General features: G+C 43.7%; 2 protein-coding genes across 9 annotated transcripts; both read right to left on the reverse strand.

Moving 5' to 3' along the window:
* Nucleotides 1–14,650: 14,650 nt before the first annotated feature.
* fam133b (family with sequence similarity 133 member B) lies at nucleotides 14,651–72,677 on the reverse strand. Of its 3 annotated transcripts, XR_009506926.1 has the most exons (13): nucleotides 72,520–72,677; nucleotides 69,601–69,698; nucleotides 59,910–59,988; nucleotides 46,763–46,834; nucleotides 37,722–37,751; nucleotides 37,512–37,583; nucleotides 34,674–34,772; nucleotides 34,535–34,588; nucleotides 25,508–25,582; nucleotides 25,243–25,417; nucleotides 19,594–19,705; nucleotides 16,219–16,260; nucleotides 15,188–15,274 (listed from the first exon to the last, which is right to left on the reverse strand). XR_009506926.1 is itself a non-coding variant. In XM_059944953.1 (11 exons), the coding sequence occupies exons 1-11, from the start codon at nucleotides 72,541–72,543 to the stop codon at nucleotides 15,194–15,196; spliced, it is 726 nt and encodes a 241-aa protein (XP_059800936.1). In that variant the 5' UTR covers nucleotides 72,544–72,676; the 3' UTR covers nucleotides 14,651–15,193. The 3 variants fall into 3 exon arrangements, 1 of the variants encoding a protein (XP_059800936.1); XR_009506925.1 differs by having other exon boundaries at nucleotides 19,594–25,417; XM_059944953.1 differs by lacking the exons at nucleotides 19,594–19,705; nucleotides 25,243–25,417 and having other exon boundaries at nucleotides 14,651–15,274; nucleotides 72,520–72,676.
* Nucleotides 72,678–79,196: 6,519 nt separating this feature from the next.
* On the reverse strand, nucleotides 79,197–203,879 carry cdk6 (cyclin dependent kinase 6). 6 transcript variants are annotated; one of them, XM_059944955.1, is made up of 8 exons: nucleotides 203,019–203,879; nucleotides 200,890–201,184; nucleotides 171,761–171,896; nucleotides 149,026–149,193; nucleotides 104,631–104,740; nucleotides 91,975–92,025; nucleotides 86,983–87,118; nucleotides 79,197–86,240 (listed from the first exon to the last, which is right to left on the reverse strand). In XM_059944955.1, exons 2-8 carry the CDS (start codon nucleotides 201,117–201,119, stop codon nucleotides 86,094–86,096), a joined length of 978 nt encoding a protein of 325 aa, XP_059800938.1. In that variant the 5' UTR covers nucleotides 201,120–201,184; nucleotides 203,019–203,879; the 3' UTR covers nucleotides 79,197–86,093. The 6 variants fall into 6 exon arrangements, with proteins under 6 accessions (XP_059800938.1, XP_059800942.1, XP_059800939.1 ...); XM_059944959.1 differs by lacking the exon at nucleotides 203,019–203,879 and adding an exon at nucleotides 202,888–202,906; XM_059944956.1 differs by lacking the exon at nucleotides 203,019–203,879 and adding an exon at nucleotides 202,612–202,761.
* Between the last annotated feature and the right edge of the window lie 84,479 nt (nucleotides 203,880–288,358).

Consider the following 288,358-nt stretch of genomic DNA (forward strand, 5'->3'; position numbering starts at 1 on the left):
GTGAGTGCAACGGGACGGTGGTCATTTAGGCAGGACACTGAAGACGTCTTCGGCACAGGGACGATGGTGGCGGCCTTGAAGCACGTTGGAACGGTGGCGTTGATCAGGGAGATGTTGAAGATGTCAGTGAGAACATCTGCTAGCTGGTCTGCACATCCTCTAAACACTCTGCCAGGAATATTGTCTGGTCCAGCAGCCTTCTGTGGGTTGACCCAGCATAGGGTTCTCCTCACATCAGCCTAAGTGAGACACAGCACCTGGTCATTTGGAGGAGGGGTGGACTTCCTCGTCGCCACCTCATTTTCCGCCTCAAAACGAGCGTAGAAGTTATTCAGCGCATCTGGGAGGGAGGCGTCACCTGCACAGTCAGGTGATGTTGTCCTGTAATTGGTGATATCCTGGATGCCTTTCCACATGCACCGCATGTCCCCGCTGTCCTGGAAGTGTCTGTGGATTCGCTGGGCGTGTGCATGCTTTACCTCATTATTATTTCATTTTCTAGCTGTCTTATATCCACTCTCATCTCTCTTTCAATTTTTACATACTTGAAAAAGTTTTTAACTACTACTTTGATATTATTTGCTAGTTTGCTTTCGTATTTCAACTTTTCCTTTCTAATGATTCTTTTAGTTGCTCTCTGTAGGTTTTTAAAAACTTCCCAATCATCTATCTTCCCTCTAATTTTTGCTTTGTTGTATGTCCTCTCTTTTGCTTTTACAGTAGCTTTGATCTCCCTTTTCAGCCACAGTTGTACTATTTTACTATTTGAGTATTTCTTCATTTTTGGAATACACATGTCCTGCACCTTCCTCATTTTCCCCAGAAACTCACGCCTTTGCTGCTCTGCTGACATTCCTGCCAGCATCTCCTTCCCGTTTACTTTGGCCAGCTCCTCTCTCATACCACTGTAATTTCCCTTACCTCTCTGAAATACTGATACGTCAGACTTTACTTTCTTCCTATCAAATTTCAACGTGAACACAATCATATTGTGATCACTGGCTTCTCGGGGTTCCTTTACCTTAAGCTCCCTAATCGCCTCCGGTTCATTACATAACACCCAATCCAGTACAGCTGATCCCTTAGTAGGGTCAAAGACAAACTGTTCTAAAAAGCTATCTCACATAGGAAACCTTAATTCAACAAATTCACTCTCCTGAGATCCATTACCATAATATGAACTATAGTTCCCCGCATACCTGTCCCTAAACCCTAATCTGACCTTTAACTTCCCACATCCCTGTGCAGAGGGACTTGGGACTGCTTGTGCATGAATCACAAAAGGTTGGTTTGCAGATGCAGCAGGCCATCAAGAAGGCAAATGGAATGTTGGCCTTCAAGTTGGCCTTCTTTGCTAGAGGGATTGAACTTAAGAGCATATGAGGTTATGCTGCATCTGTACAGGGTACTGGTGAGGCCACACCTGGAGTACTGCGTACAGTTCTGGTCTTCTTACTTGAGGAAGAATATACTGGCTTTAGAGGCAGTGCAGAGGAGGTTCACCAGGTTGATTCCAGAGATGAGGGGGTTAGACTATGAGGAGAGATTGAGTCAGCTGGGACTGTACTTGCTGGAATTCAGAAGAATGAGAAGAGATCTTATTCAAACATATAAAATTATGAAAGGCATAGGTAAGATAGAGGCAAGAAAGTTGTTTCCACTGGTAGGTGAGACTAGAATTAAGTAACATAGCCTCAAGATTCAGGGAGTAGATTTAGGATGGAGATGAGGAGGAACTGCTTTTCCCAGAGAGTGGTGAATCTGTGGAATTCTCTGCCCAATGAAGCAGCAGAGGCTTCCTCAGTAAATATATTTAAGACAAGGTTTGATAGATATTTGCGTAGTAGGGAAATCAAGGATTAATGAAGGCCAACATTCCATTTGCCTTCTTGATGGCCTGCTGCACCTGCAAACCAACCATTTGTGATTCATGCACAAGCACTCCCAAGTCCCTCTGCACAGGGATGTGGGAAGTTAAAGGTCAGTTTTGGGTTTAGGGACAGTTTGGGGTTTAATCAAATAACTATTCATTAGCAAGGGCAAATAAAAATAACATAGGGACAAGCGGAGCAGCCATTGTTGTAGACCAGTGTTAGAGTGTGGGGCTTCCGCTCATCAGACTCGAACAAGGTATGCATCTGGCAAGTTTCTTCTTCATTTCTCATCTGTTAGTGAATAGCCAGAGCAGTGAGAATGGCTCCAGAGGCTGTATTGTGTTCTTTGTGTGAGAAGTGGGAATTCTGGGGACCTCCAGCCTCCCAGATAAGCACACCTGTACCAGGTACATTGAGCTGCAGCTCCTCAGAGATGTGTTAAGGAATGGAACTGAAGGTTGATGACCTTCAGCTCATAAGGGAAACTGAGGAGGCAATAGACAGGAGCTACGGGGAGGTAGGCACAGGAGGTAGGCACAGGAGGCAGGCAGCTGGGCAACTGTCTGGAGAGGGAAAGGAAATGGCAACCAGTGCTGAATACCCCTGAGGCTGTTCCCCTCATATCAGGCCATGGTGCAGCCAGTTACAATACTCTCCACTGTGCATCTATAGAAGTTTGTCAAAGTTTTAGGTGACATGCTGAAACTACACAAACTTCTAATAAAGTAGATGTGCGGTGATGCCTTCTTTTTGATGGCACTTACAAGTTAGTCCCAGGGCAGATCCTCTGATGTGATAATGCCAAGGAATTTAAAATTACTGGAAGAACTGACGAAAGCTCAGAGTAGCTTTGCTCAGACTGTGCCTCTGGGCTACAGTCTTTTGTGTGTTGATGGAGACTTGTGTCTAAAAATTTAAAGCAACACGGTAGTTTAGCAAAAACAATAGTGAATCTAGGGCAATAACAAAGTTCCACATTTATAAACATAAAAGTTTGTGCAGATGCTGGAATCTGCCCTCTTCTTTTCCAGACCTGATAAAGAGACTCAGCCACAAACACTGACTGTTTATTATCCCTCTGTGGATGCCGCAGTTCCTCCAGTACCACGTGTGATTGTGAAACAATTTGTGATTCAAATTTTGAATTACGCAATCACATCAGATGCAAAACTGTAAAAATATTTGGAGCATTCAAAATGAGACCTCTCCTGCAGTTTCTACTTCCAATTTGGATGCTTACGTAGAAACATAGAAAATAGGTGCAGGTGTAGGCCATTCGGCCCTTCGAGCCTGCACCGCCATTCAGTATGATCATGGCTGATCATCCAACTCAGAACCCTGTGCCTGCTTTCTCTCCATACCCCCGATCCCTTTAGCCACAAGGGCCATATCTAACTTCCTCTTAAATATAATCTGCAGATACGCCTTTCAATAAGCATGAAATAGCTGAACTGAAAATAACTTGGACTTCCCCATTTCATTCAGCCTGATGCAAGATATCAAAATGACTCAGTATTCCATTTGTATTCGTTTCAGTTTTGTCTTAAAGACCAAAAGATATAAGAGCAGAATTCTGCCATTCAGCCCATTGATTCTGCTCCACCATTGGCTTTTGGCAGATTTGGGCCATTAGACCATATGCACCTGGGTCATTGGTACTGCAAATGTGTTACACTAGCCACTACACTAACCTTGCTGTCCCACATATGGGATTAAACAACTTAAGTTGGCATCCCCTGATTTTTAGAATTGTCTTGGTCTTTTGTAATTTAATTCAGAAAAATGCTTGAAGTTATTGTTTACCCAATAAAACAAATTTTCCTCTGGATTTGGCTCATGCGGTGTACGAGAAGCAAACGGTGAGAGTGATAAGTAAGCAATTAAGTGATAAGAATGAAAGGGTTAATGGTCCTTCCTGCCAGTGCTACCCTCCAGTGTTCACCTGGTGGTAGAACCACTCAGGAACACTCAGGTACTTGGGCTGTATTTTTCTCTTTGTGACTGTACACTTTTCTGAAATTGTCACCACATGTGCTATTTGTGCAATGAACTGTGTGTTGTTGGTACTGTGTCTTGAATCTTGGCCTAAGAGGAACAGCCAATATGCAAGAGGCAAACTGCAAATATATATTAAAAAGTATAGAAAAATATATAAATGCTGAGAACATGAGTTGTAGAGTCCTCGAAAATGTGTCCATAGGTTGTGGAATCAATTAAATGTTAGGGCAGGTGAAGTTATCAAACTAATTCAGGAGCCTGATGGTTGAGGGGTAATATCTATTCCACGACCTCGATGGACATCACAGCTCAGCACCATTTTGACCAGATAAGACCATAAGATTTAGAAGCAGAAATAGGTTATCTGGTCCATCGATTCTGCTCCGCCATTCAATCATGGGCTGATCCAATTCTTCCAGCCATCCCCATTCTCCTGCCTTCTCCACATATCCTTTGCTGCCCTGGCTAATCACGAACCTATCTACCTCTGCCTTAAATGCACCAAATGACTTGGCCTCCACAGCCACTTGTGACAACAAATTTCACAGATTTACCATCCTTTGACTGAAGTAATTTCTCCGCATCTCTGTTCTAAATGGATGTCCTTCAGTCCTGAAGTTGTGCCCTCTTGTCCTAGACTTCCCTACCATAGGAAGTAACTTTGCCATATCTAATCTGTTCAGGCCTTTTAACATTCGGAATGTTTCTATCTGATCCCCCCTCATTCTTCTGAACTCCAGGGAATACACCCCAAGAACTGCCAGACATTCCTCATGAGGTAACCCTTTCATTCCTGAAATCATTCTCGTGAATCTTCTCTGAACTCTCCCCAATGTCAGTATATCCTTTCTAAAATAAGGAGCCCAAAAACTGCACCCAATACTCCAAGTGTGGTCTCACGAGTGCCTTATGGAGCCTCAACATCACAACCCTGCTCTGATATTCTATACCTCTGGAAATGAACACCAACATTACATTCGCCTTCTTCACCACTGACTAAACTTGGAGGTTAACTTTAGGGTATCCTGGAGGGGTGGAGTTTCAAGATGGCGGCGTAAGCATCTGCCTTTTAGGCGCTCTTTATTTTTTTAACTATAATCACCCTTTAATTAGACCTTTTCGAACTTAATCATATGAGTTGCTACCTTTGATTGACCCTTTTTTCCTAAAATAATAGTTGATCTAATCTTGTCAAACCTAAAATGGCTACAAGTAAGAAATCGGCTAAGGATCCTGTATCCATCGACGCAATTGTTGGTCTTTTGGACACTAAACTGGATGTTAAATTTGCGGCTATGGAAAGTAAATTGGACAATAAACTGGATGCTAAATTTGCGGCTCTGGAAGGCAGACTAGAAGGTAAATTGGACAGTAAACTGTTAAGTTTGGAAAGGAGGATTACTTCGAAAATATCCGATCTTGAAGGAGTTGTTAAATCGCTTGAAACTAAGTTTCAGTCGCAGGCGTTAGAGGTTCAACAGCATGGAAATAAGATCACGACTCTTGAACAATCAATTTGTGAAAAAGCACGTACAATTGAAGTGTTAGAGAAGAAGATAGAGTCGACTGCTAAAACTTTAGATCAGTACAAGTTTAAAATTACTGATCTTGAAAATCGTTCTCGCAGACAGAATTTGCGCATCATCGGAATTCCCGAAAAAGTTGAGTCCGGTGATTTAACTGAATTTTTCTCTAAATTACTGTGGGAAATTTTCGGTGGTGAAGGTTTGAAAAATGAACCTGTTATTGACCGCGCTCATAGAGTTGCGAGGCTTTCGTCTGTGTCTGATAAACCACGAGCGGTGATTGTTCGCCTTCATTATCCTCGTGAGAAAGAGCTTCTAATTCGATTAGCTCGTAAAAAAGGTATGATCTCCTACAGAAATTATTCATTTCGAATAGTTGAAGACTATTCGTATGAAGTAATGAAAGCCAGGATCGCTTTTAAACCAGTGATGGCAGAGATTCATTCGATTGGATTTAAACAAGCTTTAATGTATCCAGCGAAACTTAGAATGGTGCTGCCCGACAACAGTCTACACTTTTTTATCACTCCTGAAGAAGCGAAGAAATTTGTTGAAGAATATCGATCCTCTAGTGCAACTTGAACTATGAGTTACATTGAAGATTTTTTTTTGGAGAGAGGATGTTATTTCATTTTAAGTTTTAACCCTGGAAGTTGGGTTATAACTTCTTATTTTGAACTATGGGTCTGGGTCTTTTTTTTTACTACTATTATTATTGCTTATAGATGCTGTTTTAATTTTTATAATATCCTTTTTTTATATACGTTTGTATTTTGTAATAATGAATTATTTTTTTTTCAAAATGTCGTTTCTTCTTCCCATAAGTCTTTACTTTTTATAAGCGTTTATTTGCTTGCCTGTATTTAGAAATGGAACAAAGGTTTTGAATTCTTTTTCTTTAGTTTTTTTTTTAAATATGTTGTAGTGTCTATTAAATCTTTTTTTTTATAAAAATATTCTATTTTGATAACTTTTTTACTATATTTTCTTATTAGATTGCTGAATTTATATTCATATTTTGTAATATGGCTTTCTCAAAATGTCGTTTCTTCTTCCCATAAGTCTTGGCTTGTGAAACGTCATCTTTGTATCTGAATATGGAATTTCTTTTTTAAAGGTGTATCACATTTTTAAACTTTAATGTGCATTTTTTTTTATTAATGATCTTTCTGGTTTTACTATTTTAGTTTTTTTTTGATTTGTCTGATATGGGTGTGTATGTGTATGTGTATATATATATATATATATATGTAGGTATATATATATATATATATATATTTTTTTTTTTGCAACTCTATATTTTAATTGGGGTGTTATATAGTTTTTTCTTAAAAAATTTTCTTATGGAGCTGCCATCTTGAAATGGGGGTAATATTAGTATTAGTTTATGCGCCTGCCGCTTGGCTTTCTTTCAAAGGGTGGGGGGAGGGGGGAGGGATCTTTTTTCATGCTTTTGCTTTTTATTTTTTTGCTTTTAGTTTATGGGCTGACTTTAAATTGTTAATATTGTTGAGGTGTCAGGATCTCCGGTTGCTCCTGAATCAATTTTCCTTCTTCCTAAATTGTGGGTTATGTGTCTTTTTAACCTTTTATGATACACACAATTAATATTGGTATGATGGATAAATCTATTAACTTTATCTCGTGGAATACTAATGGTTTAAATCATCCGATTAAACGTAAAAAAATATTTAAAGTATTCCATAGATTGAACGCTAATATTATTTTTGCACAGGAGACCCACATTAGGAGGGAGGATAATCAACGTTTTTTTAGGTTCTGGAAAGGTCAACAATTTCACTCAAATTGTACCGCTAAAATTAGGGGTGTGTCTATTTTTATAGACGCCTCAATTTCGTTTACACATTATGAAATTATTTCTGATCCACAGGGTAGATTTTTGTTGATAACTGGTTCACTTTTTAATCGGAAAGTTGTTTTAGTTAATATTTATGCTCCAAACTTTGATTGTCCTGAATTTTTTAAACGTTTATTTACTTCTCTTCCTAATTTGAATGAATATATGTTGATTATGGGTGGAGACTTTAATTGTTGTTTGAATCCTTCGATGGATAGATCTAAACCTATTCGAACTCTTCCGAATAGATCAGCTTTACTTATTAATTCTTTTATGGTTGATTCTGGAATTACTGAAATATGGCGGTTTTTGAACCCTAAAGGTAAAGAATTTTCATTTTTTTCACATGTATATCATAGTTATTCTAGAATTGATTACTTTCTTATTGATCATCGTTTATTAACAGATGTTATTGATTGTAAATACGATTCTATTGCTATTTCGGATCATGCGCCTTTGAAGTTATCTATCAAGATTTCGGATTCTTCTATCAATACTAGATCTTGGAGACTTAATGCTACTTTACTTCAAGATCCAGAATTTATTACCTTCATAAAACAACAAATTGACTTATTTTTTTCAACAAACTATAATGAAGAGATTGATAAAGGAATACTTTGGGACTCTTTCAAGGCTTTTATTCGTGGACAAATTATTTCATATTCCGCTGGTAAAAGAAAACAAAGATATTCAGATATAGCTTTATTGGTGGATAAAATTAAAGAAATTGATAAGATTTATTCCGTTACTCCTACCAAAGAACTTTATAAGAAGAGAGTTGAGCTTCAAATGGAACATAGTTTATTATTATCTTCTTCAATTGAGAATCAATTAATTAAGACTAGGGCTCAATTTTATATTCATAGTGATCGAACTGGTAAATTGTTAGCTAATCAATTAAAAGCTATTTCGACTAAGCGACAAATTATTAAAATTCGTAAACAAGACGGTAATTTAACTACTGATTATAAAGAAATCAATAACACTTTTCAAGATTTTTATAAATCTTTATATCAATCAGAATTTGACGGTGACCGGTTTACGATGGATAATTTTTTTAATAATTTGAATATTTCTAAACTGATAGATGAAGATTGTAGCTTGCTTGATGCTCCTATTTCTATGGATGAAATAAGAGAGGCTATCTCATCAATGAATTCAGGGAAAGCTCCTGGTCCTGATGGTTTTATTGTAGAATTTTTTAAAACTTTTTCTTTATTGCTTTCTCCTTGGCTATGTGAAATCTTTAATGATGCGTTTGTTAAGAAGAGATTACCTCAATCGTTTTATGAAGCTACTATCTCTTTAATTCTTAAAAAAGATAAAGATCCTACCTTATGTGCATCTTATCGCCCTATATCATTATTAAATGTAGACTCTAAGATTCTTACAAAAATTTTAGCCATTAGATTAGAAAAGGTATTACCACAGATTATTTCAGAAGATCAAACTGGTTTTATTAGGAATCGATATTCCTTTTTTAATATTAGAAAATTGATTAACATAATTTATACTTCATCACCTACAACCCCAGAATGTGTTATCTCATTAGATGCTGAAAAAGCCTTTGATAGAGTTGAATGGACATATTTATTTAATGCATTGAGAAACTTTAATTTTAGTCCTAATTTTATATCATGGATTAAATTAATATATTATAAACCTGTTGCTTCTGTTCTTACAAATAATTATAGATCCTCTTTTTTTCAATTATCTCGTGGTACGAGACAAGGTTGTCCTTTAAGTCCTTTATTATTTAATATTGCATTAGAACCTTTAGCTATTGCTATTCGTGAGTCTCCTAATATTTTTGGTATTACCCGTAATGAGAAGTTATACAAATTATCGCTTTATGCTGATGATTTGTTGTTATATATTTCTAATCCTAGTAGGTCTATTCCTGCTATTTTATCCTTGTTGGCTCAATTTGGTAGTTTTTCTGGTTATAAGTTAAACTTAGATAAGAGTGAGTTATTCCCTTTAAACGCGCAAACTTTATTGAGTGATAGGATGCCATTTAAAGTTGTTACTGATAACTTTATCTATTTAGGTATAAAAATCACCAAGAAATATAAAGATTTATTTGGACTGAATTTTTTACCTATGCTTCATCAAATTCAGCAACTTACTACTAGATGGTCTCCCTTATTTTTATCATTAGTTGGTCGGATTAATGCTATTAAAATGATGATTTTACCGAAATTTTTATATTTATTCCAAGCTTTACCAATTTTTATTCCTAAATCTTTTTTTGATAATATTGATTCAAAGATTTCCTCATTTGTTTGGCAAAATAAAAATCCTAGGTTAAGCAAAAGGCAATTACAAAAGTCTAAAAAAGATGGTGGTCTAGCTTTACCTAACTTTAGATTTTATTATTGGGCGAATAATATTCGTAACCTAATGTACTGGAAACTAGATTTGGATTCACCTGTGTGCCCACAGTGGGTAAATTTGGAATGTAGTGAGGTTAAGGGATATTCTATATTTTCCGTTCTTGGTTCTTTTCTTCCTATTGATTTAGCCAAATTCAATAAACAGATATCTAACCCTGTTGTTAAACATACACTACGAATTTGGTTTCAATTTCGCAAATTCTTTAATCTGAAAAACTTTGCTCTGGACAGCCCTATTTTATGTAATTTTTTTTTCAAACCTTCATTGACAGATCAAGCTTTTAGTATATGGAAAAGGAAAGGTATAAAATGTTTTCGTGATTTTTTTTTGAAGGTACTTTGATGTCTTTTGATCAACTATCCAACAAATTTGAATTACCTAAATCTAATTTTTTTAGATACTTACAAATTAGAAATTTCTTACATAAAATTCTTCCATCTTTTCCTAATTCAACTCCATCGGATTTTTCAGATTTGATTTTTACTTTTAATCCTTGTCAGAAGGGATTAGTAGCTTTTATTTATAACATGATTATGAAGATACAGCCAGAAATATCGGATAGAATTAGACAAGAATGGGAAAAAGAACTTCGATGTAATATATCAACAGATAAATGGGAAAAAATTTTACAAATGGTTAATTCCTCCTCTATTTGTGCTAAACATGCTTTAATACAATTTAAAATTGTACATAGAGCTTATATGTCTAAAGATAAACTTGCCCGATTTTATTCGCATATTAATCCTCAATGTGACAGATGTCACTTAGAAGTGGCTTCATTGACTCACATGTTTTGGACATGTCCCACTTTACATAACTATTGGAAGGACATTTTTGATGTCATTTCCTCAGTATGGAATATCGATTTACAACCCCATTTTATTACTGCAATTTTCGGTATACCAAATGAAGATGGCAATCAGCTTTCCCCTTCAATCAGACGAATGATTGCCTTTGTAACATTAATTGCCAGAAGGTCTATATTACAAAACTGGAAAGAAGTAAATCCTCCTACTACATTTCAGTGGTTCTCCCAAACTATTTCTTATCTGAGTTTGGAAAAAATCAGAAGCACTATCTTTGATTCTTCAATTAAATTTGAAGAAACCTGGGGACCATTTATTCGACACTTTCATATGAATTAATTTGGCTTATTTCAGATCCTTTTCTCTACTTATACTTGTTCAGGTATGGAGTTCTGGAGTTCTTTTCTTGACACCTTTATATATTTATAAAGTGCTATTATTGCCCATGTTAGTTTTAGTTTAGTATTTTTTTTTCATTATATATTTTTTCTCATATATAATTTCAATTTTTTTTTCTTTTTTCGACGATTATTTTTGTTTTTCATATATATTTATATAGACTTGATTGATTTATGTACCTTTTGTTGATGGATGTTTTAATAGGATATTATTATCCTATTACTAATGTAATCTCAAGTTTATTGAATCTGTAATCTATTCATTATTTTGTGTTGTTTTTTTTATATATGAAATTTAATAAAAAGATTGAAAAAAGAAAAAAAAGAAAAAGGGTATCCTGCACAAGGACTCCCAAGTCTCTTTGCATCTCTGCATTTTGAATTCTCTCCCCATCTAAATAATAATCTGCTTGTTTATTTCTTCCATCAAAGTGCACAACCATACACTTTCCAACATTGTATTTCATTTGTCACTTCTTTGCCCATTCCTCTAAACTATCTAAGTCTCTCTGTTTCTTCAACACTACCTGCTCCTCCACCTATCTTTGTATCATCGGCAAATTTAAACCACAAATCCATTAATCCCATAGTCCAAATCATTGACATACATCGTAAAAAGCAGCGGTCCCAACACCGACCCCTGTGGAACTCCATTGGTAACTGGCAGCCAGCCAGAATATGATCCCTTTATTCCAGCCAGAATATGATCCCTTTATTCTGTTATCTGCTGATCAGCCAATGCTCCACCCATGCGAGTAACCTCCCTGTAATTCCATGGGCTCTTGTCATGCTAAGCAGCCTCATGTGCGGCGCTTTGTCAAAGGCCTTCTGAAAATCCAAGTACACCACATCTACTGCATCTCCCCTGCTTGTAATTTCCTCAAAGGTTCGCAGTAAGTTAGTCAGGCAGGATTTTCCTTTCAGGAAACCACTCTGGCTTTGGCCTATCTTGTCATGTGCCTCCAGGTACTCTGTAATCTCATCCCTAACAGTCGATTCCAACAACTTTCCAACCACTGATGTCAGGCTAACAGGTCTAAAGTCAAGTCAACTTTTATTGTCATTTCGACCATAACTGCTGGTACAGTACATAGTTAAAATGAGACAACGTTTTTCAGGACCATGGTGTTACATGACACATTACAAGAACTAGACTGAACTACGTAATAAAAAACAGAGAAAGCTACACTAGACTTCAGACCTAAACTGGACTACATAAAGTGCACAAAAACAGTGCAGGCGTTACAATAAATAATAAACAGGACAATAGGGCAAGGTGTCAGTCCAGGCTTCGGGTATTGAGGAGTCTGATAGCTTGGGGGAAGAAACTTGTTACATAGTCTGGTCATGAGAGCCCGAATGCTTCGGAGCCTTTTCCCAATCGGCAGGAGGGAGAAGAGATTGTACGAGGGTTGCATGGGGTCCTTCATAATGCTGTTTCCTTTGTGGAAACAGCGTGTAGTGTAAATGTCCGTGATGGCGGGAAGAGAGACCGATGATCTTCTCAGCTGACCTCACTATCCGCAGCAGGGTCTTGCGATCCGAGATGGTGCAATTTCTGAACCAGGCAGTGGTGCAGCTGCTCAGGATGCTCTCAATACAACCCCTGTAGAATGTGATGAGGATGGGGGGGGGAGAGATGGACTTTCCTTAGCTTTCGCAGAAAGTAGAAACACTGCTGGGCTTTCTTTGCTATGGAGCTGGTGTTGAGGGACCAGGTGAGATTCTCCATCAGGTGAACACCAAGAGATTTGGTGCCCTTTACGATCTCTCTTGAGGAGCCGTCAATGTTCAGCAGGGAGTGGTCGCTCTGTGCCCTCCTGAAGTCAACAACCATCTCTTTTGTTTTGTTCACATTAAGAGACAGGTTGTTGGCTCTGCACCAGTCTGTTAGCCACTGCACCTCCTCTCTGTAAGCTGACTCGTCGTTCTTGCTGATGAGACCCACCACGGTCGTGTCATCGGCAAACTTGATGATATAGTTCGAGCTGTGTGTTGCAGTACAGTCGTGGGTCAGCAGAGTGAACAGCAGTGGACTAAGCACGCACCCTGGGGAGGCCCCGTGCTGAGTGATGGTGTTGGAGATGCTGCTCCTGATCCGGACTGCTACAGTCACAAGTTCCCACTTGCTTCAAAAACAACAATTATACCAGTGCCTAAGAATAATAATGTGGGCTGCCTTAGTGACTATCGCCCAGTATCACTGACGTCGACAGTGATGAAATGCTTTGAGAGGTTGGTTATGACTGTACTGAACTTCTGCCTCAACAAGGACCTGGACCTATTGCAATTGTCCTATCACAACAATAGGTCAATGACAGATGCATACTCAATGGCTCTCCACATGGCTTTAGACCACCTGGACAACACAAACACCAATGTCAGGATGCTGTTCATCGACTATAGCTCAGCATTTAATACCATCATTCCCACAATTCTGATTGAGAAGTTACAGAACCTGGGCCTCTGTACCTCTCTCTGCATTGGATCCTCAACTTCCTAACCTGAAGACTAGTCTGTGTGGATTGATAACATATCCTCCTCACTGACAGTCAACACTGGCATACCTCAAGGGTGTGTTCTCAGCTCACTGCTCTGCTCTCTGTATACACATCACTGAGTAGCTAGGCATAGCTCAAATACCATCTGTAAATTTGCTGACAATACAACCATTGTTGGCAGAATATCAGGTGGTGACGAGAGGGCATATAGGAATGAGATATGTCAACTAGTGGAATGGTGCCACAGCAACCACCTGTCAGTAAGATGAAAGAGCTGATTGTGGACTTCATGAAGGGTAAGATGAAGGAACACATACCAATCCTCATAGAGGGATCAGAAGTGGAGAGAGTGAGCAGCTTCAAGTTCCTCAGTGTCAAGATCTCTGAGGATCTAACTTGGTCCCAACATATTGATGTAGTTATAAAGAAGGCAAGACAGGGGTTATACTTTATTAGGAGTTTGAAGAGATTTGGCATGTCAACATGGAGAGTTATATACATTCAAAAACTTCTATAGTTGTACAGTGGAGAGCATTCTGACAGACTGCAGCACTGTCTGGTGTGGAGGGGCTACTGCACAGGACCGGAAGAAGCTGCAGAAGATTCTAAATCTAGTCAGCTCCATCTTGGGCACTGGCCTACGAAGTACCCAGGACATCTTTAGGGAGCATTGTCTCAGAAAGGCAGCATCCATTATTAAAGACCTCCAGCATCTAGAACATGCCCTTTTTTCACTGTTACCATCGGGTAAGATACAGAAGCCTGAAAGCACACACTCAGCAATTCAGGAACAGCTTCTTCCCCTCTGCCATCCGATTCCTAAATGGAGACTGAACCTTTGGATACTACATCACTTTTTTTAATATACATTATTTTCCTTTTTGCACATTCTTTAAAATCTATTCAATATTTGTAATTGATTTACTTTTATGTTTTATTTTATTTATTATTATTTTTTCTCTCTCTACTAGATTATGTATTGCATTGAACTGCTGCTAAGTTAACAAATTTTATGTCACATGCCAGTGATAATAAACCTGATTCTGGTCATTGCATGGAATGACACATTAGGTTCATGGATGATAGAAAAGTGGAGGGCTATGTGGGAGGGAAGGGTTAGATTGAGAAGGTTCAGTGGTAATTGACTAGGTTTGGTTGAGTAGGCACAACATCATGGGCTGAAGGGCCTGGACAGTTAGTTCTAATTTTTAAAATATTCCTTTCAGGATTAGCTTAAGCACTTACGTCATTATCTATATTAGATCTGTTCCTCCACCAACCTCTCTTGAAGAAAAGACAATGCAGATAAAATAAGATGGATATTTTCAGGTTTATTTTACATATTTTATAAAGTTATAAAACTCTCAGATCAGTGATACTACTTCCCATTTAGAAATAAATTTCAAACTGAAAACTTAGGCCTGTTGATCTAAAAGAATTGTGAAATTTTACAAAAATAACATTCTAGCACAGATGAACAAGCATCAGTTCCTTTAGTCAGCCAAAGCCACAGTAAACTGGAACTTCAAATGAATTGGATATTATCTGTTATATTAACGTTCATACACATCTCACGCACTTTAAACAAGCTAACAAGGGGCTATCAAAAATGTTTACAATTGGTAATTTTGAACTCTACAAAAAGATGCATTTGTTGTTTATCACTTTCCATAAATAAAAACTTTTAAAGTTACAGATGTTTGCAAATGCAAGCAGTTTGGAACATCATGCAGCAAGTAGTGTCCCAGTGCATCCTACATCAAAGTCTGCATCATGCAGCCTGCAGGATTCAAAGACCTAAAGTTCTGTTCTTTAATACTTTTTTCATTCTCATCTCATGCTGACTCCAAATCCGAACTGAAAACTTTTTTCTTTTTTCCACGTTTCTTGTGCTTTTTCTTCTTCTTCAGTTTTTCCTTAACAAATGGAAAATGGGATGAGTTCATTGCTGTAAAAGTTGTAAGTCCGCTACTTCAACCATCTTCGAACATCACAGTGTGACTATATTTTATTGGCCAAATGCTTTCTTGAATTTCAAAGTAAATCCTGGCCAAACTAAGGCCTTTTATAGAAAAGTTTGCCCTGTTCATTTACATTGGACACATCACCAAACTCAGGTCGGTATCTGTTTATCTCCTGAATTTGACTTCTAATAAAGCTCATTACCTTGGTAGTTTGGCCTTGCCAGGGGTAAATTATCTTTTTGGATAATCTGGGTTATCTTAAAGTAAATCAATGAGAGCATTTTCGGAAAAACTCACAAAGCAGCCAGACCTTGTGCTGTGAAATTCTTGTCAAAATAGTAGCCACACACACCTTCTGTGCATTGCTAAACAGAATGTAAATGTGTTCAATACCCCCAATTACCGGAAAAAGTAATTACATATTTAACAGAACAATTATACCATTGCTACCTTCAGGAAGTAGGCACAGGAGCCTACATACTCAATATTTTAGGAACAGCTTCTTCCCCTCCACCATCAGATTCCTGAACAATGAACCAACTCACGAAATGAACACTAACTCACCTTTTTTGCTCTTTTTGCAATACTCATCTAATTAATTTTTTTAATATACACACACACACATATATATGTATATCTTACTGAAATTTATAGTTTACAATGCCTTGCCATGTACTACTGCCAAAAAACAAATTCCAGAACATATGCTAGTGATATTAAACCTGATTTGGATAAATAAGATATTAAGATTTGGAGGAATTGTAACAATTGAGAAATCACCACACTTGTTTTCAGTTGACTGGAGAAGGGGAAAATGGGAAACACTTTCCATCCATAAACCAAGTCTGAAAGGAGAAATTGCACACGTGTCCATTTTGAGAGGCTTTAATACTTACTGAAGTTTTGTCTTTCTCTTCATTATTTTTCTTTTTTCTTGACTGTATTAAAAAGAAATGTGTTCATAAAAATCAAATGCAGATCAGTGAAGCTATATGCAACAAAAACAAAGTTAGTTTGGATTCTAAATCTGTTAATCACTTTAGGCAAGTTTTAGATGCCCTCCAACTAAAGCAAAGGCTGCAAGTGCAGAAAGATCAGTTGAATCTCACTTTTAGACTATATAACCATAAGATATAGGAACAATTAGGCCATTTGGCCCATCGAGTCTGCTCCACCATTTCATCATGGCTGATCCTCTCAGCCCCAATTTCTTGTCTTCTCCCCATACCCCTTCATGTCTTAAGCAAGAACCTAACATAACCTATTGTTTATGGTCTATATAATTATCTGGATAGACAGGGTCTGATTAGGAATAGTCCGCATGGATTTGTGCGTGGAAGGTCATGTTTGACAAATCTTACTGAATTTTTTGAAGAGGTTACTAGGAAAGTTGACGAGGGTGAAGCAGTGGATGTTGTCTATACGGACTTCAGTAAGGCCTTTGACAAGGTTCCGCACGGAAGGTTAGTTAGGAAGGTTCAATAAACTGGACTGGTCAAAGACACTGAGGCTGTCTATAAGAAGGGTCAGAGCCGTCTCTATTTTCTGAGGAGACTGAGGTCCTTTAACATCTGCCGGACGATGCTGAGGATGTTTTAAGAGGCTGTGGTGGCCAGTGCTATCATCTTTGCTGTTGTGTGCTGGGGCAGCAGGCTGAGGGTAGCAGACACCAACAGAATCAACAAACTCATTTTTAAGGCCAGTGATGTTGTGGGTGTGGAACTGGACTCTCTGACGGTGGTGTCTGAAAAGAGGATGCTGTCCAAGTTGCATGTCATCTTGGACAATGACTCCCATCCACTCCATAATGTACTGGTTAGGCACAGGAGTACATTCAGCCAGAGGCTCATTCCACCGAGATGTAACACTGAGCGTCATAGGAAGCCATTCCTATCTGTGGCCATCAAACTTTACAACTCCTCCCTCGGAGTGTCAGACTCCTCGAGCCAATAGGCTGGTCCTGGACTTATTTCTACTTGGCATGATTAACTTATTTTTATTTAATTATTTTTGGTTTTATATTGCTATATTTCTTCACTACTCCTGGTTGGTGCGGCTGTAACGAAACCCAATTTCCCTCGGGATCAATAATGTCTGTCTGTCTGTCTGTCAATTGTTAGGTATTAATATTGAAGTAGTAAAATGGATTCAACAGTGGCTGGATGGGAGATGCCAGAGAGTAGTGGTGGATAACTGTTTGTCAGGTTGGAGGCCGGTGACTAGTGGTGTGCCTCAGGGATCTCTATTGGGTCCAATGATATTTGTCATTTACATTAATGATCTGGATGATGGGGTGGTAAATTGGATTAGTAAGTATGCAGATGATACTAAGGTAGGTGGCGTTGTGGATAATGAAGTAGGTTTTCAAAGCTTGTAGCGAGATTTAGGCCAGTTAGAAGAGTGGGCTGAACAATTGCAGATTTAATGCTGATAAGTGTGAGGTGCTACAGTTTGGTAGGAATAATCCAAATAGGACATACATCATAAATGGTAGGGCAATGAAGAATGCAGTAGAACAGAGTGATCTAGGAATAATGGTGCATAGTTCCCTGAAGGTGGAATCTCATGTGGATAGGGTGGTGAAGAAAGGTTTTGGTATGCTGGCCTTTATAAATCTGAGCATTGAATATAGGAGTTGGGATGTAATGTTAAAATTGTACAAGGCATTGGTAAGGCCAAATTTGGAGTATTGTGTACAGTTCTGGTCACCAAATTATAGGAAAGATATCAACAATATAGAGAGAATACAGGGATTCACTAGAATGTTATCTGGGTTTCAGCACCTAAGTTACAGGGAAAGGCTGAACAAGTTAGTTCTTTATTCTTTGGAGTGTAGTAGATTGAGGGGGGGACTTGATAGAGGTATTTAAAATTATGAGGGGGATAGATCGAGTTGACGTGGTTAGGCTTCTTCCATTGAGAGTAGGGAAGATACAAACAAGAGGACATGATTTGAGAGTTGGGGGCAAAAGTTTAAGGGTAACACAAGGGGGAATTTCTTTACTCAGAGAGTGGTAGCTGTGTGGAATGAGCTTCCAGTAGAAGTGGTAGAGGCAGGTTTGGTATTGTCATTTAAAGTAAAATTGGATAGGTATATGGACAGGAAAGGAATGGAGGGTTATGGGCTGAGTGCGGGCCAGTGGGACTAGGTGAGTGTAAGCGTCGGCACGGACTAGAAGGGCTGAGGTGGCCTGTTTCCGTGCTGTAATTGTTATATGGTTATACCTTAAATATGCCCAACGACTTGGCTGCCCATGGCAACAATTTACACAGATTCACTACCATCTGGCTAAAGAAATTTCTCATTTGTTCCAAAAGGATGTCCCTCTATTCTGAGGCTGTGCCCTCTGGTCCTAGACTCACCCACCATGTGACACATCCTCTCCATGTCCACTCTATCAAGGCCCTTCAATATTTGATACATTTCAATGAGGCTATCCCTCATTTTTCTGAATTGCAGTGAATAGAGTGCTGGAGCATCAAATGCTCCTCATATAACAAGCCTTTCAATCCCCAAAAAACTCTCTAAGATTGGTTAGATATAACTTACTATGCACTAAGCCATGCTGATTTCTCAATCCATGTCTATTCCAAATACTTATATATTCGGTCCCTTGGAATCCCTTCCAATAACTTTCTTACAACTAATGTCAGATTCACTGGCTTATAATTTGCAGGTGAATGTTAAAAGCCTTTCCTCTGCAGTGGAGTAACACAGATTATCCTCTAATTCTCTGGTAGCTCTCATATCCTTAAGGTTGATTTAAATATCTCTGTAAGGGCCCTGGCAATTTGTGCACTTTGCTTGTGTAGGGTCCAAGGGAACACCTTGGCTGAAGTTTCTGGGAATAGCACACAAGGCACAGGATAGATATGTCCCACAGAAAGAATTCTCAAATGGCAGGGGTAGGCAACCATGCCTGACAAGGGAAGTTGGATGATCGGGAAACTTTTAAAATCTAACAAAAGGCAACTAAAAAGCTCTAAGAAAGGAAAAGATATAATATGAGGGCAAACTAGCCAATAACATAAAGCAGGATACCTCAAACTCTTTCAGTTATATCTTGAGTAAAGCAGAGCCAAAGTAATAATGGGGGGAGAAAAAGAAATGGCAAATGAACTTCATGGTACCTTGCATCAGTCTTTTACTGTGGCAGACACTAGCAGAGTGCCACAGGTCCGTGAGTGTCAGGGAGCAGGACTGAGAGCCATTGCTATTATAAAGGAAAAAGTACTTGGCAAACTCAAAGATCTTAAGGTGGATAAGTTACCTGGACCAGATGGACTACATCCCAGAGTCCTGGAAGAGGTTGCTGAAGAGATGACAGATGCATTGGTCATGATCTTTCAAGAATCACTTGATTCTGGCATGGTCCTGGAGGACTATAAAATTGTGAATATCACTCCACTCTTCAAGAAGGGAGGAAGGCAAAAAAAAAAGGAAATTATAGGCCAGTTAGCCTAACATCAGTGGTTGGGAATGTGTTGGAATAAATTATTAAGGATGAAGTTTTGGGATACTTAAAGACTGATGATAAAATAAGGTAAAGTCAGCATGGTTTCTGTAAAGGGAAATCTTGCCTGACAAATTTGTTAAGAGTTCTGCAAGGAAGTAACAAGCAGGGTGGACAAAGGAGAGGCAGATTCATTTACTTGGATTTTCAGAAGGCATTTGATAAGGTGCCAAATGAGACTGATTAATAAGATAAAAGCCTAGGGGGCATTACAGGAAAGATATTGGCATGGATAGAGGAATGGCCAACAGTTAGGAGGCAGCAAGTGGGAATAAATGGGGCCTTTTCTGGCTGGCTGCCAGTGACTAGTGGTGTTCCTCAGGGGTCAGTATTGCGGGACCACTACTTTTCACATTGTTTGTCAATGATTTAGATATTGGAATCGATGGCTTTGTTAGATAATGGAATTTGGTAACATTTGCGGATGATATGAAGATAGGTGGAGGGGCAGGCAGTGCTGAGGAAGCAATGTGTTTGCAGTAAGACTTCAACAAATTGGAAGAAGTGGCAAAAAAGTAGCAGATGGAATACAGTGTTGGGAAATGTATGATCATGCATTTTGGTAAAAGGAACAATAGGGCAGACTGTTATCTAAATGGGAAGAAAACTCAAACATCAGAGGTGCAAAGGGATTTAGGAGTCCACATGCAAGACTCCAAGAAGGTTAATTTAAAGATCGAGTCTGTGGTAAAGAATGCAAATGCAACATTGGAGAATAGAATATAAAAGCAAGGAGATTATGCTGAGGCTTTATAAGACACTAGTCAGGCTGCGCTTGGGAGTACTGTTCGCAGTTTTGGGACCCTTATCTTAGAAAGGTGTGTTGTCATTACAGAGTCCAGAGGATGTTCACAAGGGTGATTCCAGGAATGAAGGGTTAACATATGAGGCACGTTTGGCAACTTTGGGCCTATACTCACTGGAATTAAGAAGAATATGGGGAGATCTCATTGAAATCTATCAATTGTTGAAAAAAGTAGATAAGGTAGTTTTGGAAAGGATGTTTCCTATGGTGGCGATATCCAGAACTAGAGGGCACAGCCAAAAAATTGAGGGGCAACCTTTTAGAACAGATGTAAGGAGGAATTTTTTTTAGTGAGAGAGCAGTGAACCTGTGGAATACTCTTGCCATAGAAAGCGGTGGAGGCCAAGTCCACTGGTATATTTAAAGCAGAAGTTGATAGTTTTCTGATTGGTCAGGGCATCAAAGGATATGGCGAGAGGGCAGATGTATGGGGTTGAATGGAATCCAGAATCAGCCATAATGGAATGGCGGAGCAGACTCGATGGGCTGAATGGCCTAATTCTGCTTCCATGTCTTATGGTCTAGACAGTGCATTTTATTTTACAAACACTTACATACATGCATTATTTAAAAAATGTCAATGCATAGGCTTTTCTGCCCTCTACAATAACCAAATTAAGTTGAAGAGAGCAGACAGCAGTTTGAAAATAGAAGAATAGACTGAAGCAAACTAGTATGTTTTCTTCATTGGAGGAGAATAAATTATCTGATTTATAAAAATAATTTGCATTATTTATTGAATGTAATTTCACTACATATTATGGGAAGACAGGAACATTTCATGCCATGATCTGAGAGCTATTATCATATACTACCCAAAGTGCAAGTTCTAAACAGTACTGATACAATGTGCGTTTTGCATCTGACCATGGACTCAGTTCCACCTACCCTCCTTTTCCTCATAATCTTTAATTCTCCTATTATGCAAAAATCTATCCAACCTTGTCTTAAGAATAGTTACTGCGATAGCCTCCACTGCTTCATTGAGCAGAGAATTCCACAGATCCACCACTCCTTGGGAAAAGCAGTTCCTCTTCATCTCCATCCTAAATTTACTCCCCCGAATCTTAAGGCTATGTCCCCTAGTTCTAGTCTCACCTACCAGTGGAAACAACTTCCCTGCCTCTACCTTACCAATCCCTTTCATAATGTTAATGTTTCTGTAAGATCTCCTCTCATTCTTTTGAATTCCAGCGAGTACAGTCCCAGGTGACTCAATCTCTCCTCATCGTCTAACTCACTCATCTCTGGGATCAACCTGGTGAACCTCCTCTGCACTGCCTCCAAAGCCATTATATCCTTCCTCAAGTAAGAAGACCAGAACTGTACGCAGTACTCCAGGTGTGGCCTCACCAGTACCCTGTACAGTTGCAGCATAACCTTCCTGCTCTTAAGTTCAATCCCTCTAGCAATGAAGGCCAACGCTCTATTTGCCTTCTTGATGGCCTGCTGCACCTGCAAACCAACCTTTTGTGATTCATGCACAAGCAGTCCCAAGTCCCTCTGCACAGCAGCATGTTGCAGTCTTTTACCATTCAAATAATAACCTGTTCTGGACCAGATAAATTTGAGGGCAGGGTGGAAGCTGGGGATAAAGCGGATGAAGTTGACAAGATCCACATGGATGTAGGAAGCAGCACCAATGCAGTCATTGATGTAGCATGGGAAAAGTGCGGGGCAGACACCAGTGTAGGCTTAGGACACAGACTGCTCCACATACATAATCACAAACAGGTAGGCATGGCTGGGGCCCATGTGAGTGCCCACGCTACACTTCTTGTTTGAAGGAAGTGGGAAGAGCTGAAGGAGAAATTACTTAGAGTGAGGGACAAGTTCCGCTAGGCAGAGGGGAATGGTGGTTGAGGGGAACTGGTTGGGAAAGAAATGGAGTGTTTTAGGGCCTTCTTGGTGGGGGATGGAAGTGCATAGGGATTGGATATTCATAGTAAAAATAAGATGATGGGGGCCAGAGAACCTGAAGTTATTGAAAAGATCCAGAGCGTGTGAAGTGTCATGGATGTAGGTAGGAAGGGACCGAAATGGGGGGTAGGGGTGTGAAATGAAACAGAGTTGAGATATGCAGATGAGTTCAGTGGGGCAGGAGCAAACTGAAATAAAGGGTCTATCTGGACAAGTGGGTTTGTGGATCTTGAGTAGGAGGTAGAAAGAGGAGGTGCGGGGTGCAGGAACTATGAGGTTGGTGGTGGTGGATGGGAGATCCCCAGATTCAAGGTTGGTGATGGCATAGGAGATGGTCCTGGTGTTCTTTAATGGGGTCCCATTCAAGGGGTACAAGGTGGTGGCGTCTGAGAGATGGCGCTGGGCCTTAGCAAGTTAGAGGTCAGGAGTCAATGTCAGGAGTTTTTGCCAAACTTCAGCTTCAAAGGCACTAGCCTCCCCAACATCAAGGGCATTTTCAAATGACAATGCCTCAAGAAGGGGTCATCGGTCATTAAGGAACTTCATCACCCAGGTCATACCCTCTTCTCAATGCTACCCTCAAGGTGGTGATACAGGAGCAAGATGATGTACATTCAACATTTTATGAGCAGCTTCTTCCGCTCCACCATCAAATTTATGAACTGTTCATTAATTTATGAATAGCACCTCATTATTTTTGTACTACACTTTTAATTTCTTTATATTTATTATAATTCATAGTATATTTTAAGTATTGCACTGTACACCTGCCAAAAAATAACAAATTTCACAGCATATGTCAGTGATAATAAACCAGATTCTGATTCTAATGAAGTTCAAACTGCTTCACTGAAAAAAATTTCCTCTGGTAGCCAATCTCGCCACTTGCTGGAACTGTGGCTTTGTCAGTTTTACACACTAGTGGAGCTGGTACTAGACTGACCTCTAAAACAGATTACACTGACACATACAGGTCAAACAAGGTACTGCAGGAACTCACTGCCATTGGAAACATAAGCATTCACTACTAAGAAGCACAAATCTTATGACAAAAGGTTGGAAAGGATTAATTCAATATTTACAGACTTTTCACCAATGGATCAATTTTTAAAAAAACAATAGCTACAGAAAGAAACATTCAGCTCTTCCCCCTATTCTAATCAATTTTTACAGGAGCACCAAAGAATATCCTGACCAGCTACATTACCGTCTGGTACAGGAGTTGTAAAGTATCTGACCGCAAGTTCCTACAAAGGACTGTGATGACTGCTGAGAGGATCATCAAGGCCACTCTTTCACTCATTTATCAGAAGCACTGTATAACACAAGGCCTTCAGCATTGCCAACCATCCTCCATCTGTATAAAAATCTCTTTGAACCATCCCCCATCATCAGTCATTGGTACTGTACAATAACTGATAGGATGGACACAGCTTCATCCCCCAGGACATGAAACTGCTGAACTCCCTGCCACCACCCAAGTCTCATCACGAATGAAGTGCCAGCAGTGTTATACTACTTACACTTTAACTGACGTTGTTTGCTAAACGTCAATCTTCTGTAACATTTCGTTATCTGTGGTAATATTACTTTATATGTTGTGTGTGAGTTGTATCTGGACAGCATTCTAACTGGTTGTATCACTCTTTATTTTAGGTTTCCAGTATCTGCAGTTCTTTTCTAATTTACTGTAACATTCACTGTCTAGTATGAAGGGGTCACTGCACAGGATTGGAAAAGCTGCAGGAAGTTGTAAACTCAGCCAGCTCCATCATGGGCATGAGCCTCCCTAGCATCGAGGACACCTTCGAAATGTGACGCCTCAAAAAGGCAGCTTCCATCATTAAGGACCCCTATCACCCAGGAGCATGCCTGAAGAGAAACAAAGCATTTACGGAACAGCTTCTTCCTTTCCAACGTCTCCGATTTCTGAATGGACAATGAAACCATGAACACTACCTCAATACTTTTCTCTTTTTGTATTACTTAATTTAATATATTTCTTATTGTAACATATAGATTTTTAATATGTTTTGCAATGCACTGATGCAACAAATTTCATGATATATGTTAGTGATAATAAATCTGATTCTGATATTAACTGTTTATCTGCCCAATGCAGAATCATGAGGGGTAATCCTTAATCAGAGCGAAAACTCAAATGACAGGGAAATAAGACCATAGGACATAGGAGCAGAATTATGCCAATCAACCCATTGAACCTGCTCCGCCATTCCATCATGGCTGATCCCAAATCCCACTCAACCCCATACACCTATCCTCTCACCATATCCTTTGATGTCCTGATCGATCAGGAAGCAATCAACTTCCGCCTTAAATTTATGTACGGACTTGGCCTCCACCACAGAGTTACTACTCTCTAGCTAAAAAAATTCTTCCTTACCTCTGTTCTAAAGGGTCGTCCCTCAATTTTGTAGCTGTGCCCTCTGGTTTTGGATACCTCCCACTATAGAAAATATCCTCTCCACATCCACCCTATCCAGTCCTTTCATATTAGGTAGGTTTCAATAAGATCACCTTGAATTCTTCTAAGTTCCGGTGAGTATAGGCCCAAAGCTGTCAAATGCTCCTCATAGGTTAACTCCTACATTCCCAGGATCATCCTCGTGAACCTCCTCTGGACTAAGTGCAGTACATGTCAGAAAATGAACATGGTTTACCTGACACAAGGGCATTATTGAGGACAAGCCCTGGAATTCAAGCTCTGCTTTGGATTACTCAGGAGAAAAGGCTGAACCCAGCTACAGCGTAATAAAGTAGATGACATTTTCAGAATAATGGCGTCCCCAGCAGCAATATTCCATCCAAAAGCTTTAAGATAACTTTTTCCCCAGTCTGACAAAAGAATCAAGTAGATAAAAACACTGGGAACAAACAAAAAGGAAAACATGGTGATCTAAATGCACATTGTGAAAATTCGCTGACCTCATTCTCTTCAGCAGAGCCAGATTCCTCTGGTGTTCTTCGCGGTGTGTGATCCCGTTTCTTCTTTTTTTTATCCTAATTATACGCAAATTTAAGAATGCAGAGCCAATCAACATTACATAATATATAAAAGCATTTGTGAATGATTTGAAGGATAGTTAGCCTCCAGCTATCATTTCACTGATCCTAAGAGTTCGCTATGAAAAGAGGTTATTTCATTCAACATAATTTCTTCAGTCAAATAAAACTCATTGGAGTTTCATCTAACCACTTTAATACAAGCAACTTCGAAACTACTGGTGATCCTTTCCCCTCGTTCTTGAACAAAGTTGGAAATGAATGCTGAGATTCAATAGCACCAAATTTGGAACAAAATTTAGAACATGTATTTGAGCAAATGTTGATATGAATACTTTGAAAATTGTACAAAATTTGAAATTATTTGAAAACTTGAACATGAGAAAAATTTGCGGAAAATTCAAACAAACTTTGAGATTCAATGGCAGAGATTACATTTTGCTTTATCTACTGGAAATTTTTTCATATCATATTTAAAAAATATTTTTCATACTTTTTCGTTTGGAGAAGGAAGTCGGAGGATCAGAATGGGAGTGCAGCGGGAGCCATCTTGAATTTTTCTTACTCTCATTGGAGTTAAGAGAGGCGGGACTGCGCAGGCGTGTGACGGCGGGCAGTGAAGTGGGGAAGATTTAAAAAGAACCCAGCCTTATACAGCGGGCAGTGTGGTTTGCAGGTAGCGGAGCAAGCCAGGAACAGAGTGAAGGCTTAAGGGCTTGGGCTCAACAGGCTTAGGCAGAAGTGGGCAAGGCAAGGTTGGTTTAGGTTTCAGTTTTTCCTGTTATTTGAGGAAAGGGGAAGTATGAGTGTGAGGGCAACCTGTTGTTCTCGGTGTTGGATGTGGGAAGTCCTGGAGTCTCTTAGCCTCCCAGATGTCCACATCTGCGCCAGGTGCGCCGAGCTGCAGCTCCTTAGGGACAGTGTTAGGGAACTGGAGCTGCAGCTCGATGACCTTCGTCTGGTCAGGGAGAGTGAGGAGTTGATAGAGAGGAGTTACAGGCAGGTGGTCACACCGGGACCACGGGAGGCAGACAGGTGGGGCATGGTTAGGAGAGGGAAGGGGAAGAATAAGGTACTAGAGAGTACCCCAGTGGCTGTACCCATTGATAATAAGTACTCCTGTTTGAGTACTATTGGGGGGGGGGGGGGGGGGGGAACAGCCTACCTGGGGGAAGCAACAGTGGCCGAGCGACCCTGTAGCTCAGAAGGGTAGGGAAAGGAAGAGAAAGGCAGTAGTAATAGGGGACTCCATAATTAGGGGGTCAGATAGGCGATTCTGTGACGTGATCAGGAGACCCGGATGGTAGTTTGCCTCCCTGGTGCCAGGGTTCAGGATGTTTCTGATCGCATCCAAGATATCCTGAAGTGGGAGGGTGAGGAGCCAGAGGTTGTGGTACATATAGGTACCAATGACATTGGTAGGAAAAGGGAAGAGGTCCTGAAAGGAGAATATAGGGAGTTAGGAAGGCAGTTGAGAAGAAGGACCACAAAGGTAGTAATCTTGGGATTACTGCCTGTGCCACGCAACAGTGAGAGTAGGAATGGAATGAGGTGGAGGATAAATGCGTGGCTGAGGGATTGGAGCAGGGGGTAGGGATTCAAGTTTCTGGATCATTGGGACCTCTTTTGGGGCAAGTGTGACCTGTACAAAAAGGACAGGTTACACTTGAATCCTAGGGGGACCAATATCCTGGCGGGGAGATTTGCTAAGGCTACTGGGGAGACTTTAAACTAGAATGGTTGGGGGGTGGGAATCAATTTGAAGAGACTAGGGGAGAGGAGGTTAGTTCACAAATAGAGAAAGCTAGTAGACAGTGTGTGAGGGAGGATAGGCAGGTGATAGAGAAGGGGAACTCTCAGATCAAAGATGTAGGGGAGAAGGAAGAAAAAGATAATAAAGTTGATCGCATCGTTAGGGATAAACAGAGAGGAAGAGGTGGAAAGTTTCTTAAATGCATCTATTTTAATGCTAGGAACATTGTAAGAAAGGTGGATGAGCTTAGAGCATGGATTGATACCTGGAAATATGATGCTGTAGCTATTAGTGAAACATGGTTGCAGGAGGGGTGTGATTGGCAACTAAATATTCCTGGATTTCGTTGCTTCAGGTGTGATAGAATTGGAGAGGCAAGAGGAGGAGGTGTTGCATTGCTTGTCCAAGAAAATATTATAGCGGTGCTTTGGCAGGATAGATTTGAGGGCTCATCTAGGGAGACTATTTGGGTGGAATTGAGGAATGGGAAAGGTGTAGTAACACTTATAGGGGTGTAGTATAGACCACCTAATGGGGAGCGAGAATTGGAGGAGCAATTTGCAAGAAGATAGCAGATATTTGTAGTAAGCACAAAGTTGTGATTGTGGGAGATTTTAATTTTTCTCACAGACTGGGAAGCCCATTCTGTAAAAGGGCTGGATGGTTTGGAGTTTGTAAAATGTGTGCAGGATAGTTTTTTGCAGCAATACATAGAGGTACCAACTAGAGAAGGGGCAGTGTTGGATCTCCTGTTAGGGAATGAGATAGGTCAGGTGACAGAAGTATGTGTTGGGGAGCACCGAGTCCAGTGATCACAATACCATTAGTTTCAATATAATTATGGAGAAGGATAGGACTGGACACAAGGTTAAGATTTTTGATTGGAGAAAGGCTAACTTTGAGGAGATGTGAAAGGACTTCGAAGGAGTGGATTGGGACAATTCGTTCTATGGGAACAATGTAATAGAGAAATGGAGGTCATTTAAAGGTGAAATTTTGAGGGTACAGAATCTTTATGCTCCTGTTAGGTTGAAAGGAAAAGGTTAAAAGTTTGTGAGCGCCATGGTTTTCAAGGGGTATTGGAAACTTGGTTCTGAAAAAGAGAGATATCTACAATAAATATAGGCAGCATGGAGTAAATGAGGTGCTTGAGGAATATAAAGAATGTAAAAATAATCTTAAGAAAGAAATTCGAAAAGCTAAAAAATACAAGGTTGCTTTGGCAAGTAAGGTGAAAATAAATCCAAATGATTTCTACAGTTATATTAATAGCAAAAGGATAGTGAGGGATAAAATTGGTCCTTTACAGAATCAGAGTGGACAGCTATGTGTGGAGCTGAAAGAGATGGGGTAGATTTTGAACAATTTCTTTTCTTCGGTATTCACTAAGGAGAAGGATATTGAATTGTGTAAGGTAAAGGAAACAAGTAGGGAAGTTATGGAAACTATGACAATTAAAGAGGAGGAAGTACTGGCACTTTTAAGGAATATAAAAGTGGATAAATCCCAGGTCCTAACAGGATATTCCCTAGGACCTTGAGGGATGTTGGTGTAGAAATAGCAGGGGCTCTGACAGAAATATTTCAAATGTCATTAGAAAGGGTGATGGTGCCGGAGGATTGGTGTATTGCTCATGTGGTTCCATTGTTTAAAAAGGGTTCTAAGAGTAAACCTAGCAATTATAGGCCTGTCAGTTTGACGTCAGTAGTGGATAAAATAATGGAAAGTATTCTTAGAGATGGTATGTATAATTATCTGAATAGACAAGGTCTGATTAGAAATAGTCAGCATGGATTTGTGCGTGGAAGGTCACGTTTGACATATCTTATTGAATTTTTTGAAGAGGTTACGAAGAAAGTTGACAAGGGTAAAGCAGTGGATGTTGTCTATATGGACTTCAGTAAGGCCTTTGACAAGGTCCCGCACGGAAAGTTAGTGAGGAAGGTTCAATCGTTAGGTATTAATATTGAAGTAGTAAAATGGATTCAACAGTAGCTAGATGGGAGATGCCAGAGAGTAGTGGTGGATAACTGTTGGTCAAGTTGGAGGCCGGTGACTAGTGGTGTGCCTCAGGGATCTGTACTGGGTCCAATGTTGTTTGTCATATACATTAATGATCTGGATGATGGGGTGGTAAATTGGTTTCGTAAATATGCAGATGATACTAAGGTAGGTGGTGTTGTGGATAATGAAGTAGGTTTTCAAAGCTTGCAGAGAGATTTAGGCCAGTTAGAAGAGTGGTCTGAACAATGGCAGATGGTGTTTAATGCTGATAAGTGTGGGGTGCTACATTTTGGTAGGAATAATCCAAATAGACAATAGGTGCAGAAGTAGACCATTCGGCCCCTCGAGTCTGCACCGCCATTCTGAGATCATGGCTGATCATTCACTATCAATACCCAGTCCCTGCCTTGTCCCCATATCCCTTGATTCCCCTATCCATCAGATATCTATCTAGCTCCTTCTTGAAAGCATCCAGAGAATTGGCCTCCACTGTCTTCCGAGGCAGTGCATTCCACACCTCCACAACTCTCTGGGAGAAGAAGCTCTTCCTCAACTCTGCTTTAAATAACTGACCTCTTATTCTCAATCCATGCCCTCTGGTACTGGACTCTCCCAACATCTGGAACATATTTCCTGCCTCAATCCTATCAAATCCTTTAATTATCTTAAACGTTTCAATCAGATCCCCTATCAATCTCCTCAATTCCAGCGTGTACAAGCCCAATCTCTCCAATCTCTCTGCATAAGACAGCCCTGCCATCCCAGGAATCAACCTAGTGAATCTACGCTGCAATTCCTCAACTGCCAGAATGTCCTTCCTTAAACCTGGAGACCAAAACTGTACACAATATTCCAGGTGTGGTCTCACCAGGGCCCTGTACAAATGCAAAAGGACATCCTTGCTCTTGTATTCAATTCCCCTTGTAACAAAGGCCAACATTCCATTCGCCCTCTTCACTGCCTGTTGCACTTGCTCATTCACCTTCATTGACTGGTGAACTAGGACTCCGAGGTCTCTTTGCATTTCTCCCTTACCTAACTCTACACCGTTCAGACAATACTCTGCCCTCTTGTTCCTGCTTCCAAAGTGGATAACTTCACATTTATTCACATTGAATGACATCTGCCAAGTATCTGCCCACTCACCCAGCCTCCCTGTATTCTCCTAACGTCCTCTTCGCATGTCACACTGCCACCCAGTTTAGTATCGTCAGCAAACTTGCTGATATAGTTTTCAATGCCCTCATCTAAATCATTGACATAAATCGTAAAGAGCTGTGGTCCCAATACAGAGCCCTGTGGTACCCCACTAGTCACCTCCAGCCAGTCCGAGAAACACCCATTCACTGCTACCCTTTGCTTTCTATCTGCCAACCAGTTTTCTATCCATGTTGAAACCCTGCCCCCAATGCCATGAGCTCTGATTTTACTCACCAATCTCCTATGTGGCACCTTATCGAATGCCTTCTGAAAATCTAGGTATACAACATCCACTGGCTTACCCTCGTCTAACATCCTTGTTACACCCTCAAAAAACAACAGATTAGTCAAGCATGATTTGCCCTTGGTAAATCCATGCTGGCTCGGTCTAATCCTATTTCTGCCATCTAGATGTGCCACTATTTCGTCCTTAATAATGGACTCAAGCATCTTCCCCACGACTGACGTTAGGCTAACAGGGCGTTAGTTCTCCGTTTTCTCCTTCCCTCCCTTCTTGAAAAGTGGGATAACATTAGCCACTCTCCAATCTTCAGGAACTGATCCTGAATCTAAGGAACATTGGAAAATGATTACCAATGCATCCACAATTTCCTGAGCCACCTCTTTTAGAACCCTCGGATGCAGACCATCTGGACCCGGGGATTTATTAGCCTTCAGTCTTACCAGTCTACTCATCACAGTTTCTTTCCTAATGTCAATCTGTCTCAATTCCTCTGATATCTTATGACCCTGGCCCATCCATACATCTGGGAGATTGCTTGTGTCCTCCCTGGTGAAGTCAGATCTAAAGTACGCATTAAATTCTGTTGCCATTTCCCTGTTTCCCATAACAATTTCTCCCAATTCATTCTTCAAGGGGCCAACATTGTTCTTAGCTATCTTCTTTCTCTTCACATAGCTAAAAAAGCTTTTGCTATCCCCTTTTATATTCCTGGCTAGACTGAGCTCATACCTGATTTTTTCTCTCCGTATTGCTTTTTTAGTTAAGATCTGCTGCTCCTTAAAACTTTCCCAATCATCTGTATTCCCACTCATCTTAGCCCTGTCATACTTCCTTTTCTTTAATGCTATACAATCTCTGACTTCCTTTGTCAACCACTGTGGCCCCTTCCCCCTCTTTGAATCCTTCCTTCTCATTGGAATGAACTGCTTTTGCATCTTTTGTATTACGCCCAAGAATTTCTGCCACTGCTGATCCACTGTCTTTCCTGCCAGGGCATCCGCCCATTTAACTTTGGCCAGCTCTTCCCTCATGGCTCTGTAGTCTCTTTTATTTAATTGCAACACTGACACCTCTGATCTGCCCTTATCCCTCTCAAATTGTAGATAAAAACTTATCATGTTATGATCACTACTTCCTAATGGCTCCTTTACTTCAAGATCACTTATCAATTCCTGTTCATTACACATCACCAAGTCCAAAATAGCCTCGTTCCTGGTTGGCTCAAGCACAAGCTGTTCCAAAAATACATCCCTTAGACACTCCACAAACTCCCTATCCTGGGGTCCAGCACCTACCTGATTCTCCCAGTTCACCTGCATGTTGAAATCTCCCATAACGACTACATTACCTTTAGCACATGCCAATGTTAACTCCCTAATCAACTTGTACCTAATATCCACGCTACTGTTTGGGGGCCTGTTCACAACACCCATTAGGGTCTTTTTAGCCTTGCTGTTCCTCAGCTCAATCCACACAGACTCTACTTCCCCTGTTCCCAAGTCACCTCTTGCTAAGGACTGAATCTCATTCCTTACCAACAGGGCCACCCCACCCCTTCTTCCCATATTTCTGTCTCTACGATAGCACGTATACCCTGGTACATTCAATTCCCAGGCCTGATCCCCTTGCAGCCATGTCTCCGTTATCCCAACAATATCGTAGTTCCCAATTTTCATCTGAGCTTCAAGTTCATCTGCCTTATTTCTGACACTACCTGCATTCAAGTATAGAATTCTTAGCCCATTCCTCCTCTCTTTGCTTAAAAGACTGTCTACTGTACCTAACCCAGCTCCTTGAACTTCCATTGGGCTAATTGCACCCTGAATTTTGATGACCTTCTCAAGATTACCCAAATCTTCTACACATTTAATCCCATGCTCCTTCTGACCAACCCTCTGGATCTGGATCCCTGCCCCCTGCACATCTAGTTTAAACCCCCCCCGAGCAGCACTGGCAAACACTCCTGCAAGAATGCTGGTACCCCTCCGGTTCAGATGAAGACCGTCCCTTCGAAACAGATCCCAATGTCCCTGGAACAAAGACCAATTATCCAAAAACCTGAACCCTTCCTTCCTGCACCATGCTCTCAGCCTCGTATTAATGTGCATAATCATTCTATTCTTCGCCTCACTCGCACGTGGCACAGGTAGCAATCCCGAGATTGTCACCCTGGAGGTCCTGCCTTTCAGCTTCACTCCTAACTCCCTGAACTCTCTAAGCAGGACCCCCTCACTCACCTTACCTACATCGTTGGTCCCTACATGGACCACTACATCTGGGTTCATGCCCTCGTTCTCAAGAATATCCTGCACCCGATCTGAGATGTCCCGGACCCTGGCACCAGGGAGGCAACATACCATCCGAGACTCCCAATCTGCCCCACAAAATCTCCTATCTGCCCCCCTAACTATAGAATCCCCTAAAACTATCGCTCTCTTCTCTTCCCTCCTCCCCTTTCTAGTTGAGGGTTCAACCTCTGTGCCAGAGGCAGGACCACTGCAACTCATTCCTGGTAGGTCATCCCCATCAACAGTATCCAGTACGGTATACTTATTGTTAATGGGAATGGCCGCAGGGGTGCTCTGCTCTCTCTGCCTGCTCCCCCTGCCTCTCTGGACCGTCACCCATCTGCCTAAATCTTGGTTCTTTGGTGTGACTACCTCCTGATAACTATCTATCTCTGCCTCTGCCTCCCGAATGATCCGTAGTTCATCCAGCTCCAGCTCCAACTCCCTAACTCGGGCTGATAGGAGCTGCAGCTGGACGCACCTCTTGCAGGTGTGGTCATCAGGGACAACTGTGTTGACCCTGACTTCCCACATACTGCATACGGAGCATACCACTGCTCTGACTGTCTCCCCCATACCTGAACTGAATTAATAGAATGTCTAAAAAGCACCTAGCGACCTTACCTTCTTCCCCTCAGCGAGCAATCACACATAGGACATACATCGTAAATAGTAGGGCATTGAAGAATGCAGTAGAACAGAGTGATCTAGGAATTATGGTGCATAGTTCCCTGAAGGTGGAATCTCATGTGGATAGGGTGGTGAAGAAAGTTTTTGGTATGCTGGCCTTTATAAATCTGAGCATTGAGTATAGGAGTTGGGATGTAATGTTAAAATTGTACAAGGCATTGGTAAGGCCAAATTTGGAGTATTGTGCACAGTTCTGGTCACCGAATTGTAGGAAAGATGTCAACAAAATAGAGAGAGTACAGAGAAAATTTACTAGAATGTTACCTGGGCTTCAGCACCTAAGTTACAGGGAAAGGCTGAACAAGTTAGGTCTTTTTTCTTTGGAGCATAGAAGGTTGAGGGGGGTTCTTGATAGAATTATTTAAAATAATGAGGGGGATAGATCGAGTTGACGTGGATAAGCTTTTTCCATTGAGAGTAGGGGAGATTCAAACAAGAGGACATGATTTGAGAGTTAGGTTTGAAAGTTTAAGGTTAACATGAGGGGGAATTTCTTTACTCAGAGAGTGGTAGCTGTGTGGAACGAGCTTCCAGTAGAAGTGGTAGAGGCAGGTTCGGTATTGTCATTTAAAGTAAAATTGGATAGGTATATGGACAGGAAAGGAATGGTGGGTTATGGGCTGAGTGCGGGCCAGTGGGACTAGGTGAGTGTAAGCGGCGGCACGGACCAGAAGGGCCGAGATGGCCTGTTTCCGTGCTGTAATTGTTATATGGTTATATCACTTGCAATTAACAAAAGTCAGGCGGAATGAATAAATCGTTTTACTCACTCGTTCTTTTTCAGATTCCTCTTTGATTTTCTTTTTCTTTTTCTTTGTGGTTTCCTTATGAGGAAGGAATCAATAATTTTAACCAATTTTGGTAAATGCTCAACTTTATAAAAATGAGGCATTAAAAATGTTGTATTACCTTACTATTGACGTCACAACTTATTTGGAAATCATCTGTGGGTTTCCGCACAGTGGTATGCTTTCTCTTCCGTTTCTTTTTAACATGTTTCTTTTCATCCTGCAACAGAAGTTACAATTTCAGTACTTTATAACAAGCTGATTTAAATACACCCTTACCATATCAACCATTCGTAGTTACAACCAGATAAAGTCAAGTTGGAATATGTCATTTTGATAATACAAAGAAATAGAACTGGGCTTGCATTATAAAAATAATAGTAATATAGTAATACCTCAATTCAAAACTGCCCAATGCATCACCTGCACTAGCCTACCTGCCATCAAGTTCATATATACAGAAAGGTGCAGGGAAAGGGCCAGTAACTTCACGGAGGATCCCACCCACTCTGCTTGTCCTACTCCCATTAGGGAGAAGGCTATGCAGCATGCATGCCAGGACAACCAGGATCAGAAAAAAGTTACTTTCCCCAAGCAGTAAAGCTGATCAACATCTCCACCCACTAACCTACCCTTCCACACACCCAACCACCACCATTTTATCATTTCCTGTCAGAGTCACCTCGTGTACAGACACTCCTGTGCCTAGTGTCACTTTACAGGCAGTCCTTCAATTCATGAATATAACCTATCTTATGTATTTTTTTACTATTGTGTTCCTTATTGTGTTTCCTCCTGCTGCATCAGATCAAGATTAACAATTATTTCATTCTCCTTTATACCTGTATACTGGAAATGACATTAAATAATAGTCATAGAACATTACAGCACAGAAAAAGGCCCATCTACCCACTTTGTCCATGCTGAATTATTATTCTGCCTTCTCCCACCTACTCACACCGAGGTCATAGCTTGCCATACCCCTCACATCTATGTACCTATCCAAATTCCTTTTAAATGTTGAAATCAAACCTGCATTCACTACTTGCGCTGGCCGTTCGTTCACTACCCTGAGTGAAGAAATTCCACCTTAAGTTTCTCTTAAACATTTCATCTATCACCCTTAATCCATGATATCTAGTTGTTGTTTCATAGAAACATAGAAAACCGAAGCACAATGAAGGCCCTTTGGCCCGCAATACTGTGCTGAACATCTACTTTCTTTAGAAATTACCTAGAGTTACCCATACCCCTGTTTTTCTATGCTCCACGTACCTATCCAGGAGCCTCTTAAAAAGACCCTATTGTATCCGCCTCCACCATCATTGCCGGCAGCCCATTCCACGTTAAACACTTACCCCTGACATTCTCTCTGTACCTACTTCCAGGCACCTTAAAACTGGCCCACTTGTGTTGGCCATGTCAGCCCTGGGAAGAAGCCTCTTACTATCCACACAAACAATGATTCTCGTCATTTTACAGTGACATGCAAAAGTTTGGGCACCCCTAGTCAAAATTTATGTTACTGTGAATAGTTAAGTGAGTAGAAAATGAACTGATCTCCAAAAGTCATAAAGTTAAAGATGAAACATTCTCTTCAACATTTTAAGCAAGATTAGTGTATTATTTTTGTTTTGTACAATCTTAGAATGGGAAAAAAAGGAAAGGAGTACCATGCAAAAGTTTGGGCACCCCAAGAGATTTGAGCTCTCATATAATTCTTACTGAGATCTCAGACCTTAATTAGCTTGTTAGGGCTATGGCTTGTTCACAGTCATCATTAGGCAAGGCCAGGTGATGCAAATTTCAAAGCTTTATAAATACCCTGACTCCTCAAACCTTGTCCCAACAATCAGCAGTTGCCTAGCACTCTGAAAATTAAAATAAATGATGCCCACAAAGCAGGAGAAGGCTATAAGAAGATAGCAAAGTGTTTTAGGTAGCCGTTTCCTCAGTTCGTAATGTAATTAAGAAATGGCAGTTAACAGGAATGGTGGAGGTCAAGTTGAGGTCTGGTAGACCAAGAAAACTTTCTGAGAGAACTGCTCATAGGATTGCTGGAAAGGCAAATCAAAACCCCTGTCTGACTGCAAAAGACCTTCAGGAAGATTTAGCAGACTCTGGAGTGGTGGTGCACTGTTCTACTGTGCCGCAACACCTGCACAAATATGACCTTCATGTTAGAGTCATCAGAAGAAAACCTTTCCTGCATCCCCACCACAAAATTCGGTGTCAGAAAGTTGCTAAGGAACATCTAAACAAGCCTGATGCATTTTGGAAAAAAAGACCCGTAGACTGATGAAATTAAAATAGAACTTTTTGGCTGCAATGAGCAAAGGTATGTTTGGAGAAAAAAAAGGGTACAGAATTTCATGAAAAGAACAGCTCTCCAACTGTTAAGCACGGGGGTGGATCGATCATGCTTTGGATTGTGTTGCAGCCAGAGGCACGTGGAACATTTCACTGATAGAGGGAAGAATGAATTCAACTAAATACTAGCAAATTTCACACCGTCTGTAAAAAAGCTGACGATGAAAAGAGGATGGCTTCTACAACAGGATAATGTTGTAGGCTAATCACACCTCAAAATCCAGAATGGACTACCTCAAGAGGCACAAACTGAAAGTTTTGCCACGGCTCTCACAGTCCCCCGACCTAAACAAAATCTGTGGATAGACCTCAAAAGAGCAGTGCATGCAACACGTCCCAAGAATCTCACAGAACTAGAAGCCTTTTTGCAAGGAAGAGTGGGTGAAAATCCCCCAAACAAGAATCAGAAGACTCTTAGCTGGCTACAGAAAACGCTTACAAGCTGTGTTACTTGCCAAAGGTGGTGTTACTAAGTACTGACCATGCAGGGTGCCTAAACTTTTGCTTTGATCCAGAAAATATTTTTACTAGCTTTTCCTTCCTTAATAATCTAGTACAAATATTATTCAATTTAAATGATTTGACGTACCTCATTATCGGTGTCCGAAGAACTGCTGGAAGAATCAGAACTTGATGATGAGGAGGAAGATGATGAAGACGGCTTGACCAAACACAACAGAGTACAGCTTGTGAGATTTATCATTCAATTGATAGAAATGAAAGATTTAAAAATATATAGGAATGGACAAAAATGAACACATTTTTAGGGGAAAAGATGTTTCTTTGAGGATTTGCTCACCCTACTTTTCTTCTTTTCCTTTCGTTTTTTCTAAATGGGACGGAGAACAAAGAAAACAAATTTCATTAAATTAGAATATATTTCAGGCATTTTACATTGGGAAAGTTGCTTCTTTTTCATTAAAAGAATTGGCCATTCAGAAAATAATATAAGTAAAACAAGCAGAAAATCAGGTTCAATCATAAAACATCTGAATAGCTAGAAATTATTAAGGAATATTTATAATGGCACCTTTAGCAGCTATTAGGGATTATTCTGGAGTTAAGAAATTATGGATCGCATATTACAGATGAACTAAAATGAGAGTCAGAATTCAGGAAGTAAAACTTGCTCACAGTTTAATTTTCAATTGGTATTATGAATATTATTTTTTGTAATATTTATTGATTTTATAATTTGCTATAATTTTGGTTTTGCACTATAATGCTGATGCAAGACAGAGGACTGCCAAATGCTGTTGTTGCCTCAGGTCAACAGATAGGTGACCCATGGGTCTGAGACTGACTTTCAGTGTTATCTAACAGCTGTTGTTTTGCCCCTTCTCCATCACTGTGGGATAGGTGAGTCCTGGGCAGGATGCCCTGCTCACTTAAGGAAGTGCCTCCCATAGCCTCTCCTTTCCAAGTGCAGTGATCACCTCAAGACCACTGCTTGGTTTGCCATGCAGGAGGTCACTCGCACATGGCCTCTCCTACACTATTGCCGTTCCTCAAGGTTGTTATAGCTGGCGGTGATAGTGGGAACAAGCTGTCACTACCTATTAAATTCTCCCAAAGACATGCTCCTCAAAAATAGCCTCTGACAACCAACTCCAACCTTCAAGTGTGGCTTAGCTACTAATCCCGGCGAAACTGTTTCTACATTCTGGAGAAGGGGGAAAAGGTGGGTTATTAGTGCCTTTTAAACTAGTCGTTTCTGGCAGATGGGGCTCGTCAGCCATGGTTGGCAGCTCGTCTAGAAGGAAAACTCTTATCTTTAACTTCTGTTGCCTTGCAGCTACACCCACTCACGGGGAAGGCTTCAGGAGTAAGCCCAGATGGAAAAATCCAGAGCTGAAGTCCCTAAGGAAGTCCTACATTGAGTTCAATGCTGACTGGCAAGTCCTGCGACACTGCTGTTACCAAACTATACCGGTCTCTGCCATTCCTTTGGGTTCATCAGATGCATGGAGAAGCGGAGCTTGCTACATGGGTAACCGCTTGTTCTCCATTTCATATTGCCCAGGCTTGTGTATTTCGACAGCTGGGATGCAAAACGATGGTCAACTCTGACCCACAGAGACTCTCACCTCACCCCACACTACTGTGCCTTCTCATGGCGTCCCAGTTCTTACCGAGTTTACTACGTAATGGAATGACCACATGTCCAATAGCATAACTGGGCGGGTAGGCTAGGCTCATCCGCCTTGGCTGGTGGCCAGCCTAGGAGAAGGACAACTCAGATTCCAAACTTGGGTAGATGGGACTCATTAGCCTTGCCAGGTGGTCTGCCTAGGATACTCAACTTACAGCCTTCCAGTCACTGCAGCTCTCTGTGCCATTGTGGAATGGGGGCTCAAGCATCGACCGTCACTATAAACCTATGCAGTGCACGCAGGAAGAAAGGTCCTACATTGACTGCAGAGTACAAGGGGGCATAACTTTCTGTGAAAAACGTGTCAAATATTTTTCCTGTGATTGCGAGGCCCTGTTGGACATTGGTAAATTAGAATACTGCGAGACTGGTGATGGAAGAAGTTGTGTGGTCACAATTGCTATGCAGACCTGGCCCCAATACCACGGTGTTACCTGTTACAGCCACCCAAGGTGGCATGGAAGAGAACAGAGGCATGCCGGGTGTGCTGAGTTGGGGACTAGCCCTACAGGCCAGCTCTCCATTGTTTGCTCACTGGAGTTTGGCTGCGGCTGATCCACCATGAGATGAAGAACTGCTGTGTGCTTGTTTTTGCAGAAACATGGCTCCAGGACAATATTCTATACACCATCAACCTTCAGGCCATGCCACTTAGGGACTTGTCCTAATATTATTTTTTGTGACTGTGTGCTATCATTACTGTATGTGATGTGCCTGTGTGTGACTGTGCTGTGCTCTGCACCTTAGCCCCGGAAGAATGCTGTTTCATTTAGCTGTATACATGTGTATGGTTAAATTACAATTAAACCTGAACTTGAATTTTAAGGTATTTGAAGGATAGTATGATGGGGAGAGAGTTAATTCTTTAAATTTTAAACAGGCTGTTGAGTGCATACAGCAAGCTGTCAGGGGTGGTGATAGAGGCAGATACATTAGGGACATTTAAGATAAGTACAGAGATGAAAGAAAAATGGAGGACCATGTGAAAGGGAAGGGTTAAATCGATCAGAATAAAGGGTCAGCACAACATAATGGGCTGAAGAGCCTGTGCTGTTCTATATTCTGCAACCAAGAATGAATAATAAAATGTGGCCTTGGCAGAACCCCTGTATCCTGCAAAGGAATTTTCTTTTCTTGTTATTTAGAGATACATTATGGTAGCAGACCCTTCCTGTTCAATTACATCCAGATCACCTATTAACCTGCTAACCTATACATCTTTGGGACGCATAAGGAAACTGCAGCACCCGAAGGAAACAACTACTATGGTGGCGAAAGGGCCTACAGGAGTGAGATATACCAGTTTGTTGAATGGTGTTGCAGCAACAACCTGGCACTCAACTTAGGAAGACCAAAGAGCTGATGGTGGACTTCAGGAAGGGTAAGACGAGGGAACACAAACCAATCCTCAGAGGGATCAGAAGTGGAGTGAGTGAACAATTCCTAGATGTCAACATCTCTGAGGATCTATCTTGGGCAAAGCATATTGATGCAGCTATAAAGAAGTCATGGCAGTGGCTATGTTTGATTAGGAGTTTGAGGAAATTTGGTTTGTCAACTAAAGCACTCAAAAACTTCTACAAACATACTGTGGAGAACATTCTGGCCGGCTGTATCACCTTCTGATATGGGGCAGGGGGGTGGTGGCTACCACACAAGATCAAAATAAGTTGCAGAAACTTGTAAAATTGGTTCGCTCCATTGTGGGTATGAGCCTCCATCACCAAGGAACCCCACCACCCTGGGCAAGCTGGGAAGGAGTATGGAAGCCTGAAGGCATACATTCAGCAATTCAGGAACAGCTTCTTCCCCTCTGCCATCTGATTTCTAAATGGACATTGAACCCATGAATACTACCTCAGAACTTTTAAAATTTCTGTTATTTTGCACTACTTATTTTAACTATTTAACAGGCATATATATACTTAATGTAACTCAGTTTTTCCTCTATATTTATCATGTACTTCATTGTACAGCTGCCATAAAGTTATCGAATTTCATGAAATTGCTGGTGATACTAAATCTGATGCTGATTCTGATTCTTTGGTAGTCACCAAGAATGCAGGGTTTCTACTCCAGTTCTGTGGGTTTGGAGAAAGGTTATGAAATTAAACTAGGACACAGACTCTGCCACTGATGGGGCAAGTGGCACTGGGCAGGTAGGTGGAAGAGTAAACAAAGTGATGGTGCACTTCCAACATTTATACTGGACTTCTATACCTTCTCAGAATCAGAATCTCAGTGGAATTACTTGAACTTCTCAATGCCTCCACTTTCTGGAATTCTAATGTGTAAGGCTTCATGGAGATCTTTAAACCATTTCCTCTAACTCCTAGAAACCTGTTGCTATGATGGAGCTTGGCAGTGATTACTAGTTCTTGGAGTGTACAAGAAAAAGAAAAATCCTATTGCTGTAGGAAATCCTAAATGCAGCAATTATATCTGCCCAAATGTCAACTGTTTATTCATTTCCATCAATGCTGTCTGACCTGATAAGTTCCTCCAGAATGTTGTATGTTGCTCTGAATTTTCAACATCTGCAGAATTTAGTGTTTATCTAATGGTTACTGTTGCAAGAAAAAGCTCGTGAATCCTTTGCAATAATTTGGTTTTGTGCATTAATTACTCATAAAATGTGGTCTGATCTTCATCTAGGTCACAATAACAGACAAATACAATCTGCCTAAACTAATAACACACAATTGTAATTTTCATGTCTTTTTTGAACAGACTGTTTAATCATTCACAATCCAAGCTGAAGAAAGTATGTGAACCTTTGCATTTAATAACTGGTAGAACCTCCACCAAACATTTCCTGTAGCTGCTGATCAGAATCGCACAACAGTGAGGAGAAAGTTTAGACCGGGGGTCGGCAACCCGCGGCTCCGGAGCCACATGTGGCTCTTTTACGTCTGTGCTGTGGCTCCCTGTTGCTTTGGGAAATAATTGGTCAGTATTTAATTAAAATGTATTTTATGTTAGTTTGTTAGTTTTTGAAATGTAATTCTAAATTTGAAGATTATGGTGATCTTGTACAATCTAAATAAGACGTTGTGGCGACCCATTTCTTGACACATCCGAACCGGCTCACAATTAGCCAGCGTTCAGGCTAAGGGAGATAGCCTACGGGGGTTTGTGAGTACGTGTCTTTTGCAGCATCCGCGCACATGGGGGGGCGGGTTGAGGGAGGCTTAAAAGCAAGGCTGTTTAGTTCGAATAAAGCTATCTTTGACTGTAGTTTACTGACTGCGTGTAGCACACCGCTACAACGTGTTTTTATCGCTGGCTGTCCAGAGGGGAGGTGCTGAAACGCTTTGTCGCGTGTCTGGAAGAAGTGAAAACTTTCCTGGGCAGCAAAGGGCTCACCTTTCCTGAGCTGGAACAGCCAGAGTGGCTGGAAACGCTACACTTCATGGCAGACATGACAGCGCACCTGAACGCGCTGAACACAGCTCTTCAGGGAAAAGGACGTACAGCCCTGCACATGTTGGAGGATGTTTTGGCATTCGAGCGCAAGTTGACAGTGCTTGCCAGAGATTTACAGAAAGGCACATTGTCTCACTTCCCCAATTTGAGAGAGTTCAAACAAGGTCACGACATGATAAATTCGGAGTATTTACATTCTGCAATCATCGCAATGCAAACATCGTTTGGGAAACGCTTCTGTGAGTTCAGAGAGGAAAAAAACACATTATCCTTCCCGGTCACTCCCCTAAGCATCGATCCATCCCTACTGAATACGACTGCATTGTCAGGTGTGAGTCAACCTGAACAAGTATGATAAATATTTTAATTGCCTATTATTTTACGTATATTCATATGTTTTCATTGTTCAGTGAAATAGTCCTTTTATTTTTCAGGTTGACAGCTGGCTGACATTATTTTTGGTTTGCTGCTGGCGGCAAATTTAAGTTTGGCGTTTTTCATAAATACAAGAAGGACTCAAATAGACGTTGAGTATTTTACTTAAAAGTAACCTCCAACCCAACGTCTTTTTTTCGGAGTTCAAAATGTTTTTGTTGCATGCAGAAATGTAATTTCGTTTTCTCTGCAGGAGTTCATCAATTTCATAAATGCAACACATTATAGTTTGTTTATACATAGCATAAAGGCAAAACAAAACGTTGTATGCAGTGTTATTTCATTTTAAATGTCAAACGGGTTTTGCGGCTCCCAGTGTTTTCTTTTCTGTGGGAAACGGGTCCAAGTGGCTCTTTCAGTGGTAAAGGTTGCTGACCCCTGGTTTAAACCATTCCTCCATACAAAACTGTTTCAGTTCATCAAAATTTCGGGAATAACTTGCAGGAACAGCCCTCTTCAGGTCTTGACACAGCATCTCAATTGGGTTAAGGTGTGGACTCTGACTTGGCCATTCCGAAACAAAAAAAAATTCCTTTTAAGCCATTCTGTTGTTGATTTACTCATGTTTCATATCATTATCTTGTTGTATCATCCAATTTCTATTAAGCTTCAAGGTGATGGACTGTTACCTGACATTCTCCTGTTAAATGTCTTGATATAATTTTGAATTCATTGTTCCCTCAACGACTGCAAGCTGTCCAAGCCCTGAGGTAGCAAAGCAGCCCCCAAGCCATGATGCTCCTTCCACCATACTTCATAGTTGAGATGAGGTTTTGTGTTAGTATGCAGTGCAACTTTTCCTTCAAACACAGGGTGAGCATTTCAGCCAAAAAATTCTACCTTTCATCTCACCTATCCACAGAACATTATTCCAGAAGCACAGTGGAACAGCCGGGGGGTTGGGGTGGGGGTTCTTTTGCCAACTTGACACTTGCAGCAATTTTTTTTTTGGAGAGCAGTGGTGTTGAGGTTGTGTATTTGGATTTTCAGAAGGCCTTTGACAAGGTGGCACATGAGGCTGCTTAACAAGCTACAATCCTGTGGTATTACAGGGAAGATTCTAGCATGGATAAAGCAGTGGCTGACTGGCAGGAGGCAAAGAGTGGGAATAAAGGGAGTGTTCTTTGGTTGGCTGCTAGTGACTAGTGGAGTTCCACTGAGGTCTGTGTTGGTACTGATTTTCAACATTATATGTGAATGATTTCGATGATGGAATTCATGGCTTTGTTGCAAAGTTTGCAAATGATAAAAAGATAGGTGGACGGGCAGGTAGTTGTGAGGAAGAAGAGGGCTTTAGAAGGACGTGGATTAGGAGAATGGACAGATGGAATACAGTGTGGAGAAGCATATGGTCATGCACTTTGGTAGAAGAAATGAAAGGGTTGACTACTTTCTAAACGGAGAGAAAATACAAAAAACTGAGGCGCAAAGGGACTGGGGAGTCCTTGTACACAATGAATTTGCTGGTTGAATCTGTGGTGAGGAAGACAAATGTAATGTTTGCATTAATTTCAAGAGAACTAGAATATAAAGGTAAGGATGGAATATTGAGACTTTATAAAGCATTGGTGAGGCCTTATTTGGAGTACTGTGAGCACGTTTAGGCCTATTATCTTAACAAGGATACACTGAAACTATAGAGGGTTCAAATGAGGTTCATGAAACTGATCCCAGGTTTGAACGGCTTGTCAAATGAAGAGCGTCTGATAGCTCTGGGACCTATTCCTTCTGATTCAAAAGAATGAGGGGTGACCTCATTAAAACCTACCGAATAGTGAAAGGTCTTGATAAGAGTGGATATGGAGAGAATGTTTCCTATGGTGGAAGAATCTGACCAGAGGATACATTCTCAGAATAAAATGGCATCCTTTTAGAATGGAGGAGGAATTTCTTTAGCCAGAGAGTTGTGAATCTGTGGAATTCGTTGCCACAGGCAGCTGTACAGGCCAAGTCTGTATGAATATTTAAGGCAGAAGTTGATGTTCTGACTAGTCAGGGGATGAAGGGAGACAAGAAGAAAAATAGATCAGCCATGATAAAATGGTGGAGAAGACTCGAAGGGCCAAATGGCCTAATTCTGCTCCTGTATCTTATGGTCCTGCATGAACACCATTCTTGTTGAAAACTGTTCTCATAGTGGACATAAGAACAGAGACTTTAGTAAGTTCTAGAGACTTCAGGTCTTTTGCTGTTACCCTTGTGTTCTTTTTCGCCTCCTTCAGCATTGCATGTTGTACTTTCGCTGTGATCTTTACAGGATGTCCACTCCTAGGCAGAATAGCAACAGTATTGAATTTCCTCCATTTGTAGACAATTTCTCTTGCTGTGGACTGATGAACACTCAGATCTTTAGAAATGCTTTTGATGCCTTTGCCAGCTTCATGCATCTCTACAATTGTACTTCTAAGGCCCTCTGAAAGTTGTTTTGATCGAAGCATGGTGCATATAAACAGATCTTTCTTGAGAATAGCAGGCTCTGTGAATAACCTGACTGTGTCTTTTTATAGGACAGGGCACCTCCAATCTTATTTGGAGTCAGGTGTTCCAACCTTTGAAATAACTTTTGTCGTAGGCATTACCCCATACTTTTGGAACCTAGACTATGATTGATTAAATGGTGTACTCCTTATTGAAGAGAACTATAACTGCTTGTGTGTTATTAGTTTAGGCAAATTGTATTTCTCTATTACTGTGACTTTGATGACAATCAGACCATATTTTATGCAGAAAACCAGATATTTGCATGGGTTCACAAACTTTTTCTTGCAATTGTAGGTACAGAAAGCAGGGTCAAAGATCAATTTAAACTATGCCACCAGTACACCTTATGTCAGCTTCAGAAAGGGTCAATACCTTTAAAAAAAATAAAAGTTATTATAAATAATAATAAAATAATAAAAATAATAAAAGTTATTTAAATTTTCAGACATTATCTTTTTTCCATATACAGTAAATCTGGTTAATTGGGCCATGAGTTAATCAGGGTGGCCACTTACTTGGGACAACATATAAAGAACAAAAACTAATCGAGAAAATAGCTGGGATGCCATGCTGGGCCAGTAGACTGTGGCCAAACAGTCTCTAATTAGTGTCGCACTTATGTGGACATTAGACACTACATCATGCTTGCAGTGAACAGTTTTTAAATAGCACTAGCTGCATGTGTTTGTGTAAAAAAAGACAATTCAAAACTATTTTGCTCACTGCGGTTTCAAGCATTCAGGCTTGGAGATGCAAGAAATGTCCAGGAGTGAAAATAGAATAATTCCTCTACTTCAACAAGTTAGAAACTACAAAGAATTTGAAGGCATCGATAATCATCTTGAATGTTACAATGAAAATGAAGATCTGGAGGATGCAATTGTCAAAAGCACTGTATGAAGACAGTTGATTAACTGCAGTAGGTACCTGTACTGATTTTGTTCATTCTCAGTTAATGAAAAGAACATAGCAGCATTCACTGGATGAATTCCTCCGTCGATAACCATTAGGAACTAATACAGTTTTATAGAACTCTAGCAGTATCGGTAATTTCCAATTTGTTCCATATTTCATGTAAATACACAATTTGTTACTCCATAAAATTTCAGCCATTTGGCGCAGCCACTTGACTGAGCCAAAATGTACTGGTCTCGATATGACCCAGTTAATCGGAATCCACAATTTCAGACTTTTAGCTTTGTTCTTGAATTTATGATAGGTGTATGTACCAGCCAGGAACTTAGTCAAGATTATTGAAAGCAAATTTTCTTAAGTCCCAGCAGAAGAAAATGTAATTGCCCCAAGTTTAAGGTGTGCCCAACTGTAATCACTTTGATAACTATTACCTCCTTCTTTTTAGATGAACTTTCACTTCCAAGTACCTTCTCCCTGTTTTTCTCAAGCTCTCTTCTCCATTTCTGAAAACAATAGAAGATTAATGTGAGTATTCAAATTAAAATCTAGATCAGTGTTACAGTGCCAGAGATCTCTGATGAGGGTTCAATTCCCACTGCTGTCCTTAAGGAGTTTGTACATTCTCCCTGTGACTGCGTGGGTTTCTTCCAGGTGTTCCAGTTTGCTCCTACATTCCAGGACAAACGGGTTAAGGTGAGTGAGTTGTGGACATGTTATATTGGCGCTGGAATGTGTGATGACACTTGCAGGATGCCCCCAGCACATCCTTGGACTGTGTTGGTTGTTGATGCAAAAGACACATTTCACTATCTTTTGATGTACACATGACAAATGAATGAATCTGAATATGAATGCTATATATTGCAGTAACAAATGAATGGGTGAGCAGCAGAGGTAGAAAGGAACACAGGAGGCTAGAAAAGTTTTGAAAAGATGAATAACATTTAACAAAGAAAACAGGAGATTTGGAAATGCATTGCTGGGACCTTAACTTACATCATAGTGTGAGGCTCTTCACCACAGACACACACCATTGACTTTGGAAGACAACTTGCCCAACAAATTTTTGTAAATTTTTAGTTTTGCCTGTGACATCCACAATTCAGGTCTAAGTAACAGACCTGATCTCAGTAACACAACCATTCAAACAGTCTACACTACCATAAGGATCCAGGATCCTTGATGGTAGTCAATGTGGATTAGAATGAAAGGAAGGTAAACTGTTTCTAAAGACTTTAAAGTAAGGCATATATTTTACAAATTTAATATTAAGAGACTTAGTTGGCATGCATCAATCCCAGGGAATCACGGGTTTGCGCCTCTGCTGGACTGTGTCCTTTCCAGGGCGCAAGACCGGGTGTGAAGGTTTGAAGATCCGGCTGTTGCCCATGCAACAGGTTTCCCTCTCCATGTCACTGACGTAGTCCAAGGGAAGGGCAAGCACCAGTACAGCTAGGCACCAGTGTCGGAGCAGAGGTTGCCAGAGTGAAGTTGTAAACAACATCAAACCGCTTTTCCCATGGGTGGGTATGGTTTCAAGGCAGCAGAGGTTTAAAATCAGAGTTTTCCTTCCCCTAGGTGGGCTGCCATCCAAGGCTGACAAGCCCCACCTGCTCAAGACTTATCTCAATGTTAAAGGGTATAGAGATGATTAAAATGTTTCACAGCATTTTTTATCAAGCAAATTAAATTTCACATAAAAGTCTTCTGGGCAATTTCAAGATCAAAATCAGACCATTTCTGAATTGCTGCGTGATCACACCAGTGCACGCAAAGATGTGGACTGCCAACATTCAACAGCCGATATAGGTACATGCAATGGCTTCAGGCAGTGGTTTTGGTCTAGCACAGTCAAGGGCAGAAGAGATAGAGTCATAGAGCACTATATATAGCACAAAATTAGTCCATTGCCCTTCTAGTGCATGCCCAACTGTTATTTTGCCTAGTCCCATCGGGCGACGCCTGAATCATAGCCTTCCATACTCCTCCCATCTATGTACCTATTCAAACTTCTCTTAAATATTGCAAACAAACCCACATCCACCACTTCCACTGACAGCTCGTTCCACACACACACCAGCCTCTGAGTGAAGAAACTCCACCTCAGATTGCCTTTATTTCACCTTTCACCCTTACCCCATTACCTTTAGTTCTGGTCTCACCTTAACCCATGAGCTCTAGCTCTGGTATCACCCAACCTTGGTGGAAAAAGCCAGCTTGCCGTTTACCTAATCTATACACCTCAATTATGTATGTACCTATCAAATCTCCTCTCATTCTCCTATTCTCCAAAGAATAAGGTCCTAACCTATTATCTTTTACCTATAACTCAAGTCCCAACAGTATCCTCGTAAATTTTCTCTGTACTCTTTAAATCTTATTTACATCTTTCCTGTAGGTAGGCACACAATACTCCAGATTTGGCCAAACCAACATCTTATACAACTTCAACTTAACATCCCAACTCAGGTACTCAATACTTTGATTTATCAAGTCTGATATGCCAAAAGCTTTCATTATGATCCTATCTAGCTGTGACACCACTTTCAAGGAATTATTGATGTTTTCCTAGATCCCTCTGTTCTACTATATTCTTCAGTGCTCTACTGCTCACTGTGCAAGTCCTACCCTGGTTTGGCCTCTCAAAGTTCAACACCCTACAGAATTAGAAACGGTTTTAATATCACTGCCGCATGTCGTGAAATTTGTTTTGTGGCAGCAATACATAAAAGAATCTCTAAATTACAATAAGAAATATACAAAGTACTGTGCAAAAATCTTAGGCACCCTAGATTTTTTTTGATATAAATTTTGTTTTAGATGTCTATTTTTCATCTTCTGCATTAGTTGTCAGTAGAAAACAGCAAATTTTAGATATCCAGATGTTCATTTTTCAAAAATTAAATGTGAGATAATTTTTTTTTGTATTTCTTTAAAGGAAGTAAAATACTAAAAGACCACTTTTCAAATATATAAAAAAAGATTACTTTATAGGTATATAGTCTAGTACAAAGATAACAGGTGCTAATGATCAATGACATAATGAGTAGAATGAACTAAACTGATTAACTGAAACAGAAACGGGTGTACAAGGACAACTGAATTAAAAGGTGACAGTGTGGTAGATGTGGCAGTTTAATCTTCAAATCATTAATTCTTACACCATGGCAAGAGTAAGCATAGTACCAAGACAAAAGGTGGTCATCCTGCATCAGCAAAGGCTCTCCTAAGTAGAAATATCAAGGCAAACAGGAGTTTCAAGATGTACTGACCAAGCTCTTGTGAAGAAGCACAAAGAAACAGGCAAGGTTGAGGACCAGAAACGCAGGGGTGAGTGCAGCAGACAAGAGATACATCAAACTGATGTCCTTACTAAATTGGAAGAAGTCCAGCACAGCTATGTGTCATTCTAAGATTCAATAAGGGGAGAGGTGAAGAAAGGAAATTCTAGGCCAATTAGTCTGACCACAGTGGTTGGGAAGATGTTGGAGTCGATTGTTAAAGATCTGGTTTCAGGGTATAAGGGAAAATCTTTCCTGACAAATCTGTTGGAATTCTGAAGAAATAACAAGCAGGATAGACAAAGGAGAATTGGTTGATGTTGAATACTTGAATCTTCAGAAGGCCTTTGACAAGGTGCCAAGAGGCTGCTTAATAAGTTAAGAGCACATGGTATTAAGGGGAGAGATACTAGGATGGATAAAGCAGTGGCTGATTGACAGGAGGCAAAGAGTGACAATAAAGGGAGCCTTTTCTGATTGTCTGCTGGTGTTCCACAAAGGTCTGTGCTGGGACCACTTTTTATGTTACACGTCAATGACTTGGATGACAGAATTGATGGTTTTGTTGCAAAATTTGCAGACAATACAAAAATAGGTGGAAGGGCAGGTCATTTTGAGGAAGTAGAGAGGCTACAGAAAAATATTAGAAGGGCAAAGAGGTGGCAGATGGAATACTGTGTTGGGGAGTGTATGGTCATGAACTTTGGTAGAAGAAATGAAAGGGTTAACTATTTTCTAAATGGAGAGAAAATACAAAAATCTGAGGTACAAAGGGACTTGGGACTCCTTGTGCAGGATCTGCTGGTTAATTTGCAGGTTGAGTCAGTGGTGAGGAAGGCTAATTCGATGTTAGCACTCATTTCGTGAGGACTAGAATATAAAAGCAAGGATGTAATGTTGAAGCTTTATTAAGCACTAGTGAAACCTCATGGAGTATTGTGAGCAGTTTTGGGCCTGGAGAGGGTTCAAAGGAGGTTCACAAAAATTATTCCAAGATTGAATGGTTTGTCATATGAAGAGCATTTGATGGCTCTTGGCGTGTATTCACCAGAATTCAGAAGAATGAGGGGTGACCTAATTGAAGCTTATTGAATGTTGAAAGGCCTTGTGGATGTGGAGAGGATGTTTCCTAAGGTGGGAGAGTCTAGAACCAGAGGACATGGCCTCAGAATAGAAAGTAATCCTTTTAGACTGTAGATGAGGAGGAATTTCTTTAGCTAGAGTGGAAACATAGAAACATAGAAAGCCTACAGCACAATGTAGGCCCTTTGGCCCACAATGCTGTGCCGAACCTGTACTTACTTTAAAAATTACCTAGGGCTACCTATAGCCCTCTATTTTTCTAAGCTCCATGTACCAGTGGAGGATCTATGGAATTTGTTGCCACAGGTGGCTATGGCGGCCAAGTCTTTACATATATTTAAAGAAGAGGATGATAGAATCTTGATTGGTCAGGACATGAAGGGATACAGGGAGAAGGCAGGAGATTGGAGCTGAGGAAAAATAGATCAGCAGAGCAGACTTGATGGGCCAAATAGCCTAATTCTGCTGCTCTATCTTATGCTATCACCTCTGAACTCAGAAACCACTGGAACCCAAGTACACCCCTCTACAGTCCACAGAAGACTTGCCAGAAGTGGTCTTCATGGAAAAGTTGTTGCCAAAAAGCCATTCCCCTAAAGTGGAAACAAAACCAAGAGACTCACCTTCACACAAAAATACAAGGACTGGGATGCTGAACAAAGGCAGCAAGTGGTCTGGACCGATGAGTCAAAATTTGATTTTTTTTGCCTCAAATGAGTGGAGTTTCTCCGTAGAAGTTCTGGAGTGTGCTACATGGATGAATGTCTGCAACCAACATTGAAATATGGCAGAGGTTCTCTGCAGGTTTGGGGCTGCATTTCTACAAATGGAATTGTGATTCAGTCAGAATTAATAGGACCCTCCATGCTGAGAGTTATAAGCAGATTCTCATCCATCATGCACTACCATCAGGGAGGCATCTGATCACCCAACTTCAGGACAATGACCCCCAAACACACAGCCACGGTCATAAAGAACCTTCTTCAGTGAAAAGAAGGGAAAAAAAACTTCTGCAACAGATGGTATGGCCTTCACTGTTCTCAGTTTTCAGAGGCTGCCTGGGATTACCTGGAGAGATAGAAGCAAGCAAGACAGCCAAAGTCTGCAGAACCATGGAAAGATCTCAAAGATGCTTGCTTGGGACAACCTACCAACCGATTATCTTAATTTTTAAAAACTGCATTACAGTGTACCTAAGCGGACTGATGCAGTTTTAAATGCAAAGGCTGTTGTATCTCTTTTTTTTTCTTACTGTTGTTTATAGTAATTTCTTTAATATTTAGTAATGTTTTATTTCATTATTTTTGAAAGCATCTTTACTTTACAGAATTCTTTCACATCTGCCTAAGAGTTTTGCACAGTACTGTAGCTCTTTCAGAACCCTGGGGTGTAGTCCATCTGGTCCAAGTGACTCACTTAACTTTAGACCTTTCAGTTTAGGCCAGCATAGCAAAAGCTCTTTTCATCACCCTATCCACATGGGATTCCACCTTTAGGGAACTATGTACCATTATTCCTCAATCACTTTGTTCTACTGCATTCCTCAATGCCCTATCATTTACCATGTATGTCCTATTTTGATTAGTCCTACCAAAAAGTAGCACCTCACACTAATCAGCATTAAGCTCCATCTGCCATCTTTCAGCCCACTCTTCTAACTGGCCTGAATGCAATGTTGGCATTTATTTCAAAGGAAATAGAATATAAAAGCAAGATAATGCTGAACCTTTATAAGACGCTAGTTAGGCCACATTTGGAGTATTGTCAACAGTTTTGGGCCCCATATCTCAGAAAGGGTCTGTTGTCATTGGAGAGAGTCCAGAGGATGTTCACGAGAATGATTCTGTGAATGAAGGGGTTAACATATGAGGACCATTTGGCAGTTTGTGCTTGTACTCACTGGAATTTAGAAGAATGCAAAGGGATCTCATTGAAACCTACCAAGTGTTGAAAGGACTAGATAGGGTGGTTGTGAAGAGACTATTTCCTATGGTGGGGGTATCCAGAAATAGTGGCACAGGCTCAAAATTGAGGGACAACCCTTTAGAACAGAGATAAAGAGGAACGTTTTTTTAAGCTAGAGATTAGTAAATCCATAGAATGCGCTGCCACACACTGGGATATTCTTAAGGCGAAAGTTGATAGTTTCCTGATCAGTCAGGGCATCAAAGGATATGGCGAGAAGGCAGATGTATGGGGTTGAGTGGGATCCGGGAACAGCCATCATGGAATGGCTTAATTCTATTGAGGCACTCAGCGTTTTGTGTGTGTTGCTTGAATTTCCAGCATCTGCAAATTTTCTCATTTTAATTGATGTTTATTTAAGAATGGGGTGCATGGGAGGGGTAGCACCTCTAGATGGGGGGCTTGTCACACTCCTTGGAATGGCTTGTAATCTACTGGTCCCCACCAACACCCAGCTCTCACCTGTGGCTCCTCATAGCTGTTTGCATTTGACAGCAGCCACACCACGGGCAACGGCTTCAATGGGCCGGCTAAACCAGGTGAGGGTAGTGAACGGGTCTGAAACCCTTGGTGAGATAGGAATTTGCTCATCCCAGCATGCGAAGACTGCTTTGGTGGATCGGGCGGAGGAAACACTGGGGATTCAATGGCTGAGAAGCCGTTGCAGCAACACCTTGTGGAGTGCATATGGCATGGTAAAGCACTTAAGAAGATGCGGCCATCCAATGCAGCCAAGGAAGTTGCCAGACGAACGATTTTTCATGCCACTGGATCCTGACTTCTGAGGCTGAGAGAGTGGGATGTTCTCTGTGCAAGGCTTTTCAACTTTAATATCTCTCACGCACTGGTTACATTGTGCAACAAAAGGTCGGCTGGTGGCGCAGTGAGATCAGACCAGAACGGAGGTTCTCGAGTTTGATCCAGTGACAGGCTGCTCCCGAGCGCGCTCTCCATCTGTGCCGGGTTGATGTCGAGCTCGCAACTGGGCCCTGTAAAAAACACTGCCACCCTGCACAATGTAGTCTTCCTCAGACCCCAAGAGACAACCATATATATTAGATATGGCCCTTGTGGCTAAAGAGATCAGGGGGTATGGAGAGAAAGCAGGTACAGAGTTCTGAGTTGTATGATCAGCCATGATCATACTGAATGGCTGTGCAGGCTCGAAGGGCTGAATGGCATACTCCTGCACCTATTTTCTATGTTTCTATATTTAAGAATATATAATTCCTATTGTTCTGGGAGATGGCATTCCTGATGGTTTCTGCATTGTTAAATGTCAACACTGCATTGTGATGGCAGGTGATGCAAAAGAACTGACATTTTGTGTTAACAACTTTTTAAAGCAATTATGTGTAGTCTGATATTTTCAGTTTTAGCTGCGAATATTTAGGTTTTAATTTGCATTCTGGAAAAATAGGGTGAAAATGGCAGGTGGAACCTCGTACTCAATGTTCAGTAAGATTAAGGAACTGATCGTAAACTTCATGAAGGGGAAGTCAAGGGAATACACGCCTCATCAAAGGATCAGCGGTGCACAGAGTAAACAGCTTCAAGTTCCTGGATATCAACATCTTCGAGATTCTATCCAGGGCCCAACATATCGATGCAATAACGAAGGCACGACAGCAGCTATGTTTTATGAGGATACCTGGTACGTCACCAAAGACTCTCGCAAGTTTCTTCAGATATACTGCAGAGAGCTCTGTCTGAATCACTGTCTGGTATGGAGGGACCACTGCAGGGGATTGGAAAAAGCTGCAGAAAGTTGCAAATTCAGCCATCTCCATTGTGGGCACTAGCCTCCCCAGCATCAAAGACATCTTCAAAAGATGATGCCTCAAAAATATGGCATCTATTATAAAGGATTCCCATCACTCAGGACATGCTCTTTTCTCAAGGTGGTGGTACAGGAGCTTGAGGACACACACTCAATGTTTTAAGAAAAGCGTCTGTCGTCAGATTTCTGAATGGACAATGAACCCAAGTACACTAACTCACTGCTTGCAGGATAGACAAAGGAGAGTCTGTGGATGGCTGTTTACATGTATTTTCTGAAGACATTTGACAAGGTGCCACCCATGAGGCTGCTTAACAAGAGCTCATGGTATTAAAGGAAAGATACTTATGTGGCAACCCATTTCCTGGCACATCCAAACCGGCTCACAATTAGATAGCCTACGGGGGTTTGCGAGCACAGAGCTTTGGAGCCTCTGCGCCACGGGGGGCAGGTTGAGGGAGGCTTAAAAGTGAGGCTGAGTTTTTTGAATAAAGTTTTTTCCTTCGACTGCAGTTACTGACTCCGTGTCGTAATTTTAGCGCACCGCAAAGTGTAGCACACCGCTACAATTGGTGACGCCGACGGTCTGAACGATTTTTGGACCAGAAATGACCGACGCCGCCTCTGTTCATGCGGTTTCGTTGAAACTGCCGGGTTTCTGGACACAGCGACCGAACCTATGGTTCCAGCAAGCCGAAGCCCAATTCCACGTTCACCAGATCACCTTGGAAGACACCCGCTACTACTACGTGGTGAGCTCCCTCGACCAGGACACAGCGGCCCAGGTCGCGGAGTTCGTACAGTCGCCCCCGGCAGACGGCAAGTACACGGAATTCAAAGCCCTGCTCCTCAGGACTTTCGGACTCTCACGGCGCGAGCGGGCTGCCCGTTTACTGCACCTGGATGGCTTGGGCGACAGACCTCCATCGGCTTTAATGAATGAGATGTTGTCTCTAGCCGACGGACACACAGCCTGCCTCATGTTTGAGCAGGCATTCCTGGAGCAGCTGCCCGAGGACATACGCCTGCTGCTGTCCGACGCGGATTTCAGTGACCCCCGGAAGGTGGCAGCCCGGGCGGATTTGCTGTGGAACGCCAAAAAGGTGAGCGGGGCGTCCATCGCACAGATCTCCCAGCCACGCTCCCAGCTGCAAACCAATTCAGGCCCGGCCGCAGAGCCCGCCAACCCCCGGCCCAATGAACACTGGTGCTTCTACCACCAGCGGTGGGGCGCAGAAGCCCGCCGTTGTCGCCCGCCCTGCAAGTTCCCGGGAAACGCCAGGGCCAGCCGCCGCTGATGGCTACGGCGGCTGGCCATCGGGATAGCCTCCTGTATGTGTGGGATAGAAGGTCGGGACGCCGGTTTTTGGTCGATACTGGGGCCGAGATCAGCGTTTTACCTCCGACGAGTTACGACACCCGCAGCAGGGCACCGGGTCCCCCCCTGAGGGCCGTGAACGGCAGCACAGTAAGGACCTATGGCACCCGTCAGGTGCAGCTACAGTTCGGCTCCAGCCAGTTCATGTGGGACTTCACACTGGCCGCCGTAGCCCAACCGCTTCTGGGTGCGGATTTTTTGCGAGCTCACAGCCTACTGGTCGACCTGCCCAGGAAGAGACTGGTACACGCCGAGACCTTTCAGACGTTCTCCCTGGGTGCAGCCCAGTTGCCAGCCCCTCACCTCGGCTCCATCACGCTATCCTACAACGACTTCACCAGGGTCCTGGCGGATTTCCCATCGGTTCTGGCACCGCAGTTCACAGCGGCCATGCCCAGACACAGCGTACAGCACCACATCCCGACCCAGGGACCACCCCTCCACGCCCGCGCTCGGCGGCTCCCCCCGGACAAGCTCCGACTGGCGAAGGAGGAGTTCCAGAGGATGGAGGAATTGGGGATCATCCGGCGGTCCGACAGCCTATGGGCCTCCCCCCTGCACATGGTGCCCAAAGCGACGGGAGGCTGGAGACCGTGCGGCGACTACTGCAGGCTGAACGAGGGTACCACACCGGACCGCTACCCTGTGCCACACATTCAGGACTTTGCAGCAAACCTGCACGGCGCACAGATCTTCTCCAAGGTAGACCTCGTCCGAGGGTACCATCAAATCCCGATGCATCCTGACGACATCCCCAAAACGGCTCTCATCACCACGTTTGGCCTTTTCGAGTTCCTCCGCATGCCATTCGGCCTGAAGAATGCCGCACAGACGTTCCAGCGGTTAATGGACGCGGTGGGACGGGACCTGGACTTTGCGTTCATCTATTTGGACGACATCCTCATAGCCAGCAGCAGTCGTCAGGAGCATCTGTCCCACCTCTGTCAACTCTGCGCCCGACTGAGTGAGTACGGTCTTACAATCAACCCCGCCAAATGCCAGTTTGGACTCGATACCATTGACTTCCTGGGCCACAGGATTACTAAAGACGGGGCAACCCCTCTGCCTGCTAAGGTAGATGCGGTCCGCCACTTTCCCCGACCCACCACGATCAAAGGCCTTCAGGAATTCGTAGGTATGGTCAATTTCTACCACCGCTTCCTCCCTTCAGCTGCCCGGATCATGCGCCCCCTGTTCGCCCTGATGTCGGGTCCGAGCAAGGACATTACCTGGGACGAGGAGTCCACCGCCACTTTCGTTCAAACGAAGGAAGCTTTGGCGAACGCCGCAATGCTAGTACATCCCAGAATGGACGCCCCTACCGCCCTCACAGTGGACGCATCTAACACGGCAGTCGGTGGGGTGCTGGAGCAACTCAACGCAGGTCGCTGGCAACCCCTGGCGTTTTTCAGCAAACACCTGTGGCCACCCGAGCTCAAGTACAGTGCTTTCGACCGGGAACTGTTGGCGCTCTACCTGGCAATCCGGCATTTCAGGTACTTCCTAGAAGGTCAGCCCTTCACCGCGTTCACGGACCACAAACCGCTTACCTTTGCGTTTACGAAAGCGTCCGACCCCTGGTCATCCCGCCAGCAACGCCACCTGTCCTACAACTCTGAATACACGACGGATGTCCGGCACGTCTCGGGTAAGGACAATGTCGTGGCGGATGCGCTCTCTCGCCCTACCGTTCATGCCCTTTCCCAAGGGGTAGACTTTGAGGCACTAGCAGAGGAGCAGCAGGCGGATGAGGAGATTCCGAGTTACAGAACCGCAGTCTCTGGTTTGCAGCTCCAGGACCTCCCCGTAGGCCCAGGTGAGAGGACCCTATTCTGTGACGTCGCCACCGGCCAGCCCTGTCCCGTTGTCCCGACAGCCTGGCGGCGCCGTGTTTTCGACTCCATTCATAACTTGGTGCATCCCTCCATCCGGACAACTGTCCGGATGGTTTCCAGCAGGTTCGTTTGGCACGGACTCCGCAAACAGGTCAGTGAATGGGCCAAAACGTGCATGCACTGCCAGACGGCCAAGGTGCAGTGGCACACCAAAGCCCCACCGCAGCAGTTCCATCCCGCCCACCGGCGTTTCGACCACATTCATGTGGATATCGTGGGCCCCCTGCCAGTGTCGCACGGAGTGCGGCACCTCCTGACTATCGTGGACCGGTTCACAAGATGGCCAGAGGTGGTCCCGCTCACCGACACCACCTCTGAATCTTGCGCCCGAGCCCTGATCACCACCTGGATATCTCGCTTTGGTGTACCGGCCCACATTACCTCCGACAGAGGCGCCCAGTTCACCTCCAGCCTGTGGTCAGCTATGGCCAGCCTTTTGGGGACTCAGCTGCACCACACAACTGCCTACCACCCACAGTCGAACGGGTTAGTGGAGCGTTTCCACCGTCACCTGAAGTCGGCCCTCATGGCCCGCCTGCGAGGAGCCAACTGGGAAGATGAGCTTCCCTGGGTCCTACTCGGCATCCGCACAGCGCCCAAGGACGACCTGCACACCTCTTCGGCCGAGTTGGTATACGGCGCGCCCCTGGTCGTCCCCGGGGAGTTCCTACCAGCCCCACGGGGGCAAGAGGAAGATCACGCAGCAGTCCTGGGCAGACTACGCGAGAAGCTAGGTAACCTGGCCCCCACACCCACTTCACAGTACGGGCGGAACCCGACCTGCGTACCCAAAGACCTGCAGAACTGTAAGTTTGTGTTTGTATGAAGGGGCGGGCATCGGCCACCGCTGCAGTGGCCATACGAGGGGCCGTTTATGGTGCTCCGGAACAACGGGTCCACGTTCGTGCTGGACGTTGGGGGGAAAGAGGAGGTTTTCACGGTGGACCGCCTCAAACCGGCCCATGTGGACCTGGCGAAACCGGCCGAGTTTCCGGCACCTCGGCGCAGAGGCCGACCTCCCAAGCAGGTTCTGGCCCAGACTGTGGACATTGGGGGGTGTATCGCCGGTTCTGGGGGGGGGTTATGTGGCGACCCATTTCCTGGCACATCCGAACCGACTCACAATTAGATAGCCTACGGGGGTTTGCGAGCACAGAGCTTTGGAGCCTCTGTGCCGGGGGGGGGGGGGGCAGGTTGAGGGAGGCTTAAAAGTGAGGCTGAGTTTTTCGAATAAAGTTTTTTCCTTCGACTGCAGTTACCAACTCCATGTCGTAATTTTAGCGCTGCGTGTAGCACACCGCTACACTAGCATGGATAGAACATTGGCTGAATGGCAGGAGGCAAGGAGTGGGTATAAAGGGTGGCTTTTCTGGTTATCTGCCAGTAGCAAGTACCGGTCAGAACTGAGACTGCTTCTTTTCACGTTATATGTCAACAATTTGGATAACAGATTTGTCGGCTTTGTGGCCAAGTTTGCAGATGATACAAAGATAGGTGGAGGGGCAGGTAGTGTTGATCAAGCAGGGAGTCTGCAGAAAGATTAAGACAGATTGGAAGAATGGACATAGTAATGGAAAATGGAATATAGTGTTAGGAAGTGTATAGTCATGCACTGGGGTAAAAGGAATAAAGATGTAGACTAGTTTATAAACCGAGAAAATTCAGAAATCAGAGATAGAAAGGAATTTGGAGTCCTTGTACAGAATTCCTTAAAGGTTAACTTGCAGGTTGAGTTGGTGGTAAAGAAGACAAATGTAATGTTAACATTCATTTTGAGGACTAGAATATACATGGATGTAATTCTGAGGCTTTGTAAGTAATTGATCTGACCTCTGTTGGAGTATTGTGAACAGTTTTGGATCCCTTATCTGAGCAAAGATGGGTTGGAACTGAGATAATGATGAATTTCTCTAGCCAGAGGGTAGGGAATTTGTGAACTTCATTTCCAAGATGGTTCTGGGAGCCAAGTCAGCCAAACAGAGGTTGGTAGGTTCTTGATCAGTCAAGATGTTAAAAGTTACTGGGGGATGGCAGTAGAATAAGATTGAAAGGGATAATATCCATGATGGAACGGTAGAGCAGACCTGATGTGCCATATGGCATCTGTTCCAATGTCTTACGATCACAGGCAGAACAAATGATCAAAATATGGTTAATTGAGAGACATTTAACATTTCCAATAATGCATTAACAAACCTCATTCATTTTCTCTTCAAAATCTGCAAGGGCTTTAGAACCTTTCTTCTTCTTTTCCAGCTGCTCTTTTAATTCTTCCCTGGAAGGATATGAAACTAATTATTTCTCCAGCCATTTACAGCTAATGATATCAGAAATGTTCAGAAAAGCACTTAAATATTCAGAAAATATTAAAAGAGCTGTATATTGCCTTTGAGGTCAGGATGATATTTAATTTTTATTTAAAGGTACAGTGTAGAACAGGTCTTTCTGGCCCAATGAACCACACTGTTGAATAGTCCACCAATTTAACATTAACCTAATGAAAGAACAATTTACATTGACCAGTTAGCTAGTAACTGGTACACCTCTGGACTGTGGGAGGAAACTGGAGCACTAGAGGAACACTACATGGTCACGGGGAGAACGTACAGTCTCCTTACAGATGCCAGCAGAAATTAAATCTGAATTCCAATACCCTGAGCTGTAGTAGCATTACACTGATGTGGTTAATAATAACTACAAGTGGTACAGTAGGAGCAACAAACATCTTAATTGGAGTACAAACTACAATCTCCACAGAAGTATTTATATTTTAGAAACAAGATTGAAAACAGCTGTGCAAACTGCATTTAATCAGTTCCGTTCTGACAATAGCCAACAAGACAAACTTGATCATAACTTTAACATGAGAAATTGTGCAGATGCTGGAAATCCAGAGTAACACATACTGTTGGAGGAACCTAGTGGATCAGGCAGCACCTATGGAAAGGAAGGAACAGTTGATATTTTGGGCCATAATTCTGGATCACAACTTTAAGTTTTCAGATAATCATGCATAAGCATAAGGGTGGACTGGACTTCAAAAAGGAACTGAAGTGGGGGAAGGCCAATTACAATAGTATCAGGCAGAAGTTGAGGACAGTAGACTGGGAACAGCTGTAACTGGTTAAGTCCACATCTAACATGCAAGTTGATTAAAGAGCAGCTGGTTAGAATTCAGAACATCTTCATGAGGGGAAGAAAGACAAGGATGGCAAGGTTTGAGAACCTTAGACGATGGGAGATTTTGTAGGCTTAAGTCAACGAAAAAAGATTTGCAAGATCTAGGCCCTAATGCTGTGGGGTCACCTGTTGCGGCTGCCCAGGGAAAGGGGGGTGGGTGGGGGGGTGTGTCTGTATGTAAAATTCTTAAGGACAGGATTTACATGCGTGGGGAAAAGCATGGATTTATTAGGATTGCCAGCGCAGTTTTGTGTTGGGGGAGATCATGTCTTACTAAGTTGACTGTGGCGGTGGAGACGATTGATGAGGATAGGGCAGTGGATGCTGCTCACGTGGACTTTAGTAAAAAGCGTTTGACAAAATCTCTCATAGAAGGTTGATCCAGATTAAGGAATATGGGATCTAGATTTCATTGTAGATTTTGTTCAAACCAGGCTTGGCCATAGAGGACAAAGGGTAGTGGTAGAGGGGTATTATTCTGCCTGGAGGTCGATGACCAGGCAAAAATACGGCAGATGAGTTTAATCCAGACAGATGTGAAGGAGGTCAAATGTAAACGGCAAGTGGCTAGCCCTTAGGAGTGCTAATGTCCAGAGGGATTTCGGGGTGCTAGTCCATAGCTCCTTGAAATTTGCAACCAGTAGATACTGGCCTTTATTGATCGGGCATACAGTATATACTCAAGACGAGAAGTTATGTTGCATTTGTATAAAGCATTGCTCAGGCCACATCTGGAGAATTGTGCAGAATTCAGGTTGCTGTATTGTAAAAGTGGGATTCAGAGGCTTTAGAAAGGGTGTAGAAGAGGTCTACCAGGATGTGCCTGGATTAGAAAGTATTAGCATAAGGTATGGTCAGGAAGGCGGAGAATCAACCAGATAGGAATACGTTGTAAAATTATGAAGCATAAAGGGGTTAGAAAGAGCTTCCTCACCAACCCTTCCCACACACCTGAATGGAAATATCAGATATTAGAGGGCATAGATTAAAAGCGAAAGGGGGAATGTTTAATCATTTGCAAGGCAAATCTATTTTATATAATCTAACAGTGTTAGACACTACACTGTACTTAGAGGAAACAGTTTTTAAGATAGCGTCAGTTGTGTGTGTTATATTCAAAAAGCCATGATTTTTTGTAACTGGTAGTTAGCAAGAAATAAACAGTAAAGACAATTCAGTGTTTTGCTCACTGCGGTTTCAAACATTCCAGGTTAGAGATGCCAAATGGCTAGAAATTAAAATAAAACAATTTCACTAATTCCAACAAGTTTGGTACTACAAAGAACTAAGGTGTTAACAACCATCTTGAATGTTACAATGAAAATGAAGATTTGGAAGATGCAATCGTCAAAAGCACTGTATGAATCAGTTCATTATCTGCACTAGGTGCACTGATTTTGTTCATTTAAAGTCAATTAAAAGAACTGAACAACGTACATTAGCTGAATTACTCTATTAATAACTATCAGGAATTAATACATAGTTTTATAACATAACACTGTGATATTGGTAATGTTCTAATTTGTTCCATATTACATTTAAATACATAATTTGTTACTCAGTTAAACAACAGGTGGTCTTTTTAATACATTTTAACTTTTCCATGAAACTTCGGCTAATTGGGACAGCCACTTAATTGGGCCAAAATGTACTGGTCCCAGTGCATCCCAATTAATTGGATTCCACTATACTTAAAACAGAAATGCTTTTAACATGAAACTTCAAAGCAGAATCACCTCCAGTACTACAAACTTTACTTTCTTTGAAACCTAAATCAACATTTTAAAAATTACTTTACGAGACTGCTCTACTCAAGGCACAAATTAACAGATGAACAGCTGTACCACAGATGAGATACAAGTGACAGCTGCTGTGGCATTAGCTGAACTTGACCAAATGCACAATGATTAGCATGCATGTTCAAAGGGAGAGTAAAAACATCTTAACAATGATTGCAATTCAGTTATTAGAGCAATTTAAACACAGCAGGCCATGAAGGATTAAGTTATGTCTGTTGTCAACATACATGATGTGAATATTGGCCAGAGGGACAACAGTTCATGGTGAGAAACATACTACAAAGAAAGTAACAAGTTATGATTACCTAGAAGTCTAGCAGTCTAGAAGTCTAGAAATCTAATAGTTTACATGCAATAAAACTGGAATGAATATTTGAAAAGGAATATCTTAGAATAATGAAAAGGGATTATTTTGCTTCAACATTAAAAATAAATTGATTTTACTGTTTCTCCAAACATTTAGCACCATTTAGATTAAGATCTTTAAAGATTAGCTTTATTGATATTGAAGTTATAATCACTAAACAGCCTTTCAACTCTTTTAATATGAAGAGGAGAAACTCTGGATCCTTCATGAATGTCATTAACTCTTATTATTGCTAAAACCCTTCATTCACTGAACACAATGGCAAAGGAAAGACTTGCATCTGCCAGGATCTTATCACCCCGAATGCCAGCATAGAGATGCAACAGCTCTCTTTTATGTATCAGAATTGAAAAGTTTTATTTAGTAGTCTCTCAAAAAGATCGTATCCATCATGAAGGACCCCCATGACCCAGGAGGTACAAGAGCCTGAAGCCTCACACTCAATGTTTTAGGGCCAACTTCTTCCCCACTGCCATCAGATTTCTGAATGGACAATGAACCCAAGCACACTACCTCAATATATTTAACAGTATTTTTGCACTACTTATTTAACTTAATATTTATAAGTGTATTTCTTATTGTAATTTACAGATTTTATTATTGTATAGCGACATACTGCTACCGCAAAACCACAAATTTCACAATATTTGCTGGAGATCTTAAACCTTGACTCTGATTCCGAAATTAAAAAATCCTGCCTTATCATTCTCCTTCAAACCTGAATTTCAAACAATTGAGATCGGGGGGCAAAAATCTAAAACGTAAAACAATTAGAGCCAAGCTTGGCCAATAGACACATTCGCAGGAACTTCCTCCCCGTTTACAATCCGTTGTTAACATTATACAAAAATACAGCTCTTCCCTTGACCCTTGAGATATTATACTTCTCCTAGCAATCTGGCATGGACTGCAGTGAGGACTGCCAATTTCTACAGAACTGGAACAGAATTCCCAGTTTCAAAGACAACTGCAGACTCAATTTCAAATTATTTCACACATCTTTCCTTCAGTCCAATTCATTCCTCAATATCAGTAGTAGGGAAGTTACTGCAAAGGATTCTAAGGGACAGGATCGACCAGCATTTGGATAGACAGACACCAATTAGCAGTCAGCCAGCTTTGCATGTGGAAAGTCATCCTTGAATTTTTTTTTTAAGACTGTTTTGAAGAGGTAACCGGAAATGTAGATGAGGGTAGGGCAGTGGATAAGGATGCTGTCTATTTAGACTTTAGCAAGGTCTTCATCATAGTCTCACATGGTAGGCTTGTCTTGAAGGTTAGGTCTATCGAAACCATGACAGCAAGTTAGCTGGATTCAATATTGTCTCGGAGATAGAAAGCAAGTGGTTGTTGAACATTTTATCTTGGAATGGAGGCTGGTAACTACTGGTGTGCTGCAGTGGTCGGTGTTGGGACCCTTGTTATTCATTATTTATATAAATGATTGGAGTATGAATGAACAAGGCTTGATCAGTAAGTTTAAAGATGACACAAAATTAGTAGCTTGTGGCGACCCACTTTCTGCGCAGGCGAACCGGCTCACAAATAGCCAGCACATGGGGGGAGACTTTGGTAATGCACTTCTGATGTCATTTCCACCCAGGGAGGGCGGGCGCTAAGGATTTAAATGCCAGCGCCGCGAAGTTTGAATAAACTAGTCTCGAAACGACTTACCAACTGCGTGTCGTTATTTCAGCGCTGTGTGTAGCACATCGCTACGTTGGTGACCCCGACGGTCCAAACGGGATTTGGACCAAAGATGATCGACTCTTCATCTGTTCACGCAGTTTTGCTAAAACTGCCGACTTTCTGGACGCTGCGACCATGCATGTGGTTTAGCCAAGCAGAAGCCCAGTTCCAGATTCGGCAGATATCCTCTGATTCCATGTGTTACTACCACGTGGTGAGCGCCCTTGACCAGGAGATGGCCGCCCAGGTTGCGGATTACATATAGTCGCCCCCGGAAGAAGGCAAATATGAAGCATTCAAAGCGCTGCTCATTGGAACCTTTGGCCTCTCACAGCGTGAGCGGGGTGCCCGCCCGCTTCACCTGGACGGTTTGGGAGGCAGACTGCCGTCAGCGTCAGCATGAACGAGATGCTGTCCCTGACGGACACAAGCCCTGCCTCACGTCCAAGCAAACGTTCCTAGAGCGACTGCCTGAGGACGTACATCTGCTGCTGGCTGACGCAGATTTCAGCAACCCCTGGAAGGTGGCAGCGCGGGCAGACGTGCTGTGGAAAGCCAAGAGGGAGAGCGTGGCGTCCGTCGGTCAGATTACCAGGCCACGTGCCTAACAGCAGACCAGACCAGGCCCGGCAGGGGAGCGCACACAACACAGAGGCAGGAGTGAGGAGGCAGTGAACAGTGGTGTTTCTTCCACCAGTGGTGGGGCACAAAAGCCCACCGTTGTCGCCCGCCCTGCAAAGGCCAGATGTCGCTAATGACTATGGCAGCTGGCCACCAGGACAGCCTCTTGTACATCTGGGACAAACAGTTGGGATGCCGCTTCTTGGTCAACACCAGAGCAGAGATCAGCGTCTTGCCTCCGACAGGGTAGAACGCCCGCAAAAGGAAGCCAGGACCCACTGAGGGCCATAAACGGCAGCACGATACAGATCTACGGCACCTGCACAGTGTAGCTGCAGTTCAGCGCCAGCTGGTTCACGTGGTACTTCACACTGGCCGCAGTGGCCCAACCACTCCTGGGGGCTGACTTCTTGCGAGCTCACAGCCTGCTGGTCGACTTGCAAGGGAAAAGACTGGTACATGCCGAGACTTTCCAGACGTTCGCTCTGGGTGAAGCCAAGTTGCCAGCCCCACACCTGGACTCCATCACGCTGTCAGACAACGAATTCAACAGAATCCTGGCGGACTTTCCATCGATTCTGGCACTGCAGTTCATGGCAGCCATGCCCAGACACGGGGTACAGCACCACATCCTGACCCAGGGACCATCCCTCCACGCCCGTGCATGAAGGCTCCCCCCCGGAAAAGCGCCTGGCGAAGGAGGAGTTCAAGAGGATGGAGGAATTGGGGATCGTACAGAGGTCCGACAGCCCATGGGCCTCCCCCCTGCACATGGTGCCCAAAGCAGCCGGGGCTTGGAGACCATGTGGCGACTACCGCAGACTGAACGAGGCTACCATTCCAGACCGCTACCCTGTGCTGCACATACAGGACTTTGCAGCAAACCTGCACGGGGCAAGAATCTTTTCCAAAGTAGACCTCGTCTGGGGATACCATCAAATCCCGGTGCACCCTGAAGACATCCCCAAAACAGCACTCATCACCCCGTTCGGCCTGTTCGAGTTCCTCCGAATGCCGTTTGGCCTGAAGAATGCCGCACAGACGTTCCAGCAGCCACCTGGACTTTGCGTTCATCTATTTGGATGACATCCTTATAGCCAGCAGTTGTCGTCAGGAGCATCTGTCCCACCTCCACCAGCTCTACTCCCGCCTGAGTGATTTCGGCCTCACGATCAACCTGGCCAAATGCCAGTTTGGTCTCGATACCATCGACTTCCTGGGCCACAGGATTACCAAAGACGGGGCAACACCTCTGCCCGCCACGGTAGACGCGATCCACCACTTTGCCCGGCCCAACACAGTCAAAGGCCTGCAGAAGTTCGTTGGTATGGTGAACTTCTACCACCGTTTCCTCCCCTCAGCAGCCCATATCATGCGCTCTTTGTATACCCTGATGTCGGGTAAAGGTAAGGACATTACTTGGGATGAGGAGGCCACGGCTGCTTTCGTTAAAGCCAAGGAAACCTTGGCAGATGTCGCGATGCTGGTGCACCCCAGAATGGACGTTCCGACCGCCCTCATGGTGGACGCATCCGACACAGCAGTCGGTGGGGTGCTGGAGCAACTCATCGAGGGGCGCTGGCAACCCCTGGCATTCTTCAGCAAGCACCTACGACCACCCGAACTCAAGTACAGTGCTTTCAACCGGGAGCTGTTGGCACTGCATCTGGCAATCCAGCATTTCAGGTACTTCTTAGAAGGCAGGCCATTCACCGTGTTCACGGACCACAAACCGTTGACCTTCGCGCTCATGAAGGTGTCCGATCCCTGGTCGGCTCGCCAGCAGCAACATCTGTTCTACATCTCCGAGTACACGATGGACATCCAGCATGTCTCGGGAAAGGACAATGTCGTGGTGGACACACTCTCCAGACCAGCTGTCCAGGCCCTGTCTCTGGGGGTGGACTAGGCAGCACTGGCGGAGGCGCAGCAGGCAGATGATGAGATGCCCAGATACAGGACCGCAGTCTCGGGTTTGCAGCTGCAAGACTTTCTTGTAAGCCCAGGTGACGTGGCTACCGGTCAACCTTGCCCCATCGTCCCGGCAGCCTGCAGTCGGCGAGTTTTTGACTCCATACACGGTTTGGTGCACCCATCTATCAGGACAACCATCCGGCTGGTGCCAAACAGCCAAGGTGTAGCGGCACACTAAAGTCCCGCCGCAGCAGTTCAAACCCACCCACCAGAGGTTCGACCACATTCATGTGGATATCGTGGGCCCCATACCAGTGTCCCAAGGAGCACGGTACCTCCTAACTATGGTAGACCGGTTCATGAGGTGGCCAGAAGTGGTCCCGCTCACCAACACATCTGCCGATTCCTGCAGATGTATTTCTGGTTCTGGGGGGGGGGGGGGGTTATGTGTCGACCCGCTTTCTGTGCAGGCAAACTGGCTCACAAATAGCCAGCGCGCGGGGGAAGACTTTGGTAATGCACCTCTGACATCATTTCCGCCCGGAGAGGGCGGGCGCTAGGGATTTAAACGACAGCACTGCGAAGTTTAAATAAACTATTCTCGAAATGACTTACCGACTGCGTGTCGTTATTTCAGCGCTGTGTGTAGCACATCGCTACTAGCTGTTGTTGATAATGAAGAAGGTTATCATAGATTACAGGGAGTGATCTTGGTCAGTTTGGGAAGTGGGCTGAGCCGTGGCAAATAGAGACGTCTGAGGTGATGCATTTTGGAAAGTCAAACTAGTGTAGGACTTACAATGAATAGAGGAGCAGTCGAGAACATAATGGAACAGACAGACAAAGGATTACAAGTGTATAGTTCATTGAATGTGGCATCACAGGTAAACAGGCTGGTGGAAAAGGCATTTAGCACACTGGCCTTCGTCAGTCAGGGCACTGAGTTAGAATATTATATTGCAGCTCTATCGGCCATTGGTGCGGCTAGACTTGGAAGACTGTACAGTTTTGGTTACTTTGTTATAGGAAAGATGTGGTTAAACTAAGAAGAGAGCAAAAGCTATTTGAGGATGTCGCCAGGACCAGAGAGTCTGATTTACAGGAAGGGTGACCCAGCCATTGTGCACATCTACATGAAACACCGTCATAGGAAGGCAGCATCCATCATCAGAGATCCCCGCCACTAGGTCATGCTTTCGTCTCTCTGCTGCCATCAGCTAAAAGGTAGAAGAGTCTCAGGACTCGCAGCACCAGGTTCAAGATTAGCCCCTCAACCATTAGGTTCCTGAATAAAAGGGTATAAGTACACTCATTTGCCCCATCAATGAAATGTTCCCACAACTAAATATCTCACTTTTAAAGACTATCTCATATCTCATGTTCTCATTACTTACAGCTATTTATTTATGTTTGCATTTGCACAGTTTGTTGTCTTCTGCACTCTGATTATTCTTTCATTGATCCTGTTATAGTTACTATTCTCCAGATTTGCTGAGCATGCCCACAGGAAAATGAACCTCATACATGTACTTTGATAACAGAACTTACTTTGAACTTTATTCCTTGGAACATAGGGGAAGGAGGGGTATCCTCAAAGGTTTATAAAATCCATGGGGGACATTCCTGAGGTGGATGATAGCAGCCTTTTCTCATGATAGGGGAATCCAAAACTAGGGTTCATAGATTCAGGGTAAGAGGGGAAAGATTTCAAAGGAACCTGAGGGGTAATTTTTTCCACACAGAGGGTGGTGACTATATGGAATGGGCGGCCAGAGGAAGTGGTCCAGACAGCTACAATAGTATCATTTAAAAAAACATGTGGATAAGTACATGGAGAGGTATGGGATGAACACAGGAAATTGGGACTAGCTGGTGGGCAACGTGGTCGGCAAAGACTGGTAGAGCCGAAGGGTCTGTATACTACTCTATCACTCGATATGGTATGGAACAGACCAAGAAAGCAGGTGTAAATAACAATGCTTTGAACAGATGTGAGCAGTGAATGTACAACTGTACAGCCAAACAGCAAATACTTATGTTTGAAAGTTAACCTAAGTAAGTCTTGCATTCAAAACTTAAGTATTTAATGCAAGGATTCCCAACTATTTTTTATACCATGGACCCCTACCTATAACCAAGGGGTCTGTAGACTCCAGGCTAGATTCTAATGGGACAAACTAAAATGCTATATGCATATATAATAGAGTTTTATACATTTTTACAATACTGAATGCCCCAAGGTATTACACATACTACAATGTTACAAAGAAAATACTTTAGAGATATAAAATTCAGAAAATATAGCTGTTACTCTTACCAAGTAGGTCTTGGTCGACTTAAATAATCCTGTATCGATGGTCCTGATGATGGAGCAGGACCACGAGCTCTTGCAAGAGCTACTGGATTAACAAAGGCCTAGAAGGAGAACAAGAAGATAATTGGAGCAAGTACTTACAGGCTTTATAAAACTATTACACAGTCATGTGTTTAGAACAAGAGGAGTGCAGATAACCATTTAATATGGGTTGCTGATCTAGTCACTTTTTTTTAAAAGATACAGTCCTTATTTCAGTTATGGGGTTCTCTCTGAGCACAAGACCATAAGACATAGGAGCAGAATTAGGCCATTTAGCTCTTCAAGTCTGCACTGTCACACAATCATGACTGATTTTTTTTCCTCTTCCTCAACCCCACTCCTTGGCCTTCACCCCGTAACCTTTGATGCATGTCCAATCAAGAATCTGTCGATTTCTGCCTTAAATACACTTAACAACCTGGCCTCCGCAGCTGCCTGTGGTAACAAATTCCACAAATTCAACACCCTCTGGCTAAAGAAATTAAATGCATGCCACTCTATTCTGAGTGTGCCCTCTTGCCCTGGACTCCCACACCATGGGAATGTCAAGGAAACATCAAGGTTCACTTTTAGAAATGGTTTTCTCCCCTCACTGTTATAGCAAGGGTCACAGATAACGTCCAATGATAGAATGGCGAGATCCACAAGTGCCTAACAGTTTTGAATTTATTTTTTGCAACTTCACTAAAAGTGTCTTATTAATGGGACAATGATCCTGAGATCATGACCTGGAATGATTAGATGGGCTCTTGACCCCACAATCTACACCATTCTGACCTTGCACCTCAACATTTACCTGCACTGTTTTACCTTGTTCTATCTCAGTTTACAGTGTAATGCCTGATCGAAATGAACAGTACAGGACCAGCTTTTCACTGTATCTCAGTATGTGATAATAATGAACCAATTCCAATCTGTATTGTCTGCCTGCACTATACCTTCTCAAAGTTCAAAATAAATTTATTATCAAAGTACATATATGTCAACATATACAAGACTGAAATTCGTTTCCTTGCAGGCATTCACAGTAAATACAAAGAAACACACAATGAAAGAACACACAACCAGTGTGCAAAAGATGACAAGCTATGGAAAAATCAAAACAACAGTAAAATAAACAATATATATCAAGAATATGAGATGAAGTGTCCATGAAAGTAAGTCCACAGGTTGTGGGAACAGTTTAGTGATGGGGCGAGTAAAGTTATCCACTCTGATACAATACAAACACCCATGTCAGGAAGCTATTCATTGACTATAGCTCAGCGTTTATTTAACACCATCATTCCTACAGCTCTGATCGATAAGCTACAAAAACTGAGCCTCTGTACTTTCCTCTGAAATTGGATCCACAATTTCCCAACTGGAAGAACTACAATGTGTGCAGATTGGTAATAACATCTCCACCTCGCTGGAACACCTCAGGGGTGTGTGCTTAGCCCACTGCTCTATTCTCGCTACACCCATTACTAGGATAGGTATAGCTCAAATATCATTTATAAATTTGCTGGTGATACAACCACCGCTGGCAGAATCTCGAGAGGGTGTAGAAGAGTGAGCTATACCAACTAGTTGGGTGGTGTAGCAATAATAACCTTGCACTTAACATCAGTAAGACCAAAAAGTTGATTATGGACTTCAGAAAGGGTAAGATGAAGGAACACAAACCAATCCACATAGAGCAATCACAAGTGATGAGAGTGTAAGTTTCTGGGTGTCAATATCTCTGTGGATCTAATCTTATCCCTACATATCGATACAGTTATAAAGAATGCAAGACAGGGGCTATATTTCATCAGGAGTTTGAAGAGATTTGGTTTGTCACTAAAGCATTCTAGCTAGTTGCGTCACTGTCCGGTATGGACGTTCTACCGCACAGGATCGAAGTGAGCTGCAGAGCAATGTAATATTAGTCAGTTCCATCATGGGCACTAACCTCTGTAATATCAAAGGCATCTTCAAGGAGTGGTGCCTCAGAAAAGCGGCTCCAATTATCAAGGACTTCCATGACCGAGAGCAAGCCCTCTTCTCATCACTATCATCAAGAAGGAGGTACAGGAGCCGAAGGCACACACTCAGAGATTCAGGAACAGCATCTTCCCCTCTGCCATCCCATTTCTAAATAGATACCGAACCCATGAACACGACCTCATTTTTTTAAATTTCAGGTTTTGCACTACTTAACTATTTAATACACATACTTCATGTAATTCATTTTTCTAAATTTATTATGTACTGCTGCTGCAAAGTTAACAAATTTCACGACATATGCTAGTAATATTAAACTTGATTCTGTTTCAAAAGCCTGATGATTGAGGGGTAATAACTGTTTCTGAACCTGGTGGTGTGGGAACTGAGGCTTCTGTAACTCCTTCCTGATGGTAGCTGCAAGAAGACAGCATGTTCTGGGTGGTAATCAACACTTTATTCTACATTGTGTTGCTTTTTTTTTTAAACCTGTACTACTACATCAATGCACTGTGTAATGAATTGATGTGTATGGATGACACCCGAAACAAAGTTCTTCACTGTACCTCGATAAATCTGACAATAAACTTAGCAATCTACTGTAATTTAGCAGGACTGGCGTCAGAGGTGCGCAGAGACCAGTCTGTGGATCCACTGACATTAAAGCCTGCCAATGAGGGAGACGGTCCTGCCGAGAGAAGACTGACCGGATTATGCGCAGACCCCAGGCTCGGAGGTGTTACACTGACAGGCTCAACTGAACGGGATGCCGTGGACTGAAGCTGAGGCCGAGGAGCGGGGCGGGGGGGCGCGAAGCTGTAGGCCCGGGTCTTCCTCACGCAGAGGTGGCTTAGCGCTCAGCACGGAACTCGGCCGTCACATCAGCTGCCAGTAAGGGAAGCAGATACTCACCACTCGGTTGTCCCGTTTCCCCATGGTCCCGGCCTCACGCCGACACTGCCGCCTGAACTCCCCCCGGCTCGGACCGACGCGCCTGCGCGAACCAATCGCATCTCCTTCAAAGGGAACCGCCTGTCAGCCCGGGCTCCCTAATGCGCCTGCGCCGCGGCGTCCACACGTCAGTCTCCACGAAGTCCGCACGTGTGACGTCCCTGACGCTTCCCTTGCCGCGTCCGCACGTGTGAGGTCTCCCTAGCCGGCGCTAGCGCCCGCCGCATCCGCGCCTGTGACGTCACACGGCAGTGGCTGTCGCCGCCGCATCCTCTCAGGCGACGTCACTCGCCTGACGTTGGAACCCGGTGTCTGGGTTGCGCTGATACAACCCCTAAACCGTGATGTTCTGCGGTAAGAGAACGACATAAATTATTGTAACAGGCCCTCTGAAATAATAACACCACGGAATTTAAAATCATTGAAGTAGGACAAGGTAAAATAATAGACTACAGATTAAAAAGTATTACAGTACAATTTACAGTGCAGGTAGGCAATAAAATGGTGCTGGTAATCTGGACATTAACTCTCACAGTCCCAGATGGAATGTTGACCTTCATTGCTAGAGGGATTGAATTTAAGAGCTGGAAGGTTATGCTGCAAACGTACAGGGTACTGGTGGGCCGCAGCTGGAGTACTACATGCAGTTCTGGTCTTACTTGAAGAAGGAGATACTGTATTGGCTTTGGAGGCACGCAGAGGAGGTTCACCAGGTTGATTTCAGAGGGATTTGAGGGAGTTAGGCTATGTGGAGAGATTGAGTCCCCTGGCACTGTACTCACTGGACTTCAGAAGAATGAGAGGATATCTTAATAGAAACATCAGTATCAGTATCATTATCATTTGTTAATTTAGCAGCAACAGTTCAATGCAATACATTCTATAGAAGAAAAAAATAATAAATAAATAAGTACATCAATTAAGGTATACATAAATTGAATAGATGAAAAATCATGCAAAAGCACAAATATTATATATTTAAAAAGAGAGGTAGTGTCCATGGGTTCAAACTCCACTTAGGAATCTGATGACAGAGGGGAAGAAGCTGTTTCTGAATCGCTGAGCGTGTGCCTTCAGGTTTCTGTACCTCCTACCTGATGGTAACTGAGAAAAGGGCATGCCCTAGATGCTGGAGGTCCTTAATAATGGAAACTGCCTTTCTGAGACTCCACTAATTGAAGCCTTCCTGGGTACTTCGTAGACTAGTATCCAAAATGGAGCTCTTGAAATTTACAACCCTCTGCAGCTTTTTTCAGTCTTGTGCAGTACACTCCCCCCCCCCCCCATACCAGACAGTGATGCAGTCTGTCGCTCTCCACGGTACATCTATAGAAGTTTTTGAGTGTATTTGTTGACATGTCAAATCTCTTCAAACTCCTAATGAAGTATAGTTGCTGTCTTGCCTTCTTTATAACTACATTGATATGTTGGGACCAGGTTAGATCCTCAGAGATCTTGACACCCAGGAACTTGAAACTGCTCACTCTCTCCAGGTCTGATCCTTCTGTGAGGATTGGTGTGTGTTCCTTTGTCTTACTTACCCTTCCTGAAGTCCACAGTCAGCTCTTTCGTCTTACTTACGTTGAGTGCAAGGTTTTTCCAGCGACACCATTCTACTAGTTGATATATCTCGCTCCGGTACGCACTCTCGTTACCACCGGAGATCCTACCAACAATGGCTGTATTCTTGGCAAATTTATAGATGGTATTTGAGCTATGCCTAGCCACACAGGCACGTGTATAGGGAGAGTAGAGCAGTGGGCTAAGCACACACCCGAGATGCACCAGTGCTGATCGTCAGCGAGGTAGAGATATTATCATCAATCCGCACAGACTGTGGTCTTCCGGTTAGGAAATCAAGGATCCAATTGCAGAGAGAGGTACAGAGGCCCCGGTTCTGTGACTTCTCAATCAAGATTGTGGGAATGATGGTATTAAATGCTGAGCTATAGTCGATGAACAGCACCCTGACATAGGTGCTTGTATTGTCCAGGTGATCCAAGGTCGTGTGAAGAGCCACTGAGATTGCATCTGCCATTGACCTATTGTGGTGATAGGCAAATTGCAACAGGTCCAGGTCCTTGCTGAGGCGGGAGTTCAGTCTGGTCATGACCAACCTCTCAAAGCATTCCATCATCATAGAAGTTTTCAGAGCCTTACCAGGTGATCATTCGGGGTCTTCTGCCTTGTGAGGGTTCACTCTCTTTAAAGACAGCCTAACATTGGCCTCCAAGACTGAGATCATATTAAATTATGAAAGGGATAGATGAGGTAGAGGCAGGGAAGTTGTTTCCACATAGGTGAGACGCAAACTAAGGAACATAGCCTCAAAATTCGGGGGAGTAGATTTAGGATGGATATGAGGAGGAACTGCTTTATCCAGAGAGTGGTGAATCTGTGGAATTCTCTGCCCGATGAAGCTGTGGAGGCTGCATCAGTAAATATATTTAAGACAAGGTTGGATAGATTTTTGCATAGCAGAGGAATTAAGGGTTATGGAAGTAAAGGCAGGTAGGTGGAGATGAGGCCATGGCCAGATCAGCCATGATCTTACTGAATGGTGGGCCAGGCTTGATGGGCCAGATGGCCTACTCCTGCTCCCATTTTTTATGCTCTTATAGAACATAGAAATCCACTTTGCGTTACAGGCCCTTCAGCCCACAATGTTGTGTTGGCCAAGTAACCTACTCTAGAAACTAACTGCCTACCATTTCCCTACCACATAGCCCTCTATTTTTCTAAGCTCCATGTATCGATCTAAAAGGCTCCTAAAAGACCTTATTGTATACACTTTCATCACCGGCAGTGCATTCCACACACCCACCACTTACTTCGGACACCCCCCTTGTACCTGCTTCTGTCATGGTTTTTCGTGCCCCACAAACGACCAGAAGATTCTTCAATAAGTATTAAACTTTAATTTGCAAATCAAAGCTAAGACAGTCATTGAGCTAGTCGCTGATTGCCCACCGATCCTTGGACATAGCATTTTATATAGCAATCTCCTGGTTTAGTTGCATTAGCATATCCAATCGTTCTATAGTTGCGTATCACAAGTACATCCGCCACTATTGTTTCTATCCATTGACTTAATCATGTTCTAATCTCCATCTCTTAGCTAGCCTCTCATTAACATACCATTGTCTTCTACATTCTTGAGATTTCATTTTGGATACATGCATAGCAAATAGCAAGCTTCAAAGCTGGGTACATAGTTTTGGTTACACAACAAATAATGCAACCTTTATACTCCAATACTTCTAAGCACCTTAAAACTATGTCCCCTCATGTTAGCCATCTCTGCCCTAGGAAAAAGCCTTTGTCTATCCAATGAATGTCTCTCATCATCAGGCTTACCCACATACTTCCTGTAATGATGTGACCAGAACTGAACAAAGTACTGCAAATGGGGTCTAACTCAGGTCTTATATAGCTGTGATGTTACCTCATGGCTCTTTAACTCAATCCCACAGTTGTTGAAGGCCAACACACCATACACCCTCTTAACACTGTCAACCTGCGCAGCAGCTTTTGCATGTCCTATGGACATGGACCCCAAGATCTCTCTGATCAGTCACACTGCCAAAAGTCTCACCATTAATATTAGAATCATAGAAAGCCTACAGCACAATACAGGCCCTTCAGCCCACAAAGCTGTGCCGAACATGTCCTTAACTTAGAAATTACCTAGGGTTACCCATAGTCCTCTATTTTTCAGAGCTCTGTATACCTGTCCCGGAGTCTCTTAAAAGACCCTATCGTATCCACCTCTACCACCGTCACCAGCAGCCCATTCCACGCACTCATTAGTCTCTGCGTAATAAACTCCTGATATCTCCTCTGTACCTACATCCAAACACCTTCAAGCTATGCCCTCTTGTGCTATCCATTTCATCTCTGGGAAAAAGCTTCAAACTATCCACATGATCAATGCCTCTCTTCATCCTGTACACCTCTATCAGGGCACCTCTCATCATCCGTCACTTCACTCCAAGGAAAAAAAGGCCAAGTCCACTCAATCTAGTCCGGGGGTCGGCAACCCGCGGCTCCGGAGCCACATGTGGCTCTTTTACGTCTGTGCTGCGGCTCCCTGTTGCTTTGGGAAATAATTGGTCAGTATTTAATTAAAATGTATTTTATGTTAGTTTGTTAGTTTTTGAAATGTAATTCTAAATTTGAAGATTATGGTGATCTTGTACAATCTAAATAAGACGTTGTGGCGACCCATTTCTTGACACATCCGAACCGGCTCACAATTAGCCAGCGTTCAGGCTAAGGGAGATAGCCTACGGGGGTTTGTGAGTACGTGTCTTTTGCAGCATCCGCGCACATGGGGGGCGGGTTGAGGGAGGCTTAAAAGCAAGGCTGTTTAGTTCGAATAAAGCTATCTTTGACTGCAGTTTACTGACTGCGTGTAGCACACCACTACAACGTGTTTTTATCGCTGGCTGTCCAGAGGGGAGGTGCTGAAACGCTTTGTCGCGTGTCTGGAAGAAGTGAAAACTTTCCTGGGCAGCAAAGGGCTCACCTTTCCTGAGCTGGAACAGCCAGAGTGGCTGGAAACGCTACACTTCATGGCAGACATGACAGCGCACCTGAACACGCTGAACACAGCTCTTCAGGGGTAAGGACGTACAGCCCTGCACATGTTGGAGGATGTTTTGGCATTCGAGCGCAAGTTGACAGTGCTTGCCAGAGATTTACAGAAAGGCACATTGTCTCACTTCCCCAATTTGAGAGAGTTCAAACAAGGTCACGACATGATAAATTCGGAGTATTTACATTCTGCAATCATCGCAATGCAAACATCGTTTGGGAAACGCTTCTGTGAGTTCAGAGAAGGAAAAAACACAATATCCTTCCCGGTCACTCCCCTAAGCATCGATCCATCCCTACTGAATACGACTGCATTGGCAGGTGTGAGTCAACCTGAACAAGTATGATAAATATTTTAATTGCCTATTATTTTACGTATATTCATATGTTTTCATTGTTCAGTGAAATAGTCCTTTTATTTTTCAGGTTGACAGCTGGCTGACGTTATTTTTGGTTTGCTGCTGCAAATTTAAGTTTGGCGTTTTTCATAAATACAAGAAGGACTCAAATAGACGTTGAGTATTTTACTTAAAAGTAACCTTCAACCCAACGTCTTTTTTTCGGAGTTCAAAATGTTTTTGTTGCATGCAGAAATGTAATTTCGTTTTCTCTGCAGGAGTTCATCAATTTCATAAATGCAACACATTATAGTTTGTTTATACATAGCATAAAGGCAAAACAAAACGTTGTATGCAGTGTTATTTCATTTTAAATGTCAAACGGGTTTTGCGGCTCCCAGTGTTTTCTTTTCTGTGGGAAACGGGTCCAAGTGGCTCTTTCAGTGGTAAAGGTTGCTGACCCCTGATCTAGTCTCATAAGGCATGCTCCCCAATCCAGAAAACATTCTTGTATATCTCCTGTGCACCCTTTCTATGGTTTCCACATCCTTCCTATAGTGAGGCGACCAGAACTGAGCTCAGTACTCCAAGTGGGGTCTGACCAGGATCCGGGTACTGTATATACCAGACCCCACTATTATATTGTCTTCAAATTTGACCTACGGAAATGAACCACTTCACACTTATCTGGGTTGAACTCCATCTGCCACTTCTCAGCCCAGTTCTGCATCCTATCAATGTCACGCTGCAACCTCTGACAACCCTCCAGACTATCCACAACACCCCCAACTTGTCACCAGCAAACTTACCAACCCACCCTCCTACTTCCTCATCCATGTCATTTATAAAAATCACCAAGAACAGGGGTCCTGGAACAGATCCCTGCAGAACAGCACTGGTCACCGTCCTCCATGCAAAATACAAACCATCCTCAACACCACCTTTGCCTCCTGTGGCCAAGCCAATTATGGATCCACAAAGCGGGGTCTCCTTGGATCCCATGTCTCATGGTTTCTGAATGAGCCTGGCATTGTGAACTTTATCAAATGCCTTATAGAATCCATATACACTTATGTTCTAACCTGCCCCTTAATTCAAGCTGCAACAAGAGGACATCTGCAGATGCTGGAAATGCAAGCAACAATTTTTTTCCATAGATGCTGCTCAGCCTGCTTTTTGTGTGTTGTCCTTAACTCAAGTCCTTTTTTTGAGATGTATGCTTAACTTTCATAATTTTCCAGGTGGGCTTAACATATTTCTGAGCATTTGCTGCAGCTTCAATGCACCTTCCTTTTAGCAAACTGGCTTCAAGTAGTTCATGTAACTTGCCCCTGGAAAGGCATGGTAGTGAAGAGCAAGTTATCCGAACTGTCAGCATTCATAGACCAGAATATAAAAGCAACAACGTAATGCTGAGGCTTTCTTGGGTAGTGGTGAGACTGAACTTGTTTCGGGCCCATCTAAGAAGGGATGTGCTGGCATTGGAGAGGAATGTTCCAGGGAATGAAAGGAGTGTTTGTTGGCTCTGTGCCTGTACTAAATGAAGCTTATAAGAGGGTTGTCTTATTCATGTGCTGAAGTAGATATTTCAGAATGGGAGTTCTGGGGAGAAGGCAGGAAAATGGGGATGAGAAGGATAATAAATTAGCTGTGATAGAATGGTGAAAGCCTCCTGCAAATTCAAGAACACACATTTACACAGTATTTTACATACTACAGATGTATTTATTTCCAAAATGTAAAGACATTGTGGCTAAGAACAGTTCAAGCTGAAATAAAACACAAAATGCAGACAGTAAAACTTCACCTAACACGAGCAACACCAGCATTGGTGAAATCTTGCCAATGTGCTCCCTAGTTTAACAGTAGACCCTGGCAAGGCATAACATTAGCAGCCAACATGAATCATGAATGCTTTACGTAGAAAGCAATGACAACTAATTATTATAAATATGAAAACATTTTAATCTAAAAAATTTTTGGCATCAAACTAAGGCAACCAAACCAGTCATACAGGTACCTACACCTATAAATATTACTAGATGCAAAATAAAATTTAAAGAGGCTAACTGTTGCAATTTAATTTAAATTGTATGGTGGAAATGTGTTCATACACAGGCATGGACATAAAAAAAACAATTGATTAAAAAAGTCACATAAAATAGGACAAGACTTCACAAGCGTACATGATCTGAGTTGGAGAAGCACGCAGGAATTCATTTGGGCATGAATCAAGACAGCATCTCATTAGTTCACCTAAAGAAACTTTCTCCTGTCTGTGAAGTTTCTTCACACTGACCAGAGATTTTTTGAAGATGCCAGTACGGGATGAGGACAGCAGTAGTTACCATCCCATCAGAAATGTCAGCCTTTCAGCCCATAAACTATCTTGAACTACTTACAAAACACGAGCAGCTTCACCACCAAGTAGCAAAGAGCCAACTTTCTACTTTATTTTCACTTTTATAATTTGCTTCTATGCTGGTACACTTAAGGGATTATTGATTATTATATACAGTTATCGTTGTGTTGGTTTTTTATGGTTCTATTGTGTTTCTTCGTTTTGTAGCTGTCTGAGCAAGGTTGTATAACTATCCATACTTTGATAATAATTGTAATGTGACCTTTCAACATGGTTGATGGTTCTCTTCAGTCCATTGTCTTTCAGAAAAAAATCTGTTGTAATTGACTAATGGTAGACAGAGGATCCTTATCCTGCAGGATTAGGTTAAAATTCATGATTAATGTGGAAATCTTACAGGGATATATAGATGAGGTATCCACAGAAAAATATTTTATATGTGTATTTGACCTGCTTTACTGTATGATATCTGACGTGCAGTAATGTTTGGTCGGGTTAACCAATCCCAGATTACCTTTAAGATTTAGCATGTCACAGAACATTTCAGCTTTAATGCTCAAATTAAACTACAACATGCATGAAATAAGGGGTGAAACAAAATATCTGCAGGCTCATAAATTTAAAAAATAAGCAAGCTGTCAAGGTAAGTCACTAAGGGAAATCCACAGTAAGGCACACAAAATGCTGGAGGAACACAGCAGGTCGGGCAGTATCTTCAGAGAGGAATGAATAGATGAAATTTCAGCCGAGGCCCTTCAGCATGAGTGCCTCCAGGTGCATGTTACATCCTGAAGATGTGAATGTGTTTGTAAAGTTTTTAACAGAGTGATCAATTTGAGCCCGAGGTAAACTATGTTACGGCATATTACAACAAATCAATTTGTCACTAAAACAGTAATGTATAAAAAGTATAAACTGCCATTGTAGGTTTAACTAGAACTCTTGTTGCAACCTTATGTTATCTATGCAAACGAAACGAAGGCTGCTCTGCATGTTATGTACTTTGCAACACTAGCAGTTGTACAACTAACACATGGCGGACTTCATCTTTTCTAACTAACCAGATATCATTCAAACAGCAAATTGTCAAAGCATTCCTTGACTTCAGGTAACATACAATTGTAAACTGTTAAACTGATATTTCTTAGCAAAGCCTCTTATGATCACAAATAGAAAGGTTTGAATAAATATATGGAACAAAATTATTTAAATAAGAACTTGCTTTAAGACTGCTCTCTATCCAATGGAGAGGTAAAGCATTACACTAACCATTATGATACCATGCAGTCCCACAAAAATTATTTAACTAATCTATCTAACAGCTGTAAATGGGTGCAGTTTGGCAGTAATTCTGACAGCAATCAGTGTGATTATAGTACATAAATAGCCCATTTTATGGCAGGGTTGGCTTTGGACTGGTGGGAGAACCAATGCCAGTAAACAGCAAAAGCACCAGCAGTTCATTTTTAGTGTGCATGGGCAGTAACAACTCTACACACATGTGTTCGGCAACATTGGAAACCTTGAGGAAGGCATAAAATGCTGGAGGAACTCAGCAGGCCAGGCAGCAGTTGACATTTTGGGCCAACAACCCCCCCCCCCACCACCACCATCGGCGCACATGAAGGGTCCCAACTCTAAACATTGACTGTTTATTCCTCTCCACTATCAGTCCTGTTGCCTGACTTGCTGAGCAAATGCACAGCAGCTTATACAATAACATATGACTGTTCTTATGGTCCACTGACACCCTGCTTGGAACCAAGAGGAGAATGGACATAGCAAGAACAGGGAGAAGGAAGAAGCACTTTCATCTTCCTCTAAAAAATATTGAATTTAAAATAATACATAGCAGTCTGGAGAATAGATTACAGAAAGAAAGGCATTTAAACACGGTGATATTGTCCTAGATCTGGTGTAGGTTTGATTGAAAATCCAAACTCTATGTTTACTGGCACGAGATGATTTCCTTAGTGGCTGTGCATATCTCTTTAAATGCTTGCACCAAGTCTAAGCAGCTTTTGTTGGTAATGTGATGATTTTGATAAGCAGAATTCTAGCAAATTTCCTGCTTTTCCAATCCAGGGATACAGATTCTAACTGAAGGCCTCACACCATGACTCAAATGTTTCAACTATTCTTACAGCACCATTGAACCATCTGGTAAAGTTATTTGAAGGCTTGATTTATTAATCATGAGAGTAGCACACAATGCAACACTTCCAATTCAAACTCTTGTCAAACTCAACTTTCTGTCCTTAATCCTTTTTTGCAGCCCACTTAAAACACTCAGAAACAGAAACACACAGAGCTGTGATGCGTTATGGTTCAGATCACAACTTGGCTCACTTCTACAAGCTCAATCAAACAGTAATATTCAATAGTTTAATCGACTTCCAGTTTTGTACCGTACAAAATCTAGACCTGGATATAATCAAACAATTTCAAACACCCAATTGCATAATATAAAATATTCTTCCTTTGGTAACGTTGAATTAAAAAATGTTAACCATTCTCCTTTTTTATAGTAAATCGAGTTTGCATTATTTATCAGTTTCTGTCTGCCAGGTTCTGCCATTGTCATTAACAACCCTCATTTACATCTTCCCCAGATGCCTTGAACTCGTTGATTCCTGTAATGCCTAAGAACTTAATTCTCATTTCCACACAAATGGATCTCAAGGTAGTCCTTGCGCGCATTCATAACAGATTTTCAGTTCTCACACAATTTCTGCACCTTTCCAGTTCATACACTTTGTTTTGTTTAAATGTTTTCTTCTCTCACATTCGTTCTTTGTAATGAATGGTGTGTGCAGCTGCACATCATGCTTCTAAAGTTTGATCATTAACTGCGTTTTCCTCTTATTCTAAGATTTAACTGACAGGGAAAACAATTCTTATTATTTTAACCAAGTGGGTCCTTAGCTGTGAGATAAACAATGAACAGATCTAACTAATTTTTCTGATTCTTGTTTCTAGAATAAATTGGCTTTCATATATATACTGCTCCTTGCCTTAACATTTTGGAAATATCACCTATTGGACAGAGGGATAAAAAACAAAACAACAGCTTTACACTTCAGTTTCACACTTACATTAATCTTAAGAAATTAACATCAATGTTTCAGAGAAGTGATGAAGTGCAGCTTGGAGAATCACCAAGGAGGGTTTTGCACAACATGGAAATATCAAACCTAACAAGCCTTAGAAATAATAGTTTCAACTTGCATTTTGTTGCATTATTCCTAATTCAAAGTAAGTTTATATAGTCGTAAAGTTTTAAAAGAAAGAGCACACTACTGTTAATTAAACAAATGATAGTTTATTATCTGCTTGTCTCTTTTTGTTGAGCTCTCTGTCTCTCCACTTTTGGTAGCTGCTAGAGATACCAAAATGTGGTGATCATTTTGTTTTAAATCAAATTAAGTCCAAAATGCACAAATATGAAGTTTTTTAAACTAATTATCTACCTCAGCCTGAGGGCTGTCTTGAAATATTTAAAATAATTCTCTAAAACAAAAGTTCCCAACCTGGGGTCCATGGACCCTTGTTAAATGGTTTTGGACCATGGCATTAAAAACCATAGGGAGCCCCGGTTGAATTGGAAACAATACATTGTTTAAAAATGTTATGTCCAAAAGTTTAGGACATTAATACTTATAGAAGACAGGTGTATTTTGTGGAACATATTTACATATTCGTGAATGGTTTTCAGTTGTATGTATATTTTATATATATATATATATACACACACACACACACTAGTCCACTAGTCACAAAGATGAGATGTACTTCATCGACACTGAACTCCATCCTAAATATATTCCACTCAATATCACATCTGCTATGTCATCTGTCACTAAAGCACCATAACTAATCATACAATGTGATTATATATAGTTCCCTCGTAATAACAAATTGCATTACCATGTATCAGTCTGGTGTTTGCAATGAAAAAGTGTGTGATTTTATAGTTCACCATTATAATGGAGGAAAATACCTCTGACATTTCTGGAATAGGCACATGTACAATGAAATGAGGAAATTCTGAATTAGCTGTCAGTGATCCGCTGTTTCTGTAAAGGGTCTAATTGGTATAATTCACAGAAATCAGTAAATCAGTGAAATTATCAGACATTTCCCAACTACTGACACCTGAACAAAAAACTCTTGAGCAGCAGGGTCATTAAACATGCCATAAAAATGCCTGTTTTTTCTGTGGATCAAAAGTGTATTTTCTCTAGATTGTCACTCCCCTCCCAGATAATTATTTTAAAATTTCACTCTTTCAAAAATAATAAAAGATATTTTCTTTCTAAAAAGTTTATTTCAGATATTTCAGTTTCTAAATTATCTAAATGTTAATATCACCATTGGTGTGATGGCCTGATCACATTACTGGTGTTTGACTGGTAGGGACCCCCACAAGAAGGTACCTGGCTGTACTGCCACTGGGCAGGGTAAAATTCTGACCACAGAGGCTGTTGTCTTTCAAAGTAAGCTCCATTTCACAGCTGACCACAACATTTGAGCCAATCTCACCAACAATCAATTATGTAAACTGCAGAGTTTCAAGGGTAATAAATGCAAATTAATTATATACACCATTTCACTTCCACATAGTTTATAACTCCACCAGAGGCAGTCCCAAGCCTGGCTGGAGAGAAAAGTTGGACATGGGGCTAGCAACCCCATTCCACAAAAACCTAAAGCTACAGAAAGACCAAAAGAGTTAGGGTTCTAAAGACCTCATCCTTGGAAGAAGAACGTTTGATGGGCTATACCTTCAAAGTCTGAAAGACTGGCCCAGGACTCTATCGACAGCCCAACTGAAGCCATCCATCAGCGATAATAGTAAAGTCTGTCTTCAAAAAAATACATATTTGTTACAATTTGAGACCAACAATATCCTAATCTGAAACCTAATCCTAATGCTGGAGATACAGAATAAACCCAGTAATGCTGGAAGTATGTGGAAGATCAGACAATACGTAGGGACAGAAACAGATTTAATCTTTCAAGCTCATACCGGTGATATCCAACTGTATTCCCCTTTTCATAGATGCTGACTGGTCTCCAGAGTACTTCCAGCATCTTCATTTTTGCAATTTGTTTTCATTCCAGATATATACATAAAAATGGAAGAATGCAAATCTGCGACAAACAAACAGTGATGCCACTTAATAATGTCTCAATAAGTTTACAGCTTCACTCGGAAGATGCACATCTAGTATCCAGTTTTCCACAAGCAAACACTATATGCCGGCAGAGTAAACTGGGCAAAAACTCATACATTTACAGACAAATTTTTATTTCTTCAAGGTTTTTATATGAAGGTGGTGAATATCAAGCCTGTTTCAAGTTCAAAAACTTCATGCACTAATTGGGTCATCTTCAACCTTCTACACTTGATCACCTGGTGCTACAATGGGCATTTAATGTTTTGTAAGCGCGAGACAGGAGTGTTACAATGCTTTAAGTTTTACAGAGCATCTTCCATACATGAGCTGTCTCACTTTGCAAAGAAATATTTTGATATGTGTTAAGATTTTGATAACTCCAGGGAGTTAAATTTTTGTTAGCAGATATCTCTCTTCTGTTAACACAATTATTTCAAAAATACCATTAATAAGCAACAATAGCAGAAAAGTAGTCCTGAATTTTATAGTTTTCTGTCAAGAAAATGTGATGCATTTTTTAAAAAAAAATAACTTTCAAAATGTCTTCTTCCCAATAATGCCACAAAGCGACCTCCTTCAATGGATTTTGTGACTTCTTGCCAATTTGGCTGATATTGAAGATTCACAGTATCAGGGACCGTGGCTGAAGTTGTCCATTTTGAAGTTGTTCAAAAAACATTCGTCAGTTAGAAAACTTAACATTTTGATTTACTGATCGAAACCTGGCCTTAGCAGCTGGGTACATAAGAGTTAGCAGGTCTGGCAGTGATTGTATTTGGTGTTCCACTTCACCGTTGCAGCATTCCACATTCAGGTAACATTTGCAGCATTTAATTATGTTCAGAATTATCCACAAGTGAAGGTGGAGACATGAGGGACGGTGGCAGAAACCGCAACAGTTCTTGCATTGTTTCAAAAATACTAATGTGGGGCATTAAGTCAAGAAAGCACAAGTTAGAGACGTTTCAAAAGCAGCATATGGAGGAGATATTGCTATATCGCAAAATATTTGACTTGTCAAGTAAACCTCTCAGGAACAAAACAAAACTTTTGAGAATGCTAAGCTGTCTTCACTTCAGAAGAAGGCTGGTTAGGAGATAGAGACACGTTCTGACTCTCAGCATGTTTCTCGTGGTCCATAAAATACTGGTGGGACAGTGCATCGAAAGCAGATATTCTCTTTTCTGGATTAAAAGTTAGGAATTTCTGTAGAACAAAAACCACAGGCAACACGTTAGAAATATATCTTGATGAACGCTGGCTGAAGATTTCCTTGAACTTCTGGCTCATTACAACAGTTCAATAAAACCATAATAAACCATAATAAATCATGGCTGATTTATTATCACTTTCAATCCCATTCTCCTGCCTTCTCCCTGTAACTTTTGACACCTTGACTAATCAATACCCAATGATTTGACTTGGCCTCCACAGCGATGAATTCCACAGATTCAGCAGCTTCTGGTTGCAGAAATTGTTTTGCATCTTTGTTCTGAAGGGACATGTCTATTCTGAGGCTGTGCACAGGTGTTCCAAGGAGAGACAGAAACATAAATAATGAGATATGCACAGATGAGGTGTAATAGATTATTCATGTGTATACTTTAGTTGTTAGTTGCCATTTGAAAAGCGATGAAACACAGCAGTCACCCCATTCCGTTGTCACTAAGCTATTTATTTTTTTAGAGGTATAGACCCTATGGCCTAATGAGACCATACCCTTACACCCATGTGACCAATTAACCTACTGACCAGTAAATCTCTAGAACAGGGGAGGAAACCGGAGCACCCAGCAGGAACTCACATGGTCACGGGCAGAAATTGCAGACAGTTACAGCCTGGCGTTGTAATAGCACCTATGCTAATTGTTGTGCTACTATGATGCCCCAGTTTTGGGTTTGCCTACAAAAACTATGTAACTTGATGAAGAATATATCAAAGGACATACCAGCAGCAGGTCTTTCCCTGGTTCGCTTATCTCTGGTACTAAGTCCTGTATGGGCTGTGGTGATCTTGTAGAAAATGCATTTTTTGGCAGAGCCACATCTGTTGGCCAGTCATCCTCACTGGGAAGACCAAGTACACTGTACAAAAGAACAAAAACTGAATTGGTGATCAATTTATTGTCATCAAATAGGTTAAGTCAAAGTAAAACTATTATCAAAGCACATGTATATCACCAAATACCACCGAGATTCATTTTCTTGTGGGCATACTCAATAAATCTATTACAGAACATTAACCATTGTAGAATCAAGGAACGACAGCACCAACATGAAATGTTGGTTATAATTGATACCTGTACCCAGCTGGAAGCCCGAGAAGAGTTTATTCATCATATACGCTGGGAAAGCACTACATTGTTTTTCAATTCTCAGTAACTCAGGAACAATATGAATTTGCAAATTAATCCATACTGAAAATGCTGATGAGCTTTGTAGTGCAGTAAATTCACTATTGTTAACTTTATAACCTTGTGTTTGTGTTACTCTACCAGAGATGGAGTTAGGATTAGAACTGACTGTTAGAACTGACTGTTTTTCCTTCAAAATCCACCAAGAGCACTCTGGCTTGTCATCATCTTCACTTGAATTTAGATAGGTGCCATAGTTTCAATAACTTCTTGGTTGAAAGACCAGGCAGCAGAGGCAGATACACTGGGGATTAACCGATATTTAGATAGGCACATGGTCTGAGGAAAATGGAAGGATGTGGAGATTGTGTAGACAGAAGGGATTAATTTAGTTAGTCAACACGAGTGAATCTGCAGATGTTGGAAATAAATAGAAAACAAAAAACAGAAAATGCTGGCAGAACTCAGCAGGCCAGACAGCATCTATGGGAGGAGGTAGTGACAACAATTTACTTAGTCGTTTGGTTTGGCACAACATTCTGGGCCGAAGGACGTATTTATTTTTAATATTCTTTTTATTTATTTTTATTTAGAGATACAGCACAGAACAGGTCCTTCTAGTCCAATAAGCCATGCTGGCCAGCAACACTAGCCTTAGCACAAAACAATTTATAGTGGCCAATCAACCTACCAAACTGTAGAGCTTTAGACTGTGGGAGCAGGAAAGCAGAGTGCCCACAAGAAATCCACATGGGCGTGGAGAGGAATGTACAAACTGTTTACAGATTGAGCTGAAATAGTGCTGTAATCCCGTTACAATAACTGCCATGCTACCATGTCTCAGGAATGGCAGGTGGTGGGCCCTGGTGCGTTTGAAATCCAAAAGTTCTTCAGAGGTCAAAACTGAGGCTTAAAACCTGTTCTTTACTATCATAGACTGTCAAACAGCACAGTATAGGTCCATTGGCCCATGATGTTTTGCCAATCAAGAGGAAAGAAGAAGAAATGTCGAAACAACAAAGGAAAGAACTAACTAAAAATGTAGTTTCTCACACCAGAATAGAGATGATAGGAATTTCAAAACTGCTGGTCTTCTATACCTCTGTAATAGTTTCTTTGCTGAGAAAAATATTCTATTCATGCTTCTAATGAACAGGGAATTCTGCTACGGAAGTGAGGATTTGATCGATAGGGCCATCAGACATAGGTAAAAGTGCGAATGTAAATGATATAAATGATTTAAGAGACACTGATCTTCAAATGATTATTTTATTCAATTTCCATTTGAATTGGAGACAGCTCAAGACGTATACGTTCTGTAAAGTACCAATTTGGTAATGTTCATGTAGGAAAGACTTTCATGGTTTTGTGAATTAACTAAGAGCTGATGGCAAAGACAAGGTGAATAAGACTCTCTGGAATCTCATGCTGAGAACTGATACTGGGGAGGGTGCAGACTGAAGACTGGTTATCATACTAAAAGCAGAGTGGTGTCCTTTTCAGACAGGAAAGGGGGTAGGTGGTGCAGCGCCCAAGGATCAGTGCTTGGCCTTCACTGTTTGAAGCTAATTTTATTTTATTCTTATTCAGTGACATAGTACAGATTAGGACCTTCCAGCCCTTCGAGCTGCACCATTCAGCGAATCCCGAGAGTCCAATTTAACCCTAACCTAACTGCAGAGCAATTAACCTGCCCAGTGGGTCTTTGAACTGTGGGAAGAAATCAGAGCACGTAGGCAAACTCATGCATTTCACACTGAGGACATACAGAGACTTCTTACAGGACACTGGGATCGAACTTCCAACACCACCAAGCTTTGTGCTGAACTCTACACTGCTATGGCATAGTTATATTAATGAAATAAAGGAAGGACCAGATTGGAACTGATTTATTATTGTGACATGCACTGGGGTTCAGATCAAATTACAATGCGTTTGGATTGAATAGGGGAAACAATAACAGAATGAAGTGTAACAGTCACAGAAAGTGCAGTGCACGTAGACAATAAAGTGCAAAGTCATAGTGAAGGACATTGTGAGTTCACGAGTCCATCTAAAAAACTAGACACTGTGTTAGCCTTGAACCTGGCGGTACTTGCCTTCAGGCTTTAGTATCTTCTGCCCAATGGGAGGGGGAAAGAGAGAATGTCCAGGGATGGGTGAGGTTTTGAGTATGCTGGCTGCTTTACCGAGGCAGCGAGGACTGTAGAGAGAGTCCATGGAGGGGAGATGTCTGTATCGATTGTCAAGCTTTCAGACAAAATAGATGGAAGGATCTGCTGACGTGAAGATATTTGGATTCTGCGAGAGGAAAGACTGAGATAGACTGAGTGTGTATTAACTCAGTAAATGGAGTTAACTATAAGGAAACGTGAAGTCACAGACCATAGGAGGAACCAAAAGCAAACAATTATCTTAGTAAAGAGAGAGACTGCATAGACCAGGAATCCAGAGAGGAGCAGAGATATTTTGTGAACATTCCAGTGATCTGATGAGTTTGGGCCCCATGTTTAGGAAAGGGTGTGCTGGTGTCTGGGGCAGGTCAGAAGAGATTTCCTCCATAACATCCGGTGATATCCGGTCCTATCATAAGTTAAAATAATTTGATCTGTATTCTGTACAGTTCAGGAGAATGAGGGATGGTCTCTTGAGGAGAATTATATTAGGGTGGCCTGCTTCCATCAACATAGCATGCCCCTAACTGGTCTTTGAAATGTGGGAGGAAACCAGAGCACATGAGGCAACCCACACGACTAGAAGGAGGATGTATGAACTCCTTACAGACGCAATGGAAACTGATCACCATTCCTATAACTGATGTTGTAAGGAGTCATGGACAATATTTCCCAAGTGGAAAATTATTAACTGTTTCTTAGTTCAAATCATAAGTGACTAATAAGGAAGGAGGAAAACAGAAAGCAGCCGAAAGCAAGTTTTACTGCCTGTGGAGGGCGCTGTTACTCTGCATTACAATCAACGTAAATTGCCCAATACTACTGATACAGAAGTTCAAAGTAAAACTATTGTCAAACTACATGTCACCATATACTACTCTAAGATTCATTTATTGTAGGCGTTCATAGTGAGTACAAAGAAACAAAAAAGTCAATTCTGTGCAAATAGCAAAAGAACAAATAAGCAATAAATAAAGAACCTGAGATGAAAAGTCCTTGAAAGTGAGAACATTTCAAGGATGGGGTGAGTGAAGTTGAGTGAGGTTATATCCCTCCGGTTTAAGAGCCTGATGGTTGAGGGGTAATAACTGTTCCTGAACCTGGTGGTGAGGGTCCTGAGGTTCCTGTACCTTCTTCCTGATGGCAGCAGCAAAAAGAGAGCATGGTCTGGGGGTCGGAGGTCCCTGATGATGGATGCTCTGTGTGTAGATATGCTCGGTGGTGGAGCATAGAACATGGAACACTGTGGGACTACAGCCAATTCAGTTTTGCCAAAGCACATGAAGTTCTGATATTAAGTAAAATCTGTGTCTTTACTGATGCTTTGCTGTACCCTTGAGTACTCTGTGGTGGGCGCCGATGCTTTTTTTGCTGGGGGGGGGGGAGGAGAGATCGTTGCTCTGCTGCTGCTTACGTGTGGGAGGGGGAGCTGGGGGGGGGGGCTGTGGGATTCTAACATTTAACTGTCATTCATTCTTTGGGGGCACTCTGTTTTCATGGATGGTTGTGAAGAAAAAGCATTCGTATACATTTCTCTGTCATTAAATGTACCTTTGAACCCTTTCAATTAATGCTGAATTGATTTACTGATGAAAGTTTTGAAAAGTTGTGTTCACACAACCCTGATCTGAACTTTGTGAACTATTCAAAGAAATGTGAAAGACAGTCGAAAACCTGCCTGTGTCAATATTCATTGCTTTGCACTTGCTTTGATTGCCCATTTAAGAAAATGAATCTCAGTTTGTATATGGTGGCATATTTGCACACACACACACACGCACACGCACACGCACACGCACAGACAGATCTGCGGAGAGGGGGAACGGAGTGCGTAAGTGCTTGTCATCAGGTGAGAACCAATGTTGTTAAACAAATAGCATCACTAGGTGTTTACAGACTCTTTGTCCCACGATGTTGTGCTGATATTTTAATCAGCACATGGTTGATTAAAAAAAACGGAGGGTTCTGGTGGAGTGAAGGGTTACATTGATCTTAAAGTAGATTAAAATATCAGCACAACATCGTGGGACAAAGAGTCTGTAAACACCTAGTGATGCTATTTGTTTAACAACATTGGTTCTCACCTGATGACAAGATCAATGTAACCCTTCACTCCACCAGAACCCTCCATTTTTTTTAATCAACCATGTGCTATCTAAAGAGTTTCTTAAAAATCCCTAATGTATCTGCCCCTGGCACCACCCCTGGCAGCACATACCCACTGCTATCTGTGTTAAAAAAAAAGCTGCTGAAAGCCATTTGAACAGACAACAAACAAGTGTTTACTGCCAAATCTAAGCAAAGATTATTAATAAATCAAGTATTTGCAGGTGTCAGAGTTGTAAAGTGTAATTAATGTCTTTTTAAACTATAGGTCTCCAAGTAACATCAATGTAAAAGAATGATAACTTACTCAAAGATTTTTCCTAACTGGTCAACATCGGAATTGCCACGAAAGAGAACTCTGGGGATATAGGAAATAGAGAACAAGTTGTTAGTCAATGACATGGCACTCAGTTCTCAAATGTTTTGCATTAATGTGTAAATAATATATATTTTGTGGTATAGAATAATATATAATAATGTATCAATAAATATAGAATACAATAATATTAAATAATGCATTAATACAGCTGAATGAGTTTCTCCAATAATGCTGTGGTTCTGTTCTGTGACAAGGACATCAGAATGAAGTCATAGGCATGGAGGCATACAATCAGAGAAGAGAGGCCCTTCAGCCCATTTGGTCACTGCCAACAAGATACCCATCTATAAGCATGTTGCATTTGCTTATGTCTGGCCCTTATTCCTGTAAAGCTATACTCAACATTACAGGAACAGCTTCTTCCCCTCCGTCATCAGATTTCTGAACAGATAATTTACCAGTCCATGAGAACTAGCTCACTATTTTGGCTTTTTTTTCCACAAAACAATCTTCCTGACACATCAGTGATATAAAATCTGACTATGATTTTGAACCTTTCCTCTCCATGTACCATTTGAAATGTCAATGTATGGTACCTGGCTCAAACAATTCCTCTGGCAGCCTGCTCCATATACTGACCACCCCCGGGAACCTAGCCCCCAGGACCCTTCAAATCGTTCAGATCCCACCTGAACCCTATTTTAGAGAGACATGCCATTTCTGGCACAACCAGCCCACACAGCCCAATATCGTCAAACACAAATTGTCAGCAAAGTTCTGGTTGCAGGTTCTGCAGAACCTCCAAATCTTTAACACAATTTAAGGGAGGACACTCCAGTCACCAGGCTCCTTGGCAACATTTTAGCGAGCACCATCATCTAGTTCAATGCAGAATGAAACGCATTGAGAACAGGGTGAGGATTCTTTACACCGAAATTTTGAGCATCCATGGTGGCATCTAAGCATACGCTCCAGGATGCCACATGGTGAGTTTTAATCACACACACATTCTTCATGAGGTCCTTCATGACAGACTTCTGGCTGCAACAGCAATGGCACCTCTCTCTCCCACATAGCCCTCCATATTCCATCATCCATGTCCTTAAATATCCCTAATGAGCAGTATCAGTCTCGACCACCAGGGATTCCATGCCCTCATCATATTTCATAAATTCTTCTTCTGACATCCCCCTTATTTTGCTCCAATCAACTCAAAATCCAACCCCTTCATATTAGCGTGGGGAAAAGGAATCAGGCTGTCCACAAGATGTATGTCTCATTATCCTGTACAGCTCCTTCAAGTCAGTATGCGAATCTTGTTCTTAGTTTTATACAAAGTGTAGTATTTGGTTCACAGACTGTGCTGAGTTCAAAATCTGTATCAAATGAAAATGACACAGAACAAAGCCGGAGAAACATTCCGGAGAAAGCCCTTCGTCAGGTTTTTTCCCCAAACCAGTCGAGTTATTAAGTAACAACAAGAAATAAAAAACAAAAGGCGCAAATGATGGAAATCACTTAAAAATAAGAGGTTAACATTCCAGATCAAAGACATTTTATCTGAAGAATGTAAGAATTCCCACTGTTGAGCACATCTGCAAGGAGTGAAACCACAAGAAACCAGTGCACATCATCAAGGACCCCACCTTCTCACTACTATCATTGGGACACCACTAGGTTACTCCTGAACCAGCCTGGATAACTTCACTCACCTCAACTCAGAACAGATTCCACAACCTACTGACTCACTTTCAAGGACTCTAACAATTCACGTTCTGTTTGTTTATTGAGTGAGTGATTGATTGCAGGTTATCTTCTTTTGCACATTGGTCGTCAGTCTTTGAATTGAATTTATTTCTTACATCCTTCATACACGAGGATTAAAAATCTTTATGTTACGACTCTTATCTGAATGTGTAATCTGCAATTTATAGTAATTTGTAATAAATAGCATTTACAACAGGACAGTCAATACAACATAGAAATACTGTTGCATCAGCATGAATTAATCAGTCTGAAGGCCTGGTGGAAGAAGCTGTCCCAGAGCTGGTTGGTCCTGGCTTTTATGTTGTGGTGCTGTTTCCCAGATGTAGCAGCTGAAAGTCCCCAATGATCCTTCGGGCCCTTTTTACACAGCTGTCTCTGTAAATGCCCTGAATAGTGCGAAGTTCACATTTACAGATGCGCTGGGCTGTCCGCACCACTCTCTGCACAGTCCTGTGATTGAGGGAGGTACAGTTCCCATACCAGGCAGTGATGCAGCCAGTCAGGATGCTCTTGATCATGCCCCTATAGAAAATCCTTAGGATTTGGGGACCCATACCAAACTTTTTCAACTGCCTGAGGTGAATGAAGTGTTATTGTGTCTTTTTCACCACACAGCTGGTGTGTACATACTCCAATAGATCCTCAGTGATGTGGATGCTGAGGAACTTGAAGCTGTTCACCCTCTCAACCCCAGATCCATTGATGTCAATGGGGTTAGCCCGTCTCCATTCCTCCTGTAATCCACAATCAGCTCCTTTGTTCTGTGACATTGTGGGAGAGGTTGTTTTCTTGACACCACTGTGTCAGAGAAATGACTTCACTGTAGCTTGCATCGTTATGTGGTGTTCTTCACCGATGACCTATTGTAATTCTTTGTTCTTCTGTAAATTGATCTCAGAGAAGTAATACACATACTCTGATAATAACTTTGGCTAACATACAGGTACTGCATGTGCTTCAGAAGAACAAGGAAAACAGTGTGCAGCCTCCACAGTAATCTGCAACGGGCTGAATCACTTGTAGAAGTGCCATGCCAAAACAAGCACAGTCCCCGAGAATTCCAGGTAATATTCCCACCGATTCTGTAAGTGCTGGGATTTACTTTTGTTCAAAATCTAGATTCAGGAACAGAATCAAGCCCCCCCTCACAAAGACAGGCACCATGGTTTGCTGAACTTGACCTATGGTTTAAGACTGCATTGCTGAAAATTAGTCTGGGCTTAGTAATCAGATGTCTTTTGATCAAAATAAATTGGAACTGCACAAGGATCTATTGTTCACCATTGATTGCTATCTCATAACTAATTGTTTACACCAGCTGGCCTTTGTAATCTCAGAATCAGGTTTAATATCACCGGCAGATGTTGTAAGATTAGTTTGTCTTTGCAGCAGCAAAATGCAACAGAACTGTTTACAGTAAATACAGATATATAAATTAAATAGATTAAATAGTTAGTGCAAAATAGAAAAAGTAGTGAGGTTGTGTACATGGGTTCAAGTCTATTCAGAAATTAGATGGCAGAGGGGAAGAAGCTGTTCCTGAATCATTGAGTGTGTGTCTTTAGGCTTCTGTCCCTCCTACAATGAGAACAAAGCATGACCTGGGTGATGGGAGTCATTAATGATGGATGCTGCCTTTTCGAGGCATTGCTCCTTGAAGATGTCCTGTAAAATTAAGTCAGCTCTATCATGGGTAGCCTCTGTAGTATCCAAGACATTGTCAAGGAGCAGTGGAAGGTGGTGACCCTGCCACCATGGACATGCCCCGTCCTGCAAACCCTGCTGAAGTTGACATCCATCTGATGCCTCCTCCCCTCAACCTCATTCAGAATTGTTACTTGGATCTAGAGGTGGCCCTCTGCAAGTTGTACCCGGTTCTCTTGTATGTCCTGGGTCGCCACAGATGAACCTTTTGATCTGGGAATGTACAGCATGTTCTTGTAGGCACACACTCATCCACACAGGTTTTAATGGAGTCAGGGACAACTGTGGCGTATTCATCCAGACTGGAAAAATACAACTTCAAACCTCAAAAGAGGCACCATTCATCACCCAGGAAATGCCCTCTTCTCGTTTCTACCCATCAAGGAGGTGGTACAGGAGCCTGAAGAGCTCCTTCCCCTCTGCCATCAGATTTCAGAAAGGACAATGAAACCAGACACTAGCTCATTACGTTTTTTCACTTTTAAATTACTTATTTAATTTAAATCTTTAAAAAATTAGTTTAGTTAATTTAGTTTTCTTCTTATTATGTATTGCAATGCACTGCTGCCATAGAGTAATATATTTCATAATACATGCCAGAGGTACAAGGGAGAATTCCCTGAGAAATATCAACCAATCAAAACCTGTAACAAGTAGGCGCACATTTCTTCAAACATTTTCTGATTTAACTCACACAAGACGGAATTAACAGTCAAAGGTTGCAATTACTTCATTCAGTGTCAAAAATGGTATTCCGTCACTTGAATTACACTGTGGTAACATCTTAGAGCCCAAAATATTAATCATTCCTCTTTGAACTGTATTATTTGATCATGGCTGACTAACAGTTTTGTTAGTTTGCCTTTGGTGTAATGAAGCTGAAAAGGGCTACCCGGAGTAACTAACTACAACAATGGATGACATCTTATTGAATTCAACATTGCCCCTAAAACTGTAAGTGAAACCTTGGGAGATAACCCAACATCATATTGAATGATTGGGCAGGTTTGAGGAGCTCATGTTTGTGAATTTCCCCGACTGAGAAATAGAGAATGGATCCACTTAGGTTCTTGACTCCCAAGGGCTGGTGTGTGTCCCTCTTAAGAGCAGGGCACGGCAAAACAAAAACACAATTATGGATGACACAGTAGTGTCGCGTAACATTTTACAGCAACAGCAATAGGGGTCCAGTTCCCACTGCAGTGTGTGTGGTTTCCCCAGGGTACTCCGAGGGTCCAAAATCATACACGTTAGGGCTAGTAGTTAGCAGATTGAATTCCAGTTCTTATCAAGAGAGAGATCTTCATTTTAGTAAGAACTGGAATTCGATTGTAAACAAGGTGGGAGAGCAGAAACCCGATTAGGGACTATGGGGGTATAAATACCAACAGAACAGATTGCCCATGCCCAGGCATCATCCCTGGTGGACACTGCAGAGGTGTCATCGTAATAATCGATACCTGTCCCTGGCTGGAAATCTGAGAAGAGTTGATTCATCATATACACCAGGAAAGCACTATATCCACGAGCAGGATTTAGTGGGCTCCTTCGTGATGCTACTCGCTCATTTATGACGCCTTTCCTTGATGGCGGACAGGCCACGAAGACACGATGCGCCGTTTTGACAAGCGTGTCTGCATGACCTGCTGCAGTGAGCTGTCAACTCTGGACATACACGTTCAAGCAAAAGCTCAAGACACCTACACTGAAAGGCAGATAAACAACGGTCTTTATCACCAAGGTTTTTCCATTTGCCTCAACTTAACCACTATTATCGCCCTGGCCAGCTTTTCAGTTACGCAGGCGTGCATGGCCACACTTCTCTATGAAATGCAAGATAACAATGTGCTTGATACGGTCAGGGAACTGGCCTGTGATAGACAGTCACAGTCACCCTGTTGTCTCACAAAGGCTAGGTGTGGCGTCAAAGAAAAGGTATCTCAGGCAGCTCCAGGAGCATTCTCAGAAACTCGGCAGGGAGACTGCATGGAATCTTATCTTTTGGCTTTGTCAGAGAGGTGTTTGGACAGGAATTCAGGGCCGTTCTCTTCTGGGTGCATGAGATCCGGGTCCGGGGGTGGGGTTATGATTTTACCTCGATGCTGAACCTTGCAAGTAAAGCAAACAGCGGAATCAAAGACCACCTACCCCCCCCCACTACAATCTCTATTTTCCCCTCTCTCATCAGTCAGGCAGAAGATACAAAAACCTCCCGTTATTATCAAACTCTCGAATGGATGCCTTGTACAATAAGATGGATTCTTCTCACAATCTACATCTATCTCATTATGACCATGCGATGTGAGGGTGATGTTCTCCCGCGGGGTTGTCTATTACTGAGTCCACAGTCGTGTGGGCAAGAGTAGGTGGTGACTGTGGTCAGTGGTTGGGTCGTTTGGTTGTACGGTCTCTTCTCTCACAGCTGCTGCTTGTTCTCTGCGGCAAAGCGGAGTTCTTTCTCATCTAACGCAGCTCCCTCTTGAACAGATTTCCTCCACGTCTATCCATTGAGTGCAATGTCTTCACAGCTTTTAGATGCCATGTTGGATTTCTTCAGGCTGACTTTGATGTCCTTTTTTTAACTGTTTCCTTTCCCCACCAGGGGCTCATTGACCTTCCTGTCTGGAGAGAAGTGAGTTAGGAATACGAGTGACATGACCTACTAAACACCATCGGTGTTCATGTTGGCCTCCTCCTTCCAGCTGATCCTCAAAACCTTTCGTGGGATTACCTGGTGGTTGGTATTGCTCCAGGGCTTCCAGTTGTGTTCTGCAGGTGATTCATGATTCAGCTTCATGCAATACTGTTGGAAGGATGCATTTTCTGTAGACTGCAGGTTTTCTTTATTTGGACCTGTAGGTTGTGGTTTTCGAAGACTTTTTTCTCTAGTCTTGCACAGGCTCCGCCAGCACTACTCAGGCGGTGATTGATTGCTGAGATGGTGGCTGCTTCTGAGGAGCGAGGATGCTGCCAGAGTGGGGTGATATTGTCAACTTTTACCAGTACTAATCCTAGCACCATCTGTGCAAGGCCAGCTTGCTACATGTGACTATTAATAAAGAATTGCCAATACCAGGGTCAGCAGTCTGTCTAGTAGCAAAGAACGTGTCATTTAGTCCTGAGGTAAATAAAGACATTGCAAATATGAAGCAGGTGACTGAAATAATTTCAATGTCATTGTTGCTGCAGGTCAGGTCTACAAGAGGCAGAGTTTCAGTACACAACTGTAAAGCAGAACAAAATAATTGTTATTCTGGATCTGATGCGGCATAACAATCTGCACATGGAGATCTGCGGAGAAATTCACCCTGTCGATCTTGAGGGCTGCCCCCAATGCATTCTTGGCCTGCTTTGGCTGTTAACAGAAATGACTCTCTTTACAGCATATCGTTCAATGTATATGTGATTAACAAAATTCAAGTTTATTTATCAAATGCACAGTGAAACATCCAGTGGAATGTGTTTGTGTTAACAACCAACTGTTGGACCCTGACGTTTTAATCCAAGATTCTTTTTGAAGTTAAGACAGAGGCATAAAGCTTGCTGTTTTATTAAGTACTGATAAAAAGAGAATTGAAAACAGAGCGGCAAAGTTTAGTAGTAAAAACTGGAAAAAGACTAAAGAAGATGGTGAGCAACATGCTCTGCTCTTCTTATACCTCTTAAGAAACATTCTATTCAAATTTATATATAATACTTAACCAATCTGACAGTCCCCATTCAATTATTTGATCAGGGATCACGAGGTAAAGGAGCCATTAAGAGGTAGTGACCAAAATATGATATGTTTTAACTTACAATTTGAGAAGGAGAAGGGAAAATCAGATGTGTCAGTATTACAGTTGAACAAAGGTAACTATGGAGCTATGAGGGAGGAGCTGGCCAAAGTTCAATGGAACAATACCCTAGCAGGGAAGACAGTGGAACAACAATGGCAGGTATTTCTGGGAATAATGCAGAAGGTGCAGAATCAGTTCATTACAAAGAGAAGAAAGATCCTAAGGGGAGTAAAGGGCGGCTGTGGCTGACGAGGGAAGTAAAGAGCAGTATAAAAATAAAAGAGAAGAAGTATAACAAAGCAAAGATGAGCGGGAAACCGGAGGACTGGGAAGCTTTTAAAGAGCAACAGAAGATAACAAAAAAGGCAATATGCCAAGAAAAAATGAGGTATGAAGGTAAACTAGCCAAGAATATAAAGGAGGATAGTAAAAAGCTTCTTTAGGTATGTGAATAGCAAAAAAACAGTTAACACTCAAAATTGGGTAATTGAAGACAGAAACGGGTGAATTTATTATGGAGAACAAGGAAATGGCAGATGAGTTGAACAGGTACTTTGGATCTGTCTTCACTAGGGAAGACACAAACGATCTAACAGATGTAATAGTGGCCAAAGGAACTAGGGTAATGGATGAACTGAAGGAAATTTATATTAGGCAAGAAACGGTGTTGGATAGACTGTTGGGTCTGAAGGCTGATAAGTCCTCGGGACCTGATGGTCTGCATCGCAGGGTACTTAAGGAGGTGGCTCTAGAAATTGTGGACACATTGGTAATCATCTTCCAATGTTCTATAGATTCAGGAAAAGTTCCTGCTGATTGGAGGGTGGCTAATGTTGTCCCACTTTTCAATAAAGGAGGGAGAGAGACGTCAGTGGTGGGGAAAAACTCTGGAGTCAATTATAAAAGAGGAAATTACGACACATTTGGATAGCAGTAGAAGGATCAGTCCGAGTCAGCATGGATTTATGAAGGGAAAATAATGCTTGACTAATCTGGAATTTTTTGAGGATATAACTATGAAAATGGACAAGGGAGAGCCAGTGGATGTAGTGTACCTGGACTTTCAGAAAGCCTTTGATCAAGTCCCACATAGGAGATTAGTGAGCAAAATTAGTTCACATGGTATCAGGGGCAGAGTACTGACATGGATTGAAAATTGGCTGGCTGACAGGAAACAAAGAATAGCGATTAACGGGTCCCTTTCGGAATAGCAGACTGTGACCAGTGGGGTACCGCAAGGTTCGATGCTGGGACCGCAGCTGTTTACAATATACATTAATGATTTAGATGAAGGGATTAAAAGTAACATTAGCAAATTTGCTGATGACACAAAGCTGGGTGGCAGTGTGAAACGTCAGGAGGATGTTATGAGAATGCAGGGTGACTTGGACAGGTTGGGTGAGTGAGCAAATGTATGGCAGATGCAGTTTAATGTGGATAAATGTGAGGTTATTCACTTTGGTGGCAAGAACAGGAAGGCAGATTACTATCTAAGTGGAGTCAAGTTAGGAATAGGGGAAGTACAACGAGATCTAGGTGTTCTTGTACATCAGTCAATGAAAGCAAGCATTAAGGTACAGCAGGCAGTGAAGAAAGCTAATGGCATGCTGGCCTTTCTAACCAGAGGAATTGAATATAGGAGTAAAGAGGTCCTTTTGCAGCTGTACAGGGCCCAGGTGAGACCACACCTGGAGTATTGTGTGCAGTTTTGGTCTCCAAATTTGAGGAAGGACATTCTTGCTATTGAGGGGAGTGCAGCGTAGGTCCACAAGGTTAATTCCCAGAATCGCGGGATTGTCATATGTTGAAAGATTGGAGCGACTGGACTTGTATACACTGGAATTTAGAAGGATGAGAGGGGATCTGATTGAAACATATAAGATTATTAAGGGATTGGACACGCTGGAGGCAGGAAGCATGTTCCCGCTGATGGGTGAGTCCAGAACTAGAGGCCACAGTTTAAGAATAAGGGGTAGGTCATTTAGAACAGAGATACGGAAACACTTTTTCACCCAGAGAGTGGTGGATATGTGGAATGCTCTGCCCCAGAAGGCCAAGTCTCTGGATGCTTTTAAGAGAGAGTTAGATAGAGCTCTTATAGATAGCGAAGTCAAGGGATATGGGGAGAGGGCAGGAATGGGGTGCTGATTGTGTATGATCAACCATGATCACAGTGAACGGCGGTGTTAGCTAGAAGAGCCGAATGGCCTACTCCTGCACCTACTGTCTATTGTCTATAATTCATGTGATACCAGAGAATCAGAATTGTAACCACCAGAGGCCACACTGAACAACTGCATTTACATACTGTCACCACTAGGGGACACAGTGAACAACTGCATATACATACTGTTACCACTAGGGGACACACTGAACAACTGCATATACATACTGTTACCACTAGGGGACACAGTGAACAACTGCATATACATACTGTTACCACTAGGGGACACACTGAACAACTGCATATACATACTGTCACCACTAGGGGACATACTGAACAACTGCATTTACATACTGTCACCACTAGGGGACACAGTGAACAACTGCATATACATACTGTCACCACTAGGGGACACACTGAACAACTGCATATACATACTGTTACCACTAGGGGACACACTGAACAACTGCATATACATACTGTTACCACTAGGGGACACACTGAACAACTGCATATACATACTGTCACAACTAGGGGACATACTGAACAACTGCATATACATACTGTTACCACTAGGGGACACACTGAACAACTGCATATACATACTGTTACCACTAGGGGACACACTGAACAACTGCATATACATACTGTCACAACTAGGGGACACACTGAACAACTGCATATACATACTGTTACCACTAGGGGACACACTGAACAACTGCATATACATACTGTCACCACTAGGGGACACACTGAACAACTGTATATACATACTGTCACCACTAGGGGTCACATTGAACAACTGCATAAACAAACACGAGGAAATCTGCAGATGCTGAAAATTAAAGCAACACACACAAAATGCTGGTGGAAAGCAGCAGGCCAGGCAGCATCTATAGGAAGAAGCACTGTCAACTTTTCGGGCTGAGACTCTTCATCAGATACTTCTTATACCGTCTTCTTATACCATTTGGTACCCTTCTTAGACCTCTTAAGAAACATTCCATTCAAATTTATATATAATGGTTAACCAATCTGACACTCCCCATTCAATTAATGTGATTACCAGAGAATCAGAATTGTAACCACGAGAGGCCACATTGAACAACTGTGTATACATACTGTCACCACTAGGGGACACATTGAACAACTGTGTATACATACTGTCACCACTAGGGGACACATTGAACAACTGTGTATACATACTGTCACCACTAGGGGACACATTGAACAACTGCAGATACATACTGTCACCACTAGGGGACACATTGAACAACTGCAGATACATACTGTCACCACTAGGGGACACATTGAACAACTGCAGATACATGCAACAAACAAAAAATGCTGGAGGAGGCCAGGCAGCATCTATGGAGAAGAATAAACAGGTGACATTTTGGACCAGGACCCTTCTCCAAGACTGGAAAAAAAATGAGAAGACAGAGTAATGAGGTTGGGAGAGGGGAGAAATGATTGGTGTATCTGATAGGAGAGGGTAGAAGAACATGGAAGAAAGGGAAGAGGGAGGTGAAGGGCAGGTAAGAGAGAAGGTGAGAGGGAAACGGGAAAGGGGAATGGCTACCCAGACAGAATATAAGGTGTTGTTTTCCCAACCTGAGTGTGGCCTCATCATGGCAGGTGAGAAGGCCATGAGTTGACATGTCAGAATGGGAATGTGAAGTAAAATTGAAATGGATAGCCTCCGGGAGATCCCGCTTTACTGGCAGAAACAGTCTCCCAATCTATGGCGGGACTCACCGATACATAGGAGGCCACACTGATACAGAGAATGACCCCAATGGTCTCACCATAAGTGTCGCCCTACCTTGGAGGATTGTGTGGGGCCTTGAATGGTAGTGAGGGAGGAGGAGTGGCATTTATTTCACTTCAAGGAGCAGTATCAGTGGGGGGGGGGGGAATAGAGAATAGAGTCGCACAGAAAATGGAAAGTGGGAAAGAGGGAAAGATGTGCTTGGAGGTGGTATCCTGTAGAGATGGTATAAGTTATGGAGTGTTATGTGCTGGATGTGGAGGTCAATGGGGTGGTGAGGACAAAGGTGAGGCGGGGTGGCAGGAGGATGGGGTGAGGGCAGCGTTGATGGTGGAGGAAAGAAAGCCTTGCATTACACCTAAATAAGCAACTGCAGATACATTCTGTCACCACTAGGGGCACAGTGGACACTGCAGATGCATACTGTCACCACTAGGGGACACACCAAACAACTACAGATACATAAAATGCTGGAGGAACTCAGCAAGCCAGCAGTATTTATGGAAAAGAGTAAACAGTTGACATTTCGGACCAAGACCCTTCATCAGGACTGGAGAAAAAAATTTGTGATGTTAGAGCAAGAAAGTGGAGGGAGGGAAGCAAGAAGCAGATAAAGAGATAAGGTGGGAGAGGGAAATGGGAATGGGAATGGTGAGGAGGCAATAACTGAAAGTTCTAGAGATCTATGTTCACGCTATCAGGTTCAAGGCCAATGAGATGGGATATAAAGGTGTTGTTCCTTGAACCTGAGTGTGGCCTCATTGCAGCAGTAGAGAAGGCCATGGACTGATATGTTGGATATACATTCTATAACAACTGTGTGTGTGCGTGTGTGTGCGTGTGTGTGTGTGCGCGCGTGTGTGTGTGCGCGCGCGTGCGTGTGTGTGTGTGTGGGGGGGGGGCGTGTGTGTGTGTGCGTGCGTGCGTGTGTGTGTGCGTGCGTGTGTGTGTGTGTGTGGCGTGTGTGTGTGTGTGTGTGCGTGCGTGTGTGTGTGTGTGTGTGTGTGTGTGTGTGTGTGTGTGGCGTGTGTGTGTGTGTGTGTGCGTGCGTGCGTGTGTGTGTGTGTGTGTGTGTGTGTGTGTATACACACACATACTGTGGCCACTAGGAAACATACTACACAGTTACAGGTATAAAGTTATATAAAATACAAAAGGCATAGAAGCTAAGTTGCTAAGAAAATAACAATTATACAATCCAATCCAAAGCAACACACCCACTATAAATAAAAATAAATCTGATCTAATCTCTAGCCTAAGAGCTAATGACTGTTAGCTAAGGAAGGGTAGAAATTCACCAAAGGTCCACTTTCAGAAGCCAAATGGTAGATAGTATACTAAATGTTTGGCTTCCATGGTGGAGGGTGAACTCTCTCTTCCTGAAAATGAAAGGTCACGTGTATAGATCATATCTGACCGTTCTTGTGTCTAGAATAGATACAAAGTGTGGGACACTTACCGACGACGGAACATCTCTGCAAATATACAGCCAACACTCCATAGGTCAACTGGCGTTGCGTAACTTGACTGCAGCAAGACTTCCGGTGCCCGGTACCACAAAGTGACAACCTGCAAATTCAAAATATTTGCGTTAATGCAGCTCAGAGGAACGTACCAAATGCTATATACTTTTCACAATACTGCTTCCATAGACCTCCCATCAAGTCTGCTCCACCATTTCACCATGGCTGATTAATTATCCCTCTTAACCCCATTCTCCTGCCTTTTCCCTGCAACATTTTGACACCCTGATTAACAAAAATCTTTAAATACATCCCACGACTTGGCCTGTGGCAATGGATTCCACCTCATCTCTGTTCTAAATGGGCATCCTTCTATTCTGAGGCTGTGCCCGCCGGTCCTAGACTTCCACTATAGGAAATATCCTCCCTTCATCCCCTCATTCTTCTAAACTCCAGAGAGTACAGAGCCATTAAATGGGTCTGATACATTAACTCTTTCAGTCCCAGGATCATTCTAGTGAACTTCCTCTAGATTCTCTCCAATACCAGCACATCTTTCCCTAGATAAGGGGCCCAAAACTGCTCCCAATAACCCAAGTGAAGAGTAAGTTGAGCTCTGGAAGTGTGGTCTTATAAAGCTTATGTCTGGCCCTCTCAAAATCAATTAGCATAGTGTTCTATTTCAGCAACTGTCTCAGGTATTCAACACGTTTTCCAGCTCCACAGATTGTGTTTATAAAACTCATTGAACAAGGATATAAAACTGATACAAAATATTGCATTAGCAGTTTCTGATTGTGCAAAAACTGCACTTTTTCCCTAAGCAACACACACAAAATGCTGGAAATCCAGAGAAACACACACACACAATTTGTATTGGAATTCAGCAGGTCAGGAGGCAGCTGAGTTGAGTTTCAGGTCATGACCCTTCAACAGAACTGGGAGAATAAGAGACAGGGAAGAGGGGAAAAAGGACAACCTAGAAGGGGATGGACGAGACCAGGTGAGAAGGAAGTTAGATGGGCGGGGTAATGAAGTGAAAAGCTGGTACATGGAAAGGGCTGGAGAAAATGATTGGCTAGGTAAAGTAAATAAACAAGATGGCATTATATGTAGCATTGCTGCAAAGGTACAACTCTTACCTTCCTGGGTAAGCAGAAATGAAAAGGAGAGGACTCGGGGGTTTTCTGGTTTAACAGACTGTTGTTAATGCCCCAAGGTATTTCCGTGAATTGAAAAAGATGGCTTCATTTGCCCACAGTCTCATACAGATCAATTTAAATTTTACCAGTCAGTTATGTTACTTACGTTACTTTTATTCCCTTATATCATTCAAATTCTGACTGTTATTTTATTAAGACAAAAGTTAGCAGCTCCCAGATCCGATAAACATTTCACTTAGCTCCTGCGTTTATCAAAATAATTGTGCTTCTTTGTCAATTGTTCCGTCTCACTTCTCCCCTCTCCCACTGGGCTGTAGATTGAAAGCACGCACCACCAAGCTCATGGACAGGTTTCGAAGGTACTAAGATTGGAGTCTTAGCCTCACACTTCATTGCTTCCCGACACTGCACCATCTGCATTGTTCTACCGCAGCGCACTCTCTAATGACCTGATCCGTATGGGCAGTAATGCAAAGCAAACAGTTCCCCGTATCTCTCGATACTCATTATTAATGCAAAAATCATCTCAAAAAGTCTGCAGACAGGTACGACAAATCCACATCAGGAAAGGACAACAAATATTTTGATCCAGAGGGAGACAATGGCTCCGGTGTAAGGTGAAAACCCTCCCAGTGTGGAAAAGGGAATCAAGTGCAGGAAAATGTGTGGGCTGAGAGATGAAGGTTCTCAAAATTCTAAGTATTAAAAGATTGATTTTAATTGCAACATGTACATCAAAACGTTGAATGCGTTAGGTGTGAAATGCGTCATTTGTGTCAAGTCAAATTTGATTTGAAGCAACTGTGCTTGATAAATCCGAGTTATAGAACGCCACAGGGAATAGAACCTTCAGCCATATAGTCCACACCGAGTCTCCCATCGACCTGCGCCCCTCCTGTCCAAGCACCTAACCCAACCTCTGAAATCAAACTCGAGTCATTATCAATTCTGCTGGCATCTCGTTCCACACTCTCATGACCCTGAACCCATGAGCTCTAGATGTAGCCTCAGCCAACCTCAGTGGAAAAAGCCTGCTTGCATTGACCCTATCTATACCCTCATAATTTTGTATACCTCTATCAAATCTCCCTCAATCTTCTACGTTTCAGGGAATAAAGTCCTCATCTATTTAACCTTACTTTACTTTATTGACTTAACCTTGCCAATCATTTTCTCCAGCCCTTTCCATGTAACAGCTTCTCACTTCAACCACCCCCCCCCCCCCACCGCCACCCATCTAACTTCCTTCTCACCTGGTCTCACCTATCCCCTTCTAGCTTGTCTTCAAGTCTTGGCAACATCCTTGTAAATTTTCTCTGCACTCTGTCAAACTTATTCTCATCTTTTCTGTGGGTAGGTGACCAGAACTGCACATAATATTTGAATTAGGTTTTACTAATACCCTAAACTCCTGTACTCAGTGCTTTGATTTATGAAGGGCAATATGCTGAAAGCTCAGTTTATGACTCTTTCTACTTGTGGCACCACAAGGGATTATGGACCCGGGTTCGCAGTGGGTAGATGAAGCAGCGGTTGTGGGAAGCAGACAAGTTATTGAGCAGTGGTACATGTATTTGGCTGTAACAGAGGCTGCCTTTCCACTGAAGTGGTGAAATAACGAAATGTTATGAGGAAACACGGAGATGCAAGTGACATGAAAAGAAACACGCCTCATGGCAGACAGCCCATGGGTTTGTTACCAGGATGTACCCAAACAAAAACAACCTCCTGGACAAGAAGCTGACACTGAATGAAGGTCTTTGAAAGGCTCACAGGTAGTTACAACAAGCCAATGCAAGGTTGTTCATTACTTATTGCCTTCTTGTGGGGGAGCAAAAGCTGAGGTTTCTCATCACAAGCCAGGTCCTGTCCTCGTGTCCCTGACCGCTCGAGTGACTGCACCATATGAGCCCGCGTCAATGCTCTGGGTCAGTCCTGAAGTGGACGATAAAGCAGGCCATGGTAAAACAAACAGCAGGGTAGGTATACCTGGTCAACATGGTCAGCAATCACTTACGCCATATTACCAAAAGAGAATCCTTGTCCTCAGTTTGTGGGAATAAGTGCAACCTCGATGGTGTACATCACCAGTGAGACTAGAGCATTCTGAAGAATGCTAATATTAGGTGAAGAACAGGTAAGATGATACTGAAATGCTACAGAATGCGGAGTCCAAAATGAATCCAAACACTGAAGTAATTTAATGTCTGTCAATCAAACCAGCAGACTCGAGGACTGCTTCTGTACCATTAGCAGACGATTCAATAGACCGTGGTACAATAAAATGAACAAATAAACCAATTCCAAGCTAACAGACTGGTGCCGTGCTACATTCCTCAAGCTTTGAATGGATGAGTAGAGAATCAATGGCCCTTCTATAGTGACCCTGGATGTGAATCAATAGACAATAGACAGTAGGTGCAGGAGTAGGCCATTCGGCCCTTCTAGCCAGCACCGCCATTCACTGTGATCATGGCTGATTGTGGTGAACTATGTGCCTGTCGGGACACGCCCCTGCTGACTGCTCCTGTGGCTCCTCCCACAGGCCCCTGTATAAAGGAGACCTGCGGCCTGAAGATCGGCCTCAGTCTCCAGGACCTTGTATGATAGACACTCACTCCTGGTTCCTTCTTCCAGTCAATAAAAGCCGATATCTCGCCTACGTCTCAGTGTGAGTTATTGATGGTGCATCAATTTTATTGACTGGAAGTTTTAAAACATGGAACCCGTTTTGCGTCCGGACCGGTTGGATTTGGACCCTCAAGACCCTGACGCAGCTCTCGCTTTTGAACACTGGCTTGCATGCTTCCAATCGTACTTGGCGGAGCTTCGTGCGACTGAACCCGCCGTTATGCACAGAATCCTACTCTCGAGGGTCTCCTCCAAAGTTTACTCCTTTATCCGGGACCTGCCGACCTACGAAGGGGCACTGGACGCCCTCAAACGACAGTACCTGCGGCCGGTGAACACCGTCTACGCAAGACATCGCTTAGCTACCCGGCAACAGCGGCCTGGCGAATCGTGCGCTGAGTTTCTCCGAGCACTACAGACACTCGTCCGAGCTTGTGACTGCAAGACGCTCACGGCAGAACAGCATGCGGAGCTGCTGGTGCGAGACGCCTTTGTGACGGGACTGAGGTCAGTGTACATGCGCCAGCGACTGCTGGAGAACTCGGATCTTACCTTAAGCTCGGCGATAGAGAAGGCCAACGCTCTAGAAGCTGCGCGGCATAACGCCGACGCTGTCCAGTCGCGCGATTCCCCGCCGGTTTCGTGGACGCCTCAGACCCCGCCACCGCCGGCTCCCGGGAGCGAATTCGCCAACGCCGCCGCCAGTCGCGATTCCACGAGCTCCCCGACCCAGACCACGGCTGTGGCCCGTAAGAAACTCGTGCTTTGTTATTTCTGTGGCCAAAAGAAACATCCTCGACAACGCTGTCCAGCGCGAGAAGCGACCTGCTCCAGCTGCGGAAAGCGGGGCCACTTCGCCAAGGTCTGTAAGTCTCAACCTCGAGCGGAGTGCAGCGCTGCGGGTGAAACGTGGGGGCCGCCATCTTGCATGCCGGGATGTGGGCGGCCATCTTTGTCGGCGTCAGCATGCCCCGCCCCCGACCCTCCGATGCTTACCGGGTACCCCGGATGTGAGCGGCCATCTTTGTCGGCGTCAGCATGCCCCGCCCCCGACCCTCCGATGCTGACCGGGTACCCCGACGGCGATCCAACTCTGGCCACTGTGACTCTCGACCAAAGCGCCCCACACCAGCTTGCAAGATCCATGATGGACATCCAGGTGGAGGGGCATTGGACTGGATGCCTGTTTGACACGGGCAGCACTGGGAGTTTTATTCACCCGGACACAGTGCAACGCTGCGGACTTGCAACGCGGCCGGTCAGTCGGAGGTTCCATTTGGCCTCTGGGTCGCAGTCCGCAGACATCCGGGCGGGTTGTGTAGCGACTTTGGTGGTGCAAGGCACAGTATATCGGGACTTTGAACTGCTGGTCATGCCTAATCTGTGTGCACCTGTGCTATTGGGGCTGGACTTCCAGAGCCATCTCGAAAGTGTGACTATGGTATACGACGGGCCCCTCCCACCACTCACTGTCAAGAATCCTCAGTTTTGTGGGACTTCTTCACATACCCCGCTACTGACCACACACACACACGGACACACACATCCCATCCAGAACCAGGCCAACAGCTGCGCTACCGACACTTGCAGCCTCTCCACTCTCAAGATCCCTCCCCCACCGCTGTTCGCCAACCTGACCCCCGACTGTAAACCTGTGGCAACCAAAAGCAGGAGGTACAGCGCGGGGGACCGGGCCTTCATTCAGTCGGAGGTGCAGCGGCTGCTCAGGGAGGGGATCATTGAGCCGAGCACAAGCCCTTGGAGGGCCCAGGTGGTTGTTGTTCGGACTGGGCAGAAAAATAGGATGGTGGTGGACTATAGTCAAACCATCAATAGGTTTACGCAGCTTGACGCATACCCCCTACCCCGCATCGCGGATATGGTCAACCAGATTGCTCAGTATAAGGTGTACTCGACAATAGATCTGAAATCCGCTTATCACCAGCTCCCCATCTGCCCAGAGGACCGCCCCTACACCGCCTTCGAGGCGGGCGGCCGGCTCTATCACTTCCTGCGCGTCCCTTTCGGTGTCACGAATGGTGTCTCTGTCTTCCAGAGGGAAATGGACCGGATGGTGGACCAGTACCAACTGCAGGCCACATTTCCCTATCTGGATAACATCACCATCTGTGGTCATGACAGGCCAGATCACGATGCCAACCTCCAACGGTTTCTCCAAGTGGCCGCAGCTCTGAACCTTACTTATAACAGGGACAAGTGTGTTTTTGGTACCACCCGCCTTGCTATACTTGGGTATGTCGTGGAAAACGGGGTTATTGGGCCTGATCCCGAACGTATGCGCCCCCTGTTAGAGCTCCCTCTTCCCACCACTCTCAAGGCCCTCAGACGGTGCCTGGGGTTTTTTTCCTATTATGCCCAATGGGTCCCCCATTACGCAGACAAGGCTCGCCCCCTGGTCAAGTCTACCTCGTTTCCCCTCTCTGCTGAGGCCTGCGCGGCCTTCAACTGCATTAAAGCGGACATTGCCAAAGCTACGATGCATGCAGTGGACGAGACCGCTCCCTTCCAAGTGGAGTGTGATGCCTCCGATTTCGCTCTGGCTGCTACCCTTAATCAGGAAGGCAGACCAGTAGCATTCTTTTCTCGCACCCTCCAAGGCTCTGAAATTCGGCACTCCGCGGTGGAGAAAGAAGCCCAGGCCATAGTGGAGGCTGTTAGGCACTGGAGGCACTATCTTGCTGGCAAAAGATTCACTGTGCTGACCGACCAGCGCTCGGTTGCGTTCCTGTTCAGCAACCAACAGCGGGGCAAGATCAAAAATGATAAGATTTTGCGGTGGAGGATAGAACTCTCCACCTACACCTATGATATCCTGTACCGGCCTGGCAGACTCAATGAGCCCCCTGATGCCCTATCCCGGGGAACATGTGCTAGCACACAGCTCGACCAGCTGTACGCCCTTCATGCACAACTTTGCCATCCGGGGGTCACCCGATTTTACCATTTTGTGAAAGCTCGGAACCTGCCGTACTCCCTGGAGGACATCAGGACGATGACCAGGGACTGCCAAATTTGTGCCGAGTGCAAACCGCACTTCTACTGTCCTGACACGGCACAACTTGTCAAGGCCACCCGCCCTTTTGAACGCCTGAGTGTTGACTTTAAGGGCCCCCTTCCCTCCACTGACCGCAATGTCTATTTTCTCAGTGTTATTGACGAGTTCTCACGGTTCCCCTTTGCCATCCCCTGCCCCGACACCACTGCCACGTCCGTCATAAAAGCCCTGCGCCAGCTCTTCACTCTGTTCGGGTATCCCTGCTATATCCACAGTGATAGAGGGTCCTCCTTTATGAGTGAGGAGCTGCGCCAGTACTTGCTAGCTAGGGGCATTGCTACCAGTCGGACCACGAGTTATAATCCCCGGGGTAATGGCCAGGTAGAGCGGGAGAATGCCACAGTGTGGAAGGCCACACTTTTAGCCCTTAAGTCCAAAGGGTTGCCGGTCTCTTGATGGCAGGAGGTCCTCCCTGAGGCACTGCACTCTATCCGCTCTCTGTTATGTACGTCCACCAATGCCACCCCTCACGAACGCCTATTCTCTTTTCCCAGGAAGTCTGTCACTGGGACCACCCTACCAGTTTGGCTGACGTCCCCGGGGCCAGTGCTGCTCCGGAAACATGTGAGGAGCAATAAATACTCCCCGCTGGTGGAGAGGGTTCACCTTCTCCATGCGAACCCCCAGTATGCTTACGTGGTCTTGCCTGATGGGCGGGAGGACACGGTCTCCATCCGTGACCTGGCACCCGCAGGTGCAGCAGACCACTACCCTGAAGGCTCTCCGGTAACTGTGAACCCTGCACCAGAGGTGACACCGTACTCACCAGGCCCTACACAGACTCCTCACGACACTTGTATACCGGGCGTTTCGTACGCATTTATACCAGGCGCCTCGCACATGCATGAGGGATCACCGGCGCCTAGTGGGCAAGAACACGCGCAACCCCCGTCCCCTGTGCAATCGCCAATGTTGCCGGCACCTATGCGGTCACAGCCGGTGCTACGTAGATCGCAGCGACAGATTCGACCGCCTGATCGGCTTGACTTGTAAGAACCTTCGCTACATGAGGACTTTTTCAAACGAAGGGGGGGTGAATGTGGTGAACTATGTGCCTGTCGGGACACGCCCCTGCTGACTGCTCCTGTGGCTCCTCCCACAGGCCCCTGTATAAAGGAGACCTGCGGCCTGAAGATCGGCCTCAGTCTCCAGGACCTTGTATGATAGACACTCACTCCTGGTTCCTTCTTCCAGTCAATAAAAGCCGATATCTCGCCTACGTCTCAGTGTGAGTTATTGATGGTGCATCACTGATCATACACAATCAGTACCCCATTCCTGCCTTCACCCCATATCCCTTGACCCCGCAATCTATAGGAGCTCTATCTAACTCTCTCTGAATGTATCCAGAGACTTGGCCTCCACTGCCTTCTGGGGCAGAGCATTCCACATATCCACCACTCTCTGGGTGAAAATGTTTTTTCGCATCTCTGTTCTAAATGGCCTACCCCTTATTCTTAAACTGTGGCCTCTAGTTCTGGACTCACCCATCAGCAGGAACATGCTTCCTGCCTCCAGTGTGTCCAATCCCTTAATAATTTTCGCATGAATCGAGCCTTGAGCTCAGTCCAGCTGGCCGGTGGCCGCCCGTACACTATCACAGCATTTAAGCCAGGGGCTCCAACCTTGATTATGCCATGGACCACTATCATTACTCAAAGGGTCCGTGCATCCTAGGTTTGGAACCTCTGATTTAAGGGAAGGTGGGGTTTTGAATTTATTTTCTTAACTATTCACTGTTTCCAATAAAATGTTGAGGTTCCTCTGCGTGACTAAGGGGGCATTTCCAAACCCTCCTTTTCAAAATGTCTGTAGAGCACAAGCATCTTTTGATTCAGAGGGATAGTATGGACTCGATGGACTGATTGCTCTTATGTCTTATGGTCTCTAAATCTCTGCTGAGATGGACAATTAACATTTCACGCTGAGCAAAACACTGTAACAAAACACTGAGCACGTGATCATCTCCCCTGCAAAATTAGCATCCTGCTATGTTACGTTGCCAAAAGGTGTCAAGCATTGATATTTGAAACCCTGAGAAAATGCTTTCGGTATCCAAAACAACTATGTGACTATTGAAAGTAATCGACCCCATAAAACATGTGATCTTCCGGCTGCCAGAGCACAGACAGCAGCCTGGGAAAATCAAAGCAACAAATTAATTCTATTTAAAGCCCTTATCAATTTATCCTACAAGTAGATATTTTTTCATGGAAAAAATAAAGTCTACTATGGAGTAGTGTCAGCCTAGTGAGTAATACTGGAGTTGAGTTATTGATGTGACCTCAATAAGGTGTTAAGAAACTTGGCACAGGCACCTCACCTCTCGTTTGTACCTATTTTAAATCTGAGGGATGAAGACAATGAGTTCATTTTAATTTCTCTTCCCAGATTTGCTCAGAACAGATTTTGGTGTGGGAGGTATTTTCCAGCTGAACATATTAGATTGGAATTGGGATTGGGTTAGGATCACATGTACTGAGAGACAGTGAAAAACTTCTTACATATTGTTCATTACACAGTACATTGTAGTGGTGTGCTACATGCAGCACTAAAATTACAACACGGAGTCGGTAACTGCAGTCGAAGGAAAAACTTTATTCGAAATCTTCAGTCTCACTTTTAAGCCTCTCTCAACCTGCCCCCCGTGGCGCAGAGGCTCCAAAGCCTTGTGCTCGCAAACCCCCGTAGGCTATCTAATTGTGAGCCGGTTCGGATGTGCCAGGAAATGGGTCGCCACAACATCAAGGTAGACCAAGGTAAAACAATATCAGGGAAAAAATGTAGTGCAGGCAGGGAATAAGGTGCAAGGTCATATTGAGGTTTTAATGTGCTGGGGAGCTATTTAATATTCTTACAACAATGGGGTAGAAGCTGTCCTTGAGTCTGGTGGGAGATGCTTCCATATTTTCTGCTTGATGTGAGTGCCTGGGGTGAGTGAATGCTGGCTGCTTTGCTGAGGTAGCGAGAAGTATTGACAGAGTCCATGGAGGAGATGATTTCCATGATGTCCACAGCTTTTCTTCAGTCATGTGCTGAACATTTGCCATCTCAAAAAAAAATCTTTTATAAAATCTTCTAAGACTGAGATTTTACTTTCCTTGTCCCTCTTGTTTTCTATTTCTCTGGGGTCTCAGAATTATTGGCAGTCTGAGAATACAGTAAATTTCCCCAAAAGGGGCAAGGGGGCAAGATATCATTACCAAAGTTCTAGCACCTTCTTAGCCTCCCGATCAGGGTCAGGTGAAGCCAAGTGAGCAGGCGGTGGATGGTCGTATGAGCAGCCAGTGCAGATCACAAGCCCGACTTCTGCGACCACAGGCACCAGAGGCAATCTCAGAAGAGTATTGATAATTACGGGGGGGGGGGGGGGGGGGGGGTCACCTGTCTTGTAAAGGCACTGTCCAGGAGGCAATGGCAAGCCACTTGTGTAGAAGAAATTGCCAGGAACAATAATGGTTAAAGACCATGATTCACCTACATCTTACGACACGGAGTATGATGAAAGAGTACTTTTCAGGGCGGGCAAGCAGGGAGTCTTTGAGGTGCCCTGCTGGCTTGTGCTGGACAGTTTGACATGCTTGCTTTTTCAAATGCAGTGACTCAGTGGGTAGAAACTAAACAGATCAAGGAATGTAAATCAAAACATAACAAGTCTTCACAGCAAGAAATTCTGCAGATGCTGGAAATTCAGGGTAACACCCACACAATGCTGGAGGAACTCAGCAGACCAGGCAACATCTATAGAAGAGTGCTGTCAACATCTCAGCCCAAAGCATTGACTGTTTACTATTTTCCATAGATGCTGCCTGGCCTGCAGGGTTCCTCTAGCATTTTGTGTGTGTTGCATGGATTTCCAACATCTGCAGATTTTCTCTTGTTTGTGAGGAACTCAGCAGGTCAGGCTAACAAGCAGATGATGTTTCAAGCTGATACCCTTCATCAGAACACAGCAATCAGGAGTTAAACCCTTTAATGAATGACATTTTGCTAATTTGCTTAAATTCCTGCGGTGACAGAAAATGAAGCATTTACAGAGGTCACTTTTCCACAAATTTGTCTGCTCAGTGATGGTATGAGACCAGGTTAAATAACACGATATCAAGTGTAAATGTTGCTTTGTAAATAATGGGTTCTTTCACTCAGTAAGTTCTCATGTTTGAGGGCAGTGAAGGAGACTGAAGGATGAACAGATAAGAGCAATCATACTGGCTGCCAATAAATAGCAGATTAAAGAGCTGAAGATAGTCTGATTAAATGGCGCATTCTTCACATTCTTCTCTGGTGAGAAAGTTGTCCCAGATAGCTAGATTCAGGCAGCTTCACAGTGCAGCAGACATTTAACACTACTGAGAAACCATCAGATTATAGGTTGCTCTATTTCCAGAGGACCCTGAATCTACACCACCCCCACATCAGCCTTTACCGTCCTTGGCTTTTCTAATTAAAAGCACTAAGAGAGTGTTGAATGCACAAGTCCTGGCACTGCGCCAGCGTTTACTTTCTCCCTGTGTGGGTAAAAGCCCTTTGATGGTTGGCCCTCCTGTTCTCAGCTGGAGCTGCCTATGACCCTGCGCTTCTGACTCCATGTAACCAGTCAGACACTAACAAAACACAAGAACCTGAGGGACATGCTCCGTAATGTTTACTTTCCCATTGAGAGGAATTCCTAAATTCAAAATGAATGGTCCAACTAGAAAATCAGTGGGATGAACCAGCTAAAATACCTGATAGAGCAAAGCAAATGAAGCTGCATTATGAAGACAAACAGTGGAGAAATCTGCTCTGTTCAAGAGTGTAAAAACAGAGCACAGCAAGCGTGACTCTAAGGAATGTAAGCGGGGGCCTCGCCTATGAACAAAGAGAGCTCAGTACGCTCTTCCCCACCACCCTGCTACCACATCCGAACTTCGTTAGTGGAAAATTCCTGAGAAATGCTGTAATTTTTGCCACTCCCCCTCCCCAATACAGTCAAGATAGTAAAGCCCAGATGACATTGACCCAATTCTTGTTGAATTGGCCCATTGCCCAGCTTGGTAAATAATTACAGTACCAGTGGGAAAAATGTCCACTCCCTGGCAATTGACAAGGTCTGGCAGGAAATACCACATTGATCTATCATGCATTCTCTAACTATTTTGCGTGCCCGTAGGCCAGTCTATTGCAAGTTGCTACACTCCATCTGTGCGGTGCTGAGGAGAGTTTTGCCGTTCAATTGGGAAGTGAATGTGGCAAAGTCTCACATGTTGGGTACATTCGAGGTGACAGGCACATTTCGTTACTTCAGATAAAACCAATCAATCATAAAAAAGGACTAATTAGAACTACCAAAATAATTAGCTCTAAACTATTTCCATTTTTATCTGTCAGGAAGCTTGGATCATTTAAAATCCACTTCCTAACAATAGTTGAAGCAATTTCCATGAGAGGTGGAAATGTTAAATACAGTTTTAATAATCCTCATGACATTGAAGGTCCAAATGACTTCATAATCCAAAACTGACATGAATAATAGCTCTGTGTGAGAGAGTGAGAGAGAGAGTGAGAGTGAGAGAGAGAGAGAGAGAGAAAGAGTGTGAGTGTGAGAAAGAGTGTGAGAGTGAGTGTGAGTGTGTGTGTGAGAGAGAGAGAGAGAGAGACTGACTGACTGACTCTGTGTCTAAGTAGATGTGCAATTGTTGTGACCTGTTCAAAAACCAGCAGGAGATCAGATAGCAAGGAGGGTGTCTGAATGGTCTGGGTAATAGACAATAGACAGTAGGTGCAAGTGTAGGCCATTCGGCCCTTCTAGCCAGCACCGCCATTCACTGTGATCATGGCTGATCATATACAACCAGTAACCCATTCCTGCCCTCTCCCCATATCCCTTGACCCCGCTATCTTTCAACCTATGACAGCCCTGCTATTCCGGGAATTAACCTTGTGAACCTACGCTGCATTCCCTCAATAGCAAGAATGTCCTCCCTCAAATTTGGAGACCAAAACTGCACACAATACTCCAGGTGGGGTCTCACCAGGGTCCTGTACAGCTGCAGAAAGACCTCTTTACTCCTATACTTAATTCCTCTTGTTATAAAAGCCAGCATGCCATTAGCTTTCTTCACTGCCTGCTGTACCTGCATGCTTACTTTCATTGACTGTTGTACAAAAACACCTAGATCTCGTTGTACTTCCCCTTTGTGGCATCAGCAAATTTGCTAATGTTACTTTTAATCCCTTCATCTAAATCATTAATGTATATTGTAAACAGCTGCGGTCCCAGCACCGAACCTTGCGGTACCCCACTGGTCACAGCCTGCCATTCCGAAAGGGATCCGTTAATCACTACTCTTTGTTTCCTGTCAGCCAGCCAATTTTCAATCCATGTCAGCACTCTGCCCCCAATACCATGTGCCCTAATTTTGCCCACTAATCTCCTATGTGGGACTTTATCAAAAGCTTTCTGGAAGTTCAGGTACACTACATCCACTGGCTCTCCCTTGTCCATTTTCATAGTTACATCCTCAAAAAACTCCAGAAGATTAGTCAAGCATGATTTTCCCTTCATAAATCCATGCTGACTCGGTAATAAGAGTCCTATGGTGCATTTGGGCCTCATGAAGTCGAGGAAGGTGCAGGCACCGTAACTGAAGAAATTTTTGGAATTCTCATAGCTAACCTCTGGTTACCAAAGAAGATTGGAATATTTCACAAAAAGTCATTAACAGTTCGAATACAGATCAATTATCAACTTTATTCGCCATATACATTTAGATGTGTTAGGAATTTACCGTGTTGTGTTGGTCAGAGCACTGCACGCAACAAAAAACGATTCAACCATTTTATTGATTAGCTCATACACACACACTGATTGTATGTACATTAAATGAGACTAGGTACAGGAGTTATCTGCACATAACTGATAAAGTGATAAAGTGGCAAGCCGAATTCCTCTCGGCAGAAGGAGGGCACACGAAAATACAGTAGGACAGTGAAAGTCAGTGTGGTACGAGTGTCAGGGTAACGTGGGAGTCCATAGGGGAATAAATGGTGCCGAGGGGCTGAGGTGGTGGTGGGCTCAATAATGGGTGGGGGTGTTGGATGCCGCATAGCTTCTTCCCTGACGAGGGTGGGACAAACTGTTGGTGAGCTGGGTGAGTGGCGTCCTTCATGAACGGATGGAGACAGTACTGCTTGCTGATTCTGTGCCTACTGATTTTAAAAATCCCTCTGGAAAGGACAGAGACTTTGAAAGGAAAGTAATTAATGCTCACTAGAGAAGCTCAACAACAGTTCCAACAGAACTGGCTGGGTTTGAAGAGAATTATCCTAGTGCCCAATCCCTTCAGAGCAATTAATTGTGCATGGAATATCTTAAGGAATTTGTAAGAGATATGATTAGGTGTTGTGTAATCTAAGCTTTGCTTCTTTACACAGTCTTCAATAGCTAAATAGTGCAGTTCAGTTCAAAAGACCTCTGAGTGAAATCAACTCTGCTTGTGTGAATTTGGTTAGTTGCTATGGGTACCTGCCTCAGTTATACAGCAGCCGACTGTTGTATGGGGGAATGTGGGAACTCAGCAGGGCAAAAGGGTAAGGAACTAACAAGACATCTATTACTGATCAAAAATTGTTTCTGCCACCAGGTCTTCTAACCAGCGTCAGGAGCTGGAAAGATTCAATTACAGTTTTGCAGAAGTTTTGAGTTGCTTGCTGAATGGTGCCGCTGTTTTTACATTCACCCTGGTCTTCCCCCACATTATGACATACTGGTTAGCAAGTTAATTGGTCACACGGTGAAGACTCGATGGGCTAGAAGGATCTGTTAGGGTCTGTAAACAATACAATTCATATTGCAGGCTTTTAACAACCTATAAAGGAATTGAGGCTCTAGCCATTTTGCCCCAATGGCATTGTCATCTTCAGTAAGGAATACCTAATGACTTAGTAGCTTTTGTGATACAAACATTCTTCAAGTCACTTTTTACTGTCATTTTGACCATAACTGTTGATACAGTATACAGTAAAAATGAGACAACACTTTTCAGGACCATAGTGCTACGTAAACAATACAAAAACTACACTGAACTATGTAAAACAACACAAAAACTACACTAGACTACAGACTAACCCAGGACTGCATGAAGTACACAGAACAGTGCAGGCATTACAATAAATAATAAACAAGACAATAGGCACAGCAGAGGTCAGTAAGTTGATAGTCTAATGGCTTTGGGGGGAGGGGGGGGGAATCTTACATAAATTAACAGCTGATTGGCGGCGTCTGGGATTCAGACCGTTTCTTTACTCCCACCGAGTATTTTGTTGCCACAGGTTAGTCCAATTTAATGTCCATTGGAGAGCAGAGTGGATGGGAGAGCCGGCCAGCTAGGGCTTGTTTTTTCCTGGCACGGACTCCTGCCCGCTCACCTTGCTTCCTCGCACACCGCTAAGACGGCCCCACCTCCGGCCACCGGCATCAGGCGGCTCCAAGGACTGTGGGCCCGGTCCCCTCAGCAAGCCAAGGTCACGCAATCTAACCAGCAGATTTTCATGAAGATTTTTGGGCGATCTCTAAAGTCAAGAATGAGGTATACACAGGAGGCGACACATCATGTCCGCTCTGCTATTCTGTCATGGGTGATTTATTGGCGCTCAATGCCAGTCGCCTGCATTTTCACCCTAACTTTCACCTACCACACTTTATAAAGTGTTACAAGAGCTACAGAGAGGAAGAGGCACAGTGAGAACAGAGAGAAGAGCAAACTCTACTCTAACAATAACTCTGCAAACTGCTTTTGCCTGCCTGTTTTATTCAAGCTAATAGGAACTTTAAGAAATAGAAAGTAGAAATTAAATAGAAATTTTAAGAGGAATAGACGGAGCGGACAGCCAGTGCCTCTTCCCCAGGGCACCACTGCTCAATACATGAGGACATGGCTTTAAGGTAAGGGGAGGGAAGTTCAAGGGGGATATTAGAGGAAGGCTTTTCACTCAGAGTGGTTGGTGCGTGGAATGCACTGCCTGAGTCAGTGATGGAGGCAAATACACTAGTGAAACTATTAGACAGGTATATGGAGGAATTTAAGGCGGGGGGGATAGATGGGAGGCAGGGTTTAAGGGTCGGCACAACATTGTGGGCCGAAGGGCCTGTACTGTGCTGTACTATTCTATATTCTATGAAACAGATGATAGAAGAATGGAGGGCTGCCTAGAAGGAAAGGGTTAGATTGGCAAAAAGGTTGGTGTGATATTGTGTGCCGATGGGCATGTATTGCTACTTTTATACAAGTTAGGTAAACCTTTCCGCCAAAGAGCTGGCTGTCAGTACTTGAGATGAAATGCTGAGGGCATATTGCAGTATTGTTCAGCCTACACAAAGGTGATATCAAATGGCACATTCCAACCCTGTTTGAAAGCAATGAACCAGAGAGACACATTTTCTTTCCTACTAAGATCCACAGATAACTTGTTCCCACACCCGCTTGTTCTATTTTTTAAAAATTGGTGACAGGTTAACTCTGAGAGAACATTACAGCACAGAACAGACCTTTTGGCCCACATGAGGTAGCAGCAGAATTCAGGGGTGCTTTTCCATTCCATCATGACCTATAACCTTATTTCCCCTATAAACTTTGATGTTTTGATTAATCAAGAATCTATCAACCTCTTCCTTATATACCCAATGGCCTGATCTCCACAGCCAACTGTGGCTACGAGTCCCACAGATTCACCACCCTCTAAAGAAATTCCTCCTCATCTCTGCTCTAATTGGTTCATTAGTGCTGTGGTAAAACAAAAGAGCTTTTTACACATTTGCTTTGCATGCATTCCCCTGGCCTGTTTGTGATCTGTTACTGTTGTGAAATTGTGAGGTTGTTTTGCAGTACACTGAAACACACAGAACATAGAAGTCTACAGCACATTACAGGCCCTTTGGCCCACGATGTGCCGACCGTGTAACCTACTCTAGAAACTACCTGGAATTACTCTATCGCATAGCCATCTGTTTTTCTAAACTGCACGTACCTATCTAAGAGTCTCTTAAAGAATCCTATTATATCCGCCTCCACCACCATCGCTGGCAGTGCATTCCATGCACTCACCACTCTCTATGTAAAAAACTTACCTCTTACATCCCCCTTGTACCTGCTTCCATGCTAAAACTATGCCTGAGTTAGCCATTTCGGCTCTGGGAAAAAGCCTCTGGCTATCCCCACGATCAATCCCTCTCCTCTGAACCTCCATCACTCCAAGCAAAATAGGCCAAATTCACTCAAGCTATTCTCACAAGGTATGCTCCCAATCCAATCCTTGTAGATCTCCTCTACACTCACTCTACAGTACCCACATTCTTCCTGTAGTGAGGCGACTAGAACGGAACACAATACTCCAAAAGTGGGTTCTAACTAGAGGCAACATTACCTCGCGGGTCTTGAACTCAATCCTATGGTAGATGAAGGCCATCACAGCACACGCAGCAGCTTTGAGCGTCCTATGGTCACGGACCCAAAGATCTCTCTGATCCTCCACACTGCCAAGAGTCTTACATTAATTTTATATTCTGTCTTCAAATTTGACCAACTGAAATGAACTCCATCTTCCACTTCTGTGCCCTATCAACGTCCCGCTGGAACCTCTGACAACCCTCCACACTATCCACAACACCCCCAGCCTTTGTGTCATCAGCAAACTTACTAACCCACCCTTCTACCCCCACATCCAGGTCATTTATAATGATCACAAAGAAGAGGGGTTCAAGAACAGATTCCTGCGGAACACAAAAATATTACCATAAGTCACAAAAGGAAATGTTTTTTAAAAACTGATGTAAAAAGGGAGCAAAGCAGTGAGTTGGTGTTCATGGTCGATGGAGTATTTATGACCTGAAAGGCCCCGTGTCTTTCTCTGAATTTGTATATGGTTGGGGCATTACCAATGTTACCTTTAGCAAACATCTACATTTGTATCCTATTTGGCCACAAACATGCACTTTGCTTTTTGCTGGAAGCACCATATACCACTCACCCAGTATTCTACGATGACCTTACCTTTCTCTGGCATATCTTGACTTTGCATACATTTCCCCTTTGCTTAAAAACTAGATTAGAGTTTGAAAGCTGGTTATCAGCTTTGTCCTCTGCTCCGTCATCCTGACTTATCCACCTTTTGCACTCTGCTCCTGTCATCTTGTTAAAGATGCACACTCATCCCTTTCTAGAGAATTTAGGAGATTGGCCCCACAGATCAGTCAGAGGCAGGTTTATTATCACTGACATATGTTGTGAAATTTGTTGTCTTGCAGCAGTAGTACATTGCAATACATATGAACTAAAAGATGAAATATTAGATAGATAGTGAGGTAGTGTTTGTGGCTTCATTATCCATTCAGAAATCTGATGGTGAAGGGGTAGGAGCTGTCCTGAAAAAACATTCCATGTGTGTCTTCAGGCTCCTTTACCTTCTTGTTGATGGTAGTGATAAAAAGGTCATGCCCTGGGTGATGGGGTTCTCATTGATGGCTGTTGTCTTTCTGGTCCTTGATACTGGTGGGGGCTAGTGCCCATGATGGAGCTGGCTGAGGTTACAACCCTCGGCAGCTTTTTTTGATCCTGTCCATACCAGGCGGTACATCTGCAGAAATTCACACAAGTCAGGATAGGCCTCTCAGTGACGGATCGTCTCAAAACATCCCTTTGCAAGGCACGAATTACCAGTTCATACTGGAAACTGGTTCTGATCTGGATCACTGAAGGCTACATAACTGATCATGCATTGAAATTACAGAGTATCAGCTTAGCTCGCTGTCTTCTTAGATATCAATTACGCTGTGCTGTGCTGCGCTGCTGGCGGATCACAGACTCGGTGAAAGACCTCCTTTGATTTGCCCAAAACCTGTTGGTCTGCCAGCATGCCGAGATGTCCAAGGAGGAATGCTGTCGTTTCAGGTTCCAGGAGGCCGTGCTAAAGCTTACTGTAGCCACTACTAGGACTGGGTGGGGAAGGACCAGGGTGTGGGGTACTTCCACTCAATTATTGTAAGAGTGGATCATCTCAGAGGGCCGAAATAACCAAACAAAGTGGTGTTCCTTCGGAACCAAGGTGCACAGCTCCACAGAGGCAGAGTGGCTAGCTAGGGGCATTCTGTAGTCCTCTAGAATTGAGTTTGTATGCCCTCCCTCGTGGAATGTGTGGGTTTCCTCCCATAGTCCCAAGATAGAAACGTAAATAACATAGAAAATAGGTGCAGGAGTAGGCCATTTGGCCCTTCGAGCCTACACCACCATTCAGTATGATCATGGCTGATCATCAGAACCCTGTACCTGCTTTCTCTCCATACCCCCTGATCCCTTTAGCCACAAGGGCCATATCTAACTAAGGTGTACTGGTTAGCGTTGCAAATCATCCCATTGGTTAGGTTCAGGTTAATTGGGTAGCATGGTTTGATTCCCCAGAAGGCTCGTTCCACATAGTATCTCAATCAATAGACACCTTGCCAACAACCACCAGCACACAGCGCACTGCACGTAGCACAAATAGCGGATATGGTTACGATTTTAGAAGAAGTCACAAGGAGAAAAAGTTAATAATATATAACCCAAGTGCATGAGATGTCCTGCTCCAGCTTGTTCTTTCACTGTGTGAACACTGGAGGGCAGCACCACATCAATGCCAAAGGCACACAGCTATGTGGATGTCTCACAGCTTGCAACAGCAGATGCTCTGTCCGTGACCGAGAAACAATGTGATGTGGGCTCAGCTCAGCCTCCCTCTACAGTCTGAATAGACTTCTCACTGCCTCAGCCTGCACAATCAAAGAAAGACCCCTCCGAGCCCAGGCGGGTCTGTTACATGCAGTATATCTAAGTATAAATATATATAGATTGTGTCTTGTACAAATGAGTTCCTAAACCTCTAAATATTGGTAGGCTTAGAGATGTTTCTCAGCTCCTCCCTGTTCCTGTGAAGTCTTGGAAATGTTTCAAGGATAATTGGCTATCCGGTGAATTTAACAGATTATTTAGTGACTGTGGTAGACTGCCAATCATTCGGTATCTCTTCATCCCACTAGCCCTATAGATAACACAATGACTACTTTTATTCAAGTAGGAACTAAAGTGGTGGTCACAGGAATGCTATTAAATTAGACACAAAATTGTTGGCTTAATTATGCCCATAGTGACTGCAGATTAAATTTCAACCCCGCCCCCTTAAAAATTTACTATTATAAATTCCTAGTCCACATTGTATCAATCACATACTCTAAAATAATCCACTTGTTACCAATTTGGAATATCAAAGTTAGATCAGGTTAGATAACATTATCTAACGGGCATACTTGCATGCTGCATTCCATTGTTCTATCTTCAACCCACTCCTTACTATTTTTTCCAATTTAATTTGGTTACAGTACAGGGCAGAAAATGCATGTGCCTATGTGTTCCTTTTAAAATACACTGCAGTCTCTAGTTTTGTCTTGTTTGAGGACAATATCTGATTAAAGTGAAGTATCTGCTAGAGTTCAGCTTGACATAAGGAAAGTATGATCATGTTAACGAGGCCAGTCAACAGACCGAGGGATTTGTAGGGAGATTGCAGACTGTGTGCAAATGTAACTGGTTGCAGGAACATTTTAATGATGGGGCTAATGAAGTTGAGTGTGGTTATCAAAAGCCTGATGGTTGAGGGATCTTAACTGTTTTTGAAACTGGTGCTGCGAGTCGTGAGGCTCCCATTCTTTCTACATGGGGGGTGTCAGAGGTCAAGTTTTTTTAAAGAGATTGATGGGTATGTAGATTGTTCTGGGAAGGGTGGTGGTAGAGGCAGATACATTAGGGCATTAAGAAACTCTTAGATAGGCACAGACAGACAGACATACTTTATTGATCCCGATGGAAATTGGGTTTCATTACAGCTGCACCAACTAAGAATAGGGAAGAAATATAGCAATGTAAAACCATAAATAATTAAATACTAAGTTAATCATGCCCAGTGGAAATAAGTCCAGGACCAGCCTATTGGCTCAGGGTGTCTGACACTCCGAGGGAGGAGTTGTAAAGTTTGATGGCCACAGGTAGGAATGACTTCCTATGACATTCAGTGTTACATCTCGGTGGAATGAGTCTCTGGCTGAACGTACTCCTGTGCCTAACCAGTACATTATGCAGCATGGAACATGGATGATAGAAAAATGGAGGGTTATGGGAGAGGGGTCAGCAAACCATTGGCCTACATGGTTATATTCATTATTGTATATTGTATTGTACTATTGCCACAAAACAAATTTCAGAACATACAAGGCCACCAACAGGTGACCAAGACCTGGACAAGCGTGAAGTGCAGCAAAAGAAAATATCAATTAATTGTAAAATGCATACATTAGGGTTTGTGAACCAAAGAGCAGATATTTGCATGCCTATTTTGATCACTGATCTTTGCCCACAGCAAATATTTGGCATCAGGCCCACAGCACATCATGATATAACCAACCGTGACCAGATCAAAGTACTGTTTCCAACTTGCAATTTTCTTCCAAGTGTGTTACTTGGTAACTTATTATTTTTTGACAGTTGCCCACATCAGGTTAAATATTAGGATACTTCTTTTTTAACCTATGCATGCTTGTATTTAATACTAGCAACAGCGCTAACTGTACTAAGCCTGACTCATTGAACTATGCATAATAATCTAGTGACCAACTGCAGTGAGCATACCAGTCATTAGGAGAACTAGTTCTCCTAGACAAGGAAGTGACATTTCACTTTCTACAATTGTCTCAATGGATTCAGTACCCAAATGACTAGCAAGCTGATAGTTCCACGTAACCAGAAACTGATTATTTTTGGAAAGTAGTGAGCTCAGCCAGTTCTATTGTAGGGACTAGCCTTCAAACGGTGATGCATCAAAGAGATCCCCTGATCACCCAGGATATGATCTCTCCTGATTGCTAGAATCCAAAGAGGAGGTACAGGAGCCCGAAGACACACTCAATGGTTCAGGAACAGCTTCTTCCTCTCCACCATCAGATTTCCAAATGGACATTGAATCAGTGGATGTTGTTTATTTGGATTTTCTGAAGGCATTTGACAAGATTCCACACACAAGGCTGCTCAACAAGTTAAGAGCCCATTGTACTACAGGACAGACACTGGCATGGATAGAACATGAGACAAAGAGTGGAAATAAAGGGTGGCTTTTCTGGTTATCTGCCAGTAGCGGTCAGAACTGACACTGCTTCTTTTCACATGATATGCCAACAATTTGGATAACAGATTTTGTTGGCTTTGTGGCCAAGTTTGCAGATGATACAAAGATAGGTGGAGGGGCAGGTGGTGTGCAGAAAGACTTCGGACAGATTCAGAGAATGGAGAAAGGAAGTAGCAGATGGAAGATTAAGCTGCAGGTTGAGTCAGTGGTGAGGAAGGTAAATGCAATGTTAGCATTCATTTCCAGTGGGGACTAGAATATAAAAGCCAGGATTGAAAGCTGAGGCTTTATAAGGCAGTTGTCAGTATTGTGAGCAGCTTTGGGTCCTTATCTAAGAAAAGCTGTGCTGGAACTGGAGAGGGTTCAAAGAAGATTTACGAGTGGGGTTCTAGGAATGTAACGTTGAGGAGCATTTGATGTTTCTGGCTATGTACTTGCTGGAGTTTAAAAGAATGAGGAGGGATCTCATTGAAACCTATCAAATATCGAAAGGGCTACATAGAGTGGATGTGGATAGGATGTGTCGTGTAATGGTAGAGTTGAAGTCCAAAGGGTACAGTTTAGAATCAGGGGTGTCCATTTAAAACAGGTGAGGATTAATTTCTTTAGCCAGAGGATGGTGAATCCGTGGAATTCATTGCCACACACAGTGGCTGTCAAGTCAGTGGGTTTATTTCAAGCAGGTCTGATATAGGTTCTTGTTTAGTTAGGGTATCAAAGGTTATGAGGAGAAGGCAGGATAATGGGGTTGAGAGGGAATGTAAATGAGCCATGATAGAATGGCGGACCAGAGTGCACAGGCCGAATTTCCTAACTTTGCTCCCATGTCTTATAGTCTTATGATGTATTCCGTTCTTGTCCAGTAAATGCCTGCTGGAAAATGTATGTGGTGACATATATGTACTTTAATATTAATTTTAATTTGAACCTTAAAGGAAGTATTGCTTTAGGGATCAGCAGGGCCCTTAGGACAATAACTTCAACAGGTTAGCTGAAGATAACTTTTAATTGAGCTGAGTCACTTCTACAATATTACTGGCAGCAAATATCATTAGTTTATTTAAAAGATGTAGATTCATGGAGTCATAGATCACTACAGCACAGAAACAGGCCCTTTGGCCCTTCTAGTCCATGCCAAACTACAAAAGACAATAAGTATGAAAGTAATAGAAACCTGACTATTAAAAAAAACTAACAAGATGGAGGCAATAGTAACCATAGCGACTGACCATACCATACCATAGCCTTCAATATGAGTTAACTGGTTAGTTAATTAAATACAATCATCTTTTTACCTTTGGTTGCAAGCAAGCAATAGAAACTGGAACATGAAAACATCCTGATTTTTCTCTGTTACTTATGAAATTTTCCACACTGCCCTGTTACCTGATTGTTTTTAGAAAACAGTGTCATAATTCTAAAACTTCCTTCACATGGTGGATATTTTATCAAGGATTTTGGAAAAATATAAAATGGCCTGGATCAGCCCCAATTCCACATCATTGTTTGCCAAGGATTAGGGTATCCATGCAATGTGTACAACCAGCTTTCCTGAACAACACTGTAGATTCTGATGCCAGCATGGGGGTGCCCAGTCCCTGCTTTCCTGGAGACCTGAACTGACTCCACCTCGCTGGAGTCTGGTTGATCTCCTGGCTGAGCAGGTAACACTACTCTAACGTGTACCATATCAGATTTGGTCTGTTTTTGCTGGCTGGATTTCTTCCCAGTGGCCCTTTCAAACACTGCTATTTTATCAAATTTCCATTTTGAAAAATTATCAGAGAAATCTTTAAGCACTCCCTGAGAAAATGCACTTTAGTCATTTTATTTCTGACATGTCCTCAGTAATTTGACAATTGGTGAATTCATCTTTTTAAAATATAAACACAAGAGATTCTGCAGATGCTGGAAATCCAGAGCCACACACACAAAACCCAGCAGGTTAGGCTGTATGTTTGAATTCCTTTCAGGCATGTAGGCCCCCAACAGAAGAGAATTTGTAGGTGCACTGGGTTAACTTAAATTGTCTGACTACAGGTCTGTGAGGACCTCGATAAATAAGCTGGGTGGGGGGGGTGATAGGTGGGAAAGGTAAAGGGCTGGAGAAGAAGGAATATGATAGGCGAGGAGAGTGGACCGTGGGAGAAAGGGAAGGAGGAGGAGGAGGGGCTCTGAATGGGTGGTAGGCAGGTGAGGATAACAGGTATAAGGCCAGGGAGTGCAGGAGAAATCCCAGGCCAGCAACGCACACAGATGCAGCAATGAAGTGTCTCTCCACATGAAAAGTCTCGGCCTGAAGCTGTCTGACCTGCTGTGTTCCTCCAGCTTTGTATGTGTGTTGCTCTGGATCGCCAGCACCTGTGGGAAAAGCCGGGCTGTGTGTGGTATAGTGTATGTACTCCGATGACATGGTTTATTTTGAACTTTCATTTCTTGTTTTTACAGAATGGAACCGTATTGTATTCTCAAAGTTTGTATGTAAACATGCAGTACCAATATTAAAGCTGATATTGAACATAGTACATAGTAAGTGAAAACAGGGTTGGAGAAAGGAGACTTTCTTTGGAAGCCTTTCTATTTTAAGTTGCTGGCATTAATTCCTTTTTGTAAATGGATAGTCACTCAAATTCTTTGAAGTCTTTCCACTTTTGCCATTAGTCAAGCATTTAAAAAGGGAACTCTTTTGTGTTCTGTCCTTGCATGACCTTCATCTGATATGTGCTTGGCCATTTCAGATAGATAAAGCTTCACTAAGGAATATAAAACGCCTTGTGGTAATTCAAACATTTACAAAATCTGGCAGTTACCGGGACTCTTTAATGTACCGGGACTCTTTAATGTAGCACCTTCCAACGGACATTTTCCTTTCGCCAGACCAGAAGTCCGTCTCATTATTACATCCAAACTAAATAGAAAGAGGCCACTTTGATTTTTCTACTGGCAGTGACCTGCACTGTAGTCTTCACAATCAGTCTGAACTGTTCTCATGAGCAGGAAAGACCATTCCCTCTTCTCAGTGCCACCATCAAGGAGAAGCTACGCAAGCCAGCTCCTTCCTCCCACCATGGACAATGTACACAACCTCACTGTGCATTGTCAATTGTGCTTTATTGTACTGCTGCTGCAAAAGCGAATTTCAGACATATGCCAGGATAATAAACCTGATTCTGAACAGATATCTGCGTAAGTTGTTCCCCCCCCCAACTCCCATCCCACAAGTTCAGTAAAAAATGTAGAGTTCAGAAATGAGAATGACAGTAGTGCCCTCTCCATCACCCCCTCGAAATCCACATCGAACCACGAGGATGGGGGGAGATGTCACCACATATTCTCGCACCAACACAGCACGCTTGGCAGAACACCGAACACAGAACAGAGCAAGAAACAAAACAGCAGCAGCAACACAAACGCTGTTCCTCCCACTAACACACACGGACACTCCTCCAGTCCTCCGGGCTTCAGCCACCAGGTTGCAACTTCATAACAGTGGTAAAAATGCAGCAGTCTGGAGCATCAATAGTGGTGAGTTTGTGAATGCATTGCGCCCAGGAGGAAGTTAGAGAAGAATATTCCATTTTCATTTACCTTGTACATTTTCATGTACCTTTACATTTTTACTGATCCCTTCCCTTCTCTGTGCAACCCTCCCCTTTCACTGAAGAAGAAATCTGCCATGCATGTTCTCTGCAAACTGTTAGGCGACCCTGGATGGGGGTAATGGGCTGGGTATATGGGGTCCACAGCCTCCCACTGCGGAGAAGAGCTCCTTCTGTCACTTTGTCTCCTCATCATTGTCAGTCAGAGTACACCTACAGTGAGTATTCAGCCCCCAACCCTTTGTTCACAGCACAGCCCCAAAAAAACCTAAAGATCCAAAAACATAAATGTCAGCAGATCAGAAGTATTCATGCCCCTTTTAACCAGCATGCACGGTATTACACCCAGTAGTCTTTTTGGATAAGTTTTGATGAGCTTTGCACAAGTTTTCATTGCACAATTATTTAAGCTGTGCCTGGTTAGTTGGGGGAGGGGAAGTGGACAGCAATCTTGAGGTCTTGCCAGTGATAATTGATTGGGTTGAGGTCAGGTCTCTGACTGGCTGCTCAAGGACATCGATTTTCATTTGAAGCCACTCCATGGTTGCTCTGGCAGTGTGCTTTGGGTGGTTGTCCTGCTGAAAGACAAGTTCCTCCCTAGTTTAAGCTTTCTGGCAGAGGCTAACATATTTTTAACCAGGACCTCTCACAATTTAGCAGCATTCATCTTCCTGTCAATCCTGACCAGAATTCCAGTCCCTGTTCCTGAAAAGCATCTCCAAGGCATGATGCTACCTACACCGTACATTACAGGAGGGAGGGTGATAGCCAGCTGATTGCTGCTACATATACCACATAGAGGTGAAACCAAAAGGTTCCATTTTAATAATCTCATCCGACCACAAGACCTGTATGGGGCAGGGATATGTTCTTCTATTCGTAGTAATTATGAAGGTGATGAATACTTTTTCAGCCTCACAAGATTTCATTTTTAATTTTTCGTAAATTGATGTGAGTTTGGCATTTCTCTTTGATTTGACGTGATGCAAAATATTTTGCAGATTAGTCCAAAAATCCTACTTTAATATATTTCAGATTTAGAAAATGAGACAATAAACTGTAAAAATAGTTGTGGAGTTGAATACTTTTCAAGGCACTGTACTCCTGCACCTGGCAATGAGTCTACATAAATACGTTAAAATTATGTATACAGCCACCCTCAGTTACTAGCACCTGGTATATTTACCTGTATATATAGTGTTTTTGTAATGTTCTTTGTCAGATTTTGAATGCTCCATCTGATCTGGACTAACACTCGTTTTGTTCTCCTTTATACTTGTATAGAAGAATAACAATAAACAGTCTTGATCCTAGAACCTTTTATCATGAAGACAGACGTTCACACTGCCACATGGTGGCAGAATACAATCTGGTTTTAGACAATCTTTCATCAGCTGACCTCGTTGCCTGTTGTGTAGATATCGGGGGTAACTACATGTCAGAGCAATACATATAAAATACCGGAGGAATTCAGCGGGTCAGGCGGCATCTGGAAATGAATAAACATTCAAACAGCTGATAGATGGGAAGGAGGATGGGAACCAGAGCAAGGCGATAGACAGGTGAGAAGAGATAAGAGAGTGGAGGACAAATTATTGGAAGGAGAAATCGATGTTCATGCCATCAGGTTGGGGGCTATCTAGATGGAATATGTTGGAATGGAATTAAAATGTTTGGTCACTGCTAAATTCTGCTTTTTGCAGATGGAGCCAAGGTGCTCGAGAAAATGGTTGTTCAATTCATATCGGGTCTCAACACTGTAAGGAGGCCACATCGGAATGCCAGATTTAACCACAGTTGCTACAGAAGCTCATTGAAAACACTGATGACAGGGTGAAACTGAACTACAATTTCTCTGAAGGACAGTGTTTTGTCTTGCAAAGTTAGTTTAATTACATTAGAACATAAAACAGTACAGGATTGTTTCATACTGATGTGTTAACCTACTATGTGATCAATCTATATACCAGTTTAAAAGTTTACTACCTCATATTAGCCATTGCCACACTGGTAAAAAGTTGCTGGCTGTCCATTTATCAAAGAGAAAAGTCCTAGCTTGCTCAGCCTTTCCTCATGAACAGCCTCTCTAATCTAAGCAGCATTCAGCCAAGTCCTTCCAGTAATGAAGCAGACAGAACTGAACACAATATTCCAAATGTGGTCTAAACAGGTTTTTATAGAACTGCAGTGTTACCTTTCCAATGTGGCCATAAATAAGACATCCTTGCGGACTCTAGTCACAATAAATGTCAACGATTTATTCATTTCCATAGATACTGGAAATCCAGAGCAACACACACAAAATGTTGGAGGACCTCAGCAGGTCAAGCAGTTGATGTTTGGGGAAAAAACTCTCTATCGGGACTAGAGAACTCATGGAGGTCTGAATTATGACAGCACCCATGTGATATCAACAACCTGTGGTACCCAAGCCACATCTGTAACTAAAATCCAAATCCAAAGCAATCCTGGATTCTTGGAGCAAACATTGCTGCTGCCTCTGGGTACAGCATGAACAATCCACAGCTGGCAAGGAAACAACCATGAGACCACAGACAACCTCGAAGTAGTGATTAAAAATACTTCCAAGAAAATTTAAGCAAAGATGCAATTATATTGCCAATATTAGATCTGACTGCTTATTCTTGGGGTTTTATTTAATTATCTGCTTATACTTTATGTACATGCATTATGTATATAGAATAGCTGACCATGAGGTCAGCACAATCGCAGTTCTTTGTCTCTCCACTCACTTTAGTGGCACTGTTCCCCCAGTGTGCAGCTCAAATGTTCCACATGTGTAGGCTTTCCTGCCGTAGAGCTGCAGATCTTTTATATGACACTAACATCATCTTGAAATTCTGTTGATATAATGCACTATGTAATTAATAATGTATCAATGCCACAATATCTGAGCTTCAATGATGACAGTATTTCAAGTTACAACACTTTGTAATGATAAACACAGAAGTCGTAGTCCATTATTACTAACCCACCAGCTTGCCGAACGCAATGCCGTCTAGTCAAAGCATTTTACTTTTGCCATTGACTGGATGATACCATTAACTTCTGTTATGAATTGTGGTTTCTGTTTGTTTGATGTACAAAATAAATATTTTTACAGTGCCAACACGAGTGAATCTGCAGATGCTGGAAATAAATAAAAATTAAATAAAATAATAAATAAATAAACAAACACGAAATGCTGGCAGAACTCAGCAGGCCAGACAGCATCTATGGGAGGAGGTAGTGACGACATTTCGGGCTGAAACCCTTCATCAGGAGTGAAGTAACATGGGATGGTCGAGGGGGGAATAAGAAGTGGGGGGAGGGATAAAGTAGAGAGCTGGGAAGTGATAGGCTGGAGGGAAATGGGCTGGGGAAAGGTGGAGAATTATGGGAAATAAGAGAAAGAAAGGTCGGGCTGGGGGGGGGGGGGGGAAGAGATTATAGTGAGGGGGGAAAAGAGAGAGAAAGTGAACCAGACTAAAGTAATAGATAGGGATGGGGGTAAGGGGGGCAGGGGTATCAACAGAGGTCAGTGAATTGGATGTTCATGCCGGCAGGGAGGAGGTTACCTAGGTGGGAGACAAGGTATTGCTCCATCGACCTGCGTGTGGCCTCATCTTGACGGTAGAGGAGGCCATGGACAGACATGTCGGAGTGGGAGTGGTCTGGGGAATTGAAGTGTGTGGCCAGGGAGATCCCGCCACTGCTGGAGGACTGAGCGCCGGTGTTCAGCGAAACGGTCTCCCAGTCTGCGGCGGGTCTCCCCAATGTGTAAATGGCCGCATCGGGAGCACGGGATACAGTCTATCACCCCAGTTGACTCGCAGGTGAAGTGGTGCCTCACCTGAAAGGACTGTCTGGGGCCTGGGATGGTGGTGAGGGAAGAAGTGTGGGGGCAGGTGTAGCACTTCTTCCGTTTGCAGGGATGAGTGCCCGGAGGGAGGTCCCTGGAGAGGGATGGGGGGGGGGGGGGGAGAGGATGAATTTTTTACAGTGCTGCAGTTTTCAGGCCATGAGGAACATTGCTTCCTAGACCTCTATCACTGTCATTTCAATTTCTCTTTGTTTATCAATGCATAATAAAATGATAGTGAATCAGCAAGTTTTGTGCCTCTTTCCCGACTTCTGAAAGAACATTGGATTAAAATGTCAGAATACAACAGCAGGTCGGTATTGTATTGCTAGTTGTGTTTGTCTGGAGAAAGCATAACTACGTATCAATGGTTAAGTTAGGTGTAGAATGCAGCTCAGTTGTGTCCAAAAGGCAGTTACTTTTAAGTTGATTGAGAAAGCAGAAGCCAGATTTTCCTGATTTTAAAAGAAGGTAAAATATGACATTTAAAAAGCAGAGGTGAAGCTGGGGATTTTTCATAATATCAAGGACTTCCTTTCTGCCATGTTTTTTCCTTTCACTGCACTTCATGTGAAGCTATAACCTCTCGTCACCAAGACAATGGCCTTTAATTTGTGCTGGTAGGGCATTTAAGGACATTTGCTTTTTATCGCTTCAAGTTCAGGCTTTTTATAGATTTTAATCGGGCAAATTGTTGATGTTGTGGTGAAGTATGAAGCGAACAAATTGTGTATCCCTTTAATCAGTCAAACTGTAGGGTTGTCAAATCAGTAGCACAAAGACCAAAAAATTATTCTGTATTTTTAACATTTCAAACACTGGATACATTTCAGGCTTCACAGACATAAAAGTTAATCATGCTCCTAATATACCAAACTGATTATTCTGTGAAAGGTTTCTTTCGGTGGACAGCACAAGCACAGCAACTGTATATCTCTGGTTCAAAGCACCTCAGTGCTATGGTAATTAGTGGTAACTATATATACAAGCAAGAAAAGAGAACATTTAATGTAGAACAGTATAGCACAATACAGGCCTTCACTTCAGCCCACGATATGCCAATTATACCTTACAGTATGGCGGCATGCTAGAGTACATACCTTGACGAATAGGGCTAATTTTTAATCTTTGCTCTACGATGAATCTCATCCGTCTCCACCAACACCTCTGGCAGAATGTTCCATGCAGCTACCACTCTCTATGTACATCCTACACTTCATATCTTCCCTATACGTTACTCCCTGGCTGACGGGGTACTTCTCTATCAAAGGAGGTGTAGCGCACTACTTCCCTCTGCTTTTCTGCAGGACACTCTTGGGCAAGGTGTAACAGCTGCTTAGAACCTTCTTTCCCCACCCCAAGATCAGGGTGGTGACCAGGGCGGTGCTGGATGGACATATGAACAGCTGGTGTAGATCACAAGTCCTGCTAATAGACAGACAATCTCCAAAGAGTATTCATGGCATCTGGGCTCACCCGTCTTTGTAAAGGCACTGCCCAGTGGCAATGGCAAGGCACTTCTTTAGAAAAATTTACCTAGAACAATCATGGTCATGGAAAGCCATATGATACTGCACATAACGAAAAAACAAACTTTCTTCCAGTCACCTAAAAATTATGTCCCCTCATATTAGTCATTTGTGATCTGGGAAACACTGGCTGTCCACTTCATCTCTGCGCTTTGTAAAGTGAATAATCACAAGACATTAGAGAACAATGCAAGCCCTTTAGCCCATCATATGATGACCCTTCAACCTACTTCATGATCAAACAAACCATTCGTTTCCGCAGCACCCTCCATTTTTCTATCATCCTATCTACAACAGTTTCTTAAATGTCCATAATGTATCCACCTCTACCACCCCCCCACCCCGCTTTAGGAACAACCGAAGTTGACAAATAGATACTGATTGAACTGCTTGATACCTGTATTTGCTGTGTCATTGTTCGATCATCTGGTATCGAGATGGATGAATACACCACGCGTTAGCCTAACCTTTGAGCAGTGACGTCATCTACTGTTGAGCGATGACAGATGATGCAGAAGTGCCTTTTCAGTTGTGAAAGGGTCTATCTCTGCTTCTCACCACAGCTCATCACCTGCATCAATCTCATTTTGTCTGCACATCCTGCTTCACTCTGACATACTGCAGCTTTGTCCACCACGGGTAAAGCTCTCCCCACTATTGAGTACATCTACATGAAGCACTGTTGCAGCAAAGCAGCATCCGTCATCAAGGACCCCACCATCCAGGTCATGTCCTCTTCTCGTTGCTGCCATTAGAAGGACCATCAGGACCCTCACCACCAGGTTCACAAAGTTATTACCCCTCAACCATCAGGCTACTGAGCCAGAGGGGATAACTTCACCTCACTCATCCCATCACTGAACTATTCCTGCAGCCTACTTACACTTCCAAGGACTCTTCAACCTGTATTATCACTATTTCTTGCTTATTTATTGTTTTTTTTTGTATTTGCCTCCAATTTGTCATGTTTTTCACAATGAATGAATACCTAGTGGGTGCAGTCTTACATTGATTCTGTCGTGGATTATAGAGCATTCCCACCAGAAAATGAATCTCAGGGTTTTATATCGTGACATAGATGCACTTTAATAATAAATCTGAGGTGCACTTTGAGCTTTTGAAAAGTCAGCAAGGCTTCCAGGACATCCCAAGACCAGTTCTTTCATGGCAGAAACCTGTTACTGTTCTCATCTACCGACAGAAACTCTTCACCTTTCAGGACTTTCAGAAAGTTTTTAATTTGATAATCCAGATTTGCAACATCTAGTGGCCAACATGGGATTTCTCTGTGGAAGGCCCTCTGGTGAAGATCATTGTCCCAAATGAACCATCTCTTTGTCAGCACAGAGAGTGGGTGCAGTAACTTGTGAATGAATAGTAGCGAGTGAGAGCACATCCACTGATAGACACTACTGCTTTTTGGACTCAGTGATTAGCATCTGTCCTCAGCATCAATTATATAACAAAGTATTTCTTTAGTTTGTCTGGAGGTTTTGGAGCAGCCAGCTGGATTTGATATTCAGTGCCAATGATCAGTTCAAAACAAAACCTCCTGTTCAGAAAGTGCTTGCAATGTACGAACTGTTAATGATTAAAGTTACTTGTGAAAACTGTATGTTCATCATTGGCCCATTGGAAACATGCAGCTGCTTGTCCAGAAATCTGAGGTCAATTCACACAAAAAATATCTTGCTGTAACTTTCTGTATTCTAGAATTAAAACTGGCACTGTTAAAAGATAACTCTCACTGAAATGATTTGAAGACAAATCTGGGGACTTCAATGTTAATTAATTCAACTGAGACAATTGGGAATTTTCTAAATTAGTACCAAGGCTTTTGAGACTAAAAGAAATACTCTCTATTCAATGCACTGCTCTTTTTGTCTCCAAGAACAAATAGAATTTTGACATACATTAAATTAAAACAAAACCAATTTCCCAGCTTCTTGGTTACTTGGCAGAGTCCTAAGGCCAGCAGGGTAGCATTGTGCTAATGTGATCAGGGTTCAATTCCCGCTGCTGTAAAATGCATCTCAAAGGAACATCGAGGTTGGACAGCAGGGTAGCGTAACAGTTAACGTAATCACCATACAGCACAGCATCAGTGAATTGGATTCAATTCGAAGCAGTTTGTGCATTCTCCCCAATGGCTACATGCCAAAAATGAGCAGTGTAGGTTTAGTAAGTTGTGGGCACTGGAAGCATGGTGCCACGTACAGGCCGCTAAAGCACACCCTCCGACTGTGTAGATTGTTGACACAAATGACACTTTTCACTGTGTTTTAATTACTGTACATGTCATAACATCAATCTTTAATCATTAATCTTTGACTTCGAGGTTTCTGATTAACTTCATACTAAGTCACTTTGGTCCCCCTTCCTTATGCAGCAACAGGAAAAAATAGCAAGACATGTTTAGTTTGCTTGTTCACCATCTGGAATGGGAATTACAAGGCATCCAGTCTCAAGACCCTGCAAAGGATTGCGAGGACTGCTAAGATCATCAGGGTCTCTCCTCCACCCATCTCATCTTTACCCGAAGCGTTGTGTATGAAGGACTCATAGCACTCCATGACCACTCACATCTGCTTGATGCCCTACCGTCTGTCAGGAGCTACTACAGCATTAGGACAAGCACTGTTAGGATCGGAAACAGCAAGGACAGCTTTCTTTCCCCAGACAGTAACTCCCTGCCGCCACCCAGGTCTCATCACACATCTACCTTCATGTTGTAAATACACCTTATGGTAAATGCCAATCTTCTGGAACATTATATTAGCATGTAAGTTATACAAACTGTGTTGAGCTTTGTTTTGTTTGCCAGTATATATGTAATGAACTTGCAGAGTCTTGTTGCAAATGTTGGTCACCTGCCCTTACTCTGGTGTGCATGCTATTCTCCTTGGTCAAGAGGAACGTCGTATTGTTTGGTGGTAGACATCTGTACAGTTTAAGTGACAATAAATTTGAACCTGACTTGACCTTACTGAAATGAGAGTTTGCTAGAATTCAGCAGCTACCCGAGGAAGGAAGACACAGTACTCTGGGCAACTGCACCAGCTGTCACCAAATCGAAGTAAATTTAGTATCGATGACCGTTATAGACTATCATATACTACCACATACCACCATAGACCTCCATAAACTATCATATATTACCATAGACCACCATACACTACTATAGACCTCCATAAGCTATCATATACTACCACATACCACCATAGAACACCATAAACTACCATAGACCACCATACACTACGATACAACACCATATACTAGCATGGGCCACCATAGGCTATCATAGACAACCATATACAACCCTGAGAGTAAATTTCTTGCAGTCATTCAAAATACAATAGAATCAATGAGGAGCTACCCACAAAGACTGACAACTAATGTGCAAAAGACGACAAACTGTGCAATACAATAAATAATTAATAACATGATTTGTAGAGAATTGAAAATTAGTCTGTCAGGTGTGCAATCAGTTCAGTGTTCCGGGGTATTGATGTTTCCACACTAGGTTGTTATGGAGGTGAAAGCAACTGGCGATGAGGAAGGAGACAGGACCAGAATGCATACAGAGACAGAAAACAAATAGGATTGTTGTTGAAAGTTCTAAATTTACTCATCAGGAAGCTGTTAAGCCTTTCACAGTTCTTCCTCACTCTCAAAATATGTCCTCCATGGTCAAAGGTTTTTGAGCTCATCATGTGGGTTATGACAGACAGACATACTTTATTTATCCTGAGGGAAATTGGGTTTCATTACAGTCGCACCAACCAAGAATAGTGTAGAAATATAGCAATATAAAACCATAAATAATTAAATAATAATAAGTAAATTCTGCCAGGTGGAAATAAGTCCAGGACCAGCCTATTGGCTCAGGGTGTCTGACACTCCGAGGGAGGAGTTGTAAAGTTTGATGGCCGCAGGCAGGAATGACTTCCTATGACGCTCAGTGTTACATCTCGGTGGAATGAGTCTCTGGCTGAATGTACTCCTGTGCCTAACCATTACATTATGGAGTGGGTAGGAGACATTGTCCAAGATGGCATGCAACTTGGACAGCATCCTCTTTTCAAACACCACCGTCAGAGAGTCCAGATCCACCCCAACAACATTACTGGCCTTACGAATGAGTTTATTGATTCTGTTGGTGTCTGCTACCCTCAGCCTGCTGCCCCAGCACACAACAGCAAATATGATAGCACTGGCCATCACAGACTCGTAGAACATCCTCAGCATCGTCTGGCAGATGTTAAAGGACCTCAGTTATATTTAACTGAAATAAAAATAATAATGTAACCAATGGAATAACCTCATGTCTCAGCACCTTTTATTTAGAGATACAACATGCTAACAGGCCCTTTGACCCACTGAACCCATGCAGACCTAGTACACCCATAGGACAACTAACCGTATGTCTTTGGAATGTGGGAAGAAACCAGAACGCCCGGTGGAAACCCATGCAGCTACGAACAGAACACAGAAACTCCTTACAGGTGGAAATTCAAGCTGGGTCATTGGGGCTAACTATGATAGTGTTCACTACAGCATGTTACAAGCCCTTCAGCCCACAATGTTGTCCCAACCATATAACGTACTCTAGAAGCTGCCTAGAATATCCCTGGTGCATAAAGGCCCTCCATTTATCTGAGCTTAAAAGGCCCTATTGTATCCATTTCCACCACTGCCATCCGCAGTGCATTCCACACACCCACCACTCTCTGTGTGGAAAAACCTGTACCCTGATATCTCCCCTGTACCTACTTCCAAGCACCTTAAAACTATGCCCTCTGTACTAGCCATTTCAGCACTGGGAAAAAGCCTCTGACTATCTATGTGATCAATCTCTCTCATCATCTTATACACCTCTATCAGGTCACATCTCATCCTCTGCTGCTCCAAGGAGAAAAGACCGACTTCACTCAACCTATCCTCATAAGGCATACTCCGCAATCCAGGCAACATCCTTGTAAATCTCTGCACACTCTCTATTGTATCCACGTCCTTCCTGTAGCAGGAACTGAATACAGTACTCCAAGAGGGGTTCTGACCAACGTCTTATATAGCTATAACATTACCTCACAGCACAATTCCACGGTTAATGAATGCCAACACACCATATGCAACATTTGTCAACCTGCGCAGCAGCTTTGAATGTCCTGTGGACATGGACCTCAAGATCTCTCAGATCCTCCACACTGCCAAGAGTCTTCCCATTAATATTATTTCTATCTTCAAATTTGACCGACTGAAATGAACCACTTCACTCTATTCTGAGTTGATGTCCATTTGCCACCTCTCAGCCCAGTCCTGCATCCTATTGAAACCACACTCCCCAACCTTTGTGTCATCAGCAAATCTACAAACCCACATTTCTACTTCTTCATCTAGGTCACTTTAACTTCTTTTTGAATAACTTAAAATCTACAACTACAATGTGTTTGAAAAGGTTAGTATCTCACAAATACAAGCATTTAATCCAAAGAAGATTGGGGGAAGCTAATTGAAAAATAGTGACAGCAATGGTCACTACAAATTACATTCACAATCATTATGAAATGCACTTAACTAATACAATTTTTTTTAAAAACCTCTTGGCCAAACAATGTTTTCTGACATCAAGAAAAAGTTTCCTTTACTATATTTTCTCAGTAGAACATCATTGTTCTTCACTGAACATCTCCGTGGATTACACTGCACAGCTACGGCTCACAGTATTTGGCTTTTTAAAATTTCTGACAGCTTGATTTGAAATCTAAATACCATTCGGTACATCAGGAGTAAAGGCAGACAACACATACTACTCCTTAACCATTTATCCACCCAGGGACTTAGGCAATACATTCTTATTTTTGATTACTTGGGCTGTGTGTCGACCATTGGTACAGTTTTGCGCCTTGGCCCCTAGAACTGATTTCAACTGGTTGTATTCTTGTGTGTGACAATTAAACTTGAACTTAACTATAACTTGTCTTGTGTCCATTTAATACATTACGATAGAGCAAGGATTCCCAACTACTGATCCATGGACCCCTTGCTAATGGTATTGGTCCATGTTATAAAAGTTGGAGAAATGACGTTTCAGATCAAGGCATTGCCTGCAATCTGACAGCATGACATTGATTTCTCCTCCCTCCTTTTTCTTCGGCAGTTTAACGGGAGCACGACTGCGCAAGCACGTGTAAGTCGGACCGTGAGGCAGCGGGAGTATTTAAGAGAACAGTAGACAGAGTGGGCAACGTTGTAGCGGGCAACGGAGTAGAGGGAGACAGAGTAGGAAGGCTTTCTCTTGAGAGGCTGAGGACGAGTTTCACTCCAAGTTCCTTTCAAAGGAGAAAGTTTCAAAAGTTGAGGCAAGTATTGGGTAGGTCATGGCAGCTGAGATTGGCCCCGTGGTTTGTTCATCCTGCAGCAAGTGGGATATCATGGATACTTCCAGTGTCCTTGACAACTACGTGTGCAGGAAGTGTGTCCAACTGCAGCTTCTGGCAGACCGCATTGAGCACCTGGAGCTGCGATTGGATCCATACTGGAGCATCCGCGATGCTGAGAAAGTCGTGAATAGCACGTTCAGTGAGTTGGCCACACCGCAGGTAAAGGCTACATAGGCAGAAAGGGAAGGGGTGGCCACTAGACAGCGTAGCAGTAGGCAGGTAGTGCAGAAGTCCCTTGGGGTCATCTCCCCCGTAAACAGATATACTGTTTTGGATACTGTTGGGGGAGATGTCTCATCAGGGGAAGGCAGCAGCAGCCGAGTTCATTGCACCATGGGTGGCTCTGCGCCACAGGAGGGAAGGAAAAGGAGTGGGAGAGCTATAGTGATAGGGGATTTGATTGTAAGGGGAATAGATAGGCGTTTCTGTGGCCGCAAACGAGACTCCAGGATGGTATGTTGCCTCCCTGGTGCAAGGGTCAAGGATGTCTCTGAGCGGCTGCAGGACATTCTGGAATGGGAGGGTGAACAGCCAGTGGTCGCAGTGCACATAGGTACCAACAATATAGGTAAAAAACAGGATGAGGTCCTACAAGATGAATTTAGGGAGTTAGGAGATAAACTAAAAAGTAGGACCACAAAGGTAATAATCTCTGGATTACTACCAGTGCCACATGCTTGTCAGAGTAGAAATAGGAGGATATTTCAGATGAATACATGGCTTGAAAAATGGTGCAAGGGGGAGGGATTCAAATTTCTGGGGCATTGGAACCGGTTCTGGGGGAGGTGGGACCGGTATAAACAGGACGGTCTGCACCTGGGCTGGGCTGGAACCAATGTCCTACGGGGAGCGTTTGCTATTGCTGTTCAGGAGGATTTAATGTGGCAGGGGGATGGGAACAAGTTCAGAGAGACAGAGGGGTGTAAAACGAGGGTAGAAGCAAAAAGTAGTAAGGTGAAAGGTAAAAGTGGCAGGCAGGCAAATCCAGGGCAAAAAGCAAAAAGGGCCACTTTTCAACATAATTGTATAAGGGCTAAGAGTGTTGTAAAAACAAGCCTGAAGGCTTTGTGTGTCAATGCGAGGAGCATTCGTAACAAGGTGGATGAATTGAATGTGCAGATAGTTATTAATGAATATGATATAGTTGGTATCACAGAGTTGGCTCCAGGGTGACCAAGGAAGGGAGCTCAACATTCAGGGATATTCAATATTCAGGAGGGATAGACAGGAAAGAAAAGGAGGTGGGGTAGCATTGCTGGTTAGAGAGGAGATTAATGCAATAGAAAGGAAGGACATTAGCCTGGAGGATGTGGAATCGATATGGGTAGAGCTGCATAACATTAAGGGGCGGAAAACGCTGGTGGGAGTTGTGTACAAGCCAACTAACAATAGTAGTGAGGTTGGGGATGGCATTAAACAGGAAATTAGAAATGCGTGCAATAAAGGAACAGTAGTTATAATGGGTGACTTCAATCTACATATAGATTGGGTGAACCAAAATGGTAAGGGTGCTGAGGAAGAGGATTTCTTGGAATGTATGTGGGATGGTTTTCTAAACCAACATGTCGAGGAACCAACTAGAGAGCAGGCCATTCTAGATTGGGTATTGAGCAATGAGGAAGGGTTAGTTAGCAATCTTGTCGTGCGAGGCCCCTTGGGTAAGAGTGACCATAATATTGGTGGAATTCTTCACTAAGATGGAGAGTGACATAGTTAATTCAGAAACAAAGGTTCTGAACTTAAAGAGGGGTAACTTTGAAGGTATGAGACATGAATTAGCTAAGATAGACTGGCAAATGATACTTAAAGGGTTGACGGTGGACATGCAATGGCAAGCATTTAAAGATCGCGTGGATGAACTACAACAATTGTTCATCCCCAGTTTAGCAAAAGAATAAACCAGGGAAGGTAGTGCACCCGTGGCTGACAAAGGAAATTAGGGATAGTATCAAGTCCAAAGAAGAAACATATAAATTAGCAAAAAAAAAAGCGGCACACCTGAGGACTTGGAGAAATTCAGAGTCCAGCAGAGGAGGACAAAGGGCTTAATTAGGAAAGGGAAAAGAGATTATGAGAGAAAGCTGGCAGGGAACATAAAAACTGACTGTAAATGCTTTTATAGATATGTGAAAAGAAAAAGATTGGTCAAGACAAATATAGGTCCTTTACAGTCAGAAACAGTTGAATTGATCATGGGGAACAAGGACATGGCAGACCAATTGAATAACTACTTTGGTTCTGTCTTCACTAAGGAGGACATAAATAGTAGGGGACCGAGGGCCTAGTGAGATGGAGGAACTGAGGGAAATACATGTTAGTCGGGAAGTGGTGTTAGGTAAATTGAAGGGATTAAAGGCAGATAAATCCCCAGAGCCAGATGGGTCTGCATCCCAGAGTGCTTAAGGAAGTTGCCCAAGAAATAGTGGATGCATCAGTTATAATTTTTCAAAACTCCTTAGATTCTGAATTAGTTCCTGAGGATTGGAGGGTCGCTAATGTAACCACACTTTTTAAAAAAGGAGGGAGAGAGAAACCGGGGAATTATCGACCGGTGAGTCTGACATCAGTGGTGGGGAAAATGCTAGAGTCGGTTATCAAAGATGTGATAACAGCACATTTGGAAAGAGGTGAAATCATCGGACAAAGTCAGCATGGATTTGTGAAAGGAAAATCATGTCTGACAAATCTTAGAGAATTTTTTGAAGATGTAACTAGTAGAGTGGATAGGGGAGAGCCAGTGGATGTGGTATATCTAGATTTTCAAAAGGCTTTTGACAAGGTCCCACACTGGAGATTAGTGTGCAAACTTAAAGCACATGGTATTAGGGGTATGGTATTGATGTGGATAGAGAATTGGTTGGCAGACAGGAAGCAAAGAGTGGGAGTAAACGGGACCTTTTCAGAACGGCAGGCAGTGACTAGTGGGGTACCGCAAGGCTCAGTGCTGAGACCCCAGTTGTTTACAATATATATTAATGATTTAGACGAGGGAATTAAATGCAGCATCTCCAAGTTTGTGGATGACACGAAACTGGGTGGTGGTGTTAGCTGTGAGGAGGATGCTAAGAGGATGCAGGGTGACTTGGATAGGTTAGGTGAGTGGGCAAATTCATGGCAGATTCAATTTAATGTGGATAAATGTGAGCTTCACCAATGTCTTGCATAACTGTACGATAACATCCCACTTCCTCCACTCAATAATTATATTCCATCTGCCATTTTTTCAGCTCATTTCTCCACCTTACTGCACACAATAGGTTCACCAGATTGATTCCTGGGATGGCAGGACTTTCATATGAAGAGAGACTGGATTGACTAGGCTTATACTCACTGGAATTTGGAAGATTGAGGGGGGATCTTATTGAAACGTATAAAATTCTAAAGGGATTGGACAGGCTAGATGCAGGAAGATTGTTTCCAATGTTGGGGAAGTCCAGAATGAGGAGTCACAGTTTAAGGATAAAGGAGAAGCCTTTTAGGACCGCAATGAGGAAAAACTTCTTAACACAGAGAATGGTGAATCTGTGGAATTCTCTGCCACAGGAAACAGTTGAGGCTGGTTCATTGGCTATATTTAAGAGGAAGTTAGATATGGCCCTTGTGGCAAAAGGGATCGGGGGTATGGAGAGAAAGCAGGTACAGGGTTCTGAGTTGGATGATCAGCCATGATCATACTGAATGGCGGTGCAGGCTCGAAGGGCTGAATGGCCAACTCCTGCACCTATTTTCTATGTTTCTATGTTTCTCCCCCTTCTCTTTCCATTGCATATTCTGGTTCTCACACCTTCTCCTTACCTTCCCTGGTTCTACCACCTCCCCGGGAATGTATTCCATTTACTGACCATTCAGTAAAACCTATCCCTTACGTTGCTGCAACACCTCAAAAGTATGCTTTCCCATAAGTGATTTCCAACCTGGCTGTCCGCTCTATCTATGCCTCTCATCTTATACATCCTCCTCCTTTCATCCTCCTTTACTCCAAAGAGAAAAGCACGAGCTTGCTTTATCTTTCCTCATAAGGCATGCTCTCCAAAGCTTCCACATTCTTGGCCTTGTAGCTCTTCCCTTGACTAATGAAGGCAAATAACACCATAAGCCTACTTAACAACCCTAACAACTGGCACGGCATTTTTGAAAGATCTACACATCTTCAAATTCGATCTTCCAATGTGAATCCCTTCACGCTTCTCCATTTTGAACTCCATCTACCACTTCTAAGCTCATCTCTGCATCCTGTCAATGGCCCATTGTAACCTCCAAAAAACTTCTATACTATCCACAACATCAATTAATCTTCCTGTCATCTGCAGATTTACTAATCCACCCTTCCACTTCCTCATCCAAGTTTCCAAGTCACTTAGAGAAATCACAAAGAGCAGGGGTCACAAGGTTTTAGAAAGCATTTCTGACTTAGGATCGTGGGACCTTGCAAGGCTGCAATGGAGCTAACTTCACATTGAAGAAATGTGTCACAGTAGGGAACGAGACAAGGCAGGAAATCTCCTAATCCGTCTACTCTCATGTTCCGCTTTCAAGGATTTAAGATTGTCTAATGTAATTTCTTGTACACAATTGTAAAGGAGAATGAAATAATTGTTACTTCGGATCCAATGCAGCACAAAAAACACAATAAAATAAAGAACACAATAATAGAAATACAATAAAATATAAATACAGCAAATAGATAAATATACAGAGATTGATTGCATGTCCATAAAGTGAAGTTAGACACAGAAGTGCCTGTACAAAAGGTGACTGACAGGAAATGAGAAAGGTTGGGGTGAGGAGGGTGGGCTAGTGGGTGGAGGTGATGATCAATCTTACTGCTTGGGGTAAGTAACTGTTTTTGAGCCAGGTGGTCCTGGCATGGATGCTATGTAACCACCCTGGGAGTGGGATTAACAGTGCATTAGTAGGATGTTCCACGTCATCCAAAGGAAAATGTGTGCTGTCAATAGGGAGAAGTAATCATTCTGTCCCAAAAACCTGCGCCACCATTCACTGTGAATATGGCTGACCGTTTCTCCCAATGGGACTTCCCTTCCCTGTCTCTATATACCTTAATTCCCATGTCTAAAAGCCTATTGATCTTAGAAACATCCAAGCAGGTTCTGTACTATAAATTGATTGAATTACTTGGAGATACAATACAGAACCGGCCTTTCCAGCACAATGAGGCGCACCACCCAGCAACCCGATTTAACCCTCTGGAAAGTGGGAATTATCTAGAGAATTGGGAGAAAACACACAGAATGTACCAACTTGCCTACAGGACTCTGGAACAGAAGTGTGAACTCTGACGCTGTGTCCTGTAATAGTGTCACGCTAACCGCGATGTTACCATGCTGCCTCACATCAAACAGTTTTACCAAAAATAAGTAATATTCATTTGAGGGGGAAGTCCCATGTAATGAAAATCAATAGCTGTCAACTCATCAACTCAGGTTTTTCCAGAAACATTTGCAAAACTGTTTGGCCTATTTTCAGAGATACAAACTGTGAAATAAACAATGCGATGTTCCAGGCCAAAGGGGTCCCACCACCAAGCACCCCTCTCCCTCCTTCCCTACACGCCTCACTTGTCCACTCATCCCTCCCCACCCCTCTCCCTCCTTCCCACTGTCTGCCTTCCCTACACGCCTCACTTGTCCACTCGTCCCTCCCCACCCCTCTCCCTCCTTCCCACTGTCTGCCTTCCCTACACGCCTCACTTGTCCACTCATCCCTCCCCACCCCTCTCCCTCCTTCCCACTTTCTGCCTTCCCTACACGCCTCACTTGTCCACTCATCCCTCCCCACCCCTCTCCCTCCTTCCCACTTTCTGTTTTCCCTACACGCCTCACTTGTCCACTCGTCCCTCCCCACCCCTCTCCCTCCTTCCCACTGTCTGCCTTCCCTACACGCCTCACTTGTCCACTCGTCCCTCCCCACCCCTCTCCCTCCTTCCCACTTTCTGCTTTCCCTACACGCCTCACTTGTCCACTCGTCCCTCCCCACGCCTCTCCCTCCTTCCCTACACGCCTCACTTGTCCCTCCCCACATATCTCCCTCCTAGCAGACTGTACAAGTGCTACACCTGCCCCTGCGCCTCCTCCCTCACTGCCATTCAGGGCCAAGGCCACAAACAGTCCTTCCAGGTGAGGCGACACTTCGCTCGTGAGCCTGTTGGGGTCATTTACTGTGTCCAGTGCATGTCGGTAAGAGCCTACACTCCATCCACCAGAGAAAAGCAGGATCTCTCAGTGGCCACCTGTTTTAATTCCACTTCCCATTCCAGTACGTCTATCCATGGCCTCCTGTACTGTTGTGATGAGGCCACACAACACCTTATATTCCATCTGGGTAGCCTCCAACCTGATGGTATGAACAACGATTTCTGTAATTCCCTGTAATACCCACCTGCAAGTTCCTGTAATACCCACACTCCTTTACCTTTTCCCTCTCTCACCTTATCTCCTTGCCCACTCATTGCCCCCATCTGGTGTTCCTCTTCCCTTTTCTTTCTTCCATGTCTTTCTGTACTCTCCTAGACTCCCCCTTCTCCAGCCCTGTATCTCTTTCACCGATCAGTTTCCCAGCTCTTCACCCCTTCCCTTCAGGTTTCACCTATCACCTTGTGTTTCTCTCTCCCCTCCCTCCAACTTTTAACTCTACTCAGCTTTTTTTCTCCAGTACTGCAGAAGGGTCTCAGCCTGAAATGTTGACTGTACTTTTTTCGCAGATGCTGCTCAGCCTGCTCTGTTACTGCAGCTTGGATCGAGTAACTGCTGTAAAACTGCTGGCTTTATCCATCAGAAAGAACTTTCTTTCCCCAGCTGAAATCTTCCTATAATATAGAATATTTAAGGCTTCCTATTGGTTGCAAATATTTGCATTCTCATAAATATAATTTAGAAACTTACCACAGATGTAAGAGCCATCTGGAAACTATAGATGCGAGCCAGGCCAAAGTCCGCAAGCTTGATTTGGCCGTTGCTGGTTACGAGTATGTTTTGGGGCTTCAGGTCTCGATGGACCACGCGGTGTGAATGGAGGAAGTCCAACCCTTGCAGCAGCTGCAACATCATGTCCTGCGGAAAGTAGAGGAGAACAGACTTCAGAAAATCACTTCAGCAATATCATTCATGCCAGTCATTTTGTTTAAAAATATAAAATATGTAAAGCTTAGCATGTTGTATTTGCAACATTTCCTTGTTTTAAAAAACAAGGCTATCTTTATTTATATTAGCAATTACAGTACATTCGAACCAAGTTCTACACCAGTGCAAGGGATTCTGCAGATGTCTTATGGTCCAAATAAGCATTTTATAAAATCCTGCCCCCACTGCACCCCAGTTCTGCACAACAACATTAAACACAATATGCATATACAATATGCAAGCCAAAGTACATTTATTATCAAAGTATGTATACAGAATACAGCTCTGAGATTCGTCCTTCCGCAGCCAGCCATGAAACAAACACCATGGGACCTGTTCAAGAAAATATCAAAAACACCCAAGATGTGAAAGAAAGAACAAATTGGGCAAAAGGACAAAACTAATCAAACAACACATAGAATATCCAACATCTTCTTCCCATCTGTCATCCGATTCCTAAATGGACTTTGAAGCTTTGGACACTACCTCACTTATTTTTAAATTATACAGTATTTCTGTTTTTGCACATTTTTAGTAATCTATTCAATTTGCATAATGGATTTACTTGTTTGTTTGTTTGTTTATTGTTTTATTTCATTTATTATTTTTTCTCTCTCTGCTAGATTATGTATTGCATTGAACTGCTGCTGCTAAGTTAACAAATTTCAAGTCAGATGCCTGTGATAATAAACCTGATTCTGATTAAGCTAGTAGTATTCAGTTCAGCACCTCACCATGAGACACGCCCATTCTTCACACCCATTCTTCGCTAAAACGCCCCAGTCCACAATTAGCTCAATCAAATTACAAGATCAAGAATTTAGCCATGTTAATCCAGCCCAGATCTGTCATCTAAAGGACAAAACCAGAACTCAGAAGGTCAATGTTTCATGCTGAGACTTTTCAGCAGGACTGGAAAGGAAGAGGGAAGAAGGTGGGGTATGAGGTGAGGTGATGGGTGGAAAAGGTAAGGGGACAGTGGACCATGGGAGAAAGGGAAGGAGGAGGGGCACCAGAGGGAGGTGATGGGCAGAACTTTTATCTCTGAATCAAAAAGGGAAAGGATCCAGACCTAAAAGATGTCTGTAACCCTTCCAGCAATGCTATGGAAGAGCTGTTAAACTGAAACCCTGCAACTGGATATAATGGCCATGTGAAGAAGATCGTGCTTATGGCTACCTCAATGGCTGCTTGCTGTACAGTTTTGGCAGATCTTGAGTAACACACACAAAATGTTGGAGGAGCTTAAGCAGGTCAGGCAGCATCAACAGCATTCTGACCCCAGTGTTAGCACAAATTGTTGAAACACGTCCAGAAAGACTCTAAACAAATGCAAGTTTGCCCCCCTTTGCAGCAAGAGGAACAATGGATCAGCCATGATGAAATGGGGGAGTAGACTCAATCGGCCAAATTCTGTTCCTATATCTATGGTCTATCCTTGCACTAATTACATATTTTTGTAAATTGCAGTAATTTTATTGCTGCCACAATATATTTGACACCATACAAGTGAGAGAGCAGCTAAGACATCTCGAGAGCCAACAATGGGGTAAATAAACCTGAGCAGCTGGAATGCCAATCAGCGTGAATGCTAATTTGACACTAATGCTGTCTCTTTGGAACTTTTAAAAAACCTTTTCATCAGGTGCAACTTAACAACCGTTGAGCAATGGAAACACTCCTCACCAGCGTTAGTTCCAACATCTACTTAGGTTAGTGAAAGAATGGGTTCTACAAACATCTGGCACTTTCCAAAGCAGTGTGGTGTGTCCTGTCTCTTCAAGGATTCTACACTGACCAGTTGGAGCACAGAAGATAACACAGCACACATTATCTAACTGGTCCCTCAACTTGGCCATCCATTTTTCTTTCATCGATGTGTGTCTCTTAATGTTCCTATTGTATCATCCTCTCCCAACACCCCTGGTACTGCATTCTACACACCCACCACAAAGTAGGAAAAAACCTACCTCTGAAAGACTCGAACTGAATTCTACTCCGGTGTCTTAAGGACAATGATGTGAGCATGTGACCCATTCATTTTGCATCCCAGCCTCAAACCCTCCACATGCACTCCCAACTCTTTTTGAGCTAACATTAAAGACTGTGGACTCTGCAGAAGTTCCAGGTTCCATTGAGGAGCAGGGAGTCACATTAGCTGTGATTTTATTACCAGGCAAACATTGGTATTAAGATGCAATTTCCCAGCAGACATCCTCTCCACGTCCACTTTCTGCCATTGCAAATGTTATTCTGCTACTTAAGGGTGCGAGGCAGCAGGAAGGAAACTGTAGACCTGTTAGCCTGACATCAGTGGTTGGGGAGTTGTTGGGATGAGATTACGGAGTACCTGGAGGCACATGACAAGATAGGCCAAAGCCAGCATGGTTTCCTGAAAGGAAAATCCTACCCGACTAACCTACTGCAATGTTTCAAGGAAATTACAAGCAGGTTAGCAAGGGAGATGCAGTAGATGCGGTGTCCTTGAATTTACAGATGATCTTTGACAATGTGCTGCACATGAGGCTGCTTAGCAAGGAATTACAGGGAAGTTACTTGAACGGGTGGAGCACTGGCTGATCGGCAGATAAGAATGGGAATGAAAAGATCCTATTCTGGCTGGCTACTGGTTATCAGTGGACTTCCACAGGGGTCGGTGTTGGGACCGCTGCTTTTTACGATGTATGTCAATGATTTGGATTATGGGATTAATGGATTTGTGGCTAAATTTGACGATGATACAAAGATAAGCGGAGGAGTGGGCAGTGTTGAGGAAACAGAGACCTTGCAGAGAATGGGCAAAGTAGTGGCAAATGTAATACAATGTTGGTAAGTGTATGGTCATGCACTTTGGTGGAAGAAATAAAGGGGTAGACTTATTTAGATGGGGAGGGAATTCAAAATGCAGAGATGCAAAGAGTCTTGAGAGTCCTTGTGCAAGATACCCTGAAGGTTAACCACCAGGTTGAGTCAGTGGTGAAGAATGCAAATGCAATGTTGGCATTTGTTTCTAGAGGTATATAGAATATAAGATGAGACGTTGAAGCTCTATAAGGCACTCGTGATACCACATGGAAAGGACAGAAAGGATATATTGACATTGAAGATTCACAAGAATGATTCCAGGAATGAAAGGGTTACCATATGAGGAACATCTGGTAGCTCTGAGGCTGTATTCCCTGGAGTTCAGGAGAATGAGGAGGGATTTCATAGAAACATTCCTAATGTTAAAAGGCCTGAACAGATTAGATATGGCGAAGTTATTTCCCATGGTAGGGGAATCCAGGACTTCAGGATTGAAGGACGTCCATTTAGAACTGAGATGCGGAGAAATTACTTGAGTTAGAGGGTGGTAAATCTGTGGAATTTGTTGCCATCTGCAGCTGTGGAGGCCAAGTCATTGGGTGTATTTTAAGCAGAAATGGATATGTTCTTGATTAGTCAGGGCAAGAGGGGGTATGGGGAGAAGGCAGAGGAGTGGGGATGACTGGAAGAATTGGATCAGCCCATGATTGAATGGTGGAGCAGACTCGATGGGCTGAGTGGCCTACTTCTGCTTCTTATGATCTTATGGTCTTTCATCAGTAGCAGGCACTAATGAATGGTATTAGTTTAATCGAACATGAGAAAGGGATTTTAAGTATAAAATAAAAACATGCAGAATTGGTCAATTTTCCTCCACACATCGGTAGTTATCTACAAGAGGTGCTGCCTCAAGAAATCAACATCCATCAGGAGATTCAGAAGCCTGATGTCCCAATCACCAGGTTCAATAACAGCTTCATCCCTTCAATCATTCAGTCCATGAACCAACCAGCAAAAGCCAAATGAATGCGGTTTATCAAGTTTGTGAACACTTTTCATTAAAATAAGCCTTTTTTATTCTAATTGTGATTTCCCCATAAAGGTCACTTAGCTGACGGTCTGTGCCTGTGATGCTGCCACAACTACGTTTCTCATACATGGACTGTGCATTTGAAAACATGTTCAACTTTACTCAAAAATTACAAACTAATAGTATTTCACTATCGACTTATTCATCCACAACAGTTTTCCTCTGCACACTCTTATGGTGAGGTGAGTACTCTTAAAGCAATGTATTCTGCAACTAGCTGCTGTGAAAGACCGTTTGGCAATGCAGTTCTGTATTCAGTAAAGGCCCAAGTCCGGATGATGGTTTGTAAATTTAGGGGTAAAGCTAATCACAGCTACGGCAAAGGTTAAAAATGTTCCAGCGGAAAGCTGAAGCTTGGGAATTCAGACAGGTTCACATACAAGGAAGTGCTGGGACACACCAAGCGTCGCCACATTTGAAGCAGCATGGTAACAGAGCGGTTAACAGAAAGCTTTACAGTATCAGCGACCTGGGTTCATTTCCCCCTGCCGTTCGTATGTTCACCCCATGTCTGTGAAGGTTTCCTCTGGCTCCATCAGTTCACTCTCACTCTGTAGCTGGTGTGATTCTATCCCCTGGAAGTTCCACTCTACAACCGGTGTGATTCTATCCCTGAGGAGGTTCCACTCTACAACCGGTGTGATTCTATCACTGAGGATGTTCCACTCTACAACCGGTGTGATTCTATCCCTGGAGGTTCCACTCTACAACCGGTGTGATTCTATCACTGAGGAGGTTCCACTCTACAACCCGTGTTATTCTATCCCCTGGAGGTTCCACTCTACAACCGGTGTGATTCTATCCCTGAGGAGGTTCCACTCTACAACCGGTGTGATTCTATCACTGAGGAGGTTCCACTCTACAACCGGTGTGATTCTATCCCTGGAGGTTCCACTCTACAACCGGTGTGATTCTATCACTGAGGATGTTCCACTCTACAACCGGTGTGATTCTATCCCCTGGAGGTTCCACTCTACAACCGGTGTGATTCTATCCCTGGAGGTTCCACTCTACAACCGGTGTGATTCTATCTCCTGGAGGTTCCACTCTACAACCGATGTGATTCTATCCCTGAGGAGGTTCCACTCTACAACCGGTGTGATTCTATCCCCTGGAGGTTCCACTCTACAACCGGTGTGATTCTATCCCCTGGAGGTTCCACTCTACAACCGGTGTGATTCTATCACTGAGGAGGTTCCACTCTACAACCGGTGTGATTCTATCCCTGGAGGTTCCACTCTACAACCGGTGTGATTCTATCCCCTGGAGGTTCTACTCTACAACCGGTGTGATTCTATCCCTGAGGAGGTTCCACTCTACAACCGGTGCGATTCTATCCCTGAGGAGGTTCCACTCTTCAACCGGTGTGATTCTATCCCTGAGGAGGTTCCACTCTACAACCGGTGTGATTCTATCCCCTGGAGGTTCCACTCTTCAACCGGTGTGATTCTATCCCCTGGAGGTTCCACTCTACAACCGGTGTGATTCTATCCCTGAGGAGGTTCCACTCTACAACCTGTGCGATTCTATCCCTGAGGAGATTCCACTCTACAACCGGTGTGATTCTATCCCTGAGGATGTTCCACTCTACAACCGGTGTGATTCTATCCCTGAGGAGGTTCCACTCTTCAACCGGTGTGATTCTATCCCTGAGGAGGTTCCACTCTACAACTGGTGTGATTCTATCCCTGAGGAGGTTCCACTCTACAACCGGTGTGATTCTATCCCCTGGAGGTTCCACTCTACAACCGGTGTGATTCTATCCCTGAGGATGTTCCACTCTACAACTGGTGTGATTCTATCCCTGAGGAGGTTCCACTCTACAACCGGTGTGATTCTATCCCTGAGGAGGTTCCACTCTTCAACCGGTGTGATTCTATCCCCTGGAGGTTCCACTCTACAACCGGTGTGATTCTATCCCTGAGGAGGTTCCACTCTACAACCGGTGCGATTCTATCCCTGAGGAGGTTCCACTCTACAACCGGTGTGATTCTATCCCCTGGAGGTTCCACTCTTCAACCGGTGTGATTCTATCCCCTGGAGGTTCCACTCTACAACCGGTGTGATTCTATCCCCTGGAGGTTCCACTCTACAACCGGTGTGATTCTATCCCTGAGGAGGTTCCACTCTACAACCGGTGTGATTCTATCGCTGAGGAGGTTCCACTCTACAACCGGTGTGATTCTATCACTGAGGAGGTTCCACTCTACAACCGGTGTGATTCTATCCCTGAGGAGGTTCCACTCTACAACCGGTGTGATTCTATCCCCTGGAGGTTCCACTCTACAACCGGTGTGATTCTATCCCTGAGGAGGTTCCACTCTACAACCGGTGTGATTCTATCCCTGAGGAGGTTCCACTCTACAACCGGTGTGATTCTATCCCTGAGGAGGTTCCACTCTTCAACCGGTGTGATTCTATCCCTGAGGAGGTTCCACTCTACAACCGGTGTGATTCTATCCCTGAGGAGGTTCCACTCTACAACCGGAGTGATTCTATCCCTGAGGAGGTTCCACTCTACAACCTGTGCGATTCTATCCCTGAGGAGATTCCACTCTACAACCGGTGTGATTCTATCCCTGAGGATGTTCCACTCTACAACCGGTGTGATTCTATCCCTGAGGAGGTTCCACTCTACAACCGATGTGATTCTATCCCTGAGGAGGTTCCACTCTTCAACCGGTGTGATTCTATCCCCTGGAGGTTCCACTCTACAACCGGTGTGATTCTATCCCTGAGGAGGTTCCACTCTACAACCGGTGCGATTCTATCCCTGAGGAGGTTCCACTCTACAACCGGTGTGATTCTATCCCTGAGGAGGTTCCACTCTTCAACCGGTGTGATTCTATCCCCTGGAGGTTCCACTCTACAACCGGTGTGATTCTATCCCCTGGAGGTTCCACTCTACAACCGGTGTGATTTTATCCCTGAGGAGGTTCCACTCTACAACCGGTGTGATTCTATCCCTGAGGAGGTTCCACTCTACAACCGGTGTGATTCTATCACTGAGGAGGTTCCACTCTACAACCGGTGTGATACTATCCCTGAGGAGGTTCCACTCTACAACCGGTGTGATTCTATCCCCTGGAGGTTCCACTCTACAACCGGTGTGATTCTATCCCTGAGGAGGTTCCACTCTACAACCGGTGTGATTCTATCCCTGAGGAGGTTCCACTCTACAACCGGTGTGATTCTATCCCTGAGGATGTTCCACTCTACAACCGGTGTGATTCTATCCCTGAGGAGGTTCCACTCTACAACCGGTGTGATTCTATCCCTGAGGAGATTCCACTCTTCAACCGGTGTGATTCTATCCCCTGGAGGTTCCACTCTACAACCGGTGTGATTCTATCCCTGAGGAGGTTCCACTCTACAACCGGTGTGATTCTATCCCCTGGAGGTTCCACTCTACAACCGGTGTGATTCTATCCCCTGGAGGTTCCACTCTTCAACCGGTGTGATTCTATCCCTGGAGGTTCCACTCTACAACCGGTGTGATTCTATCCCTGAGGAGGTTCCACTCTACAACCGGTGTGATTCTATCCCTGAGGAGGTTCCACTCTATGACCAGTGTAATTCTATCCCTGAGGAGGTTCCACTCTTCAACCGGTGTGATTCTATCCCCTGGAGGTTCCACTCTACAACCGGTGTGATTCTATCCCTGAGGAGGTTCCACTCTTCAACCGGTGTGATTCTATCCCTGAGGAGGTTCCACTCTACAACCGGTGTGATTCTATCACTGAGGAGGTTCCACTCTACAACCGGTGTGATTCTATCCCTGAGGATGTTCCACTCTACAACCGGTGTGATTCTATCCCTGAGGAGGTTCCACTCTACAACCTGTGTGATTCTATCCCTGAGGAGGTTCCACTCTTCAACCTGTGTGATTCTATCCCTGAGGAGGTTCCACTCTTCAACCTGTGTGATTCTATCCCTGAGGATGTTCCACTCTACAACCGGTGTGATTCTATCCCCTGGAGGTTCCACTCTTCAACCGGTGTGATTCTATCCCTGGAGGTTCCACTCTACAACCGGTGTGATTCTATCCCTGAGGAGGTTCCACTCTACAACCGGTGTGATTCTATCCCTGAGGAGGTTCCACTCTACGACCAGTGTAATTCTATCCCTGAGGAGGTTCCACTCTTCAACCGGTGTGATTCTATCCCCTGGAGGTTCCACTCTACAACTGGTGTGATTCTATCCCTGAGGAGGTTCCACTCTTCAACCGGTGTGATTCTATCCCTGAGGAGGTTCCACTCTACAACCGGTGTGATTCTATCCCTGAGGAGGTTCCACTCTACAACCGGTGTGATTCTATCCCTGAGGAGGTTCCACTCTTCAACCGGTGTGATTCTATCCCCTGGAGGTTCCACTCTACAACCGGTGTGATTCTATCCCTGAGGAGGTTCCACTCTACAACCGGTGTGATTCTATCCCTGAGGATGTTCCACTCTACAACCGGTGTGATTCTATCCCTGAGGATGTTCCACTCTACAACCGGTGTGATTCTATCCCTGAGGATGTTCCACTCTACAACCGGTGTGATTCTATCCCTGAGGATGTTCCACTCTACAACCGGTGTGATTCTATCCCTGAGGAGGTTCCACTCTTCAACCGGTGTGATTCTATCCCCTGGAGGTTCCACTCTACAACCGGTGTGATTCTATCCCTGAGGAGGTTCCACTCTTCAACCGGTGTGATTCTATCCCTGAGGAGGTTCCACTCTTCAACCGGTGTGATTCTATCCCTGAGGAGGTTCCACTCTACAACCGGTGTGATTCTATCCCTGAGGAGGTTCCACTCTACAACCGGTGTGATTCTATCCCCTGGAGGTTCCACTCTACAACCTGTGTGATTCTATCCCTGAGGAGGTTCCACTCTACAACCGGTGTGATTCTATCCCTGAGGATGTTCCACTCTACAACCGGTGTGATTCTATCCCCTGGAGGTTCCACTCTACAACTGGTGTGATTCTATCCCCTGGAGGTTCCACTCTACAACCGGTGTGATTCTATCCCTGAGGAGGTTCCACTCTACAACCGGTGTGATTCTATCCCTGGAGGTTCCACTCTACAACCGGTGTGATTCTATCCCCTGGAGGTTCCACTCTACAACCGGTGTGATTCTATCCCCTGGAGGTTCCACTCTACAACCGGTGTGATTCTATCCCTGAGGAGGTTCCACTCTTCAACCGGTGTGATTCTATCCCTGAGGAGGTTCCACTCTACAACCGGTGTGATTCTATCCCTGAGGATGTTCCACTCTACAACCGGTGTGATTCTATCCCCTGGAGGTACCACTCTACAGCCGGTGTGATTCTATCCCTGAGGAGGTTCCACTCTACAACCGGTGTGATTCTATCCCCTGGAGGTTCCATTCTACAACCGGTGTGATTCTATCCCTGAGGAGGTTCCACTCTACAACCGGTGTGATTCTATCCCTGGAGGTTCCACTCTACAACCGGTGTGATTCTATCCCCTGGAGGTTCCACTCTACAACCAGTGTGCTTCTATCCCCTGGAGGTTCCACTCTACAGCCAACATCAGTCTAAACCTCCGAGGCAGTCTTGCACAGCAGCAGGAGTGAATTCGAATATTGGTGAATTCCTCCAGCATTGCGTGTGTGTAAGGCAGAAGTTCCACGTGATATTTTTTGTAAAACAGAACAGTATTTATGGCCATACCATCCTTTCGGGGTTGACATGACATGCCATCTATAATCTGATCCAGTCCCGCCCTTTACATCCATCATAGCATTACAATTTCTAAATGGGAGGATTTGTTTGGAGGGACTGCCAGCTAGCCGATCAGGAAATGGGTATGGAGAAGAATTAATAACCAGGCAGGCGATGTTAAGCGAACAACCCGAGCCTCTGTGAGCCAATTATACAGTTAACCATGGAAGGCTAAAGCCTACTGCAATATTGTGCTTCAACTATCCTCCAGGGGGACCACAACTTTCCCTAGGGTTTGGAAGCTGCTGTGCCTCAATGACCCGGAGAGCTATGCTGGATAGAGTCAAGGTCTTATGCTTTGACTCTTGGTAGGATGAGGCCAGACTAAGAGAGGTCCACTGGTCCTCCAGGTTCAGGTATTCAAGTCTTCAGCAATGAAGAATTCTTCTACATCTGAATGGCCAAGGAGAGATGGAAACTTCATTGCTGCCGTAAGCGCCAGTGGTTATAACAGGTTAGGGCAGTGCAAAAAGTGAAAAATGAGTGGGCTTTAGTTAAACCTGTCCTCATCTCTGTTGTAAAGAGATCTCTGTATTCTGAGGCTGTCCACTCTTCTCCTCGGCACTCCCACTATCAGAAATATCCTCATCACAGTTTGACTACCAGCAAACAGGTTGATTGATAGGGGCAACACACAAAATACAGGAGGACCTGAGCGGGTCAGGCAGTATCCATGAGGAAACAGGAATGATTCGACAGCTGATAAGCTGCATGCATTCACTGATTTATTGTACCACCAACACTAATGGTTTACGGCATTAATGATGACAAATTCCCAGGACCAGTGTTTCTGGTCTTATGGAAAGTACACATAAATCCAATGTGGAAAAATTGAGATGCTGTTTTTTTTGGATCAGCTGCTGAGCTGACCTAAATATTAACCAGTTTAACTTCTGCTAGCACTAAGTGTATCTAAATACACAACAGAGGACATTTACCAGACCAAATTATGGATGAGTAACTCAATTACTTACAGAAATTGGCTGCACACAAATTCTCCCATTAGCTTTTAAGAGCATTTTTCAAGCTAATGATAATACTAACATGTTTCATGCTGTTCACTGATGTTTGGATACAGTACATTTTCCAGTAGATTAATTATGGGTAGGGTTAGGATTAGGAATTATGGGCATAGCGTTTGTATTGTTCCTCCTTGCACCTTGTGGTGCATTGGGTGTCACTTTTGCCATTTCTTTAGCATTTGTTATTTGTTTTTTTATGAAGCTCAGCACAACATGGAAAGCGCGCAAGGGGCCAGCCAGATTCGAACCCAAGAACCATTCACCGGAAAGTCCAGTGCTGATGTCACTACACCATCGCCCAGCCAGCATATTATTACCAGCTCAGTGACCATTCCAGTGCCAGAGTTCAAGTCATGTCAATTCAAGTCACTTTTTATTGACATTTCGACCATAACTGCTGGTATAGCGCTTAGTAAGAATCCTTGGAAGTGGGCCCACTAAGCAGAGTCGTTGGGATATGGGTTGAATTCGGACTGCTGATGCTGTCTGTGTGGAGTTCACATGTTTTCCCTGCTGCTGTGTGAATTTTTCTGGTCATTCCACTTCCTCCCACATCCCAAAGACGCGAGGGTCATTAGGTTACTATTTGCCCCGCTGGAGGCAAGTGGTAGAATCTAGCAGCAGAATCTGTTCTGGGCAGCAACAACAGGTCATCTCAGTTGTTTCTCTTTGGAGTGAAATGAAGTTGAGCGGTGAGGCATAGATCAAAAGAACAGCCAATGCCTTTCTCATAGGGAATGGATTGCTCGTATGAGGGGACACAATTTTCAGGGGTGGTGGTAGAGAACAATACAGGTGGAGGCAGGTACAGGTCGAGAGAGATACATTAGGGGCATTAAAGGTTCAAGTATGCCAGTACACAAGGGTAAAGGAGAACAAAATGTTTGTTAATCCAGATCTGGTGCAGCACCAAAAAAAACCCCACTAAATATAAATACCTAAGTTAGTGTATATACATAGATTGATTGCACATCCATAAAGTGATCCTAAGGCACAGGGGTGTCTCTACATAGGTGACTGACAGGAAATGATAAAGTAGTGGTGTTTGGGGATGTGAAGGGGTGGGTTAGAGGGTGGAGATGTTGATTAGTCATACTGCTTGGGGAAAGTAACTGTTTTGAGTCTGGTGGCCCTGATGTGAATGCTATGCAGCCTCCTGCCTGAAGGGAGTGGGACAGTTCACGAGCAGGGTAGGTGGGATCGTTCATGATGAGACTCCTACCAATAGGCACATGGATGATAGAAAATTGGAGTAGGTTAAAAATTTGGCACAACATTGTGGGCCTCTCTGATGTAATGTTCTATGATGTAGGACTTCTTTTCAGAGCGGGCGGCGGAGTCCGTGGAAGCAGAGTCCTGGGCTTTGGCTAAGTGGGCTTCGGCGTAAGGGGACTTCGGTAAGCTTGTGTGATTGCTCGCTGAGGGGAAGAAGGTAAGGTCGCTAGGTGCTTTTTAGACTTATTCCATTAATCCAGTTCAGGTATGGGGGAGACAGTCAGAGCAGTGGTGTGCTCCGTATGCAGTATGTGGGAGGTCAGGGTCAACACAGTTGTCCCTGATGACCACACCTGCAAAAGGTGCATCCAGCTGCAGCTCCTATCAGACCGAGTTAGGGAGTTGGAGCGGGAGCTGGATGAACTACGGATCATTCGGGAGGCAGAGGCAGAGATAGATAGGAGTTATCAGGAGGTAGTCACACCAAAAATCCAAGAAGTAGGCAGATGGGTGACGGTCCAGAGAGGCAGGGGGAGCAGGCAGAGAGAGCAGAGCACCCCTGCGGCCATTACCATTAACAATAAGTATACCGTACTGGATACTGTTGATGGGGATGACCTACCAGGAATGAGTTGCAATGGTCCTGCCTCTGGCACAGAGGTTGAACCCTCAACTCGGAAAGGGAGGAGGGAAGAGAAGAGAGCGATAGTTTTAGGGGATTCTATAGTCAGGGGGGCAGATAGAGGAGATTTTGTGAGGCAGATCGGGAGTCTCGGATGGTATGTAGCCTCCCTGGTGCCAGGGTCCGGGACATCTCAGATCGGTTGCAGGCTATTCTTGAGAACGAGGGCATGAACCCAGATGTAGTGGTCCATGTAGGGACCAACGATGTAGGTAAGGTGAGTGAGGGGGTCCTGCTTAGAGAGTTCAGGGAGTTAGGAGTGAAGCTGAAAGGCAGGACCTCCAGGGTGACAATCTCGGGATTGCTACCTGTGCCACGTGCGAGTGAGGCGAAGAATAGAATGATTATGCACATTAATACGAGGCTGAGAGCATGGTGCAGGAAGGAAGGGTTCAGGTTTTTGGATAATTGGTCTTTGTTCCAGGGACATTGGGATCTGTTTCGAAGGGACGGTCTACATCTGAACCGGAGGGGTACTAACATTCTTGCAGGAGTGTTTGCCAGTGCTGCTCGGGGGGGTTTAAACTAGATGTGCAGGGGGCAGGGATCCAGAATACGAGAGAAGATGATATGATGAAGGATAAGGGACAGGTGGGAAATACACATTTCCCAAATATTAATTGTGTAAAGGAGAAAGGTGAGCCAGAACATGTGTTGGAAAAGTTACATGTACAGAGGGTTGGTCAGAAGGAGCATGGGGTTCAATGTTTAGAAGGTTTAGGTGATCTTGAGAAGGTCATCAAAATTCAAGGTGCAATTAGCCCGATGGAAGTTCAAGGAGCTGGGTTAGGTACAATAGACAGTGTTTTAAGCAAAGAGAGGAGGAATGGGCTAAGAATTCTATACTTGAATGCACGTAGTGTCAGAAATAAGACAGATGAGCTTGAAGCTCAGATGAAAATGGAGAACTACAATATTGTTGGGATAACGGAGACATGGCTGCAAGGGGATCAGGCCTGGGAATTGAGTGTACCAAGGTATACATGCTATCGTAGAGACAGAAATATGGGAAGAGGGGGTGGGGTGGCCCTGTTGGTGAGGAATGAGATTCAGTCCTTAGCAAGGGGTGACTTAGGAACAGGGGAAGTAGAGTCTGTGTGGATTGAGCTGAGGAACAGTAAGGGTAAAAAGACCCTAATGGGTGTTGTGTATAGGCCCCCAAACAGTAGCGTGGATATTGGGTACAAGTTGATTAGGGAGTTAACATTGGCATGTGCTAAAGGTAATGCAGTCGTTATGGGAGATTTCAACATGCAGGTGAACTGGGAGAATCAGGTAGGTGCTGGACCCCAGGATAGGGAGTTTGTGGAGTGTCTAAGAGATGTATTTTTGGAACAGCTTGTGCTTGAGCCAACCAGGAACGAGGCTATTTTGGACTTGGTGATGTGTAATGAACAGGAATTGATAAGTGATCTTGAAGTAAAGGAGCCATTAGGAAGTAGTGATCATAACATGATAAGTTTTTATCTACAATTTGAGAGGGATAAGGGCAGATCAGAGGTGTCAGTGTTGCAATTAAATAAAGTAGACTACGGAGCCATGAGGGAAGAGCTGGCCAAAGTTAAATGGGTGGATGCCCTGGCAGGAAAGACAGTGGATCAGCAGTGGCAGATATTCTTGGGGATAATACAAAAGATGCAAAAACAGTTCATTCCAATGAGAAGGAAGGATTCAAAGAGGGGGAAGGGGCCACAGTGGTTGACAAAGGAAGTCAGAGATTGTATAGCATTAAAGAAAAAGAAGTATGACAGGGCTAAGATGAGTGGGAATACAGATGATTGGGAAAGTTTTAAGGAACAGCAGATCTTAACTAAAAAAGCAATACGGAGAGAAAAAAATCAGGTATGAGCTCAGTCTAGCCAGGAATATAAAAGGGGATAGCAAAAGCTTTTTTAGCTATGTGAAGAGAAAGAAGATAGTTAAGAACAATGTTGGCCCCTTGAAGAATGAATGAATTGGGAAAAATTGTTATGGGAAACAGGGAAATGGCAACAGAATTTAATGCGTACTTGAGATCTGTCTTCACCAGGGAGGACACAAGCAATCTCCCAGATGTATGGATGGGCCAGGGTCATAAGATATCAGAGGAATTGAAACAGATTGACATTAGGAAAGAAACTGTGATGAGTAGACTGATAGGACTGAAGGCTAATAAATCCCCGGGTCCAGATGGTCTGCATCCGAGGGTTCTAAAAGAGGTGGCTCAGGAAATTGCGGATGCATTGGTAATCATTTTCCAATGTTCCTTAGATTCAGGATCAGTTCCTGAAGATTGGAGAGTGGCTAATGTTATCCCACTTTTCAAGAAGGGAGGGAAGGAGAAAACGGAGAACTATCGCCGTTAGCCTAACGTCAGTCGTGGGGAAGATGCTTGAGTCCATTATTAAGGACGAAATAGTGGCATATCTTGATGGCAGTAATAGGATTAGGTCGAGCCAGCATGGATTTACCAAGGGCAAATCATGCTTGACTAATCTGTTGGGAGTTTTTTGAGGGTGTAACAGGGATGTTAGACGAGGGTAAGCCAGTGGATGTTGTGTACCTAGATTTTCAGAAGGCATTCGATAAGGTGCCACATAGGAGATTGGTGAGTAAAATCAGAGCTCATGGCATTGGGGGCAGGGTTTCAACATGGATAGAAAGCAAAGGGTAGCAGTGAATGGGTGTTTCTCGGACTGGCTGGAGGTGACTAGTGGGGTACCACAGGGCTCTGTATTGGGACCACAGCTCTTTACGATTTATGTCAACGATTTAGATGAGGGCATTGAAAACTATACCAGCAAGTTTGCTGACGATACTAAACTGGGTGGCAGTGTGACATGCGAAGAGGACGTTAGGAGAATACAGGGAGACTTGGATAGGCTCGGTGAGTGGGCAGATACTTGGCAGATGTCATTCAACGTGAATAAATGTGAAGTTATCCACTTTGGAAGCAGGAACAAGAGGGCAGAGTATTGTCTGAACGGTGTAGAGTTAGGTAAGGGAGAAATGCAAAGAGACCTAGGAGTCTTAGTTCGTCAGTCAATGAAGGTGAATGAGCAAGTGCAACAGGCAGTGAAGAGGGCAAATGGAATGTTGCCCTTTATTACAAGGGGAATTGAGTACAAGAGCAAGGATGTCCTTTTGCATTTGTACAGGGCCCTGGTGAGACCACACCTGGAATATTGTGTACAGTTTTGGTCTCCAGGTTTAAGGAAGGACATTCTGGCAATTGAGGAAGTGCAGCGTAGATTCACTAGGTTGATTCCTGGGATGGCAGGACTGTCTTACGCAGAGAGATTGGAGAGATTGGGCTTGTACACACTGGAATTGAGGAGATTGAGAGGGGATCTGATTGAAACGTTTAATTAAAGGATTTGATAGGATTGAGGCAGGAAATATGTTCCAGATGTTGGGAGAGTCCAGTACCAGAGGGCATGGATTGAGAATAAGAGGTCAGTTATTTAAAACAGAGTTGAGGAAAAACTTCTTCTCCCAGAGAGTTGTGGAGGTGTGGAATGCACTGCCTCGGAAGACGGTGGAGGCCAATTCTCTGGATGCTTTCAAGAAGGAGCTAGATAGATATCTGATGGATAGGGGAATCAAGGGATATGGAGACAAGGCAGGGACTGGGTATTGATAGTGAATGATCAGCCATGATCTCAGAATGGCAGTGCAGACTCGAGGGGCCGAATGGTCTACTTTTGCATCTATTGTCTATTGCAGGGGTGGGCAAACTTTTTGACTTGTGGGCCACAAAGGGTTCTAAAATTTGACAGGGGGGCCGGACCAGGAGCAGATGGACGGAGTGTTTTGGTAATACACCTCATAAGAGAAAATAAAATATCATGGGATATTATATTCTTTAAAAACCGCCACAGTCTCTTGGCATATCAGGCATACAGCAGTTGATCGGTGTTCGGTAAAAAGATATTTAGTTGTCCACTCCTTATTAAACACCCGGCATTCTCTATCCACTTTTCTTTTCTTAGCTCCACTCATCTTTACAGAAGGGGTGAGAGGTTGTAGCGGTGTGCTACACGCAGCGCTAAAATCACGACACGGAGTCGGTAACTGCAGTCGAAGGAAAAAACTTTATTTGAAATCCCCAGCCTCACTTTTAAGCCTCCCTCAACCTGCCCCCGTGGCGCAGAGGCTCCAAAGCTCTGTGCTCGCAAATCCCCGCAGGCTATCTCCCTTAGCCGGAACGCTGGCTAATTGTGAGCCGATTCGGATGTGCCAGGAAATGGGTCGCCACAAGGTCACAGAGTAAAGCGCAAATGTGGAGTAATACGCTGCACCTCAACAAAGGTCAATGTATATAGAGTGTGTCATCTATTGGGAAAACGCCAGAATTGTGGGGAAAAAACGTTAACAAGGTTTATTAATATAATTTCATCAAGTTCTGCGGGCCGGATTAAAAAGCTTAATGGGCCGCATATGGCCCCCGAGCCGTCGTTTGCCCATGCCTGGTCTATTGTATCTAAAGAAAGTTGGAAATGCTGAACTTTGGAAGTTCATATAGATTTATCTCAAGCAACTGGAGAAAATAGTTTGTATGAAATCATTCATTGTTGCTTTGCCCTATTGTGAAGGAGGAGTAACTGAGAATGACAGAGCTACAGTGGCATGCAAAAGTTTGGGCACCCCTGTTTCTGTTACCGTGAATAGCTAAGCGAGTAAAAGATGACCTGATTTCCAAAAGGCATAAAGTTAAAGGTGACACATTTCTTTAGTATTTTAAGCAAGATTACTTTCTTATTCCCATCTTTTATAGTTTCAAAATAACAAAAAAGGAAAAGGACCCTGCATAGTCAGTACTTAGTAACACCCCCTTTGGCAAGTATCACAGCTTGTAAATGCTTTCTGTAGCCAAAGAATCTTCCATTTCTTGTTTGGGGCATTTTGACCCACTGTTCCTTGCAGAGCTTCTTACGTGCACTGCTCCTTTGATGTCTATCCACAGATGTTTCGGTCGGTGGACTGTGAGAACCGTGGCAAAACCTTCAGCCTGTGCCTCTTGAGGTAGTCCATTATGGATTTTGAGGTGTGTTTAGGATCATTGTCCTATTGTAGCAGCCATCCTCTTTTCATCCTCAGCTTTTTTACAGATGGTGTGATGTTTGCTTCCAGAATTTCCTGGTATTTAATTAATTCTTCCTTCATTCAGTGAAATGTTCCCCATCCCACTGGCTGCAACACAAGCCCAAAGCATGATCGATCCACTCCTGTGCTTAACAGTGGAGAGGTGTTCTTTTCATGAAATTCTGCACCCTTTTTTCTCCAAACATATCTTTCTTCATCGCGGCCAAAAAGTTCTATTTTAATTTCATCAGTCCACAAGACTTGTTTCCAAAATGCATCAGGCTTGTTTAGATGTTCCTTTGCAAACTTCTGACACTGAATTTTGTGGTGAGGACGCAGGGAAAGTTTTCTTCCATGAAGGTCATATTTCTGCACAGTAGAACAGTGCACCACCACTCCAGAGTCTGCTAAATCTTCCTGAAGGTCTCTTGCAGTCAAACGGGAGTTTTGATTTGCTGTTCTAGCAATCCTATGAGCAGTTCTCTCGGAAAGTTTTCTTGGACTTCCAGACCTCAGCTTGACCTCCACTGTTCCTGCTAACTGCTATTTCTTAATTACATTACGAACTGAGGAAACGGCTACCTGAAAACATTTTGCTATCTTCTTATAGCTTTCTGCTACTTTGTGGGCATCATTTATTTTAATTTTTAGAGTGCTAGGCAGCTGCTTAGAGGAACCCATGGCTGCTGATTGTTGGGACGTTTGAGGAGTCAGGGTATTATAAAGCTTTGAAATTTGCATCACCTGGCCATTCTTAACATAGACCGAACAAGCCATAGCCCTGACAAGCTAATTAAGGTATAAAACCTTGGTAAAAGTAATCTGAGAACTCAAATCTCTTGGGGTGCCCAAACTTTTGTGTGGTGCTCATTTCCTCTTATTCCACTCTAAAATTGTACAAAACAAAAATAATACACTAATCTTGCTTAAAATGTTGAAAAGAATGTTTCATCTTTAACATTATGCCTTTTGGAGATCAGTTCATCTACTACTCACTTAACTATTCACAGTAACAGCAATTTTGAGCAGGGGTGCCCAAACTTCTGCATGCCACTGTCACGCGTGTTCACCTGTTCTGACATCAGCCTCTGTGCAAAGCTGTGATAATGGGTGACAATAGCATAGTACCGTCAAAAACCAGGCCTGAGAAATTGTTGTGAACCAAAGCAGTGGATCTGAATAAATTGTTTGTTTTATTAGTCACACACACTGAATCACAGTGAAATGAGTCACTGGTGTCAACAACCAACACACTGAGGAGGATTGTGCTGGGGAAAACCTGCAAAAATTGAACCCATACGTCTTTGGAATGTGGGAGGGCATGGAGTGCCCACATGCTCGGGTGCAGGAATTGAACTCATCACTAATCCCTGGCACTGTGAAGTAATTATGCTACTGTGGCACCTCACTTCAAATGTTGCAATGGGATGCACTGGACTGATCAACCAATCATCACGTTTCTCCCCACACACACAGGCAGAATATTAGCAAAATAAACCAAAAGGGGAAATTGCAGTGCCATGACGGTGTGGTGCTTAGCACAATAGCTTGGGGCAATTCTTCCTTTCAATTCCAGCACCTTCAATAATAAAGTTTCTACAATCAGTGAAAACCCCAGTGCACCCATGCGTGTTGTGAGGATCCTGCAGGTGCTACGTGGTTTCCACTCACAGACCAAAGACATAATGGTCACTGGGTAAACTGGTCATTGTAAACTGTCTTCTGATTAGGCTAGGGTTAAATAGGTGCATGGCTGGGTGACATGGTTTGTTGGGTCAGGCGGCCTGTTCCACACTGTATCTCTAAACAAACAATAACTAGAAAGTCCAAAGGTGAGGTCCTAACACGAATTAATGGGCAGTTATAGTTGTAATTATCTGCTACTTTTTAATTAAATTAAGTTCAAATAAACCCCATTTTGCTTCTATTTTACCAGGAGCAAAAACTGCAATCAAACCCCAATTAGTTCATCATGAACATCCCACCACGCAGCAACAATTGTAAAGAGGAAATGTGCTTCCTCTTTACAATATATTGGTGTGGGAAGAGGCTGAGAAACAAAATATTTTCTGCCTGGCTGAACCAGTTAAACAATGGAAAAGTTTATGCCCTAAACTGTTGCTACAGGCCAGTTACATTAACACTTCAGCTCTTTAGCTTCATGCTGGGAGGCCCCAACAGCAGGCCTGAAATCCGTAGCTGTTTCTGGGCAGCAGCCAATTGTGCCCACTTCGTTAACCCTAGTGGGTGGGAGATAGTGGTGGGGGAGAGGGGGCTCCATTCATTTCTAGTCATCTTCTCTGATGCATCTCGCATGACAAGATGTGACATGCAGGAATTAATGAGGATGCCGCTGTGCCAATTCTTGTTCGATGGCTTTGACGCTGGTTACAGCAGCAGCAGTACTGTACAGTATGCCTGCCAGGACCCCACACTGAACGCTGCAAGTGGCCTATTACCTCATCCAGAAGTGACTGGAAAGATGAAATACGGTTGTGAACATTTATGCATAGTAACACAAAATGGGCTGAGACCCTTCATCAGGACTACAACACACACAAAATGCTGGAGGTACTCAGCATGTCAGGCACACCTATGGAGTTTTTGTGCTGAGACCCTTCTTCGGGACTGGAAAGGAAGGGGGGAAGAAGCCACTGAGGGGGAGGGGGTATAAGCAAGGTGTAGGTGGGGGGTGGGGGTTAAGTAAGAAGCTGAGAAGTGATAGGCAGACTGGGCAAAGGGCTAGAGAAAGAGGGATCTGATAGCAGCAAAGAAGAGGAGAGTGGACCACGGCAGAAAGGAAAGGAGGAGGGGATCCGTAAGTGAGGACAGGTAATAGGGCGGGGGGGGGGGGGAAAGAGGGGAAAACTATGAGCGCAAGTTCGAAAACTGTGTCCATTCCATCAGGTTGGAGACTACGGAGATGGAATATGGAATCCATGGCAGAAGAGGAGGCCTGGACCGACATGTCGGAACATGAATGGGGATAGTGTTGGCGACCGTAAATTTCTTATCTTTCGTATATAGAGGGGGAGGGGGTGCTGAGGTGTCAAGATGGTTCCAGCAGAGACAATGGTGACAGTGTACTAGTACGGGCTCGACCATGGAAAATGAAAGAGTGATTGCTGTTTTGAAAAGGTCATCATGCCCAAAGCTGACCAGGCATAAATGTGAGCAGATGTCCGAGCCTTTTGTTATTTTGTTATCTGGCCTTAATGCTCTATCATCACAACTGAGACAAGAACATCTGCCCTCTCCCCTTATCATTTAACAGATGATTGCACCATTAGTTCCCACAGATATCCCTCCTGAGATGGGCTCTTTTTCATCTAGAACTTTTTGAAAGGCTCTTGTCTCGTCAAATGTATTTTATACATTATATTAGTAAAAACCTGTAACCAAAAGCTAGGCTTGAAGTACGTGCAAGCTGAGGCAATTATGTGCTATTATCTGCTAACTGTAAGGAGTGAGGAATGGCAGTTATTTGTAACCCAGTGTGCAGCGTTATTAGATACAAGAGTAACCCTAACCCCTACGTCTTCTGAATGTGAGAGAAAACCAGAGCACCTGGAGGAAATTGCCAAATGTTGCTGGTTCTGGAGTGATATTCACGCTGGCGCCATGCCAAATCGGTACATTCAAAATGACAGCTGAGTGAGTATTAGAGTCTGGTTTTGTTTCCTTCCAAGGAAAGGTTTGGAAAAGACATGTAACCTGATACTCGCCATGGTCAAATGCATGTTTCTGAACCAATCAGATTAAACTATTTGCATGCTACATGGGATTAAAGGGAACATTGTAAACTTCACACTAATGGTAATTGGAGTCATAGCAAACAGACAAAGGAGCAGAACTAGGCCATTCAGCCCATCGAGTCTGCTCTGCCTTTCCATCATGGCTGATTTATTATCACTCTCAATCCCCTGCTTTCTTCTTGTAACCTTTGATGCCCGGACTAATCAAGAACCCATCAACCTCCGCCTTAAATACACCCAATGACTCTGCCTCCATGGCTGCCCATGGCAATGAATTCCACATTCATCTTATATCTCTGTTCTAAAGGGACATCCTTGCATTAGGGCTAGGATATACTGTGGTTAGGGTTCTGATACTGTGCCCTCTGCTCCCAGACTCTCTCTCTCTCTCTATATGGGAACATTCTTTGCACATAAACCCTATTCAGGCCTTTCAATATTTGGTAGTTTCAATGAGATTCCCAGCCCATTCTTCTGAACTCCAGAGAGTACAGGCCGAACAGTCCTCAAATGTCAACCTCTCATTCTTAGGGTCATTCTCTTGAACGTCCTCTGAATTTTCTCCATTGCCAGTACATCCCTTTTTAATTACGGGCCCAGAACTGCTCACTATGCTCCCCACAGCCACTCCATCTACAACTTTCAATATTCGATAGGTTTCAATGAGTTCCCTCACCACCCCACCCTGTCATTCTTCTTAAACTCCAATGAGTACAGGCCCAGAGCCAAAAAACACTCCTTATACCATTACTCTTTCACTCCCAAAATCCTTCTTGTGAACCTCTTCTGGACTCTGTCCAATGTTAGCACATTTTTTCTTATATAAGGGGCCTAAAACTGCTTACAAGACTCCAAGTGTGGTCTGACAGATGCCTTATAAAGCCTCAGCATTACATCCTTGCTTTTATATTCGTCTGCTGGAAATCACTGCTAAAAATCATATTCCCCTTCAATCTGCAAGTTAAACTTTCCAGAGCTCTTTGCAACCGAACCACACAAAGGAATAGCCGCAGGCTCGGGTTAGTCCACAGCCACAGCTGAACCTCAAATGCCCCCATGCCTTGTTACATGCACACTTCCTTGCACATCCCCCGTCCAACTATCACAAACGTTACAAGATGACCTTAGTACCTTTATTGTTTCCGGGGGGACCCCTGGCTCTGGGGCTTTCTCCAGATAGGTAGTCAGATCTTGGTCAACATGTTCAAAGACTAGAGTCAATTTGGTCTCACGGTCTGTCCGAGACACGGTGCAAACATCAAACAACCTGAAAACAGAAATAAGAGTACTGTCGATTATAAAAGCAGTTATCTTGTGTGTTCCTGTGGAATTTTGCCACAGACAGCTGTAGAGGCCAAGTCATTGAGTATATTGAAAGTGAAGGCTGATAGGTTATTGATTAACTGGGGCATCAAGGTTTACAGGGAGAAGGCAGGAGATTGGGGTTAAGGGGGATAATGAAACAGCCATGATGAAATGACAGAGCTGACTCAATGGGCCAAATGGACTAATTCTGCTCTTATGTCTCATGTTCTCTCACTCTGTGCCCACTTGGGTTTCAACTACAGTACCAAAGTACCAGTACATCAAAATATTTTATTACCTCTGATAATTATGAAAAATAATGTTTGCTAGGTTTCATACCTGTACAGAAGTCACTCTGATCTTTGCACATAAAATTGAAGGTTAAAAGCTGCTTTTAACTGTGACTATGTTAAAAAACAAATGAGAAAACTGCCTCTTTATCACTTTTGTGGATCCCATGTGGTATGATATGTTAAATCATATTGAAACTTGACCTAACATAACAAAAGTATCATTGTAGCAATTTACAGTGCCAACCATCAATGATCGGGCTTCAGTTCCAACAACTGTCTGTAAGGACGTTCTCCCCGTGACCATGTTGATTTCCTCTGGATGCTCCAACTTCCTCCCACATTCCAGAAACGTGCGGGAATAATGCTACGTTGGCACCGGAACATGGCCATACTTGTGAGCTTCCCCCAAGACAATCTTTGGACTGTGTTGGTTATTGATCAAATGATGCGCTTCACTATACATTTCAATGTTTCGTCGCACATGTGACAAACAAATAAATCTTTTATTCACTGCACACAAACAAACACATTAAAAATCACTACACTACATTGTTCTCAGCAGACTGCTACCGAACAGTGCCAGCATAAAAGAAAATACAACACGTTTCAAAATATAAAATAGAATTTGAAGACGTTTATGACGGAGAGCCCAGCAGATATTGCTGATAGGGCAAATGATGACATGTCCTAAATTAGCAATGAGACAAAATGCCCCAATTAACTTCTGGGTGGAGCATAGTGTTTTTTGAAATTGAATGTGTCCAAGTCCTTCTGCAGAATCCCTGCTTCCTCAAAACCACACCTATGTATCGTCTGCAAACGTAGGTACAAAGCTATAATTTCTGTCATCGAAATCGATAACATGTGAAAAAGAAGGGCCTCCAACACTGACTCCTGTGAAAGATCATTTCTGCCAGCTAACCAGTAAAGGTCCACTTTGCCTCCGGCCAATCAGCCAATTTTTTTATCCATGCTAGTGCCATGCTAGAGAGAGTACAGAGAAGATTTACTAGAATGTTATCTGGGTTTCAGCACCTAAGTTACAGGGAAAGATTGAACAAGTTAGGTCTTTATTCTTTGGAGTGTAGAATGTTGAGGGGGGACCTGATAGAGGTATTTAAAATTATAGGTATCTAAAATTATGAGGGGGATAGAGAGAGTTGATGTGGATAGGCTTTTTCCATTGAGGGTAGGTAGATTCAAACAAGAAGACATGAGTTGAGTTAGGGGGCAGAAGTTTAAGGGGGCAGAAGTTTAAGGGTAACACGAGGGGGAATTTCTTAACTCAAGAGTGGTAGCTGTGTGGAACGAGCTTCCAGTAGAAGTGGTAGAGGCAGGTTTGGTATTGTCATTTGAAGTAAAATTGGATAGGTATATGGACAGGAAAGGAATGGAGGGTTATGGGCTGAGTGCGGGTCAGTGGAACTAGGTGAGGGTAAGCGTTCGGCACGGACGAAGGGCCGAGATGGCCTGTTTCCGTGCTGTAATTGTTATATGGTTACCTTCCCCATTATACCATGGGCTTTTATCTTGTTAAGCTAAGCAGCCACATGTCCAGCACCTTGTCGCAGGCTTTCTGAAATCCAAATACACAATACCCACTGACCCTCCTATAATCCTACCTGTAATTTCTTCAAAAGAATCCCAACAGATTTATCAGACAAGATTTCCCCTTAAGGACACAATGCTGACTTTGACTTACTTTATCATGTGCCTTTCTCTCTTGAAGAGTGGAATTATATCTGCCATTTTCCAGCCCTCAAGAACCATCCCAGAATCTACTGATTCTTGAAAGATTATTACTAATGCCTCCATAATTTCTTCAGCCGCCTCTTTTAGAAACCTGCGATGGATTGCATCTGATCCAGGTGACTTATCTACTTTCAGACATTTCAGCTTCCCAATGGTCCCCTAGTATGATATGGTGGACAGTAAAGATAATGTTTATCTTTTATGAGAGAAAGAAAAGCTACAGTTGTCCCCTGGAACTTATAGTACTTTTACATCCCCCTTCCTTTGGTGAAAATGGTGTAAATGAAATCTGTTACTGATCAGACGTGGCACGCACTTGGCATCTCAGCTAAGATTTCCTATAGAATTGTAGAAAGTTAAACATCACTAAAATATTTTGTTAATCAGTTCAAAAATAGGAATGAGGTGGGAGCTTTAACACGGGTGCAAAGATTTACCAAGATGCCTGCAGGACTAGAAAGCATACCGCATCTTGTGAGGATAGGGTGAGTGAGTTAGGACTTCCCCTCAGAGCAAAGGAGGATGACAGGTGACTTGATAGAGGAGTACAAAATGATAAGAGGCATAGATTGAGTGGAGGACAGCAGAGATTATTTTTCCAGGGCAGATATGGCTAATAATGGAGGGCATAATCTTAAGATGATTGGAGGAAAGTTGGGGGATGTCAGATTGGGATACGCAGCCAGGCACAATGGCATGGGCAGATCTCAGACGGGATGAGGTGTTCAGAATACTCAGTGGATGTCTACTGATCATAGAGTGTGAGGAGAAGGGGTGAAAGTCACAGCTGAAACTGAGCACACAAGGAAACAATTCTCAGAAGCTGACACTAACATAAAAACGGTGCAGTAAGCTGTCAGCCTGACTGGGCAGAAGTAATGGTTTGGAAAACTCATTTTTATTTTGTAAAACACTTAGCTAAAAAATGAAATGAAGGAAGTGAGAAATCACAGGGTGTAGCAATGCAAACTGTTGTTAGAGACTGTTATGTACCCCTAGGGTTCATATTTTCTGTCCACTATCGCTTTAAAATGTCGGGAGAATGAGACTGGCTTTTGGTCACTGTTTGAGCTGTTACAGAGAGGTGAAGACTGCTCGGAGATGGTGTTATGGTTTCTCTGCAAGCATGTTTACATTTCTGCAAGGACACTGTCAGCTTCTGTATTCTTACAGAGAGAGAAGGGAAGAGCTGCTTGATGGACAGCTGGTGTTCAGCGGCGTGAGATAAATAGAAGGTCCGCTGATAGACCTACAGACACATTGTTCTGGAGGATAGATCAGGAGAATCGATCAGTGGCTCTCGTAGTGTGAAAAGGGTTTGACTGGTGGGGAGTTATTTGTGGGTTAGTAATTCCACCACGGAAGAATGGTCCCCTTTGTATGTGGTTATAGTCAGTAACCTCCAAAGGATTTCGGAGGAGAACTGGACGATCGACGGTGTCAGCTTACCTGAAGACTCAAAACTCTTTCCCCCCACCACCCCATCACTACTCAACTCAACACCACGAACTGAATGTCACTCGTCATCGTAAGACTGTATCCATTTACACCTAGGCTTGAAGAAGCTTGGTTTTCCTATTTCTGTGTATAAAATCATTGCTAACCTGTTTGATATATCTGTGTTTATATCACTGTATTGCACAGTTACTAATAAACAGCATTAGTTTAAAGCAATACCAGACTCTATGGTGCCTTCTATTTCTGCTGGTTCTAATACAAAATGAAATTGGCATTGGTTCATTACTGTCACCTGTACCAAGATACAGTCGGCCCTCCTTATCTGTGAATTCCACATCCGCGAATTCAGCCAACCACAAATTGCGAAAACCCGGAAGTGCTCTTCCAGCACTTGTTGCTCGAGCATGTACAGACTTTTTTTCCTTGTCATTATTCCCTCAACAATGCAGTATAACAACTATTTATGTAGCATTTACATTGTATTAGGTATTATAAGTAATCTAGAGATGATTTAAAAGTATGGGATGTGCGTGGGTTATCATGGATCGGGATCAAAAAATATCAGAAGTTCTCTTACTCAGTAAGTCAGAACAGGTACATCCGGTATTATTTAGCATCAGTCAAACGTTTGTCTTAGAATATAGTATATATTTTACTTTTCTATGCATATAAAACACTTCAGAACGTATGTTTCAGTGTTAGGCTCGGGAACTTCTTCCAGAGTTCAATTCAGTGACAGACCACTATCGAGTGCGCTCTCCACCGTTCTGGGTTGATGTGGAGGATCAAAAACCCAAAACCCCAAAACCCAATAATTAAACCACTGTGTTGCTTAGTAATAATTGTGGCTTTTATCGGGGCACAGCCTTTCTCACTTTATCCTTTAAAATTGTTCCAATCGTTGACCGACTATAGACTAATGCTTTTCCAATGACAGATGGCGTTTCACCTCTTTCCGATTGCTTTTGCTCTCTTTGTTTCTCAGCTCTTTCCTGCTCCCGTTTCACCTCTAACTCCTTTAGCTGGAGCGCATGCTCCCTTTCCCTCTCGGCCCTTTCTTTCTCCTTCTCAGCTGCTTCCAGCTGTTTTAACTTAATTGCATGTTCCAACCTTAATTTCTCCAACTCTAACTGAGCTATCCCACTAGCTGGTACCTTTTCAGGGATATTTTCCAATACCTCAGCTGCAAACACATTCTTCTCAATATAATACTGAGTTATTCCCTTCGCACCTCCCGCTTTTTCATGGACAACCTCACCTCTGCGAGGTTTAGCCCTTTTGCCAGATTTATCAAGTCCGATTTGGTGGCTGCCTCTAGCGCCTCTAGAGTCGGGTTTTCTATAAATTCATCCACGTCCATCTTTGCTGTTTTCCCATCTGGCTACCTGCGTAACCAGATCAAAGTTTGGACTTACAAGCCCGATTCACTGGCCTCCCAATTTGGTGTCAAATCCCGGACGAGCCCTCAACTGTTACGTACCCCCTAACTGGGTCACTTACCAGCAAAGATAGAGAGGTCCGTTGAAGTCTGATGGTACTATTTTAACAGCATTTATTGATAAAAATACACAAAAATAATATCAATGCAAACATACATAATATACGTCGTCAATACTAAATCTAAAAGCGTGGGTATAATAATAATCAATAAGAAATAGCTCTATCGTTGTCTAGGGGAAAATGTATTGTCCGATGGAAATATAAAAGTCACTTTAGTTCATTCAAGCTGTAGGCTGCAGCCTTTGGTTGGAGTCAAGAGAAAGACGGAGGTTTAACTTGCCCATTCCTTTTATGATGTCAATCCTTCGAGAGTCGTTGGGGGACTGATTTCCCCTTTGTTAGCAAAAACCGTTCTTCCGTGGCAAGACCCACCAATTCCGAGGCAAATGGAAAGGGACGCACGTGGGCTGTTTCCACCGGCTTCGCTATTACGCTGTTACAGGAGTTCTAGCATTTCTTCTGGTGCGTCTGAGGGGCTGTTCCTGACTCACAGGGTCTCAGATGTCAATCAGGTTGGGATGATGCAATCCCTCCACCAACCCCCCCCCCCGATTCATTGCCTGGGGCTTCGAAGCATTGTACAGGATTCAATACACATTTGTCTCCAAGAGACAATAGCCGGTATCAATGGTTCCGCCTTTCGGAGGCCAGGACACATTCTTTTACTTCCGATCGTTATTATTTTCGTGAATAGAAACATTGTGGATTCAGATCTCTACCACTGGGTCCTAATGTCCATTGCATTGAGCCAGGTTAAACAAGGTTTGGGGTTTCGCTGGGTCCCAAGGTTCACCTCATTGAGGCAGGTTGAATAAGGGACTTGAGCGTCCGCAAATTTTGGTATCCACGAGGGGTCCCGGAACCAATCCCTCGCAGATGAGGAGGGCCGACTGTACACTGAAAAGCCTGTTCTGTTTATACAGAGCAGATCATTACAAAGTGCATTGAGGTAGAATAAGGTAAAGCAGCAACAGTGCAGAGTGAGGTGCAACAGTGCAGTGCAGGTAGACTATAAAGCACAGTTTTCCCAGCAGTGTGGAGGTACAGAGGAACCTTGGGGTTTATGTCCATTGCAGCATCACCAACCTTGAAAATATGAGTTACTCAAATTGGTACACTGTGAAAAGATCACTCGTTATTTTAGCCCCATACTTAACACTACCAAATGACAAACCCTTAGCCATAAAGCTGAAACACTCAATAAAACTATAATTTTATCAAACAGAACAAACAAAAGAAATCTCCCTTAAATTTTGCTGACATTAATAATGATCTGAGAGGATATATACACAAGACTGACAAAATCATTTCCATCACAACTCACTTTTGCTTCCTTATGGAACCTGTACAGCACCATGAATTCTGCATTAAGGGCTTCAGTCCCATCAGTAGCAGTTATTGCTCTGAGTGAACGTGGATCTAACTGAAGTCCAACAATAAAACATTTTCAGAACCTGACAGGCAGCACTATGATCCGACCTTACAAGGTTGGGTTTGTTCTATAAGGCAGAGTAACAGCCTTTCTACAGACCACAGCTATCTGGTGCAAGGATAATGTAATCAAATTAGGACCAATATTTAACAAATTACCTAGAGTAAGGCACTGATTGAAAAATTAAATAGTTCTATCAAACTGCACAAAAACTAATGGCTGAGACATTAAAACAGTGTTTCTGGGCGTTCATATCAAGGAAATGATAATCAAAAATGACAATCTGGCTATTTGTTCTCAAAATCAGGGAGACACATTGCTGCAATATTCTGTCCAGCTAAACAGTTCCCAAAACTAAAGTTGCAGACTGTTAGTTTGATATGTCGTGGTCTATAATTCTGTTTATCAGATTGCATGATTCTACAAATAGACTTTCTTAGGAGTGATTGCTCAGAGTTTTCAGTAAAGCACACTGGTGAGATAGATTCATCAGATGAGATTTGCACGCAATGCTAACGTGCATTGGTATAGTGATTTAAATGTGAAACAGAGGCCCTTCACAACCTCAGAACACCACACCCAATAAATTGCCTTTGAAGCAGTCATTGTAGTCAAATGGTGTCAATTTGAACACAGCCAGGTCCTCACAAATGGTGAAGGGGGGAATAACCCAGCTAGCAGTTTTGATCATGAAACCTGTGGCACAATTCTAAAACAATAAATGTCTCTAACGACTTCATCATGTAAAACAAAACTGAAAACAATGCGTTAGCGAAATATGCAAGGAACTAAAAGTGTAGAGAAGCGGATAGGGTTTTCTGTAGGTTATAATAAAAGTCAACTGTAATTTCAAATCGTGAGCCATGACTGCTGCCAGGAAACAGGTCAAAGTTCTACACAGCGTAACATTTATTAGATACATCTGTACACATGCTCGTTAATGCTAAATTTCCAGTCAGCCAATCATGTGGCAGTAAATCAATGCATAAAAGTAAGCAACATGGTTCAGCTGTTGTTCAGATCAAACATCTGAGTGTGGAACAAATGTGTGTAACTGCTCACCTCCTGTGATTCACGCACAGCAGTGTACACAGTGTGCAAAGAACAGTTAGAAAAAGATCCAGGTTTTTGTTTGCCACACCATTCATAAAACATCCATTTCCAGTGGTATCAGGACAACCACTAGTCATTGCCTCTGACTTTGCAGACATGGTTTGGGAGGAAAAGCCCATCCAGTTCCGTGCAGTCAATGGAGGAGGTCCGGGATGGTGTTGGCAGGACGATGTAACCCATCATCTTATTGATTATTTATTTAGAGATACAGGCCCTTCGACCCAGAGAGCCCACACCATCCAATTACACCGAGGTGACCAATTAACCTACTAACCCCTGAATCTTTGGAATGTCCAGAGAAAACCCACACGGGAGAGCATACAGTCAGCAGCGGGAATTGAACCTGGGCTGCTGGTGCTGAATAACTTTATTCTAAGCACTAAACTACCAATTACACATGTGTACATTGCATAGGGGGTTTGATGTTTGTTTCATGGCTGTCTGTGGGGAAGTTGTATACCACATACATGCTTCGATAAATAAATGTACCTTGAACTTAAGTTCACCGCGATATTTCTCAAGTGTTTGAAAAAATAGTTTGTTATCTTCCAATTTCACCTGACCACAGGCAAGATGCTTTAGCCATTTCAAACTACACCAGGTAGATATCCAGTGAACTCTATTGAACACTGTCCACATTCCAAAGATGGAGGGAATATTTGATCAGGTTAACTATCAAATGGAGGCAAGGGCTCATTTAGTTGGAATGGCCCGTATCCTGCTGCATCTCTAAATAAATGAACAAGGAAAAATTGTCTGTTTGCAACATCCATATTTGTTCTTGATAAAAGAAATACATCTTTCAGCAACTTCCCTTCAACAATTATCAACATCACCATCAGACTCAGCTCATATTCTACATTCTGACAGAAATAGCAAACCACTGATGTCCAAAGGGTTCCCTATCCTCAGAAGAAATTTCTAAGGAGGGTACAGATAGACTGGAGTGAGTACACTTTCCATGATTATTATTCTACAAAATCAATGAAAGCAGTTTAAAGGGATAGTATTTTATTAGGGCGATTAGGGATAGATTGTGGTTTCACACAAGGTCCACTTCTGGTGTCTGTTTGCTGTGTTCAGATGTAAGTATGAAGGATGTGACAGATGATATCATTGCACGCGATGCAAGTAATTCCGTGGAAGAAGAAAGGAAGCAAAGTGATATTGCTGATTTTGTTAATTCACTATCAAATAGCAAATGGAATCTAGTGTCAACATGCAGGAGGAACATTCTGTTTAAAAGAACGGTCAAAGTACTTATATTCTAAATACAGGTCAGCACGCCGGTGTAAAACAGCAATGGAATTGAAAGCATTAAAAGCCTTTATTGATGCAAAAATCAAAAACAGCAATTTTAAAAATAGAACAATTAAGTTGTCAGAAACACTTATAGTCTATTACCTACCGGGTGACGTATGTGTTGTAGACCCAAGAGAGGGTTGTAGACCTGAGGATGTACAAATAAAGAGGCCCATGATTTGTACGGCAAATTCACAGAGGTATAAACATAAAAACTGCAGACATAATGAAGACAAGAGATTCTGCAGGTGCTGTTCATCCAAAGCAACATATACAAAATACTGGAGGAACTCAGTGGGTCAGGCAGCATCTATGGAAATGAAAAAACTTGACATTTTGAGCTGAGGCTCTTCTTCAGGACTGAAGTGGGGGGAAAAAACAGAATAAAAATATGGGAGGAGGGGAGGGAGGACTAGCTAGAAGGTGATAGGTCATTTACATTGATGATTTGGAAGAGAGGACTGAGTGTAGTGTAGCAAAATTTGCTGATGACACTAAACTGAGTGGAAAAGCAAATTGTACAGAGGATGTGGAGAGTCTGCAGAGGGATACAGATAGGTTAAGTGAGTGGGCCAAGGTCTGGCAGATGGAATACAACGTTGCTAAATCCAAGATCATCCACTTTGGGTAGAATAATAGAAAAGCAGATTATTATTTAAATAGTGAAAGATTGCAGCATGCTGTTGTGCAGAGGGAGTTGGGAATGCTTGTTCATGAATCACAAAAAGTTGGCTTGCAGGTACAACAGGTTATTAAGAAGGTAAACGGAATGTTGGAGGGATTGAATTGAAGAGCAGGGAGGTCATGCTGTAACTATACAGGGTACTGGTGAGGCCGCACCTGGAGCACCGTGTGCAGTTCTGGACTCCATCCTTGAGGAAGAAATGTACTGGCTTTGGAGGCAATGCAGAGGAGGTTCACCAGGTTGATTCAGGGGATGAAAGGGTCAATTTATGAGGAGAGATTGAGTCACCTGGGACTATACTCCCTGGAGTTCAGAAGAATGAGAGGGCATCTTATAGAAACATACGAAATTTTGAAAGGGTTAGATAAGAGATGTAGAAAAGCTCTTTCCATTGGTAGGTGACACTAGAACTAGGGGACATTGCCTCAAGATTCAGGGGAGAAGATTTAGGACGGAGTTGAGGAGAAACTGTTCTTCCCAGAGTGGTGAATCTGTGGAATTCTCTGCCCAGGGAAGCAGTTGTGGCATCTTCATTAAATATATTTTAAGAAACAGTTAGTTAGGTTTTTGCATAGTAAGGGAATTAAGGGTTATGGGGAAAAGGCAGGTAGATGGAGCTGAGTTTATGGACAGATCAGCCATAATCTTATTGAATGGTGGGGCAGGCTCAATGGGCTGGATGGCTGACTCCTGCTCCTATTTCTTATGTAGGTCATGCCAAGTGGGTAGGAAAGGTAAAACACTGAAGAAAGAAACTGATAGGAGAGGAAAATTGACCATAGGTGGAAGGGAAGGAGGGGATCTGGCAGAGTTTATCAGCAGGTGAGGAGAAGAGGTTAGGTAATAGGACTGAGTGGGGAATAGAAGAGGGAAGGAGGAGGGGAAAATATCACTCAAAGGAGAAATCGATATTCATGCCATCAGATTGTAAGGTACACAAATGGAATATACAGTGTTGATCCTCCACCCTGAGTGTGGCATCTATCTTCGCACAAGATATCCCTTTTCCAAGCAATAACAGAAGGAATCACAAAAGGAATTAATATGTAGAGAAAATACATAGCAGTAACATAAATGTTAACCCTTCACTGAGATAATCAATACCATATTCCAAAGTGGAGAAAGTTCCATAAAGTAAAAAGGTCAGTCAAATGGAGGAACTTAGTTTAATTAAGGATACACTGCATTATTTTAAAGTTCAAATTAAATGAGTATTTGGATTGGAGGATTAGAAATAGAAATCCATTAGTAAAGAAACCAGGTTAGGGTGAGTTGTGGGATCTGAGACTGATCAGGTCACTTGAAGAAATGTCAGTTCAACATTTCATCAGCTCTTTACTCAACCTTGCAGCATCTGGCCAGCAGAGATGTATCTAATAGGATTTGCAACCATATCATCCAGAACAACTTCCATTTAGATCTCCATTAAGCCCAGCTGTGAAAGGAGGTTTGGGCCTGGGGCTAGCAACCTCATCCCATAAAAACCCAGAGCCACACCTAGAGGCTTCCAAAGGCCCTACCAACTGCACAAGAAGGATCTTCGCTTCAACATGAAATTGTACGTTGGAAGCAGAAGCCACAGGGCCAGAGGAATCTGGCAAGCTGCTGTTGTCAGGCTCTGCCCAGTAGAAGTGATGGACTTAAAAAGAACTATTTTAGGTGTAATCGCAGTTTGAACACAGGTGGCAGGGTGTAGATACAAGGTACTCCTTCCTCCCGTGCTAAGCTGCAAGTCACCCTTGGGCAAGGTGTAGCACCTGCTTAGCCCCCTGATCTGGGTCCCGTGAAGCCATGGGATCAGGGGGTTGTATCACAAGGCTTTCTATCCAGAGCTTGTACTGGCAGCTCAACCACACTTTCATGTTTCCCTTAAGCATTTCACCTTTTATCCTTAACATATGACCTCTAGTTCTAGTCTCACCCAGCTGCAGTAGAAAAAGCCTGTTTGCATTCGACTTATCAATAACCATTACAATTTTGTATACCTCTGTCAAATCTCCTCCTTCAGTCCTCCATGTTCTAAAGAATACAGTACTGAGTACAGTACTAACCATTCAACACAGGTCCTCTGCACCTGACAACATCCTTGAACATTTTTTGTGTTAACATAACATTTTCAATCTTACTTATACCTTTCCTGCAAGTAGGTGACCAAAACTACAAACAATGCTCCAAACTGGTCTTCACCAATGTCTTGCATTACTTTACGCTAACATCCCACTTCCGCCACTCAATAATTATATTCCATCTGCCATTTTTTCAGCTCATTTCTCCACCTTACTGCACACAATAGGTTCACCAGATTGATTCCTGGGATGGCAGGACTTTCATATGAAGAGAGACTGGATCGACAAGGCTTTCCATCTGCCATTTTTTCAGCTCATTTCTCCACCTTACTGCACACAATAGGTTCACCAGATTGATTCCTGGGATGGCAGGACTTTCATATGAAGAGAGACTGGATCAACAAGGCTTATACTCACTGGAATTTGGAAGATTGAGGGGGGATCTTATTGAAACGTATAAAATTCTAAAGGGATTGGACAGGCTAGATGCAGGAAGATTGTTTCCAATGTTGGGGAAGTCCAGAACGAGGGGTCACAGTTTAAGGATAAAGGAGAAGCCTTTTAGGACCGAGATGAGGAAAAACTTCTTCACACAGAGAATGGTGAATCTGTGGAATTCTCTGCCACAGGAAACAGTTGAGGCTGTTTCATTGTCTATATTTAAGAGGAAGTTAGATATGACCCTTGCGGCTAAAGGGATCAGGGGCATGGAGAGAAAGCAGGTACAGGGTTCTGAGTTGGATGATCAGCCATGATCATACTGAATGGCAGTGCAGGCTCAAGGGGCCGAATGGCCTACTACTGCACCTATTTTCTATGTTTCTATGTTTCTCCCCCTTCTCTTTCCATTGCATATTCTGGTTCTCACACCTTCTCCTTACCTTCCCTGGTTCTACCACCTCCCCGGGAATGTATTCCATTTACTGACCATTCAGTAAAACCTATCCCTTACGTTGCTGCAACACCTCAAAAGTATGCTTTCCCATAAGTGATTTCCAACCTGGCTGTCCGCTCTATCTATGCCTCTCATCTTATACATCCTCCTCCTTTCATCCTCCTTTACTCCAAAGAGAAAAGCACGAGCTTGCTTTATCTTTCCTCATAAGGCATGCTCTCCAAAGCTTCCACATTCTTGGCCTTGTAGCTCTTCCCTTGACTAATGAAGGCAAATAACACCATAAGCCTACTTAACAACCCTAACAACTGGCACGGCATTTTTGAAAGATCTACGCATCTTCAAATTCGATCTTCCAATGTGAATCCCTTCACGCTTTTCCATTTTGAACTCCATCTACCACTTCTAAGCTCATCTCTGCATCCTGTCAATGGCCCATTGTAACCTCCAAAAAACTTCTATACTATCCACAACATCAATTAATCTTCCTGTCATCTGCAGATTTACTAATCCACCCTTCCACTTCCTCATCCAAGTTTCCAAGTCACTTAGAGAAATCACAAAGAGCAGGGGTCACAAGGTTTTAGAAAACATTTCTGACTTAGGATCTTGGGACCTTGCAAGGCTGCAATGGAGCTAACTTCACATTGAAGAAATGTGTCACAGTAGGGAACAAGACAAGGCAGGAAATCTCCTAATCCGTCTACTCTCATGTTCCGCTTTCAAGAATTTAAGATTGTCTAATGTCATTTCTTGTACGCAAGTGTAAAGGAGAATGAAATAATTGTTACTTCGGATCCAATGCAGCACAAAAAAAAACAATAATAAAGAACACAATTATAAAAATACAATAAAATATAAATACAGCAAATAGATAAATATACAGAGATTGATTGCATGTCCATAAAGTGAAGTTAGACACAGAAGTGCCTGTACAAAAGGTGACTGACAGGAAATGAGAAAGGTTGGGGTGAGGAGGGTGGGCTAGTGGGTGGAGGTGATGATCAATCTTACTGCTTGGGGTAAGTAACTGTTTTTGAGCCAGGTGGTCCTGGCATGGATGCTATGTAACCTCCACCCTGGGAGTGGGATTAACAGTGCATTAGTAGGATGTTCCACGTCGTCCAAAGGAAAATGTGTGCTGTCAATAGGGAGAAGTAATCATTCTGTCCCAAAAATCTGCGCCACCATTCACTGTGAATATGGCTGACCGTTTCTCCCAATGGGACTTCCCTTCCCTGTCTCTATATACTTTAATTCCCATGTCTAAAAGCCTATTGATCTTAGAAACATCCAAGCAGGTTCTGTACTATAAATTGATTGAATTACTTGGAGATACAATACAGAACAGGCCTTTCCAGCACAAAGAGGCGCACCACCCAGCAACCCGATTTAACCCTCTGGAAAGTGGGAATTATCTAGAGAATTGGGAGAAAACACACAGAATGTACCAACTTGCCTACAGGACTCTGGAACAGAAGTGTGAACTCTGACGCTGTGTCCTGTAATAGTGTCACGCTAACCGCGATGTTACCATGCTGCCTCACATCAAACAGTTTTACCAAAAATAAGTAATATTCATTTGAGGGGGAAGTCCCATGTAATGAAAATCAATGGCCGTCAACTCATTAGCTCAGGTTTTTCCAGAAACATTTGCAAAACTGGCCTATTTTCAGAGATACAAACTGTGAAATAAACAATGCGATGTTCCAGGCCAAAGGGGTCCCACCACCAAGCACCCCTCTCCCTCCTTCCCACTGTCTGCCTTCCATCCACGCCTCACTTGTCCACTCATCCCTCCCCACCCCTCTCCCTCCTTCCCACTTTCTGTTTTCCCTACACGCCTCACTTGTCCACTCATCCCTCCCCACCCCTCTCCCTCCTTCCCACTTTCTGTTTTCCCTACACGCCTCACTTGTCCACTCATCCCTCCCCACAGATCTCCCTCCTTCCCACTGTCTGCCTTCCCTACACGCCTCACTTGTCCACTCGTCCCTCCCGACATATCTCCCTCCTTCCCACTTTCTGCTTTCCCTACACGCCTCACTTGTCCACTCGTCCCTCCCCACAGATCTCCCTCCTAGCAGACTGTACAAGTGCTACACCTGCCCCTGTGCCTCCTCCCACACTGGAATTTAGAATATTGAGGGGGGATCTTATTGAAACGTATAAAATTCTAAAGGGAATGGACAGGCTAGATGCAGGAAGATCGCTTCCGATGTTGGGGAAGTCCAGAACGAGGAGTCACAGTTTAAGGATCAAGGGGAAGCCGTTTTAGGACCGAGATGAGGAAAAACTTCTTAACACAGAGAGTGGTGAATCTGTGGAATTCTCTGCCACAGGAAACAGTTGAGTCAGTTCATTGGCTATATTTAGGAGGAAGTTAGATATGGCCCTTGTGGCTAAAGGAATCAGGGGGTATGGAGAGAAAGCAGGTACAGGGTTCTGAGTTGGATGATCAGCCATGATCATACTGAATGGCGGTGCAGGCTCGAGGGGCCGAATGGCCTACTCCTGCACCTATTTTCTATGTTTCCTCACTGTCCACTCCACCCTCCCCCTCCTGGACATCATCCACAAACTGCTGATCAATCTAACAACATAATCATCCAGATTGCTGATACAGATGACGGACCCAGCACCGTTCCCTGCAGCACTCCACTAGTCACAGGCCTCCAAATAGGGAAACGGCCATGTACTACCATTCTCTAATGTCTAATCTAACTTCTATCAAATCTCCTCTCAATCTTCTATGTTCTAACCAGTCTCTCCTTGTATTTTAGTTCAGGTCCTCCAGACCCTGTACTCTTTCAACCTTGATTACACTTTCATTGAGGCTACATCCACACTAGACTGGATAATTTTGAAAACGCTGGTTTCACGTAAAAATGATAGGCGTCCACACTACGCGTTTTTAAAAATATCTCTGTCCACATTAAAACTGATATTTCGGTTAACCTCCTCCTACTGCACATGCGCAGGACACATCTACTGAAAACAAGCGTTTGGTGTCAAATCTCGCGGTAAAAGATGGTGCGTCTTTGTTCAGTTACAGACTAGAAAAACTAAAACAACAGACAGCTGTTGGCTTTTGCGCTGGAGGACTTAAAAGTAAAAGAGATACTGGAGCGTATGGAGGCAACTGACTGGGAGTTCACGTACAGTACGAACCGGCTGACAACGAACATTGAAAAACTGACAAACTCTGTTGCATTAATAAAGCACCTTGTTAAATGTATAAAACATGTCTGCATCAGTGTTATCTTGTATTTCCATACAACGTTACATTAGGCACATCTGACACATCTATTGTCAGAGAAATACTTGCATAAATAGGTAAACCACCTTCATACGAGCAAGGACAGAAAACAGGGCAAAGTGAGTATACGTATTTATTCAGTAAGTTATGGGTCAAAGTATTTGGTGAGTACATTTCTAGCTCTACTGGCTTCAGTCTCATTGCCATCTGTTCTGAAATAGTTAGATTGTGTGGGGGATTGTGTTCAGGAAAACAATGAAATGGCGCGCTGCCGTCTGACAGCGTTGTCAGTTTTCTCTGGTTATCCCATCCACACTGATCTGTCTAAACAGCATTTTAAAAATTACACACCCTGGAAAGTGTTTCTGAAAAGCTCTGGTTTTGGGGGATGAAAATGCCCTTTTTAGTGTGGACGGAGGGTAAAAAGATAAAAAGCTTCAGTTATGGATTTATCCGGTGTACTGTGGATGTAGCTTGAGGCTAGGAGTGACCAAAACTGTACACAATACTCCAAATTTGTCCTCATCATTGACTAATACAACATCAACATCCCATCTCCTGTATTCTTTCTATATGACCCTATCTACCTGTGATGCCACTTTTAATGAATTATGTACCTGTATCCCAAATCCTGCACCAACTCCTCAGCCACAAGTTAAACTGTATAATCTTCCTATTTCAGACCTTACTGGCAGTTGGCATGGGTAGCAATCCTGAGATCACAACCCAGGGGGTTCTAACTTAGCAACTAACTCTCTGAACTCACTTTGTAGGATCTTATCACCTATCCTACCCTTGTCATAGGTACTGATGTGGATCACGACCTCTGGCTGCTCACCCTCACATTTACAATGCTGAGGACTTGATCCAAGATGTCTTTGACCCTGGTGGCCAGGAGGCAACACACCATCTTGCAATCTTATTGTCGTCCACAGAACCTCCTGTCTTAATTATGAAATTTCCCCATCACTGGAGTTCTCTTCTTCTCCTTTCCAGATCCAGACTCATTTCCTTAGAAATGCCCGCTGCAGCTTTTCCCATGGTAGGTCGTCCCAGCCAACAGTATCTGAAGTTGTATTCATATTATTGAGGGGAACTGCCACAGGGGTACTCTGCACTGACTCCCATTTCCTTTCCCTCCCCTGACAGTGACCCAGGTAACTGCTTCCTGCCACTTATGGGTGACTACCTCCCTATAGCTCCTATCTATCACCTCTTCGTTCTTCCATACTAAGGAACATACCACTCTCTCCTGATGAAATGCCTCCCAGCCTGCAAGATGTCACTCTCTCACTCAAGACCTCAAAACATCCTCAGATTGTGCTGGTCATTAATGCAAATGACAGAATTCACTGTATATTATGAACAAATAAAAGGGAAACTTTAATATTTAGGTGGGATTCATGTATAATGAATAATCATTTTAATTGTCTTTAATTATAATGATTTAAATATATTCCTGCATAGTATACTACTTAAATAATTTAAAATACATTCATAAGCTCGCCTGCAGTGCTAAGGAATTGTTTAAGATGTGTGAATTTGTTCTGAGTGTTTAATTAATGCTTTACATTGGTTGTAATGAGAGTAATGAGTCAGCTACATAAGCTGAAATTAATAGCTCAAGGAAACGAGAGGCTAAAGTTTGTATTTTGACAAGTGCAAACCATGTGCAATGATTTATATTCTGTGTAACTGTGCAGCAAACCAGTCACAAAACACAGAACAATGCTAAAAGGGGAATATGTCATCATTAGTGATCACTCGTCGTCGAGGATGGTTCCTCTCCTGGTGGTTGACCTGGTCACTCCTATTGGACTGCTGGCCGGTGAGGGGTCGGTGGATGCAGCTGGTTGGGCCTCACTCTCCTTACACTGAAGACACTTAATCTTAGTGGCACAGTGGAGGTGTTCTTCGAGCTGTGCGGTCCCCTCACAGATAGTCCTTCCCCAGTTTTGCCCATCCATTCAGGCTGATATGGCACTTCCTCAGGTGGGTATACATATTATAGGGTGGCAGGATGGAGGTGAGAGGCACTCCTTTCCACGACTAGCCTGCAGGCCACTCTTGGGGCAAGCTAGAGCACCTGCTTAGCCCTCCCCCCGATCAGGGTCACGTGACCACAGAAGCCAGTCGGCTGAAGGCGTTGCCCAGAACGCAGTTATGGCAAAGCACTTCTGGAGAAAAAATTGCCAAAAACTAATGAGACAATGTTTCCCTACGTCATACGACACGGCAAAAATGAACAAGTGATATATATTACAAATCGCGTGGCACTCTTTTCATTGGCTCGCTTCTGTTAGCTCACTGGGCTTTCTTTATTTCATATCTAAGATTTAGATACTTGCGGCTATCAAGATAATTTGATATATACATCAAAAAGATTCTTGCAATGTTGCAGGTACTACATTTCTTAAGAATTACTTTGCTCTCCTTTTGCACTCCTACTTAATAATTTTATATGTCCTTATTGTAATTTAGGTTTTGAAAAATTATATATATTGCAATTCACCTGCTGCCACTACGAACTATGCCAATCTTATTAAACCTTTGTTTTTTAAAATGTAGGAATGTAATCCCTTTTCAGATCAAGTCACCAAAAACTAAATCAATCTCAGAAAGCGGCTGGAGACGCTCATGGAGTGAGTACCGTTTTGGATTCGCTCCATAACCTTTACTTTTTCTAACCTTTGATCACCCTTATTCAGTTTATTTTTACCTATACCGAAAGTTTCTTTATTCTTTTTTTTGGATTTACTGCCAAGAGTTTGTTGTGAACTTTTGAAGATATGCAAACAGAAATGTCTCTCAGGTCTAAGGGACGGGATCCCGGACGTAATCCGAACGGTACGTAATCCGAATGGTAACGGAAAAAAGCAGGCTCCGACACAATAAACTCAATTAACTTTTGAATTGTTTATGGAGGTTTTGGATAAAAAATTTACTGAACTACAACAATTTTTTAAAGAAGATATAAAGGCTTTTCAAGAGTACATGGTTAAGACGGATTTAGTAATTAAACAGCAACAAGCTCTTATTACGTCTCTGCAAGAAGAAGCTCGGAAGCGAGATTTGACTATTGGAAAACTGCAACAGGATTTAATTTCGACCATTAAGCTGATGGAAGCCCTTAAAGCCAAGAGTGACGATTTTGAGAATCGGTCCAGAAGACAGAACTTACATATACTTGGTCTTCCAGATGGCATAGAAAAAGATGACCCTTCGAAATACTTTGCTCAACTTTTAAAAGAAGCGTTTCCGACGATTTTCCCGAATAACCCCCCTTTATTGGATCGGGCACATAGAATTCGGCGTCGATCACCGAGTGCTACAGACAAACCTTCGGTGGTAATTGTCCAGTTCCATTATGTACATGACAAAGAACAACTTATACCAGCAGCTCGTCGAGCAGGAATGATTAAATTCAAAGATTTTTGCTTCCGCCTGATCGAAGATTTTAGTCCTGACCTTTTAAAAAGAAGGCTTCTTTTTAAACCGTTGATGGCTGAATGTTATGAGAAAAATCTGAAACCTGCGCTTCTATACCCTGCGAAGCTTCGAATTTCTCCGTCGAATGCTCCACGACAGGTTTTCCTTTCAACTTTAGAAGCGAGTAAATATCTGGAGGAGAACTTCCCTACTGCTACAGACATCAGTCTTTAATAAATGAACGATTCTGATTGTGTAAGATGGTTCTCGATCTCTTAAACCAGAATTAAAATCTGGTTATTGGTGTAGGTTTATCTTATACTTTATACTTAAGTTAAAGTGTGTTTGCGTCATGTTAATTCTTTTGCCTTATACACTTTAATCATTCAACTACATACTTGTCTATTAACTTTGTTCCTTCGAAGGTATATTTTTAATTCTTTGAAGGTGAATTTTTCCTTGATTAAGATGGTGGGTTTTTGGAAAAGATTTTTGGTTTTGCTTAAGATGGCGTTATGTTTTTATTTTTTGTGTTTCTTCCGTACAATGTATCGCTTATCTTAGCTTAAATATTTTTTGTTTTGTCTGGGCCAGAGCCCAAGTTATAATTGTTTTTTAGTGATTATATTTTTATTCTTTTTACAACTAACTATACTTAGAAATATGGTTTTTATTATAGCGATTTTAATTTTTAAAGTTGGGGTGAATCTTTTATATATATCCTTTTTATATGGAGTGTTCTTCAGCTGACATGGGGGTAGGATTAGTCTTACTTTTTCTCTTTTTAAGTCATATTTTGGCTTTTTCTCTTTTTCTCAGGGGAGTGGGGGATGGTCTGTTTTCTAATTCTATTTTTTTTGTACCAGTTTGTGTTAGTTTTTTTATTTGGGCTGTTTTTGAACTTCAAATATGTCTGTGTTGTCGTCACTTCCGGGTCTTCTCACTACTTTTGTTCCTCTTCCGGGTGCATGAGTTTATAAGTTGGTTAACCCTTTCTATACCAAAGGGTTGATTATAGAATTATGGCTCAGACCATTAATTTTGTGTCTTGGAATACTAATGGTTTAAATCATCCAATTAAACGAAAGAAGGTTTTCAAAGTATTCCAAAGACTTAATGCTCGTATCATCTTTGTACAAGAAACTCATGTGAGGAGGGAGGACAAATTTCGTTTTTTTAGATTTTGGCGGGGTCAACAGTATCACGCAAATTCGAATGCTAAAGTAAAAGGAGTTACAATTTTTATTGACTCCTCTATTTCATTTGTTCAACATGATATCTTTTCGGATCCGAATGGCAGATTTTTGTTAATTACGGGTTTACTTTGTAATAAAAAGGTTGCTTTGGTTAATGTTTATGCTCCAAATGTGGATTGTCCTGACTTTTTTAAGTCTTTATTTACTTCTTTACCCAATCTAAACGAATATAAGTTAATAATGGGTGGTGACTTTAATTGTTGTTTAAATCCTCTGATGGATAAATCTTTATCTATTCAGACCTTACCTAATAAGTCGGCCACTTGTATTAACTCTTTTTTGACTGACAATGGAGTTTTTGATATTTGGAGATTCCGGTATCCTAATGACAAAGAGTTTTCTTTTTTCTCACATGTTTATCACTCTTATTCAAGAATTGATTATTTTTTTTGTAGACTCTTGTTTTATTCCATCGGTAATCGGTTGTAACTATGATATTATAGCTATCTCTGATCATGCTCCGTTATTACTTTCTATGAAATTTACGGATGCAAGACTCTGACTTTATAAAATTTATGGAGGAGCAGATCGACTTCTTCTTCTCAACTAATTCTACAGATGATATTTCCTGCGGAACACTTTGGGACACTTTTAAAGCTTATATACGTGGACAGATTATTTTTTATTCTGTTGGTTTGAGGAAACGTATCAAGATGGAAACTCTTTTATTGGTTGATAAAATTAAAGAGATTGATAAGAAATATTCGATTGCTCCTAGTAAGGAGCCTTACAAACAAAGGGTTGAACTTCAAATGGAACATAGTTTATTACTTACATCCTCGATTGAAAATCAATTAATGAAAACCAAATCTGATTTTTACATACATAGTGATAAATCTGGTAAACTGTTAGCTAGTCAATTGAAGAATGCTCTGGTTAAACGTCAAATCACTAAGATTAGTCAGCAGAATGGGAATCTGACAGTTAATCATGATGAGATAAATAAGGCATTTCAAGATTTCTATACCTCCCTGTATCAATCTGAATTTCCTCAAGATTATAATACCATGTCTGATTTTCTTGGAAAATTAAATTTTCCAAGGTTATCATCTGATGATCTTTTGATATTGGATACTCCTATTATGGATGTAGAAATTAAGGGGGCTATTTCCTCAATGAATTCTGGGAAAGCACCGGGTCCAGATGGTTATACAGTTGAATTTTTTAAATTTTTTTCCGCTACTCTTTCCCCTTGGTTAGGTAAGGTTTTTGAGGAAGCCATTAGATTAGGGAATTTGCCACAATCTTTTTATAGAGCTTCCATTTCTCTAATATTGAAGAAAGATAAAGACCCTACTAACTGTGCTTCTTATAGACCTATATCTTTATTGAATGTAGACTCCAAGATTTTTTCCAAGTTACTGGCATCTAGATTGGAGAAGGTATTACCCAAAATTATTTCAGATGATCAAACTGGCTTTATTAAAAATCGTTATACTTTTTTTAACATTAGGAGATTGTTGAATATTGTTTATACTCCCTCACATGATACTTCAGAATGCGTGATTTCATTAGATGCAGAGAAAGCATTTGACAGAGTTGAATGGCCTTACTTATTTAATGTGTTGGAGAAGTTTAATTTTAGTCCGATATTTATATCATGGATTAAATTGATTTATCATACTCCAGTAGCCTCAGTGTTTACCAATAATCAAAGATCTCCCTTCTTTCGCCTATTTCGGGGCACTAGACAGGGATGTCCTCTTAGTCCATTACTATTTAACATTGCCTTAGAACCTTTGGCAATTGCCATCAGACAATCACAGGATATTTTGGGTATTAATCGTGGGACAGATATTCATAAGTTATCTTTGTATGCAGATGATCTATTACTATTCATTTCTAACCCGGAGAAATCCATTCCAGCAGTTTTATCATTATTGGCTCAATTTAGTGAGTTTTCTGGGTATAAGTTAAATCTTAATAAAAGTGAATTGTTTCCATTGAATAAACGGGTCCCAATTTATGGAAATTTACCTTTTAAATTAATTAATGACTTTTTTACTTATTTAGGGATCAAAATCACAAAAAACCATAAAGATTTATTTAGATTTAATTTTTTACCCTTAATTGATCAGATTAAAGGTTTGTTTACTAAGTGGTCACCTTTGTCTTTATCCCTAATAGGTAGGATTAATGCTATTAAGATGGTTATTTTACCTAATTTTTTATATATTTTTCAAGCGATACCAATTTTTATCCCGAAATCTTTTTTTATTAATGTTGACTCTAAAATTTCTTCATATATATGGCAGAATAAAAATCCCAGGTTAGGTAAAACATATTTACAGAAGACAAAAAAGGAAGGCGGGTTAGCATTACCTAATTTTAGATTTTACTATTGGGCAATTAATATTAGATATTTGTTATGTTGGTTGAAAGATGGGGGTGCATCTTTTGGCCCTTGTTGGGTGAGTTTAGAAACTAAATTGGTATCAGCTTATGCTTTGGGTTCTATTTTAGGGACTTCTCTCCCTTTTGCTCTTTCTAAATTGCCGAAACGAATTGACAACCCGATAGTTAAACATACATTGCGTATATGGTTTCAATTTCGGAGATTTTTTGGGTTGACTCAATTCGTTTTAAATAGTCCTATTGTATCTAATTGTTTTTTTCACCCTTCCATTATAGATCAAGCTTATTCAGCTTGGAAAACTAAGGGATTACTAAGATTTTCTGATTTATTTTTAGATAATTGTTTCATGTCTTTTGAGCAATTATCCAACAAATTTAACTTGCCGAGATTTCATTTTTTTAGATATTTACAGATTAGACATTTTTTAAGTTCTGTACTCTCTACGTTTCCAAATTTTGTGCCTTCAGATTCTTTGGAGAGTTTATTTGAATTAGACCCTTTTCAAAAAGGGCTTATTTCAAAACTTTATAATATAATTATGAAGATACGTTCAGAGCCTCTTTATAAGACTAAACAGGATTGGGAAAGAGCTTAGTTTTAGTATTTCTAGTGAGAATTGGGATAGAATTCTTCAATTAGTTAATACATCATCGTTATATGCCAAACATTCACTAATACAATTTAAGGTCGTACATAGGGCCCATATGTCCAAGGATAAATTAGCTCATTTTTACTCTCATATAAGTCCTATTTGTGATAGATGTCATTCTGAAATTGCGTCTTTAACTCATATGTTTTGGTCGTGTTCATTTTTGGAGAAATATTGGAAAGATATTTTTGATATTATTTCTGCGGTTTTGAATATCGATTTACAACCTCATCCTATTACTGCAATTTTTGGTTTACCAATGTTAGACTCATTGCATTTATCTTCTTCAGCCCATCGAATGATTGCATTTCTAACTCTGATGGCTAGAAGATCTATATTGTTGAATTGGAAAGAAATTGATCCTCCCACTGTATTTAATTGGTTCTCTCAAACTATGTTATGTTTAAATTTAGAAAAAATTAGAAGTGGTACTTTTGAGACTTCTATTAAATTTGAAAAGTTATGGAGACCATTTATTCAACATTTTCATATGATGTAATATGACCCTGTGCCAAGTTCATTTGATTTCCCAGCTTTTAGCTTATGTATTTTGAGAGGACTGGAAGTGACGGCATTGATGAATACTTATTTTTGTGAGATATTATAAACAGCCCGTTTTTTTCCTTCTCTTTTTTTTTGTTTCTTTTTTCTTTTATATTACTTATTAGTTATAGTTATTAGATTAGATTAGCTAGTTCTGCATTATATAAATTTTTTTTGTTTTTTTTCTTTCTTTTTTGTTTTCTTTATATTATACATTATGAAATATTTAGATTTACTATGTCCATACATATATCTTATGGCTTAGGTCTTGGTAAACTCATTTATATTGTAACTATTATGTATGTTTTTTTTCATATGTAATGGAATGTGTATGTTGGTAATTTCTTTATCAATATATCATTTGTATTCTGTCCATATTACTAATATTATTAAAAAGATTTAGAAAGAAAAACTAAATCAATCTGGATTCACAGACCTTCCACAAATTTCTAGCCATTTCTACATGCATTTCTACAAAACTACAAACAAAAAAAACACAACACAGTGAAGACTAATACAGTGCAAAATAAACATATCAATTACATAATTCATAACAATAAGGAAACAGCACCCAGAATAAAATCATATAAAGTTAGTATCCTCCCCAGCCATAAAATTAAGAAGAATTGAGTTCTTCTGCTAATGATAAAATTCAATTCTAGATTGAAATTTCAGTCTCAAAAACTATATTCTTATCAGATAGTTAAAAATGACAGATTTTCTACCATAAGTTCTTTGCAGATTTAATAATCAAAGAGTACCTGGTTATCTGGAACAGATTTTGAATAAAGGCCTGGGCTCACCGTAATTCACAGATGAAGTTATTGATAGTACCCCGACATGCACATTGAAAGATGCATTGAAATATATCCAGTTTATGACAAGCTACCAGGGTCAAGTACAACACTTGTGCATATATTTAATGCTTATGTAATTTTATTTTTATCATCTCACAATTACTACAGTTCACTAAAATACCTTTTTGGCTCCCCCTCTTGATTTTCTTGATTTTATCACTGCCTTTCAATCGTCTCCCAAGCACTTTTTTTGTTTCACTGTAATTCACTTTTCAATCATATGCCACTGCTGTTCTGCCTCTTATCACCACCGGGTAGCTCATGTCACATTACTGTTTGGCCATATCACCCCCCATGTATGAAGATTAAAAATATTGTCAAGATTATCATTATTGTTACATGTGCATGCAGTGAAAAACATCAAATCATCAGGGATTGCACTGGACAGCCTGCAAGTGTCACCATGCTTCCAACATCAATATCACACGCCCACAACCCCCTAACCTTAGCCCGCATGCCTTTGGAATACGAGAAGACCAAAGTTCCCCAGACGAAATCCATGTGGCCATGCAGAGAACGTACAAACTCCTCACAGACAGCAGCCAGAATTAAACCCTGATCGCAGGCAATGCTAAATGTTACACCAACTGCTATGCCCCTGAGATATGATTCCCCATATGCACTCATTTGCTGCATCTTCCATTCTTTTCAAGTGTCTCTGACACACATTTCAGCCCACTCCAGTCTCTGCAAATACTCAATCACTCGGTCACTGGCTTCCTGTGCCCTCTATACACCAAAAGTGATGACCATTACTAAGCAGTCCCTCTGTAAACCACCTAATCCATCACTGCAGTTTAAAGATTACTAGGACTTTTCCTGACAGAAAATTTACCTTCTGTACAACTCCTGTGCCTAGCATCACTTTATGGGTGTACAATCCACACAAAGGAGAACAAAATAATTGTAACTCCAGGTCCAATGCAGCTCAAAGAACTCAGTAAGACAAAGACCACAATAATATAATTTTTAAATCTACAATAAATATAAATATACAAGATAGCCTATATATTAATTGTATGTCCATAAAGTGAAGCTAGGCAGTGGTGTGTCTGTACATAAGGTAACTAACAGGAAATGACAAAGTAGAGGTGGTTGAGGGTGTGGAGGAGTAGGGTAGTGGTTGGGACGTTGATCAACCTTATTGTTTGGGGAAAGTAACTGTTTAGGTCTGGTAGATCTAGTGTGGATGCTATGTAGCCTCCCCCCCCCCCCCCCCCCCCCCCCCCCCCGGATGGGAGAGGGACAAACAGTCCATAAGCAGGGTGGGTGGAACCCTTCAGGATTTTACTGGCCTTTTCCTGGCACCTTTCTGTGTGGATGTCTTTGATCGAAGGCTGGTGCCAGTGATGTGTCGGGCATTTTTGACTACCTGTGGTGGACCTTCCTAGATCATGGATCTTGGCTCAAAACATCAACTGATTATTCTCCTCTGGATGCTACTTGACTTGTTAAGTTCCTCCATCATTTTATGCGTGTATAAAGTCCTGATGAAGCTTGTTAACATTAATTTTGGATGCATTAATGCATAACATTAATTTTAAGTGTGGTATTTTGGAGATTCAATCGAGCAGTCCAGGACAGACACAGATCAGCATTCCATGAAGCTTGCTGATGCTTTGTAAGGTTTGGTCAGTGGGCAGTTTTCTGCAGCCACTGGAAACCCAGAGCACCACACAGCGAATACTGGAGGAACTCAGCAGGTAAGGCAGTATATACGGAAGATTCAGGCCAAGACCCTTCATCAAGTCAGTGGAGTAACCATCATGTACTGAAGTACACCAGGCTAATGTTTTAATTTAAAGACCCTGTTTGCCCATGTCACACCACAGGGCACATGATGATGCTGAAATGTATAAATAAGGTTTGGCTGTCTAACTAAGGGGAACTAAGACATTATAAATGTCCAGGAATTAACTTCTGCTTTGGAAATGCAAAAGTCAAATCTGAAAACTGCAGAACCATCAGTATTTAGCATTAACTTGTGGGTTTTTAGGAGAAATAACAAAAAAGTTTGAGAAAGGAAGTATGCTTCGAAACTCACCCAGAATAAATGATGACTAGGACAGGACTAGCAGGGGATATGACATTTGCAGTGAAATGAGACATGACATAAAAGCCATTTAATACGGAGAAAAAGATGGGTTTTACTCACTGGCCTGCCCCAAAGAGATTTATCTGCCACCAATGTTTGTAACTCACATTACTAAGAGAAATTCAAAACTTCCATTCTACAAGGTGGTTTACGCAATCAAATTAAAATCCAAACATGCATTCAAAAGGTAAGACTATTCTGCAGCTGTATGCAAATTACACGATTAAATCAACGCCAAACGAAGCTCTCCCGTACAGTAAAAATCAAAGGGAAAAAGCTCTGTTCACAGTCATCCGTGAATACGCACCAAGTTTCCAATAAAAGACTTGCGAAAAAGTACACTCAAACCGCAAGAATCATCTAAAATTAGGACTTTGGGGAATTTCCCTGAATAGCTATATCAACTTGGAAGGCTGGCGGTCTCTAGATTTGCGTGTGCTTTCTTTGCGAGCGCCCTGAGCGATTACATACTTCCCGGGTCTCGATGCGGAGTGTCGGTAAACCAGTTATCGCCCTCAATCATCAGGCTCTTGAACCAGAGGATACTCAGCCCAACACTACATTATGCCTACCACCCATTGGCTCACTTTCAAGAACTGTTCATCTCAGGTTCTCGATATTTATTGCGTTTTTATTTATTATTTCTCTTTTTTTTTCTCTTTTGTACATGCAGTTTGTCGTCTTTTGCACATTGCTTGTTTGCCCGTCCTGTTGGGGGCAGTCTTTCATTGATTCAATCCTGTTTCTTGTATTTACAATGAATACCCACCAGAAAATAAATCTCGCGGTTCTACATGGTGACATATATGTTTTCGATAAAATTAGTTATAATTTGGAGACGAGCTGACAAAAGCGCGGACGCCGCAGGGACAACCGAGACAAAGCGGACGTGAAAGGGAGAAGCGATGCAAACCCACTCAATATAGAGGGGCGACCCCGAAGGCCCACTCTCTTTCGACCCTTGGAAACTGCTAGTAGTTTCGCCTAATTTGCACAAAACTTTTCTCCGTGTCACCAGATCCGTTTCACGTTTCGGGAGCATTCGTCCCCGCTCAAGCGGCGCGGGCGGCATTTATAAAATGGGGATCTTTTTTCTTAAGATGTTGGGAGGTGCATAGAACGTGAATGATAAACGTAATCGAAAGACAGCAACTAGATTAACTATACGCTTATATCCCAAAATAAATAGACCAGACGATATAGAACAATTATGACTGTTGGTCCTTAGAGTCCGTTCTTCAGTTTCTCAAACCCATTATCCTGCCTTCTCCCCATAACCTCTGATACCCTGACTACCAGCCGTCTCTAGCAATGAATTACCACCCTCTGGTCCGAGACACCACCAACGTTTCGAACATCCTCTCTACGTACACTCTATCTAGGCCTTTCAATAGGATCCGTCTTCTAAACTAGTGAATACAGACCCACTCATCAAATGCTCCTCATAAATTAACCCTTTAACTCTTTAACAGGGAATTTAGCAGGTGGGTTTGCAAATTAACAGAAAAACTGCTGTTATTTGGTGTTACGGTAAAAACCTTCTACCGACCATATGGTGATATGTTATCGTTCCGGGTTTAACCTGGAGACGCTAGGTCAAGGACTTAAAATGAAACAAAGTAATTCGCTGGACGAGGAAGAGTGTACTCGTACGCTTCCTACTTTTTTTGGTGCCGTCAGTCAGTACCGGAGTGCCGCCTGTCGCGCAGGAAGTGCCGCCTTTCCGGGGACATGGTCTGCTGAAGGGGTTTCGCACCTGACTGTCCCGCCAGACACCTGCTGTCCCACTAATGTGACAAACTTTCAAATCTCCATTTGGCCTTCAGCGATAATCCTATCTAAACTAAACATATTTGTTTCCCAGTCGCCTACACAATATTCAAACCAACAATGCTTTAGGGAATTGGGGGGTATTGTCAGAAACCCCCGGGGAGGGGGCGACATACGGAGGGTGGTTTCTGCCTGCCCGCCTGCAGGAGTGGAAAGGGGAGGCGGGAGCTGTCCATTTCACTCACCTGACCACGTTGGGATGTTCAAAGGACTCGAGCTGCCGGAGGACGGCCACCTCACGGATGGTAGACAGCGGCATCCCCTCCTCCCCGGTCTGCACCCGGACTTTCTTGAGAGCCACGAAGCGCCCTTCGTGTTTCCTGTCCCTGGCCTTGTAAACCTTGCCGTACGCTCCCTCCCCGATCTCGGCCACTGGCTCGTAGCGCTCCGCGAAACTGCCGTCCTTGGCGTCCATGGCCCCCCGCTGTCCGACACTCTGAGACGAGAAACGAGTTGGGTGGTTCTTCGCGCCGATCACATCTGGAAAGCAGAGGATGGGGTGGGGGTGGGGTGAAACAAGAGACGCGTTAGTAAAGTGCACGGGAGCAGCTAAAGTTAATAACCGGCTCGCTGTGGAGGAGCAAACGTTGACAAACAACGCAAACTGTATTCAGCCGAGGGAACGATGGTCTACCATTGAAAGTTGAGCGGCGTTGTCTGCAAAGTTGAGAGCATCGGCACGGTAAACACGAACGACCACCAGCCGGACCGCCCTCCCTGCACAACCGGCCTGCGTTCCCTGCGCCCGTCCACCCCGGTCGGGATGTTCCAGCTACGCGCACCCACCTCCGGCCGAACTGGACTGCACCCTTTCGGGGTTTTAAAGCATGCGCACAACGTCCGTCTTCCGCACGTGTTGTAATGAAAATACTGAGCATTCAGCAGGCAGGGAGACCCCACTGGGGTGGGGGAGGAGGGAGGGAGCGAGAGAGGAAAGGTAACGGAGGGTGGGCGTTGGGGAGGCCCCTCTCATTGAACACCCGCACTCTTCTCCTCCTGGGTGGTGTGCAAGAAACGAGTGATCACTTCCCCCAGCTTTAGGGCGGAGATTTTCCACATATTCTCGCATCCCACCCACCCGAGTCCCGCTGCTAAACTAACGAGTTTTAACACCACCCAGCCCCGCGGTGTCAGGCACAGGAAGAAAGGAAGTTCTGGGAGATCTGCAGACGCCGACCGGCCCTGTCCATCCATCGCCGGGACAAGTTAAACACCAAAATAAAGCTTACTGTATCAAGACCCTGCTGACACAGACACACATATGATATATGTTACAGGTAGACGATATATGTGTATGCACATACATAGAGATACGCAGGCACGCAGACATGTGAAACACATGTACAGAATATTGCATACATACACACATAGATATATAAATACGCACATATTCAAAGCAGCCCGCCGATTAACAACGTTAAGCTGGAATCTAATGTCCGTTCAAAAGATCAGTCGACCGTGGGCATGTACCTCCCCTCCCCCGTTCACTACAGACGGCCACACAGGTAGATTGTGAGGCTACCAAGTGTGAATGAGGACCTGCGGGGTGGGGAAGAGGAAGGGGAATGAAAGAGGGGCCGCCCCTGTCCCTGTTGTTAAGGGAAATGAAAACGAGGGGGTAGGAGAGGGCCGAATGTAGGATATGCTTTCTTTCGACCAGTGTGTATGGAGCCTTCTCCGAACTTTCTATCCCAGCCTCTTCACTCCCATCTTTTTTTGCGCCGCAGAGCTGCCTCCGGCGCACGGGGTGAGTGGGGAGGTGGGGCAGAGAGAGAGAGAGAAGCAACAGTTGTATTTTTCTTTCCCACGGCGCCTGAATGTGACCCTCTTCAACAACAGTTTCCGCATTCCTTACAACAACAAAGGCGAAAGCCGCGGGGCCTTTTCTTTCTTCCCAAATCACTCACATTTTCCCCGCTCCCGGCCAAGCCAAATTTCCTTTCCCACTGTCAAGTTCCAGCAGACGAGAGAAAGAAAGCTAAGACTACACAACGGAAGATAAGACTTCCTTCTAACACCCCTCCCCCTCCCCCTCTTGTCCCCGCCGCCAACCACCGACACACTTTCACCACTTTTTTAAACACTTCCAACTCCGAACTCCGACCCGGCTTCCTGGATACCGATATGTTTCTGAAATATTTAAAGAAGTTATAAACTTGGCGAGAATCCCGCTGGATTCCGACCTTGGTCGTTTTACACGCTCTTAAAGTTTAGGAATTCAGTCGATAAAGTACTCAGCCTTGGTCGCTATCTTGCGAAATATTTAATCCAACTAACAACCAAAATTAACAGTGGCGGCCAGCGCGTCTCTCACATTCTTTATAGTGTCCTTGTCCACGCTGCCAACCATCAACCGAAATCCTTCAGCGAGATTTTATTACTTTGCCCTGGTCAGTAATGTGGAAGCGACCAGTTTAAACCCCTCGCAAACGACCGATAAAAAGAGGATCGAACTAAACCACGCTGACTCTCTCCAAAACAACACGTCCAAAGAGCCAGTCACAAAATACCTCCCTTACCCAGAATACTTAAAAGGGAAGCGGACCACGTTTCTGTATACCAACACTTGCACATGTACTCAAAGCTGGGTGCGTTTTCACTGAATGTTTCTCACCAGCGTTCTGATCTTAGGGGTATTGAGGCCAAACTGATCAGGCGGGGCCGGAGCTGGGGTAAAACACCACAGTGCCGAAAACAGAAACCTAGTTTCGTTCCAGGAAATGTGAATTGGTTCGTTTAGAGAGAGAAAAAAACTTCAAAGATTACTTATTCGTGTGTCACGATGGTTTATATATATTATATACACGCATATCGTATGTAAATTAGATCCAAAATTCCTCAGGTTGATCAAAATAGCTGCAGGCCAGTGATCAATCTATTCCGCACCTTCTTGTGAAACAATACCTTAAAGAGGACAGGATAATGAGGCTGGAGATTTCTTTTCCGTATCAGATCTTCTGTTTTAACAACAATGTGACGACAGAAGAACCGAGAGTGGAGAATGAAGAGATACAGGTCTGTGGAATTAGCTACAAACACAAATGTTCCTCCATGTAGTCACTGAGTATGTTTCTTGAGTCTCTTGTTTATAAGCTTCAGAGAAACTTTGTAAACTCAACCAATTATTATTTCCAAAAGGATGGGCAAATCTGTAATAATTGAGTTACTTACAGAATTCAAACTTGTACCAGTCTAAACTGTGATGTGCATCTCATGAAATAAATACTGTGTAAAAATAAATGTTTACAAAATAAATCATTTTGTAAAATATAACATTGATTTAGTAAATATTACTAGCTGAAGAATTAATAAGCATGTAGATCAACTACAAAGTTAAATGTCTCATGTCTTAATCAATAAATATATTTCTAAATGTATTCAAAACCTGTAGAAGTTTCAAATGATATTCTCAACAGCAATAAAAATGATTGATATTTGATCAAAAAGAGCTAACAATAATAAAGTGTGCACAATTAAAATGTCGACTGTTTATTCATTTCCATTCATACTGCCTGATCTGCTGAATCCTTTCAGCATTTTGTATGTGTTGCTCTGGATTACCAGCATATGCAGACTCTTGCATTTTCTTCATGCTTCTGAAATTTCTGATAATTCTCTTTGCAATGTGTTGAAGAATATATTACCATTTTTCAAGGATCAACACATTACTCATTGCATAGGTTCTTGATTAATCAGGGTGTCAAAGATTACAGAGAGAAGGGGTTGAGAGAGAAAATAGATCAGTTATGATGGAATGACAGCAGACTTGATGGGTCGAATGGCTAATTGAGCTTGTCTTATTGTCTTAAAACAGTCATGATTAAATGTATCAATTGATTAAATGTATTGATTCCTTTTCATCTACAGATTACAGTTTGTATCACATTTTAGGTTTTTTTAATGGAGAATCTTAGTTGCTGGACTGTTGAAACTGACCTTTCCTTTGCACTCCTTCCCCCCCCCCCCCCAAGACAAAAGTGTTGTCTCCATGGCTGGAGGTTATCAATAGGCTCAGAGCAGGGGGCAGTGGCATTTGTAAACAAACTTCACATCACTGATGTAGGAGCAAATATACTTTAAATCCAAATTGATGTGAAGTTACTTCTCACAGTAGAACTGAAAGACTACAAAAAAACAACATTAAGGGTTGATATTTTAATAGATATCATGATGAAGTTGTCATTATTTATAGAATGGCAAACTGTGATTCTGTCGGTGTAATAATTGATCTGCATAGTTTGCCTAATATACATGAATCTACTGATAATTGAGGCAATGTTACTTCTTTTCATGAAGAAAAATTTAAATGTTCACAGTTAGCTAATAAAATTAAGATTATTTAATTTTACCAGCTAATTGTGAACTTGTTCATTTAAAATTTTCTTCATGAAACATACAGCATGCCTTTAAGTGTTACATGCCACCATGAAGGTATAACTGTTATTTAGGAATACAGCAACCACTGTTATACCTTCATCATGATATGTGATGCTTAAAAACATGCAATATATTCAAACATATTCACTGTACATGCTCAACATGGTTGATTTTATTTTAGCAATATGGCATAGAGGAGGCTCTTCTGGTTCTTCATGCCACACTGCCCCATCAAGTCTCAACAACCCCAATTAACTCTAACCTAATCACAAGGACGATTTACAATGAACAATTCACCTGCCTGATATATCCTTGGACAGTGGGAGGAAACCAGAAGACTCAGGGAAAACCCATGCATTCCACGAGTTCTGGTTATTTTCAAAATGCAGCAGTATTATGAAATTGTCATCCATTATAAATATTGGATAATATATCAGCATTGACAGGGGATTAGTTACAGAACAGAAGTCGGAGGGGAAGAACAGATGTTTTATTTCTATGTGGAAGGCTGTTACAGCCACTCAGTTATTATATTCACCATTTGGGATGTATTCAGAATTAGGTTTATTATCACTCGCTAATGTTGTGAAATTCGTGAACGGTGCTGATAATAAGTCTGGGTGGAATAAGCTGTGAAGAGTATCTAATGACTCTGAAGCCACAGTTAAGTATTAAGGCATTAGAAGTATTACATATCATGAGAATAATCAGTTTTCTGAGAATCTAAAAGAACAGTTATGGTGAGGAACTATTAAATATTGTGGTCAGGGCATTTAAGTATCCTTGTACTTGAAGTTTAACATGCAGTGTAGAAAACTTAGATGAAGGCAATTTGGTAAATTGGATGGAGGATTTTACAATAATGGGCAAAGAGGGTTGTGCAGGAGATGTTTTGGGCAGAGGGGTGATACTTAAAAAGTTTGCCATTTTCACTTCAGTCCAGAGGAAGGATAAATTTTACTTACAATTGATTGCTGGAATGATGCAGTTGTCCTAAAAGAAAAAATTAAGTAGCTTGGCCACATTCTTTCTGGAGTTTGGAGAAAGAAAGGTGACCTTATTGAAATGCAAGAAAGGAAAAATTGTTGCACTCAACCGTCGGGCTCTAGAGCCAGAGGGGATACTTCACTCCTGCCATCACTGAATTGTTCCCAGAATGGATTCAATATTTATTGCTTATTTACTTTATTACTTGTTGCTTTCTTTTTGTATTTGCACAGTTTGTTGTCTTTTGCACATCGGTTGTTTGTCCATCTCGATGTATGTGATTCTATTAGATTTCTTTGTACTTACTGTGAATGCCCACAAGAAACTGAATCTTAGGATTGTATATGGTGTCATATCCGTACTTTGATAATAAGTTTACTTTGAAGTTTTTGAACTTTTACCATTGCTACTGGTTAAAGTATCTACCACTGGGAATGAAATGAAGAGAGTTGGGAATACTTCAATTTCTCCAACTCCAGTGGTCTTTGCAAGGCTGAAGCTGAGGTTCTGGAGGAAGCAAGGAATATTGGGAAATAGAGTGGAGTTATGGATCAGGATCAGGTTGAAAAGGCACATATTCAGCAATTGAGGAACAGCTTTCCCTCTGCTATCCGATTGAATCTTTGGACACTACCTCAATTTTTTTAATAAATAGTATTTCTGCTTTTGCATGTTTTTTAACCTATTCAATATACTTATACTGTAATTGATTTACTTGTTTGTTTATTATTATTATTATTATTATTATTTTTACTTTTATTTTTTCTCTGCTAGATTATGTATTGCATTGAACTGCTGCTGCTAAGTTAACAGATTTCATGTCACATGCTGGTGATAATAAACCTGATTCTGATTCTGAATATTATTGATATATATCATGAAATTTGTTATTTTGCAGCAGCAGCACATTGCAATACACAATAACAATAAGAAATATATTTAAAAATAAATTAAGTAAGTAGTGCAAAAAAAGCAAAAAAATCACTGAGGTAGTGTACATGAGTTCATTGTCCGTTCCGAGATCTGATGGTGGAAGGAAGCATTCTGTCTCGAAAATGTTGAGTGTATCTCTTCATGCCCCTGTACCCCGTCCTTGATGGTAGCAATGAGACGAGGGCATGTCCTGGATGAAGGGGGTCCTAAACGATGAATACTGCCCTTTTGAGACGTTACCTTTTCCTCGAGGCTGGGGAGTCTCGTGCCTATATTAGAGCTGGTTGCGTTTACAACATTTTGCAACTTTTTTTGACCCTTCATTTCAGGTGAGGTTGCAACCTGTTAGAATGCTGTCCATGTGTTGCATCTGCAGAAATGTTTGTTTGAGTCTGGTGTACCAAGTCTGCTCAAACTCCTAATGAATCTGAGGGAGACCGATATTCTTGTGGACAGGTCGACTAGAGCTGCTGGGAGAAGTTTAAACTAATATGGCAGGGGGATGGGAACCAGAATGATAGAGCTGAGGATGAGCCAGCAGACTTACAAGTAGATGATGGATGTCACATGAATGCAAGGAAGGACAAGCCAATAATTGGATACAAATGCAGACAGAACAGTGTTAAATTATATCACATAGGCAAAATTCAAAAAGGCGAAGATTGCAGGACTGAAGCATTCTGAATAAGGTGAATGAACTCTTGGCTTAGTTGGAGATTGGTCATTATGATGTTGTGGGCATCACTGAGTCGTGACTGGGACATTAATTTCGAAGGATATACTTTGTATTGAAAGGACAGCTGGGAAGGTATAGATGATGGTCTGGCTTTGTTTGTAAGAGATGGAATTACATCTTTAGAAGGAGGTGACGTAGGGTAAGAGAATGTTGAATCTTTGTGGGTGGAGCTAAGAAACTGCAAGATTTAAAAAATCATTATGGGAATCATACAGTATATACGTCTCCAAATAGTAGGCAAAATGTGGGGTTGAGATTACAAGAGGAGCTGGAAAGGGCATGTAATAAAGATAATGCCACATTTGGAATGGGGAATATGCAAGAGGATTGGGAAAATCAAGTTGGTGTCGGATCGCAAGAGGTAATTTGTTGAATGCTTACAAGATGGTTTTTTTAGAGATGCTTGTGCCTGAGCCTACTTGGGGAAAGGCAATCTTAGATTGGATGTTGTGTAATAAGTCAGATCTATCAGAGCTTAATGTAAGGGAATCCTTAGGAGGCAATGATCATAATATGATTGAATTCATACTGCAATTTGAGAGGGAGTGTTGTGGCATGAATAAAATCACCCAGAGAGCGTTACAAAGCAGCTTCTTTATTTTACAAACGAAGTTCAGCAGGCATCATACAGACGGAGATGCTTTCAGTGGAAAGGTCTGCTAGCCCAATGTGGGTTCGATATTTATTTGCTAAGCAAAAGGCAATCCATATTTACGAAGTATATACAATGCTTCTTCAGAAGCTACTTACAAAATATCACACCTTCTGACTTCATCCACCTCTCCCGATGCCAGCATGTCTGGGCTGGTATTTACAGCCTTTAGGAATGCATGTTAAATCCACAATACATTTATTTAGTATTTTACGTACTAACATAGAGGACAATTCATATTTACAAAGTATAGTTAATGCTGTCTTCAAAACAACCTGTAAACTTCATACTTTCATCTGCAGCGTCTGGGCCAGTATTCCAGTATTCCCAGCTTTTAGGGACAGCATTGTTACAAATGAACTGGGTTTACAGCTTTTAGGAACAGCATTGTTATGGACTCAATCCACAGTACTTTGACAAAGAGCAGAACACTGGTGACCAAAATCATTTAAATGTAAATGAATCATCTACCCAAAAACTCACTCTAACAGGAAGAAGCAAACGTCACATGCGTCAGTATCACAATGGAATAAAGGGAGTTACAGAGACATGAGAGAGGAGCTCACCCAGGTGGATTGGAGGAGGATACTGGTGAGGATGACGGCAGAGCAGAGATGGGTGAAGTTTCTGGGAATAGTTCACAAGGTGCAGAATAGATATGTCCCACAGAGGAAGAAGTTTTCAAGTGGCAGGGGTAGACAACTGTGGCTACAAGGGAAGGTAAAGACTTCATAAAGGACATATAAAATAGCAAAAGTGAGTGGGAAGTTGGATGATGGGGAAGCTTTTAAACTCCAAAAAAAGGCAATTAGTGGAAGACACTAGCAGTGTGCCAGAGGTCTGCAAGTGGCAGGGAGCAGGAGTGAAAGCCATTGCTATTATTACAAAGGGAAAAGTGTTGAGCAAACTGAGGTTTTAAGGTGGATAAGTGACCTGGGCCAGATGGACCACATGTCAGAGTCCTGAGAGAGGTTGCTGAAGAGATAACGGATGCATTAGACATGATCTTTCAAGAATCATTTGATTCTGGCGTGGTCCCGGAGGACTGGAAGATTGCCAGAAGATTACTCTATTAGAAGAGAGGAAGGCAAAAGAAAGGAAATTAAAGGCCAGTTAACCTAACCTCAGTGGTTGGGAAAGTGCTGGCATCTATTATTAAGGATGAGGTTTCTGGGTGCTTAAAGACTGATGATAAAATAAGTCAAAGTCAGCATGGTTTCTGGAAAGGGAAATATTGGCTGTCAAATCTGTTCTCACTGGAATTCAGAAGAACGTGGGGGGGGGAATCTCATTGAAACCTACTGAATGTTGAAAGGACTAAATAGGGTGGATGTGGAGAGGATGTTTCCTTTGGTGGGGGTATCCAGAACTAGAGGCACCACCTCAAAATTGAGGGGCAATCTTTTAGAACAGAGTTAAGGAGTAATTTTTTTTAGCCAGCAAGTAGTGAATCTGTGAAATACTCTTTCATAGACTGAGGTGGAGGCCAAGTCCGTTGATCATTTCCTGATCTGTCAGGGTATCAAAAGATATGGCATAAAGGTAGGGGTATGGGGTTGATTGGGATTCAGGATCAGCCACAGTAGAATGGTGGAGTAGAGTTGATGGGCTGAATGGCCTAATTCTGCTCCTATGTCTTGTGGTCTTCTGGTACCTTTTTTGTAATTGCGTCAATAAGTTGGGCTCAGGATAGATCTTCAAAGATGTTGACACCTATGAACTTGAAAGGTTCTGAATCTTTGGAATTCTCCACTCTGGGGGTTCACTGCAAGACTGAGGTTCTGGAAGAGGAAAAGATTCATTCACGAAATGGAGATGGAATTATGGATAAAGCTTGTATAGATATACCGTGGAGAGCATTCTGACAGGCTGCATCACTGTCTGGGGGGTTGCTACTGCACAGGACCGAAAGGAGCTGCAGAGGCTCACAAAGTACCCAGAAGATCTTCAAGAGGCGGTGTATCAGAAAGGCAGCGTCCATTATTAAGGACCTCCAGCATCCAGAGTACGCCCTTTTCTCACTGTCACCATCAGGTAGGAGATACAGAAGCCTGAAGGCACACACTCAGTGATTCAGGAACAGCTTCTTCCCCTCTGTCATCGGATTCCTAAATGGACATTGAACTCTTGGACACTATATTATTTCTGTTTTTGCATGATCTTTAATATATTTAATATACATATACTGTAATTGATTTACTGATTTATTTATTTTTATTTCATTTTTTTCTTCTATATTATGTATTGCATTGAACTGCTGCTAAGTTACAACAGATGCCAGTGATAATAAACCTGATTCTGATTCTGGTCAGAGATGCTAAAACAATTCCACTGCTCCTCCTGCCCCTGTTCTTGAAGTCCTTATGTGATTGATTTTATGCTTAAGTCCAAAGTAATTGCTTTACAGTAAGCTCATGTAAAGTCTTCATAAATACAAGAGGCATGGGTTTAAAAGAACAATTTAAAGTTACATTGATATAAACTGCATTCCATTTTATGCACATAACATTATAATCTAATTATATGGGCACCATGGTAGCACAGTGATTAGCTGCACCCTATTACAACTTAGGGCATCAAGAGCCTGGAGTTCAATTCCGGTGTCCTCTGTAAGAAGTTTGTACATTCTACCTGTATGTCAATGGATTTCCTCTGGATGCTCCAGTTTATTTCCACAGTTCAAAGAAGTACCAGTTAGTTGCTAAATCAGTCATTGTAAATTATCCGATGATCGGGCTGGGGTTGATTTTGTGGCTTGTGCGGAAGCGCCTAATCGTGTGTATTTCTAAATAAATAAATAAATAAATAACGATATTTTTGCACTGTGAAATGAGTATCGCTTATTGTTACTAGAATGAATAGTCTGGAGTTTTATCTAGTACAGAATAATTCCATGATCATCTGCAGACTACTCTTGAAATTAAAAATAGCAATTAAAATAGAAAATGGCAGTGACGCTGCAACAGCTTTGCAGGTTTCATGTTTCTTTACTGTCTAAAATATTCCTATAATCTACTGTGATTCAGAGATACCAAAATCCCTCTATTCATTTCTCACTACTAAGATGTCTTGTCACTTTCAAATAGCGTAGTATATTATTAATTTATGTACATTACATAAAATGCAAGGCATTGATTAAAATTTATGCCCATCCAGATTTTTTGTCTTTATATTTCTTATTCTTGCACAGAAACAGGCCCTTTGGTCCATCTAGTCTATACCTAGTCTCCACCAGGACCATAGCCCTCCTTACCCCTCCATCCCTGTACCTATCCAAATTTTTGTTAATTGTTGACATTGTACCCATATCCACCACATCTGCAGTAGCTCATTCCACACTCTCATCACCCTCTGAGTGAAGTTCTCCCTCACGTTCCTCCTAAACAATTCAACTTGCACCCTTAACCCATAAACTCTAGTTGTCTCACAAAACCTCAGCGGCAACAACCTTGTAAATTGTTCACTGTAAAATTGCAATGTGTTGTTTACTGTGCGTATCAATGCAAATATTTATAGAATGTTTTGAAGCTTCTGTAAAACAAACACATTCAGTTTCACAAAATAACTAGTACAACATATAGAAAACAGAACTTCAGAAACATTTCAGCATTATTTATAAACTTACCTGAGTGAACTGAAAAAGGGCTCTTTTGATTTTGTGTTTTATTTCCTGTGTTTTCCCTTGTTCATTCTTGTTGCCTTTTGTGTGATTTGTTACGTGCTTGGGGGGGGGTTGTTTTTTTTAAATTGTTTCCGTGGTTTTCATTATTTTGTGGCTGTCTGTGGGGAGATGAATCTCAGGGATGTGTACTGCATACATACTTTGATAATAAATATATTTTGAACCTTTGAAGCACTTATGTACGTTTTTAAAGAATATGTGGTGGGAGCAAATCTGTGTCCATAGTACACTGCAAAACCATGACTAGTCAGCCCCATTGGAAGATATGATTTGAGATATGATTGGTTACATTTTAGATTAAATTACAAACACATCTTTTCAGAGGTCAAAGATCCAGAAACTAAATGAATACTGAGTTGAGAACCAAAAAATACCATTAATTCATTGTATGGTTATGATCAGGAAAATCATTGTGAAACTAACTAATTATAGTATTTAGAGCTTAAACATTTAAACCATCTTAACACCATACCATAAAACATTGGAGTAGAATTAGGCCATTCAGTCCATTGTGTATATTCCACCATTCCATCATGGCTAATCCTGGATCCCACTCAACCCCATACACCCACCTTCTCACTGTATCCTTTGATGCCCTGACTGATAGAATGATCAACTTCTGCCTTGAGTTTACTCATGGATTTGGCCACCACTGCAGTCTGTGTCAGAGCTTTCCATAGAATCACTACTCTCTGGCTAAAAAAAATTCCTCCTTACCTCTGTTCTAAAAGGTCACCCCTCAATCTTGAGACTGTACCCTCTAGTTCTGGATACCCCCACCAGAGGAAACATCCTCTCCACATCCACCTTATCTAGTCCTTTCAACATTCGGTCAATATCAATGAGATCCCCACGCATTCTTCTATATTCCAGCGAGTACAGGCCCAAAGCTGCCAAATGCTCCTCGTATCTTAACCCCTTCATTCCTGGAATCCTCCTTCAGATATGGGGCCCAAAACTGTAGACAATATACCAAGTACAGTTTGACTATTGTCTTAAAAAGCCTCAGCATTATCTCCTTGCCTTTATATTCTATTCCTCTTGAAATAAATGTCAATATTACATAATTTTTTTTTGCAGAGACTCAACCTGCAAGTTAAACTGCGCATCTTGCACAAGGACTCCTACGTCCCTCTGCACCTCTGATATTTGAACCTTCACCACATTCAGATTATAGTCAGCACTATTGCTCCTTTTACCATAACGCACTATCGCATATTTCCCAACACTGAATTCCATCTTCCACTTTTTTGCCCATTCTTCCCATTTGTCTAAGTCCTGCTGCAATTGCATTGCTTCCTCAGCATTACCTACCCCTCAACCTATCTTCGTATCATCTGCGAACTTTACCAAAAATCCATCAATTCCATTATCTAAATCACTGACAAACAATGTGAAAAGCAGTGTCCCAATACTGACCCCTGAGGAACACCACTGGTCACTGGCAGCCAACCAGAAAAGGCCCCCTTTATTCCCTCTCACTGCCTCCTGCCTGTCAGCCATTCCTCTGTCTATGCCAGTATCTTTCCTGTAATGCCATAGGATTTTATTTTGTTAAGTAGCCTCATGTGTAGCACCTTATCAAACACTTTCCGAAAATCCAAGTAAATGACATCCACTGCCTCTCCTTTGTCCACCCTGCTTGTTACTTCCTCGCAGAACTCTAACAGATTTGTCAGGCAAGATTTCCCTTGACAGACACCATGGTGACTTTGACTTATTTTATCATTTGTCTCCAAGTACCACAAAACCTCATCCTTAATAATAGACTCCTACACTCTCCCAACCACTGAGCTTAGACTAACTGGCCTATGGTTTCCTTTCTTTTGCCTTCCTCCCTTCTTAAAGAGTGGAGTGACATTTGCAATTTTCCTGCCCTCCAGAACCATGCCAGAATCAAATGATTATTGAAATATCATGACCAATGCACCTGTTATCTCTTCAGCAACCTCTCTCAGGACTCTGGGATGAAGTCCATGTGGTCCAGGTGACTTATCCACCTTAAGACCTTTGAGTTTGCCCAGCACTTTTTCCTCTGTAATAGCAATGGCACACACTCCTGCTCCCTGACACTCACAGACTTCTGGCATACTGCTAGTGTCTTCCACAGTGAAGACTGATGCAAAGTACCTTGAAGTTCATTTACCATTTCTTTGTTCCCCATTACTACCTCACCAGCATCATTTCCCAGTGATCCAATATCAACTCTCACCTCCATTTTACTCCTTATATAACTTTATAAAAATTGAGTTATATCTACTTTATATTATTGGCTTGTCTGCCACCGTATTTCATCTTCTCCCATCTTATAGCTTTTATAGTTACCTTTTGTTGGATGTTAAAAGCTTCCCAATCATCCAACTTCCTAGTCACTTTACTACCTTATATGCCCTTTCCTTGGATTTTATGCAGTTGTTAACTTTCCTTCTCAGCCATGGTTACCTATCCCTTCCATTTTTGAGTTTCTTCTTCTGTGGGACATATCTACCCTGCACCTTGTGAACTATTCCCAGAAACCTCATCCACCTCTGTTCTGTCATCATCCCCACCAGTATCCCCCTCCAATCCACCTGTGCAAGCTCCTCTCCTTTTCCTCTGTAATTCCCATTATTCCATTGTGATACTGATACATGCGACTTGTGCTTCAATCATATTATGGTCACTGCCTCCTAAGGGTTGTTTTATGTGAAGCTTTTTGATAAGATTTTGGACATTACACAACACCCATCTAAGATAGTCTTTTCCCTAGTAAGCTTGAGCAGAAGCTGCTCTAAAAAGTCTTCAACAAATTTCCTCTATTGGGATCAGACACCATCCTGATTTTCCCAATCCTCTTTCATATTAGAGTCCCCCAATACAATTATGGCATTAGCCTTATTACATGCCTTTTCTGCCTCCTTTTGCAATCTCAACCCCACAACTTGTCTATAATTTGGAGACCTAATCTATATGATTCCCATAAATAGTTCTTTTACCCTTGCATTTTCTTAACTCTACCCACAAAGATTCATTATTCTCTGACCCTAAGTGACCTTTTTCTAATGATATAATTCCATCAGTTACAAAAGAGCCTTCCTGCCTATCCTTTTGATATAAAGTAGTAAAATATACCCTTTGATGTTAACCTTCTTTATCATTCCCCTGTTGGGGCATAGGCCACTGACAGTGGCTCGCCAAAGACCTCCAAACTGGGCGAAACATTGATCGGCCCAACTTCATACTTCTTCTCGGAGAAGATCCTTCCTCTCCCAGGAATGAGGTCTTTAGAGCTTCTGTTGGTCTTTCTATAGCTCTGGGATTTTACAAAATGAGGTTGCTAGTCCCATACCCAACCCTCCTTCTTTCCCAGCCAGCCATGGGACTGTCCATGGCTGGGTTATTTAAAACATGACTATCAAATTTAGTGACATACTATATCTGATTGGATGATGAAATCGAATTAATAATGTTAATATCCTATATTTTTGTAAGGGCGAATGAATGATTTAATCACTAATTAAACATCTTTAAAATAACGAAATGAAGCACCTCAGTTATGAATGGTGCCTTTCTGAAACAACTTCAAAAGGTGATGCCTCAAAAAGGAGAGAGAGCGAGAGCTCTTATTGTAATTTATAGTATGTTTTATATACTGCATTGTACTGCTGCCACAAAACAACTCATTTCACAATATAGGTCGATGATAATAAACCTTATTCTGATCCTGATTCCAAGTTATTAGATGTTTGAAACATTTTCTTCCTACGTGTTGAACTAAATTTTCATATACAATACTCTATTGTCTTTTACTTCTCATGGACTGTTATCCCTCTCCCATTAGGGAGGAGTCTACATAGCATCCACATCTGGACCACCAGATTGAAAAACAGTTCCTTTCCCCAAGCAGTAAGGCTGGTCAACAGCTCATCCCTCCACACCCCCAACCATCATTTTCTGTCAGAGTCATCTGCTGAACCTAGCATTACTTTATGGACAGAGAAAAATAGAAAATAGGTGCAGGAGTAGGCCATTCGGCCCTTTGAGCCTGCACCGCCATTCAGTATGATCATGGCTGATCATCCAACTCAGAACCCTGTACCTGCTTTCTCTCCATACCTACTGATCCCTTTAGCCACAAGGGCCATATCTAACTTCCTCTTAAATATAGCCAATGAACCGGCCTCAACTGTTTCCTGTGGCAGAGAATTCCACAGATTCATCACTCTCTGTGTGAAGAAGTTTTTCCTCATCTCGGTCCTAAAAGGCTTCCCCTTTATCCTTAAACTGTGACCCCTCGTTCTGGACTTCCCCAATATCGGAAACAATCTTCCTGCATCTAGCCTGTCCAATCCCTTTAGAATTTTATATGTTTCAATAAGATCCCCCCTCAATCTTCTAAATTCCAGTGAGTATAAACCTAGTCGATCCATATGAAAGTCTTCATATGAAAGTCCTGCCGTCCCAGGAATCAATCTGGTGAACCTTCTCTGTACTCCCTCTATGGCAAGAACGTCTTTCCTCAGATTAGGGGACCAAAACTACACACAATACTCTAGGTGCAGTTTCACCAAGGCCTTGTACAATTGCAGTAGAACCTCCCTGCTCCTGTACTCAAATCCTTTTGCTATGAATGCCAACATACCATTTGCCCTTTTCACAGCCTGCTGTACCTGCATGCCCACCTTCAATGACTAGTGTACAATGACACCCAGGTCTCGTTGCACCTCCCCTTTTCCTAGTCGACAACCATTCAGATAATAATCTGTTTTCCTGTTCTTGCAACCAAAGTGGATAACTTCACATTTATCCACATTAAATTGCATCTGCCATGAATTTGCCCACTCACCTAACCTATCCAAGTCACCCTGCATCCTCTTAGCATCCTCCTCAGCTAACACCACCCAGCTTCGTGTCATCCGCAAACCTGGAGATGCTGCATTTAATTCCCTCGTCTAAATCATTAATATGTATTGTAAACAATTGGGGTCCCAGCACTGAGCCTTGCAGTACCCCACTAGTCACTGCCTGCCATGCTGAAAAGGTCCCGTTTACTCCCACTCTTTGCTTCCTGTCTGCCAACCAATTCTCTATCCACATCAATACCATACCCCCAATACCGTGTGCTTTAAGTTTGCACACTAATCTCCAGTGTGGGACCTTGTCAAAAGCCTTTTGAAAATCTAGATATACCACATCCACTGGCTCTCCCCTATCCACTCTTCAAAAAATTCTATAAGATTCATCAGACATGATTTTCCTTTCACAAATCCATGCTGACTTTGTCCGATGATTTCACCTCTTTCCAAATGTGCTGTTATCACATCCTTGATAACCGACTCTAGCATCTTCCCCACCACCGATATCAGACTCACCGGTCTATAATTCCCTGGTTTCTCTCTCCCTCCTTTTTTAAAAAGTGGGGTTACATTAGCCACCCTCCAATCCTCAGGAACTAATCCAGAATCTAAGGAGTTTTGAAAAATTATCACTAATGCATCCATTATTTCTTGGGCTACTTCCTTAAGCACTCTGGTATGCAGACCATCTGGCCCTGGGGATTTATCTGCCTTTAATCCCTTCAATTTACCTAACACCACTTCCCTACTAACATGTATTTCCCTCAGTTTCACTAGACACTCGGTCCCTCACTATTTCCGGAAGATTATTTAAGTCCTCCTTAGTGAAGACAGAACCAAAGTAGTTATTCAATTGGTCTGCCATGTCCTTGTTCCCCATGATCAATTCACCTGATTCTGACTGTAAAGGACCTACATTTGTCTTGGCCAATCTTTTTCTTTTCACGTATCTATAAAAGCTTTTACAGTCAGTTTTTATGTTCCTTGCCAGCTTTCTCTCATAATCTTTTTTCCCTTTCCTAATTAAGCCCTTTGTCCTCCTCTGCTAGTCTCTGAATTTCTCCCAGTCCTCAGGTGTGCCATACAATCAATCTTTGTATATAAGCTATCTTATAAACATATAACCATATAACAATCACAGCACGGAAACAGGCCATCTCGGCCCTCCTAGTCTGTGCCGAACTCTTAATCTCATCTAGTCCCACCTACCCGCACTCAGCCCGTAACCCTCCACTCCTTTCCTGTCCATATACCTATCCAATTTTACCTTAAATGACACAACTGAACTGGCCTCTACTACTTCTACAGGAAGCTCATTCCACACAGCTATTATTCTCTGAGTAAAGAAATACCCCCTTGTGTTTCCCTTAAACTTCTGCCCCCTAACTCTCAAATCATGTCCTCTTGTTTGAATCTCCCCTACTCTCAATGGAAACAACCTATTCATGTCAACTCTATCTATCCCTCTCAAAATTTTAAATACCTCGATCAAATCCCCCCTCAACCTTCTACGCTCTAATGAATAGAGACCTAACTTGTTCAACCTTTCTCTGTAACTTAAGTGCTGAAACCCAGGTAACATCCTAGTAAATCGTCTCTGCACTCTCTCTAATTTATTGATATCTTTCCTATAATTCGGTGACCAGAACTGTACACAATATTCCAAATTTGGCCTTACCAATGCCTTGTACAATTTTAACATTACATCCCAACTTCTGGACTCAATGCTTTGATTTATAAAGGCCAGCATTCCAAAAGCCTTCTTCACCACCCTATCTACATGAAACTCCACCTTCAGGGAACTATGCACTGTTATTCCTAGATCTCTCTGTTCCTCTGCATTCCTTGATGCCCTACCATTTACCCTGTATGTTCTATTTGGATTATTCCTGCCAAAATGTAGAACCTCACACTTCTCAGCATTAAACTCCATCTGCCAACGTTCAGCCCATTCTTCTAACCGGCATAAATCTCCCTGCAAGCTTTGAAAACCCACCTCATTATCCACAACACCTCCTACCTTAGTATCATCAGCATACTTACTAATCCAATTTACCACCCCATCATCCAGATCATTTATGTATATTACAAACAACATTGGGCCCAAAACAGATCCCTGAGGCACCCCGCTAGTCACCGGCCTCCATCCCGATAAACAATTATCCACCACTACTCTCTGGCATCTCCCATCTAGCCACTGTTGAATCCATTTTATTACTCCAGCATTAATACCTAACGACTGAACCTTCTTAACTAACCTTCCATGTGGAACTTTGTCAAAGGCCTTGCTGAAGTCCATATAGACTACATCCACTGCCTTACCCTCGTCAACATTCCTCATAACTTCTTCAAAAAATTCAATAAGGTTTGTCAAACATGACCTTCCATGCACAAATCCATGCTGGCTACTCCTAATCAAATCCTGTCTATCCAGATAATTATCAATACTATCTCTAAGAATACTTTCCATTAATTTACCCACCACTGATGTCAAACTGACAGGTCTATAATTGCTAGGCTTACTTCTAGAACCCTTTTTAAACAATGGAACCACATGAGCAATACGCCAATCCTCCGGCACAATCCCCGTTTCTAATGACATCTTAAAGATCTCCGTCAGAGCTCCTGCTATTTCTACACAAACTTCCCTCAAGGTCCTGGGGAATATCCTGTCAGGACCCGGAGATTTATCCACTTTTAAACTTCTTAAAAGCGCCAGTACTTCCACCTCTTTAATTGTCATAGGTTCCATAACTTCCTTACTTGTTTCCCACACCTTACACAATTCAATATCCTTCTCCTTAGTGAATACCGAAGAGAAGAAATCGTTCAAAATCTCTCCCATCTCCCTCGGCTCCACACATAGCTGACCACTCTGATTCTCTAAGGGGCCAATTTTATCCCTCACTATCCTCTTGCTTTTAATATAACTGTAGAAACCTTTCGGATTTACTTTCACCTTATTTGCCAAACCAACCTCGTATCTTCTTTTAGCTTTTCTAATCTCTTTCTTAAGATTCATTTTACATTCTTTATATTCCTCCAGCAATTCCTTTACTCCATGCTGCCTATATCTATTGTAGACATCCCTCTTCTTCCGAACCAAATTTCTAATATCCTTTGAAAACCATGGTGCTTTCAAACCTTTAACCTTTCCTTTCAACCTAACAGGAACATAAAGATTCTGTACCCTCATAATTTCACCTTGAAATGACCTCCATTTCTCTATTACATCCTTCCCATAAAACAACTTGACCCAATCCACTCTCTCTAAATCCCTTCGCATCTCCTCAAAGTTAGCCTTTATGTATTTATATTTATTATATTTTTATTATGTTTTCTCTTGCTGCATCTGATCTGGACATACAATTATTTCATTCTCCTTACACTTGCGTACTGGAAATGACATTAAGCAATCTTGAATCTTATGTCACCATTGCTTTTGTAAACTGATACATCCAATAATGTAATTTATGAAAGTCAATGTACATTCTTTGGACCATATGACTCTCCTTAGTTGAGGTACCTGCATATTTCAACATATTAAACAGAATCAATGAAAGACCACCTGACTATAGGGTTCAACCAGAGTGCAGAAGACAACAAACTGCAAAGGCAAAAAGAAAGAAATAAACATGAGATGAAGGGTCCTTGAAAGTGAGTCCATTGGTTGTGGGAACAGTTCAATGATGGGGCATGAAGTTGTGTGAAGTTATCCCCTCTGGTTCAAGAGCCTGACGTTTGAGGGGTAATACCTGTTCCTGAACCTGGTGTGTGAGTCCTGAAGCTCTCGTACCTTCTTCCTGATGGCAGCTGTGAGAAGAGTGCATTTGCCCCAAAATTGTTGTGAATATAGACGGGTGCATGCATACTACATCAAATACTGATATATAGAAAACAAAACAAAATTTGTCAACACAAACAAAATGCTGGAGGACCTCTGAAAGTCAGGCAGCATCTGAGGTAATGAATAACAAGTTGAAGTTTTGAGCCGACACCCTTTATCAGGACTGGAAAGGAAGGGGGAAGAAGCCAGAAGAAGGTGAGGGGAGGGAAAGGGGTACAAGCTGGCAGGTGATAGGTAAGACTGGGTGAGAAAGAAGGTGGGTGGGTGGGGGAGGGGTTGAAGTAAGATGCTGGGAGGTTATAAGTGGAAAGGGTAGAGGGCTGAAGATAAAAAAATTAAACAGGAGAAGAGAGTGGACTATGGAAGAAAGGGAAGGAAGATGGGCAAAGAGAAGGGGTAAGAGTGGAGCCAGAATGGGGAATGGAAAAAGAGAGAAGAGGGATAAATTACTGGGGGAAAAATTGTCAAATATACAGTTGAAATATTAATCATTTGGCACAGTCCAATGAACAGGATATGGAAACTTTAGAAGGCTACAGGGGAGGAGTACCAGAATGCTGTCTGGATTAGAGAGCATGTCTTATGAGGACAGGTTGAGTGAGCTAGGCATTTTCTCTTCACAGTGAATGACGATGAGAGAACACTTGATAGAGGTATACAAGATAATAAGAAGCATAAATTGAGTTGATAGCCAGAGACTTTTTCCCAGGGCAGAAATGGCTAACACAAGGAGCATAATTTGAAGATTATTGGAGGAAAGTATAGAGGAGATCCTTGTCAGAGGTAGCTTTTCGCATGGAGGATGATGGGTGTGTGGAATGCCAGGAAGGCATAGGTCTATCATACTTGTATGGAAATTTGTTTATATTTACAGCACTGTCTTTATTTTTCACTTGGCAGAAGACATTGCTACCATTATCAACTTCTGGAAGCTAAAAATGTTGTCAAATTAACAGTGCATACTATCCATTCTACCTTGGAGCTCAAATGTCCCTTGAAACTGATTTATAAAAAAAAATGAAAATCAAAATCAGAATCAGATTTGTTATCAGTGGAAGGTGATGAACTGTGTTTTGTGGCAGCAGTACAGTGCAATGCATAAACAATTCCGTAAGTTGCAATAAAAAATAGAAAAATAAGTAAGTAGTGCAAAGAGTGAGAAACATAGTGAGGTTCATGGACCATTCAGAAATTGGATGGCAGAGGGGAAGAAGCTGTTCCTGAAACGTCAAGTGTGTGCATTCAAGCTTCTGTACTTCCTCCCTAACGGTAACAATCAGAACAGGGTGATGATGTCACGTTTTTGATGCATCGCCTTTTGAAGATGTCCTCGAAGCTGGGGAGGCGAGTGCCCATGATGGAGTTGGTTGATCTTACAAACCTTTTATGTTCTTTTCATCCTTTCTTGTTTGCATAATTGAAACAGTCGGCAAGAGATAATCTCCAATCTGGTGCCATTTATCGAAGAAGGGACTGCTTTAGGAACTAAGATATGGAACCATGTAATTTCAAAGGCAAAACTCTGTGAATGTTGGAAATTGTATTAAGATCAACAGCCATGTATGTACAGTAGCCCCTGTGTAAAGAAACAGTGAACTGAAGAAATTATTCAGAGTTTTGCATTCTGCTGAAAGTGTTAGTTATGTTTATTAATTTCCATTACCTCATCTATCTCTGTATGCTCCTTTCTGAACCATTTTCTTTTTGACCCTGAAGAGGTTATGGAACCTCTGATCTCAGGGATCATCTTGGATGCTGGAGCATTGTGGAGAATTTATCTGCTACGTCTTTTATTTATGTTTCAATTTTAACATTGTGAGGCCTTCTGTTGGTTGGGGTCTAGCTCTGGATATTGTGTTCTAGGTGCTTACGTCATCACCATTGGTCAATACACAGCCAGGGTAGTGTGACAGAGAGAGCAAGCTGTTGTCCATGCGCAGCCTCCCCTCTCCACACAGCCGCTGAATCTGAAGTTTGGCACCAGTGGCATTGAACTCAAAGTAGAACTGCATTAAGGATTCCAGCTCCGGATTGTTCTTCAAAGCCTTCTGTTGAGAAGGTGTGGCCACAAGGCAGTGGAGGTTTGAGGTCAGAGTTTTCCTTCTCCTACATAAGCTGCCAACCACGGCTGAGCCCCATCTGCCGGAAGCACTAGTAACCTGCCTTTCCCCTTCTCCTTCAGCAGAAATGGTTTCTGCCAGGCTTAGTGGCTAAGCCATGCATGAAGGCCAGGAGCTGGACTTGGCTGTCAGAGGCTATTTGGGATGAATGCAGTTGGGGGTGCTTATTAGGTAGTGAAGATGTACCAACCCCAAGGAACCAACCTTTAGTACTAACACCACAATATTTAAAAAATTCTGCCACATATTGAGAAAATTATTGGTGCATAAACAGCAATTGATTGCTTTCTCTGAGGCATACAGAATGTATTTATATGTGTGAGCTTTATAAATTCCATCGGCTTGCTTTGAACTAATATTGAAAAATTATGTCAGTATTTTGGACTAATACACATAAATATCAAAGTCAAATAAAGTTCCCTAGTACTAGCCATTGATGTTTTAAAGATGATACTTTTTGAAATATATTAGTAGGAGTGATTGAGAACTGGCCAGTCACACATCAGTCACACTTGTGCAAGTATCCCCTGAAACTACTGCATTTTCAGTTAGAACATTCTTTATTTAGTTACCTGAGGTGTGTGCACATGGCAGTTCATGCCCATAAAAGCTAATTTACCAAGTTCAACTTCTTCATTCCTATAACAAACCTGGTGCTTGGCACATTCGTTGTCATGAGACAATGAACCTTGACAAACTTCTGCAGATGTGTAGTGGAGAGTATATTGACTGGCTGCATCACAGCCTGGTATGGAAACCCCAATGTCTTTGTACGAAAATAAAGTAGTGGATACAGCCCAGCCCATCACGGGTAAAGCCGTCCCCACAACTGAACACATCTACATGAAACACTGTCGCAGGAAATCAGCATCCATCATCAGGGACCTCCACCATGCTTTTTTCCCACCGCTGCCATCAGGTACAGGAGCCTCAAGACTCACACCACCATGATCATGAACAGTTATTATCCCTCAAACATCAATGGGGATAATTTTACTCTACTTGCCCTATCATTGAAATGTTCCCACAACCAATGGATTCACTGTCAACAACTCCTCATTTCATGTTCTTGATATTTATTACTTATTTATGATTTATTATTATTATTTCTTTCTTTTCATACTCGCACAGTTTGTTGTCTTCTGCACTCTGATTCAATGTCCAAGTTGGTGTGGTCGTTCAATGATTCTGTTATAGTTACTGTTCTATAGATTAACTTTGTATTTCCATAAGAAAATTGATCTCAGGGTTGTATTTGGTGACATATATAAGAACTTTGATAATAAATTTACTTTGAATGTGACTGACAGTTTATGCTGCTGGAACATGGTTTATTTTTGGACATGTTGGGGAATCTGTTTGTCTCTGTGAGGAATGGAGTATTTATGCAAATTTGAGATTCATTTTCCTCTGGGAATACACTGCAAATCTATAGAATAGTAACCATAACAGGGTCAGTGAAAGATCAACCGGAGTGCAGAAAACAAAGTGTACAAATGCAAATATAAATAATAAATAAATAAATAGATAGATAGATAAATAATATGATAAAATAATGAGAACATAAAATAAAAAGATAAAGAGCCTTAAACTGAGATCACTGGTTGTGGGAACATCTCACTGGATGGGCTAGTGAGTGATTCCCTTTTGTTGAAGAGCCTGATGGTTGAGGGGTAGAAACTGGTGGTGTGAGTCCTGATGCTCCTGTACCTTCTCCATGATGACAGCAGTGAGAAAAGCTCATGACGTGGGTGGTGAGTATCTCTGATGATAGATGCCACTTTCCTACAAAGGTGTTTCAGGTAGATGTTCTGATTCTCCGCAGGCTCCTAAGGAAGTAGGAGTGCTGGCGTGCTTCCTTCACAATTGCACTTATGGGCTTGTCCCAGGAAGATCCCTGAAATAGTAACACCCGGGAATTTAAAGTTACCTACCTTCTCCACCTCTGATCTTCTGATGAGGACTGGCTCATAAGGCCATAAGACATAGAAGCAGAATTAGGCCACGCGGACCATTGAGGCTGCTCTGCCATTTCATCACGGATCCCACTCAACCCCATATGCTTGTCTTTGATGCCCTGACCAATCAGGAAACTATCAACTTCCACTTTAAATAGACCCATGGACTTGCCTCAACCACAGTCTGTGGCAGAGCATTCTACAGATTCACTACTCTCTGGCTAAAAAAAATCCTCCTTACCTCTGTTCGAAAGGGTCACCCATCAATTTTGAGGTTGTTCCCTCTAGTTCTGGATACCCCCACCATAGGAAACATCCTCTCCACATCCACCTTTCAGCATTTGGTAGGTTTCAATGAGATGCCCCTGCATTCTTCTAAATTGTAGTTGGTGGAGGCCTAAAGCAGCCAAACTCTTCTCATATGTTAACCCCTTCATTCCCAGAATTATCCTCGTTAACCTTCTCTGGACTCTCTCCAATGACAGCGCATTCTTTTTGAGATATGGACCCAAAACTGTTGAAAATACTCCAGCTGTGACCTGACTAGTGTCTTATAAAGGCTCAGCATTATCTCCTTGCTTTTATATTTTATTCCCCTTGAAATAAATGCCAACATTGCATTTGCCTTCTTTACCACAGACTCAACCTGTAAATTAACTTTCTGGGAGTCTTGCACATGGACTCACAAGTCCCTCTGCACCTTTCATGTTTGACCCTTCTCCCCACTTAGACAATAGTCTGCACCATTGTTCATTTTATCAAAACACGTCATCATACATTTCCCAACACTGTATTCCATCTGCCACTTTTTTACCCATTCTTCCAATTTGTCTTAAGTCCTGCTGCAATCACATTGCTTTCTCAGCACTACCTACCCCACCGTCTACCTTTGTATCCTCCACAAACTTTACCACAAAGTCTTCTAAATTATTGACAATGTGAAAAGTAGTGGTCCCAATTCTGATCCTTGAGGAACAGCACTAGTCATTAGCAGCCAACCAGAAAAGGCCCCCTTTATTCCCACATGCTGCCTCCTGCCTTTCAGCCATTCCTCTATCCATGCCAGTATCTTTCCTGTAACAATGAGACTTCTTGTTAAGCAGTCTCATGTGTGGCACCCTATCAAATGCCTTCTGAAAATTAAAGTAGATGACACCACTGCTTCTCCTTTGTCCACCTTGCTTGGTACTTCCTTGAAGATTTGTCAGGCAAGGTTTCCCTTGACAGAAACCATGCTGACTTTGACTTATTTTATCATTAGTCTCCAAGTACCCCAAAACATCATCCTTAATAATACACTTCAGCACTCTCCCAACCTTTGAGGTTAGCCTATCTATAATTTCCTTTCTTTTGCTTTCCTCCCTTTCCATGGGCCTCTGGTTCCCCTCACTTGAAGTCTATAATCAATTCCTTGGTTTGATGACATTATGTGTGGGGTTGTTGCTGTGACTCAGACAAATTTTTTAATCTCCCTTCTTCCTATATTCATCAGCACTTTGATTCGACCTACAGTAGTGGTGTCATCAGCAAACTTGAATATAGTGTGGAGCTGTGCTTAGCCACACAAACATAGGTGTAAAGCAATTATGTGTAAATGTAGAAAAAGTACTGTTACATCATTTCTTCTCATGAGAAGAGCCTGCTTTTGAGTAATTTCAAGAAGAAATGATTGGCAGCATTTAGAGTGAAGGTACAATCAAAGTTTCCTTTATTCTGTTACATGATGTGGGCAGTACTGTTGCTGTGCTGTAGTTACATGGAATGTTCAAAATTCAAAGTAAACTTATTATTGAAGCACAGATATGTCATTAAGTACTCCCTTGAGATTCATTTTCTTATGGAAATTCACAGTAGGACAAAGAGATACAATATAATCAATGAAAAACTACACACAAAGACTGACAAATAGTGCAAATATAAAAAGAATCAAGTAATAAGAATAAATAAAGAAATAATATTGAGAACACGAGTTGCAAAGTCTTTGAAAGTGAAACCATGGGTTGTGTTCAGAGATCAATTCGTTATTGAGGTGAGTTAGGTTATTCACTCTAGTTCAGGAGCCTGATGGTTGACGTGTAATAGCTGTTCCCGAACCTGGTGGCGTGGGACCCAAAGCTCCTGTACCTGCTTCCCAAAGGTAGTGTTGTGAAGAGCGCATGGTCTGGAGGCTGGGGGTCCTTGATGATGGATGCCACTTCCTGGAGTTGTGCTCCGTGTAAATGTGCTCAACTTGGGGAGTGGTCTGTGTAGCTATGCACTGGGCAATTGATAATTGGGAATAACCGCAGTAAACTCACTATATGATGGGCACAGGTGAACAAGCACAGTAGATCCCCTCTGTGGTGGGCACAGGTGAAAACAGGTGCAGTTTTATGGAGCTCTGGTTAATTCACAGACATTTCAATGAATTTACCTTGTTCTACCTCAATACACTGGGTATTGAATTGATCTGTATGGACAGTTTGCAAGGCTAGTTTTAATTGTATCTCAGCATATGTGACAATAATAAAGCAATCAAAGATAAAGATTGTTTTATTTGTCACAGATACATTGAAACATCACAGTGAAATGTGTCACTTGCACCAACAACTGACACATTCTGGAGATATTCCGAGGGCAGCCTACAAGTAACCCAAATGTCTTTGGAATATGGGAAGAAGCCAGAGCACCCGGAGGAAACTCACGGTTCTGTTTGGCCAAGCCCTGGTGGTGGAGGAGGCTGAGGGCAGACGGTTGGTACTGGAATGGGGAGGAGAGTTAAAATGGTTTGCAACTGTTTAATGTTCAGAGGAAATTTATTATCAAAGTACTACCCTGAGATCCATTTAATTTTCTTGCAGGCATTCACCTGGGAGCTCAAGATGGTTGCTGCAGGTCATTGGCAAAGTGGTGTTTGTGGGAAGAACCTTCTTGTGGTTCAGTCATCACCACAGGGACTTGGCAATCACCACTTCACCAAATTTACTCCAATGAATCTCCTCTAATGTCATTGTATGATTATCAACTCATTACTTTGAAAAATTAGTCCAGCCTTTACTAGCCTAGCAACATTGTCATATTTCTAACATAACTTCCATATTCATTATGGAATTGCTGGTACTGGTGGCGACAGGTTTAAAGCTATACAATGCTAGTAGTTCGAGTTGAATCATACAACTGATTCACTTTTGGGATTGATTGGTTCACCCCATGGGAGCTGTCACCAGTTTACCTTCATGGACGTTTAATTGTCATTCAACCATACGCATGAACACAGCCAAATGAAACAGTGTTCCTCTGTGGCAAAACACAGTACCAACAGTTACACGTGCACAAAGCACAAATAGCGCGTATAATTATGATAACAAAGAAAATAAATTTATAAAAAAAGTAGCCCAAGTCCCTGAGTGTCATGGTCTGGTGAGGTTAACCAGAATCTAAGAGGAAACCTAATGAAGAGTCTTGGCCTGAAATATTCACTCTTTATTCCTCTCCATAGATGCTGCCTGACCTACTGAGTTCCTCCAGCATTTTGTGTGTTACTTTGGACTTCCAGCAGCTACTGAATCTCTTGGATCTGAGAGGATCAAACTGAATGTAAACTATTGGGAAGAACGGTTTCATAGATTCATAATCCTATTGCAATCTCTTGTTGCTTCTTTCTAACCAATAGTGACAAGGGTGAAATCTGACACAGGATGGGATAAAACCAGCAGTAGCAAAGTGTTAACAGGATCCACAGTTACAGGGCTTTATCTCTGGTGAAAAAGGAATAAACTTCACTGTGGTAAAGGGGAAGTACATTGGAAATTTTTTATTTCTCCAAGGTATCCCATTTTGATTCTATCTAGAGTTGTGGTTAAAAATGCCACTTTTGCAAAGTGCTGTTGCATTAAATTAATTTGCCCCAAGTAATTAATTTACACGTGACATTTTAACAAATGTTGTGCATGTTCTAATGTTCATATTTCTATTACTTCACTGTCAATTATAGTTTTGTATTCTTGTTTAGAGAGCACTTTTGATACAGATGATGTAGTTCCAAGTGCTTCACAATAGGATAAAAATGCAAACATGAAAATAAAAGAGAAGATGATGTTCATTAAAAGCAGGTTTAAATAAATAGGGTTTGAGTGGGGGTTTAAAAGTGTCAACTGAGTTTGCATCCCATGTCATTTTAGGGATTGAATTCCACAGTTTAGGAACACAGTTCAAAAAAGCTGATTGTAATTATTTTTTTAAAAACTTCAATAATTTATTTCAGTATGCTCTAATTTTCCTTAGAAATTTGTTTTAGTTAGCTTTTTAAATGAAGGGACAGGAGTAAATATGTGTGGAGAGGGTCTTGAGTGCTGCAATCTGTTAGCTACAGCTGCAGAGTTATTTTATACTTAGAAAAAGTGTAACCTTAATTGTTGCTATTGAATCTTTGCCTTAAAATTTTAACTTGTTTAATAAATAGAACTCAAATTGGAAATGACTAAATTAGAAAAAAATCTGTCGCCATATGTTGTACAAACCGTTTCTTTCATCAACAGGTGACAGGAAACTTGAAGAAGATAGTTGCAATCTTGGCTAAACGGGTTACAGGATGTCGGTTACCATACACAGACAGGGAATGTCACTCTGTTAAAATGACAGATAACAGATTTATATTGCTGTAGGTATAAGGGCTAAAATCTGCAAGGCATTATCGGTCTTTCCTCTTTCATTCATTATCCTTCAGAAATATTTAACTGAGTGTAATTTCTGGATATTAATTGCAGTGGATGATTATAATGAAGAACAAAACTTTATAAATGAGCTGTTCATTATCTGGATGGTGGTAATTACAGCTAAAGTGGGAACGTACAGCCCATAAATCAAATCAAATGTATCAGAATCAGAATCAGGCTTATCATTACTGACATATGTCATCAATATGTTGGCTTGTGGCAGCAGCACTATGCAATCCTTAAAAATTACTATACTACAAATTACAATAAGAATATATTAAAAATAACTGTATAGTGCAAAAAGAGTGAAATAATGAGGTAGTGTTCATGGACCATTCCGAAATCTGATGGCGGAGGGGAAGAAGCTGTTTCTGACACAAACAAGAGAATATCTGCAGATGCCGGAAATCTAAGCAACACACAAAATGCTGGAGGAATTCAGCAGACCAGGCAGCACCTATGGAAAAGAGTACAGTTGGCATTTCAGGCCGAGAGACGCTTCATTAGGTCCTAGGTGGTGGGGGTCCTTAACATTGGATGCCACATTTTGAAGGTGTCCTGGATAGTGCCGAGGCTGGTACCCATGATGGAGCTGGCCGAGTTTACAATTTGCTGCAGCTTTTTATGATCCTGTGCAATGCCACCCCTCTCCCCATACCAGACAGTAATGTAGCCAGTTAGAATGCTCTCCACAGTACATCGGTAAAAATTCGTGCAAGTCTGTAATGAATAGTAATTCTCCTCAGACTCCTGATGAAATATAGCTGCTGTTTTTATAATTGCATCAAAATGTTGAGCCCAGGATTGAAGCCCAGAGACGTTGACAGCTAGTTGAAGATCTTCATACAAAATGAAGAACTCAGCAGGTCAGGCAGCATCAGGAAGAAATCCACAGATGCTGCCTGACCAGCTGAGATTCTCCAGCATTTTGTGTGTATTGTTCAGATTTTCAGCATCTGCAGAATCTCTTGTGTTTATCAAGTGAATGTGCTGGGTGGTGGCTGTGTTTCAGAATGGAAGCTGCAAGGGTCTCAGCCCGAAACGTCGACAGTGCTTCTCCCTATAGATGCTGCCTGGCCTGCTGTGTTCCACCAGCATTCTGTGTGTGTTCTTCAAGCATTGTCTTGGGAAGAAGATCTTGGTGGTGGGGAGGATGTTGGCTGTGACGGAGTCTCATTTACAGGAAAGATGAGGTGAAGGTAAACACAAAAGATTCTGCAGATGTTGGAAATCCAGAGCAACACACTCAAAATGCTGGAGGAACTCATTTATGGAAATGAATAAACATTTAATGTTTCGGGCTGAAATCTTTCTTCAGGACTTGCAATGAAGCAGGATATATGAAAGTAAGCTAGCCAATACAGAGGATACCAAAATTTTTTTCAGATATATAAAGAATAAAAGAGAGGTGAGAGTAGATATTGGACTGCTGGAAAATTATGTTGGAGAGGCAGTAATGGGGGACAAAAACATGGTGGATGAACTTAATAAGTACTTTGCAACAGTCTTCACTGTGGGAGACACCAGCAGAATGCCAGCAATGTGAGAGTGTCGGGGTGGAAGTGTATGTTGTTGCTATTATGTAGGAGAAGATGCTGGAGAAGCTGAAAGGCCTGAAGGTAGATAGGTCACCTAGACTGGATGCACCAGTCCTCAGGATTCTGAAAGACGTACCTGAAAAGATTGTGGAGGAGTAGTAATGATCTTTCAAGAATCACTAGATTCTGGAAAGGTTCCTGAGGACTGGAAAATTGCAAATGTTACTCCACTCTTTGAGAAGCAATGGAGACAGAAGAAAGGAAACTACAGGCCAGAGAGCCTGACCTCTGGTTGGGACCATGTTGGAGTCAATTGTTAAGGATGAGGTTTTGGGGTCCTTGGAGGTTCATGATAAAATAGGCCAAAGTCAGCATGGTTTCCTCAAGGGGAAATCCTTCTTGACAAATCTGTTAGAATTCTTTGAGGAAATAAAAGACAGGATAGACAAAGGGGAGTCAGTGGATATTGTTTACTTGGATTGTCAGAAGGCATTTGACAAGGTGCTGCACATGAGCCTGCTTAACATAATATTCTGTAAAACTCGTGCTATTACAGAAATGATACTACCATGGATAGAAGATTGGAGGCAAAGAGTTGAATAAAGGGGGTCTTTTTCGTATGGCTGCCATTGACTAGTGGTGTTCCATAGGGGTTGGTTTTGGGTCCACTTCTTTTCACGTTATATGACAAAGATGCAGATGATAGAATTGATGGCTTTGTGCCCAATTTTGCAGATAATATGATTGAGGGGCAGGTAGTGTTGAAGAAGCACTTAGGTTGAGGGAATGGGCAAGTTACATCAATAAAGCTCTTGATGCCCAGCAACATATATTAAGGATCATTAACAGGCTTCAGTTCTTTATTTAATTGCTTGTAGTAAGCATTCTGATTGAGAGATAGAATTGGTTTATTATTGTTAGATGCACCAAGATACAGTGAAAAGCTTGTCTTGCATACTGTTCATACAGATCAAATGGTTACACAGTGTATTAAGGTAGAACAAGGTAAAACAATAACAGTGCAGAGTAAGATGTTACAGTCACTGAGAAAGTGCAGTGCAGGTAAACAATGTGGTGTAAGATTAGAACGAGGCATTCAGTAAGATCAAGAGTGCACCCCATCCAACAGTCCGCAACAGCGGGGTAGAAGGCGCGATGATCCTGTGGCCACTGCATCCTTCACTGAATGGGAGGGGGAAGATGAGGGAATGTCCTATCATGCTGGCTGCTTCACCTCGGTAGCACGAAGCACAGACAGAGTCCACGCAGATGAGGCTGGTGTCTGTGATGTGCCGAGCTCTGGCTACAATTCTCTGCAGTTTCATGCAGACGTGTGCAGAGTAGTTGCCATACCGAGCCCTCAGGCATCCGGTCGGAATGTCTTCTGTGGTGCATCAATAATAATTGGTGATAGTATTGAGAAATATACCTGACATAATCACTATATATACCTGACATAATCACTATATATACCTGAAATATAATCACTATATATACCTGACATAATCACTATATATACCTGACATAATCACTATATATACCTGAAATATAATCACTATATATACCTGACATAATCACTATATATACCTGACATAATCACTATATATACCTGAAATATAATCACTATATATACCTGACATAATCACTATATATACCTGAAATATAATCACTATATATACCTGACATAATCACTATATATACCTGACATAATCACTATATATACCTGAAATATAATCACTATATATACCTGACATAATCACTATATATACCTGAAATATAATCACTATATATACCTGACATAATCACTATATATACCTGAAATATAATCACTATATATATCTGACATAATCACTATATATACCTGAAATATAATCACTATATATACCTGACATAATCACTATATATACCTGAAATATAATCACTATATATACCTGACATAATCACTATATATATACCTGAAATATAATCACTATATATACCTGACATAATCACTATATATATACCTGAAATATAATCACTATATATCTGACATAATCACTATGTACTAGCTATTTACTATACTATGTAATCACTCCTATGCACTGAATATTACTGTGTATTATTTTACTAGACACATTTTGCTATGTATTGTTTTACTAGATACCTTGTATTCTCTTAGCTACATACTATGGCAGTTAAAGAACATCTGTTTATCCTTAGCAGCATTAATTAGCTGAAATGTACCCCATATATTATATAATAGACTGGCTTATGAAGAGATAACGGTGGCAGACGGGATGGTATGAACAGGAACTGTAATGTGAGGGAGGTTAAGGGAGGCTGACTGAGAAACAACCGTGGCCAGGAATGAGGCCCAAGATGTGATCTGGAAAGAAATACTGGTGGCGCACCGAGAGCTAGGCAAGAGTGTTTGATTAGTTAATGTACAGATGATATGCAACTAAAAATTGATTGGGTATGCTGATGAAACCGAAATGTAACTGAGATAAGAAATTACTATAAAGAATGCTGTACACTGGAGCTCGGTGGGCTTTCGGTGACAAGTTCATTGATTGCCTCAGCCTTTGTTTGCAAATAAAGGTTTAAACTTCTCGAAGAATTGTCTGTGTCTCCTGGTCATTTCAAGTAACCACGACAAAAGTCGATGGGAACATGTTGAAATTCCTTAGCCTCCTGAGGTGTTGGTGAGCTTGTGGTTGGAGGAGGACAGGCTGTAGGAGTTATGTTTTTCCCAGTCCTGGTGGTGGGTCTTGACCTGAAACGTTGACTGTTCCATTGATGCTGCCTGGCCTGCTGAGTTCCTTCAGCATTTTATGAGTGTGGCTGTTGGAGATGTTCATTCTTTGCTTGCGTTTTACCCACTAATGGACGAGCAGTAACAAGGACAAGAAAGCCAACAGCTATGGAACAGTGAGGCACTGGAGAAGAAATTCTCAAAAGCTTTCTATCTCTGTGCAAACAATGTATCTCACTGTGCGTGGGATAAATAAACTTGAATATTGAATCTTGCATCTAATGTTAGCAGGAGAGTGTGGAAAATCAAAATAATAATGTTCATTCTTTGTGGTAAATTGCTTGTAGCACATGGCATGGCTGGCTCTCAATTGAGTAAATTGCTGTTCAGTTACTGCAGAAAACTAGTGAAATACCCATCTATTGTCATAAAGTCAAAGTCAAGTTTATGGTCATCTGCACAGGTACATTGAAAAATTTATCTGCTGCAGCATCCCAGGCACAGCACAACATTCACTAAAAAACACTTCAATTAAACATAGGTCAGACACAGTTTTTACAAAAAAAGGGGACATAGAACAAAATACAGGTCTATACTAGTGCAAAGTGTCACACCTTCTTACTCTGGCTCATTCCCCCTTTCTCTCTGGTCCTGATGAAGGGTTTCGGCTGGAAACGTTCACTCTTTGTTCCTTTTCCACGGATGCTGAGTTCCTCTGGCATTCGGAGTGTGTCTCTCTGGATCTTCAGCATTTGCACAATGTCCTGTGTTTATGGAAGTGGTCAATTATTTTTTATTTATGAGATACACTGTGAATAGGCCCTTCTGGCCCAGCGAGGCATGCTGCCCAGCAACCCCTGACTTAGCCCCTATCTAATCACAGGACAATTTACACTGACCGATTGACCTACCAACTGGGACACCTTTGGACAGTGGGTGGAAACTGGAACACCTGGAGGAAACCCACATCATGGGGAGAATGTAGAAACTCCTTACAGGCAGCCACAGGAGTTGATCCCAGGTCATTGGTACTGTAAACTGTTGTGTTAACCACTACACTACCTTGCCGCCCAATATAATTATATATATTTCTTTATTCATCATAATTGTTGAATGTTGTTTTGTTTTGCATGTCTCACCCTAACCACAGCAAGTTCCTAATACATGTAAATGTTTATGGGAAATACAGTTGATCCTTGACCCTTGAAAACATTCAACGTCATACCCCAAAGTCTGAAAGTCCATGTTTGTGTCCACTGGAGGCTAAAGATGGTTAGAGGAGAGGGTAACACACACCTACCGTCTCCAACACAAGCTGGCACAGACATCCCCAGTGACCCCTGCTGCTGCTGACACATCGCCTCCAGGCCAGGACTTTGTGTGCTGCCACTGGAACCCCCATCTCTCCCTCCTCCACCACCACTCTGCAAACCAGTGTCTCTCAGATTCCACTGCCAGCTCTTGGGCCCTCAGAGACTCCATCTTCCTCCCACCAAAACCCTCCTCTTTCCTTTGATACTACCAATCCCCTTTGTCCCCCAATCCAAGCTTTCATCCATACTGGGATTTCACCATCCCCTCCGACCTTCGCCTGTTCTCAGTAAGGGCCTTACCTTTATTCCCCATCTCCCACACCTCAGTGAGTTCCGCGACGGCCACAACGCTGAGCTCTTCTTACTTACCCTCCGTCTCCGAGCCTAATTCTTTGGTGAGGACTCTACAGCCAGGCTAAGTCTATTTTCTTTAAATGTTTAAAGATTGACACTATCAACCCTCCTCCCCCTCTGATCCCAGTCTCATCAGTGCTGAGTCTTCACCATCTCCTCCGACCTGCCCCTCTCTGAGGCAGAGTGTCCTGTTCTCAGTGAAGGCCTCACCTTTGTCCCCCTGCGTCCACACCTCCGTGAGTTCCGCGACGGCCACAACGCTGAGCTCTTCTTCCATATCCTCCGTAGTAGTCTGGCAATCTAACCTCTATCTTGCTGAGGCCCAGCGACAACCGTCAGACACCTCCTCTTACTTACCCCTTGAACAGGAAGCATCAGGCCATTGTCTCCCACCCCATCAACAACTTTATTAGCTCAGGGATACCCCACTCAGCACCACCAACTCATAGTTCCCATATCCTGCACCTCCCGTTTCTACCTCCTACCCAAGATCTCCTAACCTGCCCCAGGTAGACCCATTGTTTCAGCTTGTTCCTGCCTCACTGAACTCATATCTGCATACCTCGACTGTTTTATTCCCCGTGGTTCAGTCCCTTCCTACCTACATCTGTGACACTTCACATGCTCTTCATCTTTTCAATGATTTCAAGTTCCCTGGCCCCAGTCATCTTATTTTCACTATGAATGTCTGATCCCTATACACCTCCATCCCCCAAGCTCTCTGTTTCTTTCTGGACACCAGGACCAACCAGTTCCCCTCCAACACCACTCTCCTCTGTCTAGGGAAACTTGTCCTTGCTCTCAATAATTTCTCCTTTGACTCCTCCCACTTCCTTCAAACGAAAGGTTTAGCCATGACTCCCAGCCATGCCTGCCTTTATGTCAGCTACGTGGATGCGGTAAACTACGTATACCTGTCTGGACACGCCCCCGCTGACTGCTCCTGTGGCTCCTCCCACAGACCCCTGTATAAAGGCGATTGGGGCACTGCTCCCCCCTCAGTCTCCAAGATGTTGTGGTCTCTTTTGCTGCTAATAAAAGCCTATCATTCGCCTCCCGTCACCGAGAGTTATTGATGGTGCATCAGTGGAATAGTCTATGTTCCAAGCCTCCAAGCCTACAGTGGTATCACTCCCCAGTTTTTCCTATGCTGTATCGATGATTGCATTGGCGCTGCTTCCTGCACCCATGCTGAGCTCGTCGACTTCATCAACTTTGCCTCCAATTTCCACCCTGCCCTCAAATTTACCTGGTCGATTTTCAACACTTCCTTCCCCTTTCTTGATATCTTCGTCTCTATCTCTGGAGACAGCCTATCCACTGATGTCTATTATAAACCCATGGGTTCTCACAGCTACCTGGACTATACCTCTTCCCACCCTGTTGCACGTAAAAATGCCACCCCTTTCTCTCAATGCCTCTGTCTCTGCAACATCTGCTATCAGGAAGAGGCTTTTCTTTCCAAAATGAAGGCGATGTCCTCCTTCTTCAAAGAAGCGGACTTCCCTTCCTCCACCATCAACGCTGCCCTCAACCATATCTCTTCCATTTCACGCATGTCTACCCTTACCGATCTTCCTGCTACCCCACCGTGGATTAGGTTCCTCTGGTCCTCTCCTACCACCCCACCAGCTTTCACATCTGGCATATACGTTTGTAATTCTCCGGAACTTTCACCATCTCAAACAGGGTCCCATCACCAAGCACATCTTTCCCCCTCCCCCCACACTTTTTGCTTTCTGCAGGGATTGCTCCCTATGTGACCCCCTTGTCCCTTTGTCACTCCCCACCGATCTCCCACCTGGCACTTATCCTTGCAAGCGGAACAAGCGCTTCACCTGCCTCTGCACCTCCTCCCTCACTACATTCAGGGCCCTAAACAGTCCTTCCAGATGAGTCTGTTGGGGCCATCTACTGTATCTGGTGCTCCCAGTGTGGTATTTTGTATATCGGTGAGACCCAACATAAATTGGTAGAAGCTGCGCCAAGTGCCTATGCTCTATCTGCAAGAAAAAGCAGGAGCTCCCAGAGGTCACCCATTTTAATTCCTATTCTGACATGTCCATCCATGGCTTCCTCTCCTATCATGATGAGGCCACACTCAGGTTGGAGGAATGAAACCTTGCATTCCATCTGGGTAGCCTCCAACCTGATCACTGATTTCTTGAGCTTCTGGAAATGCCCCCCCTCCCCACCATTCCCCATCCTTGTTTCTCTCTCTCATCTTTTATTCTTGCTTGCCTATCACCTCCCTCTGGTGCTCCTGACCCCTTCCCCTTTTCTTTCTTCCATGAAATTCAGTCCTATCCTATTAGATTTCTCCTTCTCCAGACCTGTATCTTTTTCACCAACTTCCCAGCTCTTTAATTCATCCTTCCCCTGTTTCATCTTTCACCTTATGTTTCTCCATCCCCTCCTCTCACCTTCTAATGCTGACTCCTCATCTCTTTTTCTCCAGTCATGTTGCAGGGCCTCAACCTGAAATATCGAGCGTACTCCTTTCCATAGATGCTGCTTGGCCTGCTGAGTTCCACAAGCATTTTGTGTGTGTTGCTTGGATTTCCAGTATCTGCAGATTTTCTCTTGCTTGCTGTTAGAGGACAGTGTATGTGTATGGGTGTGAAGGAGGGAGGGAGGAATGGAGCTTGTTTCACTGTTGTTGTTTTGTTGTTCATTGTGTTCTATTTTGTTGTTCTGCTGAGTACTGTGGGCAGGCTATGTCGGTGCTAGAATGTGTGATGATTCTTGTGGGCTGCCCCCAACACTTGCTTGAGTATGATGGTTGTTAATGCAAATGATGCATTTCACTGTATGTTTCCATGTACACATGATAAATAAACTTGAATCTTGATCTTGATTTAGAATGTACAAAATACAGGTCATGTTCAAAATTTCTTATCATCCAGACATTATAAAGTTAAATCCTTTCCCTTAAAATATAGTATAAAACGACATCTGATAACCTCAATTTCTCAGAACTGTCTTTGGTAATAAACGGCTCTGGAGCTTTGATTAATTGGTTTGGGTTGGTGAGCTGTCAACAGACTAACCCCAAAAACGTTTATTACCTAATGTCATCTCGATGAGCAAAGTCATTGCACAATTGTGTTGATGTAAAAAGAATTATCCAACAACAAAACTTTATAGACAACTGTAGGTTAACAGTGCACAATATTTGTTAACAAATTTATTTTATATCATGCACACCTGGTGTGGTTATCCCATAAACAAGCAGTACCAATGCATACAGTCTTGCTAACTCCTCCTTTCAATGGGTATTGCAAAATTGACAATTCTCATTAAATCACTGGCAGCTGGTGTTCTTAGACCTTTAGAAATGATCAACATTCTGCAAATGTCACAGGAGAGAAGTGGGAGCTACAGTGAGCGGATTATTAAAGCCCTTTGGCCTACAAACACAGTTGGATCATGTCCGTGAAGACAGGTGCACTTGTGGCTGCTGCTCTGTCACTGTTACCGTGACTCTGCTTGACACTCAGTGCTTGACATTTGTTGCTAAAAATCCTTCGCATTGCCAGATGTACTTAACATCATTTAGTGGATAATTGTTTTGCAGTTAAAAAGAATTATTTTTTCTTTCTTTGTTGATGTCTCTTTGGATTTTTCTCTCAAGTTCGAGTTTACTGTCATGTGACTGTACAGATATACAACCAAACAAACAGCGTGCCTCCCGACCATGGTGCACCCACACAGCACATAAAACAAAATTATGCCATACCATAAATAAGTTTATAAAATATAATTCAAAATTCAAAGGGCTGAAGGACATAATTCTGCTCCTATGCCTTAGGATTGTATGGGTGAGTAGGTTAATTGGTCACATGGGTGTAATTGAGTGTGCAGACTCATTGGGCCAGAAAGACCTGTTACCGTGCTAAATGAAACAATGTTCCTTCAGACCACCGTGCATGTACAAGACATATATTAGACCCAGCACTTAATAGAAAAGCTGGCTGGTGTTGTAGCACCCTCGGCACTGGACTTCAAGTGAATGTTCCTGAGTTTGAATCCAACTAGCTCATTGCACACTTTCCGTTTATGCTGGGTTGAGCATCGATCTAGCAACTCGGCCTTGTAAAAAACAGTCAATTGTTATGGAACCAGCAAAAAATCTGCGCAGTACGCCAGAAGGTGTAAAAGGGAACAACAACATAATACAAAATATTATCGCAAATAATTACCAAAATATAATTCAAAATGCATGCAGTGTGCAGCAGAGGTGAACAGTGAACAGCTCACTGTTTTAGTGACGAGACCTCGGTGGTGGCAGGGTGTTCATTCGTCTCATCGCCTGAGGGAGGAAGTCAATGTTTGGCTCCATTTCACCGATTAGAGCTCCAATTGTTTTCCGATTAAAGTGGTGAGGGAGACTGAAGCATCGAAGCCAGTGCAGAGGGTGAGCACTGGCTGCCTGTCTTTGGCCAGAGAGGGGAGAGCCTGTGGCTACGCTCAGAGAGTGCTGTCCAGGTTTTCTCTGCATTTTGGATGTGGACTTTTGACTATAGACTCTTGTTTTTGTGTCCGGAGAGGGGGATTTGGGGGTCAAAGTGCCTGATCCGTTTTTGTTTGGCTTTTCTGTGCAGAGGGTTGATACGCCTATTCCGTTTCTGCGGGTGGTATTTGGGGATTGATGGTAATGCTGCCATTCTTTTCTTTCTTGATTTCATGGCTACTTAGAGACTTGAAACATTTCAGAGTTGTATACTTTGATAAAAAAGGAACCTTTGAACCTTTAGACTCTGGTGCCCCGAGCTGTAATAGCATCATGCTAACTGCTCAGCCACAGTGGCGACCTTTTTTATGTTCTATGTTCTATTTCTCTGTCATCTGAAAACTGAGGCTTCAGCCGTCAGGAGTCCCACAGAACGTAAAGTAAATTCCTCTGTGGCTTTAAGCCTATTTGTACTTGGAGCTGGAAAAGCCAGGCTGATAGACAACCTGCCCCAGGAAGTCTGCACAGTGAAATGGAGTGAAGGTGAATCCTGATCCTGGGCAGGCCACAGCCTGCAACGTGTTTACGAAGCCCGGAGGAACATTCCTGATTTGTGGGGAAATAGGCTGGTTCCTGTACTTTATGCAATCTTTCAACCTGGGCTTTGAGATGCCATTGTGGACATATGGGGGATTCAGATTTGGAGTTGCATTCAGATTTCTAATCTATGATGTCTAATTTCAGATCAATTTATTTATCACATGTACATTGAAACATACTGTACAAAGCAATGCATTAAAAGCCAATATAATCTCAGGACGTGCTGAGGAGGCAGCCCACAAATGCCACTATACATTTCGGCAACAACTCACAGACATCCAGTTTCAAGACTTGTTGACTAAGGGGCTTTGTCCATCAGTCCTCGACTTCCAGGCCCACTAACTTCGGTTTTTGCCCAACAGGCTTGACCCCAGACCCATCGACTGCAGGATCCTGAACTCCAGACTCGTACAGACCTCCAATACTGGGATTTGCTGATCTGGGGGGGGGGGGGGACTGGCCCTTCTGTCTCCTGCCTGCACGGACCCGATCCAGATCTCTAGTATCTGCCCTGCTCTTACTGGTTGGACAATGTTTCTAAACAATGAGCCAGAAACTAACAGGAACTACACTCGTCACAACTTTGAATTAGTGGATGTCTTATGGCTGCAGTCAGGCAGGGAGGTGAAGCTGGTTTGGGCAACAATGTATAGATTGCATTCTGAGACTAATTCTGAGTCACCAAAGACTCTTGCAAATTTTTACAGATGTACCATGGAGAACATTCCAGCTGGTTGCATCACCGTCTATATAGGATTAGAAAAAGCTGCAGAAAGTTGTAAACTCACCTAGGTCCATCATAGGCACTAGCTTCCCCAGAAACAAAGACACAGATCACCCAATACATGCTCTCTCTCATTGCCACCATCAGAGCAGAGGTACAGGAGCTTGAAGGCACACACTCAGCATTTTATAAACAGCAAACAGTCGACATCTCAGCCCAAAATGCCAGCTGTTTACTCACTTCCATAGATGCTGCCCGGCCTGCTGAGTTCCTCCAGCATGTTGCTTCGATTTACAGCATCTGCAGATCTTCTCGTCTTAACACTATCTCACTATTTTGATTTCTTTTTCTTGCTCTTTTGCACTACTAAGTAAATTTTATTAATATATTTATTTTATATATTTCTTATTGGAAATTATAGTTTTTTTAATTAAGTATAGCAATGCATTACAAATGCTGGTAATATTAAACCTGATTTGGGTAACGATGCATCTTAGGCTCTCACTTGTGGAGAACGTGGAAAGCAGGAGAGGAGTTTTACAACGGGATTCACAATAGTGTAGTGGTTGATGCAATGCTTTACAGTGCCAGTGATCAGGGTTCAATTCCCGTCACTGTGTGTAAGGAGTTCCTACATTCTCTTCATGACTGCGTGAGTTTCCTCTGGGCTCTCTGGTTAACCCCTCGCTGTTGGGTAAGTTGATGGCACTGGAAACGTTGCAACCCACTTACATCCTCGGGCTATGCTGGTCATTGATGCAAAATACACATTTCAATGTTTCCATGTGCATGTAATAAATCTATTGCCCACAGTTTCTGAATCAGCTTTATTATCTCATGGTACATGTTGTGAAATTTGTCGTTTCGAAGCAGCAGCAGTGCACTACATTAAAAGATAAATTACAATAAGATATATATTTAAATGAAATAAGTAGAGTAAAAGAGCAAAACTAATCTAATGAAGAGACTATTTGGGGACCTGCTTTCATCTCATTCTATGTGCATTTCGTCCAGACTGATGCATTGAGATTAACAAACCATTATCACCCTCACACAGTCTTGTCTCCCTTGGTGTCCTATTCATTCCCACAAACATTCCCTTTGTTCTCAGCATGCTCTACATTCCTCGCAATTTAAATCAAATTTGATGTGGGACCTTTCGGAGCTCTGATGAAAAATAAATGTCACACCAGGGTAGCACACGCAAAATACCAAAGGAACTCAGCAGGTGTCCGGGGGGGGGGGGGAGAAAATAAACAGTCGATGTTTTGGGCCAAGACCCTTCATCAGGACCTTAACTCAATTTCACTCTCCATAAAGTTGGCACAACATTGGGCTGAAGAGTCTGTACTGTCCTATAGTGTTCTATGTTGTATGGGAATTTAGGCTTACATGGATATCTATTTACTATATGTCTCTTTGGATTATCCTTCACCTTGACTGCCAAAGCTACTTCATGTCTTCTTAAACACAAAGTACACTGCAGATGCTGTGATCAAATCAAGACATACAAAAAAGCTGGATGAACTCAGCAGGTCGGGCAGCATCTGTTGAAAGAAGTAGTCAACGTTTCGGGTCGAGACCCTTTGAGATCCTTATTCACTTTACCTTTAATCCTGACAGGAACATACAAACTCTGCACTCTCAAAATTTCTCCTTTGAAGGCCTCCCACTTACCAACGATATCCTTGCCAGAGGACAACCTATCCCAATCCATGTTTTTTAGATCCTTTCTCATTTCTTCAAATATGGCCTTTTTCCTGTTTAGAAACTCAACCCGAAGACCACATCTATCTTTATCCATGATCAAATTGAAACTAATGGTGGTGTGATCACTGGAACCAAAGTGTTTCCCTACACACACTTCCGTCATTTGTCCTAACTTGTTTCCTAATAGGAGATCAAATATTGCATCCTCTCTAGTCGGTACCTCTATATATTGATTTAGAAAACTTTCCTGAACATGTTTTACAAACTCTAACCCGTCTAGACCTAAAATCCCCTACTATCACAACTTTATGCTTCCTGCAGATGTCTGCTATCTCTTTGCAGATTTGCTCCTCCAATTCTCGCTGACTATTGGGTGGTCTATAATACAACCCCGTTAATGTTGTCATACCTTTCCTGCTTCTCAGGTCCACCCATATGGCCTCGGTAGACAAACTCTCTAATCTGTCCTGCCTGAGCACTGCTGTAACGTTTTCCCTGACTAGCAATGCCACCCCTCCACCCTTCATTCCTCTGCCTCTATCACGTCTGAAACATTGAGCTGCCAGTCCTGCCCCTCCTGTAGCCAAGTTTCACTGCAATGTCATAATCCCACGTGTCAACCCACCTTGCTAGTGTTCCATTCCAATCAAGTTTGGTCACCTTTTCTCTCATGCCTCTGTAATTTTCTTTACTCCACAGGAATACTAATACATATGACCTTTTTTCCCCCTCCGAAGCTGCAGGTTGAATTCTATCATATTATCATCACTGGCTCCTAAGGGTTCCTTCACCTTAAGCTCCTAAATCAAACTGGTTCATTACAGAGCATCCAATGCAGGACTGTCTTTTCTCTTGTGGGCTCAACCACAAGCTGCCCTAAAAAGCCAACGTAGTAATTCTACAAATCCCTTGGTATCCAGCACCAACCTGATTTTCCCAATCTGCTTGCATTTCAAAATCCCCCATCACTGTTGTAACATTGCCCTTCTGAAAGGATTCTACATCCTTTGACCCTATTTCACCTCTTTCTAAGGACTTGATTTCATGTTTTAGCAACAGAACCAACCTACCCCCTCTGCCTGCTTGCCTGTCCTTTTGATGCAATGTGTATCCTTGGATATTAAGCTCTGAACTATGATCTAAGACCAGAAGAACGTAAGATACAGGAGCAGGATTAGACCATTTGGTCCATTTCATCATGACTTATCCAATTTTCCTCTCAGCTCCAATTTCTGCCTTCTCTCTGTGTCCCTTCATACCCTGACCAATCAAGACTGTCAAACTCTGCTTTAAATATACATAAAGATTTGGTTGCCACCATTGTCTGTGGCAAAGAATTCCACAGATTCACCACTCTCTGGCTAAAGAAATTACTCCTTATCTCAATTTGAAAAGGACACCCCTGTATTCTAAGCCTGTGTCCTCTGATCTGAGACACTTCCACCATAGAAAATATCCTCTCTATCACTCTATCAAGGCTTTCACCATTCGATAATTTAAATTAGGTCACCTCTCATTTTTCTGAATTCTAGTGAATACAGGCCAAAGACCAACAAACACTCTTCATATGTTAACCTTTTCATTCCCGAGATCATTTTTGTGAGCCTCCTTTGAACACTCTCCAGTTTCAGCACATTCTTTCTAAGATAAGGGGCCCAAAACCATTCACAATACTCTAAGTGAGGCCTCACCAGTGCATTATAAAGTTTCAACATTACATCTTGCTTTTATATTCTAGTCCTCTTGAAATGAATGCTAACATTGTGTTTACCTTTGTCACCACAGATTCAAACTGCAAATTAATCTTTAGGGAATCCTGCACAAGGACTTCCAAGTCTCTTTATGTCTCAGTTTTTTGTAATTTCTCTTTATTTAGAAAATAGTCAACCCTGTAACTTCTTCTACCAAACCAAAGTGCATGACCATACACTTTCCGACACTGTATTCCATCTGTCACTTCATTGCTCATTCTCCTAACCTGTCTGTCCTTCTGTAGTTTCTTTGCATCTTCACCCCTCCACCTATCTTCATATCGTCTGCAAACTTTCCATCAATTCCATCGTCCAAATCATTGACATATAACATAAAAAGAATCGATCCCCCGTGGAACACCACTAGATACTGGCAGACAACAAGAAAAAGCTCCCTTTATTCCCACTCTTTGCCCGTGATGTACTGTGCTGAATCCATTTCCTTTTGTAGGAGTTTCCGCTCAAAGGCATTGGTGTTCCCACACCAGACTGTAATGCAGCCAGACAGCACAATTTCCATCACACATCTGTAGACGTATGTCAAGGTTTTTGATGTCATACCTCGCGGACTCCTGAGGAAGCAGAGTCACTGTCACGTTTTCTTCGCAATAATATTTACATGATGGGTCCAGGGCAGGTCCTCTGAGATAGTGACACCCAGGAATTTACAATTACTGACCCTCTCCACCTCTGATCCTGGCTCATGGACCTCTGGTTTCCCTCTCCTGAAGTCTACAATCAGTTACTTGGTCTTACCGACATTGTGTGAGAGGATGTTGTTATACACCACTCAGCTAAGTTTTCAATTTCCCTCCTGTATGCTGATTCATCACCCCTTTGACTCAGCCCACAACAGTGGAGTCATTAGCAAACGTTAGCCTCCCAGTCATAGGGGTAAAGCGAGTAGAGCAGGGGGCTAAGCACACATCTGCTGATGGAGATTGTGGGGGAGATGCTTTTGCCAATCTGAACTGACTGGGGTCTTCAAGTGAGGAAATCCAGGATCTAGTTGCACAAGGGGATATTGAGGCCCAGGTCTTGGTGTTTACTGATTAGTTTTGAGGGGATGATGGTGTTAAATGCTGAGCTGTAATCAATAAAGAGCATCCTGATGTATACATCTTTGCTATCCAGATGTTCCAGGGTTGTGTGAAGAGTCAAAAAGATAGCATCTGCTGTAAACCTGTTGCTTTGGTAGGTGAATTGGAGTGGATCCAAGTCACCATTCAGACAGGAGCTGATATGCTTCAATACCAGCTTCTCAAAACGCATTACTCCAACATCATCCCAACCACTGAGGTTGCCTGACTGGCTTATAATTCCCTTTCTGTGCTTCTCTCCCTTCTTGAAGAGTGGAGTGACATTTGCACTTTTCCAGTCTTCCGGAGCCATTGCAGAATCTAGTGATTCTTGAAAGATCATTACTAATGCTTTCACAATCTCTTCAGCCACCTTTCAGAACCCTGGGTTTGTCTTTCAGGCATGGCTCAGTGATGCCCACAATCAAATCAAGTCAAGTCACTTTTTATTGTCATTTCGACCATAACTGCTGGTACAGTACACAGTGAAAACAAGATGTTTTTCAGGACCATGGTGTTACATGACACAGCAGAAAAACTAGACTGAACTACGTAAAAAAAAAACACAGAACAACTACACTAGACTACAGACCTACCCAGGACTACATAAAGTGCACAGAACAGTGCAGGCATTACAATAAATAATAAACAGAACAATAGGGCGGTAAGGTGTCAGTCCAGGTTCTGGGTATTGAGGAGTCTGATAGTCAAAGCTACCCAAAGCATCAATGGCACCAGCCTGCCACGATCAATGATGGATGTGCAGAAATGTGCTTGAGAAGGGTCAGTAACATCATAACCAATCCCACCCACCTTGCTCATGGACTGTTTGTCCCACTATTGTTAGAGAGGAGGCTACATAGCATTCACACCAGGACCAGCAGAATCAAAACCTGTTACTTGCCCCAATAGGAAGGCTGATCAATCCAGTAATCCACCTCGCCACACCCAACCACCACTACTTTAATATTTCCTCTCAGTCACCTTGTGTGCATACACTCCTGTGTCTAACATCACCTTATGGACATACAGTTAATCTGTGTATATAACCTATCTTATGTCTTTATATTTATTGTGTTTTTTATTATTCTATTGTTTAACCTATTGTGTTTTTTATTGCATCAGGTCCAGAGTAACGATTATAGGATATGGTATTAAGCAATCTTGAATCTTGAAGACGGATTTGAGTCGGTGAAGATCTGTTCCGTTCGGATAACCTGCAACACCAGCAGATCCTGTGTGTACGTTTAATGGCACTTGGCGCCATGGCAACAGCTGTAACCAGATTGAAGGTGTGTGCGATCTTGGCAAGGGAAAACAAGAAATTCTGCAGATGCCGAAAACTGCCGGAGGAACTCAGTAGGTCAGGCAGCATCTATGGAGAGGAATAAAGAGTCGCTGTTTCAGGCTGAGACCCTTTATCAGGACTGGAGAGGGAGGGGGAAGATGCCAGAATGAGAAGGTAGGGAGTGGGGAAGGAGGATGAGCTGGCAGGTGAGGGGGAAGAAACATAGAAACATAGAAAATAGGTGCAGGAGTAGGCCATTTGGCCTTTCGATCCTGCACTGCCATTCAGTATGATCATGGCTGATCATCCAACTCAGAACCCTGTACCTGCTTTCTCTCCGTACCCCTGATCCCTTTATCCACAAGGGCCATATCTAACTCCCTCTTAAATATAGCCAATGAACTGGCCTCAACTGTTTCCTGTGGCAGAGAATTCCACAGATTCCTCAGTGGAGGATTACAAATACTTAGGGATATGAATGGACAATCACTGGACTGGTCAAAGAACACTGAGGCTGTCTACAAGAAGGGTCAGAGCCGTTTCTATTTCCTGAGGAGACTGAGGTCCTTTAACATCTGCCGGACGATGCTGAGGATGTTCTATGAGTCTGTGGTGGCCAGTGCTATCATATTTGCTGTTGTGTGCTGGGGCAGCAGGCTGAGGGTAGCAGACACCAGCAGAATCAACAAACTCATTCGTAAGGCCAGGGATGTTGTGGGGGTGGAACTGGACTCTCTGACGGTGGTGTCTGAAAAGAGGATGCTGTCCAAGTTGCATGCCATCTTGGACAATGACTCTCATCCACTCCATAATGTACTGGTTAGGCACAGAAGTACATTCAGCCAGAGACTCATTCCACCGAGATGTAACATTGAGCGTCATAGGAAGTCATTCCTGCCTGTGGCCATCAAACTTTACAACTCGTCGCTCGGCGTGTCAGACACCTTGAGCCAATAGGCTGGTCCTGGACTTATTTCCACTTGGCATGATTAACTTATTTTTATTTAATTATTTATGGTTTTATATTGCTATATTTCTTCACTATTCTTGGTTGGTGCGGCTGTAACGAAACCCAATTTCCCTTGGGATCAATAAAGTATGTCTGTCTGTCTGTCTCTCTGTGTGAAGAAGTTTTTCCTCATCTCGTTCCTAAAAGGCTTCCCCTTTATCCTTAAACTGTGACCCCCTCATTCTGGACTTCCCCAACATAGGGAACAATCTTCCTGATGGAAGGTGGGTGAAGTGAGAAGCTTGGAGCGGATAGGCGGGAGAGGTGAAAGATAGAAAAGATAGTTAATTCGTCATAGAGTCATAGAGCACTACAGCACAGAAATGGGCCCGTTATGGGCTCTTCATTCTAAATGTTGAGCAACACAGACAAAATGCTGGAGGAACCAAGCAGGTCAGACAGTGTCTGTGGAACTGAATAAACAGTGGACTTTTCAGGCCGAGACCCTACTTCAGGACTGGAAAGGAAGAGAGAAGAAGCCAGCATAAAAAGATGGGGGGGAGAGAAAGGACAATAGGTGAAGCCAGGTGGCTGGGAAAGGTAAAGGGCTGGAGAAGAAGGAATCTGATAAGAGAGAAGAGTGAACCATGGGAGAAGGAGAAGTAGGAAAGGCACCAGGGGGAAGTGATAGGCACATGAGGAGAAGAGATAAGAAGCCAGAGTGAGGAATAGAAGAAGAGGGAAGGAGAATGTGAAAAGAAAAAATGGGAAAAAAATTACCGGAAGCAGTAACCAATGTTCATGCCATCAGCCTGGAGGTATCCAGAATGAATCTAAGGTGTTGCTCCTCCATCCCGAGAGTGGCATCATGGCAGAAGAGGAGGCTATGGACCAACGTGTCATAATGGGAATGGGAATGGGGACAGGAATTGTAATGTTTGTCCACCGTGAACTTCCTCTTATGGATGGTATAGGGATGCTCAGTGATGCGGTCCCCAACTTATGATGGGTCTCATCAATGTAGAGGAGGCCACTTCAGGAGCAGCGGACACAATGACCCCAGCAGAATCACAAGTCTGTCTGGGGCCCTGAGTGGAGGGTTGGGAGGAGGTGAATGGGCAACTGCAACACTTTGGCCACTTGCAGAGATATGTGCTGGGGGAGATTAGTGGGGAGGGACAAATACAAAAGGAAATCATGGAAGGAGCGATTGCTGTGAAAAGTGTAATATGGGGCCGGGGAATAAAGTGTTGTTATTGCTAAAAGAACCCCAATAACATCCCTCATGGAGCAGATGAGATATTTTTAAAATATTTCTATTTGCAGCTTTGTGCAATGCTTGAGTGATAACAGTCCCTTATTGAGGTTCAAATATGAGCATTACACCACAAATAGCCAAGTCAGAGATGACTGTTGCTGAGAACCCTTCTCCCATCATCTCATAAAGTGTCATAGAGAAGTAGAGCACAGAAACAGGCTATTTGGCCCATCTAGTCCATGCAAAAAAACATTTAAGCTGCCTACTCCCATCGACCTGCCCTCCATATCCCTACTATCCATGTGCTATCCAAACTGCTCAAACATTGGAATTCAGCTTGCATTCACCACGTGTTGGCAGCTCATTCCACACTCTCATGACCTTTTGAGTGATGAAGATTCCCCTCATGTTCCCCTTAAACTTCTCACCTTTTACCCTTACCCCATGACCTCTGGTTGTAATCCCACCCAACTTCAATGAAAAAAGCCAGCTTGCATTTACCCTATCTACACCCCTCATAATTTTGTTTACCTCTATCACATCTTCTCTCAGTCCTCTATATTCTAAAGAATATAGTGCTTAACCTTTTCAATCTTCCCTTATAACTCAGCTCCTCCAGACCCGGCAACATCCTTGTAAATTTTCTCTATATTCTTTCAAACTTATCTACATCTTTCCTGTGAGGTAGGTGACCAAAGCTGCACACAATACCTCATCAATGTCTTATACAATTTCAACATGACATCCCAACTCCTGGATGTTTACTTAATAAAATCCTAACATCCTCCTTCACTCCAAAGACAAATGCCCTGGCTTGCTCAACCTATCTTCAACAGATATGCCCTCCAGTCCAGGCAGCATCCTGGCAAATCTCTTCTGTACCTTCTCTAAACTTTCCACATCCTTCCTATGTTGAGGTAACCAGAAATGAACACAATACTCCAAATGTGGTCTAACCAGAGTTTTGTGGAGCTGCAACGTAATCGTGTAGCTCTTGAACTCATTCTCCTGGCAAATGAAAGCCAACACACCAGTCTGAAGAAAATCTTACATTCAACAGGTTCCTCTTCAGCCACTCACCTCTTAAAGGTCAACAAATTCAATAGCATTTTAAATCACTGAAAATTTCATTCTAATGAAGATTAAATAAAAAAGGAGAGTGACAATGTGAATCTTTGCCCTTGACTTGTGAACTGGAAAGAAAGAAGAAAAATATGAAAGAAGAATTAAGGATGTCTGCTAATGTTTAACCGTAGATGGAAAGATCAAAGGGAGAATGGTATCTCAAGTGCACCAGGGCCAACTTGCCAGAATGTTATTTTTAGACACCAACAGTGCACCTACGCCAATGGGGAGAAAAACGATCCTTTGTCATCATTATTAGCTCAAAGGTCAGATTGTAACTCTGTACAGGAAATGGCCTCATGTCTCTTATTTACAGAGTAATGAACAAAGACTTGAATTTGGGCTCAAATATTTATCTTAAACAACAGAATGTCACTGTTATTTATAATTTAGAGAAGTGTTTCTGTAATATTTTAACAGAGAATATTTTTGAAGGAACTGAATATCACTTTTGCTAATTATTCACAAAATTGTTTCTGTAGTACTTTAACAGATTGTATTTTTTTTAAAGTCAGGAGCCCATCCTCCCCCATGATCTCACATGTATCACTTTTCATGTGTCAACAAATGTCAGCTGGAATTTCAAGATATCACCTCTATTAACTTTAGTGCAATTTAAGTATGTTAATTAAACAATTTCATTAAAATCTACCATATTATACCAGCATCAGGAGCTTCTATTTATTTCTTATACATTTGGTGTACCTTTATTTTGGCAACAGATACGGCAGGCGAGGGCAATATTTATTACCTGTTCCTGCTGCAATTTGCCCACAGCCAAAACAGGTCTACAGCAGATCCAATCTCACTGGCTCTCTACTCGGCCTTCGATTACTTGAACAACAGCAATACTTACATCAGGCTGAAGTTTAATGGTTATATTCAGTGTTCAGCACCATCGTATCCTCAGTACTAACTTCAAAACCTGGGCCTCCGTACCTCCCTCTGCAACTGGATCCTTGACTTCCTCACTTGCAGATTACAGTCAGTGCAAATCAGACATTTCATCTCTTTCTTCCTGACAATCAACATCAGCGCACCTCAAGGATGCGTACTTAACCCACAACTCTACTCTCTCTATACCCATGATGGGATGGCTAGGCACAGCCTAAATATCTATAAATTTGCCGATGACACAACTATTGTTGGCAGAATTTCAGATGGTGATGGGAAGGGTTACAGGAGTGAGAGAGATCAGCCTATTGTTTGGTGTTGGAACAACAACCTTACACTCAACATCAGTAAGATCAAGGAATTAATTATGGACTTCAGGAGGGGAAGTTGAGAGAATGTCCTCATTGAGTGGAAAGGGTGAACAGTTTCATGTTTCTGGGTCCAATATACTTATGCAATTACAATGAAGGCATGCCGTGGCATTAGGAGTTTCAGAAGATGTAGTATGTCACCAAAGACATTCACAAATTTCTTTAAAGAAAAAGCTGTAGAGCTTTTTAAGCTCAGCCAGTTCCATCATGGGCATTAGCCTCCCAAGCATCAGGCTCTGCTTCTTCGATGACACAATTACAAAATTGAATTCAAGAGGACAACTAATGTTGGAAATGCTGATGGATTGTGCAGTTTACACTTGGAAAAGGAAGTACCTAAAAAATTTACAAAGAGGATACTCCTCTTGATGTATTCTCCCTAATGCAAAATGAAATTCTCCCTGTTACAACAAAGATGATACAAAGGAAAACCAGGAAAGACCCTGTCTCAGATCTATAATGACCACCCAAAATGGCTGGAATGTGCAGCAGAAACTACAGTTCTCCATTTTTACCAATACTGGGAGGATCTTGCCCTTGATGGGAGTTGCCTTATGTGGCATTTGAGAGTTGTTGTACCATCCAAGCTGAGAACTAAAGTGTTGGAGGAGCTCCATGTAGACTTGGTCAAAATGAAAACATTGGATAGAAGCTTTGCCTGAAGGTCTGAGATAGGTCAGGAGATTGAGCAGCTTGCCATACATTGTTTGGGATGCCAACACCCAGACAAGAGATGTCCAGAGCTGACAGAATCACTTCCTCAATATCTATTGATGGCGTGGCTGTAGATTCTAAGTTTGTTCTTAATGCTGATGAATTGCAGTAAGTTGATCATTGAAGGACCTTTGATTTCAAAGTTCAAAGCAAATTTATTCTGAAAGAACATATATGTCACCATATAGAACACTGAGATTCATTTTCTTGTGGGCATTCACAGTAAATACAATAACCATAATAGAATCAATGAAAGAGTGCACCCAGCGGGATGGACAATTGTGCAAAAGACAGCAATCTGTGCAAATAAAAAATAAAATAAATTAAGAAATAATAATAATAAAATAACTATTGAGAACATGAGATGAAGAGTCCTTGAAAGTGAGTCCATAGGTTGTGAGAAAGTTTCAGTGATGAGGCAAGTGCAATTAAGTCAAGTTATCCCCTCCAGTTCAAGACTCTGATGGTTGAAAGGTGACAACTCTTCTTGAACCTGGCGGTGTGAGTCCTGAGGCTGCTGGACCTTCTTCCAGGTGGCAGCAGCAAGAAGAGAGCATGTGGGTGGTGAGGATGTCAGATGCTGTTCCCTGTGACAACTCTCTGTGTAGCTTTAAATAGAGGGTTACAGTATAAACACTGTATAAATAACACCGCAGTGCTTTCAAAGTCACACCACACTTAGTATTAATGTACAAGAACTGAAATCCATCCATCTATCAATCTCCCTCAGATGGATCTATCTGACCCTCTAAACCGAAGAGATTGCACCACAGGATCAGGTTATTTTTGCGCTTAGGCATAGTTTTATTGATCAGCAGAAAAAAATGCGTGAAAAAGCAAGGGAAAGAAAATGCAATATTATTCATTATTTGAAATACTTTAAAGTTCAAGTTTAAGTTCAGTTTATAGTCATTCAGCCATAGACACGTATACCACCAAACGAGACAATGTTCCTCCAGGCCAAGGTGCACAAGACAGTACATATAACTCACACACAACACCTGAAGTAATATTATCTTAAATAAATTAACAAATAACAAGGTGCATTTATGAGCAAACACGAGGAAATCTGCAGATGCTGGAAATTCAAACAACGCACACAAAATGCTGGTGGAACACAGCAGGCCAGGCAGCATCTATAAGGAGAAGCACTGGCGGCGTTTCGGGCTGAGACCCTTCGTCACGAATGGAAGCTGCAAGGGTCTCAGCCCGAAACGCCACCAGTGCTTCTCCTTATAGATGCTGCCTGGCCTGCTGTGTTCCACCAGCATTTTAGGTGCATTTATGATACATGCAAAGTATAGATGATGACGTGGCAGGGAGTTCAGTAGTCACACGGCCTGAGGGAAGAAGCTGTTTCCCATCCTTACAGTCCTTGTCTTAATGCTGCAATATCTCCTGCTTGTTGGTGGTGGTTCAAAGAGACTGTGGGATGCATGGAAGCAATGGGTTAAACTACTGTTTAACAAGATACATTGCAAAGATGAGCTTTAAGGTTGCTTTGTTCGGGATTTAAGATTGAATGGTGAAATATACATATCCATCTCTCCAGTTTAACCAGCTCTGGCGGAAATACCAGCAGATATTTTTCCATGCAATGAACTAGTCACTACATGTAAGGGATTCAATCATGTGTAACTCTCTTCTTTTCAAAGTGCTATCATCTCTGTATCAATTCAGGGTGCTGTTTCCTAGTGGGTCTATTGTCTTTCATTTGATCATAACAGAAAGGATGGTGTAAGCAACCTAGGGAAACTTATTTTCTATTCATAAATTAATATTGTTTACCCTTACATTCATAATAAATCAACATCTGTTCCTTTAACTAAATGATGAAATTTGCAATTTTGTTGTGACATAAGGTTGTCAATTAGCTCATCTTCTCTAGGATAATCACCTTGTCATGGTGAAGAGACTTGTGAGTTCCTGAGATACCAAGAGCTGTGCTGTCTGGAGTTTAGTTTAATGGGGAAATTCCAGGCACGAGTGATCTAATCAAGACGTCAACAGTGGAGCCAGCAGAAGATGATGACACATCAAAACAGCAGTGAAAGGGGAGGATGGCTGTAGCAGTGTAGGGTCCCCCATCACTCTCAAAACTGTCAAGGTCTGTGTGTCTGCTGCCTGTATATCAGTCTCCTCACGTTCAACAAAGGCACACACAGGCATTCTTCATTAAGGGAATAACCCCTCAGGAGGACATTATATCCCTCCAAGAGGATCCCAACATTATTGAGGATGGAGTCTTGTGTGCTCTAATGACCCGGAGCAATGCTAGCTGGATTAAGGACTCTGCTTTGGCTCTTGGTATGGCCACCCACGCCAGGCGGGTCAAAGAGAAGAGACCAGGCTAAGAGTGGTCCACCAGTCCTCTAGGTTCAGGGGTACAGCTCAGGGCTAACAACCTTGACAATCAAACAAAACTGTTACATCCACGTCTGATGTAACCTTCCACATCTGAGTGGCCAGGGACAGACAGAGATGGAGGGCCTTCACTGATTCCCTAAATGCCAATGGCATAACAAACAGACAGCAAGTATGACCATCACACTGGACTTGAGTGACTGCACTGTTACTCAGTTAGCACATATCAAATCCGGCTGAATCCCTCAATAAGTTGGGTTTTAGATAAATTCTGTGGTATCTGTGACTGTTTTAGCTGCTATTAATATAGATTTCATTTTTGGCCACCACCAAACAAGTAGTTGATGCGAATTAAAATTAGCAAATTGGGGTCTCCAATGTCCAGGATCAGGATCGTATCTCTGTCCGGTACGGGGTCTCCCATGACCAGAATCAGGATCGCATCACTGTCCGGTACGGGGTCTCCAATGTCCAGAATCAGGATCGTATCATTGTCCAGTGCGGGGTCTCCCATGTTCTGGATTGTATCAGTGACCAGTACAGAGTCTCCAATGTCCTGGATCAGGATCGTATCACAGTCCGGTACAGGTTCTCCAATGTCCAGGATCAGGATCGTATCACTCTCCGGTACGGGGTTTCCAATGTCCAGTATCAGGATCGTATCACTGTCCGGTACGGGGTCTCCAATGTCCAGGATCAGGATCGTATCACTGTCCGGTATGGGGTCTCCAATGTCCAGGATCAGGATCGTATCACTGTCCGGTACGGGATCTCCAATGTCCAGGATCAGGATCGTATCACTGTCCGGTACAGGGTCTCCAATGTCCAGGATCAGGATCGTATCACTGTCAGGTACGGAGTCTCCAATGTCCTGGATTGTATCAGTGACCAGCACAGAGTCTCCAATGTCCTGGATCAGGATCGTATCAAAGTCCGGTACAGGTTCTCCAATGTCCAGGATCAGGATCATATCACAGTCAGGTACGGAGTCTCCAATGTCCTGGATTGTATCAGTGACCAGTACAGAGTCTCCAATGTCCTGGATCAGGATAGTATCACTGTCCGGTACGTGGTCTCCAATGTCCAGGACCAGGATCGTATCAATGTCCGGTACGGGGTCTCCAATGTCCAGAATCAGGATCGTACCACAGTCCGGTACGGGGTCTCCAATGTCCAGGATCAGGATAGTATCACTGTCCGGTACGGAGTCTCCAATGTCCAGAATCAGGATCGTATCACTGTCCGGTATGGAGTCTCCAATGTCCAGAATCAGGATCGTATCACTGTCCGGTACGGTGTCTCCAATGTCCCGGATCATATCACTGTCCGTCACGGGGTCTCCAATGTCCAGGATCATATCACTGTCCAGTACGGGGTCTCCAATGTCCATGATCATGATCGTATCACTGTCTGGTACGGGGTCTCCAATGTCCAGGATCAGGATCGTATCACTGTCAGGTATCAGTTCTCCAATGTCCAGGATTAGGATTGTATCACTGTCCGGTATAGGATCTCCAATGTCCAGGATCAGGATCGTATCACTGCCTGGTATAGGATCTCCAATCTCCAGGATCAGGATCGTATAACTGTCCGGTACGGGGTCTCCAATGTCCAAGATCAGGATCGTATAACTGTCCGGTACGGAGTCTCCAATGTCCAGGATGAGGATCGTATATCTGCCCGGTATGGGGTCTCCGATGTCCAGGATCAGGATCGTATCACTGTCCGGTACGGGTTCTCCAATGTCCAGGATGAGGATCGTATAACTGTCCGGTACGGGGTCTCCAATGTCCAGGATCAGGATCATATCACTGTCCGGACAGTGTCTCCAATGTCCAGGATCGTATCACTATCCGGTTTCGGTTCTCCAAAGTTCAGGATCAGGATCATATCACTGTCTGGTACGGGGTCTCCAATGTTCAGGATCAGGATCGTGTCACTGTCCGGTACGTGGTCTCAAATGTACCGGATCAGGATCGTATATCTGCCCGGTACTGGGTCTCCGATCTCCAGGATCAGGATCGTATCACTGTCAGGTACGTGGTCTCCAATGTCCAGGACCAGGATCGTATCACTATCCGGTACAGGGACTCCAATGTTCATGATCAGGATCGTATCACTATCCGGTACGGGTTCTCCAAAGTTCAGGATCAGGATCATATCACTGTCTGGTACGGGGTCTCCAATGTCCAGGATCAGGATCGTGTCACTGTCCGGTACGGGGTCTCCAATGTCCAGGATCAGGATCGTATCATTGTCCAGTACTGGGTCTCCGACCTCCAGGATCAGGATCATATCACTGTCCGGTACAGAGTCTCCAATGTCCAGGATCAGGATCGTATCTCGGTCCGGTACGGAGTCTCCAATGTCCAGGATCAGGATCGTATCATTGTCCGGTACGTGGTCTCCAATGTCCAGGATCGTATCACTATCCGGTATCGGTTCTCCAAAGTTCAGGATCAGGATCATATCACTGTCCGTTACGGGGTCTCCAATGTACCGGATCAGGATCGTATATCTGCCCGGTACTGGGTCTCCGATCTCCAGGATCAGGATCGTATCACTGTCCGGTACAGAGTCTCCAATGTCCAGGATCAGGATCGTATCTCGGTCTGGTACGGAGTTTCCAATGTTCAGGATCCGGATCATATCACTGTCAGGTATCAGTTCTCCAATGTCCAGGATTAGGATTGTATCACTGTCCGGTATAGGATCTCCAATCTCCAGGATCAGGATCGTATCACTGTCCGGTACGGGTTCTCCAATGTCCAAGATCAGGATCGTATAACTGTCCGGTACGGAGTCTCCAATGTCCAGGATGAGGATCGTATAACTGTCCGGTACGTGGTCTCCAATGTCCAGGATCAGGATCGTATCACTGTCCGGTACGGGGTCTCCAATGTCCTGGATCAGGATCGTATCACTGTCCGGTACGGGGTCTCCGATGTCCAGGATCAGGATCGTATCACTGTCTGGTACGGGGTCTCCAAAGTCCAGGATCGTATTACTGTCCAGTACGGGGTCTCCAATGTCCAGGATCAGGATCGTATCAATGTCCGGAACGGAATCTCCAATGTACAGAATCAAGATCGTATCACTGTCCGGTACGGGGTCTCCAATGTCCAGGATCAGTATCGTATCACTGCCCGGTAGGGGGTCTACAATGTCCAGGATCAGGATCGTATAACTGTCTGGTACGGAGTCTACAATGTACAGAATCAGGATCGTATCACTGTCTGGTACGGAGTCTCCAATGTCCAGGATCAGGATCGTATAACTGTCTGGTACGTGGTCTACAATGTCCAGGATCAGGATCGTATCACTGTCCGGTACGGGGTCTCCAATGTCCAGGATCAGGATCGTATCACTGTCCGGTACGGGGTCTCCAATGTCCAGGATCAGGATCGTATCACTGTCCGGTACGGTGTCTCCAATGTCCCGGATCATATCACTGTCCGTCACGGGGTCTCCAATGTCCAGGATCATATCACTGTCCAGTACGGGGTCTCCAATGTCCATGATCATGATCGTATCACTGTCCGGTACGGGGTCTCCAATGTCCAGGATCAGGATCGTATCACTGTCCGGTACGGGGTCTCCAATGTCCAGGATCAGGATCGTATCACTGTCCGCTACGGGGTCTCCAATGTCCAGGATCAGGATCGTATCACAGTCCGGTACGGGTTCTCCATTGTCCAGGATCAGGATCGTATCACTGTCCGGTACGGGGTCTCCAATGTTCAGGATCAGGATCGTATCACTGTCCGGTACGTGGTCTACAATGTCCAGGATCAGGATCGTATCACTGTCAGGTACGGAGTCTCCAATGTCCTGGATTGTATCAGTGACCAGTACAGAGTCTCCAATGTCCTGGATCAGGATCGTATCACTGTCCGGTATCGGTTCTCCAAAGTTCAGGATCAGGATCATATCACTGTCTGGTACGGGGTCTCCAATGTCCAGAATCAGGATCGTATCACTGTCCGGTACGGAGTCTCCAATGTCCAGAATCAGGATCGTATCACTGTCCGGTATGGAGTCTCCAATGTCCAGGATCAGGATCGTATCACTGTCCGCTACGGGGTCTCCAATGTCCAGGATCAGGATCGTATCACAGTCCGGTACGGGGTCTCCAATGTCCAGGATCAGGATCGTATCACAGTCCGGTATGGAGTCTCCAATGTCCAGGATGAGGATAGTATCACTGTCCGGTACGGGGTCTCCAAATGTCCAGGATCAGGATCATATCTCTGTCCGGAACGGGGTCTCCAATGTGCAGCATCAGGATCGTTTCACTGTCCGTTACGGGGTCTCCAATGTACCGGATCAGGATCGTATATCTGCCCGGTACTGGGTCTCCGATCTCCAGGATCAGGATCGTATCACAGTCCGGTAGGGGTCTCCAATGTCCAGGATCAGGATCGTGTCACTTTCCGATACGGGGTCTCCAATGTCCAGGATCGTATCACTATCCGGTACTGGGACTCCAATGTTCATGATCAGGATCATATCACTGTCTGGGACAGTGTCTCCAATCTCCAGGATCAGGATTGTATCACTGTCCGGTACGGGGTCTCCAATGTCCAGGATCAGGATAGTATGTCGGTCCTTTACGGAGACTCCAATGTCCAGGATCAGGATCGTAGCACAGTCCAGTACGTGGTCTCCAATATCCAGGATCAGGATCGTATCACTTTCCGGTAGGGGTTCTCCAATGTTCAGGTTCAGGATCGTATCTCTGTCCGGAACGGGGTCTCCAATGTGCAGCATCAGGATCATTTCACTGTCCGGTACGGGGTCTCCAAATGTCCAGGATCTGGATTGTATCACTGTCTGGTACGGGGTCTCCAATGTCCAGGATCAGGATCGTATCACCGTCTGGTACGGGGTCTCCAATGTCCAGGGTGAGGATCGTATCACTGTCCGGTACGGGGTCTCCAAATGTCCAGGATCTGGATTGTATCACTGTCTGGTACGGGGTCTCCAATGTCCAGGATCAGGATCGTATCACCGTCTGGTACGGGGTCTCCAATGTCCAGGGTGAGGATCGTATCTCGGTCCGGTACGGAGACTCCAATGTCCAGGATCAGGATCGTATCACAGTCCGGTACGGGGTCTCCAATGTCCAGGATCAGGATCGTATCACTGTCCGTTACGGGGTCTCCAATGTCCTGGATCAGGATCGTATCACTGTCCGGTACGGGGTCTCCAATGTCCAGGATCAGGATCGTATCACTGTCCGGTACGGGGTCTCCAATGTCCAGGATCAGGATCGTATCACTGTCCAGTACAGAGTCTCCAATGTCCAGGATCAGGATAGTATCTCGGTCCGGTGTGGAGTCTCCAATGTTCAGGATCAGGATCATATCACTGTCAGGTATCAGTTCTCCAATGTCCAGGATTAGGATTGTATCACTGTCCGGTATAGGATCTCCAATGTCCAGGATCAGGATCGTATCACTGCCTGGTATAGGATCTCCAATCTCCAGGATCAGGATCGTATAACTGTCCGGTACGGGGTCTCCAATGTCCAAGATCAGGATCGTATAACTGTCCGGTACGGAGTCTCCAATGTCCAGGATGAGGATCGTATATCTGCCCGGTATGGGGTCTCCGATGTCCAGGATCAGGATCGTATCACTGTCCGGTACGGGCTCTCCAATGTCCAGGATGAGGATCGTATAACTGTCCGGTACGGGGTCTCCAATGTCCAGGATCAGGATCATATCACTGTCCGGACAGTGTCTCCAATGTCCAGGATCGTATCACTATCCGGTTTCGGTTCTCCAAAGTTCAGGATCAGGATCATATCACTGTCTGGTACGGGGTCTCCAATGTTCAGGATCAGGATCGTGTCACTGTCCGGTACGTGGTCTCAAATGTACCGGATCAGGATCGTATATCTGCCCGGTACTGGGTCTCCGATCTCCAGGATCAGGATCGTATCACTGTCAGTTACGTGGTCTCCAATGTCCAGGACCAGGATCGTATCACTATCCGGTACAGGGACTCCAATGTTCATAATCAGGATCGTATCACTATCCGGTACGGGTTCTCCAAAGTTCAGGATCAGGATCATATCACTGTCTGGTACGGGGTCTCCAATGTCCAGGATCAGGATCGTGTCACTGTCCGGTACGGGGTCTCCAATGTCCAGGATCAGGATCGTATCATTGTCCAGTACTGGGTCTCCGATCTCCAGGATCAGGATCATATCACTGTCCGGTACAGAGTCTCCAATGTCCAGGATCAGGATCGTGTCTCGGTCCGGTACGGAGTCTCCAATGTCCAGGATCAGGATCGTATCATTGTCCGGTACGTGGTCTCCAATGTCCAGGATCGTATCACTATCCGGTATCGGTTCTCCAAAGTTCAGGATCAGGATCATATCACTGTCCGTTACGGGGTCTCCAATGTACCGGATCAGGATCGTATATCTGCCCGGTACTGGGTCTCCGATCTCCAGGATCAGGATCGTATCACTGTCCGGTACAGAGTCTCCAATGTCCAGGATCAGGATCGTATCTCGGTCTGGTACGGAGTTTCCAATGTTCAGGATCCGGATCATATCACTGTCAGGTATCAGTTCTCCAATGTCCAGGATTAGGATCGTATCACTGTCCGGTATAGGATCTCCAATGTCCAGGATGAGGATCGTATAACTGTCCGGTACGTGGTCTCCAATGTCCAGGATCAGGATCGTATCACTGTCCGGTACGGGGTCTCCAATGTCCTGGATCAGGATCGTATCACTGTCCGGTACGGGGTCTCCGATGTCCAGGATCAGGATCGTATCACTGTCTGGTACGGGGTCTCCAAAGTCCAGGATCGTATTACTGTCCAGTACGGGGTCTCCAATGTCCAGGATCAGGATCGTATCAATGTCCGGTACGGAATCTCCAATGTACAGAATCAAGATCGTATCACTGTCTGGTACGTGGTCTACAATGTACAGAATCAGGATCGTATCACTGTCTGGTACGGAGTCTCCAATGTCCAGGATCAGGATCGTATCACTGTCTGGTACGTGGTCTACAATGTCCAGGATCAGGATCGTATCACTGTCCGGTACGGTGTCTCCAATGTCCAGGATCAGGATCGTATCACTGTCCGGTACGGGGTCTCCAATGTCCAGGATCAGGATCGTATCACTGTCCGGTACGGTGTCTCCAATGTCCCGGATCATATCACTGTCCGTCACGGGGTCTCCAATGTCCAGGATCATATCACTGTCCAGTACGGGGTCTCCAATGTCCATGATCATGATCGTATCACTGTCCGGTACGGGGTCTCCAATGTCCAGGATCAGGATCGTATCACTGTCCGGTACGGGGTCTCCAATGTCCTGGATCAGGATCGTATCACTGTCCGGTACGGGGTCTCCAATGTCCAGGATCAGGATCGTATCACTGTCCGCTACGGGGTCTCCAATGTCCAGGATCAGGATCGTATCACAGTCCGGTACGGGTTCTCCATTGTCCAGGATCAGGATCGTATCACTGTCCGGTACGGGGTCTCCAATGTTCAGGATCAGGATCGTATCACTGTCAGGTACGGAGTCTCCAATGTCCTGGATTGTATCAGTGACCAGTACAGAGTCTCCAATGTCCTGGATCAGGATCGTATCACTGTCCGGTATCGGTTCTCCAAAGTTCAGGATCAGGATCATATCACTGTCTGGTACGGGGTCTCCAATGTCCAAGATCAGGATAGTATCACTGCCCGGTATAGGATCTCCAATCTCCAGGATCAGGATCGTATCACTGTCCGGTACGGGGTCTCCAATGTCCAAGATCAGGGTCGTATAACTGTCCGGTACGGAGTCTCCAATGTCCAGGATGAGGATCGTATAACTGTCCGGTACGTGGTCTCCAATGTCCTGGAACAGGATAGTATCACTGTCCGGTCCAGGGTCTGCAATGTCCAGGATCAGGATCGTATATCTGCCCGGTATGGGGTCTCCGATGTCCAGGATCGTATTACTGTCCAGTACGGGGTCTCCAATGTCCAGGATCAGGGTAGTATCTCTGCTCGGTACGAGGTCTCAAATGTCCAGGATCGTATAACTGTCCTGTACGGGGTCTCCAATGTCCAGGATCAGGATCGTATCACTGTCCGGTACGGGGTCTCCAATGTCCAGGATCAGTATCGTATCACTGTCCGGTACGGGGACTCCAATGTCCAGGATCAGGATCGTATCACTGTCCGCTACGGGGTCTCCAATGTTCAGGATCAGGATCGTATCACTGTCCGGTACGGGGTCTCCAATGTCCAGGATCAGGATCGTATCACAGTCCGGTATGGAGTCTCCAATGTCCAGGATGAGGATCGTATCACTGTCTGGTACGGGGTCTCCAATGTCCAGGATGAGGATCGTATCACTGTCCGGTACGTTGACTTCAATGTCCAGGATCAGGATCGTATCACTGTCCACTATGGGGTCTGCAATGTCCAGGATCAGGATCGTATATCTGCCCGGTATGGGGTCTCCGATGTCCAGGATCGTATTACTGTCCAGTACGGGGTCTCCAATGTCCAGGATCAGGGTAGTATCTCTGCACGGTACGAGGTCTCAAATGTCCAGGATCGTATAACTGTCCTGTACGGGGTCTCCAATGTCCAGGATCAGGATCGTATCACTGTCCGGTACGGGGTCTCCAATGTCCAGGATCAGTATCGTATCACTGCCGGGTATGGGGACTCCAATGTCCAGGATCAGGATCGTATAACTGTCTGGTACGGAGTCTCCAATGTCCAGGATCAGGATCGTATCACTGTCCGGTACGGGGTCTCCAATGTCCAGGATCAGGATCGTATCACTGTCCGCTACGGGGTCTCCAATGTCCAGGATCAGGATCGTATCACAGTCCGGTACGGGTTCTCCATTGTCCAGGATCAGGATCGTATCACTGTCCGGTACGGGGTCTCCAATGTTCAGGATCAGGATCGTATCACTGTCCGGTACGGGGTCTCCAATGTCCAGGATCAGGATCGTATCACAGTCCGGTATGGAGTCTCCAATGTCCAGGATGAGGATCGTATCACTGTCTGGTACGGGGTCTCCAATGTCCAGGATGAGGATCGTATCACTGTCCGGTACGTTGACTTCAATGTCCAGGATCAGGATCGTATCACTGTCCACTATGGTGTCTCCAATGTACAGGATCAGGATAGTGTAACAGTCTGGTAAGGGGTCTCCAATGTCCAGGATCAGGATCGTATCACTGTCCGGTACGGGTTCTCCAATCTCCAGGATCAGGACAGTATCACTGTCCGGTACGTGGTCCCCATGTCCAGGAACAGGATCGTATCACTGTCCGGTATCGTTCTCCAAAGTTCAGGATCAGGATCATATCACTGTCCGTTACGGGGTCTCCAATGTCCTGGATCAGGATCGTATATCTGCCCGGTACTGGGTCTCCGATCTCCAGGATCAGGATCGTATCACAGTCCGGTAGGGGTCTCCAATGTCCAGGATCAGGATCGTGTCACTTTCCGGTACGGAGTCTCCAATGTCCTGGATTGTATCAGTGACCAGTACAGAGTCTCCAATGTCCTGGATCAGCATCGTATCACTGTCCGGTACATGGTCTCCAATGTCCAGGACCAGGATCGTATCACTATCCGGTATCGGTTCTCCAAAGTTCAGGATCAGGATCATATCACTGTCCGGTACGGGGTCTCCAATGTCCAAGATCAGGATAGTATCACTGCCCGGTACGGGGTCTCCAATGTCCAAGATCAGGATCGTATAACTGTCCGGTACGGAGTCTCCAATGTCCAGGATGAGGATCGTATTACTGTCCAGTACGGGGTCTCCAATGTCCAGGATCAGGGTAGTATCTCTGCACGGTACGAGGTCTCAAATGTCCAGGATCGTATAACTGTCCTGTACGGGGTCTCCAATGTCCAGGATCAGGATCGTATCACTGTCCGGTACGGGGTCTCCAATGTCCAGGATCAGTATCGTATCACTGCCCGGTATGGGGACTCCAATGTCCAGGATCAGGATCGTATAACTGTCTGGTACGGAGTCTCCAATGTCCAGGATCAGGATCGTATCACTGTCCGGTACGGGGTCTCCAATGTCCAGGATCAGGATCGTATCACTGTCCGGTACGGGGTCTCCAATGTCCAGGATCAGGATCGTATCACAGTCCGGTATGGAGACTCCAATGTCCAGGATGAGGATCGTATCACTGTCCGGTACGTTGACTTCAATGTCCAGGATCAGGATCGTATCACTGTCCACTATGGGGTCTCCAATGTACAGGATCAGGATAGTGTAACAGTCCTGTAAGGGGTCTCCAATGTACAGGATCAGGATCGTATCACTGTCCGGTATGGGTTCTCCAATCTCCAGGATCAGGACAGTATCACTGTCCGGTACGTGGTCCCCATGTCCAGGATCAGGATCGTATCACTGTCCGGTACGGGTTCTCCAAAGTTCAGGATCAGGATCATATCACTGTCTGGTACGGGGTCTCCAATGTCCAGGATCAGGATCGTGTCACTGTCCGGTACGGGGTCTCCAATGTCCAGGATCAGGATCGTATCATTGTCCAGTACTGGGTCTCCGATCTCCAGGATCAGGATCATATCACTGTCCGGTACAGAGTCTCCAATGTCCAGGATCAGGATCGTGTCTCGGTCCGGTACGGAGTCTCCAATGTCCAGGATCAGGATCGTATCATTGTCCGGTACGTGGTCTCCAATGTCCAGGATCGTATCACTATCCGGTATCGGTTCTCCAAAGTTCAGGATCAGGATCATATCACTGTCCGTTACGGGGTCTCCAATGTACCGGATCAGGATCGTATATCTGCCCGGTACTGGGTCTCCGATCTCCAGGATCAGGATCGTATCACTGTCCGGTACAGAGTCTCCAATGTCCAGGATCAGGATCGTATCTCGGTCTGGTACGGAGTTTCCAATGTTCAGGATCCGGATCATATCACTGTCAGGTATCAGTTCTCCAATGTCCAGGATTAGGATCGTATCACTGTCCGGTATAGGATCTCCAATGTCCAGGATGAGGATCGTATAACTGTCCGGTACGTGGTCTCCAATGTCCAGGATCAGGATCGTATCACTGTCCGGTACGGGGTCTCCAATGTCCTGGATCAGGATCGTATCACTGTCCGGTACGGGGTCTCCGATGTCCAGGATCAGGATCGTATCACTGTCTGGTACGGGGTCTCCAAAGTCCAGGATCGTATTACTGTCCAGTACGGGGTCTCCAATGTCCAGGATCAGGATCGTATCAATGTCCGGTACGGAATCTCCAATGTACAGAATCAAGATCGTATCACTGTCTGGTACGTGGTCTACAATGTACAGAATCAGGATCGTATCACTGTCTGGTACGGAGTCTCCAATGTCCAGGATCAGGATCGTATCACTGTCTGGTACGTGGTCTACAATGTCCAGGATCAGGATCGTATCACTGTCCGGTACGGTGTCTCCAATGTCCAGGATCAGGATCGTATCACTGTCCGGTACGGGGTCTCCAATGTCCAGGATCAGGATCGTATCACTGTCCGGTACGGTGTCTCCAATGTCCCGGATCATATCACTGTCCGTCACGGGGTCTCCAATGTCCAGGATCATATCACTGTCCAGTACGGGGTCTCCAATGTCCATGATCATGATCGTATCACTGTCCGGTACGGGGTCTCCAATGTCCAGGATCAGGATCGTATCACTGTCCGGTACGGGGTCTCCAATGTCCTGGATCAGGATCGTATCACTGTCCGGTACGGGGTCTCCAATGTCCAGGATCAGGATCGTATCACTGTCCGCTACGGGGTCTCCAATGTCCAGGATCAGGATCGTATCACAGTCCGGTACGGGTTCTCCATTGTCCAGGATCAGGATCGTATCACTGTCCGGTACGGGGTCTCCAATGTTCAGGATCAGGATCGTATCACTGTCAGGTACGGAGTCTCCAATGTCCTGGATTGTATCAGTGACCAGTACAGAGTCTCCAATGTCCTGGATCAGGATCGTATCACTGTCCGGTATCGGTTCTCCAAAGTTCAGGATCAGGATCATATCACTGTCTGGTACGGGGTCTCCAATGTCCAAGATCAGGATAGTATCACTGCCCGGTATAGGATCTCCAATCTCCAGGATCAGGATCGTATCACTGTCCGGTACGGGGTCTCCAATGTCCAAGATCAGGGTCGTATAACTGTCCGGTACGGAGTCTCCAATGTCCAGGATGAGGATCGTATAACTGTCCGGTACGTGGTCTCCAATGTCCTGGAACAGGATAGTATCACTGTCCGGTCCAGGGTCTGCAATGTCCAGGATCAGGATCGTATATCTGCCCGGTATGGGGTCTCCGATGTCCAGGATCGTATTACTGTCCAGTACGGGGTCTCCAATGTCCAGGATCAGGGTAGTATCTCTGCTCGGTACGAGGTCTCAAATGTCCAGGATCGTATAACTGTCCTGTACGGGGTCTCCAATGTCCAGGATCAGGATCGTATCACTGTCCGGTACGGGGTCTCCAATGTCCAGGATCAGTATCGTATCACTGTCCGGTACGGGGACTCCAATGTCCAGGATCAGGATCGTATCACTGTCCGCTACGGGGTCTCCAATGTTCAGGATCAGGATCGTATCACTGTCCGGTACGGGGTCTCCAATGTCCAGGATCAGGATCGTATCACAGTCCGGTATGGAGTCTCCAATGTCCAGGATGAGGATCGTATCACTGTCTGGTACGGGGTCTCCAATGTCCAGGATGAGGATCGTATCACTGTCCGGTACGTTGACTTCAATGTCCAGGATCAGGATCGTATCACTGTCCACTATGGGGTCTGCAATGTCCAGGATCAGGATCGTATATCTGCCCGGTATGGGGTCTCCGATGTCCAGGATCGTATTACTGTCCAGTACGGGGTCTCCAATGTCCAGGATCAGGGTAGTATCTCTGCACGGTACGAGGTCTCAAATGTCCAGGATCGTATAACTGTCCTGTACGGGGTCTCCAATGTCCAGGATCAGGATCGTATCACTGTCCGGTACGGGGTCTCCAATGTCCAGGATCAGTATCGTATCACTGCCGGGTATGGGGACTCCAATGTCCAGGATCAGGATCGTATAACTGTCTGGTACGGAGTCTCCAATGTCCAGGATCAGGATCGTATCACTGTCCGGTACGGGGTCTCCAATGTCCAGGATCAGGATCGTATCACTGTCCGCTACGGGGTCTCCAATGTCCAGGATCAGGATCGTATCACAGTCCGGTACGGGTTCTCCATTGTCCAGGATCAGGATCGTATCACTGTCCGGTACGGGGTCTCCAATGTTCAGGATCAGGATCGTATCACTGTCCGGTACGGGGTCTCCAATGTCCAGGATCAGGATCGTATCACAGTCCGGTATGGAGTCTCCAATGTCCAGGATGAGGATCGTATCACTGTCTGGTACGGGGTCTCCAATGTCCAGGATGAGGATCGTATCACTGTCCGGTACGTTGACTTCAATGTCCAGGATCAGGATCGTATCACTGTCCACTATGGTGTCTCCAATGTACAGGATCAGGATAGTGTAACAGTCTGGTAAGGGGTCTCCAATGTCCAGGATCAGGATCGTATCACTGTCCGGTACGGGTTCTCCAATCTCCAGGATCAGGACAGTATCACTGTCCGGTACGTGGTCCCCATGTCCAGGAACAGGATCGTATCACTGTCCGGTATCGTTCTCCAAAGTTCAGGATCAGGATCATATCACTGTCCGTTACGGGGTCTCCAATGTCCTGGATCAGGATCGTATATCTGCCCGGTACTGGGTCTCCGATCTCCAGGATCAGGATCGTATCACAGTCCGGTAGGGGTCTCCAATGTCCAGGATCAGGATCGTGTCACTTTCCGGTACGGAGTCTCCAATGTCCTGGATTGTATCAGTGACCAGTACAGAGTCTCCAATGTCCTGGATCAGCATCGTATCACTGTCCGGTACATGGTCTCCAATGTCCAGGACCAGGATCGTATCACTATCCGGTATCGGTTCTCCAAAGTTCAGGATCAGGATCATATCACTGTCCGGTACGGGGTCTCCAATGTCCAAGATCAGGATAGTATCACTGCCCGGTACGGGGTCTCCAATGTCCAAGATCAGGATCGTATAACTGTCCGGTACGGAGTCTCCAATGTCCAGGATGAGGATCGTATTACTGTCCAGTACGGGGTCTCCAATGTCCAGGATCAGGGTAGTATCTCTGCACGGTACGAGGTCTCAAATGTCCAGGATCGTATAACTGTCCTGTACGGGGTCTCCAATGTCCAGGATCAGGATCGTATCACTGTCCGGTACGGGGTCTCCAATGTCCAGGATCAGTATCGTATCACTGCCCGGTATGGGGACTCCAATGTCCAGGATCAGGATCGTATAACTGTCTGGTACGGAGTCTCCAATGTCCAGGATCAGGATCGTATCACTGTCCGGTACGGGGTCTCCAATGTCCAGGATCAGGATCGTATCACTGTCCGGTACGGGGTCTCCAATGTCCAGGATCAGGATCGTATCACAGTCCGGTATGGAGACTCCAATGTCCAGGATGAGGATCGTATCACTGTCTGGTACGGGGTCTCCAATGTCCAGGATGAGGATCGTATCACTGTCCGGTACGTTGACTTCAATGTCCAGGATCAGGATCGTATCACTGTCCACTATGGGGTCTCCAATGTACAGGATCAGGATAGTGTAACAGTCCTGTAAGGGGTCTCCAATGTACAGGATCAGGATCGTATCACTGTCCGGTATGGGTTCTCCAATCTCCAGGATCAGGACAGTATCACTGTCCGGTACGTGGTCCCCATGTCCAGGATCAGGATCGTATCACTGTCCGGTATAGGTTCTCCAAAGTTCAGGATCAGGATCATATCACTGTCCGTTACGGGGTCTCCAATGTGCTGGATCAGGATCGTATATCTGCCCGGTACTGGGTCTCCGATCTCCAGGATCAGGATCGTATCACAGTCCGGTAGGGGTCTCCAATGTCCAGGATCAGGATCGTGTCACTTTCCGGTACAGGGTCTCCGATCTCCAGGATCAGGATCGTATCACTGTCAGGTACGGAGTCTCCAATGTCCTGGATTGTATCAGTGACCAGTACAGAGTCTCCAATGTCCTGGATCAGGATCGTATCACTATCCGGTACAGGGACTCCAATGTTCATGATCAGGATCGTATCACTGTCCGGTATCGGTTCTCCAAAGTTCAGGAGCAGGATCATATCACTGTCTGGGACAGTGTCTCCAATCTCCAGGATCAGGATTGTATCACTGTCCGGTACGGGGTCTCCAGTTTCCAGGATCAGGATCGTATCACTGTCCGGTACGGGGTCTCCAATGTCCAGGATCAGGATCATATGTCGGTCCTTTACGGAGATTCCAATGTCCAGGATCAGGATCGTAGCACAGTCCAGTACGTGTTCTCCAATGTCCTGGATCAGGATCGTATCACTTTCCGGTAGGGGTTCTCCAATGTTCAGGTTCAGGATCGTATCTCTGTCCGGAACGGGGTCTCCAATGTGCAGCATCAGGATCGTTTCACTGTCCGGTACGGGGTCTCCAAATGTCCAGGATCTGGATTGTATCACTGTCCGGTCCAGGTTTCCAATGTCCAGGATAAGGATCGTATCACTGTCCGGTACGGGGTCTCCAATGTCCAGGATCAGGATCGTATCACCGTCTGGTACGGGGTCTCCAATGTCCAGGGTGAGGATCGTATCTCGGTCCGGTACGGAGACTCCAATGTCCAGGATCAGGATCGTATCACAGTCCGGTAAGGGGTCTCCAATGTCCAGGATCAGGATCGTATCACTGTCCGTTACGGGGTCTCCAATGTCCTGGGTCAGGATCGTATCACTGTCCGGTACGGGGTCTCCAATGTCCAGGATCAGGATCGTATCACTGTCCGGTACGGGGTCTCCAATGTCCAGGATCAGGATCGTATCACTGTCCAGTACGGGGTCTCCAATGTTCAGCATCAGGATCGTTTCACTGTCCGGTACGGGGTCTCCAAATGTCCAGGATCTGGATTGTATCACTGTCCGGTCCAGGTTTCCAATGTCCAGGATAAGGATCGTATCTCGGTCCGGTCCAGGTTTCCAATGTCCAGGATAAGGATCGTATCACAGTCCGGTACGGGGTCTCCAATGTCCAGGATCAGGATCGTATCACTGTCCGTTACGGGGTCTCCAATGTCCTGGATCAGGATCGTATCACTGTCCGGTACGGGGTTTCCAATGTCCAGGATCAGGATCGTATCACTGTCCGGTACGTGGTCTCCAATGTCCAGGATCGTATCACTATCCGGTACAGGGTCTCCAATATCCAGGATCAGGATCGTATCACTGTCCGGTACGGGGTCTCCAATGTCCAGGATCAGGATCGTGTCACTGTCCGGTACGGGGTCTCCAATGTCCAGGATCAGGATCGTATCATTGTCCGGTACTGGGTCTCCGATCTCCAGGATCAGGATCGTATCACTGTCCAGTACAGAGTCTCCAATGTCCAGGATCAGGATCGTATCTCGGTCCGGTACGGAGTCTCCAATGTTCAGGATCAGGATCATATCACTGTCAGGTATCAGTTCTCCAATGTCCAGGATCAGGATCGTATCACTGCCTGTTATAGGATCTCCAATCTCCAGGATCAGGATCGTATAACTGTCCGGTCCGGGGTCTGCAATGTCCAGGATGAGGATCGTATATCTGCCCGGTATGGGGTCTCCGATCTCCAGGATCAGGATCATATCACAGTCCGGTAGGGGTCTCCAATGTCCAGGATCAGGATCGTGTCACTTTCCGGTACGGAGTCTCCAATGTCCTGGATTGTATCAGTGACCAGTACAGAGTCTCCAATGTCCTGGATCAGGATCGTATCACAGTCAGGTACGGAGTCTCCAATGTCCTGGATTGTATCAGTGACCAGTACAGAGTCTCCAATGTCCTGGATCAGGATCGTATCACTGTCCGGTACGTGGTCTCCAATGTCCAGGATCAGGATCGTATCACTGTCCAGTACGGGGTCTCCAATGTTCAGCATCAGGATCGTTTCACTGTCCGGTACGGGGTCTCCAAATGTCCAGGATCTGGATTGTATCACTGTCCGGTCCAGGTTTCCAATGTCCAGGATAAGGATCGTATCTCGGTCCGGTCCAGGTTTCCAATGTCCAGGATAAGGATCGTATCACTGTCCGGTACGGGGTCTCCAATGTCCAGGATCAGGATCGTATCACCGTCTGGTACGGGGTCTCCAATGTCCAGGGTGAGGATCGTATCTCGGTCCGGTACGGAGACTCCAATGTCCAGGATCAGGATCGTATCACAGTCCGGTACGGGGTCTCCAATGTCCAGGATCAGGATCGTATCACTGTCCGTTACGGGGTCTCCAATGTCCTGGATCAGGATCGTATCACTGTCCGGTACGGGGTTTCCAATGTCCAGGATCAGGATCGTATCACTGTCCGGTACGTGGTCTCCAATGTCCAGGATCGTATCACTATCCGGTACAGGGTCTCCAATATCCAGGATCAGGATCGTATCACTGTCCGGTACGGGGTCTCCAATGTCCAGGATCAGGATCGTGTCACTGTCCGGTACGGGGTCTCCAATGTCCAGGATCAGGATCATATCACTGTCCGGTACTGGGTCTCCGATCTCCAGGATCAGGATCGTATCACTGTCCAGTACAGAGTCTCCAATGTCCAGGATCAGGATCGTATCTCGGTCCGGTACGGAGTCTCCAATGTTCAGGATCAGGATCATATCACTGTCAGGTATCAGTTCTCCAATGTCCAGGATTAGGATCGTATCACTGTCCGGTATAGGATCTCCAATCTCCAGGATCAGGATCGTATCACTGCCTGGTATAGGATCTCCAATCTCCAGGATCAGGATCGTATAACTGTCCGGTCCGGGGTCTGCAATGTCCAGGATGAGGATCGTATATCTGCCCGGTACTGGGTCTCCGATCTCCAGGATCAGGATCGTATCACAGTCCGGTAGGGGTCTCCAATGTCCAGGATCAGGATCGTGTCACTTTCCGGTACGGAGTCTCCAATGTCCTGGATTGTATCAGTGACCAGTACAGAGTCTCCAATGTCCTGGATCAGGATCGTATCACAGTCAGGTACGGAGTCTCCAATGTCCTGGATTATATCAGTGACCAGTACAGAGTCTCCAATGTCCTGGATCAGGATCGTATCACTGTCCGGTACGTGGTCTCCAATGTCCAGGACCAGGATCGTATCACTATCCGGTATCGGTTCTCCAAAGTTCAGGATCAGGATCATATCACTGTCTGGTACGGGGTCTCCAATGTCCAAGATCAGGATAGTATCACTGCCCGGTACGGGGTCTCCAATGTCCAAGATCAGGATCGTATAACTGTCCGGTACGGAGTCTCCAATGTCCAGGATGAGGATCGTATAACTGTCCGGTACGTGGTCTCCAATGTCCAGGATCAGGATAGTATCACTGTCCGGTCCGGGGTCTGCAATGTCCAGGATCAGGATCGTATATCTGCCCGGTATGGGGTCTCCGATGTCCAGGATCGTATTACTGTCCAGTACGGGGTCTCCAATGTCCAGGATCAGGGTAGTATCTCTGCACGGTACGAGGTCTCAAATGTCCAGGATCGTATAACTGTCCTGTACGGGGTCTCCAATGTCCAGGATCAGGATCGTATCACTGTCCGGTACGGGGTCTCCAATGTCCAGGATCAGTATCGTATCACTGCCCGGTATGGGGACTCCAATGTCCAGGATCAGGATCGTATAACTGTCTGGTACGGAGTCTACAATGTCCAGAATCAGGATCGTATCACTGTCTGGTACGTGGTCTACAATGTCCAGGATCAGGATCGTATCACTGTCCGGTACGGGGTCTCCAATGTCCAGGATCAGGATCGTATCACTGTCCGGTATGGAGTCTCCAATGTCCTGGATCAGGATTGTATCACTGTCCGGTACGGGGTCTCCAATGTCCAGGATCAGGATCGTATCACTGTCCGCTACGGGGTCTCCAATGTCCAGGATCAGGATCGTATCACAGTCCGGTACGGGTTCTCCATTGTCCAGGATCAGGATCGTATCACTGTCCGGTACGGGGTCTCCAATGTCCAAGATCAGGATCGTATCACAGTCCGGTATGGAGTCTCCAATGTCCAGGATGAGGATCGTATCACTGTCTGGTACGGGGTCTCCAATGTCCAGGATGAGGATCGTATCACTGTCCGGTACGTTGACTTCAATGTCCAGGATCAGGATCGTATCACTGTCCACTATGGGGTCTCCAATGTACAGGATCAGGATAGTGTAACAGTCCGGTAAGGGGTCTCCAATGTCCAGGATCAGGATCGTATCACTGTCCGGTACGGGTTCTCCAATCTCCAGGATCAGGACAGTATCACTGTCCGGTACGTGGTCTCCCATGTCCAGGATCAGGATCGTATCACTGTCCGGTATCGGTTCTCCAAAGTTCAGGATCAGGATCATATCACTGTCCGTTACGGGGTCTCCAATGTACCGGGTCAGGATCGTATATCTGCCCGGTACTGGGTCTCCGATCTCCAGGATCAGGATCGTATCACAGTCCGGTAGGGGTCTCCAATGTCCAGGATCAGGATCGTGTCACTTTCCGGTACAGGGTCTCCGATCTCCAGGATCAGGATCGTATCACTGTCCGGTACGGAGTCTCCAATGTCCTGGATTGTATCAGTGACCAGTACAGAGTCTCCAATGTCCTGGATCAGGATCGTATCACTGTCCGGTACGGGGTCTCCAATGTCCAGGACCAGGATCGTATCACTATCCGGTACAGGGACTCCAATGTTCATGATCAGGATCGTATCACTGTCCGGTATCGGTTCTCCAAAGTTCAGGATCAGGATCATATCACTGTCTGGGACAGTGTCTCCAATCTCCAGGATCAGGATTGTATCACTGTCCGGTACGGGGTCTCCAGTTTCCAGGATCAGGATCGTATCACTGTCCGGTACAGAGTCTCCAATGTCCAGGATCAGGATCATATGTCGGTCCTTTACGGAGATTCCAATGTCCAGGATCAGGATCGTAGCACAGTCCGGTAAGGGGTCTCCAATGTCCAGGATCAAGATCGTATCACTGTCCGTTACGGGGTCTCCAATGTCCTGGATCAGGATCGTATCACTGTCCGGTACGGGGTCTCCAATGTCCAGGATCAGGATCGTATCACTGTCCGGTACGGGGTCTCCAATGTCCAGGATCAGGATCGTATCACTGTCCAGTACGGGGTCTCCAATGTTCAGCATCAGGATCGTTTCACTGTCCGGTACGGGGTCTCCAAATGTCCAGGATCTGGATTGTATCACTGTCCGGTCCAGGTTTCCAATGTCCAGGATAAGGATCGTATCACTGTCCGGTACGGGGTCTCCAATGTCCAGGATCAGGATCGTATCACCGTCTGGTACGGGGTCTCCAATGTCCAGGGTGAGGATCGTATCTCGGTCCGGTACGGAGACTCCAATGTCTAGGATCAGGATCGTATCACAGTCCGGTAAGGGGTCTCCAATGTCCAGGATCAGGATCGTATCACTGTCCGTTACGGGGTCTCCAATGTCCTGGATCAGGATCGTATCACTGTCCGGTACGTGGTCTCCAATGTCCAGGATCGTATCACTATCCGGTACAGGGTCTCCAATATCCAGGATCAGGATCGTATCACTGTCCGGTACGGGGTCTCCAATGTCCAGGATCAGGATCGTGTCACTGTCCGGTACGGGGTCTCCAATGTCCAGGATCAGGATCGTATCATTGTCCGGTACTGGGTCTCCGATCTCCAGGATCAGGATCGTATCACTGTCCAGTACAGAGTCTCCAATGTCCAGGATCAGGATCGTATCTCGGTCCGGTACGGAGTCTCCAATGTTCAGGATCAGGATCATATCACTGTCAGGTATCAGTTCTCCAATGTCCAGGATTAGGATCGTATCACTGTCCGGTATAGGATCTCCAATCTCCAGGATCAGGATCGTATCACTGCCTGGTATAGGATCTCCAATCTCCAGGATCAGGATCGTATAACTGTCCGGTCCGGGGTCTGCAATGTCCAGGATGAGGATCGTATATCTGCCCGGTACTGGGTCTCCGATCTCCAGGATCAGGATCGTATCACAGTCCGGTAGGGGTCTCCAATGTCCAGGATCAGGATCGTGTCACTTTCCGGTACGGAGTCTCCAATGTCCTGGATTGTATCAGTGACCAGTACAGAGTCTCCAATGTCCTGGATCAGGATCGTATCACAGTCAGGTACGGAGTCTCCAATGTCCTGGATTGTATCAGTGACCAGTACGGAGTCTCCAATGTCCTGGATCAGGATCGTATCACTGTCCGGTACGTGGTCTCCAATGTCCAGGACCAGGATCGTATCACTATCCGGTATCGGTTCTCCAAAGTTCAGGATCAGGATCATATCACTGTCTGGTACGGGGTCTCCAATGTCCAAGATCAGGATAGTATCACTGCCCGGTACGGGGTCTCCAATGTCCAAGATCAGGATCGTATAACTGTCCGGTACGGAGTCTCCAATGTCCAGGATGAGGATCGTATAACTGTCCGGTACGTGGTCTCCAATGTCCAGGATCAGGATAGTATCACTGTCCGGTCCAGGGTCTGCAATGTCCAGGATCAGGATCGTATATCTGCCCGGTATGGGGTCTCCGATGTCCAGGATCGTATTACTGTCCAGTACGGGGTCTCCAATGTCCAGGATCAGGGTAGTATCTCTGCACGGTACGAGGTCTCAAATGTCCAGGATCGTATAACTGTCCTGTACGGGGTCTCCAATGTCCAGGATCAGGATCGTATCACAGTCCGGTACGGGTTCTCCATTGTCCAGGATCAGGATCGTATCACTGTCCGGTACGGGGTCTCCAATGTTCAGGATCAGGATCGTATCACTGTCCGGTACGGGGTCTCCAATGTCCAGGATCAGGATCGTATCACAGTCCGGTATGGAGTCTCCAATGTCCAGGATGAGGATCGTATCACTGTCTGGTACGGGGTCTCCAATGTCCAGGATGAGGATCGTATCACTGTCCGGTACGTTGACTTCAATGTCCAGGATCAGGATCTTATCACTGTCCGGTACGGGGTCTCCAATGTACAGGATCAGGATAGTGTAACAGTCCGGTAAGGGGTCTCCAATGTCCAGGATCAGTATCGTATCATTGTCCGGTACTGGGTCTCCAATATCCAGGATCAGGATTGTATCACTGTCCGGTACGGGGTCTCCAATGTCCAGGATCAGGATCGTGTCACTGTCCGGTACGGGGTCTCCAATGTCCAGGATCAGGATCGTATCATTGTCCGGTACTGGGTCTCCGATCTCCAGGATCAGGATCGTATCACTGTCCAGTACAGAGTCTCCAATGTCCAGGATCAGGATCGTATCTCGGTCTGGTACGGAGTCTCCAATGTTCAGGATCAGGAACATATCACTGTCAGGTATCAGTTCTCCAATGTCCAGGATCAGGATCGTATCACAGTCCGGTAAGGGGTCTCCAATGTCCAGGATCAGGATCGTATCACTGTCCGTTACGGGGTCTCCAATGTCCTGGATCAGGATCGTATCACTGTCCGGTACGGGGTCTCCAATGTCCAGGATCAGGATCGTATCACTGTCCGGTACGGGGTCTCCAATGTCCAGGATCAGGATCGTATCACTGTCCAGTACGGGGTCTCCAATGTTCAGCATCAGGATCGTTTCACTGTCCGGTACGGGGTCTCCAAATGTCCAGGATCTGGATTGTATCACTGTCCGGTCCAGGTTTCCAATGTCCAGGATCAGGATCGTATCACAGTCCGGTAAGGGGTCTCCAATGTCCAGGATCAGGATCGTATCACTGTCCGTTACGGGGTCTCCAATGTCCTGGATCAGGATCGTATCACTGTCCGGTACGGGGTTTCCAATGTCCAGGATCAGGATCGTATCACTGTCCGGTACGTGGTCTCCAATGTCCAGGATCGTATCACTATCCGGTACAGGGTCTCCAATATCCAGGATCAGGATCGTATCACTGTCCGGTACGGGGTCTCCAATGTCCAAGATCAGGATAGTATCACTGCCCGGTACGGGGTCTCCAATGTCCAGGATCAGGATCGTATCACAGTCCGGTACGGGTTCTCCATTGTCCAGGATCAGGATCATATCACTGTCCGGTACGGGGTCTCCAATGTTCAGGATCAGGATCGTATCACTGTCCGGTACGGGGTCTCCAATGTCCAGGATCAGGATCGTATCACAGTCCGGTATGGAGTCTCCAATGTCCAGGATGAGGATCGTATCACTGTCTGGTACGGGGTCTCCAATGTCCAGGATGAGGATCGTATCACTGTCCGGTACGTTGACTTCAATGTCCAGGATCAGGATCGTATCACTGTCCACTATGGGGTCTCCAATGTACAGGATCAGGATAGTGTAACAGTCCAGTAAGGGGTCTCCAATGTCCAGGATCAGGATCGTATCATTGTCCGGTACTGGGTCTCCGATCTCCAGGATCAGGATCGTATCACTGTCCAGTACAGAGTCTCCAATGTCCAGGATCAGGATCGTATCTCGGTCCGGTACGGAGTCTCCAATGTTCAGGATCAGGATCATATCACTGTCAGGTATCAGTTCTCCAATGTCCAGGATTAGGATTGTATCACTGTCCGGTATAGGATCTCCAATCTCCAGGATCAGGATCGTATCACTGCCTGGTATAGGATCTCCAATCTCCAGGATCAGGATCGTATAACTGTCCGGTCCGGGGTCTGCAATGTCCAGGATGAGGATCGTATATCTGCCCGGTACTGGGTCTCCGATCTCCAGGATCAGGATCGTATCACAGTCCGGTAGGGGTCTCCAATGTTCAGGATCAGGATCGTGTCACTTTCCGGTACGGAGTCTCCAATGTCCTGGATTGTATCAGTGACCAGTACAGAGTCTCCAATGTCCTGGATCAGGATCGTATCACAGTCAGGTACGGAGTCTCCAATGTCCTGGATTGTATCAGTGACCAGTACAGAGTCTCCAATGTCCTGGATCAGGATCGTATCACTGTCCGGTACGTGGTCTCCAATGTCCAGGACCAGGATCGTATCACTATCCGGTATCTGTTCTCCAAAGTTCAGGATCAGGATCATATCACTGTCTGGTACGGGGTCTCCAATGTCCAAGATCAGGATAGTATCACTGCCCGGTACGGGGTCTCCAATGTCCAAGATCAGGATCGTATCACTGTCCGTTACGGGGTCTCCAATGTCCTGGATCAGGATCGTATCACTGTCCGGTACGGGGTCTCCAATGTCCAGGATCAGGATCGTATCACTGTCCGGTACGGGGTCTCCAATGTCCAGGATCAGGATCGTATCACTGTCCAGTACGGGGTCTCCAATGTTCAGCATCAGGATCGTTTCACTGTCCGGTACGGGGTCTCCAAATGTCCAGGATCTGGATTGTATCACTGTCCGGTCCAGGTTTCCAATGTCCAGGATCAGGATCGTATCACAGTCCGGTAAGGGGTCTCCAATGTCCAGGATCAGGATCGTATCACTGTCCGTTACGGGGTCTCCAATGTCCTGGATCAGGATCGTATCACTGTCCGGTACGGGGTTTCCAATGTCCAGGATCAGGATCGTATCACTGTCCGGTACGTGGTCTCCAATGTCCAGGATCGTATCACTATCCGGTACAGGGTCTCCAATATCCAGGATCAGGATCGTATCACTGTCCGGTACGGGGTCTCCAATGTCCAAGATCAGGATAGTATCACTGCCCGGTACGGGGTCTCCAATGTCCAGGATCAGGATCGTATCACATTCCGGTACGGGTTCTCCATTGTCCAGGATCAGGATCATATCACTGTCCGGTACGGGGTCTCCAATGTTCAGGATCAGGATCGTATCACTGTCCGGTACGGGGTCTCCAATGTCCAGGATCAGGATCGTATCACAGTCCGGTATGGAGTCTCCAATGTCCAGGATGAGGATCGTATCACTGTCTGGTACGGGGTCTCCAATGTCCAGGATGAGGATCGTATCACTGTCCGGTACGTTGACTTCAATGTCCAGGATCAGGATCGTATCACTGTCCACTATGGGGTCTCCAATGTACAGGATCAGGATAGTGTAACAGTCCGGTAAGGGGTCTCCAATGTCCAGGATCAGGATCGTATCATTGTCCGGTACTGGGTCTCCGATCTCCAGGATCAGGATCGTATCACTGTCCAGTACAGAGTCTCCAATGTCCAGGATCAGGATCGTATCTCGGTCCGGTACGGAGTCTCCAATGTTCAGGATCAGGATCATATCACTGTCAGGTATCAGTTCTCCAATGTCCAGGATTAGGATCGTATCACTGTCCGGTATAGGATCTCCAATCTCCAGGATCAGGATCGTATCACTGCCTGGTATAGGATCTCCAATCTCCAGGATCAGGATCGTATAACTGTCCGGTCCGGGGTCTGCAATGTCCAGGATGAGGATCGTATATCTGCCCGGTACTGGGTCTCCGATCTCCAGGATCAGGATCGTATCACAGTCCGGTAGGGGTCTCCAATGTTCAGGATCAGGATCGTGTCACTTTCCGGTACGGAGTCTCCAATGTCCTGGATTGTATCAGTGACCAGTACAGAGTCTCCAATGTCCTGGATCAGGATCGTATCACAGTCAGGTACGGAGTCTCCAATGTCCTGGATTGTATCAGTGACCAGTACAGAGTCTCCAATGTCCTGGATCAGGATCGTATCACTGTCCGGTACGTGGTCTCCAATGTCCAGGACCAGGATCGTATCACTATCCGGTATCGGTTCTCCAAAGTTCAGGATCAGGATCATATCACTGTCTGGTACGGGGTCTCCAATGTCCAAGATCAGGATAGTATCACTGCCCGGTACGGGGTCTCCAATGTCCAAGATCAGGATCGTATAACTGTCCGGTACGGAGTCTCCAATGTCCAGGATGAGGATCGTATAACTGTCCGGTACGTGGTCTCCAATGTCCAGGATCAGGATAGTATCACTGTCCGGTCCGGGGTCTGCAATGTCCAGGATCAGGATCGTATATCTGCCCGGTATGGGGTCTCCGATGTCCAGGATCGTATTACTGTCCAGTACGGGGTCTCCAATGTCCAGGATCAGGGTAGTATCTCTGCACGGTACGAGGTCTCAAATGTCCAGGATCGTATAACTGTCCTGTACGGGGTCTCCAATGTCCAGGATCAGGATCGTATCACAGTCCGGTACGGGTTCTCCATTGTCCAGGATCAGGATCGTATCACTGTCCGGTACGGGGTCTCCAATGTTCAGGATCAGGATCGTATCACTGTCCGGTACGGGGTCTCCAATGTCCAGGATCAGGATCGTATCACAGTCCGGTATGGAGTCTCCAATGTCCAGGATGAGGATCGTATCACTGTCTGGTACGGGGTCTCCAATGTCCAGGATGAGGATCGTATCACTGTCCGGTACGTTGACTTCAATGTCCAGGATCAGGATCGTATCACTGTCCGGTACGGGGTCTCCAATGTACAGGATCAGGATAGTGTAACAGTCCGGTAAGGGGTCTCCAATGTCCAGGATCAGGATCGTATCATTGTCCGGTACTGGGTCTCCAATATCCAGGATCAGGATCGTATCACTGTCCGGTACGGGGTCTCCAATGTCCAGGATCAGGATCGTGTCACTGTCCGGTACGGGGTCTCCAATGTCCAGGATCAGGATCGTATCATTGTCCGGTACTGGGTCTCCGATCTCCAGGATCAGGATCGTATCACTGTCCAGTACAGAGTCTCCAATGTCCAGGATCAGGATCGTATCTCGGTCCGGTACGGAGTCTCCAATGTTCAGGATCAGGATCATTTCACTGTCAGGTATCAGTTCTCCAATGTCCAGGATTAGGATCGTATCACTGTCCGGTATAGGATCTCCAATCTCCAGGATCAGGATCGTATCACTGCCTGGTATAGGATCTCCAATCTCCAGGATCAGGATCGTATAACTGTCTGGTCCGGGGTCTGCAATGTCCAGGATGAGGATCGTATATCTGCCCGGTACTGGGTCTCCGATCTCCAGGATCAGGATCGTATCACAGTCCGGTAGGGGTCTCCAATGTTCAGGATCAGGATCGTGTCACTTTCCGGTACGGAGTCTCCAATGTCCTGGATTGTATCAGTGACCAGTACAGAGTCTCCAATGTCCTGGATCAGGATCGTATCACAGTCAGGTACGGAGTCTCCAATGTCCTGGATTGTATCAGTGACCAGTACAGAGTCTCCAATGTCCTGGATCAGGATCGTATCACTGTCCGGTACGTGGTCTCCAATGTCCAGGACCAGGATCGTATCACTATCCGGTATCGGTTCTCCAAAGTTCAGGATCAGGATCATATCACTGTCTGGTACGGGGTCTCCAATGTCCAAGATCAGGATAGTATCACTGCCCGGTACGGGGTCTCCAATGTCCAAGATCAGGATCGTATAACTGTCCGGTACGGAGTCTCCAATGTCCAGGATGAGGATCGTATAACTGTCCGGTACGTGGTCTCCAATGTCCAGGATCAGGATAGTATCACTGTCCGGTCCGGGGTCTGCAATGTCCAGGATCAGGATCGTATATCTGCCCGGTATGGGGTCTCCGATGTCCAGGATCGTATTACTGTCCAGTACGGGGTCTCCAATGTCCAGGATCAGGGTAGTATCTCTGCACGGTACGAGGTCTCAAATGTCCAGGATCGTATAACTGTCCTGTACGGGGTCTCCAATGTCCAGGATCAGGATCGTATCACAGTCCGGTACGGGTTCTCCATTGTCCAGGATCAGGATCGTATCACTGTTCGGTACGGGGTCTCCAATGTTCAGGATCAGGATCGTATCACTGTCCGGTACGGGGTCTCCAATGTCCAGGATGAGGATCGTATCACTGTCCGGTACGTTGACTTCAATGTCCAGGATCAGGATCGTATCACTGTCCACTATGGGGTCTCCAATGTCCAGGATCAGGATCGTATCACAGTCCGGTACGGGTTCTCCATTGTCCAGGATCAGGATCGTATCACTGTCCGGTATGGAGTCTCCAATGTCCAGGATGAGGATCGTATCACTGTCCGGTACGGGGTCTCCAATGTCCAGGATGAGGATCGTATCACTGTCCGGTACGTTGACTTCAATGTCCAGGATCAGGATCGTATCACTGTCCACTATGGGGTCTCCAATGTACAGGATCAGGATAGTGTAACAGTCCGGTAAGGGGTCTCCAATGTCCAGGATCAGGATCGTATCACTGTCCGGTACGGGTTCTCCAATCTCCAGGATCAGGACAGTATCACTGTCCGGTACGTGGTCTCCCATGTCCAGGATCAGGATCGAATCACTGTCCGGTATCGGTTCTCCAAAGTTCAGGATCAGGATCATATCACTGTCCCTTACGGGGTCTCCAATGTACCGGGTCAGGATCGTATATCTGCCCGGTACTGGGTCTCCGATCTCCAGGATCAGGATCGTATCACAGTCCGGTAGGGGTCTCCAATGTCCAGGACCAGGATCGTATCACTATCCGGTACAGGGACTCCAATGTTCATGATCAGGATCGTATCACTGTCCGGTATCGGTTCTCCAAAGTTCAGGAGCAGGATCATATCACTGTCTGGGACAGTGTCTCCAATCTCCAGGATCAGGATTGTATCACTGTCCGGTACGGGGTCTCCAGTTTCCAGGATCAGGATCGTATCACTGTCCGGTACAGAGTCTCCAATGTCCAGGATCAGGATCATATGTTGGTCCTTTACGGAGATTCCAATGTCCAGGATCAGGATCGTAGCACAGTCCAGTACGTGGTCTCCAATGTCCTGGATCAGGATCGTATCACTTTCCGGTAGGGGTTCTCCAATGTTCAGGTTCAGGATCGTATCTCTGTCCGGAACGGGGTCTCCAATGTGCAGCATCAGGATCGTTTCACTGTCCGGTACGGGGTCTCCAAATGTCCAGGATCTGGATTGTATCACTGTCCGGTCCAGGTTTCCAATGTCCAGGATAAGGATCGTATCACTGTCCGGTACGGGGTCTCCAATGTCCAGGATCAGGATCGTATCATTGTCCGGTACTGGGTCTCCGATCTCCAGGATCAGGATCGTATCACTGTCCGGTACAGAGTCTCCAATGTCCAGGATCAGGATCGTATCTCGGTCCGGTACGGAGTCTCCAATGTTCAGGATCAGGATCATATCACTGTCCGGTATAGGATCTCCAATCTCCAGGATCAGGATCGTATCACTGCCTGGTATAGGATCTCCAATCTCCAGGATCAGGATCGTATAACTGTCCGGTCCGGGGTCTGCAATGTCCAGGATGAGGATCGTATATCTGCCCGGTATGGGGTCTCCGATGTCCAGGATCAGGATCGTATCACTGTCCGGTACGGGGTCTCCAATGTCCAGGATCAGGATCGTATAACTGTCTGGTACGTAGTCTCCAATGTCCAGGATCAGGATCGTATCAATGTCCGGTACGTGGTCTCCAATGTCCAGGATCGTATCACTATCCGTTTTCGGTTCTCCAAAGTTCAGGATCAGGATCATATCACTGTCTGGTACGGGGTCTCCAATGTCCAGGATCTGGATCGTATCACTGTCCGGTATCGGTTCTCCAAAGTTCAGGATCAGGATCATATCACTGTCCCTTACGGGGTCTCCAATGTACCGGGTCAGGATCGTATATCTGCCCGGTACTGGGTCTCCGATCTCCAGGATCAGGATCGTATCACAGTCCGGTAGGGGTCTCCAATGTCCAGGACCAGGATCGTATCACTATCCGGTACAGGGACTCCAATGTTCATGATCAGGATCGTATCACTGTCCGGTATCGGTTCTCCAAAGTTCAGGAGCAGGATCATATCACTGTCTGGGACAGTGTCTCCAATCTCCAGGATCAGGATTGTATCACTGTCCGGTACGGGGTCTCCAGTTTCCAGGATCAGGATCGTATCACTGTCCGGTACAGAGTCTCCAATGTCCAGGATCAGGATCATATGTTGGTCCTTTACGGAGATTCCAATGTCCAGGATCAGGATCGTAGCACAGTCCAGTACGTGGTCTCCAATGTCCTGGATCAGGATCGTATCACTTTCCGGTAGGGGTTCTCCAATGTTCAGGTTCAGGATCGTATCTCTGTCCGGAACGGGGTCTCCAATGTGCAGCATCAGGATCGTTTCACTGTCCGGTACGGGGTCTCCAAATGTCCAGGATCTGGATTGTATCACTGTCCGGTCCAGGTTTCCAATGTCCAGGATAAGGATCGTATCACTGTCCGGTACGGGGTCTCCAATGTCCAGGATCAGGATCGTATCATTGTCCGGTACTGGGTCTCCGATCTCCAGGATCAGGATCGTATCACTGTCCGGTACAGAGTCTCCAATGTCCAGGATTAGGATCGTATCTCGGTCCGGTACGGAGTCTCCAATGTTCAGGATCAGGATCATATCACTGTCCGGTATAGGATCTCCAATCTCCAGGATCAGGATCGTATCACTGCCTGGTATAGGATCTCAAATCTCCAGGATCAGGATCGTATAACTGTCCGGTCCGGGGTCTGCAATGTCCAGGATGAGGATCGTATATCTGCCCGGTATGGGGTCTCCGATGTCCAGGATCAGGATCGTATCACTGTCTGGTACGGGGTCTCCAATGTCCAGGATCAGGATCGTATAACTGTCTGGTACGTAGTCTCCAATGTCCAGGATCAGGATCGTATCAATGTCCGGTACGTGGTCTCCAATGTCCAGGATCGTATCACTATCCGTTTTCGGTTCTCCAAAGTTCAGGATCAGGATCATATCACTGTCTGGTACGGGGTCTCCAATGTCCAGGATCAGGATCGTATCACTGTCCGGTATCGGTTCTCCAAAGTTCAGGATCAGGATCATATCACTGTCCGTTACGGGGTCTCCAATGTCCTGGATCAGGATCGTATCACTGTCCGGTATGGGGTCTCCAATGTCCAGGATCAGGATCGTATCACTGTCCGGTATAGGTACTCCAATGTCCAGGATCAGGATCATATCACTGTCCGTTACGGGGTCTGCAATGTCCTGTATCAGTATCGTATCACTGTCCGGTACGGGTTCTCCAATGTACCGGATCAGGATCGTATCACTGTCCGGTACGTGGTCTCCAATGTCCAGGATGAGGATCGTATAACTGTCCGGTACGTTGACTCCAATGTCCAGGATCAGGATCGTATCACTGTCCGGTATGGGGTCTCCAATGTCCAGGATCAGGATCGTATCACTGTCCGGTTCGGGTTCTCCGATGTCCCGGATCAGGATCGTATCACTTTCCGGTACGGGGTCTCCAATGTCCAGGATCAGGATCGTATCACTGTCCGGTACGGGGTCTCCAATGTCCAGGATCAGGATCGTATCACTGTCCGGTAAGGGGTCTCCAATGTCCATGATCAGGATCGTATATCTGCCCGGTACTGGGTCTCCAATCTCCAGGACCAGGATCGTATCACTGTCGAGTACGGGGTCTCCAATGTCCAGGATCAGGATCGTATCTCGGTCCGGTATGGAGTCTCCAATGTTCAGGATCAGGATCGTATAACTGTCCGGTACGGGGTCTCCAATGTCCAAGATCAGGATCGTATAACTGTCCTGTACGGAGTATCAAATGTCCAGAATCTGGATCGTATCACTGTCCGGTCCGGGGTCTGGAATGTCCAGGATCAGGATCGTATATCTGCCCGGTATGGGGTCTCCGATGTCCAGGATCAGGATCGTATCACTGTCCAGTACGGGGTCTCCAATGTCCAGGATCAGGATCGTATAACTGTCTGGTACGGGGTCTCCAATGTCCAGGATCAGGATCGTATAACTGTCTGGTACATGGTCTACAATGTCCAGGATCAGGATCGTATCACTGTCCGGTACGGGGTCTCCAATGTCCCGGATCAGGATCGTATAACTGTCTGGTACGTGGTCTCCAATGTCCAGGATCAGGATCGTATCACTGTCCGGTTCGGGTTCTCCGATGTACAGGATCAGGATCGTATCACTTTCCGGTACGGGGTCTCCAATGTCCAGGATCAGGATCGCATCACTGTCCGGTTCGGGTTCTCCGATGTCCAGGATCAGGATCGTATCACTTTCCGGTACGGGGTCTCCAATGTCCAGGATCAGGATCACATCACTGTCCGGTACGGGGTCTCCAATGTCCAGGATCAGGATCGTATCACTGTCCAGTACGGGGTCTCCAATGTCCAGGATCAGGATCGTATAACTGTCTGGTACGGGGTCTCCAATGTCCAGGATCAGGATCGTGTAACTGTCTGGTACATGGTCTACAATGTCCAGGATCAGGATCGTGTCACTATCCGGTACGGGGTCTCCAATGTCCAGGATCAGGATCGTAGCACTGTCCGCTACGTGGTCTCCAATGTCCAGGATCAGGATCGTATCACTGTCCGGTACGGGTTCTCCATTGTCCAGGATCAGGATCGTATCACTGTCCGGTACGGGGTCTCCAATGTCCAGGATCAGGATCGTATCACAGTCCGGTACGGGTTCTCCATTGTCTATGATCAGGATCGTATCACTGTCCGGTACGTGGTCTCCAATGTCTAGGATCAGGATCGTATCACTGTCCGGTACGTGGTCTCCAATGTCCAGGATGAGGATCGTATCACTGTCCGGTACGTTGACTCCAACGTCCAGGATCAGGATCGTATCACTGTCCGTTACGGGGTCTCCAATGTCCATGATCAGGATCGTATAACTGTCTGGTACGTGGTCTCCAATGTACAGGATCAGGATCGTATCACTGTCCGGTTCGGGTTCTCCAATGTCCAGGATCAGGATCGTATCACTTTCCGGTACGAGGTCTCAAATGTCCAGGATCGTATAACTGTCCAGTACGGGGTCTCCAATGTCCAGGATCAGGATCGTATCACTGTCCGGTACAGAGTCTCCAATGTCCAGGATCAGGATCGTATCTCGGTCCGGTACGGAATCTCCAATGTACAGAATCAAGATCGTATTACTGTCCAGTACGGGGTCTCCAATGTCCAGGATCAGGATCGTACCACTGTCTGGTACGGGGTCTCCAATGTCCAGGATCAGGATCGTGTAACTGTCTGGTACATGGTCTACAATGTCCAGGATCAGGATTGTGTCACTGTCCGGTACGGGGTCTCCAATGTCCAGGATCAGGATCGTAGCACTGTCCGCTAAGTGGTCTCCAATGTCCAGGATCAGGATCGTATCACTGTCCGGTATCGGGTTCTCCAATGTCCAGGATCAGGATCGTATCACCGTCCGGTACGGGGTCTCCAATGTCCAGGATCAGGATCGTATCACAGTCCGGTACGGGTTCTCCATTGTCCAGGATCAGGATCGTATCACTGTCCGGTACGTGGTCTCCAATGTCCAGGATGAGGATCGTATAACTGTCCGGTACGTTGACTCCAATGTCCAGGATCAGGATCGTATCACTGTCCGGTACGGGGTCTCCAATGTCCATGATCAGGATCATATAACTGTCTGCTACGTGGTATCCTATGTCCAGGATCAGGATCGTATCACTGTCCG

This window comes from Hypanus sabinus, chromosome 20 (assembly GCF_030144855.1).
Source record: "Hypanus sabinus isolate sHypSab1 chromosome 20, sHypSab1.hap1, whole genome shotgun sequence".
NCBI classification, from domain to species: domain Eukaryota; kingdom Metazoa; phylum Chordata; class Chondrichthyes; order Myliobatiformes; family Dasyatidae; genus Hypanus; species Hypanus sabinus.

What these genes read in the sequence shown, in the direction of transcription:
- fam133b (XM_059944953.1), bottom strand. Translation starts at nt 72,543, where the DNA reads ATGGGGAAACGGGACAACCGAGTG. An exon ending in CTTCGGACACCGATAATGAG is followed by an intron (nt 34,773 to 37,511) that starts GTACGTCAAATC and finishes CTTCTGTTGCAG; the next exon opens with GATGAAAAGAAACATGTTAA. An exon ending in AAGAGAAAGACAAAACTTCA is followed by an intron (nt 15,275 to 16,218) that starts GTAAGTATTAAA and finishes CCATTTGTTAAG; the next exon opens with GAAAAACTGAAGAAGAAGAA.
- cdk6 (XM_059944955.1), bottom strand. Translation starts at nt 201,119, where the DNA reads ATGGACGCCAAGGACGGCAGTTTCGCGGAGCGCTACGAGCCAGTGGCC. An exon ending in TCCCCCCGGAAACAATAAAG is followed by an intron (nt 149,194 to 171,760) that starts GTACTAAGGTCA and finishes TACTTTCCGCAG; the next exon opens with GACATGATGTTGCAGCTGCT. An exon ending in CAGGGAAAGACCTGCTGCTG is followed by an intron (nt 86,241 to 86,982) that starts GTATGTCCTTTG and finishes TTTGTTCTACAG; the next exon opens with AAATTCCTAACTTTTAATCC.